General features: G+C 44.3%; 1 protein-coding gene and 2 long non-coding RNA genes across 4 annotated transcripts; all 3 read left to right on the forward strand.

The window, feature by feature from the left end:
• The first annotated feature begins 123,319 nt into the window (after nucleotides 1-123,319).
• On the forward strand, nucleotides 123,320-162,956 carry TMEM161B (transmembrane protein 161B). 2 transcript variants are annotated; one of them, XM_080573585.1, is made up of 12 exons: nucleotides 123,322-123,477; nucleotides 131,911-132,014; nucleotides 135,765-135,845; nucleotides 139,927-140,024; nucleotides 140,643-140,799; nucleotides 145,230-145,381; nucleotides 145,886-145,946; nucleotides 147,641-147,781; nucleotides 151,170-151,283; nucleotides 151,960-152,134; nucleotides 154,267-154,363; nucleotides 155,214-162,956. In XM_080573585.1, the coding sequence occupies exons 1-12, from the start codon at nucleotides 123,475-123,477 to the stop codon at nucleotides 155,489-155,491; spliced, it is 1,461 nt and encodes a 486-aa protein (XP_080429711.1). In that variant the 5' UTR covers nucleotides 123,322-123,474; the 3' UTR covers nucleotides 155,492-162,956. The 2 variants fall into 2 exon arrangements, with proteins under 2 accessions (XP_080429712.1, XP_080429711.1); XM_080573586.1 differs by lacking the exon at nucleotides 147,641-147,781 and having other exon boundaries at nucleotides 123,320-123,477.
• On the forward strand, nucleotides 123,495-131,910 carry LOC308185467. Its single transcript, XR_013943401.1, has 2 exons — nucleotides 123,495-127,619; nucleotides 128,423-131,910. It is a non-coding gene; the product is annotated as an uncharacterized lncRNA (long non-coding RNA).
• A 21,587-nt stretch (nucleotides 162,957-184,543) lies between the features above and the next one.
• On the forward strand, nucleotides 184,544-223,608 carry LOC308185667. Its single transcript, XR_013943540.1, has 5 exons — nucleotides 184,544-184,603; nucleotides 185,619-186,004; nucleotides 217,944-218,045; nucleotides 220,918-223,297; nucleotides 223,384-223,608. It is a non-coding gene; the product is annotated as an uncharacterized lncRNA (long non-coding RNA).
• The last annotated feature ends 64,750 nt before the right edge of the window (nucleotides 223,609-288,358 follow it).

Below are 288,358 nucleotides of genomic sequence, written 5' to 3' on the forward strand. Positions count from 1 at the left end.
CCCACTCTGCAGGACGGGCATGAGGACCATCAAGGTTTCCGTGCGGGGAGAGGAGGACTACTTGGAATGCATCGTCTCCCCTCCCGCAGTGCCCGTACCTGTTGGCTTCCAGGCAGGCAGCGCCACCGCCCCCCACAGCCCTGCAGCGCCGGCTGCGTCCTCTGTGCCAGCCGAGGAGAGGGATGCGGAGCCCGATCCCCGCGCTGCTGTGGGCGGCCTCCTGCCCGAGGACTGGGCCGTGCTGTTCAGGGAGCGCAGGGACATCCTCGACCCTGTGCTGCCCTGGCTGCGCCGCGAGCTCTCAGCCATCTACGGGACACGCTGGTGGCAGGCGAGAGCTGCAGAGAGCTTCCTCCTGCACTCCCTGTGTGTGATGGGGCTGGACAGGGACGCCATCATTCAGCACACACAGCCCGCCTTGGGGCCCCTCACCGTGCCGCTCATCGACGGGCTCGTCGGCACCATCGTGGGCCTCTGCGGAGAGGAGGCACGGAGGCTACTGGGCCTCGAGAGTGGCCACACTGCTGGGGTACAGGAGGACAGCCCTGCAGGTGCTTCTGGTCCCACTGCCTCCATGCAGGGAACCATCAGCACCAGCCCCGCGCCCTCCAACAGCAACGCAGGCCCTGACATGGGGGAGCTGCCCAGCACATCCAGCGCTTTCCAGCATGGGGGTCCTGGCGAAGTCCCAGCTGCAGCCAACCCCCAGGAGCAGGAAGAGCCCCGTGAAGAGCTGGGGCAGGAGGCAGCAGCAGGTCCCTCTGCCCGGGCCTGCAGGCGCAGACCCTCCACTCCTCACCACTCGACTCGGGGGTCCCGGCGCCCTAGGAAGCGCACCCGGGCAGGTAGTGCCCAAGACTCTGCCCAGCCCTGCAAGAGGCCGCCCCCCCGGCGCTTCTAGCAGGGCTCTTGTAGTTTATGAAATAAAGAACAATAAAATAGATTGAATATACCACAGAAAAAGTCTCGGTGTGATTCAAACCAGAGCTGGCACAGCCCCGTGCATGCTGCTGCCTTCCCTCCCTTTTCCTGGTGCCGTCCCCGTGCCCTGCTGGCCCCCACTGTCCCTTTGGTCATGGCTGATTAATGTGCTTTGAAATGCCATTGCTTTATCATAGCAGAACCTCAGCTCAAACAATGTTCTAGAACTCTTTTCCAGCAGCTGTTCTAGTAACTCACACTGCAGTACCTTTCCAGCTGCATTTTATTCTTTTGATATAAATCAGAATTTGACCTATTAGACTGGTAGCCCTTGAAAGCGTCCAGAAGCAGTCTGTGTGGCTTAATGTCACTCGGCAATACGGTCAGATAGCACAGGCATCTGAAGGCTGCCCTGAGGAGGAGCAGAGGGCAGGCACAAGCCTCGCCTATCCACAGTCTGGGGCTGCTTTGGCTAAGTTGGTCAAAGCAACACGTGGGCATTTTGATTTCAGTTTAAGAATGGTTAGATTTAGATTTATTCTTCATTGACCTAATCCAAGCCCCAGTTAAGTGTTTCAAACGGAAACAAGAAAGGCCAGAGAGGAATTTGCCCTGTTTCAACAAACCAGCCTGATTCCTCACAAGTTTTCTGGAGAGCCAAGTGCCTCTCCCATTGAGGTGACCTGCGATCTAGAAATATGTTGAAATACAAAACACTAGTCACAAGGTCATATCAGAAATTAACTGAAGAAAACTGTTAAATGAAAAGAGAAAAGTGAAAAGTGTACAGCAGTTCAAAGGTGAGGTGGTATGGCTTGCCTTCTATATTGATTTTGTTTCCTGCTTCGCAACAGGACTTCATGACAGTTATATAGAAAAAATACAGAGAAACCTCTTGCTGTTGTAAAAAAAAAAAAAAAAACAACAAAAAAAAAACCTGAACTAAAGAGGTAAAAAAATGCAAAATTCTTTGGGATAACTTCATCTAGAAAGAACACTAATATCGGTCTTAGGTGGAAATGCTACTAAATAGAAAGATTCAAGTGGCAAAATACAAAACCAAAGCAACTGGAATCTAAGTGGAAACACACTCTTGTGGTTGAAATGTCTTTGTCTCTAGTTTGTTTAAATAAACCTTCATCCAGAGGCCAGTTCAAATACAGCAGAGACAACAGAAGACAGAAGAAAAAGAAGATGGGGAGATGGGAAACAGCTTAGAAAAACGGGCAGTCCATAATGGCCTATTTCAGAGAAGAGGGTTTAGTAAACACTATCTACATTTTCAAGATGAAACAAGTGTTTATTTTATTTTGGTAACCTTTTCTATCTCCCTTTCTAATGATACTCTCTTGAGTGTGCTCCCCAGAAAGCATGATTTTACCTGTGGATAGACACCATCATCCTGGAAGATGCTTAATGGTTTCAGCTGTCACTGGAGTTAACTTTAGCTTGTTGGGAGTTAAATACCCTTTGCAAATATGATCAGCCTCTTGGCTCTGCATGGCTCTCTCTCCTGTCTCAACAAAACCATCCCACCACCTTGTGCTCTGCCTGAATTGTGTTTTCTTGGGGAACAGTCTCAAAGATTGCTCTTCTCTGGACTCATCAGAGGCAGCTAAGGAAATCACAAGTATTTTGTCCAAAGGAGAAAGAAATATCTAAGATTATTTGGCATGAGAAAGACTGTACAGGGAAGATTGTTTTTAAGAAATCATAGAATGGTTTGGGTTGGAAGAGACCTTATAGACCACCCACTTCCCACCCCACTTCCATGGGCAGGTGTCCTGGTTCCAGTTAGGACAGACTTAATTTTTCCTCATAGTAGCTGGTAGGGTGCTATGTTTTGGATTAGGATGAGAAAAGCACTGATAACATGCTGATGTTTTAATTGTTGCAGAACAGTGTTTACACCAGGCCAAGGTGTAAAGCTGCTCCTGCAGCCGCTCCAGATCCAGCTCCTGCAGCCGCTCCAGATCCAGCTCCTGCAGCCGCTCCAGTTCCAGCTCCTGCAGCCGCTCCAGCCCCTGCAGCAGCTCCGGCTCCTGCAGCTGCTCCCACTCCTGTGTCTGGGTCAGAGAAAAGAGCTGTAGCAGTGCAAGTTGACCCCGCAGAGGGTATTCCAACCCCTGTGGCAGACCCTGTGTCTGGGTCAGAGAAACGAGCTGTAGCAGTGCAAGTTGCCCCTGTAGACAAGGTGAAAAAATGGTATAGAGGCTCAGGTCGTTTAGAACGCAGACAGTCTTCTGCTAAGTCTGGGCATAGAGAAGACGAGGCTGGGCCATCAAAGGTGCAGGAGACTGAAGATGAGGATGGGGATGTCGAAAAATCAACAGTAACTACCCGGACTCTATACCAGCGTGAGCTACGAGATGTGCGAAAAGATTTTGGTCGCTGTATAGGCGAGCAGCTTGTCACCTGGCTGCTCCGGTGCTGGGACACCGGAGCCAATTATGTGGAATTAGAGGGCAGGGAAGCCAGGCAGCTGGGATCCCTTGCTAGGGACGCATGCATTGACAAAGCAATTGGAGATGGAGCACGATCTCACAGCCTCTGGAGGCGTCTCCTGTCAGCTGTGCAGGAAAGGTATCCCTTCAAGGAAGAACTTGTATGTCTACCAGGCAAATGGACCACCATGGAGAAGGGAATTCAGTACCTGAGGGAATTGGCCGTACGGGAAGTAATTTATAAGGACCTAGACGACGCACAAACATCCACAAATCCAGGTGCAGTCCGGTGTACACCACCCATGTGGCGGAAGTTTGTACGGAGTGCACCATGATCATATGCCAGCTCATTGGCAATACTAACCTGGAAAGAGGAGGAGAATCCCCCAGTGAATGAAGTGACTAAAATACTCCGGCAGTACGAAGGAAATCTCTCCTCTTCCCTACAGGCCTGTGTCTCGGCTGTGGAGAAACTCTCTGAAGAGGTCCACCAACTTAAAGAGAATTTATCTTCCCCTCCACCTGAACGAACCAGTGTCCACCAGCTAAAAGAGAATACTTTGGAGAAACTTTCTGAAAAGATCCACCAACTTGAAGAGAGATTATTTTCCTCCCCACCTGTACAAACCAGTGTCTCAGCTATTAGGGGTAAACGTTCATCTATGCAAGGAAGACAATATGGTGGGCACACACACCGCGCCACCCTGTGCTTTGACCTACGTGACCTTGGAGAGGACATGAGAAAATGGGATGGAAAATCTACTGCGACCCTAGAGGCACGGGTACGTGAATTGCAAAAGAAAACAATTGGGAAAAAGGGGTTCTCTGAAAAGTTTGCTGCTCCAACTTCCAGCAGGCAGTCCTTTAAACACAGAGACGAAGATTCTGACCAGGATTAGAGGGGCCCTGCCTCCAGCCAGGGGGAGGAAAGGGACAATCGAGTTTATTGGACTGTGTGGATTCGATGGCCTGGCACGTCAGACGCACAGAAGTATAAGGCTTTGGTAGACACCGGTGCACAATGTACTCTAATGCCATCAAGCTATAAAGGGCCAGAGCCCATCTGTATTTATGGTGTGACGGGGGGATCCCAGCAGTTAACTGTATTGGAGGCTGAAGTGAGTCTAACCGGTAATGAGTGGCAAAAGCACCGTATTGTGACTGGCCCAGATGCTCCGTGCATCCTTGGCATAGACTATCTTAGAAGAGGATATTTCAAGGTCCCAAAAGGGTTCCGCTGGGCTTTTGGCATAGCTGCCTTGGAGACAGAGGACATTAAACAGTTGTCTACCTTGCCTGGTCTCTCAGAGGACCCTTCTGTTGTGGGGTTGCTGAGGGTTGAAGAACAGCAAGTGTCGATCGCTACCACAACTGTGCACCGGCGGCAATATCGCACCAACCGAGACTCCCTGAGTCCCATCCATAAGCTAATTCGTCAACTGGAGAGCCAAGGAGTGATCAGCAAGACTCATTCACCTTTTAATAGTCCCATATGGCCAGTGCGAAAGTCTAATGGTGAGTGGAGACTAACAGTGGACTATCGTGGCCTGAACGAAGTCACGCCACCACTGAGTGCTGCAGTGCCGGACATGCTAGAACTCCAGTATGAACTGGAATCAAAGGCAGCCAAGTGGTATGCCACAACTGATATCGCTAATGCATTTTTCTCCATCCCTCTAGCAGCACAGTGCAGGCCACAGTTTGCTTTCACTTGGAGGGGAGTCCAATATACTTGGAATCGGCTGCCCCAGGGGTGGAAACACAGCCCTACCATTTGCCATGGACTGATCCAGTCTGCGCTGGAGCAGGGGGAAGCTCCTGAACACCTGCAGTACATCGATGACATCATTGTGTGGGGTGACACTGCAGAAGAAGTTTTCGAGAAAGGGAAGGAAATAGTCCAAATCCTTCTGAAGGCCGGTTTTGCCATGAAACAGAATAAAGTTAAAGGACCTGCACGAGAGATCCCGTTTTTAGGAATAAAATGGCAAGATGGACGCCGTCAAATCCCAATGGATGTGATCAACAAAATAACAGCTATGTCTCCACCAACTAGCAAAAAAGAAACACAAACTTTCCTAGGTGTCGTGGGGTTTTGGAGAATGCATATTCCAAATTACAGTCTGATTGTAAACCCGCTCTACCAAGTAACCCGTAAGAAGAATGCTTTTGAATGGGGCCCTGAGCAACGACAAGCCTTTGAACAAATTAAGCAGGAAATAGTTCATGCAGTAGCCCTCGGGCCAGTCCGAACAGGACCAGATGTAAAGAATGTGCTCTACACCGCAGCCGGGGAGAATGGTCCCACCTGGAGCCTCTGGCAGAAAGAACCTGGGGAAGCTCGAGGTCGACCCCTGGGGTTTTGGAGTCGGGGATACAGAGGATCTGAGGCCCGCTACACTCCAACTGAAAAGGAGATATTGGCAGCATATGAAGGAGTTCGATCTGCTTCGGAAGTGGTCGGTACTGAAGCGCAGCTCCTCCTGGCACCCCGACTGCCGGTACTAGGCTGGATGTTCAAAGGAAGGGTCCCCTCTACACATCATGCAACTGATGCTACATGGAGCAAGTGGGTTGCACTGATTACTCAGCGGGCTCGAATAGGAAACCCCAGTCGCCCAGGAATCTTGGAGGTGATTATGGACTGGCCAGAAGGCAAATACTTTGGGATATCATCAGAGGAGGAGGTGGTCTGTGCTGAAGAAGCCCCACTGTACAACAAGCTACCGGAAAATGAGAAGAAATATGCCTTGTTCACTGATGGGTCCTGTCGTATTGTGGGAAAGCATCGGAGATGGAAAGCTGCTGTATGGAGTCCTACACGGCGAGTTGCAGAAGCTGCTGAGGGAGAAGGTGAATCGAGTCAGTTTGCAGAAGTGAAAGCCATTCAGCTGGCTTTAGATATTGCTGAACGAGAAAAGTGGCCAGTTCTCTATCTCTATACTGATTCATGGATGGTAGCAAATGCCCTGTGGGGGTGGTTACAGCAATGGAAGCAGAACAACTGGCAGCGCAGGGGCAAGCCCATCTGGGCTGCGGCATTGTGGCAAGAAATTGCTGCCCGGGTAGAGAACCTGGTTGTAAAGGTACGCCATGTAGATGCTCATGTGCCCAAGAATCGGGCTACTGAAGAACATCAAAACAACCAGCAGGTGGATCAGGCTGCTAAGATTGAAGTGGCTCACGTGGACCTGGACTGGCAACATAAAGGTGAATTATTTATAGCCCGATGGGCCCATGACACCTCAGGCCATCAAGGTAGAGATGCAACATAGAGATGGGCTCGTGATCGAGGGGTGGACCTGACCATGGACACTATAGCACAGGTTATTCATGATTGTGAAACACGTGCTGCAATCAAGCAAGCCAAACGGTCAAAACCTCAAAGCAATGGGTGCTGGGACATTCAAAAATTGGGATACACATTTGGCAAAGGCCACCTGGTTAGTCAATACCAGGGGATCTGCCAACCGAGCTGGACCTGCCCAATCAAACCTGTTACGCACTGTAGAAGGGGATAAAGTTCCTGTAGTGCACGTAAGAAACGTGCTGGGTAAAACAGTCTGGGCTACTCCTGCCTCAGGAAAAGGCAAACCCATTCGTGGAATTGCTTTTGCTCAGGGACCTGGATGCACTTGGTGGGTAATGCAAAAGAATGGGGAGGTCCGGTGTGTACCTCAAGGGGATTTAATACTGGGTGAGAATAGCCCATGAGTTGAATTGTAGTATGTTAATTATTATATAATACTGTATGTCATCACTACCGTGATTGCTATATATCATAGATGAAAATGGTGATTAATTAGAATGTATTGGAAAGAGTGTAACCTGAGCATGACATAAATGGTATGGAATAAGGGGTGGATATCTGGAGGTATATCCCAACTCAAGGAGCTGGGAGGGGACAGCAGCAGGACAGCTGAGCTGAAGTAGCCAGAAGGATATTCCATAACACAGGGCATCGTGCTGAACTATTGCTATGAAGTGCTTGGCCAGGGTGGAATGAGGGCTGCTCCTTGGGGATGGGATAGGCATCAGGAAGAGGTTCTTGACTGAGAGGGTTGTCGCACACTGGAAGAGGCTCCGCAGGGAAGCAGTGACTGCACCAAGCCTGTTGGAGTTTAAGAAGCGTTTGGACTGTACATTTAGTCACGTTGTTATTTACACGGACCCATATATACATTACTCCGTTTTACGCAGCCAGAAAAGGATTAAATGGCTCAAATGGGCATAAAAGAAATAGATGGGGTAAATGGGTATTGCCTGATGGACGGGAAATGCTTCCTAAGTCTGCAGCTGTGCGAGTGCTACGGAGGTTTCATGAGAACACCCACTGGGGAGCTCAAGCACTAGTGGATCAATTCGCTACCAAATATATGTGTATTGGAATATACAATGTAGCAAAAGGAGTTGTGCATGATTGTCTTGTCTGTAAGAGAGTGACTGCCCGGCAAATGAGGAAAAGAGTGTTAGGAGGTCGGGAATTAGCGCACCGACCTTTTGCCAGAATTCAATTGGATTTCACAGAACTTCCAAAAGTAGGAAGGTACAAATATTTATTAGTAATTGTAGACCATCTCACGCACTTTGTGGAAGCTTTCCCGACAACGAGAACAACGGCCCGAGCTGTGGTAAAAATACTGTTAGAAAACATTATCCCAAGGTACGGGATTGTAGAAACAATTGATTCTGACCGAGGCCCGCACTTTATATCAAAAGTGTCCCAAGAAACTACGAAAGCCTTGGGGACAAGTTGGGAATATCATACTCCGTGGCACTCTCAAAGCTCTGGAAAGGTAGAACGAATGAATGGGGAAATTAAAAAGCAACTAACAAAGCTTATGATGGAGAAAAAATCCTCCTGGGTGAAATGTTTACCACTTGCACTACTGAATATTCGAACACAGCTTCAAGCCGATGTCGGAATCTCACCTTTTGAAATACTATACGGTATGCCTTATGATCTAGAGATGCCATCTGATCACCCCCAGATACAGGACATTCAATTAACACCTTATTTAATACAGCTGATGAATAGATGGAGGGAATTACAAGCGAAAGGCTTGGTGGCATAGCGTCCCCCGTTAGATATAGCAATCCATAGAATACAGCCTGGAGATAAGGTTCTAATTAAGACATGGAAAGAAACATCTTTAATACTACGGTGGGAAGGCCCCTATGTTGTTTTACTTACCACAGAGACAGCTATCCGGACGGCTGAGAAGGGGTGGACGCATGCCAGTCGTGTGAAGGGACCAATCCAGACAAGAGAATGGGGAAGCGGTCGCAGGCCCTGATGACTTAAAGTTCACTCTGAAACGGCCTCGATAAGTATAATATATACTGTCTCTGTCTATGTATCGTAAAAAGGGGGAGGAGGGGGGCTCTGTGTGATCGGTAACAGGCAAGAGGTTGCAGCTAACCGAGAAACACCCCTGAAGAGCACTACTGCTGCCGAGAAGAACGCGCACCTTGTAGTTCGCCGCAACCGAACTGACAAGCGAGGCAGAGAGTGAAACGGTGGGGAACTGCGTGACCAGGTAAAAAAAAAAAAAAGAAAAAAAAGAAAAAAAACCCTCCGAAAATGGGCCCTATCCACTTTTTGCGATACATAGTAGTAGGTGTAAGTGTTTGCACTGTTCCTGGGTCTGCGCACCCTCATCAACCTTTTATTTGGAGCCTAATTAGATGGGAAGATTACCATGTTGTGCAGCAAATAATCACCGCTGGGGGCCCTAGTTGTAAGGTCTTACTGTGTGACCTTGTGACATGGGGCAAAAATGTACCAAACATATGTTCTGGTCTATTGAGCTTCTATATGTGCCCAAGTTCTAACCCGGGAAGACCGTATTGTAACTATCCACATGAATACTTTTGTGCCTATTGGGGTTGTGAGACTATTGCCACAGACTGGAATCCCGGAGCTGGAGCGGACAAATATTTGAAGGTGGGTACGGGCCACCAGGATGTAACCATAAGGGCGAACTACAGCATTACGCCACCCTCTCCAGGTCAGATTGCAAATTCCTATACATCAATGTAACCCAACCGGGAGATCAAAGGTGGACCCTAGGACAACGCTGGGGAATTAGGTTGCATGAATCCGGAGCTGATAGGGGAGGGATAATATATAGAAGGAAAGAAGAGATTAAGAACCCCCAACGGGTAGGACCAAACCAAGAACTGTCAGGAAATGTTTTAAGAATTCAACCTACACAAGCTTCTGAAATACGAACTCCAAATAGCCCAAAACCACTGAAGGTCATTAATAAATCAGTAGGCCAAAAATATGAAAAAAATGAAGGGATGACAGAGAATAACATGTGGAAAATCGTGGATGCTAGTTATTATTTATTGAATCAAACAATTCCCAACATCCCTAAACCTTGCTGGTTATGCCTTGATATAAGGCCTCCATATGATGACGCCACTGGGGATCTGGGAGAGGCCACCCGTTCACGTAACCCCAACCCTCCACAATGCAATTGGGGGAGGGATGTAGGAATAACATTGACGGAAGTAACTGGGAATGGCAGGTGTGTAGGTACAATCCCTAGTGAGAAGCTCCATCTATGCAGTATTACGGAGAAGGTTACACCAGGAAGTAAAGAAAGGTGGTTAATTCCCGCAAACAACGCTAGATGGGTCTGCTCATCGATAGGTGTTACCCCTTGTTTATCACTTGAACTCTTTAATGTATCTCAAGATTTCTGTATACAGGTGATAATTGTACCAAGAATTCTATACCATTCTGAAGAGTACGTATATACACGGCACACGGTAGCAGAGAACCACTTAACAAAAAGAGAACCAATCACGGCTATAACATTGGCAACGTTGATAATTCTGGGAGGCACCGGGGTGGGCACTGGAGTTGCCTCTCTGGTCAGACAAAGTCAGGAGTTCACCTCCCTACGTGTGGCTGTAGATGAAGACTTAGCTCGAGTTGAACAGTCAATTACTGCCCTGGACAAATCGGCAAGGTCATTATCGGAAGTTGTTTTGCAAAATCGTAGAGGATTAGATCTGGTGTATTTACAAGACGGTGGATTATGTGCCGCCTTGAAAGAAGAATGCGGTGTATATGCAGACCACACGGGAGTAGTGAGGGATACAATGATGAAGCTCAGAGAAAGATTAGAAAAAAGAAAGCGAGAAAATGAGGCTAAGCAGAATTGATACGACTCTTGGTTTAATTATTCACCCTGGCTTACAACTTTACTGTCGACAATAGCGGGACCTTTGTTGTTATTAATGTTGAGTCTAACTTTTGGACCATGTATTCTGAATCGAGTAATCGCGATTGTAAAAAACCGTTTAGAGGCAGCACATTTGATGCATATCAGTGCCAAATATGAACCCATAACCACGAGTGAGGATGCTGAAACTCTAACGCTCAGCAGACAGGCATACCAGGAATTAAGGAACAAAATAACTAACTAAAAGAAAAAGGAGGGATTGTGGTGTATGAAGCATGTTTGTTCATTATTTCCCATGGCTATATTAAGAAGGAACAAAGGGAGTCGCCAGGTGGCTGTAAGGACCTTGAGGCTCCCTGCCTGTTGCTGTCTCGGACGGAAAGTTGAGAGAACTTTGTGTAAATACTATAACTGCAAAATTGATAACCCACTGTCCTATCTTAAGACAAACCAACATGACCGGTTAAGGAGGGAAAAACACCACATACCAAGCGGAGGAAGACTACGGCCTTCATCCGTGCGACCACCAGAGGGACGGGAGACGACCCCCTAGCAACAGTCGACGCAGCCGCAGTACCAGGAAGGGGGGCTACGTAATTTATAACAACGTGGTCGGAATTTGGGGGTAGACCTGTGTGGTGCCAGGAGTTGGACTCGATGCTCCTTATGGGTCCCTTCCAACTCAGGATATTCTGTGATTCAGTGATTCTATGCCACCAGAACTGGGCAGCGTCCAGGCACCGACTGCCAAGTGTAATTGTGGAGGACGCTGGCTTCCTTAAGCATGAGGCTTAGTAGTTGAGTCCATGCAGCCCAGTTTCCCTCCATTCGGACTCTCCTTCGTGCAAATTCACCCAGTGACAGGGAGCGACCTGGAAGCTTCGCAGCATCTGTATGCAGATGCTGTATACAAGGAAAGCATAACCCTAACAAGGAATGGAAACAGCAAACGCTGTGTGCAAAACCGCTCTTCTGCTCTCTTCACGACTTTGAGAGCTATTGTGTCAAGGATCTCTCCCATGGTTTAGGAATGGGTTCTCTTTTTAAAGTCTGCTTTGCGCAGAGACTGCTGCTGTACTTGCCATCGTGTGTGTAAGCAGAGGCTACAACTTTCAACCCTACTCCAGCCAGGGATGGGTTTGCCACTTCACTCTGTGGGTATTTCTTCTTCCTCTGGACAGCCCTAATCTTCCCCCGATGTTGTGCTTAGGTTTTGAGATTTCTGTCCTCAAGCTTTCTATTTCTTGCCTTGACCTAGTGTTCAGTGCATTTTTTCCTTTGGCCTAGAGAATAACATTTTCAAATTAACCTCCAATTCTTCTGGTTCAGCCACAAAGGTTCCTTTGCTTCAGTCTTGGTCCCCATATGCAATGTGGAGGAAAGACGCTTCTCCTTCCGTATAGCCATTCCTAAATTTTTATTTCTCCTTTCCCTTTCCCTTTCCCTTTCCCTTTCCCTTTCCCTTTCCCTTTTCCTTTCCCTTTCCCTTTTGCCTTTTCACTTTCCCCTTTCCCGTTTCCTTTTTAAATGCAGCTTGCTTAAGGATCGAGATGTAAGACTAGGGGCTGCAAGAGAGCATTTGTCAGCAATGTTGCCCTTCTACATTCAACAGAGAAAGCAGTGGATGGGAGCAGATTTGCATCTGTTGTGTACAAAATGCTTCACACAGGGACGTTGCAAAAGGCCAAAGGGATATTGCTTGACACAGGGCATGGTGCTGAATTATTACTAGGAACTGCTAGGCCAGGCTGGTATGAGGGCTGCTACTTGGGGATGGGATGGACATCTGTCAGCAGCTGGTCAGCGGTTGCACTTTGCCTCGCTTACCTTCCCTATTCTTTTATTCCTGTTCTTCTTATGAACATGAATATGATTTTCTCTTTATTATTATTATTATTATTATTATTATTTTATGATTTTTCAACTCCCCCCAATCAATTGGGAGGGAAAAATGGTAAAAATATGGTGAAAAGTATTCTGAGAGTTCTTAATATCACCTGAAGGACAATGCAGTCATTGATCACAGCCAACACAGGTTCATGAGGGGAAAGTGCTGCTTAACGCACTTGATTTCCTTTTCGGAAGTGCTCAACCGTCTAGTTGGCCAAGGGAAGCCAGCTGATGGCACCTGTTTGGATTTCAGCACAGCTTCAATATTGTTTCTCACTGTCTCCTTCTGGACAAATTGAGCAGCACACAGCTAGAGCAATGCATAATGCCATGGGTGAACAAGTGGCTGACGGGTCGCGCTCCAAGGGTTATCGTAAATGGGGTTGCATCGGGCTGGCGGCCAGTCACTAGGGGGCTTCTGCAGGCCTCTATTTTAGGGCCAGTTCTCTTCAATGTTGTCCTAACTGACTTGCACGCAGGACTCGAGGGCGTCTTGAGTCCATTTAGGCACGATGCTAAATTGGGAGGAGCGTCTGACTCCATGGAGGGGAGGAAGGCCTTGCAGAGAGATCCTGACAAATCAGAGAGCTGGGCAATCCCCAACAAGATGAGGTTTAGCGAGAGCGAGTGAGGGATTGCGCACCTGACAACGGGCAACCCTGGCTGTCCGGACAGTCTGGGGGGAGGAGAGGCTGGAGTGCAGCCCTGCAGAGAGGGCTCTGGGGCTTTTGGTCGACGGCAAGTTGAACGTGAGTCAGCCGTGGGCCCTGGCAGGCAGGAGGGGCAACGGCATCGTGGGGTGCCTCCAGCACAGCATCGCTAGCCGGTCGCGGGCAGGGATTGCTGTGCTCTGCTCTGCGCTCTTTCAGCATCAGCTCGAGTCCTGTGTGCACTTTTGGGCACGGCACTATCAGAAGGCCATAAACCTCTTAGAGAGAGAGCATCCAAAGGAGGGCTTCAAAGTGGTGAAGGGTCTGGAGGGCAGGACAGATGAGGAGCGGCTGAGGTGCCTGCGTTTGTTCAGCCTGCAGGAGACTGAGGAGAGGCCTGAGGGCGACCTGCAGCTTCCTCACGAGGGGAGCGGAGGGCCCGGCGCTAAGCTCTGCTCTCTGGGGACGGTGACAAAAGTCGAGGGAATGGCATGGAGCTGTGACAGGGGAGGCTCTGCCTGGAGGTGAGGACAAGATTTTTCACTGACACGGGGCTTGGCCACTGAACCAGGCCTCCCAGTGAGGTGGTCTGGGCAGCAAGCCTGCTGGAGTTCACAAAACGTCTGGGCAATGCTTTCAGACACGTGCTTTACTTTTTGGGCGTCACCCAGAGCCATGGGCTCTGAGGTCACCCAGCAACAGACTGTGACTTCACGGCCCTCTCTGCTCATATTGGGGCGCAGGCAGAGCCCGCCCCAGCCTGGCTCGTGCCTGGATTCCTGCTGAGCGTTTGTGCGAGGCTTGGAGCGCCGAGCAAGGATTTGTTGGAGCTGTGCTGTGGGGCCGTCGGCAGCTGTTCTCAGTGCCCGTCCCCGCAGGCAGTGCCTGTGTTTCCCCGGCCCTGCCTGACTCAGGCAGCCGGGGCCCTGTGAGGAGCACTTGCAGCAGCGCAGGTGAGCTGTGTGGGGCCACGTGCCCCGGGGCGGCCCGCGGGGGACGTGGGACCACCCAGCCGTGGGGCTGGGGCCGGGGGGTTTCCTGCTGAGGGGCCGGGGCACAGCCAGTGACCTTCTCTCTTCCTCGCAGCGTGCGCGATACCCGCTTCTGCAGTGCCGGTGCAGGGGAGCAGCTCGTCACCATCAGCTCTCCCCAGCGCACCTTAGCGTGAAGATCATGGCCACAGAGGAGGCGTGGACGTGTCCCGTCTGCCGGGAGGGCCGAAAGGATGTGGCCTACGCGACACCATGTAACCACCGGTTCTGCCTGGGCTGCATCCAGCGCTGGGCAAAGCTGAAGGCCAGCTGCCCACTCTGCAGGACGGGCATGAGGACCATCAAGGTTTCCGTGCGGGGAGAGGAGGACTACTTGGAATGCATCGTCTCCCCTCCCGCAGTGCCCGTACCTGTTGGCTTCCAGGCAGGCAGCGCCACCGCCCCCCACAGCCCTGCAGCGCCGGCTGCGTCCTCTGTGCCAGCCGAGGAGAGGGATGCGGAGCCCGATCCCCGCGCTGCTGTGGGCGGCCTCCTGCCCGAGGACTGGGCCGTGCTGTTCAGGGAGCGCAGGGACATCCTCGACCCTGTGCTGCCCTGGCTGCGCCGCGAGCTCTCAGCCATCTATGGGACACGCTGGTGGCAGGCGAGAGCTGCAGAGAGCTTCCTCCTGCACTCCCTGTGTGTGATGGGGCTGGACAGGGACGCCATCATTCAGCACACACAGCCCGCCTTGGGGCCCCTCACCGTGCCGCTCATCGACGGGCTCGTCGGCACCATCGTGGGCCTCTGCGGAGAGGAGGCACGGAGGCTACTGGGCCTCGAGAGTGGCCACACTGCTGGGGTACAGGAGGACAGCCCTGCAGGTGCTTCTGGTCCCACTGCCTCCATGCAGGGAACCATCAGCACCAGCCCCGCGCCCTCCAACAGCAACGCAGGCCCTGACATGGAGGAGCTGCCCAGCACATCCAGCGCTTTCCAGCGTGGGGGTCCTGGCGAAGTCCCAGCTGCAGCCAACCCCCAGGAGCAGGAAGAGCCCCGTGAAGAGCTGGGGCAGGAGGCAGCAGCAGGTCCCTCTGCCCGGGCCTGCAGGCGCAGACCCTCCACTCCTCACCGCTCGACTCGGGGGTCCCGGCGCCCCAGGAAGCGCACCCGGGCAGGCAGTGCCCAAGACTCTCCCCAGCCCTGCAAGAGGCCGCCCCCTCGGCGCTTCTAGCAGGGCTCTTGTAGTTTATGAAATAAAGAACAATAAAATAGATTGAATATACCACAGAAAAAGTCTCGGTGTGATTCAAACCAGAGCTGCCACAGCCCCGTGCATGCTGCTGCCTTCCCTCCCTTTTCCTGGTGCCATCCCCGTGCCCTGCTGGCCCCCACTGTCCCTCACACCCACGAAGGAAAGCGCCTCATACTTGCAATGGTAGAAGCAACCTTGGGATGACCGGAAACATATCCTTTGTCCCATGCCACTGCCAGGAACACAATCATGGGCTTTGAAAAACAAGTCTAACTGCTAAACAACTCCTAACCATTACAAACAATTCTTGCTTGGTCTGATTCATAAAAATAAAGGTTAAGAATATTATTGGAGTGTAAAATGTGGTGTTTTTTGTTGTGGGCTTTTATTTTATTTTTTGTTTTGTACAAAGAGTATCAGTTGAAAGCACATAGTAACACTTACAGGTGCTTGGAGTACATTTCTGGATGCGCGAGGACCACAGACACCGAGTGGAAAGGCCTACGGCAATTTCCCAAAGCTTTTGAAGAATCCTGCTGCCAAGTTGCTTGCTTGCTCCCAAGCCTCTAAACATGCCAGAGTTACTTTGTTCATTTCACTGTGAAGCAGCAGGTTGATTCAAACATTCTCCCTCCGACCCAGAAGACCTTCAGTGGTCTGGTGCCTGCAAACCTGCACAAGATGCAAACCTGCATAAGATATTTTCTACCAAAGTTCCAAGTAACTTCAAATTTTTATTATTATTATTATTATTTTTCATTTTACACTACACTTCTGGAACATTTTGCCAATTTGCAGTCCGCTCACTCATGTTATGACTTTTTTACACCTGGCTGCTGCTCTGGAAGGCTGCAGCACGTGCCGGCCCATTGCTGGTATAATTACATTCTGATTACTGCAGTTATAACAGCTTCAAACACTTTAGTGTGTCTTAAGAAAAAAAAGAGAAAAAAAAAAAAAGACAAATCCTTAACGTGGAGTGTAAAGAAAACACTCCCTGCTTTTTAAAAGGAAGTACCACTGCCAGAAGGCACTTGCTGCTCACACTCTTTTAGCACGCGGTGGTTAAGCGGAGTCGCAGCACACCGCCAGCCCTCCTGCCTCTGTCACGCTGCTCAGCAAGAATGCTCTCGCTGCTTAATGGCTTGGGTTTTTTGTAGGATAAAAAAGGAAGCGTGTGTTCACTATCATAAAGTGCATTTCGAGTTAGTTTAACAGCCCAGTGGATCAGTTACCACTTGAGAGGTGACACGGTGTAGACAAGATTAGGAGTACTTTATTTAAGTGCCAGCCTTAGATCCTGCAGCTTGATGAGTCTGTTGTCTGCTGTCCCCTCATTTGGAGCAGCGTGTATTTCATGGAACAGAAGTTTATATACCTACATGTGTGTGGGTGGGTGTGTGCATATGTGTGTGTGGCTCACCTGTGGGGACCAATATATGAAAATAATTACTCTCATGTCTAGGTAAAATAATTTGCTCATCATTTCAAAATATGATAGATAGGTTGGGGATTGAAATCCAGAAAACGCAAGGTTGTTGGTGTAAGATGGGCATGACCAGGAGTAGTCAGCATGGATTCAGCACGGGGAAGTCATCCCAGACGGACCTGATGAGCTTCCAAGATGACGTGACCAGCCCAATGGCTGAGAGGGCAGTGGGCATTGTCTTTGTGACTATGGTAAGGCGTTTGTCCCACGTAAGGTCCTCATGGAGTAGCTTTTGATGTATGGCTGGATGAGCGGACAGTGAGATGGATCGAAAACTGGCTGAGCGGCTGGACACGGAGGGTTGTGGTCAGTGGTGCAAGGCCTGGTGGGAGGCCAGTAACAAGTGGAGTACCCCAGGAGCTGATACTGGGTCTGGTCCTGTTTAACACCTTCCTTAACGATCTGGACAATGGGTAGATTGCACCCTCGATAAATTTGCAGATGACAGAGAACTGAGGCTGTGGCTGACCCACCAGAGGGCCGCGCTGCCATCCAGGTGGGCTCAGCAGGCCGGAGAGGCGGGCTGGCAGGAGCAAAGTGTCTCCAGCAGGCTGAGGAAGCTGATCCTCCTCCTCTGCTCAGCACTGCTGAGGCTGCACCTGGAGCAACGTGTCCAGCTCTGGGCTGCCCAGTACAAGGCAGACCCAAACATACTGGGAAGACTCCAACAGACAGCAAGTTGATCAAGGGATGGGAGGAAAGGCTGAGAGAGCTGGGACTGCTCGGCCTGGAGAAGGGGAGGCTCAGGGGGATCTCATCAGCGTCCATAAATACCTGAAGGGAGGGTGCAAAGAGGACGGAGCCAGGCTCTTGCCAGTGGTGCCCAAGGACAAGGCAAGAGGCAGTGAGCACAAACTGGAGCACGGGAAGCTCCCTCTGACCACCAGGAAGCACTTCTGTGCTGTGCGGGTGGCTGAGCACTGGCACAGGCTGCCCAGAGGCTGTGGGGTCTCCTCGCTACGGATCTTCAAAACCTGCCTGGACACGGGCCTGGGCACCTGGCTCTGGAGCAGGGGTGGGACCAGATGAGCTCCTGAGGGCCCTGCCAGCCTCAGCCATTCTGTGATTCTGTGGTCACAAATGCCCCAACCGGGCAAACAGTTAAGGCAGAAACTTGCCTTATTAATCCGCCGATCATGAGATGAAAATCCACGTAGCAGAAAAAAAGGCTATTTTAAAAGTTAAAAATAAAGAGAACGTATTGTAATGACGTTTGTTCTCATTGTTCCCTTCACACGGTTTGTTACATTCTCTCTACATAGGTCCTAGGATTGCAGATTTTCCCATGTTTATTGGTATAAGAAATATCTCAATAATTTTCTCAGACAGGGTCTTCTGGGAAGATAATTTATTCATTTATTCACAATTGCAATGCTGTGTGTCCTGCGAACAGGGGTGCACAGTAACAGTATATCATTACCTTATATCCCCTGTTACCCGATGTTTAATTCCTCCCCTTTCCTCACTGGCTGAGTACTACAGGCCCACAACCTACACTTGTAACTATGCCCTCTATATACAGTTTTATTTGACTAAACTTTAATTTCTTTGTTGTTGTTTTTTGTTTGTTTGTTTTGGAAATGGAAGGGCCCAAGATTTTGTAGCTTCCTGTTCTTGCCGATTCTGCAAGTGTTTGTCTCGTTTTCCTTAGCCATTGTTCTTATCCTGGGACAGTCTCGTTCTCTGGAGATAATCCGGGGAACTATAGGCCTGTTAGCTTGACCTCAGTGCCAGGGAAGCTCATGGAGCAGATTATCTTGAATGTCATCACGCGGCACTTGCAGGGCAAGCAGGCAATCAGGCCCAGTCAGCATGGGTTTATGAAAGACAGGTCCTGCTTGACGAACCTGATCTCCTTCTATGACAAAGTGACGCGCTTGGTGGATGAGGGGAAGGCTGTGGATGTGATCTACCTTGACCTCAGTAAGGCTTTTGACACAGTTCCCCACAACATTCTCCTCAAGAAACTGGCTGCTCGGGGCTTGGACTGGCGTACGCTTTGTTGGGTTAGAAACTGGCTGGATGGCCGGGCCCAGAGAGCTGTGGTGAATGGAGTCAAATCCGGTTGGAGGCCGGTTACTAGTGGTGTCCCCCAGGGGTCGGTACTGGGGCCGGTCCTCTTTAATATCTTTATCGATGATCTGGATGAGGGCGTCCAGTGCACCCTCAGTAAGTTTGCAGATGACACCAAGCTAAGTGCGTGTGTCGATCTGCTCGAGGGCAGGAAGGCTCTGCAGGATGATCTGGATAGGCTGGAGCGATGGGCTGAGGTCAACTGTATGAAGTTCAACAAGGCCAAGTGCCGGGTCCTGCACCTGGGGCGCAACAACCCCAAGCAGAACTACAGGCTGGGAGATGAGTGGCTGGAAAGCTGCCTGGCCGAGAAGGACCTGGGAGTATTGGTTGATAGTTGGCTGAATATGAGCCAGCAGTGTGCCCAGGTGGCCAAGAAGGCCAACAGCATCCTGGCCTGTATAAGAAGCAGTGTGGCCAGCAGGGCTAGGGAAGTGATTGTGCCCCTGTACTCGGCTCTGGTGAGGCCGCACCTTGAGTACTGTGTTCAGTTTTGGGCCCCTCGCTACAGGAAGGACATGGACGTGCTCGAGCGAGTCCAGAGAAGGGCAACCAAGCTGGTGAGGGGTCTGGAGAACAAGTCTTACGAGGAGCGGCTGAGGGAGCTGGGCTTGTTCAGCCTGGAGAAGAGGAGGCTCAGGGGCGACCTTATCGCTCTCTACAGTTACCTTAAAGGAGGCTGTAGAGAGGTGGGGGTTGGTCTGTTCTCCTACGTGCCTGGTGACAGGACGAGGGGGAATGGGCGAAAGTTGCAACAGGGGAGTTTTAGGTTGGATGTTAGGAAGTACTTCTTTACCGAAAGGGTTATTAAGCATTGGAACGGGCTGCCCAGGGAGGTGGTGGAGTCACCATCCCTGGAGGTCTTTAAAAGACGTTTAGATGTAGAGCTTAGCGATATGGTTTAGTGGAGTACTTAGTGTTAGGTCGGAGGTTGGACTCGATGATCTTGAGGTCTCTTCCAACCTAGAAATCTGTGATACTGTGATACTGTGAGCTGGGGTTGTTTAGCCTCGAGAAGAGGAGGCTCAGGGGAGACCTCATCGCTCTCTATAGGTACCTTAAAGGAGGCTGTAGAGAGGTGGGGGTTGGTCTGTTCTCCTACGTGCCTGGTGACAGGACGAGGGGGAATGGGCTAAAGTTGCGCCAGGGGAGGTTTAGTTTGGATGTTAGGAAGAACTTCTTCTTTACCGAAAGGGTTGTTAGGCATTGGAATGGACTGCCCAGGGGGGTGATTGAGTCACCATCCCTGGAGGTTTTTAAAAGACATTTAGATGTAGCCCTTAGTGATACGGTTTAGTGTAGGACTTGTTAGTGTTAGGGCTGAGGTTGGACTAGATGATCATGGAGGTCTCTTCCAACCTAGACGATTCTGTGATTCTGTGAAAACCCGCCCGGCTGCCACCCAGCACAACGTGATGTCTCCCCATGCTGAGGTCACCCAGCGATGGGCGCTGAGGTCACCCAGCAATGGACTCTGTGACCTCACGGCCCTCGCTGCTCATATTGGGGCGCAGGCAGAGCCCGTCCCAGCCTGGCTCGTGCCTGGATTCCTGCTGAGCGTTTGTGCGAGGCTTGGAGCGCCGAGCAAGGATTTGTTGGAGCTGTGCTGTGGGGCCGTCGGCAGCTGTTCTCAGTGCCCGTCCCCGCAGGCAGTGCCTGTGTTTCCCCGGCCCTGCCTGGCTCAGGCAGCCGGGGCCCTGTGAGGAGCACTTGCAGCAGCGCAGGTGAGCTGTGTGGGGCCACGTGCCCCGGGGCGGCCCGCGGGGGACGTGGGACCACCCAGCCGTGGGGCTGGGGCCGGGGGGTTTCCTGCTGAGGGGCCGGGGCACAGCCAGTGACCTTCTCTCTTCCTCGCAGCGTGCGCGATACCCGCTTCTGCAGTGCCGGTGCAGGGGAGCAGCTCGTCACCATCAGCTCTCCCCAGCGCACCTTAGCGTGAAGACCATGGCCACAGAGGAGGCGTGGACGTGTCCCGTCTGCCGGGAGGGCCGAAAGGATGTGGCCTACGCGACACCGTGTAACCACCAGTTCTGCCTGGTCTGCATCCAGCGCTGGGCAAAGCTGAAGGCCAGCTGCCCACTCTGCAGGACGGGCATGAGGACCATCAAGGTTTCCGTGCGGGGAGAGGAGGACTACTTGGAATGCATCGTCTCCCCTCCCGCAGTGCCCGTACCTGTTGGCTTCCAGGCAGGCAGCGCCACCGCCCCCCACAGCCCTGCAGCGCCGGCTGCGTCCTCTGTGCCAGCCGAGGAGAGGGATGCGGAGCCCGATCCCCGCGCTGCTGTGGGCGGCCTCCTGCCCGAGGACTGGGCCGTGCTGTTCAGGGAGCGCAGGGACATCCTCGACCCTGTGCTGCCCTGGCTGCGCCGCGAGCTCTCAGCCATCTATGGGACACGCTGGTGGCAGGCGAGAGCTGCAGAGAGCTTCCTCCTGCACTCCCTGTGTGTGATGGGGCTGGACAGGGACGCCATCATTCAGCACACACAGCCCGCCTTGGGGCCCCTCACCGTGCCGCTCATCGACGGGCTCGTCGGCACCATCGTGGGCCTCTGCGGAGAGGAGGCACGGAGGCTACTGGGCCTCGAGAGTGGCCACACTGCTGGGGTACAGGAGGACAGCCCTGCAGCTGCTTCTGGTCCCACTGCCTCCATGCAGGGAACCATCAGCACCAGCCCCGCGCCCTCCAACAGCAACGCAGGCCCTGACATGGAGGAGCTGCCCAGCACATCCAGCGCTTTCCAGCGTGGGGGTCCTGGCGAAGTCCCAGCTGCAGCCAACCCCCAGGAGCAGGAAGAGCCCCGTGAAGAGCTGGGGCAGGAGGCAGCAGCAGGTCCCTCTGCCCGGGCCTGCAGGCGCAGACCCTCCACTCCTCACCGCTCGACTCGGGGGTCCCGGCGCCCCAGGAAGCGCACCCGGGCAGGCAGTGCCCAAGACTCTCCCCAGCCCTGCAAGAGGCCGCCCCCTCGGCGCTTCTAGCAGGGCTCTTGTAGTTTATGAAATAAAGAACAATAAAATAGATTGAATATACCACAGAAAAAGTCTCGGTGTGATTCAAACCAGAGCTGCCACAGCCCCGTGCATGCTGCTGCCTTCCCTCCCTTTTCCTGGTGCCGTCCCCGTGCCCTGCTGGCCCCCACTGTCCCTTTGGTCATGGCTGATTAATGTGCTTTGAAATGCCATTGCTTTATCATAGCAGAACCTCAGCTCAAACAATGTTCTAGAACTCTTTTCCAGCAGCTGTTCTAGTAACTCACACTGCAGTACCTTTCCAGCTGCATTTTATTCTTTTGATATAAATCAGAATTTGACCTATTAGACTGGTAGCCCTTGAAAGCGTCCAGAAGCAGTCTGTGTGGCTTAATGTCACTCGGCAATACGGTCAGATAGCACAGGCATCTGAAGGCTGCCCTGAGGAGGAGCAGAGGGCAGGCACAAGCCTCGCCTATCCACAGTCTGGGGCTGCTTTGGCTAAGTTGGTCAAAGCAACACGTGGGCATTTTGATTTCAGTTTAAGAATGGTTAGATTTAGATTTATTCTTCATTGACCTAATCCAAGCCCCAGTTAAGTGTTTCAAACGGAAACAAGAAAGGCCAGAGAGGAATTTGCCCTGTTTCAACAAACCAGCCTGATTCCTCACAAGTTTTCTGGAGAGCCAAGTGCCTCTCCCATTGAGGTGACCTGCGATCTAGAAATATGTTGAAATACAAAACACTAGTCACAAGGTCATATCAGAAATTAACTGAAGAAAACTGTTAAATGAAAAGAGAAAAGTGAAAAGTGTACAGCAGTTCAAAGGTGAGGTGGTATGGCTTGCCTTCTATATTGATTTTGTTTCCTGCTTCGCAACAGGACTTCATGACAGTTATATAAAAAACATACAGAGAAACCTCTTGCTGTTGTAAAAAAAAAAACAAAAAACAAAGAAAAAAAAAACCTGAACTAAAGAGGTAAAAAAATGCAAAATTCTTTGGGATAACTTCATCTAGAAAGAACACTAATATCGGTCTTAGGTGGAAATGCTACTAAATAGAAAGATTCAAGTGGCAAAATACAAAACCAAAGCAACTGGAATCTAAGTGGAAACACATTCTTGTGGTTGAAATGTCTTTGTCTCTAGTTTGTTTAAATAAACCTTCATCCAGAGGCCAGTTCAAATACAGCAGAGACAACAGAAGACAGAAGAAAAAGAAGATGGGGAGATGGGAAACAGCTTAGAAAAACGGGCAGTCCATAATGGCCTATTTCAGAGAAGAGGGTTTAGTAAACACTATCTACATTTTCAAGATGAAACAAGTGTTTATTTTATTTTGGTAACCTTTTTTGTCTCCCTTTCTAATGATACTCTCTTGAGTGTGCTCCCCAGAAAGCATGATTTTACCTGTGGATAGACACCATCATCCTGGAAGATGCTTAATGGTTTCAGCTGTCACTGGAGTTAACTTTAGCTTGTTGGGAGTTAAATACCCTTTGCAAATATGATCAGCCTCTTGGCTCTGCATGGCTCTCTCTCCTGTCTGAACAAAACCATCCCACCACCTTGTGCTCTGCCTGAATTGTGTTTTCTTGGGGAGCAGTCTCAAAGATTGCTCTTCTCTGGACTCATCAGAGGCAGCTAAGGAAATCACACGTATTTTGTCCAAAGGAGAAAGAAATATCTAAGATTATTTGGCATGAGAAAGATTGTACAGGGAAGATTGTTTTTAAGAAATCATAGAATGGTTTGGGTTGGAAGAGACCTTATAGACCACCCACTTCCCGCCCCACTTCCATGGGCAGGTGTCCTGGTTCCAGTTAGGACAGACTTAATTTTTCCTCATAGTAGCTGGTAGGGTGCTATGTTTTGGATTAGGATGAGAAAAGCGCTGATAACATGCTGATGTTTTAATTGTTGCAGAACAGTGTTTACACCAGGCCAAGGTGTAAAGCTGCTCCTGCAGCCGCTCCAGATCCAGCTCCTGCAGCCGCTCCAGTTCCAGCCCCTGCAGCCACTCCAGCTCCTGCAGCAGCTCCGGCTCCTGCAGCTGCTCCCACTCCTGTGTCTGGGTCAGAGAAACGAGCTGTAGCAGTGCAAGTTGACCCCGCAGAGGGTATTCCAACCCCTGTGGCAGACCCTGTGTCTGGGTCAGAGAAACGAGCTGTAGCAGTGCAAGTTGCCCCTTTAGACAAGGTGAAAAAATGGTATAGAGGCTCAGGTCGTTTAGAACGCAGACAGTCTTCTGCTAAGTCTGGGCATAGAGAAGACGAGGCTGGGCCATCAAAGGTGCAGGAGACTGAAGATGAGGATGGGGATGTCGAAAAATCAACAGTAACTACCCGGACTCTATACCAGCGTGAGCTACGAGATGTGCGAAAAGATTTTGGTCGCTGTATAGGTGAGCAGCTTGTCACCTGGCTGCTCCGGTGCTGGGACACCGGAGCCAATTGTGTGGAATTAGAGGGCAAGGAAGCCAGGCGGCTGGGATCCCTTGCTAGGGACGCATGCATTGACAAAGCAATTGGAGATGGAGCACGATCTCACAGCCTCTGGAGGCGTCTCCTGTCAGCTGTGCAGGAAAGGTATCCCTTCAAGGAAGAACTTGTATGTCTACCAGGCAAATGGACCACCATGGAGAAGGGAATTCAGTACCTGAGGGAATTGGCCGTACGGGAAGTAATTTCTAAGCACCTAGACCACGCACAAATATCCACAGATCCAGGTGCAGTCCGGTGTACACCACCCATGTGGCGGAAGTTTGTACGGAGTGCACCATGATCATATGCCAGCTCATTGGCAATACTAACCTGGAAAGAGGAGGAGAATCCCCCAGTGAATGAAGTGACTAAAATACTCCGGCAGTACGAAGGAAATCTCTCCTCTTCCCTGCAGGCCTGTGTCTCGGCGGTGGAGAAACTCTCTGAAGAGGTCCACCAACTTAAAGAGAATTTATCTTCCCCTCCACCTGAACGAACCAGTGTCCACCAGCTAAAAGAGAATACTTTGGAGAAACTTTCTGAAAAGATCCACCAACTTGAAGAGAGATTATTTTCCTCCCCACCTGTACAAACCAGTGTCTCAGCTATTAGGGGTAAACGTTCATCTATGCAAGGAAGACAATATGGTGGGCACACACCCCGCGCCACCCTGTGCTTTTACCTACGTGACCTTGGAGAGGACATGAGAAAATGGGATGGAAAATCTACTGCGACCCTAGAGGCACGGGTACGTGAATTGCAAAAGAAAACAATTGGGAAAAAGGGGTTCTCTGAAAAGTTTGCTGCTCCAACTTCCAGCAGGCAGTCCTTTAAACACAGAGACGAAGATTCTGACCAGGATTAGAGGGGCCCTGCCTCCAGCCAGGGGGAGGAAAGGGACAATCGAGTTTATTGGACTGTGTGGATTCGATGGCCTGGCACGTCAGACGCACAGAAGTATAAGGCTTTGGTAGACACCGGTGCACAATGTACTCTAATGCCATCAAGCTATAAAGGGCCAGAGCCCATCTGTATTTATGGTGTGACGGGGGGATCCCAGCAGTTAACTGTATTGGAGGCTGAAGTGAGTCTAACCGGTAATGAGTGGCAAAAGCACCGTATTGTGACTGGCCCAGATGCTCCGTGCATCCTTGGCATAGACTATCTTAGAAGAGGATATTTCAAGGACCCAAAAGGGTTCCGCTGGGCTTTTGGCATAGCTGCCTTGGAGACAGAGGACATTAAACAGTTGTCTACCTTGCCTGGTCTCTCAGAGGACCCTTCTGTTGTGGGGTTGCTGAGGGTTGAAGAACAGCAAGTGCCGATCGCTACCACAACTGTGCACCGGCGGCAATATCGCACCAACCGAGACTCCCTGAGTCCCATCCATAAGCTAATTCGTCAACTGGAGAGCCAAGGAGTGATCAGCAAGACTCATTCACCTTTTAATAGTCCCATATGGCCAGTGCGAAAGTCTAATGGTGAGTGGAGACTAACAGTGGACTATCGTGGCCTGAACGAAGTCACGCCACCACTGAGTGCTGCAGTGCCGGACATGCTAGAACTCCAGTATGAACTGGAATCAAAAGCAGCCAAGTGGTATGCCACAATTGATATCGCTAATGCATTTTTCTCCATCCCTCTAGCAGCACAGTGCAGGCCACAGTTTGCTTTCACTTGGAGGGGAGTCCAATATACTTGGAATCGGCTGCCCCAGGGGTGGAAACACAGCCCTACCATTTGCCATGGACTGATCCAGTCTGCGCTGGAGCAGGGGGAAGCTCCTGAACACCTGCAGTACATCGATGACATCATTGTGTGGGGTGACACTGCAGAAGAAGTTTTCGAGAAAGGGAAGGAAATAGTCCAAATCCTTCTGAAGGCCGGTTTTGCCATAAAACAGAATAAAGTTAAAGGACCTGCACGAGAGATCCCGTTTTTAGGAATAAAATGGCAAGATGGACGTCGTCAAATCCCAATGGATGTGATCAACAAAATAACAGCTATGTCTCCACCAACTAGCAAAAAAGAAACACAAACTTTCCTAGGTGTCGTGGGGTTTTGGAGAATGCATATTCCAAATTACAGTCTGATTGTAAACCCGCTCTACCAAGTAACCCGTAAGAAGAATGCTTTTGAATGGGGCCCTGAGCAACGACAAGCCTTTGAACAAATTAAGCAGGAAATAGTTCATGCAGTAGCCCTCGGGCCAGTCCGAACAGGACCAGATGTAAAGAATGTGCTCTACACCGCAGCCGGGGAGAATGGTCCCACCTGGAGCCTCTGGCAGAAAGAACCTGGGGAAGCTCGAGGTCGACCCCTGGGGTTTTGGAGTCGGGGATACAGAGGATCTGAAGCCCGCTATACTCCAACTGAAAAGGAGATATTGGCAGCATATGAAGGAGTTCGATCTGCTTCGGAAGTGGTCGGTACTGAAGCGCAGCTCCTCCTGGCACCCCGACTGCCGGTACTAGGCTGGATGTTCAAAGGAAGGGTCCCCTCTACACATCATGCAACTGATGCTACATGGAGCAAGTGGGTTGCACTGATTACTCAGCGAGCTCGAATAGGAAACCCCAGTCGCCCAGGAATCTTGGAGGTGATTATGGACTGGCCAGAAGGCAAATACTTTGGGATATCATCAGAGGAGGAGGTGGTCTGTGCTGAAGAAGCCCCACTGTACAACAAGCTACGGGAAAATGAGAAGAAATATGCCTTGTTCACTGATGGGTCCTGTCGTATTGTGGGAAAGCATCGGAGATGGAAAGCTGCTGTATGGAGTCCTACACGGCGAGTTGCAGAAGCTGCTGAGGGAGAAGGTGAATCGAGTCAGTTTGCAGAAGTGAAAGCCATTCAGCTGGCTTTAGATATTGCTGAACGAGAAAAGTGGCCAGTTCTCTATCTCTATACTGATTCATGGATGGTAGCAAATGCCCTGTGGGGGTGGTTACAGCAATGGAAGCAGAACAACTGGCAGCGCAGGGGCAAGCCCATCTGGGCTGCGGCATTTTGGCAAGAAATTGCTGCCCGGGTAGAGAACCTGGTTGTAAAGGTACGCCATGTAGATGCTCATGTGCCCAAGAATCGGGCTACTGAAGAACATCAAAACAACCAGCAGGTGGATCAGGCTGCTAAGATTGAAGTGGCTCAGGTGGACCTGGACTGGCAACATAAAGGTGAATTATTTATAGCCCGATGGGCCCATGACACCTCAGGCCATCAAGGTAGAGATGCAACATAGAGATGGGCTCGTGATCGAGGGGTGGACCTGGCCATGGACACTATAGCACAGGTTATTCATGATTGTGAAACATGTGCTGCAATCAAGCAAGCCAAACGGTCAAAACCTCTTTGGTATGGAGGACGATGGCTGAAATATAAATATGGAGAGGCCTGGCAAATTGATTACATCACACTCCCTCAAACCTGCAACGGCAAGCGCCACGTACTTACAATGGTGGAAGCAACCACCGGATGGCTGGAAACATATCCTGTGCCCCATGCCACCGCCCGGAACACTATCCTGGGCCTTGAAAAGCAAGTCCTATGGCGACATGGCACCCCAGAGAGAACTGAGTCAGACAACGGGACTCATTTCCGAAACAACCTTATAGACACTTGGGCCAAAGAACATGGTATTGAGTGGGTGTATCACATCCCCTATCATGCACCAGCCTCTGGAAAAGTTGAACGATACAATGGACTGTTGAAGACTACACTGAAAGCAATGGGTGCTGGGACATTCAAAAATTGGGATACACATTTGGCAAAGGCCACCTGGTTAGTCAATACCAGGGGATCTGCCAACCGAGCTGGACCTGCCCAATCAAACCTGTTACGCACTGTAGAAGGGGATAAAGTTCCTGTAGTGCACGTAAGAAACGTGCTGGGTAAAACAGTCTGGGCTACTCCTGCCTCAGGAAAAGGCAAACCCATTCGTGGAATTGCTTTTGCTCAGGGACCTGGATGCACTTGGTGGGTAATGCAAAAGAATGGGGAGGTCCGGTGTGTACCTCAAGGGGATTTAATACTGGGTGAGAATAGCCCATGAGTTGAATTGTAGTATGTTAATTATTATATAATACTGTATGTCATCACTACCATGATTGCTATATATCATAGATGAAAATGGTGATTAATTAGAATGTATTGGAAAGAGTGTAACCTGAGCATGACATAAATGGTATGGAATAAGGGGTGGATATCTGGAGGTATATCCCAACTCAAGGAGCTGGGAGGGGACAGCAGCAGGACAGCTGAGCTGAAGTAGCCAGAAGGATATTCCATAACACAGGGCATCGTGCTGAACTATTGCTATGAAGTGCTTGGCCAGGGTGGAATGAGGGCTGCTCCTTGGGGATGGGATAGGCATCAGGAAGAGGTTCTTGACTGAGAGGGTTGTCGCACACTGGAAGAGGCTCCGCAGGGAAGCAGTGACTGCACCAAGCCTGTTGGAGTTTAAGAAGCGTTTGGACTGTACATTTAGTCACGTTGTTATTTACACGGACCCATATATACATTACTCTGTTTTACGCAGCCAGAAAAGGATTAAATGGCTCAAATGGGCATAAAAGAAATAGATGGGGTAAATGGGTATTGCCTGATGGACGGGAAATGCTTCCTAAGTCTGCAGCTGTGCGAGTGCTACGGAGGTTTCATGAGAACACCCACTGGGGAGCTCAAGCACTAGTGGATCAATTCGCTACCAAATATATGTGTATTGGAATATACAATGTAGCAAAAGGAGTTGTGCATGATTGTCTTGTCTGTAAGAGAGTGACTGCCCGGCAAATGAGGAAAAGAGTGTTAGGAGGTCGGGAATTAGCGCACCGACCTTTTGCCAGAATTCAATTGGATTTCACAGAACTTCCAAAAGTGGGAAGGTAGAAATATTTATTAGTAATTGTAGACCATCTCACGCACTTTGTGGAAGCTTTCCCGACAACGAGAACAACGGCCCGAGCTGTGGTAAAAATACTGTTAGAAAACATTATCCCAAGGTACGGGATTGTAGAAACAATTGATTCTGACCGAGGCCCGCACTTTATATCAAAAGTGTCCCAAGAAACTACGAAAGCCTTGGGGACAAGTTGGGAATATCATACTCCGTGGCACTCTCAAAGCTCTGGAAAGGTAGAACGAATGAATGGGGAAATTAAAAAGCAACTAACAAAGCTTATGATGGAGAAAAAATCCTCCTGGGTGAAATGTTTACCACTTGCACTACTGAATATTCGAACACAGCTTCAAGCCGATGTCGGAATCTCACCTTTTGAAATACTATACGGTATGCCTTATGATCTAGAGATGCCATCTGATCACCCCCAGATACAGGACATTCGATTAACACCTTATTTAATATAGCTGATGAATAGATGGAGGGAATTACAAGCGAAAGGCTTGGTGGCATAGCGTCCCCCGTTAGATATAGCAATCCATAGAATACAGCTGGGAGATAAGGTTCTAATTAAGACATGGAAAGAAACATCTTTAACACTACGGTGGGAAGGCCCCTATGTTGTTTTACTTACCACAGAGACAGCTATCCAGACGGCTGAGAAGGGGTGGACGCATGCCAGTCGTGTGAAGGGACCAATCCAGACAAGAGAATGGGGAAGCGGTCGCAGGCCCTGATGACTTAAAGCTCACTCTGAAACGGCCTCGATAAGTATAATATATACTGTCACTGTCTATGTATCGTAAAAAGGGGGAGGAGGGGGGCTCTGTGTGATCGGTAACAGGCAAGAGGTTGCAGCTAACCGAGAAACACCCCTGAAGAGCACTACTGCTGCCGAGAAGAACGTGCACCTTGTAGTTCGCCGCAACCGAACTGACAAGCGAGGCAGAGAGTGAAACGGTGGGGAACTGCGTGACCAGGTAAAAAAAAAAAAAAGAAAAAAAAGAAAAAAAACCCTCCGAAAATGGGCCCTATCCACTTTTTGCGATACATAGTAGTAGGTGTAAGTGTTTGCACTGTTCCTGGGTCTGCGCACCCTCATCAACCTTTTATTTGGAGCCTAATAAGATGGGAAGATTACCATGTTGTGCAGCAAATAATCACCGCTGGGGGCCCTAGTTGTAAGGTCTTACTGTGTGACCTTGTGACATGGGGCAAAAATGTACCAAACATATGTTCTGGTCAATTGAGCTTCTATATGTGCCCAAGTTCTAACGCGGGAAGACCGTATTGTAACTATCCACATGAATACTTTTGTGCCTATTGGGGTTGTGAGACTATTGCCACAGACTGGAATCCCGGAGCTGGAGCGGACAAATATTTGAAGGTGGGTACGGGCCACCAGGATGTAACCATAAGGGCGAACTACAGCATTACGCCACCCTCTCCAGGTCAGATTGCAAATTCCTATACATCAATGTAACCCAACCGGGAGATCAAAGGTGGACCCTAGGACAACGCTGGGGAATTAGGTTGCATGAATCCGGAGCTGATAGGGGAGGGATAATATATAGAAGGAAAGAAGAGATTAAGAACCCCCAACGGGTAGGACCAAACCAAGAACTGTCAGGAAATGTTTTAAGAATTCAACCTACACAAGCTTCTGAAATACGAACTCCAAATAGCCCAAAACCACTGAAGGTCATTAATAAATCAGTAGGCCAAAAATATGAAAAAAATGAAGGGATGACAGAGAATAACATGTGGAAAATCGTGGATGCTAGTTATTATTTATTGAATTAAACAATTCCCAACATCCCTAAACCTTGCTGGTTATGCCTTGATATAAGGCCTCCATATGATGACGCCACTGGGGATCTGGGAGAGGCCACCCGTTCACGTAACCCCAACCCTCCACAATGCAATTGGGGGAGGGATGTAGGAATAACATTGACGGAAGTAACTGGGAATAGCAGGTGTGTAGGTACAATCCCTAGTGAGAAGCTCCATCTATGCAGTATTACGGAGAAGGTTACACCAGGAAGTAAAGAAAGGTGGTTAATTCCCGCAAACAACGCTAGATGGGTCTGCTCATCGATAGGTGTTACCCCTTGTTTATCACTTGAACTCTTTAATGTATCTCAAGATTTCTGTATACAGGTGATAATTGTACCAAGAATTCTATACCATTCTGAAGAGTACGTATATACACGGCACACGGTAGCAGAGAACCACTTAACAAAAAGAGAACCAATCACGGCTATAACATTGGCAACGTTGATAATTCTGGGAGGCACCGGGGTGGGCACTGGAGTTGCCTCTCTGGTCAGACAAAGTCAGGAGTTCACCTCCCTACGTGTGGCTGTAGATGAAGACTTAGCTCGAGTTGAACAGTCAATTACTGCCCTGGACAAATCGGCAAGGTCATTATCGGAAGTTGTTTTGCAAAATCGTAGAGGATTAGATCTGGTGTATTTACAACACGGTGGATTATGTGCCGCCTTGAAAGAAGAATGCGGTGTATATGCAGACCACACGGGAGTAGTGAGGGATACAATGATGAAGCTCAGAGAAAGATTAGAAAAAAGAAAGCGAGAAAATGAGGCTAAGCAGAATTGATACGACTCTTGGTTTAATTATTCACCCTGGCTTACAACTTTACTGTCGACAATAGCGGGACCTTTGTTGTTATTAATGTTGAGTCTAACTTTTGGACCATGTATTCTGAATCGAGTAATCGCGATTGTAAAAAACCGTTTAGAGGCAGCACATTTGATGCATATCAGTGCCAAATATGAACCCATAACCACGAGTGAGGATGCTGAAACTCTAACGCTCAGCAGACAGGCATACCAGGAATTAAGGAACAAAATAAGTAAGTAAAAGAAAAAGGAGGGATTGTGGTGTATGAAGCATGTTTGTTCATTATTTCCCATGGCTATATTAAGAAGGAACAAAGGGAGTCGCCAGGTGGCTGTAAGGACCTTGAGGCTCCCTGCCTGTTGCTGTCTCGGACGGAAAGTTGAGAGAACTTTGTGTAAATACTATAACTGCAAAATTGATAACCCACTGTCCTATCTTAAGACAAACCAACATGACCGGTTAAGGAGGGAAAAACACCACATACCAAGCGGAGGAAGACTACGGCCTTCATCCGTGCGACCACCAGAGGGACGGGAGACGACCCCCTAGCAACAGTCGACGCAGCCGCAGTACCAGGAAGGGGGGCTACGTAATTTATAACAACGTGGTCGGAATTTGGGGGTAGACCTGTGTGGTGCCAGGAGTTGGACTCGATGCTCCTTATGGGTCCCTTCCAACTCAGGATATTCTGTGATTCAGTGATTCTATGCCACCAGAACTGGGCAGCGTCCAGGCACCGACTGCCAAGTGTAATTGTGGAGGACGCTGGCTTCCTTAAGCATGAGGCTTAGTAGTTGAGTCCATGCAGCCCAGTTTCCCTCCATTCGGACTCTCCTTCGTGCAAATTCACCCAGTGACAGGGAGCGACCTGGAAGCTTCGCAGCATCTGTATGCAGATGCTGTATACAAGGAAAGCATAACCCTAACAAGGAATGGAAACAGCAAACGCTGTGTGCAAAACCGCTCTTCTGCTCTCTTCACGACTTTGAGAGCTATTGTGTCAAGGATCTCTCCCATGGTTTAGGAATGGGTTCTCTTTTTAAAGTCTGCTTTGCGCAGAGACTGCTGCTGTACTTGCCATCGTGTGTGTAAGCAGAGGCTACAACTTTCAACCCTACTCCAGCCAGGGATGGGTTTGCCACTTCACTCTGTGGGTATTTCTTCTTCCTCTGGACAGCCCTAATCTTCCCCCGATGTTGTGCTTAGGTTTTGAGATTTCTGTCCTCAAGAAGAGCTTTCTATTTCTTGCCTTGACCTAGTGTTCAGTGCATTTTTTCCTTTGGCCTAGAGAACAGCATTTTCAAATTAACCTCCAATTCTTCTGGTTCAGCCACAAAGGTTCCTTTGCTTCAGTCTTGCTCCCCATATGCAATGTGGAGGAAAGACGCTTCTCCTTCCGTATAGCCATTCCTAAATTTTTATTTCTCCTTTCCCTTTCCCTTTCCCTTTCCCTTTCCCTTTCCCTTTCCCTTTCCCTTTCCCTTTCCCTTTCCCTTTCCCTTTCCCTTTCCCTTTCCCTTTCCCTTTCCCTTTCCCTTTCCCTTTCCCTTTCCCTTTCCCTTTCCCTTTTGCCTTTTCACTTTCCCCTTTCCCGTTTCCTTTTTAAATGCAGCTTGCTTAAGGATCGAGATGTAAGACTAGGGGCTGCAAGAGAGCATTTGTCAGCAATGTTGCCCTTCTACATTCAACAGAGAAAGCAGTGGATGGGAGCAGATTTGCATCTGTTGTGTACAAAATGCTTCACACAGGGACGTTGCAAAAGGCCAAAGGGATATTGCTTGACACAGGGCATGGTGCTGAATTATTACTAGGAACTGCTAGGCCAGGCTGGTATGAGGGCTGCTACTTGGGGATGGGATGGACATCTGTCAGCAGCTGGTCAGCGGTTGCACTTTGCCTTGCTTACCTTCCCTATTCTTTTATTCCTGTTCTTCTTATGAACATGAATATGATTTTCTCTTTATTATTATTATTATTATTATTATTATTATTATTATTATTATTTTATGATTTTTCAACTCCCCCCAATCAATTGGGAGGGAAAAATGGTAAAAATATGGTGAAAAGTATTCTGGGAGTTCTTAATATCACCTGAAGGACAATGCAGTCATTGATCACAGCCAACGCAGGTTCACGAGGGGAAAGTGCTGCTTAACGCACTTGATTTCCTTTTCGGAAGTGCTCAACCGTCTAGTTGGCCAAGGGAAGCCAGCTGATGGCACCTGTTTGGATTTCAGCACAGCTTCAATATTGTTTCTCACTGTCTCCTTCTGGACAAATTGAGCAGCACACAGCTAGAGCAATGCATAATGCCATGGGTGAACAAGTGGCTGACGGGTCGCGCTCCAAGGGTTATCGTAAATGGGGTTGCATCGGGCTGGCGGCCAGTCACTAGGGGGCTTCTGCAGGCCTCCATTTTAGGGCCAGTTCTCTTCAATGTTGTCCTAACTGACTTGCACGCAGGACTCGAGGGCGTCTTGAGTCCATTTAGGCACGATGCTAAATTGGGAGGAGCGTCTGACTCCATGGAGGGGAGGAAGGCCTTGCAGAGAGAACCTGACAAATCAGAGAGCTGGGCAATCCCCAACAAGATGAGGTTTAGCGAGAGCGAGTGAGGGATTGCGCACCTGGCAACGGGCAACCCTGGCTGTCCGGACAGTCTGGGGGGAGGAGAGGCTGGAGCGCAGCCCTGCAGAGAGGGCTCTGGGGCTTTTGGTCGACGGCAAGTTGAACGTGAGTCAGCCGTGGGCCCTGGCAGGCAGGAGGGGCAACGGCATCGTGGGGTGCCTCCAGCACAGCATCGCTAGCCGGTCGCGGGCAGGGATTGCTGTGCTCTGCTCTGCGCTCTTTCAGCATCAGCTCGAGTCCTGTGTGCACTTTTGGGCACGGCACTATCAGAAGGCCATAAACCTCTTAGAGAGAGAGCATCCAAAGGAGGGCTTCAAAGTGGTGAAGGGTCTGGAGGGCAGGACAGATGAGGAGCGGCTGAGCTAAGCCGCTGAGCGGCGCTAAGCTCTGCTCTCTGGGGACGGTGACAAAAGTGGAGGGAATGGCATGGAGCTGTGACAGGGGAGGCTCTGCCTGGAGGTGAGGACAAGATCTTTCACTGACACGGAGCTTGGCCACTGAACCAGGCCTCCCAGTGAAGTGGTCAGGGCAGCAAGCCTGCTGGAGTTCACAAAACGTCTGGGCAATGCTTTCAGACACGTGCTTTACTTTTTGGGCGTCACCCAGAGCGATGGGCTCTGAGGTCACCCAGAGCGATGGGCTCTGAGGTCACCCAGCAACAGACTGTGACTTCACGGCACTCTCTGCTCATATTGGGGCGCAGGCAGAGCCCGCCCCAGCCTGGCTCGTGCCTGGATTCCTGCTGAGCGTTTGTGCGAGGCTTGGAGCGCCGAGCAAGGATTTGTTGGAGCTGTGCTGTGGGGCCGTCGGCAGCTGTTCTCAGTGCCCGTCCCCGCAGGCAGTGCCTGTGTTTCCCCGGCCCTGCCTGGCTCAGGCAGCCGGGGCCCTGTGAGGAGCACTTGCAGCAGCGCAGGTGAGCTGTGTGGGGCCACGTGCCCCGGGGCGGCCCGCGGGGGACGTGGGACCACCCAGCCGTGGGGCTGGGGCCGGGGGGTTTCCTGCTGAGGGGCCGGGGCACAGCCAGTGACCTTCTCTCTTCCTCGCAGCGTGCGCGATACCCGCTTCTGCAGTGCCGGTGCAGGGGAGCAGCTCATCACCATCAGCTCTCCCCAGCGCACCTTGACGTGAAAATCATGGCCACAGAGGAGGCGTGGACGTGTCCCGTCTGCCGGGAGGGCCGAAAGGATGTGGCCTACGTGACACCATGTAACCACCGGTTCTGCCTGGGCTGCATCCAGCGCTGGGCAAAGCTGAAGGCCAGCTGCCCACTCTGCAGGACGGGCATGAGGACCATCAAGGTTTCCGTGCGGGGAGAGGAGGACTACTTGGAATGCATCGTCTCCCCTCCCGCAGTGCCCGTACCTGTTGGCTTCCAGGCAGGCAGCGCCACCGCCCCCCACAGCCCTGCAGCGCCGGCTGCGTCCTCTGTGCCAGCTGAGGAGAGGGATGCGGAGCCCGATCCCCGCGCTGCTGTGGGCGGCCTCTTGCCCGAGGACTGGGCCATGCTGTTCAGGGAGCGCAGGGACATCCTCGACCCTGTGCTGCCCTGGCTGCGCCGCGAGCTCTCAGCCATCTACGGGACACGCTGGTGGCAGGCGAGAGCTGCAGAGAGCTTCCTCCTGCACTCCCTGTGTGTGATGGGGCTGGACAGGGACGCCATCATTCAGCACACACAGCCCGCCTTGGGGCCCCTCACCGTGCCGCTCATCGACGGGCTCGTCGGCACCATCGTGGGCCTCTGCGGAGAGGAGGCACGGAGGCTACTGGGCCTCGAGAGTGGCCACACTGCTGGGGTACAGGAGGACAGCCCTGCAGGTGCTTCTGGTCCCACTGCCTCCATGCAGGGAACCATCAGCACCAGCCCCGCGCCCTCCAACAGCAACGCAGGCCCTGACATGGAGGAGCTGCCCAGCACATCCAGCGCTTTCCAGCGTGGGGGTCCTGGCGAAGTCCCAGCTGCAGCCAACACCCAGGAGCAGGAAGAGCCCCGTGAAGAGCTGGGGCAGGAGGCAGCAGCAGGTCCCTCTGCCCAGGCCTGCAGGCGCAGACCCTCCACTCCTCACCGCTCGACTCGGGGGTCCCGGCGCCCCAGGAAGCGCACCCGGGCAGGCAGTGCCCAAGACTCTCCCCAGCCCTGCAAGAGGCCGCCCCCTCGGCGCTTCTAGCAGGGCTCCTGCGGGAGATGAAATAAAGAACAATAAAATAGATTGAATATACCACAGAAAAAGTCTCGGTGTGAGTCAAACCAGAGCTGGCACAGCCCCGTGCATGCTGCTGCCTTCCCTCCCTTTTCCTGGTGCCGTCCCCGTGCCCTGCTGGCCCCCACTGTCCCTCACACCCACGACGGAAAGCGCCTCATACTTGCAATGGTAGAAGCAACCTTGGGATGACCGGAAACATATCCTTTGTCCCATGCCACTGCCAGGAACACAATCATGGGCTTTGAAAAACAAGTCTAACTGCTAAACAACTCCTAACCATTACAAACAATTCTTGCTTGGTCTGATTCATAAAAATAAAGGTTAAGAATATTATTGGAGTGTAAAATGTGGTGTTTTTTGTTGTGGGCTTTTATTTTATTTTTTGTTTTGTACAAAGAGTATCAGTTGAAAGCACATAGTAACACTTACAGGTGCTTGGAGTACATTTCTGGATGCGCGAGGACCACAGACACCGAGTGGAAAGGCCTACGGCAATTTCCCAAAGCTTTTGAAGAATCCTGCTGCCAAGTTGCTTGCTTGCTCCCAAGCCTCTAAACATGCCAGAGTTACTTTGTTCATTACACTGTTTCACTGTGAAGCAGCAGGTTGATTCAAACATTCTCCCTCCGACCCAGAAGACCTTCAGTGGTCTGGTGCCTGCAAACCTGCACAAGATGCAAACCTGCATAAGATATTTTCTACCAAAGTTCCAAGTAACTTCAAATTTTTATTATTATTATTATTATTTTTCTTTTTACACTACACTTCTGGAACATTTTGCCAATTTGCAGTCCGCTCACTCATGTTATGACTTTTTTACACCTGGCTGCTGCTCTGGAAGGCTGCAGCACGTGCCGGCCCATTGCTGGTATAATTACATTCTGATTACTGCAGTTATAACAGCTTCAAACACTTTAGTGTGTCTTAAGAAAAAAAAAAGAAAAAAAAAAAAGACAAATCCTTAACGTGGAGTGTAAAGAAAACACTCCCTGCTTTTTAAAAGGAAGTACCACTGCCAGAAGGCACTTGCTGCTCACACTCTTTTAGCACGCGGTGGTTAAGCGGAGTCGCAGCACACCGCCAGCCCTCCTGCCTCTGTCACGCTGCTCAGCAAGAATGCTCTCGCTGCTTAATGGCTTGGGTTTTTTGTAGGATAAAAAAGTAAGCGTGTGTTCACTATCATAAAGTGCATTTCGAGTTAGTTTAACAGCCCAGTGGATCAGTTACCACTTGAGAGGTGACACGGTGTAGACAAGATTAGGAGTACTTTATTTAAGTGCCAGCCTTAGATCCTGCAGCTTGATGAGTCTGTTGTCTGCTGTCCCCTCATTTGGAGCAGCGTGTATTTCATGGAACAGAAGTTTATATACCTACATGTGTGTGGGTGGGTGTGTGCATATGTGTGTGTGGCACACCTGTGGGGACCAATATATGAAAATAATTACTCTCATGTCTAGGTAAAATAATTTGCTCATCATTTCAAAATATGATAGATAGGTTGGGGATTAAAATCCAGAAAACGCAAGGTTGTTGGTGTAAGATGGGCATGACCAGGAGTAGTCAGCATGGATTCAGCACGGGGAAGTCATCCCAGACGGACCTGATGAGCTTCCAAGATGACGTGACCAGCCCAATGGCTGAGAGGGCAGTGGGCATTGTCTTTGTGACTATGGTAAGGTGTTTGTCCCACGTAAGGTCCTCATGGAGTAGCTTTTGATGTATGGCTGGATGAGCGGACAGTGAGATGGATCGAAAACTGGCTGAGCGGCTGGACATGGAGGGTTGTGGTCAGTGGTGCAAGGCCTGGTGGGAGGCCAGTAACAAGTGGAGTACCCCAGGAGCTGATACTGGGTCTGGTGCTGTTTAACACCTTCATTAACGATCTGGACAATGGGTAGATTGCACCCTCGATAAATTTGCAGATGACAGAGAACTGAGGCTGTGGCTGACCCACCAGAGGGCCGCGCTGCCATCCAGGTGGGCTCAGCAGGCCGGAGAGGCGGGCTGGCAGGAGCAAAGTGTCTCCAGCAGGCTGAGGAAGCTGATCCTCCTCCTCCGCTCAACACCGGTGAGGCTGCACCTGGAGCAACGTGTCCAGCTCTGGGCTGCCCAGTACAAGGCAGACCCAAACATACTGGGAAGACTCCAACAGACAGCAAGTTGATCAAGGGATGGGAGGAAAGGCTGAGAGATCTGGGACTGCTTGGCCTGGAGAAGGGGAGGCTCAGGGGGATCTCATCAGCGTCCATAAATACCTGAAGGGAGGGTGCAAAGAGGACAGAGCCAGGCTCTTGCCAGTGGTGCCCAAGGACAAGGCAAGAGGCAGTGAGCACAAACTGGAGCACGGGAAGTTCCCTCTGAGCACCAGGCAGCACTTCTGTGCTGTGCGGGTGGCTGAGCACTGGCACAGGCTGCCCAGAGGCTGTGGGGTCTCCTCGCTACGGATCTTCAAAACCTGCCTGGACACGGGCCTGGGCACCTGGCTCTGGAGCAGGGGTGGGACCAGATGAGCTCCTGAGGGCCCTGCCAGCCTCAGCCATTCTGTGATTCCGTGGTCACAAATGCCCCAACCGGGCAAACAGTTAAGGCAGAAACTTGCCTTATTAATCCGCCGATCATGAGATGAAAATCCACGTAGCAGAAAAAAAGGCTATTTTAAAAGTTAAAACTAAAGAGAACGTATTGTAATGACGTTTGTTCTCATTGCTCCCTTCACACGGTTTGTTACATTCTCTCTACGTAGGACCTAGCATTGCAGATTTTCCCATGTTTATTGGTATAAGAAATATCCCAATAATTTTCTCAGACAGGGTCTTCTGGGAAGATAATTTATTCATTTATTCACAATTGCAATGCTGTGTGTCCTGCGAACAGGGGTGCACAGTAACAGTATATCATTACCTTATATCCCCTGTTACCCGATGTTTAATTCCTCCCCTTTCCTCACTGGCTGAGTACTACAGGCCCACAACCTACACTTGTAACTACGCCCTCTATATACAGTTTTATTTGACTAAACTTTAATTTCTTTGTTGTTGTTTTTTGTTTGTTTGTTTTGGAAATGGAAGGGCCCAAGATTTTGTAGCTTCCTGTTCTTGCCGATTCTGCAAGTGTTTGTCTCGTTTTCCTTAGCCATTGTTCTTATCCTGGGACAGTCTCGTTCTCTGGAGATAATCCGGGGAACTATAGGCCTGTTAGCTTGACCTCAGTGCCAGGGAAGCTCATGGAGCAGATTATCTTGAATGTCATCACGCGGCACTTGCAGGGCAAGCACGCAATCAGGCCCAGTCAGCATGGGTTTATGAAAGACAGGTCCTGCTTGACGAACCTGATCTCCTTCTATGACAAAGTGACGCGCTTGGTGGATGAGGGGAAGGCTGTGGATGTGATCTACCTTGACCTCAGTAAGGCTTTTGACACAGTTCCCCACAACATTCTCCTCAAGAAACAGGCTGCTCGGGGCTTGGACTGGCGTACGCTTTGTTGGGTTAGAAACTGGCTGAATAGCCGGGCCCAGAGAGCTGTGGTGAATGGAGTCAAATCCGGTTGGAGGCCGGTTACTAGTGGTGTCCCCCAGGGCTCGGTACTGGGGCCGGTCCTCTTTAATATCTTTATCGATGATCTGGATGAGGGCGTCCAGTGCACCCTCAGTAAGTTTGCAGATGACACCAAGTTAGGTGCGTGTGTCGATCTGCTCGAGGGCAGGAAGGCTCTGCAGGAGGATCTGGATAGGCTGGAGCGATGGGCTGAGGTCAACTGTATGAAGTTGAACAAGGCCAAGTGCCGGGTCCTGCACCTGGGGCGCAACAACCCCAAGCAGAACTACAGGCTGGGAGATGAGTGGCTGGAAAGCTGCCTGGCCGAGAAGGACCTGGGAGTATTGGTTGATAGTCGGCTGAATATGAGCCAGCAGTGTGCCCAGGTGGCCAAGAAGGCCAACAGCATCCTGGCCTGCATAAGAAGCAGTGTGGCCAGCAGGGCTAGGGAAGTGATTGTGCCCCTGTACTCGGCTCTGGTGAGGCCGCACCTTGAGTACTGTGTTCAGTTTTGGGCCCCTCGCTACAGGAAGGACATGGACGTGCTCGAGCGAGTCCAGAGAAGGGCGACCAAGCTGGTGAGGGGTCTGGAGAACAAGTCTTACGAGGAGCGGCTGAGGGAGCTGGGATTGTTCAGCCTGGAGAAGAGGAGGCTCAGGGGCGACCTTATCGCTCTCTACAGTTACCTTAAAGGAGGCTGTAGAGAGGTGGGGGTTGGTCTGTTCTCCTACGTGCCTGGTGACAGGACGAGGGGGAATGGGCGAAAGTTGCAACAGGGGAGTTTTAGGTTGGATGTTAGGAAGTACTTCTTTACCGAAAGGGTTATTAAGCATTGGAACGGGCTGCCCAGGGAGGTGGTGGAGTCACCATCCCTGGAGGTCTTTAAAAGACGTTTAGATGTAGAGCTTAGCGATATGGTTTAGTGGAGTACTTAGTGTTAGGTCGGAGGTTGGACTCGATGATCTTGAGGTCTCTTCCAACCTAGAAATCTGTGATACTGTGATACTGTGAGCTGGGGTTGTTTAGCCTCGAGAAGAGGAGGCTCAGGGGAGACCTCATCGCTCTCTATAGGTACCTTAAAGGAGGCTGTAGAGAGGTGGGGGTTGGTCTGTTCTCCTACGTGCCTGGTGACAGGACGAGGGGGAATGGGCTAAAGTTGCGCCAGGGGAGGTTTAGGTTGGATGTTAGGAAGAACTTCTTCTTTACCGAAAGGGTTGTTAGGCATTGGAATGGACTGCCCAGGGGGGTGATTGAGTCACCATCCCTGGAGGTCTTTAAAAGACATTTAGATGTAGCCCTTAGTGATACGGTTTAGTGTAGGACTTGTTAGTGTTAGGGCTGAGGTTGGACTAGATGATCTTGGAGGTCTCTTCCAACCTAGACGATTCTGTGATTCTGTGAAAACCCGCCCGGCTGCCACCCAGCACAACGTGATGTCTCCCCATGCTGAGGTCACCCAGCGATGGGCTCTGAGGTCACCCAGCAATGGACTCTGTGACCTCACGGCCCTCGCTGCTCATATTGGGGCGCAGGCAGAGCCCGCCCCAGCCTGGCTCGTGCCTGGATTCCTGCTGAGCGTTTGTGCGAGGCTTGGAGCGCCGAGCAAGGATTTGTTGGAGCTGTGCTGTGGGGCCGTCGGCAGCTGTTCTCAGTGCCCGTCCCCGCAGGCAGTGCCTGTGTTTCCCCGGCCCTGCCTGGCTCAGGCAGCCGGGGCCCTGTGAGGAGCACTTGCAGCAGCGCAGGTGAGCTGTGTGGGGCCACGTGCCCCGGGGCGGCCCGCGGGGGACGTGGGACCACCCAGCCGTGGGGCTGGGGCCGGGGGGTTTCCTGCTGAGGGGCCGGGGCACAGCCAGTGACCTTCTCTCTTCCTCGCAGCGTGCGCGATACCCGCTTCTGCAGTGCCGGTGCAGGGGAGAAGCTCGTCACCATCAGCTCTCCCCAGCGCACCTTAGCGTGAAGATCATGGCCACAGAGGAGGCGTGGACGTGTCCCGTCTGCCGGGAGGGCCGAAAGGATGTGGCCTACGCGACACCATGTAACCACCGGTTCTGCCTGGGCTGCATCCAGCGCTGGGCAAAGCTGAAGGCCAGCTGCCCACTCTGCAGGACGGGCATGAGGACCATCAAGGTTTCCGTGCGGGGAGACGAAGACTACCTAGAATGCATCGTCTCCCCTCCCGCAGTGCCCGTACCTGTTGGCTTCCAGGCAGGCAGCGCCACCGCCCCCCACAGCCCTGCAGCGCCGGCTGCGTCCTCTGTGCCAGCCGAGGAGAGGGATGCGGAGCCCGATCCCCGCGCTGCTGTGGGCGGCCTCCTGCCCGAGGACTGGGCCGTGCTGTTCAGGGAGCGCAGGGACATCCTCGACCCTGTGCTGCCCTGGCTGCGCCGCGAGCTCTCAGCCATCTACGGGACACGCTGGTGGCAGGCGAGAGCTGCAGAGAGCTTCCTCCTGCACTCCCTGTGTGTGATGGGGCTGGACAGGGACGCCATCATTCAGCACACACAGCCCGCCTTGGGGCCCCTCACCGTGCCGCTCATCGACGGGCTCGTCGGCACCATCGTGGGCCTCTGCGGAGAGGAGGCACGGAGGCTCCTGGGCCTCGAGAGTGGCCACACTGCTGGGGTACAGGAGGACAGCCCTGCAGGTGCTTCTGGTCCCACTGCCTCCATGCAGGGAACCATCAGCACCAGCCCCGCGCCCTCCAACAGCAACGCAGGCCCTGACATGGAGGAGCTGCCCAGCACATCCAGCGCTTTCCAGCATGGGGGTCCTGGCGAAGTCCCAGCTGCAGCCAACCCCCAGGAGCAGGAAGAGCCCCGTGAAGAGCTGGGGCAGGAGGCAGCAGCAGGTCCCTCTGCCCGGGCCTGCAGGCGCAGACCCTCCACTCCTCACCACTCGACTCGGGGGTCCCGGCGCCCCAGGAAGCGCACCCGTGCAGGCAGTGCCCAAGATTCTGCCCAGCCCTGCAAGAGGCCGCCCCCCCGGCGCTTCTAGCAGGGCTCTTGTAGTTTATGAAATAAAGAACAATAAAATAGATTGAATATACCACAGAAAAAGTCTCGGTGTGATTCAAACCAGAGCTGGCACAGCCCCGTGCATGCTGCTGCCTTCCCTCCCTTTTCCTGGTGCCATCCCCGTGCCCTGGTGGCCCCCACTGTCCCTTTGGTCATGGCTGATTAATGTGCTTTGAAATGCCATTGCTTTATCATAGCAGAACCTCAGCTCAAACAATGTTCTAGAACTCTTTTCCAGCAGCTGTTCTAGTAACTCACACTGCAGTACCTTTCCAGCTGCATTTTATTCTTTTGATATAAATCAGCATTTGACCTATTAGACTGGTAGCCCTTGAAAGCGTCCAGAAGCAGTCTGTGTGGCTTAATGTCACTCGGCAATACGGTCAGATAGCACAGGCATCTGAAGGCTGCCCTGAGGAGGAGCAGAGGGCAGGCACAAGCCTCGCCTATCCACAGTCTGGGGCTGCTTTGGCTAAGTTGGTCAAAGCAACACGTGGGCATTTTGATTTCAGTTTAAGAATGGTTAGATTTAGATTTATTCTTCATTGACCTAATCCAAGCCCCAGTTAAGTGTTTCAAACGGAAACAAGAAAGGCCAGAGAGGAATTTGCCCTGTTTCAACAAACCAGCCTGATTCCTCACAAGTTTTCTGGAGAGCCAAGTGCCTCTCCCATTGAGGTGACCTGCGATCTAGAAATATGTTGAAATACAAAACACTAGTCACAAGGTCATATCAGAAATTAACTGAAGAAAACTGTTAAATGAAAAGAGAAAAGTGAAAAGTGTACAGCAGTTCAAAGGTGAGGTGGTATGGCTTGCCTTCTATATGGATTTTGTTTCCTGCTTCGCAACAGGACTTCATGACAGTTATATAAAAAAAATACAGAGAAACCTCTTGCTGTTGTAAAAAAAAAACAAAAAAAAAAAAACAAAAAAAAAAACCTAAACTAAAGAGGTAAAAAAATGCAAAATTCTTTGGGATAACTTCATCTAGAAAGAACACTAATATCGGTCTTAGGTGGAAATGCTACTAAATAGAAAGATTCAAGTGGCAAAATACAAAACCAAAGCAACTGGAATCTAAGTGGAAACACATTCTTGTGGTTGAAATGTCTTTGTCTCTAGTTTGTTTAAATAAACCTTCATCCAGAGGCCAGTTCAAATACAGCAGAGACAACAGAAGACAGAAGAAAAAGAAGATGGGGACATGGGAAACAGCTTAGAAAAACGGGCAGTCCATAATGGCCTATTTCAGAGAAGAGGGTTTAGTAAACACTATCTACATTTTCAAGATGAAACAAGTGTTTATTTTATTTTGGTAACCTTTTTTATCTCCCTTTCTAATGATACTCTCTTGAGTGTGCTCCCCAGAAAGCATGATTTTACCTGTGGATAGACACCATCATCCTGGAAGATGCTTAATGGTTTCAGCTGTCACTGGAGTTAACTTTAGCTTGTTGGGAGTTAAATACCCTTTGCAAATATGATCAGCCTCTTGGCTCTGCATGGCTCTCTCTCCTGTCTGAACAAAACCATCCCACCACCTTGTGCTCGGCCTGAATTGTGTTTTCTTGGGGAGCAGTCTCAAAGATTGCTCTTCTCTGGACTCATCAGAGGCAGCTAAGGAAATCACACGTATTTTGTCCAAAGGAGAAAGAAATATCTAAGATTATTTGGCATGAGAAAGATTGTACAGGGAAGATTGTTTTTAAGAAATCAGAATGGTTTGGGTTGGAAGAGACCTTATAGACCACCCACTTCCCACCCCACTTCCATGGGCAGGTGTCCTGGTTCCAGTTAGGACAGACTTAATTTTTCCTCATAGTAGCTGGTAGGGTGCTATGTTTTGGATTAGGATGAGAAAAGCGCTGATAACATGCTGATGTTTTAATTGTTGCAGAACAGTGTTTACACCAGGCCAAGGTGTAAAGCTGCTCCTGCAGCCGCTCCAGATCCAGCTCCTGCAGCCGCTCCAGTTCCAGCCCCTGCAGCCACTGCAGCTCCTGCAGCAGCTCCGGCTCCTGCAGCTGCTCCCACTCCTGTGTCTGGGTCAGAGAAACGAGCTGTAGCAGTGCAAGTTGACCCCGCAGAGGGTATTCCAACCCCTGTGGCAGACCCTGTGTCTGGGTCAGAGAAACGAGCTGTAGCAGTGCAAGTTGCCCCTGTAGACAAGGTGAAAAAATGGTATAGAGGCTCAGGTCGTTTAGAACGCAGACAGTCTTCTGCTAAGTCTGGGCATAGAGAAGACGAGGCTGGGCCATCAAAGGTGCAGGAGACTGAAGATGAGGATGGGGATGTCGAAAAATCAACAGTAACTACCCGGACTCTATACCAGCGTGAGCTATGAGATGTGCGAAAAGATTTTGGTCGCTGTATAGGTGAGCAGCTTGTCACCTGGCTGCTCCGGTGCTGGGACACCGGAGCCAATTATGTGGAATTAGAGGGCAAGGAAGCCAGGCGGCTGGGATCCCTTGCTAGGGACGCATGCATTGACAAAGCAATTGGAGATGGAGCACGATCTCACAGCCTCTGGAGGCGTCTCCTGTCAGCTGTGCAGGAAAGGTATCCCTTCAAGGAAGAACTTGTATGTCTACCAGGCAAATGGACCACCATGGAGAAGGGAATTCAGTACCTGAGGGAATTGGCCGTATGGGAAGTAATTTATAAGGACCTAGACGACGCACAAACATCCACAAATCCAGGTGCAGTCCGGTGTACACCACCAATGTGGCGGAAGTTTGTACGGAGTGCACCATGATCATATGCCAGCTCATTGGCAATACTAACCTGGAAAGAGGAGGAGAATCCCCCAGTGAATGAAGTGACTAAAATACTCCGGCAGTACGAAGGAAATCTCTCCTCTTCCCTACAGGCCTGTGTCTCGGCTGTGCAGAAACTCTCTGAAGAGGTCCACCAACTTAAAGAGAATTTATCTTCCCCTCCACCTGAACGAACCAGTGTCCACCAGCTAAAAGAGAATACTTTGGAGAAACTTTCTGAAAAGATCCGCCAACTTGAAGAGAGATTATTTTCCTCCCCACCTGTACAAACCAGTGTCTCAGCTATTAGGGGTAAACGTTCATCTATGCAAGGAAGACAATATGGTGGGCACACACCCCGCGCCACCCTGTGCTTTGACCTACGTGACCTTGGAGAGGACATGAGAAAATGGGATGGAAAATCTACTGCGACCCTAGAGGCACGGGTACGTGAATTGCAAAAGAAAACAATTGGGAAAAAGGGGTTCTCTGAAAAGTTTGCTGCTCCAACTTCCAGCAGGCAGTCCTTTAAACACAGAGACGAAGATTCTGACCAGGATTAGAGGGGCCCTGCCTCCAGCCAGGGGGAGGAAAGGGACAATCGAGTTTATTGGACTGTGTGGATTCGATGGCCTGGCACGTCAGACGCACAGAAGTATAAGGCTTTGGTAGACACCGGTGCACAATGTACTCTAATGCCATCAAGCTATAAAGGGCCAGAGCCCATCTGTATTTATGGTGTGACGGGGGGATCCCAGCAGTTAACTGTATTGGAGGCTGAAGTGAGTCTAACCGGTAATGAGTGGCAAAAGCACCGTATTGTGACTGGCCCAGATGCTCCGTGCATCCTTGGCATAGACTATCTTAGAAGAGGATATTTCAAGGTCCCAAAAGGGTTCCGCTGGGCTTTTGGCATAGCTGCCTTGGAGACAGAGGACATTAAACAGTTGTCTACCTTGCCTGGTCTCTCAGAGGACCCTTTCTGTTGTGGGGTTGCTGAGGGTTGAAGAACAGCAAGTGTCGATCGCTACCACGACTGTGCACCGGCGGCAATATCGCACCAACCGAGACTCCCTGAGTCCCATCCATAAGCTAATTCGTCAACTGGAGAGCCAAGGAGTGATCAGCAAGACTCATTCACCTTTTAATAGTCCCATATGGCCAGTGCGAAAGTCTAATGGTGAGTGGAGACTAACAGTGGACTATCGTGGCCTGAACGAAGTCACGCCACCACTGAGTGCTGCAGTGCCGGACATGCTAGAACTCCAGTATGAACTGGAATCAAAGGCAGCCAAGTGGTATGCCACAATTGATATCGCTAATGCATTTTTCTCCATCCCTCTAGCAGCACAGTGCAGGCCACAGTTTGCTTTCACTTGGAGGGGAGTCCAATATACTTGGAATCGGCTGCCCCAGGGGTGGAAACACAGCCCTACCATTTGCCACGGACTGATCCAGTCTGCGCTGGAGCAGGGGGAAGCTCCTGAACACCTGCAGTACATCGATGACATCATTGTGTGGGGTGACACTGCAGAAGAAGTTTTCGAGAAAGGGAAGGAAATAGTCCAAATCCTTCTGAAGGCCGGTTTTGCCATGAAACAGAATAAAGTTAAAGGACCTGCACGAGAGATCCCGTTTTTAGGAATAAAATGGCAAGATGGACGTCGTCAAATCCCAATGGATGTGATCAACAAAATAACAGCTATGTCTCCACCAACTAGCAAAAAAGAAACACAAACTTTCCTAGGTGTCGTGGGGTTTTGGAGAATGCATATTCCAAATTACAGTCTGATTGTAAACCCGCTCTACCAAGTAACCCGTAAGAAGAATGCTTTTGAATGGGGCCCTGAGCAACGACAAGCCTTTGAACAAATTAAGCAGGAAATAGTTCATGCAGTAGCCCTCGGGCCAGTCCGAACAGGACCAGATGTAAAGAATGTGCTCTACACCGCAGCCGGGGAGAATGGTCCCACCTGGAGCCTCTGGCAGAAAGAACCTGGGGAAGCTCGAGGTCGACCCCTGGGGTTTTGGAGTCGGGGATACAGAGGATCTGAGGCCCGCTACACTCCAACTGAAAAGGAGATATTGGCAGCAGATGAAGGAGTTCGATCTGCTTCGGAAGTGGTCGGTACTGAAGCGCAGCTCCTCCTGGCACCCCGACTGCCGGTACTAGGCTGGATGTTCAAAGGAAGGGTCCCCTCTACACATCATGCAACTGATGCTACATGGAGCAAGTGGGTTGCACTGATTACTCAGCGGGCTCGAATAGGAAACCCCAGTCGCCCAGGAATCTTGGAGGTGATTATGGACTGGCCAGAAGGCAAATACTTTGGGATATCATCAGAGGAGGAGGTGGTCTGTGCTGAAGAAGCCCCACTGTACAACAAGCTACCGGAAAATGAGAAGAAATATGCCTTGTTCACTGATGGGTCCTGTCGTATTGTGGGAAAGCTTCGGAGATGGAAAGCTGCTGTATGGAGTCCTGCACGATGAGTTGCAGAAGCTGCTGAGGGAGAAGGTGAATCGAGTCAGTTTGCAGAAGTGAAAGCCATTCAGCTGGCTTTAGATATTGCTGAACGAGAAAAGTGGCCAGTTCTCTATCTCTATACTGATTCATGGATGGTAGCAAATGCCCTGTGGGGGTGGTTACAGCAATGGAAGCAGAACAACTGGCAGCGCAGGGGCAAGCCCATCTGGGCTGCGGCATTGTGGCAAGATATTGCTGCCCGGGTAGAGAACCTGGTTGTAAAGGTACGCCATGTAGATGCTCATGTGCCCAAGAATCGGGCTACTGAAGAACATCAAAACAACCAGCAGGTGGATCAGGCTGCTAAGATTGAAGTGGCTCACGTGGACCTGGACTGGCAACATAAAGGTGAATTATTTATAGCCCGATGGGCCCATGACACCTCAGGCCATCAAGGTAGAGATGCAACATAGAGATGGGCTCGTGATCGAGGGGTGGACCTGACCATGGACACTATAGCACAGGTTATTCATGATTGTGAAACATGTGCTGCAATCAAGCAAGCCAAACGGTCAAAACCTCTTTGGTATGGAGGACGATGGCTGAAATATAAATATGGAGAGGCCTGGCAAATTGATTACATCACACTCCCTCAAACCCGCAACGGCAAGCGCCACGTACTTACAATGGTGGAAGCAACCACCGGATGGCTGGAAACATATCCTGTGCCCCATGCCACCACCCGGAACACTATCCTGGGCCTTGAAAAGCAAGTCCTATGGCGACATGGCACCCCAGAGAGAATTGAGTCAGACAACGGGACTCATTTCCGAAACAACCTTATAGACACTTGGGCCAAAGAACATGGTATTGAGTGGGTGTATCACATCCCCTATCATGCACCAGCCTCTGGAAAAGTTGAACGATACAATGGACTGTTGAAGACTACACTGAAAGCAATGGGTGCTGGGACATTCAAAAATTGGGATACACATTTGGCAAAGGCCACCTGGTTAGTCAATACCAGGGGATCTGCCAACCGAGCTGGACCTGCCCAATCAAACCTGTTACGCACTGTAGAAGGGGATAAAGTTCCTGTAGTGCACGTAAGAAACGTGCTGGGTAAAACAGTCTGGGCTACTCCTGCCTCAGGAAAAGGCAAACCCATTCGTGGAATTGCTTTTGCTCAGGGACCTGGATGCACTTGGTGGGTAATGCAAAAGAATGGGGAGGTCCGGTGTGTACCTCAAGGGGATTTAATACTGGGTGAGAATAGCCCATGAGTTGAATTGTAGTATGTTAATTATTATATAATACTGTATGTCATCACTACCGTGATTGCTATATATCATAGATGAAAATGGTGATTAATTAGAACGTATTGGAAAGAGTGTAACCTGAGCATGACATAAATGGTATGGAATAAGGGGTGGATATCTGGAGGTATATCCCAACTCAAGGAGCTGGGAGGGGACAGCAGCAGGACAGCTGAGCTGAAGTAGCCAGAAGGATATTCCATAACACAGGGCATCGTGCTGAACTGTTGCTATGAAGTGCTTGGCCAGGGTGGAATGAGGGCTGCTCCTTGGGAATGGGATAAGCATCAGGAAGAGGTTCTTCACTGAGAGGGTTGTCGCACACTGGAAGAGGCCCACAGGGAAGTAGTGACTGCACCAAGCCTGTTGGAGTTTAAGAAGCGTTTGGACTGTACATTTAGTCACGTTGTTATTTACACGGACCCATATATACATTACTCCGTTTTACGCAGCCAGAAAAGGATTAAATGGCTCAAATGGGCATAAAAGAAATAGATGGGGTAAATGGGTATTGCCTGATGGACGGGAAATGCTTCCTAAGTCTGCAGCTGTGCGAGTGCTACGGAGGTTTCATGAGAACACCCACTGGGGAGCTCAAGCACTAGTGGATCAATTCGCTACCAAATATATGTGTATTGGAATATACAATGTAGCAAAAGGAGTTGTGCATGATTGTCTTGTCTGTAAGAGAGTGACTGCCCGGCAAATGAGGAAAAGAGTGTTAGGAGGTCGGGAATTAGCGCACCGACCTTTTGCCAGAATTCAATTGGATTTCACAGAACTTCCAAAAGTGGGAAGGTACAAATATTTATTAGTAATTGTAGACCATCTCACGCACTTTGTGGAAGCTTTCCCGACAACGAGAACAACGGCCCGAGCTGTGGTAAAAATACTGTTAGAAAACATTATCCCAAGGTACGGGATTGTAGAAACAATTGATTCTGACCGAGGCCCGCACTTTATATCAAAAGTGTCCCAAGAAACTACGAAAGCCTTGGGGACAAGTTGGGAATATCATACTCCGTGGCACTCTCAAAGCTCTGGAAAGGTAGAACGAATGAATGGGGAAATTAAAAAGCAACTAACAAAGCTTATGATGGAGAAAAAATCCTCCTGGGTGAAATGTTTACCACTTGCACTACTGAATATTCGAACACAGCTTCAAGCCGATGTCGGAATCTCACCTTTTGAAATACTATACGGTATGCCTTATGATCTAGAGATGCCATCTGATCACCCCCAGATACAGGACATTCAATTAACACCTTATTTAATATAGCTGATGAATAGATTGGGGGAATTACAAGCGAAAGGCTTGGTGGCATAGCGTCCCCCGTTAGATATAGCAATCCATAGAATACAGCCGGGAGATAAGGTTCTAATTAAGACATGGAAAGAAACATCTTTAACACCACGGTGGGAAGGCCCCTATGTTGTTTTACTTACCACAGAGACAGCTATCCGGACGGCTGAGAAGGGGTGGACGCATGCCAGTCGTGTGAAGGGACCAATCCAGACAAGAGAATGGGGAAGCGGTCGCAGGCCCTGATGACTTAAAGCTCACTCTGAAACGGCCTCGATAAGTATAATATATACTGTCACTGTCTATGTATCGTAAAAAGGGGGAGGAGGGGGGCTCTGTGTGATCGGTAACAGGCAAGAGGTTGCAGCTAACCGAGAAACACCCCTGAAGAGCACTACTGCTGCCGAGAAGAACGTGCACCTTGTAGTTCGCCGCAACCGAACTGACAAGCGAGGCAGAGAGTGAAACGGTGGGGAACTGCGTGACCAGGTAAAAAAAAAAAAAAGAAAAAAAAGAAAAAAAACCCTCCGAAAATGGGCCCTATCCACTTTTTGCGATACATAGTAGTAGGTGTAAGTGTTTGCACTGTTCCTGGGTCTGCGCACCCTCATCAACCTTTTATTTGGAGCCTAATTAGATGGGAAGATTACCATGTTGTGCAGCAAATAATCACCGCTGGGGGCCCTAGTTGTAAGGTCTTACTGTGTGACCTTGTGACATGGGGCAAAAATGTACCAAACATATGTTCTGGTCAATTGAGCTTCTATATGTGCCCAAGTTCTAACGCGGGAAGACCGTATTGTAACTATCCACATGAATACTTTTGTGCCTATTGGGGTTGTGAGACTATTGCCACAGACTGGAATCCCGGAGCTGGAGCGGACAAATATTTGAAGGTGGGTACGGGCCACCAGGATGTAACCATAAGGGCGAACTACAGCATTACGCCACCCTCTCCAGGTCAGATTGCAAATTCCTATACATCAATGTAACCCAACCGGGAGATCAAAGGTGGACCCTAGGACAACACTGGGGAATTAGGTTGCATGAATCCGGAGCTGATAGGGGAGGGATAATATATAGAAGGAAAGAAGAGATTAAGAACCCCCAACGGGTAGGACCAAACCAAGAACTGTCAGGAAATGTTTTAAGAATTCAACCTACACAAGCTTCTGAAATACGAACTCCAAATAGCCCAAAACCACTGAAGGTCATTAATAAATCAGTAGGCCAAAAATATGAAAAAAATGAAGGGATGACAGAGAATAACATGTGGAAAATCGTGGATGCTAGTTATTATTTATTGAATCAAACAATTCCCAACATCCCTAAACCTTGCTGGTTATGCCTTGATATAAGGCCTCCATATGATGACGCCACTGGGGATCTGGGAGAGGCCACCCGTTCACGTAACCCCAACCCTCCACAATGCAATTGGGGGAGGGATGTAGGAATAACATTGACGGAAGTAACTGGGAATGGCAGGTGTGTAGGTACAATCCCTAGTGAGAAGCTCCATCTATGCAGTATTACGGAGAAGGTTACACCAGGAAGTAAAGAAAGGTGGTTAATTCCCGCAAACAACGCTAGATGGGTCTGCTCATCGATAGGTGTTACCCCTTGTTTATCACTTGAACTCTTTAATGTATCTCAAGATTTCTGTATACAGGTGATAATTGTACCAAGAATTCTATACCATTCTGAAGAGTACGTATATTCACGGCACACGGTAGCAGAGAACCACTTAACAAAAAGAGAACCAATCACGGCTATAACATTGGCAACGTTGATAATTCTGGGAGGCAGCGGGGTGGGCACTGGAGTTGCCTCTCTGGTCAGACAAAGTCAGGAGTTCACCTCCCTACGTGTGGCTGTAGATGAAGACTTAGCTCGAGTTGAACAGTCAATTACTGCCCTGGACAAATCGGCAAGGTCATTATCGGAAGTTGTTTTGCAAAATCGTAGAGGATTAGATCTGGTGTATTTACAAGACGGTGGATTATGTGCCGCCTTGAAAGAAGAATGCTGTGTATATGCAGACCACACTGGAGTAGTGAGGGATACAATGATGAAGCTCAGAGAAAGATTAGAAAAAAGAAAGCGAGAAAACGAGGCTAAGCAGAATTGGTACGACTCTTGGTTTAATTATTCACCCTGGCTTACAACTTTACTGTCGACAATAGCGGGACCTTTGTTGTTATTAATGTTGAGTCTAACTTTTGGACCATGTATTCTGAATCGAGTAATCGCGATTGTAAAAAACCGTTTAGAGGCAGCACATTTGATGCATATCAGTGCCAAATATGAACCCATAACCACGAGTGAGGATGCTGAAACTCTAACGCTCAGCAGACAGGCATACCAGGAATTAAGGAACAAAATAACTAACTAAAAGAAAAAGGAGGGATTGTGGTGTATGAAGCATGTTTGTTCATTATTTCCCATGGCTATATTAAGAAGGAACAAAGGGAGTCGCCAGGTGGCTGTAAGGACCTTGAGGCTCCCTGCCTGTTGCTGTCTCGGACGGAAAGTTGAGAGAACTTTGTGTAAATACTATAACTGCAAAATTGATAACCCACTGTCCTATCTTAAGACAAACCAACATGACCGGTTAAGGAGGGAAAAACACCACATACCAAGCGGAGGAAGACTACGGCCTTCATCCGTGCGACCACCAGAGGGACGGGAGACGACCCCCTAGCAACAGTCGACGCAGCCGCAGTACCAGGAAGGGGGGCTACGTAATTTATAACAACGTGGTCGGAATTTGGAGGTAGACCTGTGTGGTGCCAGGAGTTGGACTCGATGATCCTTATGGGTCCCTTCCAACTCAGGATATTCTGTGATTCAGTGATTCTATGCCACCAGAACTGGGCAGCGTCCAGGCACCGACTGCCAAGTGTAATTGTGGAGGACGCTGGCTTCCTTAAGCATGAGGCTTAGTAGTTGAGTCCATGCAGCCCAGTTTCCCTCCATTCGGACTCTCCTTCGTGCAAATTCACCCAGTGACAGGGAGCGACCTGGAAGCTTCGCAGCATCTGTATGCAGATGCTGTATACAAGGAAAGCATAACCCTAACAAGCAATGGAAACAGCAAACGCTGTGTGCAAAACCGCTCTTCTGCTCTCTTCACGACTTTGAGAGCTATTGTGTCAAGGATCTCTCCCATGGTTTAGGAATGGGTTCTCTTTTTAAAGTCTGCTTTGCGCAGAGACTGCTGCTGTACTTGCCATCGTGTGTGTAAGCAGAGGCTACAACTTTCAACCCTACTCCAGCCAGGGATGGGTTTGCCACTTCACTCTGTGGGTATTTCTTCTTCCTCTGGACAGCCCTAATCTTCCCCCGATGTTGTGCTTAGGTTTTGAGATTTCTGTCCTCAAGAAGAGCTTTCTATTTCTTGCCTTGACCTAGTGTTCAGTGCATTTTTTCCTTTGGCCTAGAGAACAGCATTTTCAAATTAACCTCCAATTCTTCTGGTTCAGCCACAAAGGTTCCTTTGCTTCAGTCTTGCTCCCCATATGCAATGTGGAGGAAAGACGCTTCTCCTTCCGTATAGCCATTCCTAAATTTTTATTTCTCCTTTCCCTTTCCCTTTCCCTTTCCCTTTCCCTTTCCCTTTCCCTTTCCCTTTCCCTTTCCCTTTCCCTTTCCCTTTCCCTTTCCCTTTCCCTTTCCCTTTCCCTTTTGCCTTTTCACTTTCCCCTTTCCCGTTTCCTTTTTAAATGCAGCTTGCTTAAGGATCGAGATGTAAGACTAGGGGCTGCAAGTGAGCATTTGTCAGCAATGTTGCCCTTCTACATTCAACAGAGAAAGCAGTGGATGGGAGCAGATTTGCATCTGTTGTGTACAAAATGCTTCACACAGGGACGTTGCAAAAGGCCAAAGGGATATTGCTTGACACAGGGCATGGTGCTGAATTATTACTAGGAACTGCTAGGCCAGGCTGGTATGAGGGCTGCTACTTGGGGATGGGATGGACATCTGTCAGCAGCTGGTCAGCGGTTGCACTTTGCCTCGCTTACCTTCCCTATTCTTTTATTCCTGTTCTTCTTATGAACATGAATATGATTTTCTCTTTATTATTATTATTATTATTATTATTATTATTATTATTATTATTATTATTATTTTATGATTTTTCAACTCCCCCCAGTCAATTGGGAGGGAAAAATGGTAAAAATATGGTGAAAAGTATTCTGGGAGTTCTTAATATCACCTGAAGGACAATGCAGTCATTGATCACAGCCAACACAGGTTCATGAGGGCAAAGTGCTGCTTAACGCACTTGATTTCCTTTTCGGAAGTGCTCAACCGTCTAGTTGGCCAAGGGAAGCCAGCTGATGGCACCTGTTTGGATTTCAGCACAGCTTCAATATTGTTTCTCACTGTCTCCTTCTGGACAAATTGAGCAGCACACAGCTAGAGCAATGCATAATGCCATGGGTGAACAAGTGGCTGACGGGTCGCGCTCCAAGGGTTATCGTAAATGGGGTTGCATCGGGCTGGCGGCCAGTCACTAGGGGGCTTCTGCAGGCCTCCATTTTAGGGCCAGTTCTCTTCAATGTTGTCCTAACTGACTTGCACGCAGGACTCGAGGGCGTCTTGAGTCCATTTAGGCACGATGCTAAAGTGGGAGGAGCGTCTGACTCCATGGAGGGGAGGAAGGCCTTGCAGAGAGATCCTGACAAATCAGAGAGCTGGGCAATCCCCAATAAGATGAGGTTTAGCGAGAGCGAGTGAGGGATTGCGCACCTGGCAACGGGCAACCCTGGCTGTCCGGACAGTCTGGGGGGAGGAGAGGCTGGAGCGCAGCCCTGCAGAGAGGGCTCTGGGGCTTTTGGTCGACGGCAAGTTGAACGTGAGTCAGCCGTGGGCCATGGCAGGCAGGAGGGGCAACGGCATCGTGGGGTGCCTCCAGCACAGCATCGCTAGCCGGTCGCGGGCAGGGATTGCTGTGCTCTGCTCTGCGCTCTTTCAGCATCAGCTCGAGTCCTGTGTGCACTTTTGGGCACGGCACTATCAGAAGGCCATAAACCTCTTAGAGAGAGAGCATCCAAAGGAGGGCTTCAAAGTGGTGAAGGGTCTGGAGGGCAGGACAGATGAGGAGCGGCTGAGGTGCCTGCCTTTGTTCAGCCTGCAGGAGACTGAGGAGAGGCCTGAGGGCGACCTGCAGCTTCCTCACGAGGGGAGCGGAGGGCCCGGCGCTAAGCTCTGCTCTCTGGGGACGGTGACAAAAGTCGAGGGAATGGCATGGAGCTGTGACAGGGGAGGCTCCGCCTGGAGGTGAGGACAAGATTTTTCACTGACACGGGGCTTGGCCACTGAACCAGGCCTCCCAGTGAAGTGGTCAGGGCAGCAAGCCTGCTGGAGTTCACAAAACATCTGGGCAATGCTTTCAGACACGTGCTTTAGTTTTTGGGCGTCACCCAGAGCCATGGGCTCTGAGGTCACCCAGCAACAGACTGTGACTTCACGGCCCTCTCTGCTCATATTGGGGCGCAGGCAGAGCCCGCCCCAGCCTGGCTCGTGCCTGGATTCCTGCTGAGCGTTTGTGCGAGGCTTGGAGCGCCGAGCAAGGATTTGTTGGAGCTGTGCTGTGGGGCCGTCGGCAGCTGTTCTCAGTGCCCGTCCCCGCAGGCAGTGCCTGTGTTTCCCCGGCCCTGCCTGGCTCAGGCAGCCGGGGCCCTGTGAGGAGCACTTGCAGCAGCGCAGGTGAGCTGTGTGGGGCCACGTGCCCCGGGGCGGCCCGCGGGGGACGTGGGACCACCCAGCCGTGGGGCTGGGGCCGGGGGGTTTCCTGCTGAGGGGCCGGGGCACAGCCAGTGACCTTCTCTCTTCCTCGCAGCGTGCGCGATACCCGCTTCTGCAGTGCCGGTGCAGGGGAGCAGCTCATCACCATCAGCTCTCCCCAGCGCACCTTGACGTGAAAATCATGGCCACAGAGGAGGCGTGGACGTGTCCCGTCTGCCGGGAGGGCCGAAAGGATGTGGCCTACGTGACACCATGTAACCACCGGTTCTGCCTGGGCTGCATCCAGCGCTGGGCAAAGCTGAAGGCCAGCTGCCCACTCTGCAGGACGGGCATGAGGACCATCAAGGTTTCCGTGCGGGGAGAGGAGGACTACTTGGAATGCATCGTCTCCCCTCCCGCAGTGCCCGTACCTGTTGGCTTCCAGGCAGGCAGCGCCACCGCCCCCCACAGCCCTGCAGCGCCGGCTGCGTCCTCTGTGCCAGCTGAGGAGAGGGATGCGGAGCCCGATCCCCGCGCTGCTGTGGGCGGCCTCTTGCCCGAGGACTGGGACGTGCTGTTCAGGGAGCGCAGGGACATCCTCGACCCTGTGCTGCCCTGGCTGCGCCGCGAGCTCTCAGCCATCTATGGGACACGCTGGTGGCAGGCGAGAGCTGCAGAGAGCTTCCTCCTGCACTCCCTGTGTGTGATGGGGCTGGACAGGGACGCCATCATTCAACACACACAGCCCGCCTTGGGGCCCCTCACCGTGCCGCTCATCGACGGGCTCGTCGGCACCATCGTGGGCCTCTGCGGAGAGGAGGCACGGAGGCTACTGGGCCTCGAGAGTGGCCACACTGCTGGGGTACAGGAGGACAGCCCTGCAGGTGCTTCTGGTCCCACTGCCTCCATGCAGGGAACCATCAGCACCAGCCCCGCGCCCTCCAACAGCAACGCAGGCCCTGACATGGAGGAGCTGCCCAGCACATCCAGCGCTTTCCAGCGTGGGGGTCCTGGCGAAGTCCCAGCTGCAGCCAACCCCCAGGAGCAGGAAGAGCCCCGTGAAGAGCTGGGGCAGGAGGCAGCAGCAGGTCCCTCTGCCCAGGCCTGCAGGCGCAGACCCTCCACTCCTCACCGCTCGACTCGGGGGTCCCGGCGCCCCAGGAAGCGCACCCGGGCAGGCAGTGCCCAAGACTCTCCCCAGCCCTGCAAGAGGCCGCCCCCTCGGCGCTTCTAGCAGGGCTCCTGCGGGAGATGAAATAAAGAACAATAAAATAGATTGAATATACCACAGAAAAAGTCTCGGTGTGAGTCAAACCAGAGCTGGCACAGCCCCGTGCATGCTGCTGCCTTCCCTCCCTTTTCCTGGTGCCGTCCCCGTGCCCTGCTGGCCCCCACTGTCCCTCACACCCACGACGGAAAGCGCCTCATACTTGCAATGGTAGAAGCAACCTTGGGATGACCGGAAACATATCCTTTGTCCCATGCCACTGCCAGGAACACAATCATGGGCTTTGAAAAACAAGTCTAACTGCTAAACAACTCCTAACCATTACAAACAATTCTTGCTTGGTCTGATTCATAAAAATAAAGGTTAAGAATATTATTGGAGTGTAAAATGTGGTGTTTTTTGTTGTGGGCTTTTATTTTATTTTTTGTTTTGTACAAAGAGTATCAGTTGAAAGCACATAGTAACACTTACAGGTGCTTGGAGTACATTTCTGGATGCGCGAGGACCACAGACACCGAGTGGAAAGGCCTACGGCAATTTCCCAAAGCTTTTGAAGAATCCTGCTGCCAAGTTGCTTGCTTGCTCCCAAGCCTCTAAACATGCCAGAGTTACTTTGTTCATTACACTGTTTCACTGTGAAGCAGCAGGTTGATTCAAACATTCTCCCTCCGACCCAGAAGACCTTCAGTGGTCTGGTGCCTGCAAACCTGCACAAGATGCAAACCTGCATAAGATATTTTCTACCAAAGTTCCAAGTAACTTCAAATTTTTATTATTATTATTATTATTTTTCTTTTTACACTACACTTCTGGAACATTTTGCCAATTTGCAGTCCGCTCACTCATGTTATGACTTTTTTACACCTGGCTGCTGCTCTGGAAGGCTGCAGCACGTGCCGGCCCATTGCTGGTATAATTACATTCTGATTACTGCAGTTATAACAGCTTCAAACACTTTAGTGTGTCTTAAGAAAAAAAAAAGAAAAAAAAAAAAGACAAATCCTTAACGTGGAGTGTAAAGAAAACACTCCCTGCTTTTTAAAAGGAAGTACCACTGCCAGAAGGCACTTGCTGCTCACACTCTTTTAGCACGCGGTGGTTAAGCGGAGTCGCAGCACACCGCCAGCCCTCCTGCCTCTGTCACGCTGCTCAGCAAGAATGCTCTCGCTGCTTAATGGCTTGGGTTTTTTGTAGGATAAAAAAGTAAGCGTGTGTTCACTATCATAAAGTGCATTTCGAGTTAGTTTAACAGCCCAGTGGATCAGTTACCACTTGAGAGGTGACACGGTGTAGACAAGATTAGGAGTACTTTATTTAAGTGCCAGCCTTAGATCCTGCAGCTTGATGAGTCTGTTGTCTGCTGTCCCCTCATTTGGAGCAGCGTGTATTTCATGGAACAGAAGTTTATATACCTACATGTGTGTGGGTGGGTGTGTGCATATGTGTGTGTGGCACACCTGTGGGGACCAATATATGAAAATAATTACTCTCATGTCTAGGTAAAATAATTTGCTCATCATTTCAAAATATGATAGATAGGTTGGGGATTAAAATCCAGAAAACGCAAGGTTGTTGGTGTAAGATGGGCATCGTCAGGAGTAGTCAGCATGGATTCAGCACGGGGAAGTCATCCCAGACGGACCTGATGAGCTTCCAAGATGATGTGACCAGCCCAATGGCTGAGAGGGCAGTGGGCATTGTCTTTGTGACTATGGTAAGGCGTTTGTCCCACGTAAGGTCCTCATGGAGTAGCTTTTGATGTATGGCTGGATGAGCGGACAGTGAGATGGATCGAAAACTGGCTGAGCGGCTGGACATGGAGGGTTGTGGTCAGTGGTGCAAGGCCTGGTGGGAGGCCAGTAACAAGTGGAGTACCCCAGGAGCTGATACTGGGTCTGGTGCTGTTTAACACCTTCCTTAACGATCTGGACAATGGGTAGATTACACCCTCGATAAATTTGCAGATGACAGAGAACTGAGGCTGTGGCTGACCCACCAGAGGGCCGCGCTGCCATCCAGGTGGGCTCAGCAGGCCGGAGAGGCGGGCTGGCAGGAGCAAAGTGTCTCCAGCAGGCTGAGGAAGCTGATCCTCCTCCTCCGCTCAGCACCGGTGAGGCTGCACCTGGAGCAACGTGTCCAGCTCTGGGCTGCCCAGTACAAGGCAGACCCAAACATACTGGGAAGACTCCAACAGACAGCAAGTTGATCAAGGGATGGGAGGAAAGGCTGAGAGATCTGGGACTGCTTGGCCTGGAGAAGGGGAGGCTCAGGGGGATCTCATCAGCGTCCATAAATACCTGAAGGGAGGGTGCAAAGAGGACGGAGCCAGGCTCTTGCCAGTGGTGCCCAAGGACAAGGCAAGAGGCAGTGAGCACAAACTGGAGCACGGGAAGCTCCCTCTGAGCACCAGGCAGCACTTCTGTGCTGTGCGGGTGGCTGAGCACTGGCACAGGCTGCCCAGAGGCTGTGGGGTCTCCTCGCTACGGATCTTCAAAACCTGCCTGGACACGGGCCTGGGCACCTGGCTCTGGAGCAGGGGTGGGACCAGATGAGCTCCTGAGGGCCCTGCCAGCCTCAGCCATTCTGTGATTCCGTGGTCACAAATGCCCCAACCGGGCAAACAGTTAAGGCAGAAACTTGCCTTATTAATCCGCCGATCATGAGATGAAAATCCACGTAGCAGAAAAAAAGGCTATTTTAAAAGTTAAAAATAAAGAGAACGTATTGTAATGACGTTTGTTCTCATTGCTCCCTTCACACGGTTTGTTACATTCTCTCTACGTAGGACCTAGCATTGCAGATTTTCCCATGTTTATTGGTATAAGAAATATCCCAATAATTTTCTCAGACAGGGTCTTCTGGGAAGATAATTTATTCATTTATTCACAATTGCAATGCTGTGTGTCCTGCGAACAGGGGTGCACAGTAACAGTATATCATTACCTTATATCCCCTGTTACCCGATGTTTAATTCCTCCCCTTTCCTCACTGGCTGAGTACTACAGGCCCACAACCTACACTTGTAACTACGCCCTCTATATACAGTTTTATTTGACTAAACTTTAATTTCTTTGTTGTTGTTTTTTGTTTGTTTGTTTTGGAAATGGAAGGGCCCAAGATTTTGTAGCTTCCTGTTCTTGCCGATTCTGCAAGTGTTTGTCTCGTTTTCCTTAGCCATTGTTCTTATCCTGGGACAGTCTCGTTCTCTGGAGATAATCCGGGGAACTATAGGCCTGTTAGCTTGACCTCAGTGCCAGGGAAGCTCATGGAGCAGATTATCTTGAATGTCATCACGCGGCACTTGCAGGGCAAGCACGCAATCAGGCCCAGTCAGCATGGGTTTATGAAAGACAGGTCCTGCTTGACGAACCTGATCTCCTTCTATGACAAAGTGACGCGCTTGGTGGATGAGGGGAAGGCTGTGGATGTGATCTACCTTGACCTCAGTAAGGCTTTTGACACAGTTCCCCACAACATTCTCCTCAAGAAACAGGCTGCTCGGGGCTTGGACTGGCGTACGCTTTGTTGGGTTAGAAACTGGCTGAATAGCCGGGCCCAGAGAGCTGTGGTGAATGGAGTCAAATCCGGTTGGAGGCCGGTTACTAGTGGTGTCCCCCAGGGCTCGGTACTGGGGCCGGTCCTCTTTAATATCTTTATCGATGATCTGGATGAGGGCGTCCAGTGCACCCTCAGTAAGTTTGCAGATGACACCAAGTTAGGTGCGTGTGTCGATCTGCTCGAGGGCAGGAAGGCTCTGCAGGAGGATCTGGATAGGCTGGAGCGATGGGCTGAGGTCAACTGTATGAAGTTGAACAAGGCCAAGTGCCGGGTCCTGCACCTGGGGCGCAACAACCCCAAGCAGAACTACAGGCTGGGAGATGAGTGGCTGGAAAGCTGCCTGGCCGAGAAGGACCTGGGAGTATTGGTTGATAGTCGGCTGAATATGAGCCAGCAGTGTGCCCAGGTGGCCAAGAAGGCCAACAGCATCCTGGCCTGCATAAGAAGCAGTGTGGCCAGCAGGGCTAGGGAAGTGATTGTGCCCCTGTACTCGGCTCTGGTGAGGCCGCACCTTGAGTACTGTGTTCAGTTTTGGGCCCCTCGCTACAGGAAGGACATGGACGGGCTCGAGCGAGTCCAGAGAAGGGCGACCAAGCTGGTGAGGGGTCTGGAGAACAAGTCTTACGAGGAGCGGCTGAGGGAGCTGGGATTGTTCAGCCTGGAGAAGAGGAGGCTCAGGGGCGACCTTATCGCTCTCTACAGTTACCTTAAAGGAGGCTGTAGAGAGGTGGGGGTTGGTCTGTTCTCCTACGTGCCTGGTGACAGGACGAGGGGGAATGGGCGAAAGTTGCAACAGGGGAGTTTTAGGTTGGATGTTAGGAAGTACTTCTTTACCGAAAGGGTTATTAAGCATTGGAACGGGCTGCCCAGGGAGGTGGTGGAGTCACCATCCCTGGAGGTCTTTAAAAGACGTTTAGATGTAGAGCTTAGCGATATGGTTTAGTGGAGTACTTAGTGTTAGGTCGGAGGTTGGACTCGATGATCTTGAGGTCTCTTCCAACCTAGAAATCTGTGATACTGTGATACTGTGAGCTGGGGTTGTTTAGCCTCGAGAAGAGGAGGCTCAGGGGAGACCTCATCGCTCTCTATAGGTACCTTAAAGGAGGCTGTAGAGAGGTGGGGGTTGGTCTGTTCTCCTACGTGCCTGGTGACAGGACGAGGGGGAATGGGCTAAAGTTGCGCCAGGGGAGGTTTAGGTTGGATGTTAGGAAGAACTTCTTCTTTACCGAAAGGGTTGTTAGGCATTGGAATGGACTGCCCAGGGGGGTGATTGAGTCACCATCCCTGGAGGTCTTTAAAAGACGTTTAGATGTAGCCCTTAGTGATACGGTTTAGTGTAGGACTTGTTAGTGTTAGGGCTGAGGTTGGACTAGATGATCTTGGAGGTCTCTTCCAACCTAGACGATTCTGTGATTCTGTGAAAACCCGCCCGGCTGCCACCCAGCACAACGTGATGTCTCCCCATGCTGAGGTCACCCAGCGATGGGCTCTGAGGTCACCCAGCAATGGACTCTGTGACCTCACGGCCCTCGCTGCTCATATTGGGGCGCAGGCAGAGCCCGCCCCAGCCTGGCTCGTGCCTGGATTCCTGCTGAGCGTTTGTGCGAGGCTTGGAGCGCCGAGCAAGGATTTGTTGGAGCTGTGCTGTGGGGCCGTCGGCAGCTGTTCTCAGTGCCCGTCCCCGCAGGCAGTGCCTGTGTTTCCCCGGCCCTGCCTGGCTCAGGCAGCCGGGGCCCTGTGAGGAGCACTTGCAGCAGCGCAGGTGAGCTGTGTGGGGCCACGTGCCCCGGGGCGGCCCGCGGGGGACGTGGGACCACCCAGCTGTGGGGCTGGGGCCGGGGGGTTTCCTGCTGAGGGGCCGGGGCACAGCCAGTGACCTTCTCTCTTCCTCGCAGCGTGCGCGATACCCGCTTCTGCAGTGCCGGTGCAGGGGAGCAGCTCGTCACCATCAGCTCTCCCCAGCGCACCTTAGCGTGAAGATCATGGCCACAGAGGAGGCGTGGACGTGTCCCGTCTGCCGGGAGGGCCGAAAGGATGTGGCCTATGCAACACCGTGCAACCACCGGTTCTGCCTGGGCTGCATCCAGCGCTGGGCAAAGCTGAAGGCCAGCTGCCCACTCTGCAGGACGGGCATGAGAAGCATCAAGGTTTCCGTGCGGGGAGAGGAGGACTACTTGGAATGCATCGTCTCCCCTCCCGCAGTGCCCGTACCTGTTGGCTTCCAGGCAGGCAGCGCCACCGCCCCCCACAGCCCTGCAGCGCCGGCTCCGTCCTCTGTGCCAGCCGAGGAGAGGGATGCGGAGCCCGATCCCCGCGCTGCTGTGGGCGGCCTCCTGCCCGAGGACTGGGCCGTGCTGTTCAGGGAGCGCAGGGACATCCTCGACCCTGTGCTGCCCTGGCTGCGCCGCGAGCTCTCAGCCATCTATGGGACACGCTGGTGGCAGGCGAGAGCTGCAGAGAGCTTCCTCCTGCACTCCCTGTGTGTGATGGGGCTGGACAGGGACGCCATCATTCAGCACACACAGCCCGCCTTGGGGCCCCTCACCGTGCCGCTCATCGACGGGCTCGTCGGCACCATCGTGGGCCTCTGCGGAGAGGAGGCACGGAGGCTACTGGGCCTCGAGAGTGGCCACACTGCTGGGGTACAGGAGGACAGCCCTGCAGGTGCTTCTGGTCCCACTGCCTCCATGCAGGGAACCATCAGCACCAGCCCCGCGCCCTCCAACAGCAACGCAGGCCCTGACATGGGGGAGCTGCCCAGCACATCCAGCGCTTTCCAGCATGGGGGTCCTGGCGAAGTCCCAGCTGCAGCCAACCCCCAGGAGCAGGAAGAGCCCCGTGAAGAGCTGGGGCAGGAGGCAGCAGCAGGTCCCTCTGCCCGGGCCTGCAGGCGCAGACCCTCCACTCCTCACCACTCGACTCGGGGGTCCCGGCGCCCCAGGAAGCGCACCCGGGCGAGCAGTGCCCAAGACTCTCCCCAGCCCTGCAAGAGGCCGCCCCCCCGGCGCTTCTAGCAGGGCTCTTGTAGTTTATGAAATAAAGAACAATAAAATAGATTGAATATACCACAGAAAAAGTCTCGGTGTGATTCAAACCAGAGCTGGCACAGCCCCGTGCATGCTGCTGCCTTCCCTCCCTTTTCCTGGTGCCGTCCCCGTGCCCTGCTGGCCCCCACTGTCCCTTTGGTCATGGCTGATTAATGTGCTTTGAAATGCCATTGCTTTATCATAGCAGAACCTCAGCTCAAACAATGTTCTAGAACTCTTTTCCAGCAGCTGTTCTAGTAACTCACACTGCAGTACCTTTCCAGTTGCATTTTATTCTTTTGATATAAATCAGCATTTGACCTATTAGACTGGTAGCCCTTGAAAGCGTCCAGAAGCAGTCTGTGTGGCTTAATGTCACTCGGCAATACGGTCAGATAGCACAGGCATCTGAAGGCTGCCCTGAGGAGGAGCAGAGGGCAGGCACAAGCCTCGCCTATCCACAGTCTGGGGCTGCTTTGGCTAAGTTGGTCAAAGCAACACGTGGGCATTTTGATTTCAGTTTAAGAATGGTTAGATTTAGATTTATTCTTCATTGACCTAATCCAAGCCCCAGTTAAGTGTTTCAAACGGAAACAAGAAAGGCCAGAGAGGAATTTGCCCTGTTTCAACAAACCAGCCTGATTCCTCACAAGTTTTCTGGAGAGCCAAGTGCCTCTCCCATTGAGGTGACCTGCGGTCTAGAAATATGTTGAAATACAAAACACTAGTCACAAGGTCATATCAGAAATTAACTGAAGAAAACTGTTAAATGAAAAGAGAAAAGTGAAAAGTGTACAGCAGTTCAAAGGTGAGGTGGTATGGCTTGCCTTCTATATTGATTTTGTTTCCTGCTTCGCAACAGGACTTCATGACAGTTATATAAAAAAAATACAGAGAAACCTCTTGCTGTTGTAAAAAAAAAAAAAAAACAAACAAAAAAAAACACCTGAACTAAAGAGGTAAAAAAATGCAAAATTCTTTGGGATAACTTCATCTAGAAAGAACACTAATATCGGTCTTAGGTGGAAATGCTACTAAATAGAAAGATTCAAGTGGCAAAATACAAAACCAAAGCAACTGGAATCTAAGTGGAAACACATTCTTGTGGTTGAAATGTCTTTGTCTCTAGTTTGTTTAAATAAACCTTCATCCAGAGGCCAGTTCAAATACAGCAGAGACAACAGAAGACAGAAGAAAAAGAAGATGGGGACATGGGAAACAGCTTAGAAAAACGGGCAGTCCATAATGGCCTATTTCAGAGAAGAGGGTTTAGTAAACACTATCTACATTTTCAAGATGAAACAAGTGTTTATTTTATTTTGGTAACCTTTTTTATCTCCCTTTCTAATGATACTCTCTTGAGTGTGCTCCCCAGAAAGCATGATTTTACCTGTGGATAGACACCATCATCCTGGAAGATGCTTAATGGTTTCAGCTGTCACTGGAGTTAACTTTAGCTTGTTGGGAGTTAAATACCCTTTGCAAATATGATCAGCCTCTTGGCTCTGCATGGCTCTCTCTCCTGTCTGAACAAAACCATCCCACCACCTTGTGCTCGGCCTGAATTGTGTTTTCTTGGGGAGCAGTCTCAAAGATTGCTCTTCTCTGGACTCATCAGAGGCAGCTAAGGAAATCACACGTATTTTGTCCAAAGGAGAAAGAAATATCTAAGATTATTTGGCATGAGAAAGATTGTACAGGGAAGATTGTTTTTAAGAAATCAGAATGGTTTGGGTTGGAAGAGACCTTATAGACCACCCACTTCCCACCCCACTTCCATGGGCAGGTGTCCTGGTTCCAGTTAGGACAGACTTAATTTTTCCTCATAGTAGCTGGTAGGGTGCTATGTTTTGGATTAGGATGAGAAAAGCGCTGATAACATGCTGATGTTTTAATTGTTGCAGAACAGTGTTTACACCAGGCCAAGGTGTAAAGCTGCTCCTGCAGCCGCTCCAGATCCAGCTCCTGCAGCCGCTCCAGTTCCAGCCCCTGCAGCCACTGCAGCTCCTGCAGCAGCTCCGGCTCCTGCAGCTGCTCCCACTCCTGTGTCTGGGTCAGAGAAACGAGCTGTAGCAGTGCATGTTGACCCCGCAGAGGGTATTCCAACCCCTGTGGCAGACCCTGTGTCTGGGTCAGAGAAACGAGCTGTAGCAGTGCAAGTTGACCCCGCAGAGGGTATTCCAACCCCTGTGGCAGACCCTGTGGCTGGGTCAGAGAAACGAGCTGTAGCAGTGCAAGTTGCCCCTGTAGACAAGGTGAAAAAATGGTATAGAGACTCAGGTCGTTTAGAACGCAGACAGTCTTCTGCTAAGTCTGGGCATAGAGAAGACGAGGCTGGGCCATCAAAGGTGCAGGAGACTGAAGATGAGGATGGGGATGTCGAAAAATCAACAGTAACTACCCGGACTCTATACCAGCGTGAGCTACGAGATGTGCGAAAAGATTTTGGTCGCTGTATAGGTGAGCAGCTTGTCACCTGGCTGCTCCAGTGCTGGGACACCGGAGACAATTGTGTGGAATTAGAGGGCAAGGAAGCCAGGCGGCTGGGATCCCTTGCTAGGGACGCATGCATTGACAAAGCAATTGGAGATGGAGCACGATCTCGCAGCCTCTGGAGGCATCTCCTGTCAGCTGTGCAGGAAAGGTATCCCTTCAAGGAAGAACTTGTATGTCTACCAGGCAAATGGACCACCATGGAGAAGGGAATTCAGTACCTGAGGGAATTGGCCGTATGGGAAGTAATTTATAAGGACCTAGACGACGCACAAACATCCACAAATCCAGGTGCAGTCCGGTGTACACCACCAATGTGGCGGAAGTTTGTACGGAGTGCACCATGATCATATGCCAGCTCATTGGCAATACTAACCTGGAAAGAGGAGGAGAATCCCCCAGTGAATGAAGTGACTAAAATACTGCGGCAGTACGAAGGAAATGTCTCCTCTTCCCTACAGGCCTGTGTCTCGGCTGTGGAGAAACTCTCTGAAGAGGTCCACCAACTTAAAGAGAATTTATCTTCCCCTCCACCTGAACGACCCAGTGTCCACCAGCTAAAAGAGAATACTTTGGAGAAACTTTCTGAAAAGATCCACCAACTTGAAGAGAGATTATTTTCCTCCCCACCTGTACAAACCAGTGTCTCAGCTATTAGGGGTAAACGTTCATCTATGCAAGGAAGACAATATGGTGGGCACACACCCCGCGCCACCCTGTGCTTTTACCTACGTGACCTTGGAGAGGACATGAGAAAATGGGATGGAAAATCTACTGCGACCCTAGAGGCACGGGTACGTGAATTGCAAAAGAAAACAATTGGGAAAAAGGGGTTCTCTGAAAAGTTTGCTGCTCCAACTTCCAGCAGGCAGTCCTTTAAACACAGAGACGAAGATTCTGACCAGGATTAGAGGGGCCCTGCCTCCAGCCAGGGGGAGGAAAGGGACAATCGAGTTTATTGGACTGTGTGGATTCGATGGCCTGGCACGTCAGACGCACAGAAGTATAAGGCTTTGGTAGACACCGGTGCACAATGTACTCTAATGCCATCAAGCTATAAAGGGCCAGAGCCCATCTGTATTTATGGTGTGACGGGGGGATCCCAGCAGTTAACTGTATTGGAGGCTGAAGTGAGTCTAACCGGTAATGAGTGGCAAAAGCACCGTATTGTGACTGGCCCAGATGCTCCGTGCATCCTTGGCATAGACTATCTTAGAAGAGGATATTTCAAGGTCCCAAAAGGGTTCCGCTGGGCTTTTGGCATAGCTGCCTTGGAGACAGAGGACATTAAACAGTTGTCTACCTTGCCTGGTCTCTCAGAGGACCCTTTCTGTTGTGGGGTTGCTGAGGGTTGAAGAACAGCAAGTGTCGATCGCTACCACGACTGTGCACCGGCGGCAATATCGCACCAACCGAGACTCCCTGAGTCCCATCCATAAGCTAATTCGTCAACTGGAGAGCCAAGGAGTGATCAGCAAGACTCATTCACCTTTTAATAGTCCCATATGGCCAGTGCGAAAGTCTAATGGTGAGTGGAGACTAACAGTGGACTATCGTGGCCTGAACGAAGTCACGCCACCACTGAGTGCTGCAGTGCCGGACATGCTAGAACTCCAGTATGAACTGGAATCAAAGGCAGCCAAGTGGTATGCCACAACTGATATCGCTAATGCATTTTTCTCCATCCCTCTAGCAGCACAGTGCAGGCCACAGTTTGCTTTCACTTGGAGGGGAGTCCAATATACTTGGAATCGGCTGCCCCAGGGGTGGAAACACAGCCCTACCATTTGCCATGGACTGATCCAGTCTGCGCTGGAGCAGGGGGAAGCTCCTGAACACCTGCAGTACATCGATGACATCATTGTGTGGGGTGACACTGCAGAAGAAGTTTTCGAGAAAGGGAAGGAAATAGTCCAAATCCTTCTGAAGGCCGGTTTTGCCATGAAACAGAATAAAGTTAAAGGACCTGCACGAGAGATCCCGTTTTTAGGAATAAAATGGCAAGATGGACGTCGTCAAATCCCAATGGATGTGATCAACAAAATAACAGCTATGTCTCCACCAACTAGCAAAAAAGAAACACAAACTTTCCTAGGTGTCGTGGGGTTTTGGAGAATGCATATTCCAAATTACAGTCTGATTGTAAACCCGCTCTACCAAGTAACCCGTAAGAAGAATGCTTTTGAATGGGGCCCTGAGCAACGACAAGCCTTTGAACAAATTAAGCAGGAAATAGTTCATGCAGTAGCCCTCGGGCCAGTCCGAACAGGACCAGATGTAAAGAATGTGCTCTACACCGCAGCCGGGGAGAATGGTCCCACCTGGAGCCTCTGGCAGAAAGAACCTGGGGAAGCTCGAGGTCGACCCCTGGGGTTTTGGAGTCGGGGATACAGAGGATCTGAAGCCCGCTATACTCCAACTGAAAAGGAGATATTGGCAGCATATGAAGGAGTTCGATCTGCTTCGGAAGTGGTCGGTACTGAAGCGCAGCTCCTCCTGGCACCCCGACTGCCGGTACTAGGCTGGATGTTCAAAGGAAGGGTCCCCTCTACACATCATGCAACTGATGCTACATGGAGCAAGTGGGTTGCACTGATTACTCAGCGGGCTCGAATAGGAAACCCCAGTCGCCCAGGAATCTTGGAGGTGATTATGGACTGGCCAGAAGGCAAATACTTTGGGATATCATCAGAGGAGGAGGTGGTCTGTGCTGAAGAAGCCCCACTGTACAACAAGCTACCGGAAAATGAGAAGAAATATGCCTTGTTGACTGATGGGTCCTGTCGTATTGTGGGAAAGCATCGGAGATGGAAAGCTGCTGTATGGAGTCCTACACGGCGAGTTGCAGAAGCTGCTGAGGGAGAAGGTGAATCGAGTCAGTTTGCAGAAGTGAAAGCCATTCAGCTGGCTTTAGATATTGCTGAACGAGAAAAGTGGCCAGTTCTCTATCTCTATACTGATTCATGGATGGTAGCAAATGCCCTGTGGGGGTGGTTACAGCAATGGAAGCAGAACAACTGGCAGCGCAGGGGCAAGCCCATCTGGGCTGCGGCATTGTGGCAAGATATTGCTGCCCGGGTAGAGAACCTGGTTGTAAAGGTACGCCATGTAGATGCTCATGTGCCCAAGAATCGGGCTACTGAAGAACATCAAAACAACCAGCAGGTGGATCAGGCTGCTAAGATTGAAGTGGCTCACGTGGACCTGGACTGGCAACATAAAGGTGAATTATTTATAGCCCGATGGGCCCATGACACCTCAGGCCATCAAGGTAGAGATGCAACATAGAGATGGGCTCGTGATCGAGGGGTGGACCTGACCATGGACACTATAGCACAGGTTATTCATGATTGTGAAACACGTGCTGCAATCAAGCAAGCCAAACGGTCAAAACCTCTTTGGTATGGAGGACGATGGCTGAAATATAAATATGGAGAGGCCTGGCAAATTGATTACATCACACTCCCTCAAACCCGCAACGGCAAGCGCCACGTACTTACAATGGTGGAAGCAACCACCGGATGGCTGGAAACATATCCTGTGCCCCATGCCACCGCCCGGAACACTATCCTGGGCCTTGAAAAGCAAGTCCTATGGCGACATGGCACCCCAGAGAGAATTGAGTCAGACAACGGGACTCATTTCCGAAACAACCTTATAGACACTTGGGCCAAAGAACATGGTATTGAGTGGGTGTATCACATCCCCTATCATGCACCAGCCTCTGGAAAAGTTGAACGATACAATGGACTGTTGAAGACTACACTGAAAGCAATGGGTGCTGGGACATTCAAAAATTGGGATAAACATTTGGCAAAGGCCACCTGGTTAGTCAATACCAGGGGATCTGCCAACCGAGCTGGACCTGCCCAATCAAACCTGTTACGCACTGTAGAAGGGGATAAAGTTCCTGTAGTGCACGTAAGAAACGTGCTGGGTAAAACAGTCTGGGCTACTCCTGCCTCAGGAAAAGGCAAACCCATTCGTGGAATTGCTTTTGCTCAGGGACCTGGATGCACTTGGTGGGTAATGCAAAAGAATGGGGAGGTCCGGTGTGTACCTCAAGGGGATTTAATACTGGGTGAGAATAGCCCATGAGTTGAATTGTAGTATGTTAATTATTATATAATACTGTATGTCATCACTACCGTGATTGCTATATATCATAGATGAAAATGGTGATTAATTAGAATGTATTGGAAAGAGTGTAACCTGAGCATGACATAAATGGTATGGAATAAGGGGTGGATATCTGGAGGTATATCCCAACTCAAGGAGCTGGGAGGGGACAGCAGCAGGACAGCTGAGCTGAAGTAGCCAGAAGGATATTCCATAACACAGGGCATCGTGCTGAACTATTGCTATGAAGTGCTTGGCCAGGGTGGAATGAGGGCTGCTCCTTGGGAATGGGATAAGCATCAGGAAGAGGTTCTTCACTGAGAGGGTTGTCGCACACTGGAAGAGGCCCACAGGGAAGTAGTGACTGCACCAAGCCTGTTGGAGTTTAAGAAGCGTTTGGACTGTACATTTAGTCACGTTGTTATTTACACGGACCCATATATACATTACTCCGTTTTACGCAGCCAGAAAAGGATTAAATGGCTCAAATGGGCATAAAAGAAATAGATGGGGTAAATGGGTATTGCCTGATGGACGGGAAATGCTTCCTAAGTCTGCAGCTGTGCGAGTGCTACGGAGGTTTCATGAGAACACCCACTGGGGAGCTCAAGCACTAGTGGATCAATTCGCTACCAAATATATGTGTATTGGAATATACAATGTAGCAAAAGGAGTTGTGCATGATTGTCTTGTCTGTAAGAGAGTGACTGCCCGGCAAATGAGGAAAAGAGTGTTAGGAGGTCGGGAATTAGCGCACCGACCTTTTGCCAGAATTCAATTGGATTTCACAGAACTTCCAAAAGTAGGAAGGTACAAATATTTATTAGTAATTGTAGACCATCTCACGCACTTTGTGGAAGCTTTCCCGACAACGAGAACAACGGCCCGAGCTGTGGTAAAAATACTGTTAGAAAACATTATCCCAAGGTACGGGATTGTAGAAACAATTGATTCTGACCGAGGCCCGCACTTTATATCAAAAGTGTCCCAAGAAACTACGAAAGCCTTGGGGACAAGTTGGGAATATCATACTCCGTGGCACTCTCAAAGCTCTGGAAAGGTAGAACGAATGAATGGGGAAATTAAAAAGCAACTAACAAAGCTTATGATGGAGAAAAAATCCTCCTGGGTGAAATGTTTACCACTTGCACTACTGAATATTCGAACACAGCTTCAAGCCGATGTCGGAATCTCACCTTTTGAAATACTATACGGTATGCCTTATGATCTAGAGATGCCATCTGATCACCCCCAGATACAGGACATTCAATTAACACCTTATTTAATACAGCTGATGAATAGATGGAGGGAATTACAAGCGAAAGGCTTGGTGGCATAGCGTCCCCCGTTAGATATAGCAATCCATAGAATACAGCCTGGAGATAAGGTTCTAATTAAGACATGGAAAGAAACATCTTTAATACTACGGTGGGAAGGCCCCTATGTTGTTTTACTTACCACAGAGACAGCTATCCGGACGGCTGAGAAGGGGTGGACGCATGCCAGTCGTGTGAAGGGACCAATCCAGACAAGAGAATGGGGAAGCGGTCGCAGGCCCTGATGACTTAAAGTTCACTCTGAAACGGCCTCGATAAGTATAATATATACTGTCTCTGTCTATGTATCGTAAAAAGGGGGAGGAGGGGGGCTCTGTGTGATCGGTAACAGGCAAGAGGTTGCAGCTAACCGAGAAACACCCCTGAAGAGCACTACTGCTGCCGAGAAGAACGCGCACCTTGTAGTTCGCCGCAACCGAACTGACAAGCGAGGCAGAGAGTGAAACGGTGGGGAACTGCGTGACCAGGTAAAAAAAAAAAAAAGAAAAAAAAGAAAAAAAACCCTCCGAAAATGGGCCCTATCCACTTTTTGCGATACATAGTAGTAGGTGTAAGTGTTTGCACTGTTCCTGGGTCTGCGCACCCTCATCAACCTTTTATTTGGAGCCTAATTAGATGGGAAGATTACCATGTTGTGCAGCAAATAATCACCGCTGGGGGCCCTAGTTGTAAGGTCTTACTGTGTGACCTTGTGACATGGGGCAAAAATGTACCAAACATATGTTCTGGTCTATTGAGCTTCTATATGTGCCCAAGTTCTAACCCGGGAAGACCGTATTGTAACTATCCACATGAATACTTTTGTGCCTATTGGGGTTGTGAGACTATTGCCACAGACTGGAATCCCGGAGCTGGAGCGGACAAATATTTGAAGGTGGGTACGGGCCACCAGGATGTAACCATAAGGGCGAACTACAGCATTACGCCACCCTCTCCAGGTCAGATTGCAAATTCCTATACATCAATGTAACCCAACCGGGAGATCAAAGGTGGACCCTAGGACAACGCTGGGGAATTAGGTTGCATGAATCCGGAGCTGATAGGGGAGGGATAATATATAGAAGGAAAGAAGAGATTAAGAACCCCCAACGGGTAGGACCAAACCAAGAACTGTCAGGAAATGTTTTAAGAATTCAACCTACACAAGCTTCTGAAATACGAACTCCAAATAGCCCAAAACCACTGAAGGTCATTAATAAATCAGTAGGCCAAAAATATGAAAAAAATGAAGGGATGACAGAGAATAACATGTGGAAAATCGTGGATGCTAGTTATTATTTATTGAATCAAACAATTCCCAACATCCCTAAACCTTGCTGGTTATGCCTTGATATAAGGCCTCCATATGATGACGCCACTGGGGATCTGGGAGAGGCCACCCGTTCACGTAACCCCAACCCTCCACAATGCAATTGGGGGAGGGATGTAGGAATAACATTGACGGAAGTAACTGGGAATGGCAGGTGTGTAGGTACAATCCCTAGTGAGAAGCTCCATCTATGCAGTATTACGGAGAAGGTTACACCAGGAAGTAAAGAAAGGTGGTTAATTCCCACAAACAACGCTAGATGGGTCTGCTCATCGATAGGTGTTACCCCTTGTTTATCACTTGAACTCTTTAATGTATCTCAAGATTTCTGTATACAGGTGATAATTGTACCAAGAATTCTATACCATTCTGAAGAGTACGTATATACACGGCACACGGTAGCAGAGAACCACTTAACAAAAAGAGAACCAATCACGGCTATAACATTGGCAACGTTGATAATTCTGGGAGGCACCGGGGTGGGCACTGGAGTTGCCTCTCTGGTCAGACAAAGTCAGGAGTTCACCTCCCTACGTGTGGCTGTAGATGAAGACTTAGCTCGAGTTGAACAGTCAATTACTGCCCTGGACAAATCGGCAAGGTCATTATCGGAAGTTGTTTTGCAAAATCGTAGAGGATTAGATCTGGTGTATTTACAAGACGGTGGATTATGTGCCGCCTTGAAAGAAGAATGCTGTGTATATGCAAACCACACTGGAGTAGTGAGGGATACAATGATGAAGCTCAGAGAAGGATTAGAAAAAAGAAAGCGAGAAAATGAGGCTAAGCAGAATTGATACGACTCTTGGTTTAATTATTCACCCTGGCTTACAACTTTACTGTCGACAATAGCGGGACCTTTGTTGTTATTAATGTTGAGTCTAACTTTTGGACCATGTATTCTGAATCGAGTAATCGCGATTGTAAAAAACCGTTTAGAGGCAGCACATTTGATGCATATCAGTGCCAAATATGAACCCATAACCACGAGTGAGGATGCTGAAACTCTAACGCTCAGCAGACAGGCATACCAGGAATTAAGGAACAAAATAACTAACTAAAAGAAAAAGGAGGGATTGTGGTGTATGAAGCATGTTTGTTCATTATTTCCCATGGCTATATTAAGAAGGAACAAAGGGAGTCGCCAGGTGGCTGTAAGGACCTTGAGGCTCCCTGCCTGTTGCTGTCTCGGACGGAAAGTTGAGAGAACTTTGTGTAAATACTATAACTGCAAAATTGATAACCCACTGTCCTATCTTAAGACAAACCAACATGACCGGTTAAGGAGGGAAAAACACCACATACCAAGCGGAGGAAGACTACGGCCTTCATCCGTGCGACCACCAGAGGGACAGGAGACGACCCCCTAGCAACAGTCGACGCAGCCGCAGTACCAGGAAGGGGGGCTACGTAATTTATAACAACGTGGTCGGAATTTGGAGGTAGACCTGTGTGGTGCCAGGAGTTGGACTCGATGATCCTTATGGGTCCCTTCCAACTCAGGATATTCTGTGATTCAGTGATTCTATGCCACCAGAACTGGGCAGCGTCCAGGCACCGACTGCCAAGTGTAATTGTGGAGGACGCTGGCTTCCTCAAGCATGAGGCTTAGTAGTTGAGTCCATGCAGCCCAGTTTCCCTCCATTCGGACTCTCCTTCGTGCAAATTCACCCAGTGACAGGGAGCGACCTGGAAGCTTCGCAGCATCTGTATGCAGATGCCGTATACAAGGAAAGCATAACCCTAACAAGCAATGAAAACAGCAAACGCTGTGTGCAAAACCGCTCTTCTGCTCTCTTCACGACTTTGAGAGCTATTGTGTCAAGGATCTCTCCCATGGTTTAGGAATGGGTTCTCTTTTTAAAGTCTGCTTTGCGCAGAGACTGCTGCTGTACTTGCCATCGTGTGTGTAAGCAGAGGCTACAACTTTCAACCCTACTCCAGCCAGGGATGGGTTTGCCACTTCACTCTGTGGGTATTTCTTCTTCCTCTGGACAGCCCTAATCTTCCCCCGATGTTGTGCTTAGGTTTTGAGATTTCTGTCCTCAAGAAGAGCTTTCTATTTCTTGCCTTGACCTAGTGTTCAGTGCATTTTTTCCTTTGGCCTAGAGAATAACATTTTCAAATTAACCTCCAATTCTTCTGGTTCAGCCACAAAGGTTCCTTTGCTTCAGTCTTGGTCCCCATATGCAATGTGGAGGAAAGACGCTTCTCCTTCCGTATAGCCATTCCTAAATTTTTATTTCTCCTTTCCCTTTCCCTTTCCCTTTCCCTTTCCCTTTCCCTTTCCCTTTCCCTTTCCCTTTCCCTTTCCCTTTCCCTTTCCCTTTCCCTTTCCCTTTCCCTTTCCCTTTCCCTTTTGCCTGTTCACTTTCCCCTTTCCCGTTTCCTTTTAAAATGCAGCTTGCTTAAGGATCGAGATGTAAGACTAGGGGCTGCAAGAGAGCATTTGTCAGCAATGTTGCCCTTCTACATTCAACAGAGAAAGCAGTGGATGGGAGCAGATTTGCATCTGTTGTGTACAAAATGCTTCACACAGGGACGTTGCAAAAGGCCAAAGGGATATTGCTTGACACAGGGCATGGTGCTGAATTATTACTAGGAACTGCTAGGCCAGGCTGGTATGAGGGCTGCTACTTGGGGATGGGATGGACATCTGTCAGCAGCTGGTCAGCGGTTGCACTTTGCCTCGCTTACCTTCCCTGTTCTTTTATTCCTGTTCTTCTTATGAACATGAATATGATTTTCTCTTTATTATTATTATTATTATTATTATTATTTTATGATTTTTCAACTCCCCCCAATCAATTGGGAGGGAAAAATGGTAAAAATATGGTGAAAAGTATTCTGGGAGTTCTTAATATCACCTGAAGGACAATGCAGTCATTGATCACAGCCAACACAGGTTCATGAGGGCAAAGTGCTGCTTAACGCACTTGATTTCCTTTTCGGAAGTGCTCAACCGTCTAGTTGGCCAAGGGAAGCCAGCTGATGGCACCTGTTTGGATTTCAGCACAGCTTCAATATTGTTTCTCACTGTCTCCTTCTGGACAAATTGAGCAGCACACAGCTAGAGCAATGCATAATGCCATGGGTGAACAAGTGGCTGACGGGTCGCGCTCCAAGGGTTATCGTAAATGGGGTTGCATCGGGCTGGCGGCCAGTCACTAGGGGGCTTCTGCAGGCCTCCATTTTAGGGCCAGTTCTCTTCAATGTTGTCCTAACTGACTTGCACGCAGGACTCGAGGGCGTCTTGAGTCCATTTAGGCACGATGCTAAATTGGGAGGAGCGTCTGACTCCATGGAGGGGAGGAAGGCCTTGCAGAGAGATCCTGACAAATCAGAGAGCTGGGCAATCCCCAACAAGATGAGGTTTAGCGAGAGCGAGTGAGGGATTGCGCACCTGGCAACGGGCAACCCTGGCTGTCCGGACAGTCTGGGGGGAGGAGAGGCTGGAGCGCAGCCCTGCAGAGAGGGCTCTGGGGCTTTTGGTCGACGGCAAGTTGAACGTGAGTCAGCCGTGGGCCCTGGCAGGCAGGAGGGGCAACGGCATCGTGGGGTGCCTCCAGCACAGCATCGCTAGCCGGTCGCGGGCAGGGATTGCTGTGCTCTGCTCTGCGCTCTTTCAGCATCAGCTCGAGTCCTGTGTGCACTTTTGGGCACGGCACTATCAGAAGGCCATAAACCTCTTAGAGAGAGAGCATCCAAAGGAGGGCTTCAAAGTGGTGAAGGGTCTGGAGGGCAGGACAGATGAGGAGCGGCTGAGGTGCCTGCGTTTGTTCAGCCTGCAGGAGACTGAGGAGAGGCCTGAGGGCGACCTGCAGCTTCCTCACGAGGGGAGCGGAGGGCCCGGCGCTAAGCTCTGCTCTCTGGGGACGGTGACAAAAGTGGAGGGAATGGCATGGAGCTGTGACAGGGGAGGCTCTGCCTGGAGGTGAGGACAAGATTTTTCACTGACACGGGGCTTGGCCACTGAACCAGGCCTCCCAGTGAAGTGGTCAGGGCAGCAAGCCTGCTGGAGTTCACAAAACGTCTGGGCAATGCTTTCAGACACGTGCTTTAGTTTTTGGGCGTCACCCAGAGCGATGGGCTCTGAGGTCACCCAGCAATGGACTGTGACTTCACGGCCCTCGCTGCTCATATTGGGGCGCAGGCAGAGCCCGCCCCAGCCTGGCTCGTGCCTGGATTCCTGCTGAGCGTTTGTGCGAGGCTTGGAGCGCCGAGCAAGGATTTGTTGGAGCTGTGCTGTGGGGCCGTCGGCAGCTGTTCTCAGTGCCCGTCCCCGCAGGCAGTGCCTGTGTTTCCCCGGCCCTGCCTGGCTCAGGCAGCCGGGGCCCTGGGAGGAGCACTTGCAGCAGCGCAGGTGAGCTGTGTGGGGCCACGTGCCCCGGGGCGGCCCGCGGGGGACGTGGGACCACCCAGCCGTGGGGCTGGGGCCGGGGGGTTTCCTGCTGAGGGGCCGGGGCACAGCCAGTGACCTTCTCTCTTCCTCGCAGTGTGCGCGATACCCGCTTCTGCAGTGCCGGTGCAGGGGAGCAGCTCGTCACCATCAGCTCTCCCCAGCGCACCTTAGCGTGAAGATCATGGCCACAGAGGAGGCGTGGACGTGTCCCGTCTGCCGGGAGGGCCGAAAGGATGTGGCCTATGCAACACCGTGCAACCACCGGTTCTGCCTGGGCTGCATCCAGCGCTGGGCAAAGCTGAAGGCCAGCTGCCCACTCTGCAGGACGGGCATGAGGACCATCAAAGTTTCCGTGCGGGGAGAGGAGGACTACTTGGAATGCATCGTCTCCCCTCCCGCAGTGCCCGTACCTGTTGGCTTCCAGGCAGGCAGCGCCACCGCCCCCCACAGCCCTGCAGCGCCGGCTGCGTCCTCTGTGCCAGCCGAGGAGAGGGATGCGGAGCCCGATCCCCGCGCTGCTGTGGGCGGCCTCCTGCCCGAGGACTGGGCCGTGCTGTTCAGGGAGCGCAGGGACATCCTCGACCCTGTGCTGCCCTGGCTGCGCCGCGAGCTCTCAGCCATCTATGGGACACGCTGGTGGCAGGCGAGAGCTGCAGAGAGCTTCCTCCTGCACTCCCTGTGTGTGATGGGGCTGGACAGGGACGCCATCATTCAGCACACACAGCCCGCCTTGGGGCCCCTCACCGTGCCGCTCATCGACGGGCTCGTCGGCACCATCGTGGGCCTCTGCGGAGAGGAGGCACGGAGGCTACTGGGCCTCGAGAGTGGCCACACTGCTGGGGTACAGGAGGACAGCCCTGCAGGTGCTTCTGGTCCCACTACCTCCATGCAGGGAACCATCAGCACCAGCCCCGCGCCCTCCAACAGCAACGCAGGCCCTGACATGGAGGAGCTGCCCAGCACATCCAGCGCTTTCCAGCGTGGGGGTCCTGGCGAAGTCCCAGCTGCAGCCAACCCCCAGGAGCAGGAAGAGCCCCGTGAAGAGCTGGGGCAGGAGGCAGCAGCAGGTCCCTCTGCCCGGGCCTGCAGGCGCAGACCCTCCACTCCTCACCGCTCGACTCGGGGGTCCCGGCGCCCCAGGAAGCGCACCCGGGCGAACAGTGCCCAAGACTCTCCCCAGCCCTGCAAGAGGCCGCCCCCTCGGCGCTTCTAGCAGGGCTCCTGCGGGAGATGAAATAAAGAACAATAAAATAGATTGAATATACCACAGAAAAAGTCTCGGTGTGATTCAAACCAGAGCTGGCACAGCCCCGTGCATGCTGCTGCCTTCCCTCCCTTTTCCTGGTGCCATCCCCGTGCCCTGCTGGCCCCCACTGTCCCTCACACCCACGACGGAAAGCGCCTCATACTTGCAATGGTAGAAGCAACCTTGGGATGACCGGAAACATATCCTTTGTCCCATGCCACTGCCAGGAACACAATCATGGGCTTTGAAAAACAAGTCTAACTGCTAAACAACTCCTAACCATTACAAACAATTCTTGCTTGGTCTGATTCATAAAAATAAAGGTTAAGAATATTATTGGAGTGTAAAATGTGGTGTTTTTTGTTGTGGGCTTTTATTTTATTTTTTGTTTTGTACAAAGAGTATCAGTTGAAAGCACATAGTAACACTTACAGGTGCTTGGAGTACATTTCTGGATGCGCGAGGACCACAGACACCGAGTGGAAAGGCCTACGGCAATTTCCCAAAGCTTTTGAAGAATCCTGCTGCCAAGTTGCTTGCTTGCTCCCAAGCCTCTAAACATGCCAGAGTTACTTTGTTCATTACACTGTTTCACTGTGAAGCAGCAGGTTGATTCAAACATTCTCCCTCCGACCCAGAAGACCTTCAGTGGTCTGGTGCCTGCAAACCTGCACAAGATGCAAACCTGCATAAGATATTTTCTACCAAAGTTCCAAGTAACTTCAAATTTTTATTATTATTATTATTATTTTTCTTTTTACACTACACTTCTGGAACATTTTGCCAATTTGCAGTCCGCTCACTCATGTTATGACTTTTTTACACCTGGCTGCTGCCCTGGAAGGCTGCAGCACGTGCCGGCCCATTGCTGGTATAATTACATTCTGATTACTGCAGTTATAACAGCTTCAAACACTTTAGTGTGTCTTAAGAAAAAAAAAAGAAAAAAAAAAAAGACAAATCCTTAACGTGGAGTGTAAAGAAAACACTCCCTGCTTTTTAAAAGGAAGTACCACTGCCAGAAGGCACTTGCTGCTCACACTCTTAGCACGCGGTGGTTAAGCGGAGTCGCAGCACACCGCCAGCCCTCCTGCCTCTGTCACGCTGCTCAGCAAGAATGCTCTCGCTGCTTAATGGCTTGGGTTTTTTGTAGGATAAAAAAGGAAGCGTGTGTTCACTATCATAAAGTGCATTTCGAGTTAGTTTAACAGCCCAGTGGATCAGTTACCACTTGAGAGGTGACACGGTGTAGACAAGATTAGGAGTACTTTATTTAAGTGCCAGCCTTAGATCCTGCAGCTTGATGAGTCTGTTGTCTGCTGTCCCCTCATTTGGAGCAGCGTGTATTTCATGGAACAGAAGTTTATATACCTACATGTGTGTGGGTGGGTGTGTGCATATGTGTGTGTGGCTCACCTGTGGGGACCAATATATGAAAATAATTACTCTCATGTCTAGGTAAAATAATTTGCTCATCATTTCAAAATATGATAGATAGGTTGGGGATTGAAATCCAGAAAACGCAAGGTTGTTGGTGTAAGATGGGCATGACCAGGAGTAGTCAGCATGGATTCAGCACGGGGAAGTCATCCCAGACGGACCTGATGAGCTTCCAAGATGACGTGACCAGCCCAATGGCTGAGAGGGCAGTGGGCATTGTCTTTGTGACTATGGTAAGGCGTTTGTCCCACGTAAGGTCCTCATGGAGTAGCTTTTGATGTATGGCTGGATGAGCGGACATTGAGATGGATCGAAAACTGGCTGAGCGGCTGGACACGGAGGGTTGTGGTCAGTGGTGCAAGGCCTGGTGGGAGGCCAGTAACAAGTGGAGTACCCCAGGAGCTGATACTGGGTCTGGTCCTGTTTAACACCTTCCTTAACGATCTGGACAATGGGTAGATTGCACCCTCGATAAATTTGCAGATGACAGAGAACTGAGGCTGTGGCTGACCCACCAGAGGGCCGCGCTGCCATCCAGGTGGGCTCAGCAGGCCGGAGAGGCGGGCTGGCAGGAGCAAAGTGTCTCCAGCAGGCTGAGGAAGCTGATCCTCCTCCTCCGCTCAGCACCGGTGAGGCTGCACCTGGAGCAACGTGTCCAGCTCTGGGCTGCGCAGTACAAGGCAGACCCAAACATACTGGGAAGACTCCAACAGACAGCAAGTTGATCAAGGGATGGGAGGAAAGGCTGAGAGAGCTGGGACTGCTCGGCCTGGAGAAGGGGAGGCTCAGGGGGATCTCATCAGCGTCCATAAATACCTGAAGGGAGGGTGCAAAGAGGACGGAGCCAGGCTCTTGCCAGTGGTGCCCAAGGACAAGGCAAGAGGCAGTGAGCACAAACTGGAGCACGGGAAGCTCCCTCTGAGCACCAGGCAGCACTTCTGTGCTGTGCGGGTGGCTGAGCACTGGCACAGGCTGCCCAGAGGCTGTGGGGTCTCCTCGCTACGGATCTTCAAAACCTGCCTGGACACGGGCCTGGGCACCTGGCTCTGGAGCAGGGGTGGGACCAGATGAGCTCCTGAGGGCCCTGCCAGCCTCAGCCATTCTGTGATTCCGTGGTCACAAATGCCCCAACCGGGCAAACAGTTAAGGCAGAAACTTGCCTTATTAATCCGCCAATCATGAGATGAAAATCCACGTAGCAGGAAAAAAGGTTATTTTAAAAGTTAAAAATAAAGAGAACGTATTGTAATGACGTTTGTTCTCATTGTTCCCTTCACACGGTTTGTTACATTCTCTCTACATAGGCCCTAGGATTGCAGATTTTCCCATGTTTATTGGTATAAGAAATATCTCAATAATTTTCTCAGACAGGGTCTTCTGGGAAGCTAATTTATTCATTTATTCACAATTGCAATGCTGTGTGTCCTGCGAACAGGGGTGCACAGTAACAGTATATCATTACCTTATATCCCCTGTTACCCGATGTTTAATTCCTCCCCTTTCCTCACTGGCTGAGTACTACAGGCCCACAACCTACACTTGTAACTACGCCCTCTATATACAGTTTTATTTGACTAAACTTTAATTTCTTTGTTGTTGTTTTTTGTTTGTTTGTTTTGGAAATGGAAGGGCCCAAGATTTTGTAGCTTCTTGTTCTTGCCGATTCTGCAAGTGTTTGTCTCGTTTTCCTTAGCCATTGTTCTTATCCTGGGACAGTCTCGTTCTCTGGAGATAATCCGGGGAACTATAGGCCTGTTAGCTTGACCTCAGTGCCAGGGAAGCTCATGGAGCAGATTATCTTGAATGTCATCACGCGGCACTTGCAGGGCAAGCACGCAATCAGGCCCAGTCAGCATGGGTTTATGAAAGACAGGTCCTGCTTGACGAACCTGATCTCCTTCTATGACCAAGTGACGCGCTTGGTGGATGAGGGGAAGGCTGTGGATGTGATCTACCTTGACCTCAGTAAGGCTTTTGACACAGTTCCCCACAACATTCTCCTCAAGAAACTGGCTGCTCGGGGCTTGGACTGGCGTACGCTTTGTTGGGTTAGAAACTGGCTGGATGGCCGGGCCCAGAGAGCTGTGGTGAATGGAGTCAAATCCGGTTGGAGGCCGGTTACTAGTGGTGTCCCCCAGGGCTCGGTACTGGGGCCGGTCCTCTTTAATATCTTTATCGATGATCTGGATGAGGGCGTCCAGTGCACCCTCAGTAAGTTTGCAGATGACACCAAGCTAAGTGCGTGTGTCGATCTGCTCGAGGGCAGGAAGGCTCTGCAGGATGATCTGGATAGGCTGGAGCGATGGGCTGAGGTCAACTGTATGAAGTTCAACAAGGCCAAGTGCCGGGTCCTGCACCTGGGGCGCAACAACCCCAAGCAGAACTACAGGCTGGGAGATGAGTGGCTGGAAAGCTGCCTGGCCGAGAAGGACCTGGGAGTATTGGTTGATAGTTGGCTGAATATGAGCCAGCAGTGTGCCCAGGTGGCCAAGAAGGCCAACAGCATCCTGGCCTGTATAAGAAGCAGTGTGGCCAGCAGGTCGAGGGAAGTGATTGTGCCCCTGTACTCGGCTCTGGTGAGGCCGCACCTTGAGTACTGTGTTCAGATTTGGGCCCCTTGCTACAGGAAGGACATGGACGTGCTCGAGCGAGTCCAGAGAAGGGCGACCAAGCTGGTGAGGGGTCTGGAGAACAAGTCTTACGAGGAGCGGCTGAGGGAGCTGGGGTTGTTCAGCCTGGAGAAGAGGAGGCTCAGGGGCGACCTTATCGCTCTCTACAGTTACCTTAAAGGAGGCTGTAGAGAGGTGGGGGTTGGTCTGTTCTCCTACGTGCCTGGTGACAGGACGAGGGGGAATGGGCGAAAGTTGCAACAGGGGAGTTTTAGGTTGGATGTTAGGAAGTACTTCTTTACGGAAAGGGTTATTAAGCATTGGAACGGGCTGCCCAGGGAGGTGGTGGAGTCACCATCCCTGGAGGTCTTTAAAAGACGTTTAGATGTAGAGCTTAGCGATATGGTTTAGTGGAGTACTTAGTGTTAGGTCGGAGGTTGGACTCGATGATCTTGAGGTCTCTTCCAACCTAGAAATCTGTGATACTGTGATACTGTGAGCTGGGGTTGTTTAGCCTCGAGAAGAGGAGGCTCAGGGGAGACCTCATCGCTCTCTATAGGTACCTTAAAGGAGGCTGTAGAGAGGTGGGGGTTGGTCTGTTCTCCTACGTGCCTGGTGACAGGACGAGGGGGAATGGGCTAAAGTTGCGCCAGGGGAGGTTTAGGTTGGATGTTAGGAAGAACTTCTTCTTTACCGAAAGGGTTGTAAGGCATTGGAATGGACTGCCCAGGGGGGTGATTGAGTCACCATCCCTGGAGGTCTTTAAAAGACGTTTAGATGTAGCCCTTAGTGATACGGTTTAGTGTAGGACTTGTTAGTGTTAGGGCTGAGGTTGGACTAGATGATCTTGGAGGTCTCTTCCAACCTAGACGATTCTGTGATTCTGTGAAAACCTGCCCGGCTGCCACCCAGCACAACGTGATGTCTCCCCATGCTGAGGTCACCCAGCGATGGGCTCTGAGGTCACCCAGCAACGGACTCTGTGACCTCACGGCCCTCGCTGCTCATATTGGGGCGCAGGCAGAGCCCGCCCCAGCCTGGCTCGTGCCTGGACTCCCGCTGAGCGTTTGTGCGAGGCTTGGAGTGCCGAGCAAGGATTTGTTGGAGCTGTGCTGTGGGGCCGTCGGCAGCTGTTCTCAGTGCCCGTCCCCGCAGGCAGTGCCTGTGTTTCCCCGGCCCTGCCTGGCTCAGGCAGCCGGGGCCCTGTGAGGAGCACTTGCAGCAGCGCAGGTGAGCTGTGTGGGGCCACGTGCCCCGGGGCGGCCCGCGGGGGACGTGGGACCACCCAGCCGTGGGGCTGGGGCCGGGGGGTTTCCTGCTGAGGGGCCCGGGCACAGCCAGTGACCTTCTCTCTTCCTCGCAGCTTGCGCGATACCCGCTTCTGCAGTGCCGGTGCAGGGGAGCAGCTCGTCACCATCAGCTCTCCCCAGCGCACCTTAGCGTGAAGATCATGGCCACAGAGGAGGCGTGGACGTGTCCCGTCTGCCGGGAGGGCCGAAAGGATGTGGCCTATGCAACACCGTGCAACCACCGGTTCTGCCTGGGCTGCATCCAGCGCTGGGCAAAACTGAAGGCCAGCTGCCCACTCTGCAGGACGGGCATGAGGACGATCAAGGTTTCCGTGCGGGGAGACGAAGACTACCTAGAATGCATCGTCTCCCCTCCCGCAGTGCCCGTACCTGTTGGCTTCCAGGCAGGCAGCGCCACCGCCCCCCACAGCCCTGCAGCGCCGGCTCCGTCCTCTGTGCCAGCCGAGGAGAGGGATGCGTAGCCCGATCCCCGCGCTGCTGTGGGCGGCCTCCTGCCCGAGGACTGGGCCGTGCTGTTCAGGGAGCGCAGGGACATCCTCGACCCTGTGCTGCCCTGGCTGCGCCGCCAGCTCTCAGCCATCTACGGGACACGCTGGTGGCAGGCGAGAGCTGCAGAGAGCTTCCTCCTGCACTCCCTGTGTGTGATGGGGCTGGACAGGGACGCCATCATTCAGCACACACAGCCCGCCTTGGGGCCCCTCACCGTGCCGCTCATCGACGGGCTCGTCGGCACCATCGTGGGCCTCTGCGGAGAGGAGGCACGGAGGCTACTGGGCCTCGAGAGTGGCCACACTGCTGGGGTACAGGAGGACAGCCCTGCAGGTGCTTCTGGTCCCACTGCCTCCATGCAGGGAACCATCAGCACCAGCCCCGCGCCCTCCAACAGCAACGCAGGCCCTGACATGGAGGAGCTGCCCAGCACATCCAGCGCTTTCCAGCATGGGGGTCCTGGCGAAGTCCCAGCTGCAGCCAACCCCCAGGAGCAGGAAGAGCCCCGTGAAGAGCTGGGGCAGGAGGCAGCAGCAGGTCCCTCTGCCCAGGCCTGCAGGCGCAGACCCTCCACTCCTCACCGCTCGACTCGGGGGTCCCGGCGCCCCAGGAAGCGCACCCGGGCAGGCAGTGCCCAAGACTCTCCCCAGCCCTGCAAGAGGCCGCCCCCCCGGCGCTTCTAGCAGGGCTCTTGTAGTTTATGAAATAAAGAACAATAAAATAGATTGAATATACCACAGAAAAAGTCTCGGTGTGATTCAAACCAGAGCTGGCACAGCCCCGTGCATGCTGCTGCCTTCCCTCCCTTTTCCTGGTGCCGTCCCCGTGCCCTGCTGGCCCCCACTGTCCCTTTGGTCATGGCTGATTAATGTGCTTTGAAATGCCATTGCTTTATCATAGCAGAACCTCAGCTCAAACAATGTTCTAGAACTCTTTTCCAGCAGCTGTTCTAGTAACTCACACTGCAGTACACTTCCAGCTGCATTTTATTCTTTTGATATAAATCAGCATTTGACCTATTAGACTGGTAGCCCTTGAAAGCGTTCAGAAGCAGTCTGTGTGGCTTAATGTCACTCGGCAATACGGTCAGATAGCACAGGCATCTGAAGGCTGCCCTGAGGAGGAGCAGAGGGCAGGCACAAGCCTCGCCTATCCACAGTCTGGGGCTGCTTTGGCTAAGTTGGTCAAAGCAACACGTGGGCATTTTGATTTCAGTTTAAGAATGGTTAGATTTAGATTTATTCTTCATTGACCTAATCCAAGCCCCAGTTAAGTGTTTCAAACGGAAACAAGAAAGGCCAGAGAGGAATTTGCCCTGTTTCAACAAACCAGCCTGATTCCTCACAAGTTTTCTGGAGAGCCAAGTGCCTCTCCCATTGAGGTGACCTGCGATCTAGAAATATGTTGAAATACAAAACACTAGTCACAAGGTCATATCAGAAATTAACTGAAGAAAACTGTTAAATGAAAAGAGAAAAGTGAAAAGTGTACAGCAGTTCAAAGGTGAGGTGGTATGGCTTGCCTTCTATATTGATTTTGTTTCCTGCTTCGCAACAGGACTTCATGACAGTTATATAAAAAAAATACAGAGAAACCTCTTGCTGTTGTAAAAACAAACAAACAAACAAAAAAAAAACCTGAACTAAAGAGGTAAAAAAATGCAAAATTCTTTGGGATAACTTCATCTAGAAAGAACACTAATATCGGTCTTAGGTGGAAATGCTACTAAATAGAAAGATTCAAGTGGCAAAATACAAAACCAAAGCAACTGGAATCTAAGTGGAAACACATTCTTGTGGTTGAAATGTCTTTGTCTCTAGTTTGTTTAAATAAACCTTCATCCAGAGGCCAGTTCAAATACAGCAGAGACAACAGAAGACAGAAGAAAAAGAAGATGGGGAGATGGGAAACAGCTTAGAAAAACGGGCAGTCCATAATGGCCTATTTCAGAGATGAGGGTTTAGTAAACACTATCTACATTTTCAAGATGAAACAAGTGTTTATTTTATTTTGGTAACCTTTTTTATCTCCCTTTCTAATGATACTCTCTTGAGTGTGCTCCCCAGAAAGCATGATTTTACCTGTGGATAGACACCATCATCCTGGAAGATGCTTAATGGTTTCAGCTGTCACTGGAGTTAACTTTAGCTTGTTGGGAGTTAAATACCCTTTGCAAATATGATCAGCCTCTTGGCTCTGCATGGCTCTCTCTCCTGTCTCAACAAAACCATCCCACCACCTTGTGCTCTGCCTGAATTGTGTTTTCTTGGGGAACAGTCTCAAAGATTGCTCTTCTCTGGACTCATCAGTGGCAGCTAAGGAAATCACACGTCTTTTGTCCAAAGGAGAAAGAAAACTCTAAGATTATTTGGCATGAGAAAGATTGTACAGGGAAGATTGTTTTTAAGAAATCATAGAATGGTTTGGGTGGGAAGAGACCTTATAGACCACCCACTTCCCACCCCACTTCCATGGGCAGGTGTCCTGGTTCCAGTTAGGACAGACTTAATTTTTCCTCATAGTAGCTGGTAGGGTGCTATGTTTTGGATTAGGATGAGAAAAGCACTGATAACATGCTGATGTTTTAATTGTTGCAGAACAGTGTTTACACCAGGCCAAGGTGTAAAGCTGCTCCTGCAGCCGCTCCAGCTCCAGCTCCTACAGCCGCTCCAGTTCCAGCTCCCGCAGCCACTCCAGCTCCTGCAGCAGCTCCGGCTCCTGCAGCTGCTCCCACTCCTGTGTCTGGGTCAGAGAAACGAGCTGTAGCAGTGCAAGTTGACCCCGCAGAGGGTATTCCAACCCCTGTGGCAGACCCTGTGTCTGGGTCAGAGAAACGAGCTGTAGCAGTGCAAGTTGCCCCTGTAGACAAGGTGAAAAAATGGTATAGAGGCTCAGGTCGTTTAGAACGCAGACAGTCTTCTGCTAAGTCTGGGCATAGAGAAGACGAGGCTGGGCCATCAAAGGTGCAGGAGACTGAAGATGAGGATGGGGATGTCGAAAAATCAACAGTAACTACCCGGACTCTATACCAGCGTGAGCTACGAGATGTGCGAAAAGATTTTGGTCGCTGTATAGGTGAGCAGCTTGTCACCTGGCTGCTCCGGTGCTGGGACACCGGAGCCAATTATGTGGAATTAGAGGGCAGGGAAGCCAGGCAGCTGGGATCCCTTGCTAGGGACGCATGCATTGACAAAGCAATTGGAGATGGAGCACGATCTCACAGCCTCTGGAGGCGTCTCCTGTCAGCTGTGCAGGAAAGGTATCCCTTCAAGGAAGAACTTGTATGTCTACCAGGCAAATGGACCACCATGGAGAAGGGAATTCAGTACCTGAGGGAATTGGCCGTATGGGAAGTAATTTATAAGGACCTAGACGACGCACAAACATCCACAAATCCAGGTGCAGTCCGGTGTACACCACCAATGTGGCGGAAGTTTGTACGGAGTGCACCATGATCATATGCCAGCTCATTGGCAATACTAACCTGGAAAGAGGAGGAGAATCCCCCAGTGAATGAAGTGACTAAAATACTCCGGCAGTACGAAGGAAATCTCTCCTCTTCCCTACAGGCCTGTGTCTCGGCTGTGGAGAAACTCTCTGAAGAGGTCCACCAACTTAAAGAGAATTTATCTTCCCCTCCACCTGAACGAACCAGTGTCCACCAGCTAAAAGAGAATACTTTGGAGAAACTTTCTGAAAAGATCCACCAACTTGAAGAGAGATTATTTTCCTCCCCACCTGTACAAACCAGTGTCTCAGCTATTAGGGGTAAACGTTCATCTATGCAAGGAAGACAATATGGTGGGCACACACACCGCGCCACCCTGTGCTTTGACCTACGTGACCTTGGAGAGGACATGAGAAAATGGGATGGAAAATCTACTGCGACCCTAGAGGCACGGGTACGTGAATTGCAAAAGAAAACAATTGGGAAAAAGGGGTTCTCTGAAAAGTTTGCTGCTCCAACTTCCAGCAGGCAGTCCTTTAAACACAGAGACGAAGATTCTGACCAGGATTAGAGGGGCCCTGCCTCCAGCCAGGGGGAGGAAAGGGACAATCGAGTTTATTGGACTGTGTGGATTCGATGGCCTGGCACGTCAGACGCACAGAAGTATAAGGCTTTGGTAGACACCGGTGCACAATGTACTCTAATGCCATCAAGCTATAAAGGGCCAGAGCCCATCTGTATTTATGGTGTGACTGGGGGATCCCAGCAGTTAACTGTATTGGAGGCTGAAGGGAGTCTAACCGGTAATGAGTGGCAAAAGCACCGTATTGTGACTGGCCCAGATGCTCCGTGCATCCTTGGCATAGACTATCTTAGAAGAGGATATTTCAAGGTCCCAAAAGGGTTCCGCTGGGCTTTTGGCATAGCTGCCTTGGAGACAGAGGACATTAAACAGTTGTCTACCTTGCCTGGTCTCTCAGAGGACCCTTCTGTTGTGGGGTTGCTGAGGGTTGAAGAACAGCAAGTGTCGATCGCTACCACGACTGTGCACCGGCGGCAATATCGCACCAACCGAGACTCCCTGAGTCCCATCCATAAGCTAATTCGTCAACTGGAGAGCCAAGGAGTGATCAGCAAGACTCATTCACCTTTTAATAGTCCCATATGGCCAGTGCGAAAGTCTAATGGTGAGTGGAGACTAACAGTGGACTATCGTGGCCTGAACGAAGTCACGCCACCACTGAGTGCTGCAGTGCCGGACATGCTAGAACTCCAGTATGAACTGGAATCAAAGGCAGCCAAGTGGTATGCCACAACTGATATCGCTAATGCATTTTTCTCCATCCCTCTAGCAGCACAGTGCAGGCCACAGTTTGCTTTCACTTGGAGGGGAGTCCAATATACTTGGAATCGGCTGCCCCAGGGGTGGAAACACAGCCCTACCATTTGCCATGGACTGATCCAGTCTGCGCTGGAGCAGGGGGAAGCTCCTGAACACCTGCAGTACATCGATGACATCATTGTGTGGGGTGACACTGCAGAAGAAGTTTTCGAGAAAGGGAAGGAAATAGTCCAAATCCTTCTGAAGGCCGGTTTTGCCATGAAACAGAATAAAGTTAAAGGACCTGCACGAGAGATCCCGTTTTTAGGAATAAAATGGCAAGATGGACGTCGTCAAATCCCAATGGATGTGATCAACAAAATAACAGCTATGTCTCCACCAACTAGCAAAAAAGAAACACAAACTTTCCTAGGTGTCGTGGGGTTTTGGAGAATGCATATTCCAAATTACAGTCTGATTGTAAACCCGCTCTACCAAGTAACCCGTAAGAAGAATGCTTTTGAATGGGGCCCTGAGCAACGACAAGCCTTTGAACAAATTAAGCAGGAAATAGTTCATGCAGTAGCCCTCGGGCCAGTCCGAACAGGACCAGATGTAAAGAATGTGCTCTACACCGCAGCCGGGGAGAATGGTCCCACCTGGAGCCTCTGGCAGAAAGAACCTGGGGAAGCTCGAGGTCGACCCCTGGGGTTTTGGAGTCGGGGATACAGAGGATCTGAAGCCCGCTATACTCCAACTGAAAAGGAGATATTGGCAGCATATGAAGGAGTTCGATCTGCTTCGGAAGTGGTCGGTACTGAAGCGCAGCTCCTCCTGGCACCCCGACTGCCGGTACTAGGCTGGATGTTCAAAGGAAGGGTCCCCTCTACACATCATGCAACTGATGCTACATGGAGCAAGTGGGTTGCACTGATTACTCAGCGGGCTCGAATAGGAAACCCCAGTCGCCCAGGAATCTTGGAGGTGATTATGGACTGGCCAGAAGGCAAATACTTTGGGATATCATCAGAGGAGGAGGTGGTCTGTGCTGAAGAAGCCCCACTGTACAACAAGCTACCGGAAAATGAGAAGAAATATGCCTTGTTCACTGATGGGTCCTGTCGTATTGTGGGAAAGCATCGGAGATGGAAAGCTGCTGTATGGAGTCCTACACGGCGAGTTGCAGAAGCTGCTGAGGGAGAAGGTGAATCGAGTCAGTTTGCAGAAGTGAAAGCCATTCAGCTGGCTTTAGATATTGCTGAACGAGAAAAGTGGCCAGTTCTCTATCTCTATACTGATTCATGGATGGTAGCAAATGCCCTGTGGGGGTGGTTACAGCAATGGAAGCAGAACAACTGGCAGCGCAGGGGCAAGCCCATCTGGGCTGCGGCATTGTGGCAAGAAATTGCTGCCCGGGTAGAGAACCTGGTTGTAAAGGTACGCCATGTAGATGCTCATGTGCCCAAGAATCGGGCTACTGAAGAACATCAAAACAACCAGCAGGTGGATCAGGCTGCTAAGATTGAAGTGGCTCACGTGGACCTGGACTGGCAACATAAAGGTGAATTATTTATAGCCCGATGGGCCCATGACACCTCAGGCCATCAAGGTAGAGATGCAACATAGAGATGGGCTCGTGATCGAGGGGTGGACCTGACCATGGACACTATAGCACAGGTTATTCATGATTGTGAAACATGTGCTGCAATCAAGCAAGCCAAACGGTCAAAACCTCTTTGGAGGACGATGGCTGAAATATAAATATGGAGAGGCCTGGCAAATTGATTACATCACACTCCCTCAAACCCGCAACGGCAAGCGCCACATACTTACAATGGTGGAAGCAACCACCGGATGGCTGGAAACATATCCTGTGCCCCATGCCACCGCCCGGAACACTATCCTGGGCCTTGAAAAGCAAGTCCTATGGCGACATGGCACCCCAGAGAGAATTGAGTCAGACAACGGGACTCATTTCCGAAACAACCTTATAGACACTTGGGCCAAAGAACATGGTATTGAGTGGGTGTATCACATCCCCTATCATGCACCAGCCTCTGGAAAAGTTGAACGATACAATGGACTGTTGAAGACTACACTGAAAGCAATGGGTGCTGGGACATTCAAAAATTGGGATACACATTTGGCAAAGGCCACCTGGTTAGTCAATACCAGGGGATCTGCCAACCGAGCTGGACCTGCCCAATCAAACCTGTTACGCACTGTAGAAGGGGATAAAGTTCCTGTAGTGCACGTAAGAAACGTGCTGGGTAAAACAGTCTGGGCTACTCCTGCCTCAGGAAAAGGCAAACCCATTCGTGGAATTGCTTTTGCTCAGGGACCTGGATGCACTTGGTGGGTAATGCAAAAGAATGGGGAGGTCCGGTGTGTACCTCAAGGGGATTTAATACTGGGTGAGAATAGCCCATGAGTTGAATTGTAGTATGTTAATTATTATATAATACTGTATGTCATCACTACCATGATTGCTATATATCATAGATGAAAATGGTGATTAATTAGAATGTATTGGAAAGAGTGTAACCTGAGCATGACATAAATGGTATGGAATAAGGGGTGGATATCTGGAGGTATATCCCAACTCAAGGAGCTGGGAGGGGACAGCAGCAGGACAGCTGAGCTGAAGTAGCCAGAAGGATATTCCATAACACAGGGCATCGTGCTGAACTATTGCTATGAAGTGCTTGGCCAGAGTGGAATGAGGGCTGCTCCTTGGGAATGGGATAAGCATCAGGAAGAGGTTCTTCACTGAGAGGGTTGTCGCACACTGGAAGAGGCCCACAGGGAAGTAGTGACTGCACCAAGCCTGTTGGAGTTTAAGAAGCGTTTGGACTGTACATTTAGTCACGTTGTTATTTACACGGACCCATATATACATTACTCCGTTTTACGCAGCCAGAAAAGGATTAAATGGCTCAAATGGGCATAAAAGAAATAGATGGGGTAAATGGGTATTGCCTGATGGACGGGAAATGCTTCCTAAGTCTGCAGCTGTGCGAGTGCTACGGAGGTTTCATGAGAACACCCACTGGGGAGCTCAAGCACTAGTGGATCAATTCGCTACCAAATATATGTGTATTGGAATATACAATGTAGCAAAAGGAGTTGTGCATGATTGTCTTGTCTGTAAGAGAGTGACTGCCCGGCAAATGAGGAAAAGAGTGTTAGGAGGTCGGGAATTAGCGCACCGACCTTTTGCCAGAATTCAATTGGATTTCACAGAACTTCCAAAAGTAGGAAGGTACAAATATTTATTAGTAATTGTAGACCATCTCACGCACTTTGTGGAAGCTTTCCCGACAACGAGAACAACGGCCCGAGCTGTGGTAAAAATACTGTTAGAAAACATTATCCCAAGGTACGGGATTGTAGAAACAATTGATTCTGACCGAGGCCCGCACTTTATATCAAAAGTGTCCCAAGAAACTACGAAAGCCTTGGGGACAAGTTGGGAATATCATACTCCGTGGCACTCTCAAAGCTCTGGAAAGGTAGAACGAATGAATGGGGAAATTAAAAAGCAACTAACAAAGCTTATGATGGAGAAAAAATCCTCCTGGGTGAAATGTTTACCACTTGCACTACTGAATATTCGAACACAGCTTCAAGCCGATGTCGGAATCTCACCTTTTGAAATACTATACGGTATGCCTTATGATCTAGAGATGCCATCTGATCACCCCCAGATACAAGACATTCAATTAACACCTTATTTAATACAGCTGATGAATAGATGGAGGGAATTACAAGCGAAAGGCTTGGTGGCATAGCGTCCCCCGTTAGATATAGCAATCCATAGAATACAGCCGGGAGATAAGGTTCTAATTAAGACATGGAAAGAAACATCTTTAACACTACGGTGGGAAGACCCCTATGTTGTTTTACTTACCACAGAGACAGCTATCCGGACGGCTGAGAAGGGGTGGACGCATGCCAGTCGTGTGAAGGGACCAATCCAGACAAGAGAATGGGGAAGCGGTCGCAGGCCCTGATGACTTAAAGCTCACTCTGAAACGGCCTCGATAAGTATAATATATACTGTCACTGTCTATGTATCGTAAAAAGGGGGAGGAGGGGGGCTCTGTGTGATCGGTAACAGGCAAGAGGTTGCAGCTAACCGAGAAACACCCCTGAAGAGCACTACTGCTGCCGAGAAGAACGCGCACCTTATAGTTCGCCGCAACCGAACTGACAAGCGAGGCAGAGAGTGAAACGGTGGGGAACTGCGTGACCAGGTAAAAAAAAAAAAAAAGAAAAAAAAGAAAAAAAAACCTCCGAAAATGGGCCCTATCCACTTTTTGCGATACATAGTAGTAGGTGTAAGTGTTTGCACTGTTCCTGGGTCTGCGCACCCTCATCAACCTTTTATTTGGAGCCTAATTAGATGGGAAGATTACCATGTTGTGCAGCAAATAATCACCGCTGGGGGCCCTAGTTGTAAGGTCTTACTGTGTGACCTTGTGACATGGGGCAAAAATGTACCAAACATATGTTCTGGTCAATTGAGCTTCTATATGTGCCCAAGTTCTAACGCGGGAAGACCGTATTGTAACTATCCACATGAATACTTTTGTGCCTATTGGGGTTGTGAGACTATTGCCACAGACTGGAATCCCGGAGCTGGAGCGGACAAATATTTGAAGGTGGGTACGGGCCACCAGGATGTAACCATAAGGGCGAACTACAGCATTACGCCACCCTCTCCAGGTCAGATTGCAAATTCCTATACATCAATGTAACCCAACCGGGAGATCAAAGGTGGACCCTAGGACAACGCTGGGGAATTAGGTTGCATGAATCCGGAGCTGATAGGGGAGGGATAATATATAGAAGGAAAGAAGAGATTAAGAACCCCCAACGGGTAGGACCAAACCAAGAACTGTCAGGAAATGTTTTAAGAATTCAACCTACACAAGCTTCTGAAATACGAACTCCAAATAGCCCAAAACCACTGAAGGTCATTAATAAATCAGTAGGCCAAAAATATGAAAAAAATGAAGGGATGACAGAGAATAACATGTGGAAAATCGTGGATGCTAGTTATTATTTATTGAATCAAACAATTCCCAACATCCCTAAACCTTGCTGGTTATGCCTTGATATAAGGCCTCCATATGATGACGCCACTGGGGATCTGGGAGAGGCCACCCGTTCACGTAACCCCAACCCTCCACAATGCAATTGGGGGAGGGATGTAGGAATAACATTGACGGAAGTAACTGGGAATGGCAGGTGTGTAGGTACAATCCCTAGTGAGAAGCTCCATCTATGCAGTATTACGGAGAAGGTTACACCAGGAAGTAAAGAAAGGTGGTTAATTCCCGCAAACAACGCTAGATGGGTCTGCTCATCGATAGGTGTTACCCCTTGTTTATCACTTGAACTCTTTAATGTATCTCAAGATTTCTGTATACAGGTGATAATTGTACCAAGAATTCTATACCATTCTGAAGAGTACGTATATACACGGCACACGGTAGCAGAGAACCACTTAACAAAAAGAGAACCAATCACGGCTATAACATTGGCAACGTTGATAATTCTGGGAGGCAGCGGGGTGGGCACTGGAGTTGCCTCTCTGGTCAGACAAAGTCAGGAGTTCACCTCCCTACGTGTGGCTGTAGATGAAGACTTAGCTCGAGTTGAACAGTCAATTACTGCCCTGGACAAATCGGCAAGGTCATTATCGGAAGTTGTTTTGCAAAATCGTAGAGGATTAGATCTGGTGTATTTACAAGACGGTGGATTATGTGCCGCCTTGAAAGAAGAATGCTGTGTATATGCAAACCACACTGGAGTAGTGAGGGATACAATGATGAAGCTCAGAGAAGGATTAGAAAAAAGAAAGCGAGAAAATGAGGCTAAGCAGAATTGATACGACTCTTGGTTTAATTATTCACCCTGGCTTACAACTTTACTGTCGACAATAGCGGGACCTTTGTTGTTATTAATGTTGAGTCTAACTTTTGGACCATGTATTCTGAATCGAGTAATCGCGATTGTAAAAAACCGTTTAGAGGCAGCACATTTGATGCATATCAGTGCCAAATATGAACCCATAACCACGAGTGAGGATGCTGAAACTCTAACGCTCAGCAGACAGGCATACCAGGAATTAAGGAACAAAATAACTAACTAAAAGAAAAAGGAGGGATTGTGGTGTATGAAGCATGTTTGTTCACTATTTCCCATGGCTATATTAAGAAGGAACAAAGGGAGTCGCCAGGTGGCTGTAAGGACCTTGAGGCTCCCTGCCTGTTGCTGTCTCGGACGGAAAGTTGAGAGAACTTTGTGTAAATACTATAACTGCAAAATTGATAACCCACTGTCCTATCTTAAGACAAACCAACATGACCGGTTAAGGAGGGAAAAACACCACATACCAAGCGGAGGAAGACTACGGCCTTCATCCGTGCGACCACCAGAGGGACAGGAGACGACCCCCTAGCAACAGTCGACGCAGCCGCAGTACCAGGAAGGGGGGCTACGTAATTTATAACAACGTGGTCGGAATTTGGAGGTAGACCTGTGTGGTGCCAGGAGTTGGACTCGATGATCCTTATGGGTCCCTTCCAACTCAGGATATTCTGTGATTCAGTGATTCTATGCCACCAGAACTGGGCAGCGTCCAGGCACCGACTGCCAAGTGTAATTGTGGAGGACGCTGGCTTCCTCAAGCATGAGGCTTAGTAGTTGAGTCCATGCAGCCCAGTTTCCCTCCATTCGGACTCTCCTTCGTGCAAATTCACCCAGTGACAGGGAGCGACCTGGAAGCTTCGCAGCATCTGTATGCAGATGCTGTATACAAGGAAAGCATAACCCTAACAAGCAATGAAAACAGCAAACGCTGTGTGCAAAACCGCTCTTCTGCTCTCTTCACGACTTTGAGAGCTATTGTGTCAAGGATCTCTCCCATGGTTTAGGAATGGGTTCTCTTTTTAAAGTCTGCTTTGCGCAGAGACTGCTGCTGTACTTGCCATCGTGTGTGTAAGCAGAGGCTACAACTTTCAACCCTACTCCAGCCAGGGATGGGTTTGCCACTTCACTCTGTGGGTATTTCTTCTTCCTCTGGACAGCCCTAATCTTCCCCCGATGTTGTGCTTAGGTTTTGAGATTTCTGTCCTCAAGCTTTCTATTTCTTGCCTTGACCTAGTGTTCAGTGCATTTTTTCCTTTGGCCTAGAGAATAACATTTTCAAATTAACCTCCAATTCTTCTGGTTCAGCCACAAAGGTTCCTTTGCTTCAGTCTTGGTCCCCATATGCAATGTGGAGGAAAGACGCTTCTCCTTCCGTATAGCCATTCCTAAATTTTTATTTCTCCTTTCCCTTTCCCTTTCCCTTTCCCTTTCCCTTTCCCTTTCCCTTTCCCTTTCCCTTTCCCTTTCCCTTTCCCTTTCCCTTTCCCTTTCCCTTTCCCTTTCCCTTTCCCTTTCCCTTTCCCTTTTGCCTGTTCACTTTCCCCTTTCCCGTTTCCTTTTAAAATGCAGCTTGCTTAAGGATCGAGATGTAAGACTAGGGGCTGCAAGAGAGCATTTGTCAGCAATGTTGCCCTTCTACATTCAACAGAGAAAGCAGTGGATGGGAGCAGATTTGCATCTGTTGTGTACAAAATGCTTCACACAGGGACGTTGCAAAAGGCCAAAGGGATATTGCTTGACACAGGGCATGGTGCTGAATTATTACTAGGAACTGCTAGGCCAGGCTGGTATGAGGGCTGCTACTTGGGGATGGGATGGACATCTGTCAGCAGCTGGTCAGCGGTTGCACTTTGCCTCGCTTACCTTCCCTGTTCTTTTATTCCTGTTCTTCTTATGAACATGAATATGATTTTCTCTTTATTATTATTATTATTATTATTATTATTATTTTATGATTTTTCAACTCCCCCCAATCAATTGGGAGGGAAAAATGGTAAAAATATGGTGAAAAGTATTCTGGGAGTTCTTAATATCACCTGAAGGACAATGCAGTCATTGATCACAGCCAACACAAGTTCATGAGGGCAAAGTGCTGCTTAACGCACTTGATTTCCTTTTCGGAAGTGCTCAACCGTCTAGTTGGCCAAGGGAAGCCAGCTGATGGCACCTGTTTGGATTTCAGCACAGCTTCAATATTGTTTCTCACTGTCTCCTTCTGGACAAATTGAGCAGCACACAGCTAGAGCAATGCATAATGCCATGGGTGAACAAGTGGCTGACGGGTCGCGCTCCAAGGGTTATCGTAAATGGGGTTGCATCGGGCTGGCGGCCAGTCACTAGGGGGCTTCTGCAGGCCTCCATTTTAGGGCCAGTTCTCTTCAATGTTGTCCTAACTGACTTGCACGCAGGACTCGAGGGCGTCTTGAGTCCATTTAGGCACGATGCTAAAGTGGGAGGAGCGTCTGACTCCATGGAGGGGAGGAAGGCCTTGCAGAGAGATCCTGACAAATCAGAGAGCTGGGCAATCCCCAACAAGATGAGGTTTAGCGAGAGCGAGTGAGGGATTGCGCACCTGGCAACGGGCAACCCTGGCTGTCCGGACAGTCTGGGGGGAGGAGAGGCTGGAGCGCAGCCCTGCAGAGAGGGCTCTGGGGCTTTTGGTCGACGGCAAGTTGAACGTGAGTCAGCCGTGGGCCCTGGCAGGCAGGAGGGGCAACGGCATCGTGGGGTGCCTCCAGCACAGCATCGCTAGCCGGTCGCGGGCAGGGATTGCTGTGCTCTGCTCTGCGCTCTTTCAGCATCAGCTCGAGTCCTGTGTGCACTTTTGGGCACGGCACTATCAGAAGGCCATAAACCTCTTAGAGAGAGCATCCAAAGGAGGGCTTCAAAGTGGTGAAGGGTCTGGAGGGCAGGACAGATGAGGAGCGGCTGAGGTGCCTGCGTTTGTTCAGCCTGCAGGAGACTGAGGAGAGGCCTGATGGCGACCTGCAGCTTCCTCACGAGGGGAGCGGAGGGCCCGGCGCTAAGCTCTGCTCTCTGGGGACGGTGACAAAAGTCGAGGGAATGGCATGGAGCTGTGACAGGGGAGGGTCTGCCTGGAGGTGAGGACAAGATCTTTCACTGACACGGGGCTTGGCCACTGAACCAGGCCTCCCAGTGAAGTGGTCAGGGCAGCAAGCCTGCTGGAGTTCACAAAACGTCTGGGCAATGCTTTCAGACACGTGCTTTAGTTTTTGGGCGTCACCCAGAGCGATGGGCTCTGAGGTCACCCAGCAACGGGCTGTGACTTCACGGCCCTCGCTGCTCATATTGGGGCGCAGGCAGAGCCCGTCCCAGCCTGGCTCGTGCCTGGACTCCCGCTGAGCGTTTGTGCGAGGCTTGGAGCGCCGAGCAAGGATTTGTTGGAGCTGTGCTGTGGGGCCGTCGGCAGCTGTTCTCAGTGCCCGTCCCCGCAGGCAGTGCCTGTGTTTCCCCGGCCCTGCCTGGCTCAGGCAGCCGGGGCCCTGTGAGGAGCACTTGCAGCAGCGCAGGTGAGCTGTGTGGGGCCACGTGCCCCGGGGCGGCCCGCGGGGGACGTGGGACCACCCAGCCGTGGGGCTGGGGGGTTTCCTGCTGAGGGGCCGGGGCACAGCCAGTGACCTTCTCTCTTCCTCGCAGCGTGCGCGATACCCGCTTCTGCAGTGCCGGTGCAGGGGAGCAGCTCATCACCATCAGCTCTCCCCAGCGCACCTTGACGTGAAGATCATGGCCACAGAGGAGGCGTGGACGTGTCCCGTCTGCCGGGAGGGGCGAAAGGATGTGGCCTACGCGACACCATGTAACCACCGGTTCTGCCTGGGCTGCATCCAGCGCTGGGCAAAGCTGAAGGCCAGCTGCCCACTCTGCAGGACGGGCATGAGGACCATCAAGGTTTCCGTGCGGGGAGAGGAGGACTACCTGGAATGCATCGTCTCCCCTCCCGCAGTGCCCGTACCTGTTGGCTTCCAGGCAGGCAGCGCCACCGCCCCCCACAGCCCTGCAGCGCCGGCTGCGTCCTCTGTGCCAGCCGAGGAGAGGGATGCGGAGCCCGATCCCCGCGCTGCTGTGGGCGGCCTCCTGCCCGAGGACTGGGCCGTGCTGTTCAGGGAGCGCAGGGACATCCTCGACCCTGTGCTGCCCTGGCTGCGCCGCGAGCTCTCAGCCATCTATGGGACACGCTGGTGGCAGGCGAGAGCTGCAGAGAGCTTCCTCCTGCACTCCCTGTGTGTGATGGGGCTGGACAGGGACGCCATCATTCAGCACACACAGCCCGCCTTGGGGCCCCTCACCGTGCCGCTCATCGACGGGCTCGTCGGCACCATCGTGGGCCTCTGCGGCGAGGACGCACGGAGGCTACTGGGCCTCGAGAGTGGCCGCACTGCTGGGGTACAGGAGGACAGCCCTGCAGATGCTTCTGGTCCCACTGCCTCCATGCAGGGAACCATCAGCACCAGCCCCGCGCCCTCCAACAGCAACGCAGGCCCTGACACGGAGGAGCTGCCCAGCACATCCAGCGCTTTCCAGCGTGGGGGTCCTGGCGAAGTCCCAGCTGCAGACAGCCCCAGGGAGCAGGAAGAGCCCCGTGAAGAGCTGGGGCAGGAGGCAGCAGCAGGTCCCTCTGCCCGGGCCTGCAGGCGCAGACCCTCCACTCCTCACCGCTCGACTCGGGGGTCCCGGCGCCCCAGGAAGCGCACCCGGGCAGGCAGTGCCCAAGACTCTCCCCAGCCCTGCAAGAGGCCGCCCCCTCGGCGCTTCTAGCAGGGCTCCTGCGGGAGATGAAATAAAGAACAATAAAATAGATTGAATATACCACAGAAAATGCCTTAGTGTGATTCAAACCAGAGCTGCCACAGCCCCGTGCATGCTGCTGCCTTCCCTCCCTTTTCCTGGTGCCGTCCCCGTGCCCTGCTGGCCCCCACTGTCCCTCACACCCACGAAGGAAAGCGCCTCATACTTGCAATGGTAGAAGCAACCTTGGGATGACCGGAAACATATCCTTTGTCCCATGCCACTGCCAGGAACACAATCATGGGCTTTGAAAAACAAGTCTAACTGCTAAACAACTCCTAACCATTACAAACAATTCTTGCTTGGTCTGATTCATAAAAATAAAGGTTAAGAATATTATTGGAGTGTAAAATGTGGTGTTTTTTGTTGTGGGCTTTTATTTTATTTTTTGTTTTGTACAAAGAGTATCAGTTGAAAGCACATAGTAACACTTACAGGTGCTTGGAGTACATTTCTGGATGCGCGAGGACCACAGACACCGAGTGGAAAGGCCTACGGCAATTTCCCAAAGCTTTTGAAGAATCCTGCTGCCAAGTTGCTTGCTTGCTCCCAAGCCTCTAAACATGCCAGAGTTACTTTGTTCATTACACTGTTTCACTGTGAAGCAGCAGGTTGATTCAAACATTCTCCCTCCGACCCAGAAGACCTTCAGTGGTCTGGTGCCTGCAAACCTGCACAAGATGCAAACCTGCATAAGATATTTTCTACCAAAGTTCCAAGTAACTTCAAATTTTTATTATTATTATTATTATTTTTCTTTTTACACTACACTTCTGGAACATTTTGCCAATTTGCAGTCCGCTCACTCATGTTATGACTTTTTTACACCTGGCTGCTGCCCTGGAAGGCTGCAGCACGTGCCGGCCCATTGCTGGTATAATTACATTCTGATTACTGCAGTTATAACAGCTTCAAACACTTTAGTGTGTCTTAAGAAAAAAAAAAGAAAAAAAAAAAAGACAAATCCTTAACGTGGAGTGTAAAGAAAACACTCCCTGCTTTTTAAAAGGAAGTACCACTGCCAGAAGGCACTTGCTGCTCACACTCTTTTAGCACGCGGTGGTTAAGCGGAGTCGCAGCACACCGCCAGCCCTCCTGCCTCTGTCACGCTGCTCAGCAAGAATGCTCTCGCTGCTTAATGGCTTGGGTTTTTTGTAGGATAAAAAAGGAAGCGTGTGTTCACTATCATAAAGTGCATTTCGAGTTAGTTTAACAGACCAGTGGATCAGTTACCACTTGAGAGGTGACACGGTGTAGACAAGATTAGGAGTACTTTATTTAAGTGCCAGCCTTAGATCCTGCAGCTTGATGAGTCTGTTGTCTGCTGTCCCCTCATTTGGAGCAGCGTGTATTTCATGGAACAGAAGTTTATATACCTACATGTGTGTGGGTGGGTGTGTGCATATGTGTGTGTGGCTCACCTGTGGGGACCAATATATGAAAATAATTACTCTCATGTCTAGGTAAAATAATTTGCTCATCATTTCAAAATATGATAGATAGGTTGGGGATTAAGATCCAGAAAACGCAAGGTTGTTGGTGTAAGATGGGCATCGTCAGGAGTAGTCAGCATGGATTCAGCACGGGGAAGTCATCCCAGACGGACCTGATGAGCTTCCAAGATGACGTGACCAGCCCAATGGCTGAGAGGGCAGTGGGCATTGTCTTTGTGACTATGGTAAGGCGTTTGTCCCACGTAAGGTCCTCATGGAGTAGCTTTTGATGTATGGCTGGATGAGCGGACAGTGAGATGGATCGAAAACTGGCTGAGCGGCTGGACACGGAGGGTTGTGGTCAGTGGTGCAAGGCCCGGTGGGAGGCCAGTAACAAGTGGAGTACCCCAGGAGCTGATACTGGGTCTGGTCCTGTTTAACACCTTCCTTAACGATCTGGACAATGGGTAGATTGCACCCTCGATAAATTTGCAGATGACAGAGAACTGAGGCTGTGGCTGACCCACCAGAGGGCCGCGCTGCCATCCAGGTGGGCTCAGCAGGCCGGAGAGGCGGGCTGGCAGGAGCAAAGTGTCTCCAGCAGGCTGAGGAAGCTGATCCTCCTCCTCCGCTCAGCACCGGTGAGGCTGCACCTGGAGCAACGTGTCCAGCTCTGGGCTGCCCAGTACAAGGCAGACCCAAACATACTGGGAAGACTCCAACAGACAGCAAGTTGATCAAGGGATGGGAGGAAAGGCTGAGAGATCTGGGACTGCTTGGCCTGGAGAAGGGGAGGCTCAGGGGGATCTCATCAGCGTCCATAAATACCTGAAGGGAGGGTGCAAAGAGGACGGAGCCAGGCTCTTGCCAGTGGTGCCCAAGGACAAGGCAAGAGGCAGTGAGCACAAACTGGAGCACGGGAAGCTCCCTCTGACCACCAGGCAGCACTTCTGTGCTGTGCGGGTGGCTGAGCACTGGCACAGGCTGCCCAGAGGCTGTGGGGTCTCCTCGCTACGGATCTTCAAAACCTGCCTGGACACGGGCCTGGGCACCTGGCTCTGGAGCAGGGGTGGGACCAGATGAGCTCCTGAGGGCCCTGCCAGCCTCAGCCATTCTGTGATTCCGTGGTCACAAATGCCCCAACCGGGCAAACAGTTAAGGCAGAAACTTGCCTTATTAATCCGCCGATCATGAGATGAAAATCCACGTAGCAGGAAAAAAGGCTATTTTAAAAGTTAAAAATAAAGAGAACGTATTGTAATGACGTTTGTTCTCATTGTTCCCTTCACACGGTTTGTTACATTCTCTCTACATAGGCCCTAGGATTGCAGATTTTCCCATGTTTATTGGTATAAGAAATATCTCAATAATTTTCTCAGACAGGGTCTTCTGGGAAGCTAATTTATTCATTTATTCACAATTGCAATGCTGTGTGTCATGCGAACAGGGGTGCACAGTAACAGTATATCATTACCTTATATCCCCTGTTACCCGATGTTTAATTCCTCCCCTTTCCTCACTGGCTGAGTACTACAGGCCCACAACCTACACTTGTAACTACGCCCTCTATATACAGTTTTATTTGACTAAACTTTAATTTCTTTGTTGTTGTTTTTTGTTTGTTTGTTTTGGAAATGGAAGGGCCCAAGATTTTGTAGCTTCCTGTTCTTGCCGATTCTGCAAGTGTTTGTCTCGTTTTCCTTAGCCATTGTTCTTATCCTGGGACAGTCTCGTTCTCTGGAGATAATCCGGGGAACTATAGGCCTGTTAGCTTGACCTCAGTGCCAGGGAAGCTCATGGAGCAGATTATCTTGAATGTCATCACGCGGCACTTGCAGGGCAAGCACGCAATCAGGCCCAGTCAGCATGGGTTTATGAAAGACAGGTCCTGCTTGACGAACCTGATCTCCTTCTATGACAAAGTGACGCGCTTGGTGGATGAGGGGAAGGCTGTGGATGTGATCTACCTTGACCTCAGTAAGGCTTTTGACACAGTTCCCCACAACATTCTCCTCAAGAAACTGGCTGCTCGGGGCTTGGACTGGCGTACGCTTTGTTGGGTTAGAAACTGGCTGGATGGCCGGGCCCAGAGAGCTGTGGTGAATGGAGTCAAATCCGGTTGGAGGCCGGTTACTAGTGGTGTCCCCCAGGGCTCGGTACTGGGGCTGGTCCTCTTTAATATCTTTATCGATGATCTGGATGAGGGCGTCCAGTGCACCCTCAGTAAGTTTGCAGATGACACCAAGTTAGGTGCGTGTGTCGATCTGCTCGAGGGCAGGAAGGCTCTGCAGGAGGATCTGGATAGGCTGGAGCGATGGGCTGAGGTCAACTGTATGAAGTTCAACAAGGCCAGGTGCCGGGTCCTGCACCTGGGGCACAACAACCCCAAGCAGAGCTACAGGCTGGGAGATGAGTGGCTGGAAAGCTGCCTGGCCGAGAGGGACCTGGGAGTATTGGTGGATAGTTGGCTGAATATGAGCCAGCAGTGTGCCCAGGTGGCCAAGAAGGCCAACAGCATCCTGGCCTGTATAAGAAGCAGTGTGGCCAGCAGGTCGAGGGAAGTGATTGTGCCCCTGTACTCGGCTCTGGTGAGGCCGCACCTTGAGTACTGTGTTCAGTTTTGTGCCCCTCGATACAGGAAGGACATGGACGTGCTCGAGCGAGTCCAGAGAAGGGCGACCAAGCTGGTGAGGGGTCTGGAGAACAAGTCTTAGGAGGAGCGGCTGAGGGAGATGGGGTTGTTCAGCCTGGAGAAGAGGAGGCTCAGGGGCGACCTTATCGCTCTCTACAGTTACCTTAAAGGAGGCTGTAGAGAGGTGGGGGTTGGTCTGTTCTCCTACGTGCCTGGTGACAGGACGAGGGGGAATGGGCGAAAGTTGCAACAGGGGAGTTTTAGGTTGGATGTTAGGAAGTACTTCTTTACCGAAAGGGTTATTAAGCATTGGAACGGGCTGCCCAGGGAGGTGGTGGAGTCACCATCCCTGGAGGTCTTTAAAAGACGTTTAGATGTAGAGCTTAGCGATATGGTTTAGTGGAGTACTTAGTGTTAGGTCGGAGGTTGGACTCGATGATCTTGAGGTCTCTTCCAACCTAGAAATCTGTGATACTGTGATACTGTGAGCTGGGGTTGTTTAGCCTCGAGAAGAGGAGGCTCAGGGGAGACCTCATCGCTCTCTATAGGTACCTTAAAGGAGGCTGTAGAGAGGTGGGGGTTGGTCTGTTCTCCTACGTGCCTGGTGACAGGACGAGGGGGAATGGGCTAAAGTTGCGCCAGGGGAGGTTTAGGTTGGATGTTAGGAAGAACTTCTTCTTTACCGAAAGGGTTGTTAGGCATTGGAATGGACTGCCCAGGGGGGTGATTGAGTCACCATCCCTGGAGGTCTTTAAAAGACGTTTAGATGTAGCCCTTAGTGATACGGTTTAGTGTAGGACTTGTTAGTGTTAGGGCTGAGGTTGGACTAGATGATCTTGGAGGTCTCTTCCAACCTAGACGATTCTGTGATTCTGTGAAAACCCGCCTGGCTGCCACCCAGCACAACGTGATGTCTCCCCATGCTGAGGTCACCCAGCGATGGGCGCTGAGGTCACCCAGCAATGGACTCTGTGACCTCACGGCCCTCGCTGCTCATATTGGGGCGCAGGCAGAGCCCGCCCCAGCCTGGCTCGTGCCTGGATTCCTGCTGAGCGTTTGTGCGAGGCTTGGAGCGCCGAGCAAGGATTTGTTGGAGCTGTGCTGTGGGGCCGTCGGCAGCTGTTCTCAGTGCCCGTCCCCGCAGGCAGTGCCTGTGTTTCCCCGGCCCTGCCTGGCTCAGGCAGCCGGGGCCCTGTGAGGAGCACTTGCAGCAGCGCAGGTGAGCTGTGTGGGGCCACGTGCCCCGGGGCGGCCCGCGGGGGACGTGGGACCACCCAGCCGTGGGGCTGGGGCCGGGGGGTTTCCTGCTGAGGGGCCGGGGCACAGCCAGTGACCTTCTCTCTTCCTCGCAGCGTGCGCGATACCCGCTTCTGCAGTGCCGGTGCAGGGGAGCAGCTCGTCACCATCAGCTCTCCCCAGCGCACCTTAGCGTGAAGACCATGGCCACAGAGGAGGCGTGGACGTGTCCCGTCTGCCGGGAGGGCCGAAAGGATGTGGCCTATGCAACACCGTGCAACCACCGGTTCTGCCTGGGCTGCATCCAGCGCTGGGCAAAGCTGAAGGCCAGCTGCCCACTCTGCAGGACGGGCATGAGGACCATCAAGGTTTCCGTGCGGGGAGACGAAGACTACCTAGAATGCATCGTCTCCCCTCCCGCAGTGCCCGTACCTGAGGGCTTCCAGGCAGGCAGCGCCACCGCCCCCCACAGCCCTGCAGCGCCGGCTCCATCCTCTGTGCCAGCCGAGGAGAGGGATGCGGAGCCCGATCCCCGCGCTGCTGTGGGCGGCCTCCTGCCCGAGGACTGGGCCGTGCTGTTCAGGGAGCGCAGGGACATCCTCGACCCTGTGCTGCCCTGGCTGCGCCGCGAGCTCTCAGCCATCTATGGGACACGCTGGTGGCAGGCGAGAGCTGCAGAGAGCTTCCTCCTGCACTCCCTGTGTGTGATGGGGCTGGACAGGGACGCCATCATTCAGCACACACAGCCCGCCTTGGGGCCCCTCACCGTGCCGCTCATCGACGGGCTCGTCGGCACCATCGTGGGCCTCTGCGGAGAGGAGGCACGGAGGCTACTGGGCCTCGAGAGTGGCCACACTGCTGGGGTACAGGAGGACAGCCCTGCAGGTGCTTCTGGTCCCACTGCCTCCATGCAGGGAACCATCAGCACCAGCCCCGTGCCCTCCAACAGCAACGCAGGCCCTGACATGGAGGAGCTGCCCAGCACATCCAGCGCTTTCCAGCATGGGGGTCCTGGCGAAGTCCCAGATGCAGCCAACCCCGAGGAGCAGGAAGAGCCCCGCGAAGAGCTGGGGCAGGAGGCAGCAGCAGGTCCCTCTGCCCAGGCCTGCAGGCGCAGACCCTCCACTCCTCACCGCTCGACTCGGGGGTCCCGGCGCCCTAGGAAGCGCACCCGGGCAGGCAGTGCCCAAGACTCTGCCCAGCCCTGCAAGAGGCCGCCCCCTCGACACTTCTAGCAGGGCTCTTGTAGTTTATGAAATAAAGAACAATAAAATAGATTGAATATACCACAGAAAAAGTCTCGGTGTGATTCAAACCAGAGCTGGCACAGCCCCGTGCATGCTGCTGCCTTCCCTCCCTTTTCTTGGTGCCGTCCCCGTGCCCTGCTGGCCCCCACTGTCCCTTTGGTCATGGCTGATTAATGTGCTTTGAAATGCCATTGCTTTATCATAGCAGAACCTCAGCTCAAACAATGTTCTAGAACTCTTTTCCAGCAGCAGTTCTAGTAACTCACACTGCAGTACCTTTCCAGCTGCATTTTATTCTTTTGATATAAATCAGCATTTGACCTATTAGACTGGTAGCCCTTGAAAGCGTCCAGAAGCAGTCTGTGTGGCTTAATGTCACTCGGCAATACGGTCAGATAGCACAGGCATCTGAAGGCTGCCCTGAGGAGGAGCAGAGGGCAGGCACAAGCCTCGCCTATCCACAGTCTGGGGCTGCTTTGGCTAAGTTGGTCAAAGCAACACGTGGGCATTTTGATTTCAGTTTAAGAATGGTTAGATTTAGATTTATTCTTCATTGACCTAATCCAAGCCCCAGTTAAGTGTTTCAAACGGAAACAAGAAAGGCCAGAGAGGAATTTGCCCTGTTTCAACAAACCAGCCTGATTCCTCACAAGTTTTCTGGAGAGCCAAGTGCCTCTCCCATTGAGGTGACCTGCGATCTAGAAATATGTTGAAATACAAAACACTAGTCACAAGGTCATATCAGAAATTAACTGAAGAAAACTGTTAAATGAAAAGAGAAAAGTGAAAAGTGTACAGCAGTTCAAAGGTGAGGTGGTATGGCTTGCCTTCTATATTGATTTTGTTTCCTGCTTCGCAACAGGACTTCATGACAGTTATATAAAAAAAATACAGAGAAACCTCTTGCTGTTGTAAAAAAAACCAAACAAACAAAAAAAAAACCTGAACTAAAGAGGTAAAAAAATGCAAAATTCTTTGGGATAACTTCATCTAGAAAGAACACTAATATCGGTCTTAGGTGGAAATGCTACTAAATAGAAAGATTCAAGTGGCAAAATACAAAACCAAAGCAACTGGAATCTAAGTGGAAACACATTCTTGTGGTTGAAATGTCTTTGTCTCTAGTTTGTTTAAATAAACATTCATCCAGAGGCCAGTTCAAATACAGCAGAGACAACAGAAGACAGAAGAAAAAGAAGATGGGGAGATGGGAAACAGCTTAGAAAAACGGGCAGTCCATAATGGCCTATTTCAGAGAAGAGGGTTTAGTAAACACTATCTACATTTTCAAGATGAAACAAGTGTTTATTTTATTTTGGTAACCTTTTTTATCTTCCTTTCTAATGATCCTCTCTTGAGTGTGCTCCCCAGAAAGCATGATTTTACCTGTGGATAGACACCATCATCCTGGAAGATGCTTAATGGTTTCAGCTGTCACTGGAGTTAACTTTAGCTTGTTCGGAGTTAAATACCCTTTGCAAATATGATCAGCCTCTTTGGCTCTGCATGGCTCTCTCTCCTGTCTCAACAAAACCATCCCACCACCTTATGCTCTGCCTGAATTGTGTTTTCTTGGGGAACAGTCTCAAAGATTGCTCTTCTCTGGACTCATCAGAGGCAGCTAAGGAAATCACACGTATTTTGTCCAAAGGAGAAAGAAATATCTAAGATTATTTGGCATGAGAAAGATTGTACAGGGAAGATTGTTTTTAAGAAATCATAGAATGGTTTGGGTTGGAAGAGACCTTATAGACCACCCACTTCCCACCCCACTTCCATGGGCAGGTGTCCTGGTTCCAGTTAGGACAGACTTAATTTTTCCTCATAGTAGCTGGTAGGGTGCTATGTTTTGGATTAGGATGAGAAGAGCGCTGATAACATGCTGATGTTTTAATTGTTGCAGAACAGTGTTTACACCAGGCCAAGGTGTAAAGCTGCTCCTGCAGCCGCTCCAGCTCCAGCTCCTGCAGCCGCTCCAGCCCCTGCAGCAGCTCCAGCTCCTGCAGCTCTTCCCACTCCTGTGTCTGGGTCAGAGAAACGAGCTGTAGCAGTGCAAGTTGACCCCACAGAGGGTATTCCAACCCCTGTGGCAGACCCTGTGTCTGGGTCAGAGAAACGAGCTGTAGCAGTGCAAGTTGCCCCTGTAGACAAGGTGAAAAAATGGTATAGAGGCTCAGGTCGTTTAGAACGCAGACAGTCTTCTGCTAAGTCTGGGCATAGAGAAGACGAGGCTGGGCCATCAAAGGTGCAGGAGACTGAAGATGAGGATGGGGATGTCGAAAAATCAACAGTAACTACCCGGACTCTATACCAGCGTGAGCTACGAGATGTGCGAAAAGATTTTGGTCGCTGTATAGGTGAGCAGCTTGTCACCTGGCTGCTCCGGTGCTGGGACACCGGAGCCAATTATGTGGAATTAGAGGGCAAGGAAGCCAGGCAGCTGGGATCCCTTGCTAGGGACGCATGCATTGACAAAGCAATTGGAGATGGAGCACGATCTCACAGCCTCTGGAGGCGTCTCCTGTCAGCTGTGCAGGAAAGGTATCCCTTCAAGGAAGAACTTGTATGTCTACCAGGCAAATGGACCACCATGGAGAAGGGAATTCAGTACCTGAGGGAATTGGCCGTACGGGAAGTAATTTATAAGGACCTAGACGACGCACAAACATCCACAAATCCAGGTGCAGTCCGGTGTACACCACCCATGTGGCGGAAGTTTGTACGGAGTGCACCATGATCATATGCCAGCTCATTGGCAATACTAACCTGGAAAGAGGAGGAGAATCCCCCAGTGAATGAAGTGACTAAAATACTCCGGCAGTACGAAGGAAATCTCTCCTCTTCCCTACAGGCCTGTGTCTCGGCTGTGGAGAAACTCTCTGAAGAGGTCCACCAACTTAAAGAGAATTTATCTTCCCCTCCACCTGAACGAACCAGTGTCCACCAGCTAAAAGAGAATACTTTGGAGAAACTTTCTGAAAAGATCCACCAACTTGAAGAGAGATTATTTTCCTCCCCACCTGTACAAACCAGTGTCTCAGCTATTAGGGGTAAACGTTCATCTATGCAAGGAAGACAATATGGTGGGCACACACACCGCGCCACCCTGTGCTTTGACCTACGTGACCTTGGAGAGGACATGAGAAAATGGGATGGAAAATCTACTGCGACCCTAGAGGCACGGGTACGTGAATTGCAAAAGAAAACAATTGGGAAAAAGGGGTTCTCTGAAAAGTTTGCTGCTCCAACTTCCAGCAGGCAGTCCTTTAAACACAGAGACGAAGATTCTGACCAGGATTAGAGGGGCCCTGCCTCCAGCCAGGGGGAGGAAAGGGACAATCGAGTTTATTGGACTGTGTGGATTCGATGGCCTGGCACGTCAGACGCACAGAAGTATAAGGCTTTGGTAGACACCGGTGCACAATGTACTCTAATGCCATCAAGCTATAAAGGGCCAGAGCCCATCTGTATTTATGGTGTGACGGGGGGATCCCAGCAGTTAACTGTATTGGAGGCTGAAGTGAGTCTAACCGGTAAGGAGTGGCAAAAGCACCGTATTGTGACTGGCCCAGATGCTCCGTGCATCCTTGGCATAGACTATCTTAGAAGAGGATATTTCAAGGACCCAAAAGGGTTCCGCTGGGCTTTTGGCATAGCTGCCTTGGAGACAGAGGACATTAAACAGTTGTCTACCTTGCCTGGTCTCTCAGAGGACCCTTCTGTTGTGGGGTTGCTGAGGGTTGAAGAACAGCAAGTGTCGATCGCTACCACAACTGTGCACCGGCGGCAATATCGCACCAACCGAGACTCCCTGAGTCCCATCCATAAGCTAATTCGTCAACTGGAGAGCCAAGGAGTGATCAGCAAGACTCATTCACCTTTTAATAGTCCCATATGGCCAGTGCGAAAGTCTAATGGTGAGTGGAGACTAACAGTGGACTATCGTGGCCTGAACGAAGTCACGCCACCACTGAGTGCTGCAGTGCCGGACATGCTAGAACTCCAGTATGAACTGGAATCAAAGGCAGCCAAGTGGTATGCCACAACTGATATCGCTAATGCATTTTTCTCCATCCCTCTAGCAGCACAGTGCAGGCCACAGTTTGCTTTCACTTGGAGGGGAGTCCAATATACTTGGAATCGGCTGCCCCAGGGGTGGAAACACAGCCCTACCATTTGCCATGGACTGATCCAGTCTGCGCTGGAGCAGGGGGAAGCTCCTGAACACCTGCAGTACATCGATGACATCATTGTGTGGGGTGACACTGCAGAAGAAGTTTTCGAGAAAGGGAAGGAAATAGTCCAAATCCTTCTGAAGGCCGGTTTTGCCATGAAACAGAATAAAGTTAAAGGACCTGCACGAGAGATCCCGTTTTTAGGAATAAAATGGCAAGATGGACGCCGTCAAATCCCAATGGATGTGATCAACAAAATAACAGCTATGTCTCCACCAACTAGCAAAAAAGAAACACAAACTTTCCTAGGTGTCGTGGGGTTTTGGAGAATGCATATTCCAAATTACAGTCTGATTGTAAACCCGCTCTACCAAGTAACCCGTAAGAAGAATGCTTTTGAATGGGGCCCTGAGCAACGACAAGCCTTTGAACAAATTAAGCAGGAAATAGTTCATGCAGTAGCCCTCGGGCCAGTCCGAACAGGACCAGATGTAAAGAATGTGCTCTACACCGCAGCCGGGGAGAATGGTCCCACCTGGAGCCTCTGGCAGAAAGAACCTGGGGAAGCTCGAGGTCGACCCCTGGGGTTTTGGAGTCGGGGATACAGAGGATCTGAAGCCCGCTATACTCCAACTGAAAAGGAGATATTGGCAGCATATGAAGGAGTTCGATCTGCTTCGGAAGTGGTCGGTACTGAAGCGCAGCTCCTCCTGGCACCCCGACTGCCGGTACTAGGCTGGATGTTCAAAGGAAGGGTCCCCTCTACACATCATGCAACTGATGCTACATGGAGCAAGTGGGTTGCACTGATTACTCAGCGGGCTCGAATAGGAAACCCCAGTCGCCCAGGAATCTTGGAGGTGATTATGGACTGGCCAGAAGGCAAATACTTTGGGATATCATCAGAGGAGGAGGTGGTCTGTGCTGAAGAAGCCCCACTGTACAACAAGCTACCGGAAAATGAGAAGAAATATGCCTTGTTCACTGATGGGTCCTGTCGTATTGTGGGAAAGCATCGGAGATGGAAAGCTGCTGTATGGAGTCCTACACGGCGAGTTGCAGAAGCTGCTGAGGGAGAAGGTGAATCGAGTCAGTTTGCAGAAGTGAAAGCCATTCAGCTGGCTTTAGATATTGCTGAACGAGAAAAGTGGCCAGTTCTCTATCTCTATACTGATTCATGGATGGTAGCAAATGCCCTGTGGGGGTGGTTACAGCAATGGAAGCAGAACAACTGGCAGCGCAGGGGCAAGCCCATCTGGGCTGCGGCATTGTGGCAAGAAATTGCTGCCCGGGTAGAGAACCTGGTTGTAAAGGTACGCCATGTAGATGCTCATGTGCCCAAGAATCGGGCTACTGAAGAACATCAAAACAACCAGCAGGTGGATCAGGCTGCTAAGATTGAAGTGGCTCACGTGGACCTGGACTGGCAACATAAAGGTGAATTATTTATAGCCCGATGGGCCCATGACACCTCAGGCCATCAAGGTAGAGATGCAACATACAGATGGGCTCGTGATCGAGGGGTGGACCTGACCATGGACACTATAGCACAGGTTATTCATGATTGTGAAACATGTGCTGCAATCAAGCAAGCCAAACGGTCAAAACCTCTTTGGAGGACGATGGCTGAAATATAAATATGGAGAGGCCTGGCAAATTGATTACATCACACTCCCTCAAACCCGCAACGGCAAGCGCCACATACTTACAATGGTGGAAGCAACCACCGGATGGCTGGAAACATATCCTGTGCCCCATGCCACCGCCCGGAACACTATCCTGGGCCTTGAAAAGCAAGTCCTATGGCGACATGGCACCCCAGAGAGAATTGAGTCAGACAACGGGACTCATTTCCGAAACAACCTTATAGACACTTGGGCCAAAGAACATGGTATTGAGTGGGTGTATCACATCCCCTATCATGCACCAGCCTCTGGAAAAGTTGAACGATACAATGGACTGTTGAAGACTACACTGAAAGCAATGGGTGCTGGGACATTCAAAAATTGGGATACACATTTGGCAAAGGCCACCTGGTTAGTCAATACCAGGGGATCTGCCAACCGAGCTGGACCTGCCCAATCAAACCTGTTACGCACTGTAGAAGGGGATAAAGTTCCTGTAGTGCACGTAAGAAACGTGCTGGGTAAAACAGTCTGGGCTACTCCTGCCTCAGGAAAAGGCAAACCCATTCGTGGAATTGCTTTTGCTCAGGGACCTGGATGCACTTGGTGGGTAATGCAAAAGAATGGGGAGGTCCGGTGTGTACCTCAAGGGGATTTAATACTGGGTGAGAATAGCCCATGAGTTGAATTGTAGTATGTTAATTATTATATAATACTGTATGTCATCACTACCATGATTGCTATATATCATAGATGAAAATGGTGATTAATTAGAACGTATTGGAAAGAGTGTAACCTGAGCATGACATAAATGGTATGGAATAAGGGGTGGATATCTGGAGGTATATCCCAACTCAAGGAGCTGGGAGGGGACAGCAGCAGGACAGCTGAGCTGAAGTAGCCAGAAGGATATTCCATAACACAGGGCATCGTGCTGAACTATTGCTATGAAGTGCTTGGCCAGGGTGGAATGAGGGCTGCTCCTTGGGAATGGGATAAGCATCAGGAAGAGGTTCTTCACTGAGAGGGTTGTCGCACACTGGAAGAGGCCCACAGGGAAGTAGTGACTGCACCAAGCCTGTTGGAGTTTAAGAAGCGTTTGGACTGTACATTTAGTCACGTTGTTATTTACACGGACCCATATATACATTACTCCGTTTTACGCAGCCAGAAAAGGATTAAATGGCTCAAATGGGCATAAAAGAAATAGATGGGGTAAATGGGTATTGCCTGATGGACGGGAAATGCTTCCTAAGTCTGCAGCTGTGCGAGTGCTACGGAGGTTTCATGAGAACACCCACTGGGGAGCTCAAGCACTAGTGGATCAATTCGCTACCAAATATATGTGTATTGGAATATACAATGTAGCAAAAGGAGTTGTGCATGATTGTCTTGTCTGTAAGAGAGTGACTGCCCGGCAAATGAGGAAAAGAGTGTTAGGAGGTCGGGAATTAGCGCACCGACCTTTTGCCAGAATTCAATTGGATTTCACAGAACTTCCAAAAGTGGGAAGGTACAAATATTTATTAGTAATTGTAGACCATCTCACGCACTTTGTGGAAGCTTTCCCGACAACGAGAACAACGGCCCGAGCTGTGGTAAAAATACTGTTAGAAAACATTATCCCAAGGTACGGGATTGTAGAAACAATTGATTCTGACCGAGGCCCGCACTTTATATCAAAAGTGTCCCAAGAAACTACGAAAGCCTTGGGGACAAGTTGGGAATATCATACTCCGTGGCACTCTCAAAGCTCTGGAAAGGTAGAACGAATGAATGGGGAAATTAAAAAGCAACTAACAAAGCTTATGATGGAGAAAAAATCCTCCTGGGTGAAATGTTTACCACTTGCACTACTGAATATTCGAACACAGCTTCAAGCCGATGTCGGAATCTCACCTTTTGAAATACTATACGGTATGCCTTATGATCTAGAGATGCCATCTGATCACCCCCAGATACAAGACATTCAATTAACACCTTATTTAATACAGCTGATGAATAGATGGAGGGAATTACAAGCGAAAGGCTTGGTGGCATAGCGTCCCCCGTTAGATATAGCAATCCACAGAATGCAGCCGGGAGATAAGGTTCTAATTAAGACATGGAAAGAAACATCTTTAACACAACGGTGGGAAGGCCCCTATGTTGTTTTACTTACCACAGAGACAGCTATCCGGACGGCTGAGAAGGGGTGGACGCATGCCAGTCGTGTGAAGGGACCAATCCAGACAAGAGAATGGGGAAGCGGTCGCAGGCCCTGATGACTTAAAGCTCACTCTGAAACGGCCTCGATAAGTATAATATATACTGTCACTGTCTATGTATCGTAAAAAGGGGGAGGAGGGGGGCTCTGTGTGATCGGTAACAGGCAAGAGGTTGCAGCTAACCGAGAAACACCCCTGAAGAGCACTACTGCTGCCGAGAAGAACGTGCACCTTGTAGTTCACCGCAACCGAACTGACAAGCGAGGCAGAGAGTGAAACGGTGGGGAACTGCGTGACCAGGTAAAAAAAAAAAAAAGAAAAAAAAGAAAAAAAACCCTCCGAAAATGGGCCCTATCCACTTTTTGCGATACATAGTAGTAGGTGTAAGTGTTTGCACTGTTCCTGGGTCTGCGCACCCTCATCAACCTTTTATTTGGAGCCTAATTAGATGGGAAGATTACCATGTTGTGCAGCGAATAATCACCGCTGGGGGCCCTAGTTGTAAGGTCTTACTGTGTGACCTTGTGACATGGGGCAAAAATGTACCAAACATATGTTCTGGTCAATTGAGCTTCTGTATGTGCCCAAGTTCTAACCCGGGAAGACCGTATTGTAACTATCCACATGAATACTTTTGTGCCTATTGGGGTTGTGAGACTATTGCCACAGACTGGAATCCCGGAGCTGGAGCGGACAAATATTTGAAGGTGGGTACGGGCCACCAGGATGTAACCATAAGGGCGAACTACAGCATTACGCCACCCTCTCCAGGTCAGATTGCAAATTCCTATACATCAATGTAACCCAACCGGGAGATCAAAGGTGGACCCTAGGACAATGCTGGGGAATTAGGTTGCATGAATCCGGAGCTGATAGGGGAGGGATAATATATAGAAGGAAAGAAGAGATTAAGAACCCCCAACGGGTAGGACCAAACCAAGAACTGTCAGGAAATGTTTTAAGAATTCAACCTACACAAGCTTCTGAAATACGAACTCCAAATAGCCCAAAACCACTGAAGGTCATTAATAAATCAGTAGGCCAAAAATATGAAAAAAATGAAGGGATGACAGAGAATAACATGTGGAAAATCGTGGATGCTAGTTATTATTTATTGAATCAAACAATTCCCAACATCCCTAAACCTTGCTGGTTATGCCTTGATATAAGGCCTCCATATGATGACGCCACTGGGGATCTGGGAGAGGCCACCCGTTCACGTAACCCCAACCCTCCACAATGCAATTGGGGGAGGGATGTAGGAATAACATTGACGGAAGTAACTGGGAATGGCAGGTGTGTAGGTACAATCCCTAGTGAGAAGCTCCATCTATGCAGTATTACGGAGAAGGTTACACCAGGAAGTAAAGAAAGGTGGTTAATTCCCGCAAACAACGCTAGATGGGTCTGCTCATCGATAGGTGTTACCCCTTGTTTATCACTTGAACTCTTTAATGTATCTCAAGATTTCTGTATACAGGTGATAATTGTACCAAGAATTCTATACCATTCTGAAGAGTACGTATATACACGGCACACGGTAGCAGAGAACCACTTAACAAAAAGAGAACCAATCACGGCTATAACATTGGCAACGTTGATAATTCTGGGAGGCAGCGGGGTGGGCACTGGAGTTGCCTCTCTGGTCAGACAAAGTCAGGAGTTCACCTCCCTACGTGTGGCTGTAGATGAAGACTTAGCTCGAGTTGAACAGTCAATTACTGCCCTGGACAAATCGGCAAGGTCATTATCGGAAGTTGTTTTGCAAAATCGTAGAGGATTAGATCTGGTGTATTTACAAGACGGTGGATTATGTGCCGCCTTGAAAGAAGAATGCTGTGTATATGCAAACCACACTGGAGTAGTGAGGGATACAATGATGAAGCTCAGAGAAGGATTAGAAAAAAGAAAGCGAGAAAATGAGGCTAAGCAGAATTGATACGACTCTTGGTTTAATTATTCACCCTGGCTTACAACTTTACTGTCGACAATAGCGGGACCTTTGTTGTTATTAATGTTGAGTCTAACTTTTGGACCATGTATTCTGAATCGAGTAATCGCGATTGTAAAAAACCGTTTAGAGGCAGCACATTTGATGCATATCAGTGCCAAATATGAACCCATAACCACGAGTGAGGATGCTGAAACTCTAACGCTCAGCAGACAGGCATACCAGGAATTAAGGAACAAAATAACTAACTAAAAGAAAAAGGAGGGATTGTGGTGTATGAAGCATGTTTGTTCACTATTTCCCATGGCTATATTAAGAAGGAACAAAGGGAGTCGCCAGGTGGCTGTAAGGACCTTGAGGCTCCCTGCCTGTTGCTGTCTCGGACGGAAAGTTGAGAGAACTTTGTGTAAATACTATAACTGCAAAATTGATAACCCACTGTCCTATCTTAAGACAAACCAACATGACCGGTTAAGGAGGGAAAAACACCACATACCAAGCGGAGGAAGACTACGGCCTTCATCCGTGCGACCACCAGAGGGACAGGAGACGACCCCCTAGCAACAGTCGACGCAGCCGCAGTACCAGGAAGGGGGGCTACGTAATTTATAACAACGTGGTCGGAATTTGGAGGTAGACCTGTGTGGTGCCAGGAGTTGGACTCGATGATCCTTATGGGTCCCTTCCAACTCAGGATATTCTGTGATTCAGTGATTCTATGCCACCAGAACTGGGCAGCGTCCAGGCACCGACTGCCAAGTGTAATTGTGGAGGACGCTGGCTTCCTTAAGCATGAGGCTTAGTAGTTGAGTCCATGCAGCCCAGTTTCCCTCCATTCGGACTCTCCTTCGTGCAAATTCACCCAGTGACAGGGAGCGACCTGGAAGCTTCGCAGCATCTGTATGCAGATGCTGTATACAAGGAAAGCATAACCCTAACAAGCAATGGAAACAGCAAACGCTGCGTGCAAAACCGCTCTTCTGCTCTCTTCACGACTTTGAGAGCTATTGTGTCAAGGATCTCTCCCATGGTTTAGGAATGGGTTCTCTTTTTAAAGTCTGCTTTGCGCAGAGACTGCTGCTGTACTTGCCATCGTGTGTGTAAGCAGAGGCTACAACTTTCAACCCTACTCCAGCCAGGGATGGGTTTGCCACTTCACTCTGTGGGTATTTCTTCTTCCTCTGGACAGCCCTAATCTTCCCCCGATGTTGTGCTTAGGTTTTGAGATTTCTGTCCTCAAGAAGAGCTTTCTATTTCTTGCCTTGACCTAGTGTTCAGTGCATTTTTTCCTTTGGCCTAGAGAATAGCATTTTCAAATTAACCTCCAATTCTTCCGGTTCAGCCACAAAGGTTCCTTTGCTTCAGTCTTGGTCCCCATATGCAATGTGGAGGAAAGACGCTTCTCCTTCCGTATAGCCATTCCTAAATTTTTATTTCTCCTTTCCCTTTCCCTTTCCCTTTCCCTTTCCCTTTCCCTTTCCCTTTCCCTTTCCCTTTTGCCTTTTCACTTTCCCCTTTCCCGTTTCCTTTTTAAATGCAGCTTGCTTAAGGATCGAGATGTAAGACTAGGGGCTGCAAGAGAGCATTTGTCAGCAATGTTGCCCTTCTACATTCAACAGAGAAAGCAGTGGATGGGAGCAGATTTGCATCTGTTGTGTACAAAATGCTTCACACAGGGACGTTGCAAAAGGCCAAAGGGATATTGCTTGACACAGGGCATGGTGCTGAATTATTACTAGGAACTGCTAGGCCAGGCTGGTATGAGGGCTGCTACTTGGGGATGGGATGGACATCTGTCAGCAGCTGGTCAGCGGTTGCACTTTGCCTCGCTTACCTTCCCTATTCTTTTATTCCTGTTCTTCTTATGAACACGAATATGATTTTCTCTTTATTATTATTATTATTATTATTATTATTTTATGATTTTTCAACTCCCCCCAATCAATTGGGAGGGAAAAATGGTAAAAATATGGTGAAAAGTATTCTGGGAGTTCTTAATATCACCTGAAGGACAATGCAGTCATTGATCACAGCCAACACAGGTTCACGAGGGGAAAGTGCTGCTTAACGCACTTGATTTCCTTTTCGGAAGTGCTCAACCGTCTAGTTGGCCAAGGGAAGCCAGCTGATGGCACCTGTTTGGATTTCAGCACAGCTTCAATATTGTTTCTCACTGTCTCCTTCTGGACAAATTGAGCAGCACACAGCTAGAGCAATGCATAATGCCATGGGTGAACAAGTGGCTGACGGGTCGCGCTCCAAGGGTTATCGTAAATGGGGTTGCATCGGGCTGGCGGCCAGTCACTAGGGGGCTTCCGCAGGCCTCCATTTTAGGGCCAGTTCTCTTCAATGTTGTCCTAACTGACTTGCACGCAGGACTCGAGGGCGTCTTGAGTCCTTTTAGGCACGATGCTAAATTGGGAGGAGCGTCTGACTCCATGGAGGGGAGGAAGGCCTTGCAGAGAGATCCTGACAAATCAGAGAGCTGGGCAATCCCCAACAAGATGAGGTTTAGCGAGAGCGAGTGAGGGATTGCGCACCTGGCAACGGGCAACCCTGGCTGTCCGGACAGTCTGGGGGGAGGAGAGGCTGGAGCGCAGCCCTGCAGAGAGGGCTCTGGGGCTTTTGGTCGACGGCAAGTTGAACGTGAGTCAGCCGTGGGCCCTGGCAGGCAGGAGGGGCAACGGCATCGTGGGGTGCCTCCAGCACCAGCTTCTGGGCCTGCTCTTGCTGCTGTTCTGCTTGTTCGGCCTCTTTCAGAAGCTTTGCAAAGCTGTGAAGCTCCTCTGTGTGTATTCAACTCAATTTTGGACACGTGCTGCTTGCGTGTGCCTGTCTTCTGTGTAGAAGATGCTGTGAGTTCAGCTCCTTGGCTCTAGGGACAAATAATCCTCTTTATTTATCCTCAGTGAAGTGTAACCGTCATACCCATCTGTTCAGTGAGGTGTAACCCAAACCATATGCAGAAGACATATGGTCTTCTGCAGCTAGCCGGTCGCGGGCAGGGATTGCTGTGCTCTGCTCTGCGCTCTTTCAGCATCAGCTCGAGTCCTGTGTGCACTTTTGGGCACGGCACTATCAGAAGGCCATAAACCTCAAACCATAGAGAGAGAGCATCCAAAGGAGGGCTTCAAAGTGGTGAAGGGTCTGGAGGGCAGGACAGATGAGGAGCGGCTGAGGTGCCTGCGTTTGTTCAGCCTGCAGGAGACTGAGGAGAGGCCTGAGGGCGACCTGCAGCTTCCTCACGAGGGGAGCGGAGGGCCCAGTGCTAAGCTCTGCTCTCTGGGGACGGTGACAAAAGTCGAGGGAATGGCATGGAGCTGTGACAGGGGAGGCTCTGCCTGGAGGTGAGGACAAGATTTTTCACTGACACGGGGCTTGGCCACTGAACCAGGCCTCCCAGTGAAGTGGTCAGGGCAGCAAGCCTGCTGGAGTTCACAAAACGTCTGGGCAATGCTTTCAGACACGTGCTTTAGTTTTTGGGCGTCACCCAGAGCCATGGGCTCTGAGGTCACCCAGCAACAGACTGTGACTTCACGGCCCTCTCTGCTCATATTGGGGCGCAGGCAGAGCCCGCCCCAGCCTGGCTCGTGCCTGGACTCCCGCTGAGCGTTTGTGCGAGGCTTGGAGCGCCGAGCAAGGATTTGTTGGAGCTGTGCTGTGGGGCCGTCGGCAGCTGTTCTCAGTGCCCGTCCCCGCAGGCAGTGCCTGTGTTTCCCCGGCCCTGCCTGGCTCAGGCAGCCGGGGCCCTGTGAGGCGCGCTCGCAGCAGCGCAGGTGAGCTGTGTGGGGCCACGTGCCCTGGGGGGCGTGGGACGGCCCAGCCGTGGGGCTGGGGCTGGGGGGTTTCCTGCTGAGTGGCTGGGGCACAGCCAGTGACCTTCTCTCTTCCTCGCAGCGCGTTCAATACCTGCTTCTGCAGTGTTGGTGCAGGGGAGCAGCTCGTCACCATCAGCTCTCCCCAGCCCAGCCTGAAGACCATGGCCACAGAGGAGGCGTGGACGTGTCCCGTCTGCCGGGAGGGCCGAAAGGACGTGGCCTACGCGACACCATGTAACCACCGGTTCTGCCTGGGCTGCATCCAGCGCTGGGCAAAGCTGAAGGCCAGCTGCCCGCTCTGCAGGACGGGCATGAGGACCATCAAGGTTTCCGTGCGGGGAGACGAAGACTACCTGGAATGCATCGTCTCCCCTCCCGCAGTGCCCGTACCTGTTGGCTTCCAGGCAGGCAGCGCCACCGCCCCCCACAGCCCTGCAGCGCCGGCTCCATCCTCTGTGCCAGCCGAGGAGAGGGATGCGGAGCCCGATCCCCGCGCTGCTGTGGGCGGCCTCCTGCCCGAGGACTGGGCCGTGCTGTTCAGGGAGCGCAGGGACATCCTCGACCCTGTGCTGCCCTGGCTGCGCCGCGAGCTCTCAGCCATCTATGGGACACGCTGGTGGCAGGCGAGAGCTGCAGAGAGCTTCCTCCTGCACTCCCTGTGTGTGATGGGGCTGGACAGGGACGCCATCATTCAGCACACACAGCCCGCCTTGGGGCCCCTCACCGTGCCGCTCATCGACGGGCTCGTCGGCACCATCGTGGGCCTCTGCGGAGAGGACGCACGGAGGCTGCTGGGCCTCGAGAGCAGCCGCCCTGCCAGGGCGCAGGAGGCCAGAACTGCAGCTGCTTCTGGGCACGCTGCTCCAGCGCAGGGAGCCTTCAATACCAGCCCTGCGCCCTCCAGCAGCTCTGCAGACCCTGACATGGACGAGATCCCCGGCACATCCAGCATGCTCCAGCGTGGGGGTCCTGGCGAAGTCCCAGCTGCAGCCAACCCCCAGGAGCAGGAAGAGCCCCGTGAAGAGCTGGGGCAGGAGGCAGCAGCAGGTCCCTCTGCCCGGGCCTGCAGGCGCAGACCCTCCACTCCTCACCGCTCGACTCGGGGGTCCCGGCGCCCCAGGAAGCGCACCCGGGCAGGCAGTGCCCAAGACTCTCCCCAGCCCTGCAAGAGGCTGCCCCCCCGGCGCTTCTAGCAGGGCTCCTGCGGGAGATGAAATAAAGAACAATAAAATAGATTGAATATACCACAGAAAAAGTCTCGGTGTGATTCAAACCAGAGCTGGCACAGCCCCGTGCATGCTGCTGCCTTCCCTCCCTTTTCCTGGTGCCATCCCCGTGCCCTGCTGGCCCCCACTGTCCCTCACACCCACGAAGGAAAGCGCCTCATACTTGCAATGGTAGAAGCAACCTTGGGATGACCGGAAACATATCCTTTGTCCCATGCCACTGCCAGGAACACAATCGTGGGCTTTGAAAAACAAGTCCTACGGCAACATGGCACCTCAGAAAAAGAACTGAGTATCTCAAACAACCTCATCGACACTCGGGCCAAAGAGCATGGTACTGAGGGGGTGTATCATAGCCGTCATCAGCCCCCAGCCTCCCGCTGTCCCTCAGACACGTTACGGGTCGCAGCGGCCGCCTCACAGCGCCGCCAGCGGCCGTTAGGGGCCGTGCGCAGAGGGGGCGCGTGTGTCTTCAAGGCCACCGGCGCTCGGCGCATGCGCGTCTGTGCGCCGCGCCGGGCGGTGAGTAGTACGCATGCGTGAAGGCGCCGCACCGGCCCCCTCCGCACCGCCCTGCTCCCCTCACACCGCTCCGGCTGCCCGTTGCGCCTGTCGGGCCGCGCGTCCGGCTCGGTGCCCGCTCCGCGCACCGCCGAGCGGCTCGCCTCGCACCCCCTCCCCAAACATCCAACGGGGCGACGCGCGGAGCGCTCCGATCGGCGCCTCCTGCCGTCTCCACATCCCTTTCTGCTCAGGCATCGCGTCGCGCAGCCCTTAGTGGGGCGGGGTCCTGGCGGCGGAGGGGTCCTGCGGTGACCTCGGCGGTCGGCAGCCGGCGCGGGGCCTGGCGGGGCGGAGCGGGGCCGGGCCGGGCCGCGCCGGGCCCACGGGAGCCGAGCGGCGCCGGGCGGAGCGGGGCCGACAGGAGCGGGGCGGATTTATGCGCTGCGAGCGGGGCCGGGCCGGGCGGCTGGAGCGGCGGCGGCGGCGGCGGGCGGGAGCAGCATGGTGAGCGGCCGGGGGGGGGTAGTTAATTGGTTAATTAATTAATTAGCGCGGTCCCGAGGGCTCTGCGCGCCCTCGGGAGGCTGTGCGGAGACCTTGAGCCCCGTGTGCGGGTCTGTAGGTGGATGCGGGGTAAAATCTACCCAAGTTAAAAAAAAAAAAAAAAAAAGCTATTCAGCTCTGCTAATATTGAGATATTTAATTAATAATACTTACATATGTTTCTTGATCATGTACATTACGTGAAAGGAAGGGTAGCTCTTCACCTCCCTACATCTTTTTTTCCTTTCTTTTCATTTCTTTCCTGCAGAGATTAGAATACCGAATATCAAGGCATCGAAATAATTCCTGTAATTTGCAGTATTCCACCCATCTATCTCTGCATTCCAAGATAATTTGGGAAAGCTCTAAACAAATATCCCTTTTCCTTTCAGTGCAGGCCCTTATTTTAATAAATGGCGTGCTTTTTTTCTGTTTTCTGATGGGCTTGAGAAGTCAGTTCCAGTTTTCTTTGCTAGTTGCTGGCAGTGAGGACAAACGGTCCTTGCCCGTGGTTCCGTGGCGTACGTGAAAAGACATTTTTTCATAGTCCGCGTGTAGGCTGTCTGTACGCTGCATTCTCCAGCACCAAGTCAGTGGTGGAATGAACTGTGCAACAGTTGCTTTTGCATCAGTGGGCGTGCAAGTTAAGTCACTAAAACGACTGGAAAACACTGCTCCGAGTTGTGGCCACCCGCACTCACCTGTGCAGCTGTAATGCCTGTTACGCAGGCTCACAACTTTCACTTCTGCACAAACATTTAAGATGTTTACATTTAACATTTAAATATAAAATTCACATAAACATTTAATACTGTGAGGTCGTGGTGTTTGGAGTGCTCAGCATGGAGTCTTTAAACTTTTTGTTCTTGGAAAGATCCTTGTAATGGCAAAGCTTTCAATGTAAAAAAAAACAAATGTTTTGATGAGAGGTTTTCAGAGTATCCAGCTTGTTTTTTGATTAGGAAAATATGGGTAAACTAGATTTTAAAAATCTGTTAGTTGCAATAAGATCTAACCTTGGATTTTTTTTTTCCGTTGTAGTAGATCAAGTTTCAGTTCTGCCTAAGGGATGTTCTTTATCAGTTGCTGCAGTAATAATGATAATTTTATGACTTTAAAAGTGCCTTGGTTCTGGTTGTGAGATTTCTACAGCAATAACTTGACTTGCCTGATGTTTGCTGGTTCTGTAATCACGATGCTTAGAGAGTACTCGTGCTTCTTGTTCCACTGAGAACAAAACAGAATCGGTTGGTGGGAAAATACATCTTGATGCAAAGGCAGTCGTGCTGCTGCTGACTGCTTCCATCTGCCAGTTTGTGACTCTCCTTTGAACGTGGGGAAGGACACTGGTCGAGGCAGAATTGACCTCTTGGGTGGGAAAGACCCATGGAGGTGAGCGGTTTGGTGGTAGTCCGGAATTCCTCACGTCTTGTTTCACACTGATTGATATTCTGTTCCTTTCTGCTATGTTGCAAACAGCAGAAGGAGAAGGAAAATACAAATTCAGGAAATTGTGGTCATAAAACAAAGAAAAAATCCAAATTTTAAGGAGATGTCTCAATGTAGATGTCTTTCCTAAAATCAGCTTTATGGGTTTTTGATGTTTACAGATGGTAAGATACTCACTGTCTCAGATTGCCACCTGTATAAAATATCAGTCTGGCTTACAGGCATTTTGTTAAAGTACTCTTTTTCATAGGAAGCGTACATTTTAAGACTTTGCACAGTGAGCTCAGTTTTCTTTGACCATCCCTTGTAATATTTTATGATACTTAACAAGCAATCTTGAATTGCATTTGCATTTCTGCAAAGCACTGTTCTGCTTATACAAGCTTCAGCTTGAGCATGTATGTGTACATAGAAAGAAAACTCTGCCTGTGGAAAAGTCTGATTTAATAGTAAAAGCCACAATGTGCCATTGATTAAATGGCATTTCAAATATATTGTATTCAGCTCTAAGGCGCCACAAATACCATCACGCTTTTGGAATTGTGTAAGAGAGGAGTATTGGCTATATGCTAGAAATCTTGCGGGTTGCTACTAGTATAAAAGCTTTTCCACGTCTTGCCAAAAAGGTCATGAATTTTCAAGTACGTTTGTGTGCTGCCATGGGGAGAGTTTGCTATGCCCTGCATTAACATCTGTAGGATACTCCACTGCACTCGTGTAAAAATCTTGCTTGTGCAAGACGTGCACTTCAAAAAGTAAATGTCGACACTGTGTTCGTGAAGCTGTGGATTGGATGCTCCTGGCCGCGCTCTCGGGCGTGCAGTGGTGTTGCTGGTACGCCGTTCTGAGCAGTCCCCATGCTGTGTGCAGCTCTTGGCTTCAGACCCAAGGCCCTGTGCAGGGCTGGAGTTGGATGTTGTTGCAGACAAGTAGTTTTAAAGTCCTGAGTAAAGCTGGGCGCTGGATTAGTAATATCCTGGTATGTGGTGAGACAAAACCTTGAAGGGCAGAAGATGAGGTAAAACCCTGACATGGTGCTACAAGAATAACCTTGGGCAAGGTCAAAATGAGGCTGAAGCCATGCCTTGGCATAAACCTCGGTTATCTTTGTTTTGCATGTTCTGTAAATAAGTTCATGATGAATAGAAAAACGTCCTTTAGAAGTACTACTTTTATAAATGTTTGTTTTTTTTCTTTTGGTACTATTACGAGAGAGCCGTAGTTGTATTATAAGTACACATCTCTTGTAGATAAGAGTATTGTAACGTTATCATAATTACTTTTTCTTACTTTTTGTTCTCCTAGTTATCACCAACAACATCTCCACTTACATGGTGTTAGAGGTATAGACTGTGAAGGCCAAAGTCTAGGTTATACTTTATTCAAACTTGCCATATTGCCTTTTGGGCTTATCATCATTTTTGAAGGCTTTAAGAGCCTGGCTATTTTACCTTCTAATGTAACTGCTAACAGCTCTCTTGTAGACCACTTTGACATTCTCTGTTACGTTTTATTAAAAACGTCTTGTAAAATGTGTGCTGTGTTGCACAAGAAAAAGAAATAATTCCCTACTTCTTTCAAGGTCCTGGAATTCAGTGCTTGAGAGTTTTAAAACGCCTCTGACCAAAGATCTTCCTCTGAAACAGAATTTCAGCAACTGTAAAATTTATTAAACGTTGTAGTCCCTGGTTGTTCTGTTTTAGTCTCATCTTTGACCCCGGGGTTGCTTGCCAGCCTCTATTTTGCAGAGAAACTGGACGGTCGTTCCTTTGGGCTGAGTGCTTCTCAGCCCTGTTCACATTGACAGAAACGCTTCTCTGATCAGCAAGATACTGATTTATATCTCCAGTGTCTTGAACTTGGCTTTCAAATTCCAAGCTGCAGAGCTGAATCATGGCAGGGACATGGATCTATGTGGAATCAGAGGATGCTGCAGGCGTAGGAGATGAGCTCAAGTTCTTCCATTTTCCACAAACTGTTCTGTAACTTTGTACAATTTACTTAATCTGTGCAACAGTTCCTCATCTCTAAGATGCCTTTTATGAAAGACTTTTTCTTGTAAAATTGCTTTGTCCTTGAACAGCATCTCCTTCAAATATCTGTCATATTCTGTTAAGTAGGGCTAGATTTCTTTTTTTTTTTAAGTTGTGGATTTCTGGCATAATGCTAAATTCTGTTTCCTCTAATTTAAAGTGTCAACAGAGAATAAGGTATTGGTTCCCACCAATACCTAATCTGCATTTATATTCCTGAAATGAGTGGCTGTGTATTTAAACTGATATTAGTGGTAATAAGAAGACTTAAAAGCATGTGTGAGATTTTTTCTAGACAGGGCCCAAATTGGAATGAACTCTCTATTTTGTGGTTGTCTGTGAGGAGAAAGTGCTGTGACCTCATGTTGCAATTTTGAGATGGTTTGGGATGGTGTGGGTTTTTCTAGAGAGTACTAGTACACGTGTAAATAAGTAGTTTGTAAGTATGTGCAGGTAGAAGAGTTGGCACAAAGTTGTGCTTTGCACATGTGTTATTTTGAGTGGGCATAGTGCCCACTCACGTTTTTTTAATTTCATGTGACAGCTTCTCTCTGGTAACCTACTGGTTTTGGCTGATTACAAACATCCAGAAATCAAGAGAAAAATGCACTGATTGCACGAGTGAGTATATCCATTATTAATTGCTTGAAATGTAGAAAGATACCAGAAGGCAATACCTATCTCAAAGTCGAACTTAAAATCGAAATTAGCAGTATTGTTGCTGCTCTTATGTGTTTTGTTTTTTTTTCATTCCTAAAAACCTGCTAGGTTGTTTCCAGTTGCAAGCTGAAATATTTTTGTAGGTGTTTCTGTTTTTAAGGAACACAGGAGCAACCTTTATGGGAGTGAGCATGGTGAATTCCTGCTGAAGGGAGCGGGGGGGATGTGTGGAGGATTCAGTTGCTTAAGACAGAATGATCCTAATGGGATCAGTTACGACTTGCAGCCTTCACTCGAGTAAAGAAATGGGTTTCTGTAGGGGCACTTTTAAATAGTCTGTTGAATTGCAAACATTTTAGCTCAGCTAGTGGACCTCCTACGTTGTCGTGGTGTTTTTTTTTTTTTTTTTTTTTTTAACAACTGCCTTGCTTTGCATCATTTTCTCTCCTCTTAGTTGTCTTTAGTTGAAGACTTCAGCAAACAAGCTAGGTCGAGGGACAGTGGTGTTCCTGTCCCATTATTTGAATGTGAGAAATGGTTAGGCTTCTCCTAAGATGGTCAGAATAAACACTTGGTTTTAGAAATGTATGGTTTTGTAGACAAGTTCAGACAAGTATGTAAACGTTCTTGTATTGTAAACAAGTATGGTTTGGTAAACAGGTTTTTGTAAAAAGGGTATATAGTTGACGAGCAATATAGTAATTTAAACATATCAATTATATTACGCGGACAGCTTGTTTTAATAACATTTCCTTTCATTTTAGGTATACATCCCCTTGGGTAGGGAATGGTTTTGAGTTATTTTAGTTGCGTGACTTCAAGATGCCAAGAATCCGTAATAAAAATGCAGAGTTTAAAATAATACATACAGATTTCAGGACTAAGCTGAATCATAAGCAAAAGTAAGGTCTTCTGAAGTACGTCAGAGAGTTGTTGAGAGTAATGTAAAGGAGCAGTTGAAATTTCAAGGATGCAAGAGAGGCTTGAGTACTGAAGGAACTTCTGATAGCTGAAGAAACCCAAACATCTTATTTCAAGTTACAGCAAAGTAGGAAATACTTCTAAGTGGTACTTGAAACCTCATTATGAAATGTTTGATAGAGTTTATTCTAAGTGATTGCAAATGGAAAAAGGTAGTTCATGCTATCTTGATCTTCTTCAGTCCTGTTTCATTAAAGATGATACTGGACGTTGCCTATAACAACTGATCTATGATTTTCATAAAAGCAGAATTGACAACACAATTTGTGCTTTATTTAAACAAAAATTATGTTAACCGCTAGTTATGTAGCAGGTGTCTGTGGCAGGGACCTGACTTTCATGACCATGCTGAAGACTTTTATGACTCCTGTCTGAAGATTGAAGACCGTGAGGAGGGGACAGCATCCACCTGATCAAGTGGGGGTAAAAAGCATCTCTGCTAACAGGATGGCGAACTGGGTGAGGAGAGCTTTAGATGAGCAGTGATGGAGGAAAGAGGTGGTGACTCACAAATCAAGAGGAGGAAGTGGTGGTCTGAAAGTCTTTGAAAACAACTGATCCGGGCAGAATGGGGCCCACTGATGTATAAACATAAATAAGGGAATGCCTGTACACAAATAACGAGGTCAGCATTAAGGGGGAGAAGCTCTCATACCTCTTCTGGGCAATTAGTACAATTGGTGCATTTCTAATGCGACTGTACGGTAACACCTGCAGCATGGGGAACAAAGGGGACATGAGGGGTTGGTGTGGCTGTGATTTCATTGGGATGTGAGGGAGACTCACTGCTTGAGAGCAGCAGGGATGCATGGAGGTGTACCAGGGGATGAGGAGTGAACTGTCTGAGAGCTTATGGGTGAGTTGTATTAGGGCTGAGCAATGTGCGTGATGTCAGTGTCTGCTATACACAAACGTCTTATTCACAAACGTGTAGAAGATAAGCCCGTCTTCAGACAGCTGGAAGAATCCTCGTGTGACTGGCACTGGTTCTCACAGGGTACTTCAACCACACCAGCATCTGCTGAAGAGCACAGGAGGGTACAAACAATCCAGGAGGTGTTTGCTGTGCGTTGATGGCAATTTCCTAACACAGGTGACTGAGAAGGTGATGAGGAAGGGTGCTCTGTTGGACCTCAGACTTGCAAACAAGGAAGAACTGGTCAGTGATGTGAACGCCGGTGCAGCCTTTGTTGCAGTAACCATCAAATGGTAGACTTGAGGATCCTGGGAGAAGGAAACAAGGCAAATAGCAGGTTCACAACTAGTGTTCAGGACAGCAGACTCTGGCTTGTTCAGGCCTCAGCTGGAAGAATCCTGTGGAGCATGGTCTTGGAGAGAAGAGGTGTCTGTGAAAGCTGGTTGACTTTCAGGGATCACCTCTTTCAAGCTCGAGAACAATAGATGATGATATGCAGGACATGATACATGTGGGTGAACATACAGCTCATTGCAAAACTCAAACATGGGAAGTGTGCAGGAGGTGGAATTGGGGTCAGGTCATCTACAAAGTAGGTCCAACCAACCACCTGTATTAGGACCAGTATCACCAAAAAAATGCAAAGGGTTTTCATAACTGGAGATTACTTGCTCAGAGGCTCTGATGCACCCATTTGCTGTCTGGACAATCTCTAGCGAGGTTTGCTGCCTGCTGTGGGCTCACATTTGTGATATCATGAAGAGGCTACCAAGCGTTGTGAGGACTACCACTCAATCCTACTCTTTCAAATGAGGCTGCAACAAGGAGACTCTGAAATATCAAAAGGGGTTTTATATATAATATTAAAAGAGCTGGGACCGTTCAGCCTGGTGAAAGCTCGGGAGGGATTTTGTCCTGGGGTATAAATACCTGATGGGAGCTGGGGTGGGGAATTAGCAAGATGGAGCCAGGCTTTTTAAGAGTGGTGCCCAGTGAAAGGACAAGAGGCAATGTGCACAATACAGAATATTCCATTTGAACATTAAAAGAAGAAAAAAAAAGTGAGCCCATCTATGACTTCTCTGCCACTGGTTAATGGCATACTGCTTCTGTATATAGAAATATTTTTACCTCTTGATCTTCTATTATACATTACATCAATACAGAGCTCCTGAAGTGTAATTCCCAACTTGTACGACTGCAGACAGAAATATTTTCTCTTCAAGGCATTGTTAGTAACTGGCAATATCCAAAACGTGATGTCTAAGAATGAATGTAAAGATAAACATGTACATACCATTTCTTAAATGTAGTATTTTGTGTGCTAATTGAAAATGTACATATACTCCATTTCACAAGAAAGCATTCCCGAAAATAGTTTGAAAGAGTGAGAATATCTTATTTGGCTGATCCTTTGTGTCTTTTCAGTGCCATGTTTTGGTGAACTTTCCTCATATCGGTTGGATAGTTTTTCTTCTTCTATTGCTTGTTATATGTTAAGTTTGAAAGTCTTGGAAGTACGAGAAAATAAAATGTACATACTTCATGTTTTTAACATGGTATTAATTGATAGAATTTCATGTGCAGGATTAAAGTAATGTAATGCAACGTTGCATTCGTTGTTATTTAGCTTGAGAAGTTTAACGTTGCTTAATAAAGCAACAACAAACAAGCAAGAGCTAACAGTCAGAATTAAAGCTTGCTGAGTGACAAGGGGTGAGAGTACTGCCGGCCCTGCTCAAGTGCCAAATCTTGATCAAGATTTGGGTGATAAAGTGAAATTATTCATGTGCATTCCTGTGCACCCTCCCCTCCCTTCACCGTATGCTCCTTTATTTCAGTAAGGAGCAAATGCTCTGTACTAATAGAAGATTGACATTTTGAGACATAGATGTTGTAAATTCCTAACTCCAGTGGGTTTGTTTGGTGTCAACTCTTAAATCATGCCAGAACTGAAATGACCACAAAGAGCAAGATTATAGTCACAGTCGGTGGTGTGACATCGAGGTGTGGCGTACCGTGGAGTGCCATGTCAAGATGCAGCCTCACAACCTGGTGAGCAGAGGCGCTCTGGTGTAGGCAGCATCATCTGTCAGAGAGTTGCTGATGCTACTAGCCTTGTGATCCACCAAACCTCTTCTTTTAGGTGATACACGTAACTGATGATGGCAAGGTCCAGGTGATTTATTGAAAACTGATACAGCATATACATTTTTCTCCTATCTAGTTTAAAAAGAAATGAAAAAATGTTATCCCTGTGATATGAAGGTGCTTTCAATATGTAAAAACAAACAAAAAGGTTCATCAGCACTTTTCAAAAACACATACTGACTTGTTTAACTTATTCCTCTACAGGGTGTGATAGGTGTACAGTTGGTGGTGACCATGGTAATGGCTAGTGTCATACAGAAGATCATACCTCATTATTCTCTTGCTCGTTGGCTTCTCTGCAGTGGCAGGTAAGATAAAAAAAAAACACACACGGTTTCTACACTGCTTGTGAATATGGTATGAATATGAATATGGTATTATGCATCAGAGTAGAAACAGTAGAACATACCAATCTAGTTTAATTACTTTCCAAGAAAGCAATCCACTGTTCTTGAACTTTATTTACACAGCACTGTGACACCTGACTTACAGGTTCAAGGTATAACAGCAGTGCTGCTGGAAATGGACAGCCTTGTTTGTGCTATTAATTGTATCAGCCATAAAGTTAGCTGTTGTCCAGCTTCTACATTATTAAAGACAAAAGCTGCATACTTTAATATTGAAAAGCTAAACTAAATACAAAGCTCTAAAGAATATATTCTTAACAATGCACCTGCTGATATAGAGAGTGTGTAGGCATTTATTAAGAATCCTGTTTTTTTAATACTTCATACGACAGGATTAGTATAAATTTCAGTATAGTACTTTCATAACAATAGATCAAACAGATATAATGAGTTGCAAGGGGAGCATTCCCTGTGTGTTTGTATCCATAATAACTAAAAGCAGCTGCTGTTTTGAATATAAATCAGTATCTTAAATATTAAAAAATAAAAATGAAAAAAAAAGTGTTTTTTTTTCTTCTGGGAAGAAAAACACTTTGTATGATTAGAAGTTAGTATGCTGTCTTTCATAATTGTTAAAATTTTGAGAACACAAAATCTCTGCTCTTTGAGTTCTGAAGGAATATCCTTGAATAATAATGTGCTCCACAGGATTCTTAACTGGTCTTGTGCAATTTTCCACTACCTTTTTACCTCTGCATCTTGGAATTAGCAGTGTTTTTTTCTTTTTAATTTTTCTCTTTTCAACACTCAAATAATGGCCAATGAAAAATGACTCTTGTTTAAATGTGATTTAAGTATTACTTGTTAGTTGGAATGGAAAACAGATTTGTTGGCAGGCAGATGATACAAAGAGGAATCATACTCTTAATTGTTACGAGTTATAAGTTTCATTGTTGAAGTATTACATTGTAAGTGAACTCTTGAAAGTTTTTAGTAAATGTGAAACTGCAACCTTTGTTTTTTATGGTGTGGTACTACTCTAGTGTTTTTATCAATGATAATTCAAACAATATTTTCTACTTTTCTGTAATATTTAAAACATTTGTTTAAATTTTGATTTCAGAGTTTAAGTATTTGTCTTTTTTTTTAAAGACTTGTTCAATATTAAGCCCTTGTTCTTCATTCTTCTGGAATTTTCAGTTTCTGGATCCTTGTTCTAAGGCATACCTTGTGCCAGTGAAAGGGAAAGGTTTGCTGTTCAAATATGTTTTGTCATCCTTTTCTCTTTATCTTTGCACACCTACAGATTGATAAGTACATAAAGCAAGTTTTTTGTACTTGTGCTCCCACTGAAGTCAATGGGAGTATTGTTATTGCTTTTCATGCTAGTAACCTTGCAAATCTCATTGTTGCTTTTCAGTGCTCTATTTATCTGGTAACTATTTTAGTGCATTGTAGTTTCAGTCATTGTGAATAACCCTCGGAATACAAGAGCTATGTGAAGAGACAGAAATACGTCTGTTTTCCAGAAATGAAAACAAGCCATAAGCTTTGCTGAAACAGGAATCTGAATCTAACTGCCAGAAAGAAAAATGGTTATTTTCTTATTTTAGCTGACAAGTTTATGTTAACATATTTTCCTTAGCGTTGTACATTTGCAAACAAGTGTTTTCTTTGACAGACCTGTGTTAGTGGGGCAGTGGAGAGTGCTATACACATGTATATGTACACCACACACGCTGCAGTCCAGCTTTCCTAGGAAATGTTACCACCTTTTCCTCCTTCCTCTTGTCAATATATTTCAGCTAATCTGTGGTTTAAGTTATTTGGCCTAAATGTTTTTTTTCCAAAGAGGTGGGAGGCTTTTCTAAGTGATGTCATCAGAAATACCTACAAGAGAGAGCTCTCACCTAAGGGGAGGGAGGATAAACACGTTACCAGTAAAGCCAGCATCTCTAAGTTGTCAAAGGAAAGTTGGTTTCAAGGTGCCTGCATGTGTGCATTCAAAGTCCATTAAAAGAAAGAAAGGCATTTCAAAATCTAAGAGTTCTTAGGGTGGGTACAAGGTAATCTATTCAGTTGCAGAGTGAACAAGTATTGACTGTTGAAAAACAATTTACTTATATTTGAAAAGGAATGCAAACTTTTTTCAAATGATGCTGCTTTCAGAGCTTCAACAGAATATGAATATTCACATATATTAAGTAAATGAATTTGCGGCCCAAGTATCTGCATAGGCCTTTGCATTTTTAACTAGTAAAACTGTCTCTACCAAAATGTTGCTTTTAGGTTGCTCAACCTCTTCTGTCCTTCTGTTTCCAAGCCACTGTAGGAAGACAGGAGAAAAATGATGTACTGTTCTGCATTTATTAATGACAGTATTCAAATTAACTAGGGCATATCTGTGCTGGTCTTGCTATTGAGATTAATTTGAATCTATCAAAGCTACAGGGTAGTCTCAGCTTTAAACATGCATAAGCTAAAGCAAATACAAATTAAATATTTTTTCAGCTCTACCTTTATGAAAATGTTTGACATCTTTTGGTTTTAACATTTTAAATCGAAGGCTGTAACATTTATTTAGTAAAAGAACCCTCTTGTATCCTGTTAGTTGTAATTATGAATCGCTTGCAACACAATTTTGTAGCGTAATTAAGACCAAGTTGTTGTTTAAGTATCCTTGATTTGTGTTAGTATACTAAACAGGTAAAGAATTTTGGCTATAATAATCTCAAATTCACTGATGTAGATTTGAGTGGTCCTACTTGATGAGATTTTTTTAACCAGAGTAATAATGATGGTTATGGCTGTTTCTGATTATTACCCTGTGTTAACCTGTAACACAAAATAGTGGCTTTCTCCAGAAAAGGACTTCCACATATATTTGAATAAATTTTCCAAGTCTGTTGGTGTTTGTAGTTGGGCTCCTCTACCTTAGCATTTCAGCATGGAAATCAGAGTGACAGTCTTCCTAAATGTGAAAGGCAGCCCACTTTTGCCATGTGGGAAAGACCTTATTTCAGCTACTGTGGTTCTTGGGTAGAAAGAAGGATAAATCTTTGAGACTGAACCATTTCTCTTTTCCCGCTTCAGAACTCCCTTGCCACCACTTGCCTTTTAAATAAGTGGATAACGCATTGACTCGTGAAAGGGGAGAATCTTACAGCTCAACTACATGAAAATTAGTGATTTTTGTTTTTTTAAGTAACACTTAAGTGTGAAATCCATAAATGAAATAATAGAACATGCAAATATTTTTCTAGGCTGCAGTTATATACTTTTAATTTATAAGTATCTGTGCTTTTGTAAGCCACGGTGTTCATTTCTTCCTTTTTCTAGTTAGATTGAAGTTATCGGGGGGGGGTGTTGTTTAGGACACAAATACAGATGTTACGATCTGGTCTGTGTAAGAAGAAAGACTGATAATAGTTATTTACTTTGAGAAATGAAGGGCATGCTGTGAAGGATGATGGTAAAGCTTTCTAATGTTATGTAATTAGTGACTCATCCTGAAGAGTGCTGAAGTTTAGCTGTGGCTGTTTGGTTCAGACAGTGCTGACGCTTAAAAGGGTATTTTGCTTAGGTATTGCAAATGACTGTTTTTTCAATATGCATATAGATCTGTGTTGATGCATAGTTGTTTTTTTTTTTTCTAAATCACTAAGTTGCTGATGCTGACACTGTTTTACATGAGATTTTCTTTTTTATTAGTTTACGATGGTATCAACATCCTACTGAAGAAGAGCTACGGATTCTTGCAGGGAAACAAAGAGGGAAGAGCAAAAAAGATAGGTAAATATTCATCATTCCCTTCCTCCCCCCCCCCATTTTTTAATATCATCCATAAAACAACTTTGCTGTCAATCTTATGTCTTTGTGGCTCTAAAACTTCATGTTGCATATAACTACAATGCTTACCTTTCCACAGCTCTGTACTGAATTGTTTTTTCAGTTTAGAGAGAGTTGAACATGTCCAAATTGTGCAGGATTAGATAAATCTCAGTCCTTAAAAGTGGCTCGTGAAATTGCTAAGGACTTTGTTAATGAATCTATTCATTTCATGGAGACTGAGGAAAGCAAATCTTCTGTAGGATTGGAGCTCTTCATTCTGGAGCAAAAGAAGAAAGATTTGAGTGTACTAGTTGAACGCAGGATTATACTGAACCACTGCTCTTAGCTATGAAAGAGGTAAATGCGCTCCTAGGATGTATTAGGCGAGGTGTTTCTAGTAGAAGAGAGAGGGAAATAGAGGGAAATAATCCTCTTGCACAGGGCACTTTTATAGAACTTGACCGGGATTACTGTGAACAGTTCTAATCACTCATGTTCAAAAAAACTGAATTCAGACTTGAACAGGTGAACTGCAGGGTGGCGGGGATCATCCAGGAAACAGCCTGTCTACAAGAGGAGGCTAAAAGAGCTTGGCTTTTTTAAGCTGTCCTTCAAATTCCGCTGGAAACAGGTTTCTCCTGTTCAGTCTTAGGGATCTGGAACACCTTCACCAAAAGTACAACAGCAGCAAGAGCAGTTGGAGGAGGTGGAGCTAGGTGTGTTAGAGCTTGCTGTGGTGCAGAATTTCTGAATTGGCTATGTTTAAACCAAACAACAAAATACAAAAACATTCTGTCTTTCTTTTTGGTAATCCGGGAGGTTTTCTGTAGTCCTTTGTCTTTTATTCCAATATGATTTGCTCTCTTACTATTCCTAACACCTGTGATAATCCACAAAGTTCACCTATAATCTATTAATTGTGCAATTTTTTTCAATTTCAAAGTTTTTAAGTTACATAGCTAGGAATTTTATTTGCTGTGTTTTGAGGTAAAGAACTAAGTTGTCACCTTAGTGTTAAGTAACTTTAATTTAAAACCTCACTTTATCAACTTTCTGTTAACAAGTTGAAGCAAAAAAAAAAAAAAGTGAATAGAATTGTGAATAAAATCTATAATTGTCCATTTAGTCAGTGATACTTCCTAATTACATTTTTAAGTCCACAAAGAGGAGCCTTAAACAAAAATCACATTACAAAATAATTTTACTTTGCTAATGTCTTTCCTCAGTGTTGCCAGTCTTCTTCCATGCAAAGCATGTGTGTGTGTTCTCACTTTCAACAGAGCAATTGCATGCTCTGCTGAGTGAAAGCATGACAAGTTCGTGTAAGTTTAAACTTCATAATCTTTGGAAAATTTACTGTGAGACATAATAGGAACCTGTATCATAAGCCACCTATACATACGTTAAGTCTTTTTTCAACTATTAAGCTGTTGCATATAATGTTTCAAATGTGATGTTATACTGTTGTGTCTAGGCAGTCAAATCTTGTTGGTGTCAATTATTATGATTGACATAATTATCTTACTACATTAATATGTAACCAAGAAAATACATTTGTAATAAATAGGTAGTTGCTTGTGTTAAGGTAAACATTATTAACAGGTGGATAGGAAACCTCAGAGGAACCAGGAGAGTAATACAGAGGCTTGAATGCTGCTTGTATTGCTTTGCCTTTGTAAAACAAAAATATCATTACTTTTCAGTCAATGGATATACCTCTGTTCCCTCTAAAGAAGCTGCTGCTGTTGGAGAACTACTGACCTACTGTTAAAGTAGGAACTATTCCTATTGAATTGGCTTGGATATACTTCTTTAGGTTGCACCAACTGGAATGCAGTGCTCTTTTGAACCAAGGGGATGTGAAACAGAGCAGGAGAAATAACAACACATTTATTTGATTTTTTTCCATGTCTCTTCAGGTTAAAGAATATTTTTCATCAAGCTTTTAGTCTTGTGAAATGTAGTGCCTGTTCCTTCAATAATTTTTCAGTTTGAAGTAATAAGAAAAAAATGGCGAAAGGAGATCCAAGGAACTTGTTTGAAAATTAGCCTTGGGAACAGCTGTTGTGTGAACTTGTATTTTACTAGTCTGTTTTACACAATGCGTATTACATTTCAGAATATTATGCTATAGGTTATCATAGCAGATGAACATTAGGTGGATTTTTTGTTTCAGAGTTGTTTGTGTTGTATTAAATTGTTAGGCTAATGAAAAGGTCCATAGCTACTATGAATTACTTAGAATTAAAGCTGTTAGACATCCTGGGTATGTCCTGTGTCTCTTAGATTATGGGTCCCTTGGGATGACTAAAGTGTAGGAATTTAGTTGATCTGAAATGACTTCAGTTATCCAAATGCTCATCTTCATCATGATGATGGTACTCCTGGGGGCACGCAGCAGAACATGAGTATAACGGGGGGCAGGGAAGCACGCAGAAGCTTGGGCACTCAAGCAGCTGGGCAGTGCTACAAGTTCTGGTTTAGACTTGTGTACAGGAAATTTTTGAGTAGTGCTTTGTATTTCCATCCTTATATTGCAGTTTGTCCATTAAAATTCTTGTGCTTTGGGTGATAGTAATATCAGTATCATCTGAAAAAATAGCATTTATTGATGCCTTCTGCTTGTATTCTCAGCTCACACGATAGCCGAGAGGATCTTATTCTTTAAAAGTATGTTCACAATTGTTTGATTTTTCTTTTTCTTGCTTATCCTAGTAGCTCTTCTTTCTATGGAAAATCCACCTCTCCTTTTTCTGGTTTCAGAGGTGCTGTTCTAAAGAATTCTAAATTCTGTTCTAAAGCATTCAAAGAATGCTGTTTTGTTCTAGCCATTTTTTTTTTTTTTGAGTTCTGTGGTTTTTGTTGTTGTTTTGATTTTTTTTTTTGAACCTGGGAAAATATTTTTTGATCTGCTTCAATGATTTTTTTATATATAGTGATGAAATAAGTTTTACCTAGGTTAGTGATGATCTTTCAGCCCATTTTATGTAACTTAACTTTTTTCAAGCTCTTTTACAAGCATCCTCAATTTAAAGTGTAGTGGTATGGCTTATTTTAAAGCTTATGATGTTAATATAGTTTCAGAACTCCAGATAAAAATGCACTTGGTGCTCTAAATATCTTTTCTGGTTTTTATTTGTCTGTTGTCTGGGGCAGGGGGGGAGGGAAGATTCTTTAAAACTGTTACTTCTAACTAGCAATTTGAGAAACAAAACATCATATTATATACGACATTTTTGTTTATACCATATTTGAAAGCTGATTCAGTGGAACTAGAAAAGGGGAATGATGATGTCTAAGTAAGCCTATAGTATTTCTGTACATGACCTTTTAGATTATAAAACTGTCTTATAGTTCACTTTGCTTGATGGCTGGTAAGATACATCTTTCAAGGATCTAGGTTAGTCCAGTTTAGGCAACAGTCTTGATATTATATTAGGCCCCAATGGGCCTAATACTAATTTGGGAAATTTGTTTTATTTATTTATTTTGGTGTGGAGAGGAACCTGGGCTGGACCTCAACTGTGGAGTCTTTAATTTAGCTTTGGTTTTCGTCAGGGTGTTTGTTTATCAGGACAAATATATTCTGCTCTGTAGATGTACTCAGATCACAAAACTGTTGAGACTGGCATAACTTCTTAGACCACTCTATAGCTCCCTGACAGTCTGAACAGCGAAAGCTTCCTTTAGAGAAAATTAGTCTGGAGTAAATGACGCTCACCAGGTCTTGTCCTACTACATACTCAGGACCCCTCATATAGAAGCCACTGAGACCCATGTGTGTATGAGACAGTATATGACAGTAGTATGTCAGAGCCTTGAGAGAGAAAGCTATTAATTATTGACATGTGTTGCTGTTTCTCGAGATGTTTTCATATTTGAAGTTGAATTAATGCTTTTAGCCAGATAGATAAAAATGTTTGCATTTAAAGGAAGAATGGTCTTCAGACTTAAATTTGAAATGCCATTATGTAAAAAAAAAAAAAAGTCGATACTGCGTTATCTGTGTATATTTTATTTATCTATTTATTTATTGTTGTAGGAAATATAATGGTCATATTGAAAACAAACCTCTAACCATTCCAAAGGACATTGATCTTCATCTGGAAACAAAGTCTGTGACTGAAAGGGACACTATAGGTAAGAGCAAATAGATGCAGACAGAAATGCAGAGTTCTTTTAAAACTTTTTTTTTTTTAAAAAAAAGTACTTGGAAGTTTCAATTACTGTTTTTTGTTTGAAATGATGGCATTAAGTGTCTTGAGCAAACCGTGAGTGTTTTACTCTTTTTTTTTTAAGAGAGTGAAGAAGTATGTGTATATACATTAAGCAATTGCCAGTGAACATTTAATCTTGAACATGAGAATCATAACCCTTACATAGAAACTCTAACTAAAATTAAGCGGAGAGCCATTTTCTATTATGATGTTGAGATCTGAATTAGGTATGCTCTTTGAAATTATGAGGTTAATATACAAAGGCTGGGATGATAAAATTGTAAAAATCTTGTAGGCTTAGAAATAGCTGAATAGCAACCCAGTATCAATTAAGAGAGGTAAAGAGAGAGGCTCAGGTTAAGAGGAGAGATCGTTCAATGGAAAACGTGACTGTTGTTGTTGATGCTCTTAACTTTGATAATGTGGATCTGTCTACACCTCAATTACTTGAAAACAAACTTTAATCATCACTGTTTATGTCAATAAAATTAAAATTAAAAATATCACATTTTTATTACATTTGCAAATTTGTATTTTTCAGCATTGCATTACTTCCCTGAGTATCAGTGGCTGGTGGATTTTACTGTTGCAGCTACAGTTGTGTATGTGGTAACTGAAGCCTATTACAGTATTGTGAAGCCCTCACAGGAAATGAATATCAGTGTAGTGTGGTGTCTGCTTGTCTTGGCGTTTGCAGTGTATCCTTTTCTGTTTTCTTAAATCATTTTATCAGTTCCAAATAGCTTACATCGTTTTGCAATTCATAGAAAGCTCTGAACTATTGGTTTGCAGAATACATAAATATTTATCGTTTGGAAAAAAGGTTGTATAAGCTAGTGCTATCGTCAGGTAATGTATATGCTGTACATGCTCTCTGTACGTGGTGGGACCACCTGCTTGTAAACATTTATTCCAAACTGTTTATGGAAAAACTACATGTACATTAACATAAAAGTCATACTCTTATGCAGTATGTGGCTGTTGTAAACCCAAGACATGTTAACAAATATATTGTTTTACCCAGCCTTACAATGCATTTCTGTACAAATAGTATTTATAATTTTTGAAGAAGCGTGTGATTTACTGCCCACTTTTCTGGTATGTTTAGTCTGATACTGCCTTAACTAAATAATGTATGTAGTCATTTAGTTTAAAGTTTCATGCATGAATGCATAACTCTAGATTTTTATTTCTTAGATTCCATAGAAAATACAACGTGTAGGCAGCTGTAGGAGCGGAGATGGTACTGTGTTTTCAGTGATCTGTGGAAAGCTACACTTGCTTCTGGAAATAAGGGAAACAAAAGCAGAGTATTTTAGGAAACAGGCAATATCAAACCATAAAAGAAGCAACTGTTGCATTTTCTTTTACTGAATAAAGCAGTATCAGATGTGGATGCTTGCACAATAAGTAACTGCTTTCCACAGAACAAGCCAGGCTTTGGAGAGGAAAGTTGCCTTTTAAAGATGAGAGAGATGATGAAGCAAAGAAATTGAGTAAGGTCCTGGAGGAGTGCAGGTCATGGGGAGGCAAGTTAGAAAATGAATTTGTACAACTTCTTTGTTCCCTCAGCAGCTGACAAGTGGTTGAAGTGTCAAGTTAGATACAACACTTGAATATTCAAAATCGATCCTTCTGTGGAAATGTCTTTTCAACACAGAGCCTTACAGTGATTTCTTTGTTGTTTCTTTTTTTTTTTTTTCTTCTGTTAGCTGTAGCTGGTGGTGTTATTTATGTAAAACCTGAACTCTTGGTTATAACTCTCAGATATGACTTGGTTATATCTGGCTGACAGTTGTGGATATGCTTAATACTTTTCTCTTTTTGATATTTGTTAAGATAGATGCTGCCTTTACAATAAGGGCAGACATTCCTTTTCTGACTAACCTGAAGTATTAATGGTATGCAGAATTTTCCTTGTAATGAGTAAGAACTTCTTGGATGGCAGAGTCGATACAAATTCTGGAAAGAAGTGGCTTGTCAGTAGCTTGCGTCCAGACCAAGTATTTCTCCATTGACTCTTATTTGTTAGTGGAAAGACCCATGGTACAAAAAGTGGTTTTCTGATCTGCTGGGTACTGACAAGAAGGTCTCTGCTGGCTCTTGTGCAACTTTTAATGACACATTAGCTATGTTATTAGGCAGTATTTTTTATTGGGTTGGATGAAGTCAGGAATTACAGTTTAGTCTCAGCAGACAGTCAGAGGGGGAGAGAGACAGAGGGAGACAGAGGCAGATGCTGCTTAAGAAATAATTAATGAAAGCCAACATCTTTGACTCCCATTTTGAGAATGAGGAAGAGGTTAATGAACGAATGGAAGACTTCAGATACTAAAGACAAGCACTCTTAGCTTACTTGCAGAGTGTTGGGTTTATGTTTCATTAGTGACAGAATGTGGGTGAGGGTAGGGTAAGACAGGATTGAGAGATGGTCCATCTTAATAATTCCATGTTTAAATTGCTGTACTTGTACAAGTATTTAAAATTCACTGTTGAGAACAACTGACAATGTCAAATTATTCAGTTGTAAGACTTTAAATAGGTGTTGTACTCAACCCTTTCCCTTGAAATGGCAAGGTATTTAGGAGAATTTATATGGTATAGGATAAATGAGATACTTCCCATCTGCAAAACTGCCTTTCATCTTAAAACATTTAAGTAACCCGATTTCATTTGTAGATTAGGAAACCTGACTGGCTTCTTTTGGAAAATGTATCAGTGGCCGTATCAAAGGAAAGCAACAGCCTTTTTTTAACTTGACTCAAGGTTTATATAGAGAAACTCAGTCATCAGACCTTGAAATAACCTCTGGAAACTATAATTTTTTTTTCAGTATACATGCAGTTAGAAATGATATAGAAGTTTGTTTTTTCTCCTGTGAATCCAACAATTTTATGAATTTTATTAGGAACTGGAGATGGATCTTTTTCTCTACAGCCATGTGCATAAATACCAGTGGACTGTATCATTTGAAAATTCCAGAATTTTATCAACTTAAAAGATAAATTTATTTTTCTAAAAAATACATGCTTCAGTTCTACAAGCATGTTTTCTTTTGAGACCAAAATAAAGAAATTGGAGGGGGGGAAGGAATCTCTTAATTTAGCACAGTATTCTCCTGAATTATTGTTTCAGTAGGTCCTGAAGCATAGGGCAAGCACTGAAAGGAAGTCATAAATAGTACTCAGATTTCTGTTCTGTAATTCTTTGATTTTCTCTGTTCCTAAAACAGCTGAATAATCACCTCTGTTGCCTAACAGAGTGTTTCAGTCACACTTAATTTGCGTAATCCTTAATTTTATGTACAGGGAACTGAATCTGCAGTAGAATTGGAATTTACTATCAGGATGCTTTTTTTTTTCTTTCTTCTAGCTACTTTAGGCAGAACCCATAGTTGAAAACATGAAATAGGGTGTTTTAAAATCTGTTTATAGGTTAGTACTCTTTATCACAAACTTTATGAAGTACTTTGGATAACTGTGAGATTTGAAATAAGTGTATTTTCAATTTATTCTGGATATCCCTACCTGTAAAAAGGCACTTGGTTTAAGAATTATTTTTGGTGAAATATATCAAAGTTGCATTTTGGAAAAAACGTTTACAAGGTTGTGAATTATCTTGGCCTAACTTATATTTAAAAATCATCCTGACGCTCTTTTAATGGTCGCTGTTAGAAACACAGCTTTCTAAAACAGTCTGTGTAAGCTGTTAAGCATCTCTTTTTAGGATGAGGTCTTCCTTTAGACTTAGGTATGAGATACCATATCAGTAAAGTTTGAAGGGAGCTTAAGTTAATTACTCTGAACTTAAGAGTTGTTAGATGTTGTGCTTAGGCCAACTTACTGTTTATATGAGCTTATTGCTATATTTTATTATTTCATACTGCTGAGATATGCAGTATTGCATATTGAGATAATTAATGAAATAATGAAATACAACGGCATATATGCTAAATATGTGCTGTTTAACGAAGTGCAATATTGCATAATTACCTATTTTTTTGAGATACTAACGACTGTTTAAATGTTTTATTGAATAGATAACTCTAAAATGTATTTTCACATAATCTACATCTTAAAGTACTTCCGGTATTTAAAGAAATGCAAATATAGATGATTGTTATTGTGTAGTGGAAAAAAAAACAATATATGAAAAGATCAAAGTCTCTTTTTTGCCTTTTTTTTTTTTCTAAGGAGGTAATGTCTGGAGTGATGTCTCAGTAGTTAATTTAAGCATGAACTGGATAATACCTGTCACTTGGGGGAAGAAAAATTAAAATACAGTGGGCTTTAGCTTGTAGTAATAAGTGTTGGCAATACACTACAGAAATTTTAGTTATCTTCTGTTTTGTTTTGGAGCTAATTATGTTTAGAAATGCATAGCTCAATAAGCACTAAAAACAGTTTGATAACAGAGCAGGTGGCTTAGATGTTAATATTTGTGACACTGGGGTTACATGAAAAGACTAAATATATCATACCAGACTTGCTAGATTTTTTTTTTCAAAATGAGAATGGCATAGTTTTTTCTGTTGTATATAGTACTAAATATGCTGTTATTTTATTGTTTGATAGTTGAGAAATCTCACACACATGCATGTGGAAGTTGAGAAACACAAGTGTCATCTTTTCATATTTTTTCTGCTTAGTAAAAGTCGTCTCACAATATAAGCAGCAGTCCTGTGGCACTTGTCATGATTTCTTGTAAGGCAGAAGACAAACACATACTTCTCGTGAGTAGAAATTCTCTCCTTTTAGAAATGAGAGAAATTTTATCCCATTATTGGTAGAAGTGCTTGTTGGAGCATCCCGTGCCTTGCTGTTTTCATGTACACTGTAGAGTTGTGTGTTCTGGAAGAATATCTGTGGCTCATCTCTGGTTAAAAACATATTTATTCACTTCCGTGCGATTACAGTTATTGCATTCAGAAGTAAGATTTTGATTTTTGAAATTGGCATGTATTAAATCTTGAATTATGTAGTTAGGAATACTTTTCATTTGGGCTGATATTTTACGTTGAAGATAACGATTGTTTTATTTTTGGTTTCTTAAATATGTTTTGGTTTCTAAAATTCTTAAATGTAGTTATTTTACAAACTTAATTTTCCTTGACCTTTTTCTTGTGTAGTAAGGTACTGTTTTCATTGACCACCCATTATTTCAAAGTGGAAGAAGGAGGTGAAAGATCAGTCTGCGTCACCTTTGGCTTTTTCTTCTTTGTGAAAGCAATGGCAATTTTGATTGTGACGGAAAACTATCTAGAGTTTGGGCTGGAATCAGGTAACTCCTTTCTTTAGTGTTTTTTTTAACGGCCTTATTCATTGCATGACTGGAAAAATGATTTCAAGTCTCTTAGGAATTTTTGAGAAACACCTATGTTAATATTAACTCTATATGTGATGCACTTGCTTTGGAATACGTACTCTTAAAGATATCCTGTATGTTTTTCCTGCTTTGTTTTAAATATTGTGATATTAATGGGTTGTTTGTTTATATTCACCTTCCAGGCAAGGTTGTTTCCTTATCTTTGCCTTATTTTTGACCTGTTTTGCCTTGCATAGTAAAGTGAAGATCTACTGAGAAAAAAAAAAGTACTTAGTTCATCAATTGATTTTGATATTTGTACATTTCATGACCATGAATTAAAAGATGTTTTCAAAGACTGAAAGAATTATGATAGCATATGAGTACTTTTAAAAAGATGTCCTGTTATGTAGCGTTTTATTTCAAGGGATTCTGTGTCTGTATTGTTATAAAATACATATAATGTATGTGTCTCTGCAGGATTCTCAAATTTCTCGGAAAGTGCTATGCAGTTTCTTGAAAAGCAGGGTTTGGAATCACAGTAAGTTTTTGGAAATACATTGATTTGCATTATATTTACATTTATAGCTGAACCACTTGGATTTTCTTAGCAAGCATTTGTCTCACATGCTTTGCTCTGGTACATGCTTACAGTCCCTCTAAAAATGTGTAGAGGTGAAAATTATTAGTGAAAGTTCTTTCTTAGTATTCATAAGTATCTTGTTGCATTTTTGTTTTCTCTTTTTAGTTTGGACATAGTTTCTACACTGATACTTTGAAAGGAAAAAAAATCAAAACTGTAAACATTTTTTTCAAGGTAACTCTTAGACAGTACTTCAGTTTTGCAAAGATTGGTTAAAACAGAAGATAAACATCTTTTTGCTGTTCCTCTGGTATGCAAGAGAGTAAGCGTTCAAAAGCTTCAGACGGAGCTTGCAGTAAAGCTGGCACTAGGAGTAAAGTTTGTCTTTCAGTCACATTTTCAAGTTATAATAGTGTTTTCCTCTTACACAAATACATCTGCTTGCTATAGGATATCCAAGTTTTGTTTAGACTGTCACAGAAAGGTGTTGTTGCTTGTGATGTTGCTTCTATAGACAGTTGCTGTTACAGGCAGCTTTTGTGTATTGTAAAATGGACTTCTGCTACAACACAGTTCTTGCACAACAGCTCTAACATACGTTTATGGGGTATGTCACTACTGTGGGAGCTCAGCTTTGAATTTCTTGCTTGGAAGTTCTCAAGTACCATGCCAGAACTATGGGGTTTCTTTATTTCTGAAGAACAGAAGTCTCAAATTTTGCCTACTTAGAAAAGGTAGCATTTCTAGATACGAATAATCTAATGAAAAACCCTTAACTGAATCCTGTGTGTTTCATAACCTTTCTTCACTCTGGTTTTCCTAAGCTACTGCAAGTTTTCTAACTTCTGTATTAATTTTCCTGTTAGTGTTCATTTATTTTTTAAACTTTTTGCAGTGCTTCGGCTGTTTACAGCAGTGATTGAGTTCACGATGGTGTCTCTTGGTAGTTTAAGTGATGTAGGCTAACTACCAATCTAAAGCTCACATGGATAACTAGAATTGGTTTTGTTTCTCTTTAATCCATTTATATGTCACTTGTTTTTTGTGTATAATCTAGTGTTTATTAATTCCATAATTCATTTCATCCTGGGTACTTTTTTCTGTACTTGCTACTTAATGCATAATTCATTAAAACAAACAGCATTAGTCACTTGGAAGAGACACGTTAATTGGACACATGTATGTTTTTTATAAATTTGTGGAAAACTGCAGCAATAATTTTGACAGAGCTTTTTAATGGATAAAAGCAGAATGCAGGTAGTATATCATAAAAGTATTCATTTTGTTTTTGATCATTTAAACCTGTAATATATATGTTCCTCTGTTAGAAAAATAACCACTGAATTGATTCCAGTAGCTTATACAGTTTGTTGTTAATTACAATATAAAATCACTCTTTTTTTTGTTTTGCTCTACTAACAGATTTAACATCTTGTAGGAAGTGGCTTAGGTTTGCTATTCACTTTAGTAGTTAACCAGGTGACTTGCTTGTTTTTGATTTTAGTTCCTGAATGGTTGTAGTGATTCTAGAGTAAAACTGTAGAATACTTTTTGATTAAATATTAGTTACTGTTGAGTTGAAAGTAATCTCTGATACCCCGCCCATCAACTTCCTCCCCAAGAAAATGCTTATTTCCTTTCTTTTCTTTTAGGGGTCCTGTGTCTAAACTAACCTTCAAATTGTTCCTGGCTGTTCTGTGTTCACTTATTGGTGCTTTTTTGACATTCCCTGGCTTGCGACTGGCTCAAATGCATCTGGATGCTCTGAATTTAGCAACAGAAAAAATAACACAGTAAGAGAAAATATATGCACATAGGTATATGCTACTCAGTCTTAAATCTTTAATGTCTGAAAATAAACATTCCACACTATTCCAACAAGAAGGTAGGGACTAGGATTTCTGCCGCTGCCTGCTTCTTTTATCTCCAGCAGACTTGCCACCTGCCAACTTTCTGGTCAACCTGTGCTCTGCCAGTCTTAACTTCTTTGCCTCATAACTAGAGTCCCAGTTACAGGATCATTCCTCTCCTTTCCTTCTGTGAGAACTCCACCAGGAATTGTTTGTTTACTGATGCCTTTCCCCCATCATGTCTCTTTGGAAGTTCAGATAAATGTCTGGAAGAAGGGATGCAGCTGTAGACTTTTTTCATGCACACCCCTCCCCAGCTAGAGTGGCATCATGCTTTTGTTAATAAATTTAGGAGAGATCTGAGGCAAAACAAACACACAACCCCCCAAAACCTGAAAGAAAAAATAGCTTCAGAAAGGGAGTAAAGTGGAAAAATGTTTAAAGAGAATCTAAATCTCAATGAAAACTCTGTTAACAAATTTTGAAATTACAGTAGCATACAGAAATTTGTTGAAATTTTTATAACTTTAAATGAAAGTAAAATTTATTTTTTTCATTATTTCTGTGCTTCTTACATTATGATGACCCAGATATTTAATAAGGGTCAGACTTTAATACCAGTTTAAAGGAATATTTTAATTTTCAACTGCTCTTGAGTTTGGTAGTAAAATGTTTTCTCAGATTTAACTATCTTTTCAGCATTCTCTGGTTGAGGGAAAAACTCCAAATGCCTTTGATCCTGACCTTTGATATCTAATAGATGTTAATGGCATGGATGGAAGCTGTGGCATAGGCCATTGTGATTATTTAGTCTGGCCACTGCTAAGAGAATGATATTTTCTAAAATGAAAATTATTTATGCATAAACTTAGATCTTTTATTTCCAACAAATTCCCAGCTTAAGAAATTAATCTGTGTTTAAAGAGGGTCCTCCTCTCTTGGTGAATTGTTAACTAAGTACCCTGTGATAGATTTGAGCTTATTGTAGTTTGAATACGTCCAGTTAGAACTGCAGGCTGTTGGCTTCTGTTTTATCTGCTGTTAAGTTTCTGTCTATGTGTAGGCTGTGACCAAGTCAGCTCTTAATCTATTCTTTTTGGCTAAATAAACTGCTTAGTTTTTCATTTTTACATGTATAAATATTTTAAAATTTCTTGTGCCTTTTCTGTGACTGTGCTATAATTTTCCAAAGTCTTCCTTGATCTATGGACATGAGATTCTAGGCAGAAATATGAAATATCTGAAACAGGACATCATTTAATCAACAACTAAAAGGTTAATTGATAATTACTAGTATGGGGTCGTGAAAAATAAATCTTGTCTAACAAGACAGGATTATATTCAACTGATTGTTGAAGATAACATTGTGCAGCACCGAGCAAATTATTTTCAGAAGTCTGGCAATACTTTGTCTGTTCAAGTGGAACAATATAAAACAAACAAACAAACCACTCCACTGAATGGATTAAAACTTGGTCAGACATCAGTGTAATTAAGTAATGCAATTAGAAACAAAGAAGCATCGCTGAGAGATAGCTTTGAATGGGCCTGAAGAGATCAGTATTTGCCCTTAGCAATGTGTTTTTAGCAGCGGGTAGATCATTATTGACTGTTTGCAGTAGTTTGACAGTGACTAAAGGGGAATAGTAAATGAGGATGACGTGTCATTGATACAGAGCTCTCTAATTTAGGTGCAGGAAAACAATGCCTTTTTCTGCAGTAAAATAGAAGCTCATACTTCTGCAAAAGAAAACATAGGGGACAAGCTGTAATTGCAGAATGTGAAACTTAGAGAAAACAGTTATTCCCATCCGCCAAAAATGTAAATGGTGAGCTGCTGCTTCAACAGCATGGTCAAAATGATTAAGATGATTCGTCTGTATATACAGAAAGAGTAAATGTTGGGGAAGAACGGAAAAAAAATAATCCGATGTCACTTTTAATTTTAGTAGTTTGATTTTAGTTTAGCAGAAATATGCTTCCCTGTATATGTTTTGGAGTCGTCCTAATCAATTTGTACCGTTTTCCTACACGTTCACTCATTTTCCAGAGCCTACTTTGAGAGTCCTTTAGCCTTTCTCCCTCAGATAAACAGATGAGGGTTCATGCCACCATTTGGCACGTTCCAATCCATTAACCCAGTAAGGATGCCTTAAGTACCTAGAAGCTCAGGTGAAATCCTTTCACAAGTTACTGAAATGCTTTGGACTCTTCCTTGGTGCTGTCGAGTTCCCTAGCAACACTGGATAACTCTCAGTGCTTATTTCTTTATCTGAAACTAATGGTTTAAATGCTGAGGTGACATCTGAAACGCACAAACATTTTAATGGGTTTAGGAAATTTGATTGTTTGAAATCAATAGAGTCTTGTGTTTTCAGAATAACTTTGGATTATCTCATATTTTCTGTAGTATAGAACTGTCCTTGGAGATGGCTCTACAGACAAGCCAATTCTGTTAGTGAGGAAGCATTGCGTTAACAAAAACACCAGATTTACAGCACTGTAAACAGTTTCATAACTGTTTTTGTTTTATTTGGATAACACAAACTGATCGGTATAGTGGGGTTCAGACTGTTCCTAGGAGTGGAATGAAGAAAGGTAGTTAATTTCAGGAAAAACTCCAGAAAAAGTCTCCACTTTCACCTTTTAAATTCTATTGTCTCTTTTGTAGTCAAAGAACTCCTTTTACATTAACAGTGTGGTTTCATGCAGAGCTGTTAAAATGGAGTAGCTTTTTTTTTTTTTTTTGTAGGAGTATCTTTAATTGAATGTAAATACCAAGTTTCATTTAGTCAAGGTTCCTAAGAAAATTCTTCATTAAGCTGGGTATTCTGACCTCTGAGAACTTTTTCCCCTGGTCTGCATAGATAATGGAAATTAATCTGAGTGCCTTTTTAATAAAGCAAAAAAAAATCTTAATATAGCAGCATATTTTCATAATTATCTGAGATGTTGGCTGTCTAGATTAAAACTAATAGCTACTGCAGTTTGGCGTTATGCTATTGTATGGAAATTTTCAACAACTGTCTTTTACTATAGTGTGGTATAATAAAATGCATGTAGTTCTTTTGATTAGATTGTTAGAATATCTAAAATGTATTCCAAAGAGAACTTTTAAAATCACGGTCAGTGTGATTTCACAGTATGTAATATTACTGTTTTTTTGAAGTGTAAGTCATACTTCTAAATATACAGAAGTAATTTTATTAGTTATCTTTTTCCATCTATATTAAAGTTTGGATTAATCCTTGTGAATCCGTATCACCGGTTTCAACAGTATGGTAATTGTTTGCATTTAATAACATCCCCCCTTTTTTTTTTCTTCTTTCAGAACGTTGCTACATATAAACTTCTTGGCACCTCTAGTTATGGTTCTTCTGTGGGTAAAACCAATCACTAAGGACTACATTATGAACCCGCCTTTGGGCAAAGAGAGCATACCTTTGTAAGATTCCCTTTAAAAATTTTTTCTGGGGTTTTGAGGACAAAGCCGTAAGTCTTAAGTAGTGCCCTGTGAAAGTTTTAGCAACGTGAAAGACTAAAAATTGAATAGCATCCTTCATTAAAGGTATTGTGGAAGTTACAGCTGAGCTCTAAAAGGCTTCTGTTGTATTAGAAGAATGAGTCACGGTGTTGAATGCTAAGGTGGTGGTTCTGAAAGAGCTGCTATCTTCTCACATCTCTTTGGTAGAGTAAGGGGTTGTGCTTTATAGGGCTGAAATACCGCCTAGGGTTGTACTCTGACAAGGTATCTAAGGCATCTGAAGTGCACATTTGCTGTATGGAACTGTGCATCTCAAAGCCTGCAGTTACCTGAAAGAGTTGCTTTTAGCATCCTGTCTTCATACTCAAATGCAAGCACTTAAGAGCTGTTACTGTTTACAAACAGGTGGATACTAATTTGGATCTAATGTTGTAAAAGGGCTACTAAGAAGTAACAGTAAAGAGATAATCAGGGGTGGGAGTGAATATTACTTGTACACAATCTTCGTAACTGTGGACTGTGCATTAAGTATTTTTGACAATATGCTTGAAGCTTTCTTTATGGAAGATACGAGCAAATAACTCTGCAGCAATAGGTGACCTTTGGAAAACAGTATTACCCTTTTTTTAATCTACAGAATGTCAGAAGATACATTTGACACCATGAGGTTGTGGATTATAATCCTGTTGTGTGCTCTGCGGTTGGCTATGATGCGCAGTCATTTGCAGGCCTATCTGAATCTAGCCCAGAAAAGCGTGGATCAGATGAAAAAGGAAGCTGGCAGAATAAGCACAGTTGATTTACAAAAAATGGTAAGTATAGTGGGACTACGGTTACATATTCGGAGAGATTGCTCTGGTCAGTTTCTGTTTTTTCCTGTTTGTTGTGTTGTATTTTCATTCAGCTTTAGCTCTGGTGCCTAGACTATATTTCCTATCAGAAAAACACTGTTACTGAGAAATTCTGTAAACCAAAATATGGAGAGATGCGTGATCTATTTTATGCAAACACGTTGTCTTAAGCTATTCATCCGTTGTTGGAAGATACCTCTTCATGAAGTGTCCTTTACAATACTGTGGCAAGCATTTTGCTTCTTGGTGTATTCCTGTTCAGCATGAGAATAACCTGGGGAGTGAGTGCACAGAATGTGTGGTGATTTGTTGCTACAATATAAGGGGAGGAAGACGGGGACAGTCTGGTTTAGATAGAAGGGCAAAATAGTGTTACCTAGTTCAAACTGTGATTTTTAAATTGCAGCAAAATTTAAGATAGGATAGTTATATTTCAGGATTAAATAAGACACATTCAGTTCTGTAAGGCCACCCTGAAATGTACTAGCCTAGCTACAAAATTGCCTGTCTTGATACTGTTGCAAGTAATACAAAAGATGGGATTTTTTAAAGAAAAATAATAAAATAAACCATCAATGAATTAAGAAGGTAGAATTTGTAAGCTGTTACATGCTGCCTGCGAAGTAAACTTTAGATTTCTAGTGTTGCGTGATAGTGCTGCCTGAGGATCTTGCTGCATTGGGGTTTTATTCCGGGAGGAATATGTCATAAGACAAAGACTGTTCTTTTAGGGTCATCACTGTTACCTATAATCCTGTCCTTGTCTCTACCAAATATCCTACGGTCATAAGAAGATGGAATTTTTCAGATTTTTAGTTAAAAACAAAGTGACCAGTATTTGGCTTCAGAGGAACAGTTAGGAAATAGAGGTAGCAACAATTGGTTATGACAGAACTGTATGACAGAAGGCTGTCGTGAATGCACAGCTTTAGTTTTGGGAGCTTTAGTCCTATCCACAAAACAATAATGTCTTCTGTACATGGTGTTTCTTAAGTCTGTTTATCCAATACGTCTGTGTCTTCTTTTTATGAAGCCCATGGCTACTAAATAAAGTTCTGTCTTGTTTTATTAGCCATGTTTGCTTTCTTTCTCCTGTAATTCTTGGCAGTAGTCTTTTCTACGTGTCTTACAGCAGTGATCATTACTTTTTTTTTATCATATTCCGTCAGATATCTTACGGTATTTCTCATGATTCTTCTGTCAGTGTTTTACTGTATTTTCTTCTCATGTTAGTTTTTTGATGCTTGCTCATGTCAGAGCCCTTTGAGGTTTTGATGTGTTTCCAAAAATGTAAGGTCTACCTTCATCTTTTTTGCCACCCTGTATTCTATTCTTTTCTAAAATCCGGTTAGCTTTATTTCATTGATCGCTTGCTATCGATTTTATGACTTTTTCCCTTCTTTATTTGATCTAGTCTTTTAGGTCAATAGCTTATATAAAATATGCAATGCAACAATCGAAAGAAATAAGGAGCAGGGTGTAGGAATAACCTCAGTGGGTTTCAAAGAGCCATAATGTATATCTGAAAGAAATTCCATTTAAATGCATTGTTATTGATCATCTACTAATGACAAGTCCTCTTGTCATTGTTTTTAAAACTAGAAGAACTTGCATTTGAAAAGAAACTGCAACGATAACCAAATTTTCATTTACTTTTGATGAAGCCTTGGACTGACTACTACTTCATTCGTATAGCAGGATTTAGTCTGTAAATCAGTAGGGACTTCAAAAATTAACCATATATTTAGTTTTGATTGTTGTATATTGAAATAGGAGTCTTTGAACAGTAATATGCAGTGCTCATAGGCAAAATTGTTTCTGTTAGTTTTAACAGAACATATGCTTTTAGTTATTTCCTTTCAGAGTGCCTTCTCAGGATTTGATGTATCCTGAAACAGGAGTTCATCAGCTAGGGATTTCTTTGTTAGGTCTTTTGAAGATAATACGTCACATACTGAAATAAGCTAGAAAACTTTTATGACAGCATTTATGCATAAGCGTTGTTTTTTAATAAATTGCTTGTTTTTCCTGAATGTGTTCATAAAGGGTTGGTCTGATCACCCAGAACTCACCAATAACTTTTTTTTTCCCAGGTGGCTCGGGTATTCTATTATCTTTGTGTAATTGCACTGCAGTATGTTGCACCATTGGTGATGCTCCTTCACACAACTCTGCTTCTGAAAACACTAGGTAGGCAAAATTTGATGAACAAAAGTGAGTTCTGTCCTCTACAGGGCTTTTGTATTTTCAGTTATCTGTGGAGAGTTAGATTGTTTGGGTACTTGTAATCCAGAAACAGGTTGTGGTTTCCAGCCATTTAAAATTTTCTGATATGTGGCTGTTAAGCTGTCCTCTTCTCTTCCAGCTTTTGACATCTGTCAATGATACGCTAATTTGTTTATTTCTGAAAAAAATGTGTAATACAACAAAGTAAGCTGTTTATTTCCATTGAAATATTCATCTTTTTCAAAGTATTTTGAATGAGCTATATAAAACACTGTTGATTTTAATTTTATGAATATATGTTAAAGGCTTTTTTTCCAGTTCTACAATCATCAGCAGTTTTTTTGAAAAGAAAATGTGAGATATAGAGTTCATTTTATTTCTGGGATATCTGATGTCACTGTGTTTCTTATGAGGGATATCTTTCACAGCTTGCAATGCAATCATGGCAATCTTTTCGCAAAATGTCAACAGAGATAGACTTTATTAGGCTGCAGTTCATCCCATCTTGAAGCAGACATCTACATATGGTAGGATTAATCATACCCAGCACTGACAGGGGTCCCAAGGCAACTGTTTCAGATGTAGATGTTAGGATGTGAAAATGTAGGATAAATCCTGCCCTAATAGCTTACTAGTATGGAAGTAATAGCTTACTAGATCAGGAAGTCATGTGGATGAATACAGTTAGTATTTACTTAATTATAATTATTTTGTTTGTGTAGAAACATATTTAAGATGATGTATAGAGTGATACAATTAGAGGAGAACTTAAATGTAATTCTACAAAAATTCGTTACTCATTTCTTTTTAACAGGTAATTATTCTTGGGGCATCTACCCGGAACTGAATTCCGACACTCCAGTAGAAAACAATCTGCTTCCCAATTCAGTTTATTCTGAGTCTCCACCCGCTGATGGAAAGATGAAAGTAACTGTAGTACAAATAACAATGGCTTTGGGAAGCCTAAAGAATATTTTCACTCCTCTCCTGTTCCGGGGACTCCTGTCTTTCCTTACCTGGTGGGTTGCTGCTTGTCTTTTTTCTACAAGCCTTTTTGGGCTTTTCTATCACCAGTACCTGACTGTGGCATGAACAGATCAACTGATAACTGCAACGTCAAATTCTAGATACAAACCCAGGTACCCAAGAGGAGATGAAGATAAAAGAAGAAAGCTATATATGAAGAGAAAACATATCAGATTTTTTTTTTAAAACTCTTCGTCTGTGTTCTCAGGGTGAATATTCTTAAAATGTTTAAAATTACAACTGGGTTTGTTATTTTTGTTACCGAGATGGTAGGTAACTAATTCAATTATAGTAACAAGACTGACATTATTGTGTGGCAGGTATTGGTGGCATGCTGAAAAGATACAACCTCTTTGTATCTTGGTTTCCATTGAGAAGATGTCACCCTCAACAATTTGTGTTTTAAGAATCAGCTGTCAGTGACTGAACTGTGTAAGTAGGCACTGGTTATGCTGATGATGGCTGCCTATTCAGTTAAACCTTGAAACTGAGCCATACAATGGAATATGAAAGGGGATTTAAAAAAGTTCTGTTGGATAGCTGTTGATCACTTTTCTCCATGAAAAATGAAATAATCCAACAGGACAACAGAGATACTGTATATTACAGTAAGAAAAGTTGTATAAAATTTAAATTTAACATGAGATAAACAAGTGGACCTGGCAGGTATTGCTGCCTAAATATTATGCAGAAATGCTTGCACAGTGAGGGGAATTATTAAAAAAAAATATATATATATATATATATATATAAAAAAAAAAATACAGTCCCTGCAGTCATTTTGAAGTAATGGCCATCTGTATTGGTGCTAATATTGATCCACAGATTCCATTTGGATCTTTTAAATTTCTTCTTTTTAGGTAATAGATAAATTCCATTGAATTCACAAAATAATAGACGTAGATTAGTGACAGCATTTAAACATTTCAAAACAGTTTAATCCTGCTGACTAAGAGTGTATGTATCTGTAATGTACATATAAATATATATTATATATCAAATATATAATATATATGAAGTTACAAAATACGGAATCTTTATTTTAAATTGCTGAATGTATATTACAAGGCCATGGGAGAGGTATACATGTGTGTCTAGTTAATTCAAGATCCCATTTGAAATGAAAATTAAATTTGTTGAAAGTTCAGTTGAAAGGGCTATTTGATTTTGGTGCCTCTACAAAGGTACTTAGCTATACTAAAGAACTTAAGCTATTTTGCAAGAAAAGATCAACTTCAACTGTTAATGTTAAAATACCAGCTCTGTCAGATTGTCTCCTTTAGCCAGTGTAATCTGTGTTAACTTGGCCGTATGGTAACAAATAATATCTCTCAGAAATAATATTTTTCTGTGTAATAAACAGTTATTGTAAGGAGGAGCAAAGCATTAACTTTAAAAGTTTTGCTTCAGTGGAGGGTTAGACCCTACATATCAAACTGTTGTGAAACAATGAATTACAATGTTTTAGATGTTTTGTGTAGTTGGAGAACAAAAATGGGGATTCATATGTAGTAGCTTTTTTAAAATGTTAATATTACACTGCAGAGTTCAGTGCTTTTTTTTTTTTTTTCAACTAATACTGGCTACTTTTCTGTTACTGTTCTTTTTCTCTTGAATTTGTGCTTTGGCATATAAGCATTTATAAATGGAAAAGCTTAAATATTTAATATGTTGCAAACCTGCCATATGGGAAAGCAGACTGTCCATGAATGCAGAAAATTCAGAATTTAAGCTGGTGATAAATCGTCTTGCTATGTTGAATGCCTTTTAAGTTATTTATTAGTTTATTAAATTGCATTTACTGATACTAGGAGAAGATTTGTGTACACCAGCTAGTACCTACTGCATGCATTTGGGATGTCTTGAAACACCTTGCATGATTCAAACGGTTTCATTGCAGTGTAGTATTTCAGTGCTATTGGTGCTGCAAGCTTTGTTTTTTCACACCGACCTTTCATAATTAACAGGGAAAAAGACTCAACTGTGTGAATTAACCTAAAAAATATTTGACTTCATAGGTTCAGGTCTTGAAACACTCCTAGGAAATGTCATTCAGATGAATAGAATAACAAATTATAGCACTGGGGGAAGTATTGTATCTGTTAGTTCAAGATATATCATTAATATGAAAATTAGTAAGGTCAGCTTTTTAATTTATAGGTAGGCATCCAATATTGATGTTTTATTCTGGAGAATACTTAAACAATACAGTGCAGTTTGATTCTGATTGTGAACTTGGTCCAAAAAGCTCACTACGTGGATGAGATGTATCCTATTGCTGCAATCTGAAGGACAGGAATGAACTTCCAATACTGGAGCAGACTTAAAAATAACGTTAGATAACAGTTTCCTTTGGCATAGCTACATATTTTGAAAGCTTGTAGTTTGTAAAAGTGAACTGTAATTATATCAGCAGAGCTTTTGATGAGGAAGCACACTGTCTTACTCTTCAGGTGTCGCACAGATCACATGGAAAATATGCACGTGGATGTTGCTAGCATTAAAATCAGCACTTCTGTCCCTTGTTCCACATTTTGTTGTTCCACAGAACACGATGGACGACCTTCTGGTCAGCAATTTAATCCGAATGGGAGGTGGTCTTTCTTTGGTTTCACTTAATCATTACGTAGGTCTAGGAGGTTTACTAAAAACTAACATACAGCAATAAACATCTTTGAAATGTGACAGTGAAGCTAGAGGGAGTATATTGCCATAGTTGTGAGCAGTGCATTTTACAACTACCTGATATGCTCAAAAATGACTTTTAAAGTAAAACAGCAGCCTTGATAGTCCTTACTTCCATGAATATTATTTGAGCCTCCAAGCAGTATCTGCTCACTTGTTCAGGAAGCTCTTTTAAATCAGCAACTGGCAAATGCTTCCTCCAGTCCCTACACCCCCTCCCTGGAGAGCTTTATCAGCAGCTTGGGGTTAAAAAAGCAGCTTACAGAAATGGAAAAGCAAGTAAAACCTGTCAGAGAGGTTAGTTTTTATTCAGGATTCTTAAATACTTGCTTTTTCCTCACTGTCTACTACATTTCTGAGAGATTTTAGAAGGAAAGATTCTTCTGACAAAGAGTCAACGTGTTTTTTTTTCTTCTTCTTCCTTTTTCCTGAATTCAGAACTCCTTTTATCACTCCAGTACTGTGACTTGTTGGCCTGACACTTCTTTCCTTCGATCCACAGCTTTTTCCTACATTAACCTACACAGAAATGACATAGCTAGATTAGTTAATGTTGTTTGTATTTTGATTTTTTATTCTTTTGGTTTGGTTTTAAGTTTATTTATCATTGCAGGATAAGTCCCTTTAAATAGTTTAAATAACTCCAAAGTCCAGCTGAAATACAAACTTGCTATCAGTTGGTTAAACACTGCGCTTCTGTGATGGAAATCCCTTTAGACAAAGTTAGGATAGTGCTAAATCCAGGTCTTCCAGCAAGATTCAGGGAAACCCAAGTGTAACACTTGCTCTATTTCTGAGATTAGAGAAATTGATTAGGAAAAAGAGAGGACTGTAACAAGCCTGTTCTTCCACTTTGCAGGTGACGTTCTCAGGCAGCACTTGACCTCCTTTGATACCTTCTCAAGCTTTAGGATTTTCTGGGTGTTGAAGGACCTGTGGCAAACTAATTTTTTTTTCCTCTTCCTTCATGTTGATTCTCTCGCAAGAGAATCGACAGCTAAAGTAATAATGGAGAAACAGGTATTATCAACACAAGAGAAAATCCTCGTACAGACTGATGTGTTTTAGAAAATTAATTTCTACGGCAATTGCTCTTTCCCTTCTGTTAGTTGCAAATCCTGGAAGACAAGTGAATAGAGATGTATCCTTACCTGGATTGTAAAGTCAAACTCACCAACAAACAAAAGTGCCATCAACATACATCAGCACAGCAATTAGGTAGCATAATTTCAACGTATAGAATGGGTAGTGAGTACAGAGGTTTCAAGTAACTTCAATGAAATAATCACAAGTTTGTTTACTGTGCTGTAACTAACTACAGCTAAATGGCAACAGAGGTCTTGGATTTAATGCATAGAGAATTTAAACTATCTTAAAACCTATAGAAATCTTACAGAAGGCCCTACAAGATTAAATGCCTTGTACATTTTTATTCTTAAAAAAACTATTCTTTTGAGCACTAGTTTGTTTTTCGTGGGAGATTTTGGATGGTTTTGAAAAGTTATACTTTCAGTTTTGCCATTTGACACAATTGGTGTATGTTAGCCACAAAAAAATCATCCCACAGATAATTTTGTCCCTACAAAGTAACTAGAATGTTGTGGCTGTGACTGAAGAATTAAGTGCACAGTAAAAATGGGAAATCATGAAGGGAAGTAAGGCCAGAGAAAATAGGATTTCTCTTGGAGAAATCTTTCTTTTATGGCTAAGCAAAATCTTAACAGCGGAGGGCAAAAGCAGGTCATTTGGATTTTAAGTGAAATACTAAAGGTAAATGTTTACCGTTATGAGTAAATAAGACTTTCTTCCAGTACCTGCAGCCCAAGTCCTAAATCCCAAATGATGATTTAAGAACAATATTTTGACCTTGCTGTTAGTTGCTCAGAGCTTCTAGACAACAGGTATTGAAACCAAATAACCTGATCTAGCCGAGCAAGCTGATGCAGAGTAGTCAGTCTGTGCTGCAGAGTGATTTCTTGAAAGGTCTGCCATGCTTTCTGTCTTTGGCAGTGCACGTACTAAAATCGACGGTGTATCTAATCTTCATTCTCAATACTAGACAGAAGAGTTTTCACTCTGTGGAAGAGATAGTGAGACCAACATGTTATTTAAAGGCTGCTGTTATTGAAGTCCGTATATGCTGCACTTTTTCAGGTTTCTTGCTGTGGATTGCCTGGAAAGTTATGCTGTGCTGCACACTGTTTTGCATGCCAGTGTGTTTGTGTTTTTATTACTTTGGTTTCAGTGGCATTTTTAATGGAAATTATTTTTAATCCTGTTACCGTGGAACATCTTTGCATTTGTCATTAATACCAGTGCCTGCAACTAGAAGTCAAATACTTCTACACTCAATTTTTTTTTTAAAACTTGGTGTCCAGGCTGGAGTGCTAACACATACACACTTTTATATTGATTTGTGGAATCCACCTGTAAATACCAAACTTTTTTCACATCATCACAACATCAATCCAGAATAAGGGAGGAAGTCCAGGTTGGCAGTATTTCAACATATTGTGACTCTGCTATTAAAACAAACAAACAAAAAACAACTAGGTTTTACAAGTAGCTTTTTACAAACTCTTTAGTAGTAGGTCGTTTTTATTTAATTTATTATGCTGATGAGTTTTTTTTTAAGCCTGGCTTAAAATATCTTCTGCTAAAGTCAGCCTTTGTTCTCTTTTCCTTTGTTCACTTTCTCTGTTCACAAATCAAATTTTGCTTCCCATGTATATTTTAATTTTCAAGAATGTATATTTAAAGTATTTTTGATAAAAAGCCAGGACAACAATAAACACTCCAAAAATTTTACTTCATAAGGTACAGTTCACACCCATGTCATGACATGATAACAAATGTTTTTAGTTTTCCCTGTCTTCAGTCATTCCTTTGTCCTGTTGTTAACATTCTACATGTTCTTAGTTTGTAAGGTTTTCTAGGAAGAATACATGGAGCAATATTTCGTAATAGTGATCTTAGGAAACTTTGTCTGATGTTTCAGTCATTCCATTTATGTGAGCCAATATTAATGTAAACATGCTATCAAATAATCTAAGCCTAAAAATTCTCATAGATAAACTTGTTACAGATTGCACAAGGAGCATCCTCCAAGTTGTAAATACTTTAAATTAATGTCTCTGTTGCTGGGACCAGACATAAATTCAGTGCTGTTGCTTTGTTAAGAGTCTTTAAGAAAAAAGCACGTAATACTGCCTACACTACAACAAACCTCAGAGTAGAGGACTCCCCATCCTTCATTTCAGTATTTGCCAAATGGACAAGGCTCTGATATTATTTATGTACATTTTAGCTTCCTACGTCTGCTAAATTACTGATACAAGGTGATTTTGATAGTTAGAGCTTTGTAAGTATTATGATTGGCATGCTTCACACTGAAGGTGGTATTAGATGACAGTTGCATTACATAGACCTCCTGACCAGTGTTGCATCACCTGCGTCAAAACAAATAATTGCATTTGCTCTGTGCATTAGGGGTTCGTTGGGACTTACGGACAGGAGAGTGCAGCACAAGTTGGAAAAGCTGAAGAGTATTTGAGGTTTTGTTGGCTTTTTTCTTCCTTTCCTTTCCTTTTTTTTTTTTTTTTGTTTAAAGTCAGTGTGGATAATACCTAGGTGCAATTACTACAAATAATAAACAGTGTACAGAAACATTGCATTCTTTTTGTGCACCATAGACTGAAGTGCCTAAACATGGGTGGTCTGTAAAAGGCATGCTTAAAATTTGTTGCATCTACTTTTCTGCTTATTTTGCTAAATAATAGAAGGTCAGCTTTTGGAAAGAAAATGCAAGGACTGCTAGTCCTAAAAAGGGGATATACTATAAAATTATTTCCATAAAGCTTTTGTTATGTAGAATGTCTGTGTGTTTGTAAACGTTATTAAACACTGGAGGCAAATAAGATTTTGTAGAAATCTTTTCCATTTGCATTACTTCAGTGATATTCTAACAGCTTTGCCTACCACCTGATTGGTAATGTAACACCCCACTGCCACGTATACATTATTTTCTTCCTTTTTTATGATTGAAGGAAGGGATGTGTGCGCAACTTTGAAACAGTATAACAAAGTTTTTTAGTGACACCCTTGATATTGCTTACGCCCCAATTCTGCAGCAAACTTTGGCCAGGTAAGTAGTTCTGCCTGAGTTCAGAAAGACTGCACTGAGGTTCGCCACATCCTTGTGGATTTGGGGTACAGGGAGTACAAGAGAAGCTGCATTGTAACGTGGCTGTCTGGGACCGAGCAAAGAAAATGCACGAGTTCTGTGTACCAATTTCACAGAGTGCTTTCGGGGTATAGAATAGCAAAGTCATCCTTACCTGTAAGCTAGTTCCCTGCCTCTGAGCGTGGTGAGCACTGAAGGTGAAACAAGACTAGTCATATTCAGCAGGCGGACGGGGGAAAGTGAAGGAACAGTAGGTGCCTATCCCTGAGTTAATTATGCACCCTAAATGTGAAGTGCTTGTAAACTGAAACGGTGTTACTGGTTTAAATCTACCAAAGGAAGCCTTCCTCCAAGGAAGCCTTATGAAACCATTTTGAGCTTTTAGCTCTAAAAAGTGGCTTTAGCAACCTATACTGTATGTAGTACACTGTTTGGGAACGCTTCCTCCAGTAAGTGTGCTAAATGCTTCCTTACACTGTGTGTAAGAAATTGTTGCTTATTATTTGACTGTGGAGCATTTACTAATCTGTCTTTACAAAGTCTTGTTTGGTAAGTCTTAGTATGTATGTGGCAGCATTTTATTAATGTCGAAATAGTAAGAATTGGTTTGTCATCTAAAAACCTAAATCCTTTAACATCAATAAATGCTGCTAAGTGAAAAAAGATTATACTTTCTTGTTCCCCTAGTCATTCTGGAGAGATGTTATATATATTTTTTTTAGTAATGCACACATTCATAAATTTGTATTTATGAGGTACTAGTGGTAATACCACAGCAAATCTAAGAGGAACTGTGATACCTGCTGTATATCAACTGCCCCATCAACTTGCTTGCATTTGTAAAGCATTGATCCGTATGAGACATTTATTGTCTACTACAGTGATGCTGATATAGTATTTTAGTATCCCTACGTGTACTCTGCATGTCTTGCATTTGTGGACTGTAGAAGGATAAATTGTTTTACAGTACTTACTCTAGATTTAAAAACCAAATCCATTATTTTATATAGTATTTCCCACATCCAAAATAGGACAATTTCTAAAGCCAAAGATCAATAAATGTTTATTGTCTTATCAGTGTGGTTTTTTCCTATTTTGATTAATACATCCCATTCGTTATGAACTCGTACAAAATCTCCAGGTTTGATGAGAAACGTGGTAACCAAACTTTATCCACTCAGTTTCTGTACTAGCCTATATTATCTTTTTTAGAAATACTTGTGTTGATTTTTTTCCCCCTCCTTGCTTGGGGTGCAGCAGAATAATCACTTTTTTCCAGTATAGATACAGACTGCGGGTAAATTGCTATTCATATGATTAAGACAAAGAACCACTTACAGATTTTCTAAAACTATTATGGTCTTTTCTATTTGTGCCATCCTAATAGCGCTAAGAAGCAATAGGCCTAAAAAAGTGGTTAGTAACATTTTTTTTTTAATACATGATTTTTGGAATATTGATTTCGGTTATGCATGGCTTTTCTTTCTGGGCACGCACACATTGCTACACAGTAGATGGATGAAGCAAAAACTGCTCAGGTAGTTCAGCAGCACCAAACATCCTTGAGAAAACACTCTTCTTTAATCTACAAGCAAAACTGTATTTAAAAAACAAACGAACAAAACCACTTTGATTAAAAAGGAAAGTCTGGCTGCAGAGAAAGGAAAGTGCTGCACAGTCCCAAGGACGAGCGATAACCTTTCCTATTGAGCAAGGATATTTTTGTACTTTACAAGCATCAAAATACATTGCAGACTGTGAAAGCTTCTATCAGTTTCCCAAAGCCACATGTCTTATTAGCAATTTTGTGATATTGTCATATATTATGGCCAGCAGCTTTGGAAAAGAGAAAAATTGGAACACCATCTTAATTTTGGGTTGGGAGTGGGGATTGAAAGTGTGTTAAGATAACTGAGCTGTGGGACCTCCTTCTGAAAGTGATCAACCTGTTACAGATAGTAGGGTGAGTTAAAATCACAGGAGGAAGGTAATGAGCTGTGGTGGGATTTGTTTGTTTGGTTTGGTTTTATTTGCACAAGCTGAGAACAGCACTCTCAGCCATTTGCTTTCTCCATGCAGCCTGAAGCTGTCTGCCTTGAGACTCTGCAGTCCCTTAAGCTTTGCAGTAGAATGGATGTTTAGTCTGGCTTGTATAAACTCAACAGTTCTTATAGTCTGTGATTCTATTTCAGACAGCGTATTGATTCTACTTTGCTACTTCAAGTTAATCAGCGGGTGTCGATGAAGGGTATGTGATTCTCAAGGTTTATTCCAGGCTAAGTTTCAGTGCCCTATGAAGTTTGTTGTATTTAACCTTCAAAAGGACTTCGGCATGAGCAAAATCAGATTATTTGAGCTGCTAACTCTACAGCATCTAATCTGTGTGTGCTATGACCACAATAAGTGCTCAAGTGGTGTATAGCTCAGGCAGCCAAGCAGTTGTCTGGAAAGTCCTTCCATTCATCGGCTAGACACAGCTCTGGGTCTCGTGAAGGCATGTGCTCTGCTCTTCTAGCTCCTCATCTGCTCGGCAGTAAGAAGCTCTCCCAAGTCTTGGCAGCACGTTCCTGCAGCAGGAGGGAACCTGTGGTTTCAAGCATTTGGTGAAGTCCTGCTTTTGAACCCAGAAGCAATCTGCAATCTATCTGCAACCTATCTGAAACCAAACTGATCCAAAGTGCCTTCAGCGAGGAAAGTGGGCAAAGCTGACTCCTGCTGTAAAGTGCAAGCATGCATCATGGACTGGTCATCACGGAACAGCTGGGGGACTATACAACTCTATGAACTGTGCTGCAAGAGTTGTGTGGTGGAGGAAGGCCTGGAAGCATACACCAGCAGAGAGGGCAAAACTTTGAGTACCTGGCTGCTGCCAGCTGTTCTGGGCAGGATGGAGAAAGCAGTGAGGGAAGACCTTTCTGTTTCAAGTCAAATGCATGAAGAATTTGCAAAGAAGATGTAAAACAATTACTGTTGCTTTCCTGGTATGGCACGCTGTTGCCTGATGGACTGCATAAGGGACACAGCAGAGGCTGGGAGGAATGTTCTATGTAGACAAAGGGCAATGGCCACAGCAAGTGTGTCACTAATTGAAATGCTGCGGCTGTGTACAGCAGTTGTTTTCTGGATGTTATCTTGAAGAGTGGTTGCTAAAGCACTGTTTCTAAGACATTGTTACCATGTCACCTTCCCAGAGAAGGAGAGGGCCCTTTCCTTTCCCTGAGCCTCATTTATGGGCTATGTCTCATGTTAGAAAGTAATGTATTGTCCTTGCTCTGGAAGTGAGTGAACTCTTCAATATTTTGTGCCACTCATAGGAATTAAGTGTTTGAAGACATCTCTAAAGCACAGTTTGCTGAGGATTAGTGATTTTACTTCCTAGCTGTGCAGCATTGGTGGGGAAAGTCTGGGGAACAGGCTTCTTCTCCATTCTTGAAAAGTGGGGCCAAAGTCCAGTTCTGTCTCTCCTGATGGCTGAAAGGAAGATAAAACACCCTTCCTGAATTACGAAATTCACGTCAGTCTGTATAACTAACACATGCCGAGTATTTCTTCGTATCTGTCAACTTTGAGCACACTTTTTTCAATGAGGGCACAACTCACGTGGTTTACATTTTTATGGGTGCGTATGGTATGGTATGAATAGTCCTACACTCGTCAGAAATTAAAGAGAGGTAGGCTCTTAGTTGGGGTTAGATGTAGCTGATCCAGGAGCACAGGCGTCCAGTTACTTCCTGTTCACTTGGGAGATGCAGGGAGGAGGAGATAACTGCAAGCTTTGGCCCTGAAATCCTTCGCTTTCCTTGTCCCACACATGCTGTTCCGCCCACAGGATGGCAGTGGCTGCGCCAGGTGCGGCCTGCACAAAGATGGAGGTGGGGCCTGGACGGGAAGCGCAGCTTTCAGAGAGCAGAGAGCTCTCTGCGGCGTGCAGGAGGAGGCCAAGGGGTTAAAACACCTCGCTGTGGAATAAAAACTCTTTCATCCTCGGGGAAGGATGGGAGCCAGAGACTGGAACCTGATGGTAGATAAATTATAACAGTAAACAGTGCTGTTTTAACAACATCACTACTTACATCACGACCGGCAGAGGTCAATTCTCCACTGGGTTGTCTTCAGACAACCTCTGTGAGCTGCTGTGGGTGAGCAAGTTATTGCTTTCCATGCAGTGATAGCCAGCAAAAGGTAAAGGAGATGGAGGACAGACAGTTAAAACGATGTTTGGTTTTCTTCTACAGATTGGGATTGCCACAGTGCATTGGCACTGCTGTAGTGGGATCGCCACAGGGCTGAGAGGAGACATGTGGATTTAGCGTTTCTTTAACACATCTGAAACACAGAATATGTGCAGCCATATGTATATTGCATGCTGTCTCTCTAGTAGGATACTGGTATCTGAGAATAGAAAATGTTTCCTCTGGAGATTTCTTTCTGTAAAAGGTGCTGAATCTTCCTGCATGCCAAGAGTGGAGGCAGGACATCACCCTTACAACATTAGAAGTGTAAGCCTTCAACTCTTGGCTCTGAGGTTCAAATCTTACAACCTGAAATTTTCAGGTAAAAAGTAGAGCAGGTGAGTTTCTGAGATAGCTGATACATGAGTGCCCAAGGACTGGCACCTAGATTCCAGCTGGATTTTTCTGGGGCTTTCCACATGGCAGACCTCATTAGTAGGAGAGGTATGGCTGTTGTGGTCACTGACCTCAAGTCTGAGCTGGTAACTTAGGTTCCACTTCTCTTAAATGGAAGTGAGAAATCTGGAGGTGAGAAACATTTTTGTTCTTTTCCCCCTGCTTTCGTTGTTGCTCTTATTAATAATAATTAATTTGATTACCATATGGATTATTTGCCTTTTGATGGCTGTATTACTGAGACAGTTGTTCCACTGTCAAGAAACGCCACTTTGGAGCTGTGCCCTCAACTCTCTCCCTGCAGCCCCATCTTTTCATTAGAACCTTGCTCGAGAAACTCAAATATAATGGCTTATATTTGTATGTGTATTAGTCATATACGTGCATACATGTATGTGTGCGCGTGCTCCTATGTATTTATGCACATAAACATGTATGTATATGGGTATGTACTTTTACATATAGACACCACCCCCATTCTAGACTCCATGTCTTAACAGCAAAATGTTCACAGTCGTCCTTTTGAAACATTTACTTGCTTCATGCTCTTAATCCATATGTTCTATTTTCCTTCAGAAAATCTCATGCTGGATTATCTCAGAGACCTTAAAGGCAAGAAAGGTCACATCTCTTGCTTTCCTTTTCTCTACCAGGCCAGTTATGTCAAGGAAGGACATGAGGCTGGTTTGGTATGATCTGCCCTTGGCAAAGCCGTGCTAGCTCCCTTGCGGCTGAATCCTCTCAGGTTGACAATCCACCTGGCTCTTTGTGTGTCACCCCGCACCTGAAAGTTGTTGCTGTATTTCCTTGCCTTCATTCCTATGGAGCTGCTGAGCCTCCGTGAGCTTTCTGGAGGAGGCTCTATTAGGTGGTGCTGTGAGCACACAGGGGAGCTTTTTTGGACCCTCCTGGCTGCAACCTGCATGTAACACCTGCTGGTGTCCCGTAGCCTTCGTTCTGTGCGCTGGCCTGCCACTATGAAGAATAAACAAAAATGATAAGGAGCAGCCCAGTAGCTTGTTTAATTTCCCTATGAAGCAATATCTACTCTTTCTCCTTCTGATTTTCCATGTCCCGGGGATACCCTTAGCTCTCTCAGTTCTATCCCAGCCTACCTGTTATAGCTCTTCATGTTTCCTCGTTGCCACATGCTGCTGCATGGCTGTGTCTGTTCCAAGCCTGGCAATGAAAGAATTCCAGCTTTGTGGCTTTCTCTGGTTCCTTTTTCCCCTCCGTGGTGCTGTTATTTATCCTCTCTTTACTCCTGCTAGAGAAGGCACTTTTCTTACACACATGAGAGAAGAGAGCTGCTGCAAGATTCAAAACGTCCTGAAGTCAGCTTGCAACACAGATTTATCCTTTTGAGAAAGTGTGTGAAGTCATGTTGCTGCCTTTTGTAAAACCCTTCAGTCTGTCCACGCCAAAAGTTCCTGATTTTGTCTATGCAAACACAGAGCTATTCTAAATTATAGAATAAAAAAAGATAAGTTGTCTTATGACAGAAGTAATAGTTGCCTTTAGCGATGCTCTTTATTTTTACAAGATTTTGATGAATACAATGTTTTCAATGTGTTCTCCAAACTAGTTGGCACCACAAAAAGTTGTAAGTATTTTTCTCTCCATTGCAGACCTGGAGCAGAGAAGGAAGTAGCCTTTTGTGGAAGGCCACATACGTATTTGTTTCTTTGTGTCCTGCATTAAACAGGACAGCTCTTCAGCAGGTCAGAAACTGCCCTGGCACTTGGCATATTTGCTTAAGTAATTCAGTAGCATTTCTGCTTTTTAACGAACAAAGTATGTTACATTAAAATTCCTCCAAAATACTGAGAAATAAGTTTTGAACTGGTCAGGGCATGTGCTACTTACATGAAATATCCTTCTGTTTTATTCACTCTATAATTCTGTTTTTACTTCCACCTGCTATTTCTTTTGATTCAACCGCATAAAAGTGTAAAAGGTTTATTGTTATTATTTTGCAAGCTCTTTGCTGTGAGAGGACTATTATGTCTGAGAAAATGACTACAGTAAGCTTTTCTTGTACAAATGTTTTGTATACTTAATAATAAAAAAATAAAAATGTCAAAATGTTGAAAGAAATTTTGTCTGCTAGTGCTTATGTGTTTCAAAGCATGTTCTGCTGTAGATGAAAGTGCAACTGGTAGAGACCGAACATATTTATTTACTGGTGGTTTCATCATTCTGTATTCAGATACAAGTGGCACGTGGCAGCACCAGCATGAAAATACGGGATTTTAGAAGCAGCACCAAGGAAGCATATTTTGATTGCTGTAGGTGAAACATAAGAAAATCAAAGCCTAGAGAATACAAAGTAATTGAGGAAAGGGTAAATTGCTGATGAAGTGAAGAGGATGAGGATAGTGGGCTGAAATCTAGCCACATGCTGGAGCATCTCCCTGGGCAAAGACAGCTCCTCACCCGTTGCCTGCAGGTACAGCCTCCGTGTCATGTTTTTTTGCTGCAAATCCTTGGTGGTGTGAGCTATGGTCAAAACACCTCCTCTCAGGAGGCAGCCCCCAGGGCTGACACCACACTGTAGCGAGACATGCAGCTTGCTTCCTGGGCTTGGGATCACAAAGAAAAGCCTCTGGAAAAGTAATACAGAAATTACAAGAGTTAATATCCTGGTTTAATTTTGTGTCTGTAAGTGACCTCCTGTCTCAGAAGAGTTTCCTAGCTGGGCATGTGTAATAACTTACATCTATGTACGTATGTATTTTCACCACCATTTCATCTCTGGGACTAGCGATGAGGGAAAGAATTTGACACTTAACAGTGTAGCGGTCACCTACAGCAGGAAGCAAGGGAGCATGGAGGCAAGTTTAATCTCATGCAGTTCAACAAGGAGAAGGGCAGGGTCCTGTGTTTGGTTACGAACAGCCCGAGGCACCAGGGGGCACCCCGTTGGAGAGCAGCTCTGCAGAAAAGGCCCTGGGGTCCTGCTGGACACCGGGCTGGACAGGAGCCAGCAATACTGCTGTTGCACATGAAAGATGCTCGCTATGCAAATGACCTTTCTTTTAGAAAATTTTAAAATAATTAACTTGCTTTAATATACTTCTAGCACGCCATCCAATAAAAAAAAAAAAAAAAGTTTTAAAATGAAATTTCCATTGCTGAACAAACAAAATCACAATTAATCTGAATTAGCAATGTCTATAGTTTGTTTAGTGGGTAAATATTAGACCACTGTATAGCTAGAAGACAGAGATTCACAGAGCAAAGCTGTCAAAGCTGCCTACCTCAGGGGAAGCCTGTAATTCTGTGCCGAGGCCCAGGTCATGATTTGCAATACTTTTAAACCGGGGTGTATACCCACATGGCAATGTGGGAGATCAGACACAGGTCAGTCCTGTGTTCAGGCATGGCAGTGTCAGACCCATTCCAGCGTCCTGCTCCAGTTCTCCCCAAGGTGACTTCAAGGGCTGCTAAGACCAAAATCCACCCCCTTATCTCAGGCTGGACACTGCCCCAAGGACGAGGAACAGCCCAGGAGATGCCAGATTCTCCCCCATACACACACCTCATGGGCAGAGATGGGGGTGGTGGCATGAAATCCACCACGTCTGTGTCAGAGTTACGTTGGTTCTCCTGATTCCTGGAGCAGCTGCCTTTCTCAGCGCTGTTTCTAAACTCCTGGGAACACCTGACGAATGTTATTTGCTCAGTCATGCACGCATTTTTCTCTTAGGCAGTCTCCAGCAGGATTCCTGTTCTGGTCGTGCTTCTTCCCATGGTTTTCTTGTGCTCTGAGTGAATTAGAACCGATGGCATGCTCCGACACCAGCTTCCTGCATTTTACTGATAAATACAAATGGAGCTCTACACACTATGCGGATGGGAGGTTTGTGAGCAGACCAGGCATCAGTATTTTTTCAGTCCTTGCTGAATCAAAAGGAAGGGATTTCAGTTAATTTTAAAAGGCAAGGAAACTTGAATTGAAACCTTTATTAGTTATTAGGATTTAGCGATGAGTTTATCATGTCATTTGACACAAAATGTAGTCCCCATGTTACTGTGAAATGCTGGCTTCAAACTCGCTGTAGATCTCAAGAATGATCCCATTACAAACCGATCAGCACCACGTGGAGCAGTTCCCCAGGGGTCTGAGCCCTCCCTGGGTTCACAGTGTGCCCTCCAAGCTGCTGCACCCATCTAGTTTGTAGCTGGCCCACTGTGCTCATTTGGAAAGGAAAAAAAATAGAAAAAATAAATAAAAATTCTCTGCTTCCAGTCCCAGCAGGGTGCTCAGTTCTCCTCACAGCCATCCCTGTTGCTTCGGCTCTTTTAGGCAGGAGAGTGCATGTGTACCACACCATGCTGCTGTGTTACAACAAGCCTCGGCGGGACGTCTCTCTTCAGAGGCATGAGAAGTTTTTGCAGTAACAGCGTATGCAAAAGTGCAGACACTTGGCAACATCTGCTTGTGCTTCAGCAGTGAGCAGCCCAAGAGAAAGTGTGCTCTAATAAAGAATGAGAGCCAAAGTGTCAAACTGCTCAGGGGGCTAAAATATACTTCAGTCACATGAATACCTGTGGAAAAAAACGGTGTTATTTTAGTTTAGTTTAGTTTATTCTAGTTTAGTTTATTCTAGTTTGGTTTAGTTTTTCTTTCTTTCTTTCCTTTCCTTTTAATTTAATTTTATTTATTTTTTTTAAGTGCACAAGCTGAACAATCTTCCCATTTTTTTTTTCTTAATAAGAGTTTTGTATTTACATAATAATACTTTTTAACTGAGGTTGAAAATATTTTCACGGTCTTTCATGCCATTATGAAATTTCCTTGCCCACACACTGATTTTCTTTTGGTTTAGTAGATAAACTGAGATATCCACTATTCACACAACCTGCTAGTTGTGAAGAGCTGACCTAGACAATTCAATGCTGCTTTCTGCTGTGTGGTGCAAGTTATTGGAAAAAATGTTAAATTTAGCATATTTAGCATATACACCTTTCAGTACCTGACAAAACGTGCTTCAAAGTGTGCATCTTCTCCCTCTTCTCCTGACCATTAAACATTTTCATTATGTCTGGAGACATCTCTGGAGATTGTTAAGCCCCTTCATGGATATATTTTTGTTCGTGGGGTGGATATTCAACAAAGAAAGCCTGTGAGATTTTAGTCAACCTTGCCAAAGTTAACTGTGAATTTCTTTTAATCCACACAGTTTTTTGAACTTTGCATAGGAATCTGAAAAAGGATTTTTTTTCCCTTGCATTCTTATGACCTTCTTTTTATTATTATTATTATTTTTTTTTTCACTTGGTGAATAACAAAAATGACAAGGGAAAAATACAGAACAATTTTACACCTGAGATTGAAGGAGCTGATTACCATCATTTTGATGATGTGCCTTTTATACATCTGTGGTGGTTAAGAGACTTTGCGGTTTGGAGCATGAGCACTTTAAACCGATGCAAAATTATTGAAGAGCTGCAAATTTTATAAAGTGCTTCAATTTGTTAGTGACTCAAGCGGCATTGTAAGGAGTTCTGCAGGGCTTTTAGCGGCGTCGTATGCACAACCTATAAATCTCCCTGTAATCTTCCCTCACTTTCTCTTTTCCTCCCTCTCTGTGTGTTGCTTGTAAGGCTCCCCCTGCTCGTGCCAACATTTCTGTTCCATGGGAGAGGCTGCTGCTCATGGCCACAATACCAAAGGCGTTCCCCCTTTCTGTGCAAAAAGAGGCTGCACTTCACTCTCACATGCTCTAAGAGCAAGCAGTTTGCAGAACTAACATCGGAAAAGAGGTTTGCTATTGGAGAAAAGCATCCTAGCACATGTGAAAGAAAAAAAAAAAAGAAAAAAAGAAAAAAGGAAAAAGGAAAAAATAAAAATAAATAAATAAATAAATAAATAAAAGTCCCTGCTAAGTTTTTACTTTCTTACTAACTCTTATGGTCATGAAATTACTTTCTTTTTTGAAGTATTAGGTATTCTGAAGAAACTGTCTCCTTACACGATGGCATGATTTGGTTATTCTGAGTGTAAATCACAGCTTTTTGTACATGCTTTCCTTCACCATTCTTTTTTTTTTTTCTTTTTTCCCCCACTCCTCATTTTGCAGAGCAGCGTGAGAATGGTTCAATTTGCTTAGCAATCTCAGTTGCTCATCCTAGACAGCCACTAGTGCTGGAGAGTGGTTGTTTTACAATACAAAGTTTCTCCCTTAAAATAATTAGGAACATTCACGTATCGCATCAATAGTGCGTCCCCTCTTCAGTATTATACACAGTCAAATTTCCTGGCAAATTTACGCTAAGTTTTCTGCAAAAGCTTGATTATTTTTTCAGCAGTGCACATTTGGAATGACCTGCGTCTTCCCTCTCACCTCTTGCTTTTGACTTCTGAAATCCAGTGTCTGCTTAGATGTGATTGGACATAAATTGCATTTTGTCTTCTGAATGAGTATAACTTGTCTGGATTACCCTGGCAAAATAATTTTGTATATGTCTCTCTGGGGATGTGTACTTGTGTCCTGGGGGACTGGCTGGAAGCAAGCACGAGCACTTTGGTTCCCCAAAACTGATCATAGAATCATAGAATATCCTGAGTTGGAAGGGCCCCATAAGGATCATCAAGTCCAACTCCCGGCACCACACAGGTCTACCCCAAATTTTAGGCCATGTGACTAAGTGCACAGTCCAATTGCTTCTTAAATTCAGACGGGCTTGGTGCAGTGACTACTTCACTGGGGAGCCTGTTCCAGCGTGCGACCACCCTCTTGATGGGAATTTCCTGATGGGAACTTCGCCACCACCTTCTTGATGGGAACTTTCAGATGAGGGGAAAAATAAGTTGCAATCTGAGCCAATATTCAATAAAATTTCTGTTGGGATTTGCCCAGTTCTATCCACAATAATGAGTCTATAGGGATTTCACTTATTAAGAACACATTAATGAATTAATACCACTTATTAGGAACACATTAATGAATTAACACGTGACTACAGATTTGCCATACTCTGTACAGTTATGATACTGAAATAATAGCAATAAAAAAGCGGCAGTCTGTTTTTATTTGTAATCTTTGAGACATCTGATCTTGTTAGCACTAACTATGATCACAGAGTTTGAATGAAAAGTTGCAATAAGCCAACCACAGTCATGCCAATCCTGTGGGCTGTAAATGATGAAGAATCCTGCTCTGGCTTCCTCCTGCCTTCAACAAGTCAGAGCAACCCCTCTTCTTCAGTGCCACCCCGGAGCCTCCAACAGCACAGTTTTACAGGCTGCTTGTAGTGCGACCTCCTGAGCTTTTACTCTGTCACTTGTCCTCTTTTTCTGCCAACATTATTTTCTGCTTATGTCTTCTCATCGCAGTCTACAACTTCCTCGCGAGGGGGAGTGGAGAGGCAGGCGCTGACCTGTTCTCCATAATCACCAGTGATAGGATCCGGGGTAACGGTGTTAAGCTGAGGCAGGGGAGGTTTAGGCTGGACAACAGGAAGAGGTTCTTCACAGAGAGGGTGGTCGCACACTGGAACAGGCTCCCAGTGAAGCAGTCACTGCACCAAGCCCGTCTGAATTTAAGAAGCGATTGGACTGTGCACTGAGTCACACGGTCTAAAATTTTGGGTAGAGCTGTGCGGTGCCAGGAGTTGGACTTGATGATCCTTATGGTCCCTTCCAAGTCGGGATATTCTATGATTCCATGATTCTCTGGGTTGTCTGTGTGGCTCCGCATGATGACAGGTATCTCGTACCACTTTGTAGCCATAACTTTCACTCTATGATCCTATTTCAGAAATTAGCAGCATTATTCATGGTCACCTCGGGCATGCCTGTCTGCTCCAGCGACGTCTCCACCCAGCCTGTTCCTGCCTTTCCAAGCTCCTGGTCAGTAGCCTCTGACTCTTAGCTCTGCAGGTTATGGTTGTTACTGCCCCTGCACTTGGACCTCCAGCCCCTCCTATGTACAAGTATGTGCAGAGCTGTACGCATAAACGAAAAACAGTTGCAGAGGAAGGAAGCACAGTCAGCAAAACGACTTGCCCCCTGACACCGTGCTCCCTTCCCGTCCCGTGGGTGGGTGCAGCAGGCAGCTACCCCGTCCCTCATTTCAGGTCCAGCCGCTGGGTCGTGCCAAGCCTCAGTTTTGCTGCTTTCCGTCAGCCTGCTCACCAGGTGTGCTGCAGAAGCACTCGCTGGGGCCTGGTGGAGGCCGAGGGAGGACCAGGGGGAAGACTTCAGCACTTCCAAAGTGTTATAGCCAAGAGGAGGTGGAAAGGAGTTAACCCTTTTTCTCACTGCATGAGTGGCAACATCGGTATAGTAAGCTAATGGCGCAGAAAGGGGGAGAAATGCAGCAAAATAATGTTTATAGCAAAAAGCGTAGGCAGTATTTTCACCCAGGCTGTTACAGCTGCTCTTGCTTTTTTCATGGTGCCTGAAAAGCCTCATGCTGAGACATGCTAGAGAGGTCCCACGAGCCCTCACACTGCCGAGCCGTGGGGACTGCAGTGCGAGCTCCGACCTGGGCCTGGCACCACGGGCCTCCAGGTCAGTTTGCTAGCAAGGTACACACAAAAGAAAAAAACAGGCAAGAGAGGAGTAAAGTGAGAAGTGAGGTTTTGGGGTACTTGTTGCTACATCTCTGGAAAGCCTTCTGGAAACCTTGCCCTGCCCCTTGAACGTGTTGCACCAATTTAATCAATCCGTTCCCTGAGATGTTTTGGGATGTAGTGCTCAGGGAAGGCCTTTGGTAAGACCCCGCATGAAGGGATGGCGTAGGAAATGCGATCCTCTGTAGTGTTTTGGATGTGTCAAGGCTGAAGGGCCTGGGAGGATTCAGGCATGAGCGAGGCCTGCCTGTGGCCTGGCTCCAAAATGCTGTCAGTCACAGGGCCAGGAGGGCGGCTGTGCCCCAACACCTGCAAGGAGCTGCAACAAGGGCTGCTCGTGTGCTTTATGTTAAGTGTAATTAACTATGCTTAATTAAAACGTCTTAATTGAGCGTGATTGGGTATGCTCAGTTAACAAGCTGAAGATGCCTCCACATCAGACTAAACAGAGGTGTTTTGGGAGAAGCAACCAATTAAGGTCCCTGCTTCTCTGTACGTGTAATCAGGTTTTTAGCCAGAACATTTCAAGGAAAGTCTGACTTACTGCAGTGGATGCTCTGGGGGATGTTCTAAGTTGTATAATTTCAGTGTGCTGCTAATCCTTAGTGGCTTACAGTTTTAGGAAATGACGCCCCTAGACTCTAAGTGAACTCTGCAGTGACTGAACTAAACAGCTGTTAAAAAATAATAATAAATAGGAAAGAGGAGGACATCAGCCTTTTGTTTCCTGCAGCTGATGGCTGTAGGGCTAACCCCAGAAATAGGTCGTTTGTTGTAAAAATTTGGTATTTCTTAGCTGCGTGGGATGTTTGCTGTTAGTGAATAAGTGGCATTGACTTTTTTGGTGTCATCATGGCATCACAGCATCACGGCAGGGCACGTGGGGTGCCAAGGGGCTGCAGCTGTCAAATGAGGAGCCGAGGAGTCTTGTGTTTGTGGGACCTGAATTTGATGGACCCTTGAAGCAAGGGCCAATGTTGCCTCCTGGATTTTGGGGATGCTGCTTGCACACTGTGGGCATGTGGAAGTGGCTGAGAGCTTGCTCAGCCTCCGGTCTGAGGGTGAGGGGCTTCAGCACCCTTCGTTGTCATCCCAGTGCCTTTCATGGGAATGGATGGTAATGAGGAAGTAAAGGAGCATTTGGTGTGCTTGTCAGCTTGCAGAAGTTTACTGTTAGTAAACAGTCCTGCATAAAAGAGAAAAGTCCTTAGGGGAAAAAATAAATAAATAAATAAATCACTATTTGAACAAGTGCATCTTACAATTTTTTTTTTCCCCCCTCCTGTATGGCCTATGGGAAGGCTGAAAATGCTGGCTTTTTTGGAAGGTGTGGATTTGGGAAATGTGAAGGTTTGTTTGCCATTGTAAATAATAATACTTAGTAGTAAATAGCAGTAATTAAAAGAGAGCTCATAAGCTCATATGTATGGGAAGTATTAAACCTAATTGCACTTGCTGGAAATGTTCCCACTCTCCAGCGTTCCACATGGCATAACTGAGGAGGGCAAAGAGTCTGGAAAGAAAATAGAAAGGGTTTAGCCTTCAGTACTTCTAGGAAGCTTTTCATTTTAATAAAATCAGTTTCTTAGCAAATTGCTTTTGGGGCAGGCAAGGAGAGGGGCAGCACCGCCACCTGCCTGCCACAGACATGGACCTGTCCAATGCAGAAGGATTGTGGCGTGGACAAACACACCCCTACCCTTGGAGCTTTCCTGAAGTCATCCAAAATTGCCATCAGATCTTCAGCACTCATTCTAATGTTTCACCTGAGTTATGGCAGGAGCCAGCCTCCCTGCCAAGATATTTTGGGTCAAACAGGCTCCTGCAAACCTGTGGCAGAGGTTCAGAATATTGCCAAGGAGGAGCCCTCCGTTGTGACGGTGTTCTTGGGTCTGTTTTTAATATGTTGTGAATACATGTTTCGTAAGAGTATGTGTGATTTGTGCGGAACTGAAGAAGGGTTGACATTTTTTCTGGCTTTATCGGAATGCTGGTTTTATTTTTTGGGGGAAGGAGGAGGAAGATAGCTTTGGCTGCAAACTTTTCCTCTCAAACATAAAATTGGTTAGAACAATGAACACAAACTGCTGCATATTTTAGCACAATCAGGTTGATAGTATTATTATTATTACTACTGCTACTACTATTACTGCTACTACTATTATTACTAGCAGCATTACTATTATTACTAGTAATATTACTATTATGGTAAAAAATTCTTCCTAAAATTATTGCTCAAAGTGACACAAAGATAGTTCCTATTAGTTTTGGAGACTACTGACACCTGCAAAGACACATCTCATATAGTCCTTGGTTGCCTAATTGATGAAATGAAGCCTTTCTTCTTGAGAGAAGATTACCAATTAGCAAAAGGTGTTAGTGCACTCGAATCCAGCAGCCATGCATCCCCTGAACCCTTCCGAGCCATAGCTGGGAGGAGAAGCTTTCAGGACAGACCTTTCCCATGAACTTCCCCAGGCTGCACTTTTACCAAAACAAAAAGTCCCCGGAGGCCTGGTGGCAGCAGCTCCTTTCAGCCAACACAGCGCTTGGTGCTGTGCAAAGCAGCGTCCCCCGGTGCTGCCGTACCTGCACAAAGCACAGCGTGCAGGCAGGGTGTTCGCAGGCAGGCTTGTTTTATCTTCCTTGGCAAACACAGCAGGCACGAGCTGGCTTGGAAGCTCGGTCTGCTCTGGCTGAAGTACAAGAGCTACAGCTGAAAAAATCACTGCAGACGTTTATTAATCTAACTCGGTGCATTTTGCCATGCCATACAAAACTCACACAAAGACCCAAAGAGTTGCAGGATTCCACACGGTCAGCAGTCTGCAAGCACATCTATTCTGCAAAAGCAAAGTTATGATCCTCGCCATTAATTTCCTCATAAGGACATTTTCCTGAAGACTGCAATAAGGTTACTTTGAAACTAACAAAACAATTTTTTTTTGAATTTTAAGCAGCAATTTAGTTTTGCAGGTACCCTTATAATCCTATAGTCTCTACTGTTATTAGGAGAATGATTCCCAAGTTCTGTATTTCTGTGAATCTAAATATACAGATTACATGACAGATCCTTCCCTTGAACTATATTTGTAATACCAACTCAACTGAATATTGCTGAAAACAATATTGTGTTTATTCTGTGAGGAAGATGCTGAAACATTTTTCTTTGGCATCTTTCCAAAAATCTTTGGAACTCTCAGTTCTAAAATACTCTAAAATGTTGTAATTTGATATAAAGTGAAAGCAAATTGAAAAAGTCTTTTAAAATTATGATGTAATTATATTCTTCCATAATTGAAGGAGATTATGGAAAGCAAAGAACAGATCAGTACATGAAAAAACATATTCCTTAGGCAAAAAATAAACAAATAAATAAAAAAATAAAAAGGAGAAGTTGTTGCCTTTAACATCCATAACATCCACATTTCATTTTGAATTTAATATAAAATTAATGGTAGTGGGAGAAGAATACAGGGTTTCATGTCATTATTTGTCTCACTGAAGGAACTGTTATTTTTATAAGGCATCCTTTTAGTAGAAAGCTCCCTTTTTAACAACAATAAAGCAAACACAGGAACAATTGTGGTCTATGCACTGTCTTGAACTACTGAACAGAAAGAATTAGGAAGCACAAGTAACTCAAATGTGGTTTAGGATGGGTGAGCAGTACATGCAGCAGAGCAGAACCATGTGCTGGGGGTCACAGCTGTTACTATTAAATTATTCAGGCAGTGTCGCATGACTTTTCGTACCCCAAACTATTTTAATCCGATTGCGTAAAAACCCTTCTTCAGAGTAAAACATAAGTAATTTTAGTTGTATTTACAACCATTTACAACCATTAATGTGCCTATCTCACCTTAAAATAAGGTGGAAAAGAGGAGGCTCAGGGGCGACCTCATCGCTCTCTACAGTTACCTTAACGGAGGCTGTAGAGAGGTGGGGGTTGGTCTGTTCTCCTACGTGCCTGGTGACAGGACGAGGGGGAATGGGCTAAAGTTGCGCCAGGGGAGGTTTAGGTTGGATGTTAGGAAGAACTTCTTCTTTACCGAAAGGGTTGTTAGGCATTGGAATGGACTGCCCAGGGGGGTGATTGAGTCACCATCCCTGGAGGTCTTTAAAAGACGTTTAGATGTAGCCCTTAGTGATACGGTTTAGTGTAGGACTTGTTAGTGTTAGGGCTGAGGTTGGACTAGATGATCTTGGAGGTCTCTTCCAACCTAGACGATTCTGTGATTCTGTGATAAGTTCCACTTGCAGCTCAGACAGCTTCAAGTTGTTTTGCCAGAGGAGCAAAAAATCTACGTTAGACCAGAGCAGTAGCTGTGGTTTTATTGCAGCAGGGCTGGACAGCCCTTCCCTTCCCTTCCCTTCCCTTCCCTTCCCTTCCCTTCCCTTCCCTTCCCTTCCCTTCCCTTCCCTTCCCTTCCCTTCCCTTCCCTTCCCTTCCCTTCCCTTCCCTTCCCTTCCCTTCCCTTCCCTTCCCTTCCCTTCCCTTCCCTTCCCTTCCCTTCCCTTCCCTTCCCTTCCCTTCCCTTCCCTTCCCTTCCCTTCCCTTCCCTTCCCTTCCCTTCCCTTCCCTTCCCTTCCCTTCCCTTCCCTTCCCTTCCCTTCCCTTCCCTTCCCTTCCCTTCCCTTCCCTTCCCTTCCCTTCCCTTCCCTTCCCTTCCCTTCCCTTCCCTTCCCTTCCCTTCCCTTCCCTCCCCTCCCCTCCCCTCCCCTCCCCTCCCCTCCCCTCCCCTCCCCTCCCCTCCCCTCCCCTCCCCTCCCCTCCCCTCCCCTCCCCTCCCCTCCCCTCCCCTCCCCTCCCCTCCCCTCCCCCATTCCCTCCCCTCCCCTCCCCTCCCCTTCCCAACCCTTCCCTCATTATTTCATTCACATTCATTTCCACACTGTTACTTTTATAATTAAATAATACTTAACTGAACATATTTTAATGGCATATGTAATGAACATATTACTACTTCTTTGAAACTGTCCACTTGGGCTGATGGAACATACTTTTGATGTATGATCATGACAGTCATCCCATTGATTCTGGCTTTTTTTTTTTTTTTTTGGTCAGGAATTTGGCAACATTTGGCAATAGACATTACATTTTTATGTTTTCAGGAGTGAACAATTATCTTCACCAAGATATGAAAGTGTGGGAGTGGAGGTTAGCAACTAAATTATTAAGGCCATTGCCCTGGTGTTGAACCACATTTAATTTGGTGTAATTCCATGAATGCAGCCATCAAGTCCCAGGTCAGCTGGGCTGTTTCGTGTTCCCTCCACAACTCCCATAAGACAGGCCTTCCAGAAGATGACATCTGTGATTATCTTCATAATTCCGGACTAAGGTTATTCATGGTTTATATCCATTATCTTCTGTGCAAAATATGTTATTTCACTTGCCTCATTTTTTCACCTCTTCTTTCCCACCTTGCCTACATATTCCCAGGGGCAATAGCATTCTCCCAGGGTGATAATTCTGGTAGGCCACCTTTGGAGACAGTCCCTCTGGACATTTATACACTCGTCACTTCTGGAAGCAGCATGTGAGATGCATGAGACAAACCAGCAGCAAAGCTAAAGCATTTCCGTATAGTACATGCACAGTAGATCTTCTGAGACTTGCACAATTTTAAAAATCTGTGATGGTGTAAAGCCTCAGCATGACAGGCTTGACTCTCCATGATAGCTCTGCAGAAAATAGTATTAGATTTCAATGTGTTATGAAATTCAGTGTCTTAGGGCTCTCAGATAGCAGTGAGAGTACCTGAACCAAGGAGAAATAATGTTACAAAGAGAAGCCACTTTATTAAGTGAATTGTCATTTCATGTTTGGAATTAAAGAGAGAGCAAACACAACGCCGAGGATTTTTAAGCTTTTACTTCCAAGCTGCAGTAAACCTGCAAGACTTATTCACAGCAGCAGAATAATGACATCTCAAGGTTTATGCACAGCATTAGCAGGCAAGGAAGGTCTCAGAAGTAGGTTGACTCAGCAGTACCTGACCAGACTGCTGGCTGAGCTGAGGAAATATCATTGCCGCCAGGAATTAAATGCAGAGGCTCCTTCAGCTTGTGTAAATTTCTCTGTGCCATTTGAAAAAGGTACTTGGAGAAAAAGTAGTCTGTTTTTTAATTTCAATGTTTTACTCATTTGTTTAAGTACATCTCCGGTTTGTGTAGTCGAATGTGAACAGGCTTCCCAAGTGAATAACTTAAAAAATAATTGAAATTCCTCTCTTTAATGTCAGCTTGAGGATGCCGATATCAATGCCTATGAGTTCATCTTTCCAGCATTAGAACATTTTCAGCAGTTATTAAAATCATGCCTCTTCGTGTTATCTTCTAAACGCACAACCTCTTTATTGTATCCTAATCCAACAAGATGAATGTGGAGGTGATGTTCCCATCCTGTTATTTTCCAGTCTGGTTCCAGTTCTGATATCAAAAAGGAGTAGTTCTCTATGTGCAGTAGAAAAAGAAGACAAGATCCACAGGGGACTTTTGGCATGTTTGTGGCCACTTCATGCAGCTTTCTTTATTCTGTGACAACTGAAGTGAGGGCCTGTGGGAAATGGCTGAGGTTTGTTCCCTATCCCCATCTTCAGAAGTAGATTTTTCATGGCTGGAGGCAGATCACCTTGCCATACCTCACACCCCCATGCCCCCGTTATTGCCAAACTTCCTCTGCGTGCTCTCTCCCATGACAGATGCTGCCAAGATCTCTGCTCTCAGTGTGCAGGTGATGCTGATTGCTTCATGTTAGTGGGCAGCAATATTTGCTGTCCCTAGGTGGCTCAGAAGAGACATTTATATATATATCTATGTATATATGACCCTCACAGTCAAAAATCTTTTGCCCCCTGTGTGAGCTCCATTGGCTCCTTCTGCTTCCAAGCCATCAGCTGGGAAGCTGGTGGGGAACAGTCTTCAGTATGCTTTTTCCCTGCCACCACCCCAGATTGAGAGAAGAAGTGATTAAGGTTTGGAAGAAACATGGATTAAGCCAAGCCCCCTTGATGCCCTAAGGAAATCCAAGCATGTGTGTGTGTGTGTGTGTTGAGGGGGGTGGTGGTGGTGGTGGGGAAGCCTTGACCCAGGACCCTTGTCTCCAGGACCCTTGATCCAATTGCTTAGTCTCAATATCCTAATATCCACCTTCCTGGCCACTTCTCTAGTACATTTTGACCTGAATTTTAAATATTTCCTCTCCATAAAAACTGTTCTTGCAGGCCACTATCACATTGCAAAGTTCAGAGATGTCTTCTGGCCCCCCTCTCCCCAGTTCTTTTTATGTCTGACACTACTGCCGGTTTCTGTAGATTGTCTTTTTTATGTTTTCATGACCTTCAGGCAGACTAAACAAAAATGTGGCCTTTTGTCTTCTCCTTCTTGCTTGTCTTACATTATAACTATTCCTTCCACTTTCTGTTTTCTGTTTGTTGTTTCATCCATATCAAGATATGTAGTGTTTTTTGTTTTGTTTTTGTTTCTAGCGGAGAATTTATTTTGTATTTTTTTCCCTTTTTTTTTTTTTTTTACAAGTTTGATACAAAATGTGTTTTGGAAGTGTTGGAAGGTGTCTCTGACTTGGCCCTCATTAAACCTGTTTTTGTTAGCATAACATTTCAGGAGGTTTCTGCCATTGTAAGTTTTAGTACTTTATCATATGTGCCTTGAACTTGACTGCAGAAAAAAGTATAATAATAGGTATGTCTCTTTTTTATTGTGACTGAGGAAAGGTCTCCAAGGCTAACAACTCCCAACTTTCCATGGCACTTGATGGTAAAACATGAGATTTTACCTTTTCTAGATTAATCAGTGCTTCATAGATATAAAATGACTGTCCAGTTGTGTTCAAGTGTGAAAAAAGGTGTGACATTAGGCTGAGACTTTCAACACCATAGCTGATAAGTATTTTCTGCTGATTTGCATAAAACTTGCCCAAACTACTTTTGAGAATCCAAACCTCTGACTGCTGAGATTTTTACTGCAGTTGTGGGGCAAGGGGTGTTCAGAAGCCAAGTGGTAATGCTGGTTTGTAATTCTGTTTGCCACTTTTACTCCCCAAAGTAGATTGTTACCTCAAAAAAAAAAAAAAAAAAAGTGATTTCTGAAGATCAAAGCCTAAATAATATCAAGGTCATAATATTAAGGGAGGCCTGAGGTTCTCCCCTTACAAGTCCTGAGGCACCCTGAGGGGTTTCTCCACCAGCAAGCAAACCCCTTTTCCATTTTTTGCTGGGGCAGTGGTAAGGACCTGGGTAGGTCTGCCCACTGGGAGCCCCCTCTGCCCACCACCTCTGCTGGGCATGCTGAGTGATTTACAGCTGCTTCGAGTAGCTCTGCTCCTATGGGTGCTGTGCAGATCCAGCCCTGAAGTTGAAGAGCACCGTGAGGTCAGCCAAGCTTCTCAGGTTCTCTGACTTGCTGCAGGATGTCCTGAAGATGTGTTCCTTCACCTACAGTCAGTGAAGTGGTCCAGAGCTAAGATATGCAAGTAATGAAACTGGAGAGGACAGCAGAACAACCTCTTTTTGTTGTTTTCCTTTATATTGTGATGGTATGTATATTTATTCATGTTTCCTGTTTCCTGGGGGATGGAAACGGGAAACACAACTGTTTGTAATTGGAATGGAACACTAATCCTTGTTTTTGACCCATGCAGTTGACTTCATTCCCAGCTTGAACCTATGTAGCTGTATTTTCACTGTTTATGACATGAGCAGAGCCCGTCACATAGTTTTAGCTTTGTAGTCACTGTTGGGCCATCTATTATCCTGCATCTCCTATTAATTTTGAAAAACATAATAAACTCACCCTGAGAGATCTGCATGGTATATCTTAATGTATTTTTTTTTTCTGTACGTTTTCTAGGTTTTCATTTTTAAGCCTATTTCACGGGATCTGGCATTACTGCAGTGCTGGCACAGTTGTGATGCCAACATATGGCTCTTGAATGGAGGAACAATGTGTGCAATCCTGACAGCAAAGGGACTGGAAATCTTCAGGAGCTGATGAACGGTGTTATGAAACCATCTTTCCAGCTGGAATGAAGGAACAAATTCTGCGTGCTCACCTTGTGCAGTCAGATGGATGCAGGCAAGTGTTTAGGCTTTTCTCTGCAGGGCAGTCATGCTGAACGCGAGACACATTCCAATAATCGAAATGCTATAATTGTTTAGTTCAGAAATGCTGCATTTGGTTGCTTTATGAGCATGCACAGCCTGTGTCGTTGCTAGGTAAGGCTGCAGTTCGCTTTTGCAGGGAGAAAGCAAGGAGACTGAATCCATACGGCAAATATGCTCACGCTGCTACACTGGAAATCTCCATTTTAGACCTACTTGTGGTCTCCATTTGTTTTTTTGCTTGTGAACCTGAAGCTAAAAGGCAAAGTGTGTTCTTGTTTGTGCGTTATTGGCACATGTTGTGGATTTTCATGTAGAAAAGGCTAGACTGGCTGCTGCTCTTCCAGCCAGGGATCGTGGCTCGTGTTGGGGCAAGCACAGCTTTGTGTTACCTGACAGGGACGCCGGTGCTGCAGGCTGGCAGCGGGTACCTCAGGACAGGAGTTATTCAGGTTGGAAAAGACCTCTAGGATCATCTAGTCCAACCTTTAACCTTGTACTAAAGTCCACCACTAAACCATGCTACTAAGTTCTACATCTACACGATTCTTGAAGACCTCTGGGGTGGTGACTCAGCCACTTCCCTGGGCAGCCTGTTCCAATCCCAGACAACCCTTTCTTTAAAAAAATTTCTCCTAATATCCAACCTAAAGATAGGAGGGGAAGGTGGGCCCTGCATGACACCCGGGCCTGCTCTCTGACCGGGCTCAGAGCCTGTCATGGCAGTGGTGCTGCCGTAGGCCCGTTTTGTCAATCACTCACCCTTGTGCACAGCACAGGGGAAAGGGAATGGCCTCAGTGAAGAGGAGTGGGTTGTGGTGGGGTGTCTGGAAAGCAAAGCTTGGCTTCCATAGCTTGGTATAACCGGTGGTGTGTTCACACCATGTTCACAGTCACTGTAGGCCCACTGTCAGGTTAGGCCAGGAGTGGCAGGACTGCTGGAGTTCATGTCATAGCCCTCTCACCAAACACCACATCTGTTCTGCCAGAGGAAGATTGTGATCTGCTGCCTCTAGCAACTGCAAAACAAACACGGTGGGGACCTGCCAGGTGTAGCACGCCTCAGAAACTCTTCCTCAGGCACCTCACAGGCTCTGGATAACCTTCAGATGGTGCAAAGCCTTCACCTTGCACCCGAGATCTCTCTGAAGAAGAACACTGAGTGCTGCAGCTTCGCTGCAAGCGAGGGAAATGTTTACAAGCAAAGATTAAACTGACTCAAATAGCTGCATCACAGACCGTGAACACTGAAGGAAATGAAAGACAGGAGAAGGAGTAGTCAACATACTGTGATCCTTTCATTTCAGCTACCTTGAGCAACATTTTTCTTACAAAGGACAAGTCAAGCACTCTGCAGACATAAGGAACATAACAGGTGAGTAAAACAGGAGTTAAAAAGAAATCTCTTTGCTTTTAAAGTTATCAGATTTGGATCTGGAAGTCATTGAGAGTTGAAAAATATGCACCCCATGATACCATTTTTACAAATCCTCTTCTTAAAATAGAAAGACACTTTAAAACTATTAAAAAGAAACAAAAAATTGAAATCAAGCAACACAAATCCCATTTTCTGTTAAAACTTTGTGTTGTAGTTCTACAATCTTACTGAAAATTTAGTGTTGCAAGATAATTCAAGTTCTTAATGGAATTATTTTAAAATTAAAAAATAATTTGATTTTCTGGACTCCAGGGTATAATTTGATGCTCTATATTCTAGAAGAATGTTTTCAAATTAGTTTTTATCTGCTGAATAGAAAGATAAAGCCAGTACTGGAGAAAATACAGCATGTAACACATCAAGGGATTAAAAATAGATGTTTCTATTGTTGTCTATTTTGGGTTAGTGTCCCAGAATTATGTGACATAAATTGCCTTAAACAATAAAACACGAAGAACTGAACAGCTAACACTAGTATTTTTCCATGAGGTAGGGAAGGTTAATAGCAATAATATTCCAAGGGAAGTTATGGAAGAAGAACACAACTCTAACTTGTTTTTACTATGGAAAAAGCTCATTTTTGTTTTGCTTTGGGGTGGCCCAAGGCAACCCTGCTCCACCATGGGGAGGTCACAGACCTGCACCAGGCTGCAGCCTTGCCATGTGGTGGCAATGCAGTGGTTTATGGGCCTGGATGCAGTGTGTAGCTCTTCATGTGTGCTCTGCATCAGCATCACCACTACACTGAGGTGAGCTTTGGAGCTGATTTCTCAATTTTTGTAACCCATCCCTAATTATCTAAGCAGGTTTTTATACCTCAGTACCAGAGATGGTGGGCATCTGACATACACAAGAGAAAAGGTGCATAAGGCATTGTCTAACGTGTGCATGGCCAATACACATCCAAATGAAGCCCATGTATGAAGACATATATATATTTTTTTTCCAAATGATTTTCACTGTTGTGTAGTGATGCTTATTTGGGTTTATCATTACAGAGATGGAGTATGATGGGTGATGATTACCAACAGCAGAAAAAGAAATAGCAATTCTTGCTTTTGCAGTGCTTTCTTGCTCTTGTAGTTCAAAGCACTTGTCAAGCACTTACACGCCCACTTTACAGCAAAGGGTTGTAACTGTTGGCTTAAGCCATCTTGATTCCATTTGTGTAGCAAGATAGATTTTCTCCAGCTGAGGACCTGCCATCGGTATTTATAGGTTGGCTGCAAACTTTAAGGTGCAAAGTTGCATGGGATAAAGAAAGAAGAAAGGGAGAATGTGAGAGGATATAAATGCAGAGGATGCAGCTTGAACAGCTCTGGGAAACATGAACTAGGAGGGGAAGTTGAAGAAAATGAGGATTAGTTTACTGTAGTGAAGAGATGACTAAGAAGAATCTGATAATCTTTAAATATTCCAAAAAGAACTTTAAGAAAGAAAGGGATAGCTCTCCTTTCTGTCTGCTATAAATGAGATGGGAATTCTGAGTTCATATCATGTTATAAAAGATATGGTTGAGTTTAAACATCAGGGAAAGCTAATGAATATTAAGAACAGGTAAACACTGGAAAATCTGTGTTTTGCCTCGGGAAGCTGAAATACCAACCAATATTATGAGTGGTTTTTAAGACCAAGCTAGAAAAACATGTATAAGGAAAGACATACGTGTAGTCAACTCTGCCTTCAGGCAGCAATATGGATCACAGGATATCCTTACAGCCCTAATTTTTAAAACCTATACCTATGAAGAATCCTTTCTGTAGGTAAATTCAGATCTGTTTCTGGAATCCAAAAAATTCTGACAATTAGATATATAATATACTTGCAGTTTTAATCAGATTGAAGTTTTACAGAAATAGTAAAAGAAACTAAAGTCCTGGTCATTTTGAAATTATAAAAAGTAAGTTTACCCTTGGTTTCTGGTGGTGTTTTACAAACTTTTCAGGGCTTGCCCTTGTAATTTATGGTGTCATCAGAATCCATCCACAAGAATACAACCTTTATTCAACCTTTATATTCATTTTCACAGAATATAAAATCTGCTGACAATCTGAAAAGACAGATGTGAAAAGCATCAGCAATAAAATAAGCCCCAACCCCTTCCTGTAGCTCATCCACCGTGGTCTGAGCAGTGCTGCTAAACTGACAATGAGATGCTGGGGCTGTGGTTAACTGCAAGAGGATGTCATTTTGCCTCACCTGACAGAGAAGTCCCTGTGGGATTGCTGGAGGACATGCATGCCACTTTGGACTGAAAGATGAAAATATTGTGTAACTTGTTTATTCTGAGTGGCTCTTCATTTGACAGGGACAAACGTGCTCCTAGCATGGAAGTATGGGTGTAGCTCTCTCAGGATAACAGAAGCACCATGCACAGAGGAAGTTCCTCTGATCATCCCAAGCATAAAATATGAGGAATGGCAGCCTTTATGAGGGACTTCCCTGACTCCTGCCCTCCCCAGTGCTCCCAGTGCCTTCCAGTAGGATCCTATAGGATCATTAATCCTATGAAAAGAGTCATTAATGCACAAATGACATAAACCATTCAGTTCACACAATACCTGACTGTAAACTGTGGCATTATCTATGAGCAGCAGGAGGATGACAATAAGGACCAAAACAAATCTCAAGGCACAACACCAGTAGGCTGAGAGCCTCCACTAGAGCTGTCAGATTTCTTCCTAGCATGAAAGGGAGCTCCCCTCTCCCTGCCTGTTTAAGGCCTAAACATCACAGGGGCTGCAGAAGTTCTTGTAGGACCAGCTGTTGTGACTGAGAGCAGCAGCTGCCCAGCAGCTTTGGGGTTTTGGGGCTGCTGGGGTGCAGCAGCATCCTCCCACCAGCACGCTGTCCCAGTCGCAACCAGAGGCAAACCGCAGCCACCGAGATGAAAGGCTGCCTCCCTCTGATCTCTTCACGATGAAATCGCTCCAGTGCCACACTGTACTTTGTGTCAATACCTATTTCATTTTTCAAAATCGAAAAAGATATGAGTACTTTGTTCCCTGAATTCCTGCTTCTCGGGGTAACCTAGCAACTCCCCATGCTACGCGGCACGCAGCGGCGCGCCACCCTGCTGCACATCCATGCTGACAAGCTCGCCATGCAGCATTTCACTTGCAGATCATTTACCGAAACTTGTGGCTCTCCTCTCCCTTGAACTTCAGAAATGACAAGAGGAATGGTTTTATTCTCTTTCTTTTGGGCAGCCTTAATCATCCACTGTTCACCGGAGCTGAATAGCTGAAGCTATTTGCATGGCATTTGTAGTTGACACCACCCTGCGAACTCATAATCACTGGAAGCATGAGAATGTATTCAGGCGCACATTTCTGTGTCATTAAAAATTTGCAAGCTAAAATTGTACCTGTGAACAAACAGCCTTCTCGGAAAAAAACAAAAAACAAAAAACAACAGGGAAATCTCGCAAGTGTGGGATGGAAACACCATGCTAGCACATGCCTGGGTTGTTCTGCAGCAGGTGAGGCATCCCCTTCTCTTCTCCCTGCCACCAAGGTGTGCACCATCCCCAAGCACAGCCTGTCTCCTTCACTTTCCCGCTGCCAAGGGCCCTTCTCCAGATGTTGTTCCCAAATCTGGTGAGAAGAAGAACTTAAACATCACGTAAGGGTTGAAAATTCCTGCTGGGGTTGGATGTTTGCCTGTGGTTTAGCTGCTGGCGAGCAAGAGCAAGGGCACAAAGTTCTGGGGAGAAGGATGAGAAAGTTTTGCATGCAGGTATGAGATGAATCCCTGTGACAATTCTTTAATGCTACAGCTTGTCCAGGAAGGGGTGGAAGAAGCCTGGGAGATGCTTTAAATTTAAATAGCTGACAAACCAGGGCATCGTGGTGCCCTGACTGTTCCTGGCGAGGCTGTGCTGGCCAGACCCCAGCATACTGGGGAAGATCTGGCACCTCCATGTTATCCAAGGTGTCTTTTGAACAGGGTGGGCAGCTGAAACAAATTTATGAATCATGGTAAAGCAATCTTGTCTGAAGGAATGGCTAAAAAATTTTATTCTACTTTTGTACTCAACAAATCAATGTGTGGTTTGTTTCTTACTTTTTAATTCAGTGGCATTATTTTTTTTCTTCCTGCATTTGGGCTCATTTTATTAGGTTTATTTTTTTTTTTGCAAATTTTTCTTTTTTGTCTCATTTTACATTTTTCCCCCAAGGGAAAAGAGGGAAAAAACAAACTACAAAAAAATAATCCAGATCAAGAGGCCATTATACTCAGATCATTGTTTGGTGAAACATCAGAAGTTTCAGTGAATTGCTCCACCAACTTTGTAGCTGGAAACAATCTTTTGAATACCCACACTGTATGTATTTGGTTAAAAAAAGAAAGCGTGTGTGGTGGAGGAAAAAGCACGAAAAAGCACCTTAAATTGTGATTGGGAAAATTACATTTTCACCCTTTTTACACAGGCAAAATTGGTTAAAAGTTTTCCTTTAAGAGAATCAGTTTAACTAGCTCTTTCCTTCCCACCCCATCTCATGGTCACTATTCAAAACCACAAGTTTATCTGAGAGCCCGTGCACATTCAACAATAAAAGTTCAGTAAATAAACATCTCCCAGCTTGACTCCCCAATGACTGTGATTTGTGCTAAATAACAAATGACCCATTTCATCAAGCCTGTTGTTACTGACTGACCGACAAGGTGGTAAATATTATAGCTAATGCAGCATACCATGGTGATCCTAGGAGGGCAACAATGCTGAGAAGCATGAGTACAATGTACAGTCTGTCTGGTAAATGGCCAAAGGGTAATGCTAGTCCTGAAATCAACTGCATTAAAAAAAAAAAGTAGGAAAAAAAGAAAAAGAAAAATACATTTGGCTTTCCAAGATCCTGAGTATTTTTGGATGTGGCAGTCCGTCTGCTGATCCTTTCAGGCAGGTTTGAAATCTAAAGTAGCACATGGTAAGAAAAGAGGCATTTGTGTGTCTGCATCACACAGGTGCAAATGGGAGCATCACTGAGCCCACCTGCGGGAGGGGGCTCCTGTCTGAGCATCACTGGGGCGCTGCTGCTTTCAAGGCAACAGGATGGGGAGTGCTGGGAGGGGAAATAGCCCTCCAAATAAAAAAATGCAGTGAATGAAGCTGCATTTTCCCAGCAGATTTTGTCTGTAACACCTACAGTTCATAGTAGTATTAGTATGAAGGATACACCATAAATATTGATCTCCCTGAGAAGCTGACTCTCTAAAAGCTGAATAAAATGTTGTTTGTGGATGTGCTCAGATACCTTCATTTCTCAGATACTGTTTTGTCTCAAAGTGGGGAATGTGTGAGAAGAATGAGAAGAAAGTGAAAAAAGGAAGTTGTAGAGGGGAGGGAAAAAAAGGGAAAGTATCTAGAAAGGTGCAAGAAATAGATAACAGTAGTGTAAAGAGAGTGTAGATGAGGGAGGAAGAGGAAATATTTGGAAAAGCAGATAGCAAAAAATCGTATGGATGGAAATCTTATGGAAGACACAAGTCTCTGTTCCTGAAAAGCATGGAGAAAGAAAAAGAAAGGCAGAACCAGAAAGAAACTGGTGATATAGGAGTAAACATGGGAATGCATGCTGAGAATAACAAACAATGAGAAATCACTGAAAGGAAAGATGGCAGAAGGAGAATGGTGTTAAAAATACATGAATGAACAGAAGATATGTACAAATCAGAGAGACTAAATTGTTAAAATGACGTGAGCTGAGAAACTGAAGAAACAGGTATGGACAGGTAAGTAGGAAGCAAAAGAAATCAAAGGAAGTGAAAAGGAAAGGTATTACTTGCTAGAAAACTGGGAGCCAAAACTTGATATGAAAAGCACATGTAAATATTTTTGAAGTGAAGCTGTCACGTTTCAACATGTGCAGGTTTGATCACAACATAAAATCTGAAAAGCATTACTGGGAAAGGCTGCAGCATGGTATAACCGACGCCGTATCTGAGCATTTCCAGAGGGCATGTGATCTAAACCAGTCATGCACAGCAACCCCCTATGACACCGTGGATGGCACAGGGGTTAGCTGTATATGAAATGTTTGTCTTCCAGAGCCTGCATCAAGGCAGGGACATGCATGCCATGATGCCACCTTGGCATTATGCTAAAGCTCTGCTCACTTGTGGGGATACACCTCTTTAATACAGGGAGCATGTGGCTTCACTGTCAGTAGGCACCACGGCTGAACGGGAGGTGATCTAAAGACACAAGGAAAGAAAACGTGAAGGGAGCAAATTGTAAATTGTATGAAGTAATCCAGAAACTTCATTAGGGGGGTTATACTCATCGTTGTTACCTGTGGAGATCATTTAGGAGATATATGCTGGTAATCAAAAAAATGCTTTGTGTTACTTAGGGAGAGGTGGACAGAGAAGGTATGCAACCCACATTTCACAAAGATAATACAGATATTAAAGTAAATAACAAAAACTGTGTTTCAGCTCTCATTATTGTTCAAACCAGAGATCTTGAGATCTTCATAGCTGATATCCTAAAACATACACAGAAAGTATGAGAGGGTTATATGTGTTTCAGAGAGACAACATTACTTGTTTTGGGATTGCTAGAAACAGCTATGTCACTATTTTTTTATTATTATTTTATTTTGTGCCTGTTTTATTCTTTAGGAAAAGAGTGACTCAATTTTAGTTGAGCCACATTTTTTTTTAAATATGTTTTTTCTTAATATTCACCCAGGCCTCTCTGACAATGTGAGGTACAACAAATGGGTATGTTTGGGTGTGAAACCTGTTGCAAATTCTGACGCCCAGTCACTTCTGCTTCACAATGTAAAATGGCAGGAAAGATAAGAAAACTACAGCTGTGAGTTACCAAATTACAGAGCCATTATTTTAATACCCATGATTCAGCTGTCAGAAGCTGATCTAACACATCCACATGCAAAACTTCAAATACATCAACTTTTCAGTATATACATGGGTATAATTCACCGTACTTCCAAACACAGAGAAAAGATTCGTACTGTTTTGCGATCCAGATTTGGAGGCAGAGAAGCTTGCATCAGTTTACTCTCATCTCAAGCAAAGAAGTTGGCTGAAGAAAGGTGTGCCTACCTGTCAAGGGATCATCAGTCTTTTTTCTTCCAAAAGTTTTGAAAATAGGTCATAACTGCTTCTCTCCCTAATATTGTGTTACTGTATTTTGCTGGGCAGTTAAAAAAAAAAAAAAAAAAAGGAGAAAAGGAGTATTTGCTTTGAAATTTTTCTTTCCAAGGAATTCCTCTCTTCCTAAAGTAATGCTTGAAGAGAAATAAAATGTTGGAGTTACTTACCGAGCCTTTTACAAAACACAGGGAAATAGACATTCAGTGGTAACGAGAGGAAAGAAATTGAGTATTTTGTGCAGGCACTGGAAGCAATTCACCTTTGGTGCTGAAAACCCACCCCTGACAAGGTCGGGAGAAGCAGGTCTGCTTGGCGAGGTGCCCACAGGGGCTCCTGGCAGAGGTGCCACTGCCCCCTCCCGTGCAGGGGCCGGAGGCTGTCTGAGTTTTTTTAAGACATTCTTTTTTTATTCAATATTATTATTCTGCCTTGTTTTTCTCCTGTCCTGTGTTGTGTATCCCCTTCATGGATCCTTTGCCCTTCTGCTCCAAGTCCTGCCGGTCCATCTTTCTTAAACTCCCTCCTGTACATCCATCGCTCCCTGCCCGGTTTTGTGGTGTTTCATTGGAACTGAAGGCAGAGTGCAGTCTCTCCTTCTGCAATTCAGAATGAAACAAATCCAAACGAAACGCACGTGGTTCACATGAAGCTAGCCTACTTCACAATTTGCAGAGCTATATGTAGGTACCCACAGATAAGCACTTCTGTGACAGCCCTGGGCCGGGTGGAATAGGTCGGGCTTCATGAGACAGGGAGAGAGCTTCATCTACAGCTTCTTACGTACAAAGTGAGACAGAAACGGCCTCAAGTTCCCTCTACATACACACTAGTTTGGAACTAACCCAGTTGTAGAGGCCTTTTTGGCCCCTGGGGAGAAGTAGCTCCCCTCCAAGGTCCACTTCACAAGGCTGCTGCCAAGTTAACAGCAAGCCTTCTCCTCCCAGCCCTCTCTTTTTCCTCCTTCTACAAAGAAAAGAAACCTCGCCTTCAAACAAGCCCTGCACATCTTCAGGTTCCTTAGGTTGGCTTTCGTGACCTGGGCTGGCTTGCGTGCGCTTAGAGAAAGCTTCCTAAAGCAATAACGTAGCAGTCCTGTGGTTCCCTCTCCTACTGCCCAGGCACCTGTTCGCTGTCCCACCTCGCACGGTCATTTTGGGGAAAGAAAACAGATGTCTGTAGAACCTGCGTTTATTGAACTGCTGCTGGTATTGCAGAACATGGCACGCGCTTCCATCACACAGGATTTACTCTAAAAACAGAAACTCGGAACAGCAAACAGTGCTGATCTGAGTCTTACCATTAAACAACTTCCAGTCTGCTACATCTCTTCACTCCGAGTGCTTAAACAGCTAATGCACAGCTTCTACATTGCGACAGAAGTTTACTTTGGATGTGCAGGCGTACTGAGATATGTGTTAGTAGGACTTACAGTTATTAGATTTTGCAATAGTTTTTCGGTCGTTTGTGGACTGGAATATACTGTCAGAAACAATGTAATGTGGAAGTGATGAATCTTGACATTTAAATATTTGTCTTGAAGAAGAAATGTCAGGAATGTATGCAGCCATCTGGGCTTTTGCGCTCAAGTATTAGTGATTAGTGCTGATCAAAAGGAAAATTTATATCTACAAAATATTTAAAAGTTATTTTAAAATATATTCCATTTTTATTTTAAAAATCTGTTCTTTTCCACAAATATGTTGTTATTATACATTTAACACTGTGGCCATGTTAGAGAAAAACTCTCTTTTTTTTTCAGAGAAAAATTCTTCCCTCAGAGGGCGGTGAGGCCCAGGCCCAGGCTGCCCAGAGGAGCTGTGGCTGCCCCATCCCTGGCAGTGCCCAAGGCCAGGCTGGATGGGGCTGGGGGCAGCCTGGGCTGCTGGGAGGTGTCCCTGCCCATGGCAGGGGGTGGCGCTGGGTGGGCTTTAAGGTCCCTTCCAGCCCAAACCATTCTGTGATATGGTTTTATGAGTCACAGCATCCGGCCTTTCAGAGAGTCCAGTGCAGGTGCTACTTTGCACGCTATAACATTTTCTTTTCACTTCACGTCATGACTACAGCAATGTTCCTCAAAGAAGAGCCGTCAGGACTGGTGCCAACACCAAACAGTCTGGAGCAGTGGCACATCATCGATCTTTTGTCATCAAAAAATATGAGGGGGGTTCCTACATACTCAGGTGCCAACTGCAGGTGAATTAAATATTCAGGACTGTCATATTTTCACATACAGCTAGGTTTGCTATAGCTTTCATTTCATTCCAGAATACTATGAGAATATACATAAAACCATAGCAAATGTTATAAGCCAGGCTTTGCATGCGTCTTACAGGTAAGGTCAGGTCATCAGCTTTTTTTCAAACAAGAACTATTAAATTCAGAATCCTTCATGTGATCCTATGCACATTTTAAAATATTTCATACAGGTTCACTTGTTAATCTGAAGTTTATGCTGTGAAATGCTCGCTGTTGGGCTCATTTTCCCAATTGCATCCAAACTCTTTGGCCAATTGCAGCTGAATCCATCAGAAAGAATCAATAATAAAAAATTCCCGCAAGATTTAGGGAAACAGCTGGCCTTGTGGTGGTGTGGGTTTCTGTTACTGCCTTCAAGGCTGCAGCATGTGCTGAGTTGTTCCCAGAAACTGGAGAAACAAAGATGAAAAGTGCTGCAAATGCTGCAGCCACAAGAGAGCTTAGTTTGGTGCTCCTATCTCAGCAAATGCCAGAAACTTTAACGTGGGACACAAATCCATTGAAAACAAGCTCCACCAGAAGTGTTTGCAGGTCTCTGTTGATGCTCTTGTCATTTGCCTCACCTACTGTGTGCTATTTTACAAAATACACTTATGAAGCCCTTGCACCACGCTGACCCAAGCCTGCGCCTAAGTTTGTGGCTATTTCCTAAGTCAGTAGGAATGTTTGGATCCAAAAATGTGCAGGTACAATCTCTTGCAAGCACAAAACATTGAAATCACAAAAAATGTGCCTACAAATGAGCTCTAGATTATATTATTTTCCATTTGAAAGCAGTAAAGTCACAATTAACTGTGGAGACAATTCTGCAAGCGCTGTTTCTGATGGCAGATTGTGTTTAAAAGCCTCCCGTTTCTACAGGTGCGTATGCCAAGTCGTGGGAAGAGAAAGACAGAGAGAGAGAGATTAACTATTAGGTGCCTATGATCACTGTTACTAAACTGCACTTTGAAGTGCTGATGCCTGTTCTGCATTTACCTCCTTTATGTGCTTCATGCAGAAGCCAGCAGGCGCAGTGTGACGGTGGAGTCTCCTGCAGGGCTGTGTGTGGGCATAGTGCAGGAAAACCTACCTGTTGGACTGCGGTAATGGAGAGAAACTTGGGGTGATTTATGCAGGTTGGCACCGATATTCTGTGGAGTAATGAAGTTAAAGCCCCAAGCTTGCACCTCCTGTGCTAATGTGTTGGCTTCAGCGAAACCAAGTTTCCAGCCTTCGTGTTGAGATCAGCATATGCCATTGCAAGAGCAACAGAACTTAAGAAAAGATACTATAAAAGGCATCAGAATAATGCAACTTCTTTGTTGTGCTGTGGCTTCCTTGTACCTGTTTTATCACAGTGTGTCTTGACCATCTATGGCAGAAGCAGTCTCAAAATACCTGCAAATATTCATAAATTGAGAGTAGGTTTATTAAAAGTGGTGGTGCAAATAAAATGATCCATGAAAAACAAAGCAAACTGCCCTGGTAAAGCATTGCCTCCAACTCCTTTTTCCCGTGGGACAAGTGACATGCATTTTAAGAACATGTTTCATTGCTTGTGTACCCTGAGCATCTCCCATCCAGCAGAATAGACTGCAGATTCAGGGATGTGATATCACCTGTTCCTGCCTTCTATATTCACAAAGGGAACCGTGAAGATGGAGAGCAAACTTAAACTGTGGCTCCTTCGTTGTGCTACAGCCTTATCATTTAAGTACCAAAAGCATTTTATTTATGAGCTGTAAAAATCTGATCTTGCACATTCACCAGCCTTCAGGACTGCTATGGGGAGAAGTGGACAACCACACAAAGCTATGTAACAAATCTTGTTAAAATGCAGGGATTATATTCAGGTTCTTAATTCTATTACAGCATGGACAATGACTATATTTGTGTTAGTTTCACAATTTGAGGTTAAATAAATCAGTGAATGGAAATCTGGGTGGCAACAGAAAGAGATACTACAGATGGTGATGTAGGCACACAAATGCCAGGCAAATGTTTCTTAAGAAAAATGTAAAACACATTTTCCTTGCCTTCCCATGACTTCCTTCTAATCTGGAGTCTACACAGAGGTTTGAGTCATTTCTGCCTTTCTTTGACCCTTTAATTCAGCGCTTGGTTTGGAGTCTCAGGAGATATATTTATTTATCTCTATGTCTGACTCTCACAAAATGTTCTTTAAGTGGAGAGTAGCTGGAAAGCTCCAGCACACTTGTTCTGTTTCTTGCTGTATTAATATGTCTCACTGTCCCAGAGCTGCCATTTGCAATGATTACCAGATTGAATGACATACAGTATCTTCTCCATCAGCACCACCACAGGGTTTTCCCTGCTGATTTGATTAACCTATCATACTGCTAGTAAAATAAAACAAAAAGCTCTCATAGACAATAATGCAGCTTGAGTTGCAGGCCTTCACCCATTGTGCCATCCATCTGCTGTTTGTGGGGCCACCTTCCCTAAAGGGAGATGGAGTGCTGAGGCTGAATCTGCCACCTGCAACCCTGCTCAGAAAGTCCCCCTCTCACTCCATGCTCTGAAATCATCCTACTGGGACTCAGAAAAAGACTATAGGAAAACCAAAGTAAGGATTATGTGATTAACTGGTTTGGCTTTTTGAGGGATAATCTTTGTAGGTAAGTGGTGGGGCATCAGGATGCACAGAGCAGGGGAGCAGGAATATTAGAGTTTATTTGTTGTTGTTGTTTCTGGCTGCCTGTGACTGTGTAAGACACTTGGCTGCCTTACAGGTGTGAACATGTGGTTACATCCTCACCGATGAAAATGCAACCTAACTGCGTATTGAAGTGAACTGAAGTAAATCCTTCATGTGTAACTTGATGAGCTGGCGTGGCTGGATGTCAAAGAGCAGTTACCTGGAACAGGGCTGCTCTCAAGAGGAGACTTTAATATGCTTGTATTTCATGAAATTTTGTAAATTCTCATCATGAATCCTCCAAGGCTGAGGATCTTGTTTCTGTAAATCTTTGCATGAGCTGGACCCGTGGAGAGGGGTAGCTTTGAAATAGGGATTTTTTTCACTCAAATGAAACTGAATTTTGAATCTTGTGATGACTAAATTTGCCCACTGTTCTGTCCACTAGAATGACATCAGAACTGACTCTAGCAAGCCTCTGTCAGACCATTTCCTTAAAACCTTAGTAATTATTTAGGCGGCTAAATATATTGAAGAGAGATATTAAACTTTGTTTAAATTGTTAATTTTATTAAAATGGCGTAATTTAATGAGCCACATTTAAGATATCATTATTTATATGTCATCCAAGTCCATTCAGAATCACAAAATAAGTTTGTAGCTTGGAAATATCTTGGTAAAAAATCAAATTAAATACTATTTTGCAATGAGATACTCATTGAAGATTATGCAAATATGAAGAAGTAGGATGCAGAGAAGTCCTCATTTCTTGGCATAGCATCTTCATTTGTTCACCAGACCTATTAAGAACTAAGAAATTCCCCCAGAGGAAAATTTTGTTTCCTCTTCCCACCCTCTGTAATTTGAGAAAATTTACTGGATTACTTAGATCACCAGCATGATCCGTTATGTCAAAATCCTATTTTGTGAATTCATACACATTAGATTAGCAACAACTGGTTTTAGTCTTCGAAGTCAGCTAAATTATGAATCTACATACCAAGTGAAAAACATCTCTTCACTGAGTGCTTATCATCTTCTGTGAAGAAAATTAAGGCTCCTGCCGCAGGGCTGTTACACTGGCTGCATCTAGGCTGAAAGTCAAAACACACTGTGGTGTTAGCGGGGTCTGACCTTCTGAGTTTGTTCTACATGGATTTAGCATCAAGAAATCAAGCAGAAGTGTAGAGGTAACACCTAAGTGCTGTACACCTCATTTTGTTCAAGCAGCCAGGCTGGCTGCTGGGACAGGGTGTCCCCTTCGAGCCCTCCCTTGGCACAGCTAGCAGGGCACCAGAGGCCTGGCAGCACCGGGTCCTGTGAGGGCAGATCTGTCCCATCAGAGCCACTTTGTGGCTTCAGTTACCACCATGCACAGCCTGGGTGTGCAGGTAGGCACCGATTTCACCCTGTCTGTAGTGCAGCATCAACACAACCTCGTGTCACCTTCACTCCTGCACTGTGAGGGTGACGGAGCACTGGCACAGGTTGCCCGGAGAGGCTGCGGAGTCTCCTTACCTGGAGATATGCAAAACCCGCCTGGATGCCATCCTGTGCAGTGTGTTTTAGGTGACCCTGCTGGGCAGCGTGGTTGCACCAGATGATATTCAGAGGTCCCTTCCAACCTCGGCCATCTTGTGATTCTGAGTCACGTCGCATGCAGAGGCCTGCGGCCTGCTCGTGAGTGGATTCGGGGCTGGACTCCTGAGAAACCCGTGATTGCCCATTTGGCCAAAAAAGCCACCCTTTTTCATTTAGTTTCCACGCTGTAAATACACAAAACAGGGAGTTTTGTCATAAATTAATAGTTTGCTGATGTGATTACTTCTGCCCATTGGAAAGCAGGCAAGGTTCCCTTTTCCTGCATCATATACACAGATATTAAATCAGCAATCTTTCAGTTGTTGAGAAATCCTCACGTTAAAGCTTCTTAAAAGCTTTCTCAGAAAAAAATCATCTCAAAATAAAGGATTGTAATGGCTTTTTATGGTACCTGTTCTGGTGCTAGGAGGGAAGCAGTATAGTATTATCTGAGCAGTCTGACAGAGCGGTATGATCTATCACACTTGATTATATCTGGTGCAAATAACAATGATTTTTTTTGCTTCAATTTGAATTATTACTTACAATGCAGATACCAGAAAACTACATTAAAATAAATAAATAAATAAATAGATCTCTGACAGAATAAAATGCTGTTATGTTGTTGTTGAAAAGCGATGTCAGTGTCTGAATGAAGAGCATAGAAAGCATTTCTGTTCATATGTGAGTGATATATGTTTATTTAATTTAATTTATATTATTCAGGGTCAATACAGCCCTGAATTTAGAAGCCTTTTGCTGAGCTGATCAGAAGATACTGAGTTTTCATCCCATTTTACCTGACAACCCCACCCACATGTATTTTTATATAATACTCTGCAGAATCATAGTCTATCTTTTGGTCACTGCTCTAATTCAAGCATGTTCAAGCTCTAATTATGCATGTCCCAGGAAAACTTTGCTAACTTGCATCTGTGCATATGAATCAAATGATTGAATGCTGTTCATTGGTGGGTAAATGAACTGATACAATTGAAGAAAAAGAAAGATAAAAAGTCATAAAATGTCTAAATGAATTTTGCATCAATTTTCTTCCAGTGTATGGTAGGATGGGACACAAACTCTAGAAAATAGAATAAACATAATTGTTCTAGTAATTTGCTGTGACATTTACTAATAAATCTTTCTAGGAGCTGGAGAGAGATGACCATACTCTTCTGTGGAGCATAAGATGTATGTCTGTGTAAACCTGGGCTATTAGTAAGGTTCAGCTGCAGAGAAATCTGTCTCAGAGATGATTTAGAAGGAAATATGCCTGATCTCATCTCATCTTTCTTTTCTTCTTTCTTTCTTTCTTTCTTTCTTTCTTTCTTTCTTTCTTTCTTTCTTTCTTTCTTTCTCTTTCTTTTCTTTATTTCTTTTTCTTTCTTTCTTTCTTTTCTTTCTTTCTCTTTCTCTTTTTCTTTCTTTCTTTCTTTCTTTCTTTCTTTCTTTCTTTCTTTCTTTCTTTCTTTCTTTCTTTCTTTCTTTCTCTCTTTCTCTCTTTCTCTCTTTCTCTCTTTCTTTCTCTCTCTCTCTTTCCTTCTTTCCTTCTTTCCTTCTTTTTCTTTCTTTCTTTCTTTCTTTCTTTCTTTCTTTCTTTCTTTCTTTCTTTCTTTCTTTCTTTCTTTCTTTCTTTCTTTCTTTTTCATTCTTTCTTTCTTTCAAGAGATCTAAAGGAAGAGTTTTAAAAGAAAATGTTTCATTTTGCATTTTATTTAGGCTATAAATTCAAAATCCAGGCCTTCTTTACCCTTGTGGTAGAAGACTCCTCTGCTGACTGGAAAATTCATACTGCTGTCAGATGAGGAGCACAAATGGAGCCTGACTAATTGACAGAAAGAATGGTCTTTACTACACTATTTAAAACTTTTTGTTTGCTTGCTTTTATGTTAACGGTTATTTAATGTGAGTGCCTTAGAAACAATGCCAATGGTCTTTGTTAAGATTAATCATTCTCTTCCTTCTGAATTACTTGTTGAGATGCTGACAGACTACACCTCTGAAGCCTCTGGTGAGCCCTTCAGAAGAACCAGGGAATCAGGAGCTTCTCAAATCTTCATTTGAGTTGGGGATGAGAGAGGGGAACAAGAAGGAAAGCAAGCATCAGTTTTTATCAAACGACATTGGAGGTCTTCTGTATCTATCTTTAAGTAGGAAGTAATGTACAGGTCCAAGGATTCTTTTAGGTTTCCTCTTTGGGACCAAAATAATTAGATGTTTTAGAGGGGTTGTTTCAGTTTGCAAGTGGTTTGAAAAGTACAAGGTGCTTGTATAGGTTTTACTGAAAGAAAGAAAAAAAAAAGTGTATCTTTTATCACCACTGAATGTCTCTCCAAAGAAAAATGAGAATAAGATGGAGAATAAGGTAAAGTTTTGTTTCTTGTAGCTGCCATGAATATTCAGGAAGTGAAACAGTCGCAACTCAGAAAATTATTCTGTTTTCAACTGTTTTCAACAGCAGCTTAAGAAAGCCATTTTTCCATTAAAACTGTCAGTTTTGTAACACAGCCATGATTTCAAGCACAGCAATGAAATAATCTAGTTGAAATCAAAGATGGATTACATATGTTTATGTTTATGTTTACATATTCTTAACCCTTAACAGTAAATCTGGTTGTAGGGCTTTTTTCTAGAACATCAGAAAGGAAACCACAGCAATGATGCCAAAATCAACAAAGTGAGCTGCCTCAAGAAGAGCGATTTTCTTTAGGTCTCCTGGTGAAAACCAGAATTCTTTCTTACAGCCAGCTTCCAGTTCCCATGTCAATTTCTGGTCTGGATGTAGGAAATGTACGATGATATTCTTTGATTTCTATTATGAAGAAAGATAGTCTTCATAGTCATAACAGTCAGTATGGATCACTCTGTGAGTACTCCTCATGAATAAGCTGTAGATATTTTTTCTTACACTTCACCCACTTATAGGCAAATTATTTATCACTTACATTAAGTCTCCATCACAGTCGTCTAATACAATGATTTAATGTTTTTTATAGGAGTGGGAATTATCCTGATTCAATCACCATGGGTTCCTTCTTAGAAGGGAATGGCTAAACTTTCTACCTTGTTCTCCATTTGTACTGATACAGTAGATTTTATTTATTTATTTATTTATTTATTTATTTATTTATTTATTTATTATTTAATGAAGGACTTTGAATTAGTCATTGGGGGGGTAAGGGAGGAGGAGGGAGGCTAGTGTTGAGAAAATGTCTTACAAAATTTGTTGACATGATTTATTTAAAAGGAAGCTTAACACCACGGTGAACAAACAGCAGGTTGAGCGATGAAATCACAATACATATATAAAATGTAGATGATAAAGATGATAACTAGTCTCTCAGTTCAAGAGCTGAGACGTCTACTTTCCAGAAGCAGTGACTGTCCCTTGAGTAGCCTGCTTCTAGTTCATTCTCCTGGCAATTATCTTTACATAACACACTGACCTACCTCTAGGGTTCATCCTCTGGGATGTGGGTGGCAAGGAGGCCTATCTCGCACAGCTTTTAGGTGTCAATCCAGCGTGTCACTGCAGTCATTATCTTGGTCAAATGAGAAGGTTGCATAACATCGATTTAAAGCTCAAACTGGGGAGACCGACTATATTTATAAATTTTCCAGGTGAAGGCCACAGCTACAAACTTGCCATCTGATCTGGGGGTATTTTGAGGCCTTTATGGGAACACGTTGCCTGAAGTCAGTGGGTGCAGGTCTGACCCTAAAGTCCTGGTGTGAGAGTAACAAGTTGCCCCCGTGCCTGCAGCTTAATGAGCGATGTTGTTCTTTTGGGCAAAATTCAGAGCATGAGCAGGCTCCTGCCCTACCTGCAGTGCATTTAACCAGACAGGGAAATCACCCTCCCTCTCCCCCCTGCTGAAGGCTGGCTAGGACACAAGCAGCACCTACGCTCACACTGAGCTGGATCTTGGCATTATGCAGGCTGGGGATTTTTCTCATTTATTTTTCAAGCCTCTAACATGTTCTTCCCTCTCAGAGACGTTTGCTCTTTCATTAGCATATATGAAATATCCTGTGATAGTTAAAACAAATATCCATTTACAGTTTTTACACAGAATTATTTCTCTCCTACCAAATCATTTCAGAAATTAAATTACATTTCATCAAGACTTCAGGGCCCAAGACTTCAATGCTTCTTAACTAGCAGTTTTAGTCCTATGAGAGGGAATTGAGATTTTGAAAAGAAGCTGGAAAAAGGAGGATTATGTCTTATGCACCTTAAAAAATTATGTGTTCTTGGATGAAAAAAGCATGATTGTATAATACCATTCATTTTGATTTGAAAAAAGGACCATCTGGGTATCTTCAGAATGGAAGATTCCCTTCTCCAGGTTGCACAAACAAATGGATTTTTTAGCATGTGAAAAGTTACAGTCTCATTAACCTGCAGATGTGCCTAACTTTGGGGAGAAGCAGAGGGCTTAGAAAGGGACGTTCTCACCAGGAAAGTACAGTGACCCGAAACAAAATTCAAGTGGGAGTTTTGCAAACTGAAGCTGCTCATAGATGTAGCAGATGGATACAGCAAGCTTTACGGGTCTACCCAGAGAGATTTTTGATGCTCCACCAGAGGAAGTCAAAAAAAAAAAAAAGGGCAAGCACAATTCAGCTTGTCTCAAAGACAAAAAGTCTCAAATATCATATAATGAGTTGGATGTCATTTAAATACTTCCCTAGACAGAAGCTGTGAGATGGCAACGAACGTTTCTAGCATTATCTTAGTTTCAGTATAGAAAGTTTATGAATAGCAGCCACGAACAGGGAGGTAGAGGGATGTTTAAGGGGTGTGTGTTAAAGGAAGGAAAAGGAGCTTCTGTACAGGGCTAAGTGTGCAATGCTGAACCGAAATGACCCTGCAGCTATAAATATACAAATATATATACATTTTATATATATATATATATATAACCCTGCAGCTATAAATATATAAGTATATATAAAGTTAAATGGGGCTACCTGAAGAATGTGCTTGAGTTGTTAGAGCGTGAGACACCTGTTGTCTGAGAGGTTTCTGTGCTTTCATAGGAGATAAATTCCTCAAGGACTCCATGGCTAAAGCAAAGCAATCGCACATGTGTGTCATTTACTCTGAAAAAATATCACAAGCGTTGATGGTTGCTTGACCTTCATCGGTCTGTTTAATTAATCAATGGAGAAACAGCTGATTGAAAAGCTAATGTCATACACGGTGGGGATACAAAATCATTTGTTTCTTCATTTATTTACAGTAGGGGATTTCTCTAAAGATGAGCTTATTGGGCTGCACTTCTGGGCTCATCCATGGCTGAGAAGTGCCAGAAGATTGACTTAGAGTTTTTGAGAGAATACCTGCTTTTTTGAGAGACTGGAGGAAGTGCAGACATCTTCAATGCAGGATGGCATGTCTGGATCAGAATTGAGATAACAACACTTACTGTTCAGAAGAAATCCTCTGGCTATCAAAACACCACAATTTGAACAATGCTGAAGGATTTCTGTGAATAATGGACAATGAACAGTTCTGCTGCTATGGCCTTGATATGTTTTTGTCACTGAACTATAACTATATACTGATAACACCATCACAACTACAATTTTTATAAACAGATGCACAAAATGTGTCCAGCAGAAAATAACGAGCTAGTGTTGGGTAGGAAACTCTCGGACACAAACTGTGGTGTTTGGTGAAGACTGTAGGACTGGATATGATTGCCATTTAAAAACTGTTATGAACTGAAATGAGGAAGTGGAAAATCATCGAGCACCTGGGCAGTCCAGGAACGCCTGATACGTGCTGTGTAACACACGTGCCTCTGTTGTGAATGCAGAGGACGCTGCTCACTTGCAGGTGCTGGGCTGGGGAGTCTTGTCCTGTGTGAGCTTCTGGTTTTGTGCTTCTTCTCTTTGGGGTCCACCTACACAGTGGTTCCAGACAGACACTGTAAATACAACTCTCCATTACTAATATAATTTATGTTATAGTTAAAAATTAACTAGTCAGTGGCATTTAGGTACAAAACACCTTAAATTTTCTACTTCAAAAGAGTAACCTGAAATTGCTAAGGTGTTTTCAGTCTTATTTTATTTACATTTTAGTCCTATTATTTTTCAGTCTTATTATTTACAAATTTTTTCAGTCTTATTATTTACATTTATATACTCCACGCATCCATCATAGGGCACAGATGCACACAAGCTAGTTTTGAATGGGTTTTCCTGATAAATTAGCCTGCAGACAGCTCTGCTCTACCTGATGCTGCCATCAGATGTAGCATCCTGCTGTGTAACAAAGCCATTTTTTCCTCTTGCCCAGAAACAAAAACCTGGAAATTATAGATGAAAAGTATTCATATATTCAGGCTTCTGCTCATCACTTGGTGTTGCGCCATGCAGCTCCTAATCTTTACTCTCTTTCAAGCAAGCTCAACACGTTTCCTCACTATGCAGCTTCCAGCTGCAAGCACACTTTGTGGGTGCTTTTTGTGACCTAGCTGGGACGTGCCAGGCTATACTAATCCCAAATACTTTCCTTTCTACAAGCAGGGGAAAAAAATGTCTTCAAGGATGTAATATTCTATCAGCTTACATGACCACCTCAAGCAGTTAGTTCAGAGGGAGCTTAAACTACATTTCCATGTGATTATTTCTTACATAATTTAGATTTTTTTTTTCCCCTGTATTTGTAGGGATCACTAGCACTTGTACTTTCAGAAGGCACTCTAGGAAGTTAGTGAGGGCAAAAACCTCCAATTTTTTTGGTCACCTCTAGAAGATTTACATGTGAGTGTAATGAGAATGAGTGACAAACTTGGTCATGGGGCCATTCGTGCAGAGACACTTTTAGAAGCAGACAAAATTTAGATTTCGCTTGTTATAGCGAGATGAGGAGAAAGTAGCTCATTAGAGATGTAGATCTAAAAATAGAGCAGAATGAAAGAAAAGATGAGCCGAGCTTTCAGAACCCAGGAAATGAAGTTATATGCTTGGGTCATGCCTCAGACTGGATGGCTGGAATAAGTGGGGTTTGGGAGTAGACTGTCAGGGCAAATGTAGCTTCTGCAACCAAAAGGAAAGGTGCTGCATTTAGAAGTAGAGCTTTTGTAACTTAGCATGATGAAATTTCCAGAAATCTGATCTTGAGTCCTAGTGTAATATTCCTAGAGATCTGGGGCATGCTTGTGGCAACTCAGATTTTAGGCAAGGCTGGGAAATTTATGAGTGAAAGAAAGGCAGAGAGAGGTTAAGATGTTCATGCATATACAGTCCTTTTCTCTACAAATGTTTATAGCTTTATTAGTAGCACTATACCCACAACATTGCTGAATAATTTGTGGAACTCTTTTTGGCCAGAATATGTTTTGTAAAAAATTGCTTTAAAGTCATCAAAATATTATTATGGCTGCAGAGATGTTTTAAATATTTACTTGTTTTAAATTGGGCTCATTTTTTAACACAGTTTTAATTAGCCCCATTCCTTAAAGCAGGAGATCTTTGCTGATGCAGACCTGTGATAAAGAATAAGGCTGGTAAGTTGAGCAAATTTTCCACTGAGCCATACATACAGAACCCTTTTCAAGAACTCTTTCCATTTGTGACTTTATCAAGTCATATGTTCACATGCTGGCTACAGCTTGTGGTCCTAGACAAGCAAGAAAAATGTCTGTAATTCTGTCTCACCCAGCACAGTTTGGGACCCCACCACTGGGCGCCTGCTGTGTCCAAGCAATAAACCTGCTCTTCAGTCCACTGAGTTGGGTATGAATATTGGGGTTGCACAGGAGGCCACCCTTACCACTTGTTCAGCCTTCACTGCTGGTCATTGATCAGCCCTGGGTCCTGATGGCAGTCCCAAATTAGGGGCTCTTGGTGTGATTTTAAAAGCCCCTTAAAAAAGCTGATGCCTAGAAAACTTTGGTAGATTTTTTTTTTTACAAATATTTCTATTTATACTTTACGTGTCTTCAGTTATTTATTTCTCCGCTTTATTATTCTGAATGTTGAAAAAAAAAAAAAAGCTTCTTAAGAGATCCAGTCGTGCTGCTCAATCCCTATCTAAAACCTGGTGCCAGCTGCAGCACTTTCTAATCTTGGAAACAGACTGAATGTTAACTGATTTTTGCCTCCTCTGCATATGTACCACCTTACATATTTGTGCTGTAAATATCTATGCAAGGTAAATAAGCAATTACAGTTAGGACTGGAATAGTCTTTGCCTCCATGCAAGGTTCTTAAGTAGAATAATATTAATAGCCTTACTTAAATAGCCAAAGAAGGAATGATTTTCACAATCTGGTGATAGGTTGGAAAAAAAAATCATTATTTTGATAAAAATGTTTTAAATAAATAATTTTAATAAATATGTCTGCTGTTAAAAAAAATGAAAGCAGGAGCTACACCACCAAATATATATTGTATATATTTTTGTTTGTTTGTTTTCCCAAGAACTACATTTGGCATATCTGTTTCTTTTTCAATACAAACTATTTTGGTGGAAAATTAGTGTATTAACAACAGAGGGAAGTTTCTGTTTTGGTTTGGAGGCTGTGTCTTTCTGAGAACATGTTCTGAGGGAAAATCTCTGATGAGGTGTTTTGGGACAACTTACTGTGAATTAGTGACTCTCTCCTATTCTGACAGTGTAATGGCTGTCATAGAAACCAGTTGCCATATTGCAATTTTGATAAATAAAAATGTGATTTTTAAAAACGTGCTTTTTAGTGAAAGCAATCATCCTAGTCATAGAAGATGTTCACTCTGATCTCTGTATTGGCTCTCTGGGGCAATACTTGTCTCCTGTCTGGTGGTATCATCCGCTGAGTGCTTGTTGTGAAAGCAGTCATAACCGTGTCCTCACCATCCAAAAATCTTCTCCTCTCTTCTCTCCTGTTCTTTCTCTCTGATGTACACACACTTACATGTGTCTACGATAAATGTACAAAATCCAAATAAGCATAGACTAATGTAATTGTTGGCTCCTGAGACAGCTGTGGCTTAAATGGAGCTCAAGCAATAAAGCAGCCTTGCAAAGCTGCCATGGAAATGTGCCAGGCAAGGCACAATTATTGCTCAATGTCCTTGCCACAGTGAAGAGGCAAGGGCAATCTGGAAGAGGAAATAGTGAGAAAGTTTGAGCTGACCGACATATTGCCTAATGAAATAAATGCATGTTCAAGCAGATTGAAATAGTTATGGAATTGATACAACTGATATAAATACGGGTGGTGAAGCTTTTGGCTTCTGTAAAAAAAGCTCCAAGTCTGCGGCAAGCATGTGCCTTACATTTAATGCACTGAATGTAGACAACTGATGCTTTCCAAATACAGACTGCCAAGTGCACAAAGAGCAAAGTTTAGTCAAAGTTCACGCTCAGGTCATACACGCAGTGCAGCCATCAATCTGGACAACCTCTCAGTAACCTCCACATACTTCCAGATTACATCTGGGATCCTTTGTGTCCTGATTAGAAAATGCAACAGTTAATTTGTTTTAAATAGGAAATTAAACAGTCATGTAAAGTGTTATATGAGGGTCATAAAATGGTTCTCAAGGTGCATTGATGAGGTCTGTTTGGGATTTTGACTCAACATTTTGCTGCAGTCAAGAGAAAGAGGAGCAGAATGACTGGAGAAAGTAATTGCAAACTTTTCTTTATATGAAAAGTCAGAAGAGAAAATATCTCAAGCAAGTGCTAAATTGGCAGACTATAGTATGAAGATTTTTAAATGGTTTAATTCTTCGAGTCTCCATCCTTCTCTCACAGACCATGCAGAACTTGCGTGCCTCTTGCACTGCAAAAACCATGCTGCCTGCTGGAGGCCTGCAGGAGCACTGCAGGATGAGGATGCTGGCAGAAAATTGCTAAAAAGTTCCTTAAAACGAAACACATCAAAAAAAAGAGGAGCTGTAAGAAAGTGGAATGTGTCCTCAACCTAGCACTGGGAGCAGGGTGATAGTACTGGTGCTGAAGAGGCACCACTGCGTCTGTCAGTGATTTTTTATTTTTATTTATTTGTTTGTTTTTGAATCTCTGTGTTCTGAAACCAAAGGCGCTTAGATGTTGGAGAAGAGTCAGCACTGGGTGACTGGGGACAGCAAGAAGAGGGGAAGAGGCAGAAGGTCACACACGGCCCAAAATCATGAGGGACATGGGACCTGCACCTAGGAGAGGCAGAGGAGAGTACTTTCAAAATAAAGACAAGAACTAATAATGTTATAATTTCCTACCTCTTTCCTTCCTTGGTCAGTGAAGTTAGTGACATGGTTCCTACATGCTACATCCCTCATCATTCAGAAAACAAACAGGAAAAGAGATCTAACGTGTAAAATTCAATTTTAGAAGGAACACAATAGATTTGAATCCAGGCTGTTTCATTTAAGAAAGATGAGATTTATAACTGTTGAAATATTAACCTTGAAAATCTTGATTTATGAGTGACAATGGAAGCACCGACAAGACCCTTTTGTGTACTCACTAGTGCTGCAACTCCTGATATATGCAAAGCTGATGAGATAAAAGAAAACTAATAAAGGAAAAATAAAGGAAGACAAACTGTTTTAATCTGTTTTAATATCAAATAACTCCAAAGACCCGATTACATGTTTTCCAGAACTAAAATCACTGAAAATCAGTGTAGGTTTACCTACAAAAGACAGTGAACTAGGAGCAGATGTTAAGATGAAACAAAAACAAGTCAGTTGCTGATAATAGGTATTGAGCAAGCCTCTGAAGATGTGGTGATTTGATTCAGGGAGGCACCCAGAAGTTTGAAAGTCTTCAAATCTCTCTAACATAGAAGTTGTTTTTTTCTCTGGAGATTTCTCTCAGTAATAGTGTGCAGTTGGATTCCAATGCGAGTTTTTCTCTTTTTTTTCTTTTCTTTTCTTTTCTTTTCTTTTCTTTTCTTTTCTTTTCTTTTCTTTTCTTTTCTTTTCTTTTCTTTTCTTTTCTTTTCTTTTCTTTTCTTTTCTTTTCTTTTCTTTTCTTTTCTTTTCTTTTCTTTTCTTTTCTTTTCTTTTCTTTTCTTTTCTTTTCTTTTCTTTTCTTTCCTTTCCTTTCCTTTCCTTTCCTTTCCTTTCCTTTCCTTTCCTTTCCTTTCCTTTCCTTTCCTTTCCTTTCCTTTCCTTTCCTTTCCTTTCCTTCCCTTCCCTTCCCTTCCCTTCCCTTCCCTTCCCTTCCCTTCCCTTCCCTTCCCTTCCCTTCCCTTCCCTTCCCTTCCCTTCCCTTCCCTTCCCTTCCCTTCCCTTCCCTTCCCTTCCCTTCCCTTCCCTTCCCTTCCCTTCCCTTCCCTTCCCTTCCCTTCCCTTCCCTTCCCTTCCCTTCCCTTCCCTTCCCTTCCCTTCCCTTCCCTTCCCTTCCCTTCCCTTCCCTTCCCTTCCCTTCCCTTCCCTTCCCTTCCCTTCCCTTCCCTTCCCTTTCCTTTCCTTTCCTTTCCTTTCCTTTTCTTTTTCTTTTCTTTTAAGTACTCTCCTTCTTACAGATGATGGAAACATCAACCAGATCAGTAAAATTAGAAACAAAACCATTTAAGTGATTTTAAAAATAAATAAAATTTGTCATTTTAGAGTAAGCATTTAACAGTTTTTCTCACTGCATTCAAATCAATAATCACAGCACTAGGAAAATAAGACAAAGTATTTTACTATTCTTCAGTATGGTATTTTGGTGTTAACTGTGTAGTCAGTTCTAACATTTCTCAGGTAAAACACAACACCAAGTAATACTCCATCAGATGTTTCCAGGGATGAGTACCATAGTATGATCTGAACAGGACACCTTTATTAAAACAACAGCAAGTATGCACACTCTAGACAGGGAAACTGATATTTCTGAATTCTGTGACCTACAGCATGCTAGCAAGTTACTGTAGACATGATGCTGTAGAGGACATGGATGGGACTTTTGTTGTGATTTCAATTAGTTAAGGAAAATTTCAGCAGAACTCTGCATGTTAACTGAGCTACTGTGCAGGAAACCTGACTGCAGAACTGGAAGGATACTTACGTGTGGCCTCCCAGCCATTCTCATCCCACCGCCCTACGACTTACAATGTACCAGTTAGCAATGGAACAAGTGGGAAGTTCATAATCATGAAAACAAAACAAAACAAAACAAAACAGAACAAACAAACAACAACAACAAAAAAACACAAACCACCTGGACCAAAAAATTTCAATATTTTGAGATACTAGGCTGAAGAAAATACATACTGTCTTCTTTTTAATTCTTTAATGGACTTTAACAGTGGATAAATTTAAGGAAATTTCAACAATACATGAAAGAGTTATGAATCTTTTTTACAAATAAAAGTATCTGTGCATGATGTCTTGTAGTTCTTGACACCTGTGTACTACTGCACACAATATCACACATGCAGGAATTATTGGGAATTTTATTAATCAAGCACAGCAATACCCAGAAGGTGCGTTGCAGAGAACATGCGTGCTGGAAGGTGGCTAGCTACTGACAGCAATAATTTTTCTGTTTTAAATATCGTCATCCAACTGAGGAATGGTAGCTACTGCATATGGCCAAAGAGACTTGTCACATAATCAGATGGATAAATGTCAAGTAGTCAGAAAATCCTTCTTCAGAACTATGTAGTGAGTGCTCATGAAAAATTCCCACTTTTTTGAAAATCTGGATAATTTTCAGGTTTATGAAAGTCTTAATTGGTTCCAAAGTGATTCAAAATCACAAAAGAGGTTAACTGTGTAGACAGAAATTGCAATTTGCTTCATGTTCTGTACTTCTTCAGCTTTTGTCTTAATTGGGATCAGGGTGTAGTAGTGTAGAAGAAGGAGACAGGATTGGGGCAAGTGATGAAAATGGCACCTCCACTCTGCCCTTTCAAGCCATGAACCAGTGTGGAGGAGCAAAAGTCAGTGCGACTGTTGTGGAGGCGTGGAGAAAATCAAGACAGGGCCAGAAATTAAACAGGCCCAAAATCTGACCATTACTAGCCAGCTAAGAGGGTCTTCACGAGTGGTGGTACTCTGTTGATGCTAACATCTCAGATGAAGAGCGTCTCAGTTTCTTGCTGCACCAAGCACGGTGACAGAACTAGGTTGATGGAGGAGGGACGTGTTTGCAAAGGGTCTTCCAAAAATCCTGAGCCAGAGGTAAAGCTTCCAATTGTCAAGCAAGAAGCACAAACAGTGTTGAGGAGGACCTGCTCAAGCATGGTGCAATTCGTACCTGTTGGTAGCCATGGCACAACAGAAAATTGCCAAGTGACTGTCTTGGTGCTGATGTAGCCCAAACTACTGTGCGTGCTTGCTGGGGACATGAATCTTATTCTACAGAAGAAAGCTGGCTGGAAAAAAGCACAGAGGTTAACACCACATTCATTTCAACTATTGATATTGACATGAACCACATAACCCAATGAAACGGTTCTTATATATAAGGCAAATATTATGTCATTTTATTACTTATAGTTAACTTGCACTGAAGTGATATGCAAGTAATTTGAGTCTGTACATAGAAATAAAAACATCTGCAGGGTATTCCCAAGGTTATAATTTTGCCAAGGATTTCTCTGATGTCATAAACTGAAAGAGCTGAGTTGAGCTGTTTAGTCATAGGAAGGAACCCCAAGATGAAAATTATAGCCTTGTAACGCACAGCAGGCAAGGCTTTATACATTAACAGCCTTAAGTGCGCCATCTGTGACGATTATACCTTCTCTAAAGACTCAGGGTTCCAGTGAAATGGTTTGCATACATATAAAGTGATTTTTTTCCCCATCTACTTTTGCCGTCTTCTCATTGCAGAAGAAGATGTCAGTCTGTGCTCAGTCAATAGGAAGGCATAAGTGTTATCCAGTTAAAATTTGATTAGAAAAGAAGAGAAATAAAGTTGGAAAGCTGTAGCTTTAAATCTGGTTTAGATAAAATTTCAAAGTGTTGTCACACCAGTCACAGTATCCTCTGCTGACATCAGTGTGTAAGACTATCAGAAAACAATCATATAATTCTGACAGAGATAAGACAATGCTGAGCTTACACTGAAAATACAGAAAGGTCATCAAGCAGTCACATACTGCTCATATGATATTTATCTTTTGGATCCTCAATCCAGAATGCCAAATGTGGGCTACTGTAAATCTTGCCATTGACAAACAAGCAAACGAACAAACACATCCTTGCAAAACCGTATTATGAGAGCACGAGTAGCCTCCTGCCTGGATAAAAGCTTTCTTTTCTGTTAAATTTAACAGATTTGTGTTGATTGGATAGGTCATCTTGAAGAATGACACCTTTAATGAATAATTTGAGGAAAACCAAAAGGAAAGACAGTTTTAGAAATATAATCTATGTTTTTATGTTATGCTCCCTTTCCTTGATAGTAAGAAAAGTTATTGTGTATATGTGAATTTATCTCTCTGTAAGAGAAAGTTAAGATAAGACAGAAATAGAACAAGCTAATGAACATCTGTATTACTTAAATGATACACACACAAAAAATCTTGAGACCTATCAGGCAGCACATTATCATGCACTACCTTTTGCATACAAATTTGATATGGAAGTTAATAATATACCTTCTGTATATTCTACACATCACCTTTGTGGGAGAGGCAATGCTCTCTGCCTGTGTATCTCTGTGTATATACTTGTGTATGTTTGTGTAGAGTTTGAAATCACCTGGTATGCACGATATGCTAGCATCAAAAACCCCATATTACCTGGCATGTTCTGCTCCTGAAGAAGAAAATTAATAATAACTAATGATGGTCTCAAGACACCATTTTGTAACAAAACTTCTAATATTCCTTTTTGATTAAGGATGGAACACATTTGTATCTGTAATCCTTCATTTAAGTATATATATATATAGAAAAAAATATATATTATACAATTAAACATGTTTGGTTCATATCATGTGTATGAAGATACTTATGTATGCAAGTTCCTGAATTCAGAGCAATTCTGGATTGATCTTAATGATCACCAACTGCCTCATCAATTGTTTGTCCCTTGCCTTTTTTTAGGTATGCTGTGACATGTTATCTAACAGGTGTCTGAGACGGAGGCTATTAAATAGGGGATGATATGAGGGGAAAACATTTTAAAAGAAGGTTAGAAAAGCAAATGACTTAGAAGAAGTGCTATCACATATTGCTCACTCTTTTCCTGACACAGCATTTATTTCCAATTGAAACTTAATTTTATTTTCCACAGTGGAAATAGGATTTTGAGTTTTAACTTTCTTGGTTAGAACAATGTAGACAGTTCAGAAAAATGCATTCATTTATAGAAATTTATAGCTTAGAAGGACAAGGTCAATATTGGCCAAAAAATTCTAACTCAGTTGCCGGTCATTTCAAACAATGTATGAGTGGTTCCCATCAGAGCTTGCAGTATGTAATTTAGTGAATATTTCAGACTGTCCACTGGCATCTTAATTTCTCCAGCAGATCTCCCATGTCAGAGGCAACTGACTACTGGTCCAGTTATTTATATTTCCAGAGTGAATTAACAAAAGCAGCTTTCATGGTTTTCTTCGGTGTTTCATACCACAGATATGCCTGATTGGAAAAGTAGGTTTATATTGAATCGCCATTGAAAATATCATTGGGATGATTTATAGAAAAGGAATTCGCATAATGACTGCATTTGATGAAACTGAAAGCTGCTTCATTGGTTTTGTGAATTTGTGATGTTCCCAAGGCCTTGGGATGAACTCACTGGCTTCAGCCACTCTCCTGGTGACACCCAATCCATTACACAAAAAATGTCCTACAGGATATTTCCTGCATTGTTCCTGTTTTTCCCTAAGGAACAGTGTGCTACAGAAATCAAACATGCAAGAAGGTTTGGAGCAGAGAGTTAATATGTGTAATCTATTTCATGTGAAAGATGTTTTTCTTTTTGAGACCTCTGGTCAAGTCCAAGGCTGGATCCCATGGAGCTCAAGCAGGGCACCCGGTCTGCACATGTCTGTTTTCTCCCATGGGCACTGATGGTACTTGGAAATTTCCAAAGCACTTGTCAGGATCTGTCCCAGCAATAAGCATGTTCCTAAATGCAAACATTTCAGGGGAGTGAATACAAGGCAATAAGGCAAACATCTCATAACTCTGCTGGAAGGATCTCAGAGGTTGTTATCCGCCTAGACAAATCTACAGGTCACGACTTTACTCAGAAGCAAGAAATGCTTACTTCAACAGGCAGAAAAAATAGCCAAGTCCCACATCTATTAATGAACTGACTTACTGCCTGAGAAAGGGAAACCCGAGATTGTTTGACCAGTGACAAATGTTGGAGATTATATGGAGAAAATAACATCTGAAAATACCCAGAGGCTGGTGTGAGTGACCTGCTCTGTCTGCGGCTTTGAGCATTCTTTAATATGAGCCCAGAAAAATGCAGAAAAGCTTCTTGTTCTGGGTTACCTTGCACCTGGCCTCACAGCCTGCCACTTTCGATTATTTAACACATACAAGCAGCCCCTACACGGTCAAAGGAAGGCACAGTGAAATACTAAAAGTGATCAAATGAACGAGGCTTGACGCCTCTTTTGGAATCTGCAGGAAATGACAACAGCTCCCTGTTGTCGAGAATGAAAGACTATTGTTCTGGAAGAGCAAGAGCCATTAAGCTAATTATACATTTGCATTGATTTGGTGAGAACTGAATGAAGTTAAATTAATACAAGCCAGATGTAAACCAATTTAAGTGTGTTTGCATAGGGGCTTTCACCAGTTTAATTGATTTAAAACCAATTTCATGCACAAACAAAGCCATATATCCTTTTTCTTCTTCTTTACAGACTGAAAATCAAGTAATCAACTTGGATTTTGAGAACTCTACATTAAAAATGTAGCTGCATTGCTATGTAAGAATGACTCGACTAACTATTATCACAATGCATATCCTTCCAGAAAGAGATCTCAGATTCAGACTTCTCTTTGTAACCAAATCCTGTATGTCAGGATTGGGTCCAGACCCTTGGCTTACAGGATCAGAATCATGGCTTTATGGTTACATGAGGGTGAAATTGTAATTTAGTGTTTTTTTTTTCTTTTTTTTTTTTTTTTTTTGTGTGCTGCTTATTAGGGAAATAAAAAACAACCACAAAAAGACAAGAAAAAAAAAAAAGAAAAAAGAAAACAAAAAACGCTTTAAGATGCTTCAGATATACAGAAAAGAAGAATGTTATTTTAAATTTTAAATTACCTTTTTAAAAAAACAAAACAAAACTAAACATGCTTTTATTGTTGTCTTTAAAATCAGCAGTTTGGAGAAGTTGCAGATGGAGAGGGGAAAGCCACAGAGCTCTTAAAACACATGCCAAAATTTGCCTGCTCTGCCAAGACGTAAGGAGTAGAGATGTCAATGTCAAAGTGATGGGATGGCAAGGACCCTGCTGCTGCAGCATAGCACAGAAATGAAGGAATGGCCATTTTTGAGATATAAGCAAAATGCCTGTACACACATGGTCAAATGCTTGATCATGTGCAAATGAAATAGAAGAACTAGAAGAGTATACAAAAAGTATGGAACAATGCTACAGACTTGGTAATGCATGCATTTACTTGCAGAAGAAATAGAGTCAGCAGGAACCAATATTTATCTTCTGGAGAAAAGTGATTGGCTCATATTAAGTCAGTTTAGACAAACATGGGATTAAATTTCCTATGTCCAATGGAGATTCTGAGTGTCTCCTTTAAAGCAAAGTTGCATCTATAACATGCAAAAACCATACAAATTTATCTTTATTCTTCAGTTTCCTTAGAACTAATAGTTCTTTATTTGACATAATAAAATAGATATAATTTACAGTTTTTAGTTTTATCTTGTATCATGTTTTATTTATCAACATTAAAAATTACTTAGAATTGCATAATTCAAAATAATGATATAAGCAATTCATTAATTCAATTACAAATTAAGCACTTGATACAGTTCCTTGCTCAAAAATGCAGACATGAAAAAATGCTTTTTAATTATAAAATTATCAACCGTGACTTGATGAGTCATTTAATGTCCCACTGCAAATGCTTCCTTGATGAAACAAGGCACATCTGTTAAGACAAAATGCACTACTTTCACCTCACCAGAACCGTGTGCAGCCTGAAGTCACCATCATACATCCTCCACGGTAACCCAACTGTGCAAATTCTAAATCCTCAGTTTCCATAGTTCCATTCTGTGGGCTCTTTGCAAATAGCTGCATGAATTTTTCACCAGGAAAAAAAAAAAAAAAAAAAAAAGAAAAAAAGAAAAAATAAAGAAATCAATGACTCACATGTTCTTATTTTGTTTCAGGGCTGCCTGGGAGCTTCTGGGATATAAACACTCACACGTCCTGACATCTGCATTGAAAGAGCAGAGGCTGCTGAACCTTTAGTGCAGGCTGCTCTCCTCCAGGTACTCACTTAGACCAAAAAGTGAAATCTAAAATAAAAAATCCAAAGAGAAACTTCCCAAAGTCAGAATTTTGCTAATTCTCTGAACAGCAGAGAGAGACTTCCTAGGTGGAAAGGTCTTGGCTGTAAGTATTAAGCAAAAGGTGGCAAATCATAACTACCATCACTTGGAAGCTTTCTGTCTGTAACTCAGGGAGCAACGTAAAGGCAAATCTTGCAGATATTCAGAAATATTCCTGTATGGCTTCAGAGCAGGTGCTGGAAAGCCCTTGGTTTTCTGCTCTCCTTTCTGATTGCTGAGGTTTCAATGTTGCAAACATGCTACTTCATATTACTGATGGAACACAGCAAAATGAAGCCAGAAATTCATTCCCTAGCAATAAAATCAACCTGAAATTTAAGTTATGTAGTAGATGGTCAAAGTCCTTGTCCCCAGTCTAAGAAACACATGGCACTTCTATCCTAGCATGGATGGGAGGGATTTAAGGGTGCTAGAGAGGAACCTTTAGCCTGTCCCTGTATTGAGTCTGTCTCTTACACTGAAAACTCATTGGGTCAGAGCCTGCCAGCTACTGTGTGTCTGCAGAGAGTTTAATATAATAGGGACTGAAACCTCGGCTGCTGAAAAGACATAGACATAATACACATCACTGGTAACAAAAATTTCAAGCTGTGATAAAAATTATCCCTCTCCACAGTTTCTCTGCTTGAAATATTATCCTGAAAGCCAGTAGGAAAACAGAGCCCTCAAAATGTAGCCTTCTGACTTGTTTACTCAGGCTACGCTTAGTCATTTAAAAACAGTGTCTGTGTGTGTGTTAGCTTTAGCTAACAGTGTCAGGCTTAGAGAAAAAATCCCCGTGTGTTTCTTTTTTTGCAGTGTGTGTGTTTATGTATGTCTGCTCTCTTCCTATTGTCAGCATCTCACCGTGCTTTGGGTGCTGTCTCAGAGAGCTCACAGCCAAAAAGATAAATAGCACTGAGTGGGAAAGAGAAAGATGCAATCAAAATATGCTCAAAATTTCTGTGTAGGATCTCTCCCTTGGGACATATGAAAAGTCTAATCCACTTTCAGAGGTGGTAAAAAAAAAAAACTCAAAAGTGTGTTTTCTATACCTGTACTATCACTTCAACTGCAAACACAGAGCTGGAATTGTCTTTCCAAATGTGTTTGTCTGTGAAGTTGTAAGGAGCCTTATCAATGACAGCAATTAATTCTGCTGTATTACCTCTTTCCTAACTACATTTATGTAGTTAGGAAAGATGATCCTGAAGGCACACAACCACATTATCACGTGTACACACTGATGTGCACTGACAACGCCTAAAGCCTATTTACCGTTGCATAGCCTCACAGAAAAACGCAGGCCAATTTTGTAACAGTTTAGCGGGCAAACGGACATGTTTTAGCTCATTTTATTCCCTGACACCAAGCCAAAATTAGCAATCAGTTTAGATACCTCTGGTTGTCCATTTCTCTGAGGAAATGACTAGGCTGAGGCAGCGACATTACCTCTTTATGCCGTTCAAGGCATGTATTACGATTCAGAGGAGCGAGGTTCACAACACAGTCCCAGGGCTCGGCACAGAGATAATGCATCATTCCACAGCAACTTTCTCCTGCCATCCCCAGAGCAGCCACCACACAAGCCCACACCATTTTTCACCAGGAAATTAGGTTGTTAAACCCAACACATGACAGCGTTTCTGCGAGGGGTGTTAACGCAGGTGTGGATTTCCACGCAACTCGTAGCACACAAATGCATTGGAAAATAAGCAGCTAAGTTCAAGTTTAAATATATACATATATATAAACACGCACAATCCAAACAAAACAGACAAAAAACCCTGCCCCATCTGTCAAATTGTGTGTATGACATCATCAGATATTCTTCACTTGTTTGCAGCCATTCAGACCAACCTGCCCCACAGCCCGGGCTTTGTGCTCCAGCTCTCTTTACAGGCTCAGCGGGCTGGAAAATTACCACATGCTGTCACAGTTAGCTCAGCCAGGTCTTGTTATCATTGTTTCCAAGGAATCCATTCATCCCATTATTTTACATATCGGGCAGACGTCCTGCCACGGAGGCTTGGGCCGCGCTAGCTTGAAGGGCCAAACGTTAATGGTTCGCTTTTGTTGGCGCAGTACGTGGGAAAAAGTGCCCAGACAGCTCACTGACACTGGTTTAGGACCTCCAGACTTAGGGGGTAGACTGTGAAGAGCTTTTATGTAAACAAGACCTCAATAAACAAAGAATATATTCTGTGTCAATATTCATAACCCATAAATTTTTCTCCTCGTCCCCCACTCCTGCCCCCCAGAGCAGCATAACTCTTCGGATACAAAGAGGCAAGAAAGTGGTATGGATGGTCAATGCCTTTCACAGAGCCGATCTGGGGGATGTCTGCAAGAAACCATACAACCAACCCTGATTTATAAGGGATATTATTGAGCTCCCGGGTGGAACAAAGCAGTTTTATTTTGAGCTTGCTCTACTATTGGTGTGGCTGATAATGGGGCATGTGATTGTGGAAATTTAAAGCTTGTGATTTGTGTATGTCATAGCTGATGTGTCAAAAGGAAGGCAGAGCATGCCTTTCTTTCCTTCCTGGGCATGGATTTTCAAGCAAATGGATCGCACTAACGGCAAATTTTATTTCCCTCTGAGGGAACTGAAAAGCCTGGCAATGTTCAGGAAGTACATGGTAAATTCGGATCATTCAGAAAAAAAAGAAAACAAAAATCAGGATAAAGAATAATATGTTCAGTTATGTTGTTTCCCCCTCATGTTGATGGTATTTTTAGTTTCTTTCCTTTTTTTTTTTTAGCCCAAATTCTTTTCTCAGCTGACTTGACTTCTGTGATTTCACAGGGCTTGGTTCCGATCGCGAGGGGCTCTTGCTCTGGGACAGCTCCACCAGCTTCACCTGAGTTTGTCCACCTTCAGCCCACCATGGCCAGGAGGAGGACCTGGCTGGTGGGAATGGCTCTTGGCAGGGCATCTCCAACCAGGACGAGTCCTCGTCAGTGATGTGATGTCTCGGGGGCAGAAAGAGACGCTTGGATCCTTCAATTTGAATGGAGTGGAGTGAATAACAAAATGTGTCACGCAAACAAGTTGCAAAACCCTTTATGCCAAGAGGGAGGCACTTTTAGAACCGCGTAAAAATTAATCCCAAGCGAGAGTGTCTCTGAGTGCCTGGGGCTTAATTGTCAGATCTGAGTACGCTCTTCTGCCTCAGGTGTCAGGCTGGTGCTGGGGAGGGAAGGGGCTGGGCTTGGCATCTGCTGCCTGCAGTGTGCATTTCAGGTGCTGAGTATTTCCCTTCTGTTATTTCCTTTGCCTTTGGACAACAAAGGTCTTGATAACATGACCTGGCTGCTCCTACTGTGACAGCATGTGGTAATTAGCTGAGTCCACTGGCATTTCAAAAACCTAAACAAGAGTCTCAGCTTTTTAAGCTTGCCTGCAACTAGCACAGCTGTTATTTCAGTTAATTTGTTTTATTGATACGGGAAACATCTACAAAGAGCCCCACAAAAGTCAGCAGCACAGTATATCTTGTTTTCTGTAAACAGTACTGAGTGCATGAGAACAACTCTCAGGCTCTTTCTAAAGCCCGTCTGAGATATGTTTCAGGTAGTGATAAAATGTGTGAAAATACTTGCACTATCCTAAATTCAGGTTAGCCAGTTCACGTCTCTATGAAATATATTCTAATTTCAACCTAGATTATTTTGGTGTCTGGCAGCTACTTTTTCCCTTCTTCAGATGGCATTAAGAGCCAATTGAGGTAAATTTATTTTTCCATAAAAGTAAAAGCATCAAGGCTAGAAGTCCAAAGCCAAGCCTTCCAAAAAATTATCCTAATAATTTTGTAAAGCGTAGATAATGTCATCTTGGAATAAAAAGATTTTTTCAGGGTAAGAAATGCTACATTAAGATAAACATTAGAACTTAGTGTTGCCACCTTAAACGTAACTTTTAAAAAAAATCTTACAGGCTTTAAAATAAGCATAAAGAGAGAGAGAGAGAGAAATAAGAATTAGACTAAAAAAGTGAAAGAGCACAGGAAATAAATAACACTTAAAAAATCAATTATTTCAGGCATTCTGAAATGCAGTGTTTTGCCCTTAACTTTTCAAGCTTTTATGTTCGTGTGCACTCACTCATGCAATTTCCAGTGTATTTAGGGAAGATGGAGTCTAGAAGTTAAATGGGAATAAATTAATAGGAATTGGCCTTAGTTTATGTGGTCTTCTAAAACTGTATTACCAAATACACAGACTGCATTATTCAAAGCAGCAGTTTCATGCCTAGCTTTTCGTGGCAGTAAAAGTGTTTTTGAGTGGGAAAAAAGTGCAAAAAGAAAGACATTTTAATGTACAGTGGCAGACAAATGCCTAAGTCCCATTAACATCTGGGGACATTAGAGCACTTGATCTTTTTCTGTGCACTGCTTTACTGGGAGTCACCTGGTGCTTAGCCCTTGAAAATAATAAAAAGCCACCACTTGCCTGGCAGTCAGAATGTCTCTTGTAGCAAAGGGTTTATTTTTCCTCACTTAATACTGTGCTGCTGTCAGACCTCAGGGTTATGCCTGCCCTCCTGTTTAGCACAATGAGTCAGATTGTCCATTTTCAAAGAACCATCACGCACCCACGCACCCCCAAGCCCTCCATTCTCTGATGCATATATCTCCATCAGAAATTCAGGTGTGGAGGGAAGGAGTAGCCCCTTCTTACAGTGCTAAAATGCCACTCGGTTTTTAACTAGTCAGCTCCTGCACTCTGCTCTCCAGCAGCCTGAACAGGATGGAAAACCTTGCCCTAATTTTTCCCTTGCATTTCCAGTTCTTCAGAAGAGCTTTCTATTGCAGAATGAAGATTACAGCCCACAATACAGCAAGGACTGAGCCTGTGCTGAGGATCATAATTGCCTTCTCTTTGTTAATATGCATTTCCCTTTGGAAATGTCCTTTTCATCATCTGGATCAGGAGGTTTTTTACTTTGGGAAGCAGATGAAGATGTCCCTGCTAACCAAGGTACATTACCTCTTCTGGGGCAGTAGACTGACAGTGAGCCTGTCCTTCACAGATGTAGGCTACGTAAATTCTTCTCTAAATTACAAAACATGGTATCTGAAATGTTTGGGATAAGATTTTAGAGAAGAAGAAAATAAAGAATTAAATGTTCTGATAAGTGGCTGAGACACTCACCTCAAAGCTTATAAGAAAGAACTTAACTGCAGGCTACCAAGAAACCTCTTTAATCTCCTGACCACAAAGTGTAAGCACAGATAAGTAACTTCCATTGCCTGCCCAGAAGCATGAACAGCTACCGTTTATCTGAAATTTGTAAAACCAGAAAGCTCTCTCTGGGCATGACTAAGAGTCAAAACGACTTGGAAAGAAAATCCATGCTACTCCACTATATGGAAATAAAAATATCTGTATTCTCACAAAAGCTTCTCCAGGACTGTAGAAAAAAAAAAATCATAACTCAGTGTGATAGTGGCCTATGATATTCTGCAAATAAACAGAGCTTTCTTAAGCATGAAAATCATATCTTTGATTTTGACAGCCATCTTTTCCAAGTAAACATGGAGATACTTAAGGGACTGATTCAGTGACCTTAAGTGAAGGCAATAATACAACTGCAGAACAGCTCACACTGAATTTGGTAGGATTTTGACCAAGGAATATTACTTGAATTCATAAAATTTACAAGAAAAGGCATTCAAGGGCATTCAAGGAAATCAGCAACCTCTGCATCCTTGTCCTTGTGTCACCTTCCATTCTCTTTGTAAAAAGAAGTAAAAACAGCTCAGAAAAGTATGCAAAACTAATATAGACTTTATCTACCTGACCCATCATAACAAATTAGCAACTGTCCATAGTATTAGCCATTTCCTATCATGTTACATTAATATTACAGAAGTTTAGCATTTGATTGCCCCAATAGGATATGACCTTGCAATCATTTCAAGCAATTTTCATATCAGATTAGTGAAAACAAAGGCTAGCACACTCAGATGCTAGGATGGAAACTACCAATAGAACACGTCAAAATATTTCTTTTTTTTTTCTTGTATATTAATGTTTGTATTTCCCATTTCAACATTTTCCTACAAAATTTCATTACTGGACTTGGACAACTAGCACATTATCACTTACTTTTCAAATTAAGTAAGTAACCCATGAAGAATCACTGTAGCAGCTTTTAACACCTTTTATTATCAAATTTACAGCTTCAAGAGAAACAATGGTGGCTACTGGTGAGGACTGTGTGAGACAACAAAATCAGAAGTGATGCAATGAAACTTACGTAAGATACAGATAAAGAAAAAAATTCCTAGAGGAGTTGTCCTTCTAATGATACAGTAATTGTCTCAAGGAAGTGGTGAAAACCCCTTTTCACTATACAATCAGTGTTACACTGAAAAAAGCACTACTGTCTAGAGAATAATCTTGTGCCAGGCAGCAAGAGGATTGGCTTGATTTATCTTCACTTTCTCAGATTCTATGATTCAAGACTGGCTTAAAAGATGAAAGACTAATGGTATTTAATGGCTTGCTGAGTTCTTGTCTGATTGCTACACGGTTTTCTTGCTTTCAGAAATTAAATAATTTAAGAAGAGAAGAAGAAGACATTTATATAGCTTATGGATTTTTTTTTCTCTAGTCACATTAATATAAAGAGATTCAAACAAAGCTCCTTCAGAGTCTGCCTGCACCACAAAAGAGAATCACTGATAATGCAAGTGGTGGAAAGGCAGTGATGCAGCATGTCTACACTGATGACTGCAGTTCTGGTGGAAATTCAGTCCACATTCACTCTTTTACCATCCATTTTATTTTACTTTATTTTATCCTGTTGCAATTTGTGGTACCTTCCTTGTGCTTTTTTCTAAGCTTTCTAAGACCCTTCTGGAAGTTTTATAAAGCAAATTCAGGGTGCTGGGAAAACCTGGAGAGGTTTGGTGGGAAAAGAGCTCATATGTGCTTAATTGCCTGGGAAACTCTGAAAGAACTAGTCCCATTTCATAATCCTCTCAGGTTCAAACTCTGGCTGAGAAATCATGTTCATTTCTCACCAAGAACATGTATTTTCTGGAGCCTGCAGAGCATTTGACATACTAGGGAGAGCATTATTACGGCAGTATCTGGTGCAGGGAGAAGAAAAGGAGGGAAAGATTAGAAAAACACAAGCTTGCTACACTGTGATACCCAGTAATGTGTAAAAAGCTCATAATCTCAGGTTTTGCCTTGGGCTGGTGCCATCTCTGTGTCGCTTGCCTGTGAAAAGGGCAGGCTGAAAGCAACAGTTCCTGAATTTATTACTGCAGTGAGCAATTCATTTAGACTGAACGGATACTAATTGCAGCAAACCTTGAATTCCATCATTCTTGCTTTTTATTTTTTTTTACTGAGTAAAGTCAATCATTTCTCCTTTATCATCTGTTCATCCCTTGTATATCCTTGCGATTCCAGTAGATCTCATTGAGAGATGAGATTGTTTGTGTCTTCTGGTTTGTCTCCTCAGCTCTCTGGCCAGTCTGTTTTCTTCCCTGTCCTTGCTTAGAGAAATGGACAAATCGATTGGTTTAATAGCATCCGGGACTGTGAGGTATCTCTTGCACTTTTTTCTACATGCCACAACCTTGGTGTCACTACTTCTGGCCCTTTTCTGTGGGTGATTTGAAGATCTCAGCATTTCCTGCTGCTTCTGCTCAGCTGAACAGTGTTTGGCTCCACGTGGAGCTTGGCCACCTGCAGCGCGCCCAAGCTGTGCCTGAGCTGCAGAAATGGCAAGGCTTCCTCTTTGCTGGATGTCATTAGCAGTGCCTAGATGCTGCTCAGGCCAGAGCATTTACAAGAAACTTCTCAGACATGCTGGAAATGAGTAAAGTAGATCACCTGAGAAGCAAGTGCTGCTGGCAAAATAGCCACTCCTGCTGCACGCTGTGCTATTCATAAAGGTAAGTGGCCTCCAGCAAGCTGGGCTCCCCATGCCGTGAAGTGCACAAAATAGAGCCTTTACCTATGCACCGTGGGAGACGGAACCTTACACACTGGCTTCATTACACAAAGACTTTCCATCCACACTGCCAGGACAGCAGGCACAGGCTGAAATTCTAGCAATTACTTTGGCTTCATTTCATGCTAAGCATTATAAAGTGCTGGAGATGATAATGCTTGGCATAAGTGTCCCCTTTGCTGTGACTGTGTCTGTAGCACACCGCAACCGTGCCTTTTCTGTTTGACATTGGAAATTAACATCGCCATACTTCATTTTAAACATCTGTTAAATGGAAATAATAACACAGTGCCTACCCCCTGAAGAGGCCTGTTGTGAGGCTTAACTAATTATTGCGCACTTGCAAAGTGCTCTGAGATCTCAAAAAGAAATATATCATCAAAGTGCAAAGTATTATTCTTGTGCAGCCGTCGGAGAGCACATTTTCAGAGAGGCTATAAATCTGTTACCAGTGTGATCCACGATAGGTCTGTCAGCTGAAGGAAAGACATGAATGTTTAAACATTTATTTGAATATTAAACCAAAGGTCTTCAAAACCCATACTGAAGGCTCCACTGCAGTCCTAAGTGAATTCTGGTCCTGTAACGGTGTGCAGCCAGAGTTCTACAGCTGAGGAAATTCACTTTGCCAACCATGCTGGAAACTTGGATGGCAACTTCAGTAAATCCAGTTACTCTCTTTTCACCTCGGTCCCTTTCCAGACGAACAGCAAATCCTTTTCTTCCAAATACAATAATTCTTAGATTTGCTGGAAAGAATATTAGAATCTTATAATTGCATTGAATTGTTTGTGGCCAGCTGGTATAGGCTACTTTTTTCCTGAGGACCTGCTGAATGCAGGGCACTGTTGGCTGTGCTGTTTAGTATTACATGCGAGACTATGAATGATTTGTAGTCTGGTCCATGTGCTAGATTTCTGTGGTTGTTTTGGTTCATGTGGATTACCCTGGTGTGGCAGACATTCTTCAGCCAACTTTAGCCATCAGTGCCCAAAAATTAGCAAAAATGAGATTGCGCTGGGGTCTTGGAAGAGCCCTCTATGTATTTCCCATGGGCTATGAAAGAAATAGGTATGAGAGGACCATTAAGGTGTTGTTGAGGCATTGAGGCCCTGTGACCTGTCACAGATTTGCTGAAGGCAAGTTTCCCACTGCAGCAGATGGCGACAGCAGTGTGATCCCCATTTGGGGGTATTCAGATTCGAGTAGCTGACAAGATCACACCCAGGGCATGTCATTTCCACTGCGACCGCACACAAGTGCCCAATGCCAATGGCAGGAGCTGCACCGCTTGTGAAAGATCACAGCTGAAGGGTAGATGTTTCTGTGCTTTATGGTAAAAATTGTGAGTAACATGGGTCAACTCCTCCTGCACTCAGGCAGTGCTTACTAATGTGATATCCATCTTCCAGCAGTCGTGGATATCTGCTTGGGACCGGAGGTCCAGAGTCCAGGGTTGGCAAGGATCCACACAGTAGCCAATAGATACAACACAATTTATTACCACTGCAGATGCAGTCAGTCCCAAAAACTTCTGGGGAAGCCCTGGGAGCCCTGCCTAGACAAGAGGAACCACAAGGAGCCTTAGAGCAATAAGAGAACAGTCTTGGCTGATCACCTAACTCCACGCAGTACCTTGTGCAATGGCCCATATAAAATCAGTAGTAAGCAAAAAAAAAAAAACGGTAGGCACACTGAAGTTTTGTCCTTCATCAGCTCAAGGAAATCTATATTACTACCTGCAACTCTCAAAAGTCAGAACGCTATTCAGGCAACAAATTCAGAATGACTGGCTTAGCCTCATGGATCTGAAGAGGTCTTTAGCACTGATATGAAAGAATAATAATAAAGATGATTGTTCCAGTGAAAGTGATTCCAGAAATAAGCACAGGGGGTAGATTTCTGCCTCCTTAAAAAGCTGTCCAAACAACCTCCCTTCTTCCAAAGCAGAGCTGGGGTTCTGCAACCAGCAGTCTGCAGAGGGAGTCTCCACTTGTGCAGTAACCTCAGCATTGGGTTTGCACGTGGCACCTACCTGCTTTGCCACGGTGCAAGTAATGCAGGCTGCTGTGGTGGTAGAAATATGCAGAAAGAGGTGCAATGAAGGAGTTAAGCAGAAAAAAAATGGATTTATAATTTCTGTTATTGACCTCTTCTGCTGCCACAGCCACATATTATACAAATTGTCAGCAGGATGGTAGCTGATAACATAAAAGGCTCAGAAGCACCAGATTAAAATTAAAAATGTATTTTCAACCACAGCTCACAGCTTTTCCACAATGACAAATGCAGCTTGCCATGTGAGCCCTCAGAACATCACAGTGACTGCAGAAGATAGTTTCTTCTGCAGCCATTTAAAATCCTGGCTTCTGTGTTACAGAGTAATAAGTAGAAGTGAATTTTACTGGGGATGCCAAACCAAAATGTCAGTCAGCGTGACTGGGAAATGAAGGTATCAATGAAGTTATACTAAGCTTTTGGGTAGGATCTGGACCAGTTATTTCCCACTGGCTGGACCAGGTATTATCCAATCACTTATTGCAGGCAAATGTGAAAGTGCTTCTACTAGTTAAATTTTCTCAATAATGTGCACATGAAGACCTCATTTGCTACTTGCTTCTTACCTCCCAGGGCCACCTCTGTGGCTGCTGGACTTCTCCTTTCACCCCTGGTGCTGCAGGTGTCCTCTGGACGTTCTTTTGAGGCTTATCCCTTATCATTTGCACAGACACGTCACAACCTCCTCTGCTGGAGGGTGATTTTCAGCTGCATGGTAGTTGTCCCCAGGTGAAACAGTCTTTGGGGCATCATCCCCAACCCAGTGGAGGTGTGGGATGTGTCAGCTTGGCCTGTGCATCTCCAGGACTTGTTCATGGAGAGAAACAGGAGCACACTGTGTGGTACCTGGACACTTCTTGTCAACCCCGAGCTCGTTGCTTCTTTTCCTTAAACGTCCAGATTCCCGGCGGGTCTGTCAGAATACGGTGATTTTCCAAACTGTTGTGACAAAGGGAGATTGTGGGCTTCCTGAACCTGCAGAAGAGATATCAGATGCCAGTATGACCAGCTGCAGATGCTGATTACTTCTTCAGCCCAGTCCAATCAAAACTTTGATAACAATAATGCATTTTTCTTTTCAATTCAATTTTTTTTATAAATTGTAGTCTGGTAAGTAATATGTTTCAAATGAACTAATAAATACATTTAGTTTAAAGTGAAGGAAATGTACTTATATCTGGTCATAAATCTACTCTAAATAAAAATTATCAGGTGCGATTTTGAATGTTATTTTGAATCTGATCCAGAATCTCCCATTCAAATATCATTCCTCATGCTCACAGAACCACAGAGCTGGGTAAAACAAAGGGATTTATGAAATATTTGTTATGCTCTCTTCATCTGCCCTCCAATTTCTGAGTCCTTCTGGCCACGCAGCATGTTACTGAACATTTCCTTGCAGCAATGAATCGTAAGACACTTTAATGAAAGGTGAGATTCTCATACAAGTTCCTCACACAAGTAGTTGTTATTTTAAGCAAAACACCATATACTGTGAAAAGTATGATGAAATTGCAAGAATTGGTACACTGGAAAAAAACAGTCTGCGGGGAATCATTGCCTCAATAGATTTTTCCTCTTTGTTTAAGTTATATATTACTAGTTTCACCTTTTGTGTTCTGCTTTTAAAACACACTAGTTCATGGATAAAGTACAAATGCACACAGCACTGAAAAAGCACCTTTAAGATACTGGCTATGGGGCTAATATATATATATATATATATATATGTATAAATTAATGTAGGAAATGCGTTTTTGTTACTATTATGCTTGGAAATATTCCTGAAGAGCAGACATATGTCACAGGAACAGACATATTTCAAAGGAAGAAGCCTCCATTAGATGATAGGACTAATAATTTTTTATCAATTAGAATTCCTGATGGAAAGGAGCCAACTCTCTTCATTAATAATATTAGTAGTGGTTGGAATTACACCATCTGTCTAGAGATATGGATAATATTTTGAGGAGAAATGTCAACTGTTTAAAGAACATATTTGCAAGGAAGGAAAGGGAGATAAAGCAAAATTATCTCTTGGTACCTGCTGTAATTTCTACAGTGCCCAGAGACCCACACCTTTGCTTCTTAAGGTGTTTTTCAGATTGAAACTTTATTTTTACAGTGTTTTTGCTTTGTGTAAAGTATTATGTTATACAGAAATATACTATACCATGCTATTTTATTTTATTTTGGTTTATTTTTTATTTTACTACTCTGTTATTTATTCAATGTGGTAAGTTGTAAGCTTGATTTATTTTAACTGAGAGAAATCAGTTCTTTTTTTTTTTTTTTTCTAAATGTAAATGGATAGCTTAGCATCACCTGCTGTCAAGCCTGTGAAATGGTGAGTGGAAGTATACCCTATGCTTCTGTAGCATAGAAAGTGTTATGATTTCAAATATACTTTCTAGTTCAAGTTGTCACAAACCTATCACTGAATATTTGCCAGCATCTCATCCAGGAGGCATGTGAGAATAATAAGAACACCTTTTTTATTGAATATGATCACACCAAGTTAAGTGGATATTTTGAATTTCTAGGCTTCTGCTCCATGAAGCCATGTCTTCTCAGGAAGTATGTCTCAGATACAAATTTAATTAGCATCTGAATTTCACAGATGTGGATGATACAACTTGTTCGCGCTGTCTGAAGAACGTATCTCGTGGAGCTTTTGTAATCCTGGAAAATATGTAGAGGTAATATAAGATAATAAGACTTCAGAAACTCCTTTATCCAGTGGAGGAACAGCAGAGCAGGACATAAGCAATCCAGGAGGTTCCTGGAGGACATCAATGACAACTTCCTGACCTGACTGACAGAGAAGACGACGACGAGAGGTGATCTGTTGGACCTCCTACTCACCAACAATGAAGGGCTTGCTGGGAACGTGAAGGTCAAAGGCAACTCGAGCTGCAGTGACCATGAGATGCTGGAGTTCAGAATCCTGAGGGCAGGGAGGAGAGTGGAAAGCAGCTATGCAGACCTGGGCTTCAGCAAAGCAGACCAGCCTCTTCAAAGACCTGCTTGGAAGAGTCCCATGGGATACAGTCTTGGTGAGAAGAGGGGCCAGATAAAGCTGGTTAATATTCAAGGAATACCTCCTCCCAAAAGAAGGGTCCATACTAAGGGATAGGAAGTCATGCAACAATGCCAGGAGGCCTGCTTGGATGAACAAGATGCTCCTGACAAAATTCAAACACAAAGAAAAAAACATAGGAAGGGTAGCAGCCATGTCGGGTAACCTGGGAGGAATACAGAAACATTGTCCGATACAGTTAGGACAGATGAACTCGAGGTGTCTTCCCACCTCAACCAATCTGTGATCTCAAAAACGCATAGGCATTTCCCCCATTTTTTTGTGTGCTCTAGTGTGAGATGGACTCTCCTTATTGTAGCAGTTTGAGAATTCATGAGTTTTTCATGTCTACTTTTTACCATGATGATTATATACTGCCCACTGAATCTTACATGTTCTTTCCTAAGGGTTTGTTTCTTGGCTTGCTGGTTGTTTTTTTTTTGTTTGTTTGCCTGTTCCCCCCCCCCCTCCCCCAACATCCCCCCGTTAATACATATTAACAGCCATTAACGTCCCCATTCACAATATTTTGTCTTCTAACACATTTGCTAATTAATATATACATATTTCATATTTTCATTGATTCAGTCTATTTACTTCGTCCTATTTTGGAACCAACGCATTGGAGACACATTCATTTAGCGATTTTACTTTTATTTTTTCAGTCTTTTGGCTTTCACGTTTTCTTATTTTTTCAAAAACTTCTGATTGAATTTAAAATAAAACCAAAATTTAAGCTATATGAAATTAAGTATTACTTTGCTATCTAGAGAGATTAGTTATTGAATAAGCTCAGCAGATTAACTATAGCTCTTACAATTGATTTCATTATTCTTCTGTAAATCATTCAAGATTCCTCAGAAAATTATCACTCAACTTTTTTCTCATTTGCTATTTCCTGTAAGAGCCCTCCAATTTTACTTTCCCATCTAACATTTTTAGATAATCACTTTTTATGTCCTTTTTTTTTTTTTGGTTGTTGTTGGCATATGTTGAATCTCATGGAGCTCTTTTTTTTTTTTTTTAACATTTTTTAACTTTTTTTCTCTGTTCGGGAAAGGCAAAAATTACAGAGCCATGATTTGATCTCCAAAGCAAACTAGACAGTAGACAATAGAACATTAGAGGAAATTTGGAAAGGAAGAATAAATGGAAAAGTTGTATTTCATACTAGTAAATGGAAAACAGACTGAAAATGCAACAGGGTTTTCCTAAAAGTAATCTATTGCCATAATAAGTGGGTATCTTCAGGCATTGTAGTCATACTTAGCAGAAAGATAAAGATAGAGAAAGGAGAAAGATACAGAGAGATGTAAAAACTGCCAGACTTCAGTTAAGCATCTGATATACTGCTATTATGGAAAGTCTCAGTTAAACTGGCAAAATAGGAACTAGTTGGAAAAGCGTGAGATGAGCACAGAGCTGAAAGAAAAGACGGCACTGTTTGTGCTGAAAGAAGCATCAGGCAGGAGGACAATGAGAATTGACTTACTTAGGACACTAGTATTTAGTCCAGTCCTTTTCAGTAGTGACTTATTCATAAGGTAGCTTGGCAACTTGGCAAAATGTAGTACTGTGCAAATGGAAATTTGGAAATGCTCAAAAATAGGATTAATGCTGGAAGCTTGGAGTCCAACAAAGGAACTGATGAATCTTGATAGTTGGAAAAACATGAAATAGATACAATTTAATGTAGATAGTGCAGTCTTTAACTTAGGAATGAATAACATATATGTATATAAAATAGCTTTTTTTTTTTCTTTTTTTCCCCCTAAAAAATCTGAAGATGTCAGTCATTGAATGCCTAGAAGCCATCAGTGTTGATAAAGCCATTGCAAAATGTGCAGGCATTTTTACCTTTCACCTCATGCAGCCCAGGGACTTCCCATCTGCAATGCTTTGTGAAGTTCTGGTCACTTCTGTGTGAGGAGGATGAAATCAGACCAGAGGAGAAACTGGAGGCTGAGGAGGAAGGTAAGAGAACAAACAGGTTATCCTGAAAGAAGGGACAAGCACAGCTTGGCTTACCTCATCCTGCAAAGCAAGGCTACAAAAGGACGTACTATTGCCTCTGATTTGTGCCGGAAGCAAACACCAGGAAGGAAAAAAGATATTTAAGAAAAGGACAGCAATGTCTCACATATAAATAGTTAATGAATGTTGTGCATAAACTCAAAATAAGCCGAAGGTTGTGAAGCATCTGGGGAGTGAAATTCTGAAATAATCTCCTGTAAGAGTCATCAGGAAGACGACATTTATTAAAATAATACCACGATGTGATAGCATCTGATGGAAGAGGAACAGACTTGTAGGGAAACAAACTTATTAACTGACAGGAGGTCTCTGTCAGTCATCCCATCTACACTCATTTTCCCCTACGTATGTCCTCCTTCCCCCCATCTTTTACAACATTTGTGGTTGGTGAATTGTAGCTTCTTGTGGCCCAGAAAGAGAATGCAGCTTTCACGTAGGATGTGTTACCCTAGGAAATGCCAGCATGTCCACCTCAGCTGTTACCTCTGATTTTCATTTCAGAAAACTTGTCTTCAAACACAGAGGTGACAAAGAAAAGAGAAATCAGGCAGCTGTTCGGCCTGGAGGGCAGTTGCAGAGTATAAACAAGTGGTACAATTTCATGAAATATTTGTCCTTCTGGGGCATGCATTGTACCTAATATTCATTCTTTACAGTTCTACTTAGGGGTAGATAACTGGAATGGAAAAAGTTCGCGTTAATATTATTTTTTTTCACCTTTGAAACAGTCCACTGGTCTTATAACCATACCATCCAGAAAAATTCCTCTCCATTTGGGTGCAAGCTGCTCTGTTAAGTACTGCCAGTTCCTGCTCTGCATCAGACAAAACAATCAGGTACGGTTTTAAAGCAGCCACTGCCATTTTGTGTCCTAGGCTCTCTTGCTCAGAAGCTGATTGTGTCTCTCCAGAAAAGAGCACAGGCACTTTGTTGATTTTGTTGTCGTTGTTGTTGTTGTTATTGTTGTTGCCAATAAGAGCTGGGAAGCCCGGTGCTGGCACAGTGCTCTCTCCAGGCTGAGCGTGTTTGCAGGTTGCCTTTCCCATTTTACTTCTCCAGGGGCAGTCGATTTACCTTTTGCTTGGAAGTTTATTTCTTGCACCGTGTCTGGTGCTGCACTGACTCACCTCGTTTTCCAGTGCTACAACCAAGCTGTACTGGGGGAAGAGACTGGTGACGGTGCCACGGCATGTTAAACCCTGATGGATATTTCTGTAAGGGAAAACAGGGGCTTAAGTAAATAAGACATTTTAGGAATAACTAGGGAAGAGGGATGCTGTACAAAGGGACTAAGTACCCTGATATCTATAAGAGCTTCTGTCTGGGTGGGCTGAACTGACAATTCTTTCATTTTTGTGGTCTTCTTGTGGAAGCCAAAATTTTAAAAACTGATTTTAAATAGAAATTATTCCATATTAAAACAAAACAAAACAACACAAACCTTTTAGTGAAAATTAGAACAAAATTCATCTTAGGTCTTCAGGAACACAAAAACATTAATATTTCCCTCAAAGTGCTTTGCATGTTGACCAGCCGTGTCTTGATTTTTTGCTTTTGAATACTCCTGTATCCATCAAAAAGATCATCTGGAGGATATTAGTCATCACTAAAGCCTATCTGGATTTTTTACATGAAATAAAGTTCTGTTTGAAAATGCTGTTTGTCGGAACTGAAAGTCTGCAAATGTGTCTGCTTTGGTGCAATTTTTGATCCTCAAGGAATAGCTCCCACAGGAAACAGACTGACTTCTTCTCAGTCTGACCTAGCTGGCTCCCTAGGGACCTGGGATTTCAGGATCCTGGGACAACCCTGGTGCAGAGCTAAGAAATACAGAACAGGTGAGAGGAAGGGAAGGAGTTAATGAAGATGTTTTATTAAGAACAGTTTTTGCTTTGGAGAAGCGCAGAAGCATGAATGTTTCCCTTTTCATGGGACTTAAGGACTTCGTGGCAGTGCAATAAGCAGCAGCAGAAATTAATTTCCTTTGCAGTTTATTAGGGCTCAGGCTGTGTGAGGCTAGAAGTGTGGAGGATTTCCAGAGCGTTATTTCTCCTAGTGGCTGCCTCCTGAATGGCACTGCAGCTTGACATTATCGACTGCACTAGTCTAACAGATGTATCAGGACTCATGTGTGCACATTAGTCACGCATGGATTGACAGTACTTGTAAATGTCTCTTATGAAGCAAATTTTCATCAGCAAGCATTGTCATTTTAAACTGACTTTTATAAATTCTAATAGCAATAACGTACTTACTTAGAATTTATTATTTTTAACTTAATTAGTTGTTTTCAAACAATTTTTATTTTGCTTAAGCTTATATAATTTAGGGATGTGTGTGTTCATGCATATACATATTGATTATCAGCATTTGTATCTAATTCTAGTGTCTCATTGATTTTACTTGAGCATAATTCCATTATACCAGTCTGAGACCAGAGGTGAGCTCTTTCTGTCTGTGCTAAGCAATTTTTTTGAGAAAGAATTCATTTAAGCCTGTCAGACAGAGCACTGGTAACAAGGAGCTTCTGAACCTACAGCCTGCCTGCAAACACCCTGGAAATGGTTGTGTAGGAGTAAATGCAGGTCTCAGTCATCTTCATGCTAATACACTAATTAGAAGCATTTTCAGGCCAGGGAGCTTTAGCTCAGGCCTCAGAGCTGAAATGACTTCAATAGAGAAGGTGGGTATAATGACCTTCTGCTGCAAGGTGGATTACTTCTGTCACATCATCAGTTTTAATTCTTCTTGATCCTTGTTGCAGCTTTTTGATGATACGGAGCATGGGGCTCTTTTGAAACCCTTGGAGTGTATTGCGTGCCTGCTCCTGACATGGCTTTCATTGCTACTTGCCTCTGCAAAATCACTTCGTACGTTCTTAAAAGGTGTTTTCCAGGGTATTTTCTGTGTGAACTGGAAAAGCTTCTGGCATTCTGCCTTGCCAGTAGGTGTCTATATGCAGGATCGTGACGATAGGCATTTATCTTCTTGTTTCAGATATTTCAGCACACTTGTTCCATTCCTGAGTCTTGTAGTCTAAATTCAACGTGAAGGGCCTCGGTGCAGCGCAGGGGAGGGCAAGTGCTATGATCCAGCGTTTGATGACTGCTTTGTGGTGGATGTGGGGTCCCTCATTCACAGGCGATAATGCCTGCAGCAGTTATGATGCCCTGAAGCACCATGAATGAACTGAGAAGATGAATGTACTCCATACAGTCATTTTCCATATTAGTATGTAACCTTTCTGCCAGACATCATTAGCAGTATGAAGTCTCTGCTGTCTCAGGGCTTCCTTTAAAATAAATACAACAGTTGTACTGAGCCCACAGCTAATGTCACATCCACCCCCAGGTTTAAGGAACTTAACCTACTTTTACAGGTGTTATTCCCTAATTTGCAGGTCCTCAAGTGTATTTAGATATAGGAAAGAAAAAATATTATTTTGGGGGTGACAAATAATCACAAATGTCATTAATTTGTTAATTTGCATGACCATTATATGAATCATATAAAAATAGTCGCACAGAGAAAGAAAAACTGAACAACACACAAAGGGCATGGCCATCTCCAGATCCCAGTTATTAAGCAGGCAGCCTGGCTTACAAATCTTCAAATTAATGCATGCTGTTTAGGTTTTGGCCAGGACTCAGATCCCTAATTCTGACCATCCCGATGTTAAACATCACGTGCAAGTGACATACCCCACAGGCAGGGGACAGACATCTCCAGACTGCCATCTGTCTCATCTCCAGGTCACCTCGAGCCAGGCAATCGCTGAGGCTGGACATTTTCTACTCCAAGAACCATGCAAAGCCGGGCAAGTGTAGATCCACCCCGTGCTGATCTTAAAATGTCCCTGGTGGCAGGCAGTCCTGTGCTTTGCGGCTCCAGTGCCACAGCCCTCACTTCACCCTGCAAAAGGCAAAATATCTTTGTGGGTTATGTCAGCCTGAGCTGGAACATTATTCCTTCTTGACCTGGCATAGCCCTGAGGCCAGTCCTGAATTGGACTTCTCTGCTCAGAGACAGGAGGGAGTGAGAGCTGCTGCCCAGTTCCTGGTGCGGTGATGGCACAGGAGCACTGCCAACAAGCCCTTGGGTGCCCCTCTGCCTGCCAAAATCTGCGTTGGCACAGGCAGTGGGATGCATTCTTGGGTCTGGGCTGGCCACCTCGACCTGCTCGAGGTGTGAGCACAGCATGATCCCATCTGCCGGCAAAAGGATGGCGTGGGGACCCGCTGTGTGCCCTTTCCACAGCCCCCCTGGTCACCTGCCATGATCCCTTCGCAGGGTTTCTTGTCCTTCTGGTGACACCAGGATGGGACAGGGCACCGCGATGCCAGCATCGCAGCACACACAGAGCAAGTCTGGCATCCACCTTCCGTATCACTTCCAAGGATTGTGCTCGTTTCTTTGCCACTGTACTTCCCTCAAGATTCACAAATTGTGCTCTCTGAAACCCTTAAAGTCTGTCCCACTGCCCTCAGAGGGGTTCTGTTGGGTTGCATTTGATATTATTGAAATGCATTCTCTTATTTGTGACCTGGTAACCTCACTATTCAAGCCAAAGCCATTCTATAATTCACTGCCATAGTCATGTACCTCTCCATCACCCGCAGCACCACCTGCGACCTGCAGTCTGGTGTTAACAGAAATGCTGAATAGCTTTGGAACGAGAACTGGTCCATGGGGAATCTCATGAAAGGTCCATCTTTGGTGATTCCCTGCTGATTGACCTCGAAATATGGAAGACAGGTCAGATTTTAATCTAAATGGGGAGAGATCCCTTGTTTCAACTGATACCTATTAAAAAAATTATATATAATAAACTTATAAATATAAACAATATAATACAAAACCGTGGATAAAAGCTGACACAGTAGGGCATATGCTATAACAAAGCAGGCCATCTGTATGATCATATAAAAATAAATCAATAATTTTGTAAGATCATGAAAGAATTATTCTCCATTTATCATATTTAGGTACATACAAATAAACTTAAATTATATTTATTGTCTCTAATTCTAGCCTCTCATTACCTAATTGATTCTCAGACTATCTGTTTTCTTCAACACAACTTCTATGCTATTTTTCTTAAAATTGCTCTAACTGATCTATAATTTTCTCCTGCAATCCCAGTCAAGTTTTGCATCTTGTTTTGTAGACCTCTGTTGGAGATCCCTTCTGAGTTTATTAGCACTTACTAAAGACGGTGATTTATGATTCATGGAGATCCTTGCACATTTCAGCTAGGTCTGTAGGATTTTAGTTATCCAGGCCTGTCTACTGGAAAAACTTACCATTAGCTAGTGTTGTCTTTCATCTTTTTTTTTTTTTTGGCAAATTACAGGCTTTCTATTCCATCACTTGTCGGTTATATTCTTCTTCTTGTCTCTGTTCTAGTTAGAGAAAGAAATTTTTGCTGACAAGTTTCTCCCTTTCTGACTCCTTTGTTTACTATTATACAATCCCTAAATTCTGAGTGGAGTTCAGTTCTCACTGAATATACTGCACACGGCATCACAGGGCAGAAATACTCTTTTTGTAAGTAAAGACTGCTAAAGCTATTGGAGCAGGGTTTTTGTTTTGATTTGGTCTTGTTGTTTGTTTGTTTTTTTTTTTCCTCCTCTCTTCATCTTCTGGCTTTGCTGTCAAGTAAAATGAAAACTGAATTGAAAAATAATTGAAAAAATGTTTATAGTTTAATCAACCTCACTTGCTAATGGTTGAGATGAATTATGGTATGAAATAGGAATCCAGTTTGAAGATCCTGAACTCCTGCTTTGAAATCATCAGAGCCCGTTCACACCATGGAAGTGGACAGGAGGAACATGTCCTTGCTATAGAAATTAGTATTCTAACTGGCAAACTGTTGAAAATGTAAAAACATCAACAAGGGTTTAGGTTCTAACTGCAGGGGGTGCATACCCCACGAGACTGGATACAAATGTAAGCAATTGAAACTGAGCTAGAAAAAAACTCTAGATCACACCTCCTTAGCTGCATTGGTTATTCAAGATTAATGGGATTCAATCAATTAAAATGCTTTAATAATTAATATCGACAGAAAAGAGAGTGCTGAGTAGAATAGTACAATTTTAACCATATTTTTTGAACATAAATGTACATATTAGAGGAGATCACTTTATCAGAATAATCATGTAAATACATTCTGTGAGAACTGTAAATAATAACTTTCATGCCGCGATTACTAGGAAGGCATTATGCTGCTCTGTATATTTGTCATTTCCCTGTGAGGCATTTTCAGATCTTTTCTTACTGGTTTAGATGACGTATAAAGCACACACATGCTCTTAATTTCATTTATAATTTTAAGCAGCATGTAGTTGCATAATTTGCCTTTTAATTACTGCTGTTAGCCTTTTTGTATAATAGCGGATATTTTGTACAGGTCATTGTCACTCTAAACTCTGCACAAGTTGTATATTAAGTATATAGTACACCTAGTAGGGTACAGCAATTACAGGAGATAAGTATAGACAGCGGGAAGGATCAGTCTGACCCTGTACTGTTAACACTGAGAAACCTCAAGGGGAGAGGGAACAAACACCAGAGTGCCAATACAAACACATGCAAAACTTACATTAATCCAGTAAATAACATTTTTTTTTTTTTTTACTTAAAATAGTCTGCTAGAAATGCGGATGCAATCACAGGTTACTAAAAAAAAGTATTTTAAGAGAGAGGGCCAGCTCTGCTGTGCAGTGGCAAGTGAAAGAGCCCTGTATCCTCTTGGCTTTGCACTGAGTGTTTGGAAAGGAAGGCGTGCATCTTGCTGTGTCTGTACCACCCTGGTCTGGGCACAAAGAGACTCACCAACAGCATGTGGCCAAGCCTTTTCTTCAGGAATCTCAGAGCCACCTGGCTTGATTCTTAGGAAGTTATTTTTCCATAGTATTTAAGATATCCTGGACAGCTGAAGGCAAAAAGCCCAAATTCTGCTCTGCTACTATCATATTCCAAAAAAAAGCGCTACCAGAAGACCAACTCCAACTTCCTACTCTGGCCTCACCACGACTGTCAAAAATATTTTATAAAAGTGTCTGTTAGGATCACTGAAGCATGAAGTATTCTTCAATTCTCATTTATTTGTTACTTTCTAAAATCTCTTCTTTAATTTAAATAGATCAAGAATGCTAAAAAGGAGACTAAAATGGCAAAAGATTATCAGGTTACACTTTAGGCTTTGTTTTTTATCAGTGCATATACCTTTGCCCATTTCTGTTGTCCCTTGTCTTTGATAATTTATTTGAGACTTACAATTGCTTTTTAATTGTTATGGACACTACTGACATCCTTTAGTCAAATTCCTCCTTACAATGCAGATTGTCAGTGGTGTACTCAGATATTCTCCAAACAGAAATATTTACATTATCTTAAAACTGAGGTGTTAAAAAAAAAAAAAAAAGATAGTGCAATCAAGTATTTCTTAATCCAGTATCCAAGGGGGGGGGGGGGGGGGGGGGGTGGAAACACCACCAAAAAACATGCACACACAATTTGACAGGCTCTAAGGGATATTTCACGTGGTTTCTTCTACTCAAATTTCTGATAATGCTACACAGTTGGCAGAAAGCTCATTTGATGAAGATAATTGATCTGCCCTGGATTAGTTTTTCTCTTTTAAGCTTCATAGTGTCAGAAGATATCTATCTCATGACAACAGCTTCCTTAATTTGAAAAAAAAAAAAAAAAAAAGAAAAGGTACTGACAAATATAAAAAACTCCAGCAGAAAAGACAACCTGCTCCCAACTCAAATGAAGTTAAACATGCATTTAACAGGAGCTGGATGATCTGCAGAACAAATAAGGTCACTTTGACATGTTTTGAATCAATTCACATCTTCAGATAATCGCTGATGAGAAGCTTTTGTCCATTATTCTCTCCTACAGAAGCACAAGTTTATACACGTCATATAAAAGAGTGTGGAGTACTGAAGATGGAGGATTGTATATATTACGATGTGGTATGTACTGCAGTTCAATGGTCCATATAGACAATGAGTAGACAATGAGGTAACTACTGACCACTGCTACTGTTTTTGTTATTGTTTTTAATGAAGGGATGGCGCAAAAGTATGTGCAAGCACTACGAGCAACACTGCTCTCCCTAATAGGTAATTTTATGGTCTCTACCAGCCAGGAAGACCCCCACAAGCAGTCAGGGAGGGGTCTCACACAAGGTTAACCTATGCAAATAAACAGAAAAGGAAAAGCAATAGACACATTTTCTTCTTTCTGCTACATTAGTTCATCTATCTCACTGAAAACTCCTGGCAGGCGGAAAGCATTCAAGAGTTAGCAGTCTCCATCATTTAGGGAGATTTTTAACAAGTCTTCTCAAGTGAAAGATAGCTCAGTGAAGGAAAATACGTAATCATATGGGAAGCTAAGACAAGCTCAGACTACAATTAAAAGGTTTTAGCATCTTCCCTCGGCCATCAGTACAATTACTGATCAATTGATCAATTACCTGGTCTGGTGGAAGGTGTCCTGGGCCATGGCAGGGGGTTGGAACTGGGTAGGTTTTAAGGTCCCTTCCAACCTGAACCATTCTGTGACTCTGTGTCAATTACAGTAATGTTTCAGGTCCAGTTGATTAATGTTGACTTTACCTGGTGTCCCATGTGGTGCAAAGCAGTAGTGATTTTGGAGGATACCGAAGGTAGAAGCTCACTCAAGGACTGTCAGCACAACAGGAGTAGCATTGGCAGGTGTAGTGGGTGTCCATGTCCAGGTTTTGGTAGTGGGGGGCGGCAGTGGCGGCAGGAGGGCAGGAGGTGCTCCAGGCAGGCAGCAGCAGTTCCCCTGCGGCCTGTGGAGAGGCCCCTGGTGGAGCAGGCTGTCCCCCTGCACCCACGGGTCCCACACGGAGCAGATCTCCACGCTGCAGCCCGTGGAGGAGCCCCCGGTGGAGCAGGTGGATGTGGCCTGGAGGAGGCTGCGGCCCATGGAGAGCCCCCGCAGGAGCAGGCCCCGGGCCGGAGCTGCAGCCCGTGGAGAGGAGCCCACGCAGGAGCAGGGGGTCTGGGGGGAGCTGCCGCCCGTGGGGGACCCGTGCTGGAGCAGTTTGCTCCTGGGGGATGGATGGACCCCGTGGTACGGAGCCGTGTGGGAGCAGTTCCTGAAGAGCTGCTGCCTGTGGGCAGCCCCCGCAGGCTCAGTTCGGGAAGGACGGCATCCCGTGGGAGGGACCCCACGGGGAGCAGGGGCAGAGAGGGACCGTGAAGGAGAGGCAGAGAAAAAACTTTACGGACTAACCGGACACCATTACCTGTTCCCCTGAACTGCTTGGGGGGAGGAGGTAGAGGAAGGTGGATGGGGGGAAGGTGGTTTTAATTTGTTTTGAGTTTTTCACTGCGCTAGTCTGTTGTTAGTTGGCAATAAATTACATTAATCTCCCTATGCCGGGTCTTTTTAGCCTGTGATGTTAATGGGTGAGCAATCTCCCTGTCCTTATCTCAACACTTGAGCCCTTTCTCATCTTCTGCCTTTGAGGAGGGGGAGTGAGAGAGTAGCTGCAGTGTAGTTTAGCTGCTCATCAGGGTGAAACCACCACAGCAGCATCTTCAGCATCGGTTATTTGTTACCGCAGTATCAGGTGGACCTTCCAGAGAAATGGGAAGCCCTCCAAGCTTCGCCGTTCACTGCTGTGTGAGTTGGTTCGGCCAATGCTGCATGCAGAGGAGGAGACTGTGAGGTAACTTGGCAACCCAGCAGTTTGACTCAAAATCCTCAAGCCTCTCCTGGAGAATCTAAATGCTGAAAAGAAAAGGGATCGATGCTAGCAAGATTTTCTAAGGCAGACATGCTTTAAAAAGTATACTCCTTTTTGTCTTTGGTATACCATGTATATTTTCTGCACTAAATTCTCTTCTCTCTCTTTTTTAATCTCTTTATTGGTAGAATACAGTTTTTATTTGACTTTGCATAAAAAAAGGGAGAAAGGCAAACGAATCCATTTTTACTTTATATTGCAACCTACTTCTTGTCTAAGTTACATATAAGTTGTACCATAGAAAACTATACTTTGGAAAGGAGTGTTTTAAAGACGTCTTGCTGAGACAGGCAACAGCAGAACAGAGAAAATTATAGTTATTCTTTCATTTGATCTGTCTAGGAAACGCCATAGTTTTATCAGCCTTCATTCTGTTTTCTCCCACAATAGGACGTGTAAATCTTTCTATTCAGCTGTATCAGACTGCTGAAAGTTTCCCATTTTCTTACCGTTATGATTGACAAACCTATTTTTAGGCCATTCTGAAGATGCCCAGCATGAGTGACGCGGGGATACCATAGTGAGATGTGCCTGAAGTGTGAAAGTTTCAGGACAACACTCCCAAAGATGGTTGCATCCAGGACTTCCCAGGAAAACCAAGTGCCAGGCAGTGCCTGGATCCCTGGGATCTCTGCACAGCTTCTGCTGCTCCGTGGCCCCGTGGCTGCCAAGCCGTGCTCAGCCCTGCTATGATCTTTGCTCTTACCCTGGTGGCGCAGTCCCTAGGCTCAGCCGGTAGCTCATGCCATGTCAAAGGCTGCTGATCTTTCCACCCCGATGGCAAAAAGGCTGGAAGCAGATTGTGCTGGAAGAATCAGTCACTGGGATAACACAAGTGATAAACTAGGAGACTGAACTCTGAACACTGTCTGGAGTGTATTGCTTCCTCTGCCAACTTTCTTTAAACGCATAATAAGAAAACTCACTCCTGAGTCCTACCAACTCCCTGGAATACAACTGGCTTCTAACAGATTTTTTAATTTTTTAATTTTTATTTTTTTTCCCCTTTCAGTTAAAATAAAACCTATAACTCTTGCAGACTACTCCACTGCTACATTACAGAGCTGCTCTTCGGGCATGACCCACTAACAAGCTAAGATTCACACAGGCTGGTTTCCTGGGAAAATTACTGGGGGAAAAAAAAAATTCAAGTGATGAGGGATGCATCAAGTCCAAATGCATTTTCAAGTATCACACAGAAGCAGGAAAACAGATTGCTTGAGAGGGTGTTAAAAATATTAACCAGTACATCTAGGGTGTGATTAGGTCACCTGCCTCTCTTATGCAACTGTGCAGCTCCAGCAACACCTACAGTTTTCCAATGGGAATGGCAAGTATCAGATCTTTGATTGCAAATCTGATCACAAATCGAGTGGCAGTTTCACTTTTGCTGAAAAATTAGAACATGTAGTGAGTGTAAATACTTTCCAGATACTCAACACTAGATTAAAAAAGAGCTTCACCTCATCTAATTCCATAAATGGAAGCAGTCAAGTGGCAAAAAGACGTATACTTTCTATCAGAAGGAAGCTCAGTTTTGACAGCTGTGTCTGTAGCACGGTATTCCTGTGCTTTTCTTTGTCATTTGTTTTTAATTCCAGAATTTGTCTAAATGGCTAGTTTCTTTTCTGGGTTCTATCATAAGAAGCCACGGGTGCTTTGTTAAAACATTTCATAAAAATAAATAAATGTAACAATTTGGCTTCCAAACTTTTAAATGTTTTGTGTTCTGAACTTTGGAGATTTCAAATTCTGTATGTGTGAAGATACGGTGTGATAGAATCTAATCCTAAATGCCTGTGAAGTCCATAGGATTTTTTTTCCTTTGCCCTCTCCAGGCATACCCCTGTTGTTTCACAGCTGAAACACACACACAAAAAAGTAAAGCTGTCTTTATTTGCCACTGGGTGGCAAATATTGATGAGGTTCCAAATTTCTAACTGAAAAAAACTTAGCTCTTCTTGCAGCAGAGCTATTGCATGGCAGCAATGCTAATCTGTGTGGAGAAACAAATGTACTACTGTTCTGTTTATCTTTCTTAATTTTAGATACTGGCAACTGCAAAGCCTCCCAGGCTACAAGTGTACTTATCCTTAGAATACTGCCACAATGTAGGAAAATGCTGTCATCCCTCTTGTGTGGTTTAACTAATGAAACATTGTGGTTTTAGATGCTGTATATGTGAAAAAATTTGAACAACATCTTTTTTTTTTTTTTTCAGAGTAAACAAATTAACAATTTAGCAGTCATTTCAGAGGAATGACCTGTTTGGGATTAAACTTTGTTTTGGGATAATTGTTTCACGCACAGTTGAAAATAATTCTTCTAGAATATGATTGCTTGATTCAAAAATGTTTTCAAAGATGTTTATTCCCAAGCAATCAAAATATTCTTCACTAGAGGTACCAAACAGTTTCACCATGTAGACAGATTCTAGGGACTTGCTCATAGTCACATGAAGTGTTTGCTGGAGCAATGAATACATTTATTTTTAAAAATAATTTATCTCTATTTCAAGGACTTCCCTTGATTTAGCCAATGCAAATGACTAAGATTACCTTAGAAAGAGTCAAGAGGTTAGCCATATTTTATGGCATATTTTTTGAATATATATTTTATGTTGTCGTACCCATACCTTCCCCATTCAGAAAAGAAGTTGCATATAACCTGTAATACAGTAATTATATTCAAAGTTCAGATCTTTGTCAGATTTGGCCATGTCTTAGATTAGTGGCTCACTATACCACTTTACAATTGATTTAATCTTCTGATTTGCAAATAAAAAAATCATTGAGTGTTCTGTAGTCAAGAAAGAAAAATACGTACATATCTGCTTCACCACATACTGAAATTAAGAGTTTTTCCACTGACCTCATCTGAAAATAGTTTCCGTCTTGTTATTTATGAAGGCTGTGTGATAGTTGTATATTTCAGATTGACCTAATTAAAATCAATAACAGCCTACTGAATTTATTGCTTTCAAATATTCATTCCCATTTTTATCTTCAATTTGTCCACACATTGTCCCCACCTCCGGGAGAAATGCTGTTAAGAAGTAAAGGGGGAGCATTCTCTCTACTCGGCAAGAACATGTTAGAAATAAAGTGTTGACTGTAAGTCATTAGTGTGGGTGATTAAACCATGAACTATTTTACTTCTTTAAGGAAAACAAAATGCAATCCCTGTCTTAGATAGTTTATTCTGTTTATTCTTTAAGTGTAAAATAGGAGCCATTGACCTAGATTCTGATCTGGAGGGAAAATTAATAAGACTGTATTGATGTTATCACCACCGCAGCCTAAGAACTATCTAATCTTCTTGGTATATAGCTTTATTGAGGATTGAAAATGTAAAAACAGACAAGTTTTCAGCTAATTCACATAAAAGAATATTGAATTGTGTTTTGTCAACAAATTGTTGAAATAAATATAAAATAAACGTGGGGTTCTGTTTTGTTGAAATATATGTATTTTTTTTTTCCACAGGACTTTAAATTCATTTACTTTTTAGACAACACTTAATATCCACGGCCAGTGAATATTCAGAAAAAAACATGAACAATTGTGGTTATAACTGCTGTGTTAACAACTCCTGCAAATTCATCAAAACTGTGAGCAAAGGAAAGCTATTAATTAACGGGCAATATTATCATACAGAAAAAGTTGTGAGAGTTTTAGTGAGTTGTCAAAACAGAAGGGAAATGCTAAAGAAGTGTAGTCACATTTCTGACAAAATCATTTGTAAAAAAAAAAATCTTTATTTTTGTATAAATAGAATGAAACACCATATTTTATTGCTACTTTAATGCTTCCACAGTTGAGAAGAACTCTTTATGGTAAATAAATTAAAATTATTTTCATACTGGATAAAATAAAGTTTGCATGAAGCTAGATTCTGAAAGGATTTATATTTTCTGTGAAAAAATCATATGAAGATGTGATTAAATTCAACAAGAAAGCAGTAATTTTCTTACTGGGTAGTTTATTAACTAAGGAGCCTAAGAAGAGAGTGTATGAGAACTAGAACGATATATGACAAATGTGAACAAAGTCACATAGAATATAAACAAAGCAGTTCTTATTAGGCTGGTAATTTTCATACTTTCTTTTAAAATTACATTGAAATTTCTCTTCAGACCACATTCAACTTCTAATATACCTCTACAGCAGTCCACCCGTGGATTTCTGACAGATTTAGGTTAAACTAAAAAAAAAAAAGAAAAGAATTTTTTGTCCAGCTGTGACTTTTAACAAGATCACAGATATTCCATCACTTAGCTACCAAGCTAGAGAGATTATCCTGTGGATATATTCCACAGGGTATTGTGAGACAATATCACATATCAAATAAAGGAAGAAAGACAGCAGAAAGACTTGTTTTTTTCCAAACCTGTTATCTCAAGGATGAAGCCCATTACTGAATTTGCAGATCTGGAGTCTGAAGCTTTCTGTGCTAGAGTAAACCTGTAGAAATACATTTCTCTTTAATGAAAGTACAGCAGTTCAGGGCTAACGTGGGAGGAAAGAACTAGATCTGTTGTATGGAAATGATGCATCACTTTTACATTTGCATAGATAAGGTTATAAACTTTAGTCTTGGATATCAAGAATCCACCTATGTATGTTTGTACTGTTTCCCTGTGTAAAGTATACAGCAATATAAATAAATATGATTGATCTATAAAACATAAACATATGTAAAGTACCTATAGATTTACATGTGCATCTATGCATAAATTAATGTATAGCTGATGTTTGAATGAACAACTGCATGCACTTGTTATGCTCCTATGTGATATATCCATTGCATGTGGTTTATAAGCAGTATTTAGATGACAGATGTTTATGCAGCTGGCAGATGCTTACAAATTATATGCAGACATTTGTGTACATATATATGTACGTGTACATATGTTTACTATAGCTGTCTTGTTTGCCTTCTGAGGCAATTTGCTAACTGCTGTAAAGAGCCCACACAGGCCTTCATAGCTGAGCTATACCTTTATAATCTAGATTATGCAAAGTAGCATCTGTACTTTATTATGCATTATTTTGAATGAGGGCTGCGGCATGATTTCAGAGCACTGCCTCTGCGTTTTGAGCCCAGCTTTGCAGGCTTTGATTGGTAAACTCAAGCATGGAAAATTAACAGCAAATGAGATCAAATATGCCATACCAATGTGCTCAGCTGTACATTTCTAAAGGCTCTGCACGCTGGTAAACTGTCATTTAGTCGCAGTAGTTTACAAGTGACTCAGCCAAAGATGCCTGCACCCTGAAGGCTGTCAGTTTCTACATCGGTGGTTTCTAAAACACACACTTGAGTCTAGAAGATAGTTTTTCAGGCAACAACAGAGATTCGAGCTTGGCCTTCACAAACAAATAACTAGAAAAACCTGCCCAGGCAACATAATACACAACAGAGATACTAGCAAAAATGTAGATCGTTCCTGTTACTAAGACAACTGTCCAAAATGAAAGCTCAACTCGAGGCAGAACTTTCAAAGGTGTAGTTTTGCAGTCTCATTCAGCTGCTCTCTGTTAAAGGGAATGAACCAAATAGGCATTTATACTAAAACCACTCTACACTTAATGGAGGGCAAAGATCTGTAATCTGGGACGAAATAATACTTTCACACATTTTAAAGTCCCTTTACAGACCTTATAGGTGTAAGGAGGTGGTTTAAAGGTTACAGTGAGCAGTTGTCTCAGTACATTTCATAAGAACTTGAGCGGCACGTAGCAGTAATGATTTATATAAAGGCAATAATTTGCAAATGCATTGTGTAAAACAGGCATAATAGCTGCAGACACAATGTAAGTGTTGACTCCTTGCATTATGCATTTATAAAGTTGAAGTGCATTTTCTAGTTTTATAAATTTTGAACTAGTTCAGAGCACAGAAAACTTGAAAAGAATCTGTGAAAGAGCAGGACCATTTTCCCAAGGCTAATTTGTTCTGTTGTATTTTCTTAGCAATTGTGGATGCTAGTGTTTAGCTGAAGACACCAGACATCCATAGGCTGCATGGTGATGTGTTACTTCCCCTTGGGAAGCAAATCCAGAGGGAGAAGAAGTAGCACTGGTAGTACTGCCCTGTTTAAACATCAGGGACTATTTAGGGAAGTCAAAAGTGTGAATCAGTAAAGGAAAGAAAAAAAGTCAATTTCATTTTCCAAAAATAATGTCCTGACACAACCATGAAGAATTTTTGGATGAGTATTTCTCTACCCAGTGCATCCTCAAGTAGGGCACTGGAAATATCTCTTTCATATCATTCTTAAAAAGAACATGATCAAGGCCAGAAAAGCAAAGATGTGATTACTGTAACAGTACTATACCGTTGATGGGCTTCTTCAGCTGCAGAGGACCAGTAGTTCTGGGCCATAACATTGCTCCCTGTAAGGTTTGCAGGGCTGTGACATTCGGGGACAGGCCAGTGGAAGCTGTGCTGCAAGGGGATGCACTCCAGAAAAAAAAGAGATTTTTTTTCATGCTGTGGGTAGTCCCCACTTGGTACCAGCCTCCTTCAGACACACATTAAATAGAAGTGTGATGCAGGGTCTGAGCTTTCTCAGTGGCGCTGTCCCTAAATTCCTGCCTGCATTGTGAAAATCTGCACAGATGTTCATGTGTGTCCCCTAGGGGATTACACATCTTTCAGAGAGGTATGAAATTAGGGTATTGCATAGTTTGTCTCCAAAATAAATGGAGGGGTTTAGTTTGACCATCCTAAAGGATTTGGCTCAGAACCTCTTTTTGTTCCATTTCAGTAGGGAAGAGGGCTGGATGCAGGCTTTGAATTGGCTGAGGTCCAGCCCTCTGGCGTGGTAAGAAGCAAGAGCTTTTCTCTGAAGTCGTCCTTCAGCTTTTCTCTTACCAGACCCAAAATGCATTGTTTCCAGCTTCATCTGGGCAGCATCATGGTGCCACAGGGCTCCGACGGCAGGGAACACGTCTGACCTGCACCAGCTTTGTGCCTGGGTAGCTCATCCTGGTGCACGTGGCAGCTGGGCTCTGTCCGAGGTCTGTCTGGAAGTGGTTTTGTGAAAACAGAAAGCAAGATATGTGCCAGTGGAGATGGCTCCTAGGTCACTGTGTAGTTAACAACCAGACTGAAATAAATTATTTAAAATAAAAGAGCTGTACTTCTTGGGGAAGAGCTTGTACTTGTTTTCCTGGGCAATATTGAGGAATTGACTTTGCAATCCCTCACATTGCAGGGGTAAGCACATTTCTGAAATCATAGAAAATAAATAAATACATAAAATGGCACTACTTAATCTGCTGGCAAGCATGCATGTATATGCATGCGAGCAGATTCTTTTTTTCTGTATGAAATGAATCAGACATGCAAAGCTAGAGAAAAGGAAGTCTTGGGACAATCATCTCTTTGCTCTTAGTGTTTCTCTGAAATGAAAAAATCATCCGTTCCTGGCTTTCAGATCCCTTGCTCATAATCCACATAGGTTATGGCAATACCCCTTCCCATTATTCCACTGCACAATGTGTCACTTTCCAAAACAGTAAGAGGCAGAGACACATGCTCCTTTTAGCTGGCATAGATAAATCTCTTTCTTTTATACTTAAAAAGGTTAAAAATATTCTCTTCTATTTTCTTACAAAGTGTTTTTTTTTGTTTATTTGTTTTTTTTTGCCTTAGGATCAAGATCAATGTACACAGAAAATAATTTCAAAATCCAAGAAACTTTTTATCAGATTATTTTCCCACGTGAGTTTTCAGTAGGTGTTCTGCCTTATCATGGGAAAAGGGGCTTTGGTTCTTTTCTTGCACATCGTTAAAGTGAACAGTCGAAAGCAGAGGATTTTAGTCTACGTATGCAGATACTGAGTGAGCTATCACCCTAAATATACAGGGGAACAAAAATAAAGGTGCTTCTTGCAGACCGTGTGATAGTTCTACACCTGATGGAGTTTCAAGTGTAAAGATACATATTCTGAGTACATAAAGCATTGTGTTTCTAATCAGAGTTGTAAAACGGCTCTAAGGAATATTTGCTTTTCAAACACTAAAATATAATTCTATTCTCTTGACCACCTTTTGTCTATTTATTGTGAGATCCATTGCACACCAGTCAGGCATCTCTTTGACTGAATTTTAGTGCACTGACTTAGAGGTGATTCGTTTCTGTAAATTAAATGCCGACATTCCAAGGCAGTGTGTGAAAAAAGGGTTAACTTTTAAATTAATAATGAAGTTTAACAGTTAAGCATCAGCCTCTAATTAGACTACTCAGAGAAAAAAGAGTAAATACAGATGACCTGAGATCTGGTCTTCCATGTGTTTAAGGAGAGGTAAGGAATAACAGAAACTAATAGTTTAAACTTTATTTTTTTTTTGCTTCTGCCTTCTCATCCTAAAAGATGCCCCAAGAGGGTTGAAAAAGCAAGATGCTGGAGGCTGAGAAGAAAGGGGACAAGAGAATACGTGAGGGTCCGGTGAGACATGGCAGGTCTTTGGCCACCAAGCTGGGCTGAGTGGGACATAGGTTAGGAAAGTAAGGAGCCTTGTTTTAACTTCTATCTCAAACCATTTCAGGCACCAGGACTGAAACCAGTGAAGCAAATGAAGATTTTATTCCATCATAAATCTCTTGGACCTCTATTTAATGTTTCCAAAAGAAAACAGAGAGCAAGAGAGAAACTCTAAATCAGAACCAAAATAAAGTTTAAGTGCAAGTCAGAGTCAAGTGGACATGCAGAAATGAAGTGATGAGTCACTTAATTTCTGTGCTCTGACACTGCCCAAAGCTGGATATAAAGCTCACAGCTGAGAAGCACAGCCCAACACAGTTAATAAAAACGAGAAAGAGAGGTCAATTGAGCACCTCTTACTCATAGTTTAAAGGATGAGAGGATATGCTTGGAAGGCATTTACTGCCATGAAAGCGGGCAGGGGGAGCAGCTATGGACCTTCAGCGACTGCAAAAGCCCACACAATAAAAAGGCCCTATTTTAGTTAACATGTTGTCAGCCTTTGAAAACTGGTGGTGTAACAGCTGGTTTTGATGTAATTTCTTTCGAGGCCACTAGACTACAAGCCGTTTATTGCATTCTTCTGCCCAGACTGCTCCCTAGATACAGCCTGAAGTCAAGAGGTCAGAGGTCTAAAGCCAGAAGCAGAAGGATTTGTCATCATTTAACAGGTCACTTGGTGCTAGTACCGTGCAAGCCGGACGGTGCCGTGGAGTCTAGCATGGCATAACACGTTTTGTTTTTCACGAGAGAAGTGCGTCTGACCCCACTGCTTTCTTACCTGGGGTCATCAGTCTGTGCCTGGGTGTCAGTGGGAGAAAAGTGTGCACAGTCACACGCCTGAGCAAAATATCTTAAATTAGCAGCATAATTATGGGTCGTCAAGACTTGCCCTCAATATTCAAATATAAATCTCCAAAATATACAGAGTAATGGATAGGACACGTGCAGGTGGGGCAGATCGTTAGCCTCTGTGGGTCATTGTAGCTTCGCCTCCTATTCCACTCTCAGTTAAATAAGTGCAACTGGAAAAGCAGAATTGTTCTTAATTCCTGAGCAATTTAGGTGCCTGGCCACTGGATCTGATCATTTCCACTGTTTTGTGTTGCGCGTTATGATCTTACACGTATTATGATCTTTTTTCTATGAGTGTGCAAACAACTTGGCTTAAATGATCTGCAATTAGCACATATTGTCTGTAAGGTGCATGTGAACGTGGGAGGACTGATTTACGAGGGTCTGAGCAAACGCAGTCAGTTTCAAAAATAAGGGAACTGGATGACTTGATAAATTGTCCTTTGAAAGAGTGAAGGAAAAGTGGAACAAACATTTTTCTACCACTGCAGCCAGGAACTTGAAGCTCCAGCAATGGGGTTAGTTCTGAAGCTGATTCTTGTGAAGAACCTCTTTTCTTCAGAGGAAAATTATATTAAGCAAAGAAGCAGAAACGTTCATATACTTCAATTCTTTGTACAATTTATATCTTTTAGGTATCAGAAGGGCTATCTGAGATCACTTCTCCCAGTAATTGTGATTCTACAAGCCAAAAGAGGGTCACCTTTTGCTTTTATTATACGTCCAAAGGACATATTCAAGCAAAACAGGAAACTGTCATTCCGATATCTTCTAAAGGCAGAGAGCAAATCAGCCCAAGTTTGCTGCTCCCTTTGTTCTTCTGTAGTGACAGCATTGTGGACTTTGCAAGGTGATGAAGCGTAAGGTCAGGCACTTTCTGCAAGCTCATTTTCTTGTGGGGACTTTAATAAAGCAAGAAATTATTGAAACCTTCAGGAAGGACAATTTGAGAGTTCACTCTGCCTTGTGACAATTATGTAATTGCTTTTCGAGGCTGAGCTCTCTCTGCATTAGGTCACTCAATCTTCCAGCTCTGGGTAGGTTGGTGCAGCTGCCCAAATGCAGTTGGGCATGTCCAAGCCCTGGCCTGGAGCTCTTACCCAAGGTCCTGCCCTGTGTGCCAGAAGCTGCAAATTTCCAAACCACAGAAGAAAAATAATAAGCCTAAAGTGCATCTTATTTTGATGTTGCGGCCATTTTAAAGGCAAAGAGGGCAGAACAGGGACGTATTTTCAATTATTTACACTTCATGCAAAATTGTACTTTCTGAGAAAGTAAAATGCAGATGAAGAGATGCCCCTTGTCTGATCTAGTGTGCCCTTGCTCTACTTGTTGCAAAAAAAACTCATCAGACTTTTATATAAGTGCAGTGGAAGTAGGATACGCTGTTCTTGCTACTGATACTTTCTAATCCATCCTAATAGCTTTCTGAACAGTATTTTTCTGAACTCCAGTTCTGAATTACAAATTAAAAGAGAAGAGACAAAATTTCCTTACAGCTTAGGAGAATTTGAGTAAAAATTCCCAAGAGCCCATGTCTCCTTCCAGCACTTATTTGTTAAAATGAATGAGCAGGATTTAGGGCGAGGGGAAAGGGAAGGGATTGGAAGGGAACATAAGGGAGGGGAAAGGGAAATATTTACCTTTTCCTGTTTTTTTAGTAAGACAATGATATTTGACTGTCAGAATGATGAGTTCTGCATACTGAAATGAATATCCTGAATCAACATACAGCAAAATGAAAATAATACTTCCAAAACTATTTGATTCACAAGTCAACCATCTATGAGGTAGCTTTTTCAGTTCAGATTTGAAGTATAGATCAGAGAGAGAGTATTTTATATATACATATATATATATTTATATATACCAGGTCTTATACTCCCTTCAAGTTCAATCCACAAATTTCAAAAGGACCAAAACAAAAAGCAAAATAAAGTTAAGAAAAGTCCTCACACCCTATACCAAAAAGCTGTTGTAGAGAAAAGACAGGGAACTCTTTCTAACAAATGGGATTTTGAATTTGATCAGTGCTACAATCCTACTGTTGCAAAACTCTACTTAATGCTGCATTAGTGGTGTCCCAGAAAATGTATTATTTTGATATTTTGGAATATATTTGGAATATATTATTTTTTATGCTTGCCTTTTTTTTTCTTCTTCTTTTATTTTTGGTAAGGTGAAAGAAGAAGCTACCCTTTATTTTGGAAAGTAATTGGAGAGGAGCTGGTTATAGAAAAGAAGCCTGAATAAAAAAAAAAAAACATAGATGAAGGAGGATGCTTTGTGTATTTGCAGACCAATTTGACTTGGTGCTTGGGTCCGGAAGAAGCGCTGGTTTGTGGCTCGCTTGGGCACGCATGGAGCTGGTGGGATCGAACGGCGTGCACTTGCCTGGCCAGGGAGAATTAGTGGTGTCAGGCAGGCAGGGGCACCTGAAACAGCCTCACTGGAGGAGGCTGGGCCTCCCATGACCTCCACGAGCCAAAGTCGATATAGGCTGCCTGTCCACACACCGGCAGCCTTCATCCATACCCATCACGTGCAGAGAAAAGAGCCTCCAGGACCGTGCGAGGACCTTGCTGGCTGCCAGCACCCTTTGTCTCTCCCATACGGGCAGGACATGATTCCCCGGGATTAGCCAACAATTACGTGCTCTGAACTGATCAATTCAGCCAATTTACTCTGCGGAGTAAATTGATCCTCCAGAACAAAGGGATCTGCCAGCGGGGTGGTACCTGAGAAAGCAGCACGCCTGTGTAAACAGCACTGTCCTTGCCCCAGTGTGGAGTGGCCCCGAGCCATATGGTGCCACTATGAACTTATTAACTGGAGGATTAACTCATCTCGGCACTTGGGATCCCCAGTTTCCAGCTGTGAGAGTGATTGATGGGCTAACTACTGCTTCAGCCTTGGAAGTTATTTCCTCCATTTAACGGAGTCAAGAAGACAGAAAATTGCCCCCTTTGTAAATGCTAATCTCACCACTCCTTCCAACACCCAACACAGCAATTTATTCCAGGCAAATTCTTAAAATTGGTATACTACACATCAAATGCATACTAATTAGCAATTTCTTTTGAAGGTTCCATCACTTATTAAGGATCTCCTTTTCCGTATGTTCATCATGCCCCACTTCATCCTTTAATTACAAAACAGCAGTTTCTACTAATTGTGAGAAGGTACAATGTACCCAGTATCTGTCTTAAAAGCTACACCTTCTGAGGCTTAATTTGGGGTCAGAGGGAAAGCAGGCAGATAGGCAGGCCTAAAATCTGAGTGGCACCGTCCTCATTTTAGGCATATGCATTTTTATTCCCACTGGCTACGCTGCTTTTCCGAGCCCTCCATGGAAAGGGCATTTCATTAGAAGCTGCAAAACTTGTGTCTGCACAGCACTGCACCCGTGCTGCCGGGGAGATGGATGCTTTCCCACTGCTGCTGAATTGGACCTCACCACCTTTATGTCTGGGTCCACCCACCTCACCACCTTCTATGTCTAGAGAGAAAATGTCAATAAATCTTGAAATGCACAGTCCGTCGTGGATCACAGTGTTTGGTCTGTATAATTGGGTCTGTGTTGATTCAGGACATGGTTATTTTGTTTTACCATGTACGATTCTTTAGTGACTGGGTAATGGGTCTTCATTTCTTAAAAGACTAGCTATATATTGCTTATGGATGCCATCACTTACACCAAAATTGTAACATCAAGATGTAAAAGAAGCTTGCAAGAAAATGTACCCAAAGTTGGAGACGCATAAAAAATTTACACATTTTTCTTGTAGAAAACATTAAAATGTGCTCTTTATTTTGTTTTCCCTATGTCAAGTAAATGCAACCATAACATCAATAAATAATTTGTGCTTATGCCTATCATGATTAATAACTGAAGATGGATAAATAAATGGCCAAGTTCTAAAGCAGATTTCACTTCTATTGTATTTATTTTCATGTCCTTATAGGCACCTTTGAGTTGCTTCAGGTCATTATCTTTTGCAACACATACAGCATCTAAAGCCCCATTCAAAGTGAATACATTGTTTATGAAATGAGGGAATAGCGTGCCATGTAGATTTGAACAAATGAAAGCTCTAGATGCTTGCTGAAATTTATGTTTAATGGTTTCCCTATCATTGCTTAAAAGATGAATATGCTTTTGTGTGTGTGTGTGTGTGTGTGTGTGCATGTGTGTGCGTGTATGTGTGGTGAATTTAAAGAAGATGATCATTTTAGAACACATATGGGCACGACAATTTGTTTGAGTAAAAAGGAAACTCAGGCTCCCTTAATCACTCTTACTCAATGACAGAAAGCTTGTCTGAAGCCATGAGAAAATATTCACTCAAACCTTTGTTAATATTTTTCTATGGTTTTGTTGAAACTTCATTTCAATCAAGATTTTCACACCAGATGTAAGCGAGAAGAAATGAAATATCTTTATCTTTTAAAGGGAACGTTAAAAGCAGCATTATCTAATTTCGCTTCATATTGCGGCATTTTAAATAATTACATCAAACATTAAAACTGAGGTTAAAACAGACGTTAGTGCGTATGAGGGCTGGCTGCCAGCAAGTACCACATTTGGGTTTTGTACCAACAGAAATCCACTGAACAGATATACTAGACAAATTTGTGACTGTTCCAAGAGCCTTAACTCATTGGTGCATTAGAAACTCTGCCGTGCAAGATCGAGGACCAGTGCAAGGGATCCAGAGCGGTACCCTGGCGTGCATCAGCAACGCCATCAGAGGAGGCTTACAATCAACTCCGGCAGCTGCAATGAGATTCTCACCAGCAACCAATTCATTTTACCTCACTGTGGTGGTTTTACTCAGCTGGGCAGCCAAGCTCCACCACAGACACTCTCTCACTCCCCCTCCTCAAAGGGAAAGGGGGAGAAAATACGATGGAAGGGGCTCAAGGATTGAGGTAAGGACAGGGAGATCACTCAACAGTTATCATCACGGCAAAACAGACACAGACGGGTCCCCCACGGGCGGCAGGTCCCCCACGGGCGGCAGCTCCCCCCAGACCCCCTGCTCCTGCGTGGGCTCCTCTCCACGGGCTGCAGCTCCGGCCCGGGGCCTGCTCCTGCGGGGGCTCTCCATGGGCCGCAGCCTCCTCCAGGCCACATCCACCTGCTCCACCGGGGGCTCCTCCACGGGCTGCAGCGTGGAGATCTGCTCCGTGTGGGACCCATGGGTGCAGGGGGACAGCCTGCTCCACCAGGGGCCTCTCCACAGGCCGCAGGGGAACTGCTGCTGCCTGCCTGGAGCACCTCCTGCCCTCCTGCTGCACTCATCTCGAGGGCTGCAGGGCTGGTGCTCACTCCTCACTCTCCCAGCTGCTGTTGTGCTGCATTTGTTGTTGTTGTTGTTGTTGTTTTATTTTCCAGCAGGCCCAGCTCTGGCCAGGGGGTCCCTTTTGGAGCAGCTGGAGCTGGCTCCTTTCTGACATGGGGCAGCTGCTGGGCTCTGCTCACAGAGGCCGCCACTGCAGCCCCCCACTACCAAAACCTGGACATGGACACCCAGCACACTTGTGCCCAGTCTAGGGAACAGTGAATTTGTACATTGCACAAAACACTGTGGTAACAGTGAGTTTTATCCATATCCCTGTGGGCAACCTAAAGGCAGCAGATAGCCTGCAGATAGGGTGAGACCATGCCCAGAGACAGGCTATCCCATCTCTGTTTCAGTTTCCATCCAGCCTGCAGTCCCAGTGCCTGATGAAACAACTACACAGACCCATGTCTACCAGCTAAACATGATGGACCGGCTCATGTGGACATCTTCTGGGAAACAGAAATTTTCACTGGAAACCTGTTGTAGAAGGAAGTTGGAAAATGGCTTTTCATCATGTTGACACATCCCTTGCTGGCATTTTCAGAATAAAGTGCTTTGACTTCAACCAATTTATTTTAATTGTACTTTAATACATGTCTTGGAAATAATTGTTAAAGGTAAGCATTATTTTCCATTTCTCTGAACTGAAGTGGTTTTTTAACCAAACCCGGTAATTTGCTAAGCCTACATTGCATTGAACTTCATTTTTAACACCAAAGTCTTAACAAAAGCAGCGTGATTTCTGGAACATTTTCTCAAAGTTCTAAAATGTCAGACTGTGTTACAAAAAAAAAAAAAAAAAAGAAGAAGTCTGAAAAACAAAGAAACAAAAGTAATTTACCTGGCCTAGTCATGGATGGAAAGCAAGTTCTTTGTTTCATAAGCAGTTTTTTACTAAAATATCTTGCAAATCAAGAGGAGAAATGAGAGGCTCCTTTTGTATATATATATATGCCTATATATATACGCACACGTGCACTTATATCTCCATGCATACATATCCGTGTATATAAGCAAGTGTGTACGTATGTGCATATAAATATGTGTATATATCTATCTGTGTGAGTATGTAAATAATGTTATGACTTCGGTCAACATCTTGAATTTGGGAGAGGAGAGTGTTGCACATTATTTTTTGAACACTGAAACTGAAACTGACAATATTGTGTTTTGTTTGAAGTTCAATCATCTTTCAAAGGATTAAAGTATTTCTTATTTGTAAAAAAATAAATATATATATGTATCTCTTGTCTGGCACTTCATATGATATGTCATGTCTGTGCCTGCTGTGATTTGGGATGGGTGAACATTTTCAACCTCAAAAATAATGATTTAAATTAGGAGCTGACAGACTCCCACAGTCCTGCAAGTGGCGATGTTATTGTGAAAAAATGTAATTAAATTGTCTCTGTCAGGGAGAGATTTGGCCAGTCACTCAGTGTACATCTCACATGCTAGCACTTCTTTCATTAGCTATTAACAACATCATCTTTAGGTACTTTATTTTCAGCTGGAATATCATGCTGATCAAACTACACCTCTTATTCCCTTTAATTAGGAATGCAGCATCCTTCTGTCCTCAACTTTGGCATCTCAAAAGCATTTCTAGAATATCAGATCCTCTGTCATCTGGGCTGAACGTGATGATAATTGTATTTTTCTCTCTAACAGGAGATCAAAGCTCCAGAAGAGCTGACATGCATTTTGGATATTCAGACTCAAGCTTGGAGGTCAATTGAACCCAGAGATGTTGTGTTGCTGATTTTATAGCATAAAAGTTGCCTTTAAAAGCACTGTTCATTGACATGCCGGTACCAAACTGCTGTCCAAATTTTATGTACACCAAGTGCTTTATTGAGGTGTGTGGGTTTTTCCGCTCATGTGCTGCCATTCACTTGAATACAGAAAATTAGCATGGATCCAAGGCTTAGATCTGCCAAGGCATTAGAAGAACTTAATAATTTTAAATCCAGCCCTCTTACACCCTGTGTTGAAAGTTTACATGGAGGAATTTGTATTTGCTTTCTCAGTCCTTACTAAATTTCTAAGCGTCCTGCACACACCTTGGAGAGGCTCTAGCCTTAGGCTATGAGCAGCCACTGTAAGATTTCACTCATTCCTTCTCCCCCCTCTATAATGAATGCTTTTTTCCTGTTGTAGAGCATATCTCCAGATCCAGGGGAACTTTCTCCTCTGTGTGTGAAGGCTCTCAGTGTGGGGTGTGCTCCCAAAATCTGTGTGGGTCTGTCCCGGGAGGATGTGCAAATACCCTGATGTTTGCTGTGACTGAATATTTTGGATATGCCCATCACTCTTCTGTGATTACTAAATCACTGCCTCCCAGCAGGACTGTAAACTAATGTAAAACTGTGTCCTTTGTCTTATCAAAGAATTTCTTATCTCTGTCCAATACAGCAACTGCCAGAGGTGGCATGTGACTACATGAACTGTCTGAGGATTTGACAAGCATGGGAAGTGATCCTCCAGTGGCCATTGTGGGTGAGTGAGAGCTGCAGTAAATCACCAGAGCAGCAAGCAGAAGAAAGACTAGCCGTGGCGTAGGAACTGTCCATGTTTCCAACGGTAAAACTCCTGATTGATGGAATGTGAAACTTTTCACATGAATTAGTGCAAGAGTATTTTGAGGGCAGTGGTCCAAGGGAAAAAAAAAAAAAAAGGAAAAAAAAAAGAGTTTTTTAATTGGGGCAGCAGAAGGGAGATGGGAGCACTCCTCACCATGCTAATTGAAAGAGCAGACTCACTGATTTTATACACTGGGTTGGTCAAGAGCTTTCTATTATGCTAGAGTTTATTTAAACATGGCACATCTGTGGCTCCAGTGCATTGCACACAGATGGCATCCCTTTTTGTTAAAGTGCTTGATAACAACGTTGCTTACTTGTCAGTCTAGATAACCTCAGAAAACATGAAGAAAGTGCTTATGTTATGCTTAATGACAGCTTCATTCATTATGCCACTTCATTCTTTCCACTTAATTGACATTTGCTAGGGTCCTATAACTCCCCTCATTTATGGGAATTACAGATGCCCTGGGCACAGAAAAGCTGCCCCAGACAAACAGCACACCACCTTCACTCCCTGGGTGTGCAGCTCTCCTACAACACACCAGGGGCTGAAGTCTGAAAAATGAAAGAGAAAAGCTGGTGGGCTGGGGGCAATGACAGAAGTCAGTCTGTGTACTAAGTGCTACTCATTAAAGTGGGTCCCTGGTGAATATGACTGCTAGGCACAGGTGAAAGGGCAGGGAATTAATGACAATTGCCTCAGCAGTGACAGGGAAGCAACAAGTCACCTTCCCACACTGGCCTTGATCTTGCCTGTAAGGGTCGCTGCGAGGCGCTCCAGGCAGCCCTGCCCCAGCCCCTGCAGTGGCCACGCTGTGTGCAGTGAGGGTCAGCAGCAGCATCATTACCACAGGGCATGGTGTTAAGGGGCAGGTCTCTCTCTCTGTCTTCTTACTTGTAAGAGGAGAGGGGCAGGACTGGAAAGGAAAGTGAAGGGCTCGGGGAATGGAGCTGGGCTGGAGGAGCTGTTACGTCTTTCCAGCTGAGCATTAGTGAAATTGGTTATAACCCCATCCTACAGCATTTCACCCGACCGGGCTGCAGGAGGACTCCGGCTGCCAATCTCTCTCAACCCCACTGCTCATATGGACAGTCTTGCACTCAGAGGGTAAGAGCCCTTGGATATTTTGACCATGTGTTTTTCCACAGCAGTGGAACAGGTTTGCTCTGTTACAGAATGAACACCTGCTCATTAACTAGCTCAGTGAGCAAGCAGATCTGTGATGAGACATTGCCAGTCCATGGTAAGGTGCCTAAAACAAAGGGCACATCACCTTCCTGCCTCACGGCATGCAGTTCTCTGTTAAATCACTGTGAGATACTGGGGGCTGATGCACAAGGAGTGGGAGTGCCACTTTCGTGCCAGTTCCTTTTTTGCGTTTTCCTCTTTTCCCTTGGGTTCGTTCCAGCTGCTGCCACCACCAAGTTTTAGTCAAGTGCCATGTTTTTTTAGCTTACCTTCCTGTGTGGCATCAGGGAAATCTGGAACACGCAAACTCCTGTCTCCTGCCACTCTCACTTTGAGAGCCAGCTAATAGAAAGCATTTGCCTGCATGTGGGGGAAAAAAAAAAAAAAAAAAAAGTTTTGCCGTATACTCGTCCTCTGAGCTAGAAGTACTTGGAAACACTGCATCAGTGAAGTTTCTGTGCAAGCTTTGAGTACCATCATCAGAGCAATGTTTCAGGATCAATGTATATATAGTTTAGATTAGAAGAGGATTCATAATGGTCTGCTTTGCAATGTCTGGATAAGTTTTACACAGAAACTGACTAACAACTTAATATTTGTGCTTTCTTTCATTTTGATCGCATTTTAAAGTGCTTTATGAGTCATTCCACTTCACACAATAATCAAATATTCTCAGCCTCTTTGGACCCACCCTTTCTTCTTGTGGCACCTCACTACACCAGTAAATGTCTATCCTCTAATGTGGTATTTCACTCCCAGTCTCTGCTGCTGAAAGTAGTGATGTTGATCAGAACAGGGGACTTTAAAAGATTCATGGAAGCAAATCTTAACAATGCACATCGACAGTACTTTGAACATATTTTGCATTTTATAGCTAGTGACTGTAAAACAATTTTGAATTACTCCTGAAATGAAGATGCATTTGGTAGAAAATCTGTTTTGATGGAGGACACTGTATTTATTTCAGATAATCAAGACATAGGAGGTTCTGCCCAAAATGCCACTTTAAAATGGTCTTCACCACTGAGGTGCTGACCAGATCTTCAGGTGTGAAGAAAAGGCAAAGTCAGTTTTCAGAAGCCATGGTGGAAATTCGGGCAGGATTTCCCTTCCTCTTTATCTCTGTTTATGGGAAGTGGAGGGAGCTTTAATTTCAATTTAAAACTTCAGAAACAGCCTAATTCATACTATACATCCAGAAAGTGACTCTTGATGAAGAGGAGTTTTGTGTGTGGAGAGCAGGAGGGAGGAGAGCAGCTTTGTAGCTGGTTTTCATGGACTTGCAAGGGTGAATCCAGGCTGAGAAGTGTATTAATTCTAAAGAAAAGTAATAGAAAGATAAATATAAAAATGAGCATAGACTTGCCTTTGAATCCTAATATCTTTATCCTTGGGGATTTGGATTCCATTACAAATATTAGCAAAGATCAAGGGCATTTTATTTTAAGGGCAAGCCTAATTGGAAAGGAGTTAATTCTACAAAAGTGGAAGTCAGCTAAATAAATTAAAATTGATGAGAGGCCTGCCGTAGAGGTGTCAGATCCTCTAGGATTCTTCCCACACAAGTCAAGCCTCAGTCTTCAGGGGACCTCTCATATCTTCCAAACCCCAACCCACTCTTTCCTCTAGCTCTGCTACATCCTCCCAGCCCTTCTTGTGCACATTTTGACGTTGATGCTCTTGCAGATCTTTCTCTCCCCTTCCCTCTTCCTCCCTTTTGGAGGCATAAAATGCTCTCTGCCACCTACCTAGGCCACTGAGAAAAGAGGGGCATTGTCTTTCCCATTGGTTATTTTAGCTGATTCCCACTCTGAAGTCCAGTTTCTCTCTTTACCATCTCTGCCAGTAGGGAAATGCTTTAAGACACATGGCAAATACTAGCTTTTCATTTTTTAGGATTATGATTTTTACTCCTAATTCTCCTCATTAGTTTTAGAACTGATGTATTTCAAATGGGCAAAGAAACCAATAAAGACAATTTTTCCATGCAGGCAAAGCAGACAATGATCAAGAGAGAGACTCAGGAAGTTGAGATCAGCTTCAAATTTGTTTTTTACCTGGTTCTCTAACGAGGCAAGGCTTAGTAACACAGGGCTTCAGCATGCATTCGTACCTGTGTGTGCGTATGTGTGTCTGTTTTCCTTCCTAACATCCATTGGAATCTTTGGGTCAAGCCCAGTGAAACTGCAGAGTGCATGAACTGGAGCCATTATATCCCTACAAGTTTTATGAGAAAATACAGTATCACCAGCTGCTTGCCTTGCTCTGACTCCACTCCCTGTTGGCCTCTGTTGAATCCCACTGGCTGTTTTGCCTAACAATGTGCAACTGCTTTTAAGTTCATAATAAACAGCTGGGCAGATGAGAGTGGTCCTGTCAGCATCTCTACCAAAGCACAATCTGTAATGACATGCCACTATGTGTGGGTACCAGCTCTGCCTTTCAGAGATGAAAAGGAAATAATTGCACGCACAGTAATTATTAACAATAACACAAAGATAAATTTATGTAGATGCCCTCAATAAAAATCTCCATAACACTGAAATCATTTAGAAGTTATTTTGGGTAGGCAGAGATTTTATTATTTTGTTAACAATTCCTGTAATTGTGCTACTAGGAATATATAACAGCAAGATATCATGGGAAAATATTTGCTGAATAAAAAAATGAAAGAAAGAAACTACATAATAACTGATTGATTGGAAAAGAAGCTGGTGATAGAAATATCCAAAATCTGGAGGTACAAAATACATGAAATCAAGGACTCGTGTCACATTTCAACAGATATTGCTTGGATAAATATAGACTTTGTGGTTTATCAAAAAATAAACAATAATAATAATAAAAATGAAATAAAGGCACTTTCAAGAAAAAAAAAACATATAATAATGTTACAAAACAAAAATAGCTCATTATAAATTTAACCAGACTGCTAAATTTGAAAGCAAGAGTAAAATGTTTCAAAATCATCTCTATAATGAGAAATAACTAACAAAGAACTGCAGTCTTATTCATGAGCTGCAATTACACTGATTTTATCAAACACCAAATGCTTAAAATCTTGAGTAGCCTGGTCACTTGTGAACATGAGTATTTCATTTGCAAGTACTCTCCTAAACCTCCAGACTGCTGGTAAAAGCAAGGAAACACCAATGACAGATTGAAATAATAGTTTCTAAAAACAAAACATCTGCATGTTAGGCTGGGATGTTGTTTCAGTGCTATTTGAATTTCTGGCAAAGTTAATTGTGTGTAAGTTCATTGTCTCTATATATATACTAGTCAATTAACTTAATCTTTGTCTTTTGAAATGATTCTGATATGGGCTGTGGAAAGGGGGGCACAGTTCTGAAACTTCAGTTCATACATGTAACAGTTACTTTGACTCAAAAAAATATTTTTAAGGCATGAGCACATACTTACAGCTGTGGTAATGTCAACACCCTACCCAATAAACAGAATGTGCTTAATTTTAATAATCAAAATCAATGGCATTACTTGTACCCTTAAGGCTTATGATATCTTATCATAAACCTGAACTAAGTTCCTTTAAACACACAGGTCCATTATGCAATAAATCCTGCCGACAGCAGAGCTCATCCATGGTGTGGTCCTCCTCCATGCCCCTGGTCCCCTCCGCCCACTGCAAATGGTTATTACTGACCTTGCTGCGTGATCCTGCAGGGAGGTACAGAAAGACCAAAGGAGAGAAATAAAGCAGGAAGAGGAGCAGAGACACCAGATGTAAAGGGAAGGTAGGAATTGTTGCTGATATGAGTAAGCAAACATCTCTGGGAAACAAAATTTTGTTGCTGTGACTCTACCCACTGCTGGGTCAAACTAGATGGGACAAGAACAATCTTTTTTTTTCAGAAAAATAAACACAATAGAAAGTACTTAGCTCTTGCTGGGAATAGAATATTTTAACTGTCAGTTGGCATTTGTTAAAATTCTAGCAGCAGCACTTAATGCCTCAGGCACACCCAGGGTCTTAAGTGTTGTGGCCAGCTCTGAAACATCCAACAGCTGGAGTTGTGAGTGCTTGCAGAGGGAAATATTAAGGATGAATATCCCCAGGGATGGCTACTTCTACATAGCAAGGGAGGACGCACAACAGCAGGTGTTTGGTCTGGCAGGTGTCATCAAATTAAAAATAATAGACATGGGTTTTCTTTTCAGAAAGTGGAAGTTCTGCAGATCTTTATTTCAAGTAGGTATGTCCAAGGAGGACAGGGAGGGAATGTGCTACCATTTCAAAGGGTAAATCAGCGCTGAATCAAATAGTTACAATTTTGGGCCCACCAAAATGGGCAGTCTAGAATTGTAACACACATTTATGGAAGCCTTCTTTGAAAACACTCTCCAAATGCTTTCTAGTCTCTGTGCTTATGTAGCTGGCACAGGAAGGAAGCCTGCACAGTGGGGCTGTGGTCAGAAGGGATTTAGGTCATTGGTGATCTGGGGTGGCCAGAATTCTGCCTGCTGTGACCACCCGGACTTCAGCCAGCCCCACAGAAAACATTTCCAAAGCAAACTCCAAAGAAAAGGTAGCAATCAGAGTGATTACCTGGGGAATTTTTCCAGGTCATGAGGCCATGATATGGTATAAAACAAAATATATGATATAAAACAAAATAGCACAACGCAGTTTGTCTGTGCGGGAGGAGGATCTTAATTTTGCTTTTCAAATGAGTAGAATTTTCAGCCCTAGAGAAGTCCCTGCCACCTAATTCACTCGTGTTTCAGCTGCAGGTTTTTCTGAATCTTGGCACGCAAATATTTTTTGTGCAAAGATTCTCTGTGACCTTACTATGCCAGATGTAACAAAGCTTATGGCATCAGACAGGACCGGAGTTGGCAGTTTTATGTCTGGATGAGGAATCTTACTGTTAGAAATATATTTTTCATTATAATTTAGGAGTATGATTCAAACTTGGGATAATATTATTAATGAATACTTATTAACTAATCTGTCGGGTTATATTTTTCCTCTGTGCAGCTCAGGAGACTCAGGCCAAAAACTATAGTGCAATGGTAGTTTTAATAAGGAGTTTATCCCACTGATATAGGGCACAAAAAGCAGAAGGAGAAGAGGGAATTATAAAAGCATCAAAGTAAGGGCTGAGGCTGGCAGGGTTAAAGTGGGATCAAGGCTTTGACATGATAATGTGTAAGATAAGTAAGGTAAAAGATTAGTTATGGTCTTCAGGGCAAGGCAGTCCTGCTCATGGTGCTCTTACAATATATCTTCAGATAATATTTTTAATTGGAATTCCTTCCATATTGAAGGAGGTACTAAAAAAGGCAACATCTGCATTTTTACACCTCTGCTTACGTAATGCAGCTCAGGCGTTTTCTTCCACACAGTCTGGTCCTCTCCTCACAGCACTAGCCTTCAAGTAAGTATGACAAAAGTGGTGACTTCGACCTGTGCTGGGTACCGCAGCTGACTATGAATATGGAAAGGAAGCGTCTGAGTTAGAAATGATCAAAACTAAGATAAGTTAGTATGACGGCATCTTCTGGAATTAAACACCCAAGTGGTAGAGGCACAGTAGTGTTGTACATACTCTGCAAGACTGTACCATGACAAAATCCTTTGGGGAAATTTAAATAATGGAACAGATTATTCTTAAGTTAAATGATACACTTTATAACCCACTTCTTATTTTAGAAACATTTAATAATATTAAATTACCTAAATGGCTAGGGAGGGCTATGCTTAGTGATCTACTAATTGCCAGCAGAGTCATTCCAAAAATGGAAAGCCCCAAATGAACCCACCCCAATTCTGTCCCACTCACTAATAGATTGAGACTACTCTCAAAAAGTTTCAAATATGTGAGAGATGATTGCATTTGACATTGCTCCCAGTTTGAGTATACAATGTGACCTCCAAAACTTTCTTCAGTTGATGTCAAAAATTTATTACAAACCTAGTGAGATGTGAAAGCCACACGCTTCAGTCTTCTTTGTTACCTCTTACCAATTTGTTCAGAAGAAACTCCAGCAGAACATTGGCAAACATCAGTCAATAGTGGTTTTGCATTTGCATAGGACTACAAACGAGTGATAAGATTAACATTGGATTCAGTGCAATAAATTGTCTGCTGCATGTCTTTAGAGGGTAGTTCATATGCTTAAATTCAGTTATATAGCCGTTTTTAAATTATTTTCTGAGCTGTGCCTTAAGTCTTTTGTTGACATCAATACCATTAACTTGAAATGAAAATATAGCAGTACAGGTAATGACTCTGCATTAATAATCTGTAAAGCATATTGATAACTACCCAGTTAAGTCATGTACAGATCTTTACAATATCATGCTAATTTTAAAAGTTTTGCTGTATGTAAATTATATGTATGCATTTCTTTGTGACTTCTTTAAGAAAAATATCAAAAAGAGTTTGTAATTTGAAAGAGGTCACAAGAATATTGTCACATTTTATATATTGTTTAAAATAAATAACTCCTAAGACGTTCCCTGAGACATTCCCTGGGAACTTTAGCCTTTTTTGTTTGTTTGTTTGTTTTTTACAAAAAAGAGTTTCTATAAAGTGCCTTTGAGAATATAAGTGGTGCTTTAATGGCAGAGACAGAACTGCAGAAGGGGAAGAGGGAACCTCTAGCATATCTGGGATGCTGATAGACTTGTGGACGTGAATTAAAATTAGGAAGCTAACTTTGTTACTGTCTGCAACTGTTGGACCCATCTCTCAAACAGAAGGTTGGCCAACTCAGAATGAGCTATCTACTCACAAATCAGTTCCCAACTTCCTGTTTTTCAGCCTGGCACACTAATGTGAACTAATTCAGATTTTGCTTTCTCTTAATAAACCGTGCTGAAGCCTGTGTCAGTTCAGGAGCTGATTCGTGAATGGAATAGATGTTTTTGCCTCAGGGTTGAGAATGTCCTGGGAGATACAGGGCAAATACCTGAGGGATGTAACTAATCCACTGCCCAATTTTCATTGGTTTCATCGACTCCTCCATCCACTTTTGCAAGTAGTCTGCCTACCTGTGAATATCAGCCTGAATCTTATTATTCCTCTTCTGTTGTGGTTTCCATAGTACTGCCCTGCAGCAGACACCTGAAAGGTGCCATTCAGCAAAGCCCTTTGATGCATTCCTAAAGATAATGACCTTTAAAGAAGGTTTTAATAATTTACCACACTCCCACCTATTTATCCAAGGTTTTTCTAATTCATTTAGCACCACAACACTGAACAGCTCTAGCAGATGTAAAGGCAGTCCCCTTGTTGATCCAGAACCCAACAAGACTTTTAAAGACTCTTTTGTTTTGCCATATTTTAAAACACACCTTGGCATTAAAACCCAATGAAATAAGAAAGAATTGAGACTCACTTGTGTGGATACCTTTGATTCCTCTTCTCTCACTTACCTGCTTGCACTGTCTCAAAGCTTTCAGCCCCCATGGAGCTGCTAGCAGCATAAAAATAAACTATAGGCTATATCTCACGTAGATTGATGTTCTCTTTCACTGCCATATGACAATGGTAACTTCAAGCTTGCTTGCCTGAGTGCCTCTCCCTTTGTCTTTTCCCCAATTTCATGTTCATTTTGTTTGGTATTGCAGAATTACAGGAGTTGCCTGGTTTTGCCCTTTATACCTCAAGGAATACGAAGATCATTTCATGTTCAGCTTGAGAAATGATAGATGGAGTTCTGAAGCAATCACAGAAACCTTCAGATACTTTTATGGAAACAGGTAGATGTAATTGTTCCTCAATCCAGGACCACTTTTCTGTCTGGATGGATTAAGAAATGTCATGGTCCACCATTACTTTTAGGTGGTAATTAAAAAGGAGCATGTACAAACTTTGTGTTATGTTCCTTCACTGTTGTTGTTTTGCATGCTCTTCAGCAGCAATTTCTAGTGCTAAATTAGGAAAAAACAGGTGCCTAAGGTGTTTTCCTTAAGCTATTTTTCCTCACAAACCTGCTATATCATTTAGCATTTAATAAATCAACTTTGGATGGACGGAAAAATAAAAACTTTATTAAAGTCCAAGAGCAGAATTTAATAAATGAGGAGAGAGCCAATTTTCAACATTTCAGCTTTCATTTTTGAGAAATCCAGTGACATCCACATTTGCACTTTAGCTAGCACCATGTCAGAGATGAGACTTCCCGTCAGAAGTGGTCAGCGGAGATGGCAGGCCAGAGAGTGTTGTCGTTGGCATAACAATGAACACTTATGCTATGTGCCCTAAAAACAGATGTCAAGGAAATCAGGAAGATGCTGAATTGTGTAGAACCCAGAATCAACATCTACATCATTCAATTCATTAGTGTCAAGGAAATCAGGAAAACACTGAAGTGTGTAGACTCCCAAATCAGAATCTTCATCATTCAACTCATTAGCCTTCTAATTTTTAATATTCACTGCCTATTATATCTGTGTGTCTTGAACTTACTGTTTTGTACTTAGCACAAAACACCATGAAGTGAAAGATCTCTACTGATGCAGGAGAATTTCAGCAGGCATGTATTTCCATCACTTATCAGATCAAAAAAGTTCAGATCACCAGAAATTTGTCACTAGTAGGGTATCTCCCACCCCTCTTTCCCTGCCTCTTGTCTTACAGTCTGTACTTGTCACATAAGTGTGGAAGAGCTGGAAGGTATCTATTAAAGTATCGACAGCCATTATAAAGGTCAGTCTGCCTCTTCTTTTTTCATGATTTTCAGCCATTCTGGGATAGAACTAGCAGTGCTTCTGTATTTGCACAGAGTTCATGTATCAGGTATATTTGAAGAAGGTGCCTGAGTAAACTGCAAAATAGCAATTACATTCCTTGAACATACAATGAAAAAATGTTTGCTTTGTCCCTGCTTAATGAGAAGACAGGCTTGGCTCTTTCAGAATTTGTCATAAAGTGTTTTGATTACTTCTTACTAGTTAACTGTGAATCTTTTGATCTCCTGATTTTGATAGACAGTGACCCTGTCATCATATCAAAGCACTTCATATTACAGTAAATGGAGAAGCAGAGCTCTCTAGAGATATCCTTAGGGCAAAGTGTGTATGCATGCGCCAGGAAGACAGAGAAAAAGGGAGAGATCTATAGCAACTAGCCTATTTAGGGTTTTTCTATACTAGAAGTACAATTGTGTCATGGGACCCACTTACAACACAGTTTCATTGCAGAATGCAGCTGGTAACCTTAACCTTTAAGCCTTGCTGTGGAACATAGTTATGGACCCATCAACACTGCAAAATAGAACCATATTGTGTTTGGGTCAGGGGATAACTATGCTGTAAGTTTGTCCTTTGTCACGGCTGTGATTTTAACACAGACAAGGCCTTCCAAAACCCAGTATTATATTATATGTCTTGTTCACTACTAATAATTGCTGCTGCTATGGCTGTTCTAGGGGAACCACCTGCTGTTCCCTTTTCTTTTGTAAAGCAGTCCCTTTGGCAGCAATAGTAGTAATTCTGCGAAACACTGATACAGACAATGTATGTCAGGTACAGCAACTGACAATTTTGCATGGCAAATTTCTAACTTTGTATAGAAAGGTGAAAAACAAATTTTCAAAGGACATTTGTTGCTCTCAGAAGCCATCTAATTCTCGTCTTTTCTGGTGCCTGTAAATGTCAATGCAGTTAAAAAGCTTCCTTTAAGTTTTTGTTACTGACTTGAACTTTGCCTGAGAGGAGCAGGCTGATCTCTACAGCAATACACTGCAAGATCTGGTTGCAATAGGCACCGTCTGCCTCCAGCTACTATACACAACACTACAGCATTTAGGGTGCTCAGATGGTGGTTTATTGTTCTGCTGTGCAGAAGACCCTCAGATCTTCTTTTCCCCTTAGAGGACCCTACCAGATCTTTGGGCAGGGTTGATAAACTGCTTACTGACCTACATCATCTCAACTGGCAAACTTTTAGCCTCCATATCCTCTTGTGCCCCATATCAAAAAATGCACCAGGAAGGGATGCACTGACTACCCTCAGCCAGAAGAGCCAAATAACATTTTCTTTGAAATCTTTGCAGGGGAAAATTGAAAGGAGGGCACATCGCCTTTAGAGCAAGGCACAACCTTCTGGAACAGCCCTTTCTCCAGGAGAGGTAATGGCTTACAGGCAAGAACTCCTTTCCCAAAGAAGTGAGAAATGCATCTGCCCTGACAGTGAGAGTGTGAAACCTTCAAAATTTTGTGATGGTGCCTATGCACTAAGGTGACTGACGTGTTAAGCACGGAGAGATGGAGGCACCTCAGGCGACAGAGCCGGGAAGCAGCAGCCCCTCTCAGCTGGGACCCCACTCTGTGCTGCCCTCAAGGCTGGCAGTACAGAAAGGGAAGGCAGATGGAGTGCCACGATGAACTTCTCTGCTGCAAGAGTTTTATTTGCAGCTGTTGTATTGCCACGCCTCTCCAACTCTGAAAAGCAGTCTGCAGCACTTGGTACCCTCTTAGTCTTTTCTTCTTACTGAAGAGCAGAAGCAACTGCTCGGAAGGCTTTGGGAGATAAATGCACACAAAAATGTATGCCAAGACAGAAAAATGAGGTGGGGGGAAGTGGCTGGGGGGAGCATGCTGACTGTAGCATCAGTGTCAGCCCTGAGCTGGGATGGAAACACAGGCAGTGGTGACTGCTGCCTTCAGTTGCTTCCCCTCACTGCTCCTGCTCAGCTCGCAGAGGAGGAGGGAAGGGCTCACTGCAGAAAGGGTTTGCATCTCCTAACTCATCCCAGTGCTCATTAATGAAGATTGCTTTCCCTTTTCCATTCCCCAGCTTTTACATCTCCTCGTCAAAGTTTAAGTTATCACTCTTCAAAGCAGTGAAATTGCATCCCCAGCATACAAACCTCCCTGTGTTTAAAACAATACTAATACATAAATAGAAGGAAAAAAAAAGTATATCCTGGTATAATTTATTAATGTATTTTGTTCAGGAAAATAAATGCAGCTTTTGCCAAATGTACAAAGAAGAGGGAATAATTCTAAAATATTCAATGTCCAGCCAGCTTGATTTTTCAGACTGAATTGCTGTTTTGGTGCAATTTTTCTTCCAGAAAGCAATGCATGGTTTCTCTTTCTACAGCCTCTCTCCTGACAGAAGTTTTCTGTTCTCAAATACTGCTAAAGAGCAACCTGGAAAGATGTGTCATGGCAACTGGAATTAGTTCTCTGAACTTCAGCTGTCTTTAGCCAACAGAATGTGTAAATTTTATTTTTACTGAGCATGAAGCAGCTTTGCTGATGAAAAATGGTCTTCACTCACATTTGAAAAAAAAAAAGCAGAAGCTCACATACATCTCACTTGGATTTTTTTTTGTTTTTAATTTCAATAGCACAAAAAAATAAATATGCCATCTGCAGTAAGGGTTGTCAGACAGCTGTTAATTAATACCTGCTGGAGGATGGCCATTACCCTCCAGAAATGGGCACTGAATTTGCCTGTACAGAAGTTTTAGGTTTCCTCTGTTTCAAAGAGCACCATTTTTTGAAAGAAAGCAACCAAACTGGAGCATTTTCTGGGTCTGTACAAAGCCTGATGTTCAATGTCTTCCTTCTTTCCCCATACCAGGACTTTCTTCTGCCTTGAGGCTGTTGGCTGCTGAAAAAGTGCTGATAATAAGGCAGGTAATTCTGTGTCCACCAGAACAGTGCAGGAGGAACCACTACCACCTAGAGGTGCCCATACTGACACGGGGGAGAAGAGGAGGCAACTCAAGGGCAGGAAGAGCAATGTCCACCTTGGACTATTGCAGAAAACACCTCTGTGCATGTTTTCTCAATCCTTCTCTAACTGGGGCCCCGATGGAATCAGGAGCACTGATGTTTGGTGACTTATTAAAGCTCTCTATTCCCTGAACTTCTGCCAGCAGCCAGGCTTTGAGAAGCTGCTCCTGCCAGCAAGGGCGGCTGAAATGCTTTTCTAGTCTGTAGAAAAAAGCTTTTTCTAGCCTTTCTCCATGTTATAATATTAAAATGTATAAATATCCTCTGTGGAAAAGAGACAGTTTTAGAAAAGGAGAGCACAAATATTTCTGTCTCCTTTGGGTACAGAACTGCTTGGTGCTTGACCCCTGTATGAAAGAGGTGGCAATGCTTGCAATACCTTGAGTTTCTGCGGACTGCATAGTCCAGAGACCTCACAGCCTTGCTGTGCATGGCAACTCCTTGCTGCCTCTGAGGACACTTGATGGTATTGCTGCCTCTTCCAGATGAGGAGACTAGGGCAGACATTACTAGGAGACACAAGAAATATTTTGAGAGAATAGTCAAAATGTAGGGCTCTGGCTCTATTTGTGGGTCATGTCTGCCTTGCAGCAAATGCAAGTTTGACTTTGTGCTTTGGTTTTGCAACTTGAGGTGTTGCTTGCTTCTGAGGGAGTGAAAAGTCATAGTTCCAGTTCACCGCAGAGCAATGCCTTCCTTTCTACATCCGCCTAACAGCAGCAGTGAAAACCTGTTGTGGACAGCCGGTACGAAATTGTACTGACCAAACAGATGTCACTGCTGGAAAACAGGCTCCACATGTCTTCACGTGCAGAAGAAAGAGCAGGTAAGGACAGTACTTTGTCAGGTGTTGCAGATGAGGTACTCTTGCTTCAGCAGGGAAAATATCTTTAAACTACTGAAAACTATTTTGAGACTGCCAAAAAAAAAAAGTATGATTTTTTTTTTCCAGTGGTCTTCATCTTGTTCCTGCTTCTCTGTCAGTATGCTTGCTCATCTCGCAGTACTTACTTATGAAGGTGAAGGATCTTGTCCTGATGTTCAGTGGAACTCATTCCCCCAAACCCGTTAAAATAGATTTCTCATGTGATTCCACTATCTGGTGTATTTCTGAGAGCTGTTTTGTCTCACCCCTGCCCCCCATAGCATCTTGTAATCAGGCCCAGTGGCGGGCTTGCTTGTGTTTTCATAAGAACAGTGGTTGCCTGTGGATGGAAGGACTGGACATACAAATGCTGGCAGCCTTTTCCCATAGAAATCCATTGTGTTCATTAGCACAGATAACAAAATAATGAGCAGGAAAGAAATTCTGCAGACTAAGCCAGGCTTATTGCAGCTGCTGGTGTGATCCATGCTGGTGGTGCTGCTGGAGTGTGGAGGGAGCTGTGACAGCACAGACCGATCCCCAGACCATGCTGTCAGTAGCCAGCAGGGGTGGAACAAAGGGCTGAGAAATGTTATTGTCCCTTAGTCCTGTGCACACCTCCCCTCTCAGCCCAGAGCAGAGTGACCTCCTGGTCTGGAAGTGGCAGAAGAAATACAGGCAACAACTGCATGTACAAGGATGGCCCCACAGCCCTTGTCAGGCTGTTATATACAGCACAGCAGGAATTTATTTCAAACCAGCAGAGACTGGGGCCCCATAAAGCAGTACAGCCTCAAGCCAATGAAATAAGGTTCGTAAAATACATAAACTGCAATACCATGCAGTGGGGCATGCCTCCAGTCAACTGCAATTCACTGGTGGCATCGTATGATGGATACTCCCGCAGCCTGGTTGTTTGCTGATGGATCAGACCAGCACAAGCTGTCTGCTCCTTTCCTCTCCCTCCTCTTCACCTCCTCATCACTGTGCTGCATGTTAGGGGGCAGGGCTGAGGGTTTTGACTGCAGAGTCAATGCTAAGTGGGGAAGCTTCAGCAAAACCCTGCTGCAGACCTCCTGAAGGATAACTCCTCTCATCTCAGCTCCAGCGCAGGGCAAATGTCCACCCGTGACAAACTAAAAAACACAACAGCAGACAAACAGAAAAATAGGGGGTAAAAAAATAAAAATAAAAATAAAAAAAAAATCTGTGATGATGATGCCTGATCTGTATTACAGGAGAATACACAACAGGCTGAAGCACTGTTTTTTTTTGTTTTGTTTTGTTTTTTTGTTTTTACACTTCAAACTACTGTCAGTGTGATGCTGAACAAGTGCCATTAATCAAGAGCTCTGTAATTCATTAGGCACAGTGATGTCCTTGAAATGTTATTTCAGTATCATTGTTCAAAGGCCCCTGTAACAGATTTGAAAAACTGAGCTAAAAAGAATTAGCTACTGCATTTTAAAGCAAAGACTAGATATAATTGCAAATAGCAACTTTCTTAACCTTAATCCGATTATAAATATGAAAACAGGAAAATCCATAACGCCTTGGTGAATAACACAAGACGCTCCTCTATCAGCATCCCGAGTGACACTGTCCCAAGCCACATGCTGCACAGGCAACACAGACAGGGATATGCAGGATATTCCCCTTCCTGCCTGTATCCCAACTGCTCTGAGTCCCAAACCATCTTGTATAATAGAAGCAGTTGTGCATTTATCCCTTAATTAATACAGATATCCTCAATATTTGTGTCAATACACGAATCTGTTTTAATAACACTGTTGACCTGTGTGGTATCTGTTGGCACTGGTTTCCACAGGTAGATTATACAAGCTTCAGAGCAAGACTTTGATCATTACAGTACATTTTCCAACTAACATTTTTCCCATGTCATATCACTTACCTTCTGCACACAGCCTGAGTTATGTGCAGTTATGTGCATCTCTTATCTGGCTTCCTTTTAAAAAGAGAGCTTTTGGCTTTTTAGCTGTTATTTGAACATGACACCTTTCACATATTTAACCATTTCCATTACCTTCAATGCTTCTCATTTTACTTGGTCTATTTCTCTAGCCTTAGGGTGACCGTAGCTCTGAGGAAGCTATTCTGAGTGAAGGAAGGATAAGTTTTTAACAGTTGGCATTGTATTCATAGCACAGAGAAATGTGTCCTGTCCTCCTTGCAATATTTTCTTATCCTTTTTGCTCATGTGGATACCTGCATTTTGGTCAGAAACAGGGTAATGTGAGTCTGAGCTGTTCTTGTGCTCTTTCTAGAACATGTTAGTTTACATGTTGTGATACTGAATTTCATTGGCGTTTTCTTCTGCAGACAGAAACTTTCTTAGATGCTTCTGCAGATCCTTGCCATCCTTGTCTTGACTAGTCTGAATTTTTTTGTGTTGCAGACCTTGTCAGACTTCTTATCATTAGAAACTATATTACATCAACTATTGCACAGGACTCAAAGCACTTAATTATTATATTTTGCTTCAAGAAAAATCAGTATGCTTCTACTTTTTATCTTTCAGCACATTATCTATTTATAGAAAATCTATTTCATCTATTTAAAGGCTATTTTCTTACATCAAAATATCTTTATTTCTTTAACAGCCAATAGTGTTGGATTTTGCCAAAGAACTTTTGGAAAGTTAACATTACGTTGATTATTTCTGGTTCATTCTTTTTACTGATAAAACGTAAGTATGTGTGTAGTAGGTTGCAGAATTGTGATATAGATTTTTTTTTCTTATAATACCTATATAATACTATTATGATCTAAGCACCTTTGTTCTTCCTTTGGATGGCATTTGGGCTGATATCTTTTCACAGACTTGCCACTTAAAAACAATACAGGCAGAGAAGTGTCATTACCCTGGAAAGTATAAAAAGTGGGGAACCTGTAAAAGAAGCTTTGTAACCCTATGTCTGAATGATAATGTGCAAGGCAACCTATAAATAAATAAGTGGTATATAAATAAAGGTAGCATATAAGTAAACAAACAAAATGTTTACATCAAATGCATCAAATGGTTCTATACTGAAATAAACGACCTACCTGCTAGAAAGAAAGATTTCAGCTGCCTCCAATGCTCTGCTGAGGAGGGTCAGCAGAACGATGATGCTGCATGGCCAGGGGAGGCCGTTCTCTCCCACCAGCACCCAGGCACCATGCACAGCACACGCCGGTGCTGGTCCCAGCACAGCCTCCTGGGGGCTTTTCAGGTTCCACCTACCAAGACCAGAGCACCTCTTCCAAACAGAATCAAGTTTGCAACGGTTTAAAATTTTCAGTATGTATTTTTAAAAGGGGTCAATCACCACCCGGTACCAGATGGCCTGAAACTTTATCATATAGCTTTTAGTGACCAGCAGGTCCATCCTTCACATAAGCATGTTCTTACTGCCTCACGTTCACAACACAGGATCTTCTCCTCCAGCACCAGCAAAGCAGTTATAATCAGAATTTGATTAGCAGTTTTGGTTTTGTCTTCTGATGGTGCAGATATATGCATGGCTCATTTGCCTTACCTTCTGTATGAAGAACTGGTTAAGTTGATTACCTAAGGAGCATGTTTCAAAGGCCATGGGTTGATCAACCTGTTTTGCTACCATGAATACCCCTGCTGAGTTTTATTTTTGTCTTCACTACAGGTAAGTGATTCTGTTCTTTTACGGTATTACCCAGGCTTTCTCTTTGGGTTTTGTGGACCCTAATCTTCCCAAACATAAGTAAGTCCCTTTTGTATTATTTCATTTTCTTCAATTTAGCTGCCAGAAACAGAACTCTTTTTTTTTTTTTTTTTAATGAAATCGATCAACTGATATTGTTGGCCAGTTTACTCAATAAATGCACATTTTAAATGTGATTGTGGCAAGAATTATGACATAGTTTTATATTACTCATTAATTTATTACTGAATGAAAATGCTTATTATATGTACTCTATAGACATTGTGTGTGTGTATGTACCTGTTTGTTGCTTGCTTGGGGAAATACCATAACAGCGAGGCTCTGGAAGCTTAGCAGAGGCATTTCCAGGACTGCTGCCCCCCTACCCCATCCCTCAACCTATTTCTGACTACAGGGTAAATCTGCTGAGGAAATTGGCAGCTGCTTGACAACTCCAGAAATGAAATGCCAGCGTGTTCTACCAAATGGTTTTGCAGTAAGTTAATGCCACAACTTGTACAAAATGCAGTTTCTGTTAAAATCGAAATGATGTATACTTCATATTGGGTTAAAATGTGTCTTTTTTTCTAAAAGAGAGAAGGGTGTAATTTTGCTCAAGATGAAATGCTGAAACTGATCTTTGACTTTAAAGAAACTTCCTGTTGATAAGAGTGATGCTAGATATTACTTCTACATCATTTGCTCATCACTTCTTTTTACCCAATTATTTAGCAATGTTAAGTGGAACAGCACTTTACTAGGCCTTCTGCAATACCATTTGCTAAATCAGAGATGTTTTACAGTCACCGAATAAAATGAAAATAATGCGTACCAGGACTAGTTAATTATATTTACTGTAGATAGTAAATTATATTTTTACACATAATGATTCTATTATAGCTGTAAAAGTAGTTGACTTTATAGAACAAATATACAAAGGGTTTATTTAATAAATCATACACATAGGATTCACAAACTTGACATTTGAATTGAACGAAGACAGTGCAGAAGTGGCTTTGCACAGAAAGCCTGTCTCTCCTTCCATCCAACTATCCGAAGTATTTTAAGGTATTATCATTTTGGTATCTACATTCCAATTAGTGACAGGAGCTGCACAATGAGCTCACACTTCCATTACAGCTTGCTGCTAATGGTTGGAATTAGTTTATTTAGTCACAATAAGCAGCATGTGCAATCTACTCCAAAAAGTCCTTGCTCACCTAAATGCCTTTGCACAAGAGTCACATTTTCAGACCCCTCATTGGGATAATTCACTAAAACTTTTCTGCATGCAGATGCAGTTCTCAATCCCTGCCTTATGGTTTTGGGTAGTCGCTAATCTCAAGTGGCAGTTGCATTGCTGAACACCCTGCTTCGTGAAAATGTTTCATCAGGCACCTGAAACATTCTCGACACCAGCCCTATTGAGAAAATGGCTTTGGTAGCATGGTGAGTTTAGCTGTGGCTTTCTCACAGGTTTGTGTGTTTAATTATCTGGTAGAATGGAGGAAGGACTAGGAGCTGAAGGCAGAGGAGGTCTTGCAAAAGAAAATCATGTGGAAGCGTGGTATGACTTTGAAGGTTTCAAACATTATTAAAAAAAAAAAAGAGGAACAAAAAAAGTTTATGTCCATATGTCTGGCCTCAGTGAAGTGTCTTTTCTTGAGTGACAGCTACAGATTCAGCAGGAAAAGAATCTGCATCTGCTCAAGTGCCAGCTGTGCCCCTTCCTGCAACTTTCTGACTATGGGTTCAAACACTATGATTCAGGCTGGATAATAATGCCACTGAAACCAGGTGAAATATTCATAGCACAATGTATCTACTACTGAGTAAAACACATGCAAGTAATTGAAACAATTGTGCTAAATGACGACTTCATCATCATTTTACATACACATGTAAATACAGAATTGTGTAAAAACAGAAAATGATTTGTTTTTTATTGCTGCTCATTTTTATCTTGAAATGCGTTAGTTATAATTTACATGGCGGTGATTTTTATTTTCCTGAGGGTAGAGCACTGATAGAAGCTATTTGGCCTTATTTTCATACAAGGAATAGCCATATTGTACTGTTATATCATTCCTTGCCAGCCCTGTTGGAATAAGACTCCGACAGCAGTAGGAAGCAACAACCTATACCATCAGGCAAATGCAGTAGAGGAATAGGGCTATTTCTTATTTGCCTGTGAAGTAGAGCTGTGAAAATAATTATGTTCCAACCCAAAATATCTAACACGTTTTCTTTAACCAACTTTAGATCTTGAGTTTGTTTGATCCGAAATGACATTTTTGGGTTTTCTAAACGAAGAAAGGTGATATAGAGGCAGAAGGCTGTCTAAAAACTGCCGTTAAACTCTTTTTTTTTGGAAAAATACTCTTTTCAATTTTCAAAAATGAACTTCATGTAAGATCAAAGTAATTGAGCTTTTCAGGAGGTAATAGGGGAGGGGGAATCAACTAAAGCAAGCATTCACATTTTTCCCTTCTGACCTCAACCATTCTATGCCTTTGTGATTTTACAAGTGTCACCATGGTTCTAAAGCCATATTTCTGTGGCTGTGGACAGCCTGGCTGTCCTCAGAATAAAGCAAAACAAAACAAAACAAGCCATGTGAAACCCTTTCATAATATTCACCCTCAATTTTAGGAGGGCTGTGTGCTCAGTTTGGAGATTTCTGCTGAAACATCTAAGCAGAAAAGGCTTTGTCAAGAAAAGTCTCCTCTCCTATACAGTAAGACAATTTGGGTTAGAAGAGCTTGTGACAGAAGATGCACTAAAGGATTTATGGATTTTTAGAGGGATGGCTGGTTCTGGGCCCCCATGAAGGCTGATTGATAATCCTCCATCGATGTTTCCATTTTCTTTACTGTAGATATGTTATTTAGCCAAAACTCACCACATCTGTCTTGCATGGGTGTTATTGATACACTTTCACAGCGGGCACACAGAGTTTGATTTTGCTAAACTCGGGCTTTATAGGTGTTTATGTTTCATTTCTCTTTAGTCACAAGTATTGATTTTGGGGAACACTGATGTTGGAGTAGAAATATGAGATACAGTCAGCAACTTGTCTGCTGCCCAAAGTACAACAGAAATAATAGTGCAATATAGCCCAATACAATCCAACAGAAAATGATATTGGCTATTGCTTTCGTCACGTTTGCTCATCATTTCACACCCTGAATGCCAGGGACTGGTCTATGCTTGGCTCCAACCTCACCATATCTCCTGTTGTAATTCTTGGCAGCTCCCAGTTAAATGGATCCATTTTCTGCAGCAATCAGCCATGAGCCCAAATGATCTCACTTCTCTGTGCCTGGCAGTGAGGTTGCAGTCCCTGAGGCATACTGCTGATGGCAAGGTTTTGACAGCTCCATTCATACCCCAAAATATTTCGTCTTCACAGATGTCCACCATGGAAGATGTGCCTGTTACACCTATGAGAATTTGGTCTTTTTGGTCAGTGTTTATACACTTTCGTTCCTTAATTGGCCAGCTTACATGTCACTTACATATATAAATTGATTTAATCTGCTTCATATACTTCCCGTGCCTCATAATTTCTCTGGTGAATTGTTATGATATTGAGTTAGAAATCTCAATGTTACATTACAAATGAACATACGCAATAAATTAAAAAAAAAAAAGACTTTGAAAAGTATCTGTTACTATAGGAAGATGTACTTTAAGGAAAAAAAAAAAAAAAAGGTCACCCATAAAACCACCTACTTTCCTGTGTATTTTTCCTGTGTATTTTTCTTTGTCCAGAAACTATTTTCAAAATATGAGTGAGTAATTTTTTTTTTTGCAAGAAACTACTGCAGCACTTTTGGATTCTGACCATACTGTATACACTGCAAGAACAGGTTTTCTTTCCTACTATTTCTCTCCTACCATTTCTTAAACGTGGGATAAATTTAGGAGAAAACAAGCCATACACAACAGATATTAGTCATGTAACCCAATGCACTGCTGGAAGATTTTCTGTAAGCGGAGAAACCTAGAGGTTGAGCAGATGGAACCATACTGAAAAAAAAAAAGATCAGAACAGGAAAATAAACATTAAATATATGTTTAAAAGTGAAAGACTGAAATTGCTATATTTTAGATTTGATTTAAACCAGTTCCTTGTTTACAGTTCATCCACCCTAAGAATTACATTTCAGTTCTCAGTAGCTGAGGGTTTCTCCAGGATTTTGAATCTCATTCTGTGTTTACAGTAATACAAGAATATATTGCTGCTGCTAATCAAATCTTTCAATATACATCAACAGTTTTTAAGAGGAAACTTATTTTCCAGGTTATCCTGAAATGTTAAAAGTCTGTTTTAAAGTGCTTTTATTTAGAAAGATTTCTGTGATCCTCACCCTGTTTTTGTCCCCTGTGTTCTCAGGGTGCCCAGAGAAGTCACTTAGGAGAAGCTCTCCTCAGCTGTGCACCAAGACCCAGATTCTAAAATAAATAAATAAAATAAAATAAAATAAAAATTAAAATAAAATAGAGTCAAATCATGGCATTTTATTGCTGCTCCTTTTTCCTTTTGCTTCTCTCCTTTCTTTGCATCATGTATTGCACATGAAATACAGTTTGCACATTGCACAGTTTTCATGATTTTTGTTGTTGTTGGGGGAGTGTCTCTTCTCTGCCCTGTTCTGAAATGCAGCCTCAGAAAATAGGAAGAGTGTTACCAGTGACTTCTTAACATTGGCATGGCTGGGGGGGCAGTTTTTCTCTTAAGAAGTCAGAAGGCGTCTGGTATGAAATTATACCAGTGAATTAGCACATTGAGACAATTGTCTGTGATTCAAAGCACACTGACGTCATGAAGCTGCCACCAGCTGGAACCACTTTTAGCACTGGTGCTAAGAAAATTGCAAAGGCAAGATTGGCAGGAGAAATAGAAACGGACGTGCGGAAGAAAATAAATGGAGAAAAGGGAAAAAAAAAATCACTAATTAGCCAAGAAATGAAGTATCTTTACAACCACTTTTCACAGCCTCAGGTAAATGCAGGGCTGAATATAGCAAAGAACAAATCGATAAAATAAAATAAAATAAAATAAAATAAAATAAAATAAAATAAAATAAAATAAAATAATAAAATAAAATAAAATAAAATAAAATAAAATAAAATAAAATAAAATAAAATAAAATAAAATAAAATAAAATAAAATAAAATAAAATAAATAAAATAAAATTTCCCCTAAAAAAATAATTCAACAGTTTTGTTCTTTGAAATTACAAGTTGGCTACTTACTGACTGTTTGCATGGGATGTTACAGTGGTGGTTATGCTCTTTTCTTTCTGTTGAGGAATTGGCTCCTTGAAGTGATCTTCCCTCATCATCTCAGAAATGAACTGGGTGTGAATTACTCTGGGAAGGATCCAAGCTTACCCTGACAAGCTTTTCTTTCTCCAAGATGTCCTTCAATGCATAACCACCAGCTAACTCCCTTGTCACAACTGAATATTAATTTTCTAATAGAATCTACGTACTACTGTTTCCTTTTTCCCCATGATATGCTTTGCCTCTTGACACTCATCTGTGATTTTAAACCTAATAATTTTAAATTACTACGGCGTTATGACAGTTTTAATTTTCAGGTGATATTTTAGCAATAGCAAACCCCTTTTGTTATGAGAATGCAGATAGGACTTGTCCTCAAAGCCTAGACAGTGCCCTCTGAAGTTCATTGTGTAAATGTACTTAGAGATAGACAAGCTAAAGAAGGAGAAAAAATAGATGAAAAGATGATTTTTTTTCTTCTACCAGTTAAATGATATAAAAAAAAGTACAATCCAGAAATGCAGGAGTCTTACAGCTGAGCATGCACAGGGCTCACCGAGAGAACCAGAATGGAGCAGTAAGCGCCCAGGTACCACATCTGCAGTTGGACTCCTTAAAAACAGTCTGTGATACTGCTTGCTTCAAGAAGGAGCCTTTTCTGCACCTTCTGAATTGGTGTCACTACCAGTCAGTGCCTGGAAATAGTAAATAATAGCAAGGTGCCTCCCCTCTTGTCACTGCACCTGTAACCAGTTGGAGAAACCTCTGTCCATGCGTAAGGTGTGCTAAACCCTTCCTTCCCTGTGAGCAAACTCCTTGCACTCCTGGTGTGCCATCTTGACTCAGAAAGTCTCCTGCTTCTTCTAGATGGTCTGAATAGTTCTGGGAAAAAATAGGTTTTCTACAGCAAGGGCTAAAATGAGATGTTGGATTTTATTTAAACTTTTTCTCTCTCAAAGGGGGGATGTTGTGCTCTTGAATATATCAGTGGGCTATTTTTTAAAATACATATCCCAATATCTTCAGTTTTGAAGAGACCTTTCTTTAATGCAGTTTACTTATGTCAAAATATTAATTCAAAATTAGTGATCAAATGAGCAACTCACAGACATCCCAGCAAGCAAGGCATTCATGACTTTTATAGCTGACTCTGCCAATGTGTGCTGTTACCCAACAACTTCATTCCACTTCCCTGAGGTATTAGGATCCTTCTGCTCTTTTGTCCATCCTCAGCTTGTTTTAATAAGCCTAGCCACGAGGTAGTTCCTCAGTCCTGCTCTTTCCCTTTCTAGCTCTGGCTGCCCCATCCTTGGCAGTGCCCAAGGCCAGGCTGGATGGGGCTGGGGGCAGCCTGGGCTGCTGGCAGGTGTCCCTGTCCGTGGCAGGGGGTGGCACTGGGTGGGCTTCAAGGTCCCTTCCAACCCAAACCACCCCGCGATTCTGTGTTGACCTGAAACTAAAGACCTGCAAGAGAATCAGCTCTGGATCTCAACAGGAACAGATGTCACCACCTTGGAAAACCATACCCTGCAAATCTAGCTCTTCTGTTTAACGCAATTTCAAACCAAAGCACAACTTCACCTTGCCCCATTTTAAAGCTTTTCAAAATGTTTACATGCAGCTACGAACTATCTCTGTAAATTCATATGTTAAATTCACTGTTGTGCCTCCAAGGTCTTGTATTTAGTATATTTGTTCTGTCTAAATTTGTTTTACACTTTGTGATGTTATAGGCAGGGTCAGAGCGAATTTAAAAACAGTCAGTTAATGTTTTATGGGCTGTCTTCACACTGGAGACAGAGAAGTTTTTGCCGTAATTTTTATGTACAATGGTGATAGATTAAGCATGGAAACATAGATGTAGATGACATACAAGCAAGCATGAATAGATAGATATATTGTTAGAAGCAATATAGAATTTATTTGGAGATTTTTTTGTTTTACATTCAAATGATCAGCCAGCAATAGCTTTATGGAATTTGTACAAAGTGATGATATTGTCACTTAATGATATAAAATGACTCCTCCCAAGATATCGAACAAGTCTACACTTTCCTTACATTATCATACATTAGTAACAATCGTAAGTAATTGTAATGTATGAAAATTGAGTTCCTTGACTGGAACAACCATCTATTCAGCAAACAAGAGTAGCTGATAAATGGCTTAGTTGCCACCAATATTCATGGAAAAGGGACTCAAAGAAATTTAGAGGGAGAATAAAAATACCAGGAATATGAAAAACATTAATGCGATGCTAGAGTTGAAAATTGAACAGGCACATTTGAATGTGTGTTTATAGAAGAGTAATCAACTTCATATTGTTTCTTTAATAGAGGAGTTAAATGCCCAAATTATGTTAATAGGATGGTAGAATTTAAACAAAGGAGTTGGAAAGCGAGGTTACAACTTCCCACTGTAACTGAATACAGTCTCTTTCAGCTGCACTGACAGGAAGTCTATGCAAAATAGTTGTTATACCTAAAAAAGCTTATATTCATCATATAGGTTCTATTCTTTTAATGTATCAAAACTAAATTTGATGTTGTTAACTTAATATCTCACACCTTTTACCTTAACATAACCCTAGCATGCATTTATATCAGGGAACATCAAAGAAGCCCATCTTCTGTACCTGGAGCAGTACCATGAGGTCTTCAGTTCTCTCCAAGAGCACATCCTCAGATCCCTGCTCTATAGAAATACCTGTTTCTCTCTGTGGATTATGTAGAGGGATTAAAAAATACAAAACCCAAAAAGTTCATGGTGAGAATTCCCCTAAAAGCTCATCCCTTCAGCAGCTCACCTCTGATCAAAGTTTTTCAGTTAAACTTTGGTCAGTAAATAATACATGTATATTTGTGTACATATGTCAGTCTGAGTGTATGTACTTCTGTAGATATACCTAAAATGGGAACAATCATGAAAACAATTATTTCTAGCTAGAAAATGTGTAATAAAATAATGGCGGCCAGCTTTAAGAATTCATATGATTTCTGTGAATTCTTTTGCAAAAAATCAGTGAATATATTTAATATCTGTAGACATGATTCCCATTCTGATAGCCTGAATTTTACAGTAATTTCAAATGCATATTTAAACAGCTTAAATACCTGAAGCCCTGTGTATTTTATCTTATTTCATATTGGACAAAGTAGCACCACAACATAATTGATAAATTCTGCTATTAAATAAAAATTGATGTAATCATAAGGTAACAGGATATGACAGTTCATGGCTTTGTGCAATTGTACGACAGCCTCCTCTAGTCTCAGGTAACCTAAGTGAACTGAAATTTAAAAACTAATGAAATTCTAAAGGGAATGTTTGATGTCAAACTACTGTTTTGTTCGTATTACTGCTACATTAAGTGTATTGAATATTATTTAAAATTTAAGGTTAAAATAATAGTAATGATAATAATAAATAATGATTCAGGTTGGAAACTTCCAATTGTAACGTATTTCTCAGAGCTTGACTATTTCAATTTTTATTTAGTTTTATTTTATATTTATTTAGGACACCAGTAAAACGGAACAAAAGAGGAAAAACAAACATATGACTAAAATTAAAACATCCCATGGTAAAAACGATTGCCAGTAGCTGGCAGAAGATAGATGGAAATACAATAGTTTGTGCTTTACCATCAAGTAATTGGCAGTTTTATTCCTGCAGTTATATATTATTTTCTGAAACAGAATTTTAAGAATTACAACAGCTCTGTACCCAGAGAGTGGAGAAGATAAGAGAGGAAAACACTTGTAGCGTCCTAAACCATCAGATTACATTTTCATAGAGCTCTTTAAAGGAGACAGAATTTGCAAAGCAGTTGCTGATGGTTGAATTATCAGATTCTGTTACAACCAAAGGAATGATGTTAAACTTTCTTCCTGGCAGCATCAATCTGACCAGAAATGGGTAATCATTAGTATAAAACTACATGTAACATTTCTGCCTGAAGTCAGATCAAATGAAAATACAATTAATCATAGATTTCAGCCAGTTAATTATTCATCCTGAGCAGCATATTAAAATTTAAAGCTCTGTAACTGGCAAGCTGTATTTATAAAACACATTCAGGATATTGTATTCTAAAGCTTAACTATAATGTTCATAATTTGACTTGAAACTCTGTCGTTTAAATTCCAAGTCTGTGTTATATGAATTTTATTATTATCAAATTTGCTATTAACATATTAAGTAAAAACAAAAACAAACAAACAAAAAAAAATGAAAGCAAAGCAAAAAAAAATCATCTGTAAAATTTGGTACTTTGGCTTCAATTTAAATAGTAATTAACCTTTGTAAAATTTACACATGAGAATATACAGTTAGCTAAATAGAATTGTAATAGGATTGTAATAAATATTCATTAATATATTTGGAAGAATGCAAGTTACAGTATGAAATCACAGAATAATATTGATGGGTTTGACAAAGAGAAGTCAAACAAATGGAAAATATTAAATAGCAGCAAGGAAGCTATTAGGATAAGGCTAGTATAAATCAACCAAAAATGAATATAAACATAAACATATGGTTATAATATAATTAATTCATTTCTTTACATCCTTTTCAAAGGCATAGTTTTTTCCATTATTCTGCACTTTCTTTACTCCCAGGATTTTCTATAGATGCCTTCAAAGAAGTAATGAAATATACCAAATTTTGGGCAATAAAACCTATTTTCATAGTAAGAATACATTATTTTTAATCCTCTCATTTTATAGCACAACAATCAAAACAAGATTTAGTTCCCAAATAGAGTGTTCAGAATTTCTATAACATTTTTTTTCTATTGCAGAAATATACATTTGGTACCAAAAGAAGCATTTCATACAGTGTAGTGCAATTCACTCAAATAAGGTTATTAATAATAAACAGAAAAAAATGCATTTCTTTGATAGTGATGATTAATAACATTAGTATTTAGATTATTATGATCTCAACAATGGTTAGATTCTTCAGAAAAAACTAATTCAAAAGCAAAATTTGTACACAGCTTATTGAATTTGCAAACCAGCTTTTATCATAGAAAAAAATAATGCTTTTTAAAAAATGCATTGCTTTCATCCTTAATCTATTATTATTCCTTTAAACAATGTCCAACCCAAGGTTCTGCCTAGGACAAGAAACACCTGTAAACCCCTGGCAGTATAAGGGAAATTAAATTGCAAGCAAAATATTTAAAGCAAACAAATTCTTCAGTGGATGGCCTAAGAATATCTGTTATCACAAGAAAGATAGTCATAGGATTAAATGTGCATTTTG

The sequence above is a fragment of the Anser brachyrhynchus genome, assembly GCF_964034855.1.
Source record: "Anser brachyrhynchus genome assembly, chromosome: Z".
In the NCBI taxonomy this organism is placed as follows: Eukaryota; Metazoa; Chordata; class Aves; order Anseriformes; family Anatidae; genus Anser; species Anser brachyrhynchus.

Bases quoted from the DNA above. Each gene is read 5' to 3' on its own strand.
- TMEM161B (XM_080573585.1), top strand. The intron at 132,015-135,764 runs GTAAGATAAAAA...CTTTTTTATTAG, and splicing joins TGGCTTCTCTGCAGTGGCAG to TTTACGATGGTATCAACATC. The intron at 145,947-147,640 runs GTAAGTTTTTGG...CTTTTCTTTTAG, and splicing joins AAGCAGGGTTTGGAATCACA to GGGTCCTGTGTCTAAACTAA.